Genomic DNA, 288,358 nt, shown 5'->3' on the forward strand with positions numbered 1-288,358 from the left:
TAAGGCGTTTTAATTGCATTTGTCATGTGGTCACAGCTCAGCTCTTGATCTGAACCTAAACAAGAGTTAGATGATACACTGCTGTCTCTGATACATCCGCCCCATTACACATGGGGTGATATAGGCTATGGAACTCATCCCATTCATTGTTGTTGGACCCAGCACACTGCACTTCACAGACCTAATCTTCCAAAGAGAAGGCACGGCTCCAGTCAGACCAGAGGGGAATCAGTATGTAAAGTTGTTTTGTTCTTCCACTTAGAAGTCATGTCTCTTCCCAGAGGGCCTCTGTTCTCTTTGCATTCTCTTTACAAATTAATAATGTTATTTTCACACAGTAAATTGCACAATTATCTCATAAATTAGAAGGATTATTTTATTGTCAATCAAATTGGATAAGGGCAATTTCTGTAATCATGAGCCTTTGTTGTGCAAACTAATTTTCTGTTGACATCACCCGCTAAACTTCCCTTCAATCTGAGAGGTGGTTTAGCAGGTGGCTCCCTGGCAATTATCACTGTGATTGGCTTGGGTTCACTGTATCAAAACTTATTTATCCCTCTCCCTTGCCTTGCTTGCTAGCTCTCTTGCCAGCTCTGAATGACTGACTGAAAACATGAAGTGGGTTTTGTCAGGAGAGTAGTATTAGATGATTCGGGTGGTGCTGATATTCATGATGATGTGGCCCTTCATGTTTGTGCTTTCCTGCCAGCCTGCCTAAGCCCACAAAGCTGTGATTCAACAAATGAGCCATATAATGTATTGTGGAATGCTAATATGCTTCACATGAAATAATTAGCAAACCCCTGCTGTCCAATACAGAAGCTCTTCAATGAAATGCAACCTTTTCAGATTAATTGACAGTAATGTTTTAATCTGTTGCATATTTTGAAATGGTTCATTCTCTCATGTGATCATTCAGTTCAAGAAGAAAAACTACTAAAAATAAAAATTACTCATTTTGAGATTACAAGGCAGTTACCACCACAATAGCAATATACTGATGGGTGGAGTACTGTTAGATGATGGTCAACACTATGTTAAATGTAAATCTACTTAGATTTATCTTAAAGCAGTCTTTTTCAAAAGAAACAGAATCTGCAGTACAAACAGTGGATTGTGTATCACTTATGGTGACAACCCTTGTCAATTTTTAGCTGTTTTTATCAAAAAAGCTGATAAATCCACCTATGTCCTACCTGCCCAGCTCCAAACAGCAGGCAGACAGAGTCAGTTTAGGTGTCATATATTTTAATTAGAACTATTAATCTTGTGATATTGATATTGTAATATAACAAAATGCAATGGTTTCATATTATTTTTCTTATGTTTGGGTATGTGGGTTATATTTAGATTCGGTTTAAAAGCACAATGAGGGTCATGTACACAGCGTCCATGTGCTGTAAATGCTGACCAATCAAATTGGCCCCCCTTATGTTTTTTTTTAAGAATTCCCCATTGTATGATAATTAGACTAAGTCAACAGAGTCTAGTGCTGAATACAATGTCAGCAAATAGAGATGTTTTTAAGAGTGAATGTTTTACAGTGGTTCAGAGGTTTGACCAGTGTCCTCTGCCTTGAAACAGGCTGTGTGAACTTGGTGAACAAAGTTATCATTCATATCTATCATGATATCATTACAAACAGCTGGGTGTTCACAGTCTTTGCACACTGCTGCAGCACACTCTTTCCACTTGTGCGCAATAAAAAACAGAACTGCTTTAAATCATTATTGCACTAAGGCACAAAGAATTTCCTGAAATGTTGGTATATTCCTTTAATACTGTACTGCTGAGAGTAATCTGTTAAGTAGAATAGAGATCTATGTATCATTCACTTTGTCAGGTAGAGTGTTGGTGGTGTGAGTGATGGATAGAGGGAAATGTGTGCTAGTGGAACTGAGTGGTTCTCTTTCCTTTGTGTGTGTGTGTGTGTGTGTGTGTGTGTGTGTGTGTTTTCGCATGCATGCGCGTTACGGAGGTGGAGGCAATAAATAATTGCTGCAGTGACTGACAGGTCAGGTTGACTAAGGACTGGAGGACCCTCGTTAGCCGCATCCATCCTGAGCGCCATGTTTCTATGACAATGTCAAATGCGCTGCCTATTAGTGCCACTTATACAGACGTGCCCCTTCAGGGAGGGAAACACATCCAACTGGAGCCCCTCACTATGGCAACCATTTGGAGTGACTGTCCTTTCCATTGCATATCATGCTTTGGGTTTTTTTGAGCGATATGTCTAATCCCTGAGAGACAACTTGCAGGGAGGATTTTGGAAGGGTGTGTGTCTGTAAGTGTGACTGGTACATGTGTGTGTGTTTTTGGGAGATTCAGTTTAACTGAGAGAGAACAGACAGGGTGTCACTTCTCAGCGGTCATCATTTTGTCCTGTCTTCATTGCTGAAACATGTAAGGATATAATTACAAATAGCACTTAACACTATAAGAAAATGCAGTCAGCTCTGCTGATGGTGTCTGCCAGACTGTCAGACACAGCATGAAAGGATAAGCACACTATTTGCATTTAACTGATGTTGTGAAAATTGCTGCCTCAACACACAAAATGCCCTTTCTGATGAGAACACTGGGTATGCTTTTTCATCTGCAACTGAGAGCTGAACGGTTATGGGAGCATTAGATAGATATAAACTACTCCTGCTGATTTGTATTAAGAGTGTAAAGATGAGATTCAACCTGTTGTGTGTCTGTGTACATCAGGTGGCAGGAATTAAAGGCATGCTAATAGCTAACAAGAGGCAAGACAACCAGGTGAAGACCTACATCACCTACAACAAGGGCCGGGACTGGAGGCTCCTGCAGGCCCCTGCTACTGATCTGGATGGAAACGACATCCATTGCATACTGGTAAGATATGGTATATTTATTATAGCTTTAAAGATTATGTGCTTATGTATAGAGATGCTATGTGAAATTGTATGTAGAAAAATAGCATATAGAATTAACAAGTAATTGTCAATTACCACCACCTTCATATTAAAATGTATTTATAGTGAAACCATTCAAGAAGTGGTGTTTTGGTATGTTCAGTAGCTTTACAAATTATCTTTAGATTACTGTAGCAATGCATAGTGCAGTTGCAAAGAAAGCAAATGGGCCACTGCTGTGACAGTGTTCTAGTACAACGAGCTAAATACTTTACCTTGCACAAGGGATTATAATGGCACCACAACAACAAGAATGTAGTGGAAACAACAGTAGTACAACTGTAGCTCTATACATTAACAACTGCTAATCTCGATGATGTTAACTAAAACTTGTCAAAAAAAGCATCAGTAAAATATTTTCTATCTGTAATAATGCCATTAGTTACAACATGTGAAGCCTATTTAAACTGTGTCTTACTAGGAAGTGTCACTAACTTCACAGTGCATTAATGTTATGCCAAAATGCTATCATAATTGCTACATTTCAAATAAAATAAAAGAAATAAATAAAAATCTATAATAGTTACATTTTGGTCAAACAATCACAAAACCTGATATTAGTGCTTAATATAGATGTTTCTTTTAAATGACATGTGTTAGGAAGTGCACATTATGCTTGATAAGGTGCCACACTGGCAGATCCAGATCTACTGCATGTGTTGCTGGTACCTCCTTCCTCATTAGACAGCCTCACGGCGGCTAAAACTAACAGGCAACTGTTAGGCGGGATCATGTTTGGGATATTAGGAGGACTTCATGCTGTTTAAGAGGTGATTTTGGTGCCGTGTGTTGTGGCTTACAGGTTCCCTGTGATTGTGCATTCATGTGACATTTTAATTACTGCTGTAGATTCCTTTTGATTATCCTGTTCAGTCCCACTGCCCTTGATGTCCTTACACCAGTGACATGCTGTCTGCTGCAAAGATGAAAGCAGACACATTCTTTTCTGCTCTGTGAACAAATGTAATTGTCTTCTGTTGTGTACATGCCCAGGAGACTTGGCTTCGTACTTTAATGCAAATTCCATTGCTCCTTGTATTAATGACAGATTAAGTGCAATTAGCAAAACTTATGAAAGCACATTTGGTTCTCTCTGGGAGATTTTTTTTTTTTTTTTGTTGGTTTTGTTTTTGTTGAACATCTTTGTTCTGACCCTATCATTTTCAAATGAAGGCTCCACACTCCCTCTCCTCTACTATTACCTGGTAGGCAATTAAATAAGCTGATGCATGTTGAGAATACAATTGATGTAGATCATATTTGAATATGAGAAATATGATCCAGTGTATGTATCACTTAGACAAAGTAATGTTTACTTCTAAATAATTGGCTGGCTTAAATGAGTAATGGTTTTCATCTAGTACTGTATTTTGACATCTGTATTTCTTTTCCTCCAATTGTTTTATTCTTCTTTTTCCAGCCTTTCTGTTCACTTCATCTCCAGTTGCAAATGTCAGAGAACCCATACTTGTCAGGAACAATCTCCACCAAGGACTCTGCACCAGGAATCATAGTTGCCACAGGTAAGACAAAACCCCACAGAGTATGTATAATGAAACCACACAGCATTGATAAATAGTCAAAAATAAAACAGTATTACTGAAACACATTGTTACCATAGCAACATTTTTGATCATGCAACCTAAATATTTTGTATGAAAAACTGTAATGTTATCGAGTCAACTAACAGGCTAGTTAATATAGCAGTGATGTGACCTCTCCATCCTCCCACTTAAGATTCTGTGTCAGAGATTCTTTAAGCTACACTGAGCTGTGTGCTGTGATCTCAACCTCCACCACAGCAAACATGTTGTGGATCACATGTCCACCTGTTTGGATGATAAGCAACTCGGCCAATTATACATGTGTGAGAAAGCTGTGCAGTGTCTGTGTGCCTGCAAGAGTGGTTGAAAGAACTGAAGTAAAGAAAGAGAGATGAGTTAAGATCAAATAGACGTGTCAGCAGCAGTGGCCATGTCAGCAGGAAAAAGTCTGCCTTTTGCTGTGTGTGTGAACGTTGATGTGTGAGTGTGTGTTTGTCTTTGGATCTGTCTGTTTTGTCTCTGATGTGTGAGATTGCTGAATAAACATACATCTCCGCTTCCCTGCTTGCACAGTGTGTCTTTGAGTGTGTGTTTGTGCGTCGCTGGCCGAGACTTTGCTTTGGCACCACGATTCACTATGCCCGCTGCGCCTTTTAAGACGTCAGCTGGTGCAGAGATCATCTCACCAACATGACAAACACCATCCAGATCAAACACATGCCTATTTACTGAGCCATGGCCAAGATAGTCGAGCAGATCGACAGAAGAAGCTAGTTCACTCGCTGTGTGCTCATAGGAAAAAGGCTTGGAGCAGTGTGTTGTTACACTGAAAACTGCCTGGAGCGAGGGATGCACCCACCCTCCTCCACATCTCACATTATGTTGGCTGAATAATGCAGGCGTGCATAGGAATTAACCCAGGGTCTTCTTTGTATTATTCACATGAACTGAGAGACAGCAAGTCTATCTGGGACTCAGGCCAAAGGAATAAATTGATCACAGACATGGCGTGATTGGCAGCATGTATTTAAAACACATATGGCCCTTTATCTGTGTGATCTCTCTGTGATTTTGTTGTGTCACATTTTCTGTTGGCATTCCCAATGCAGGAAATATTGGAGCAGAGCTTTCTTACAACAACGTTGGCATGTTCATATCATCTGATGCTGGCAATAGCTGGAGACAGGTGAGCTTCGCACCAGGAATCACACCGAGATCAAGCCAACTGACAGACTTGTACAACAGTTTGAAACATTGACATAACAGTTACAGGCTCTTCAAATGTGTATTGGATTAGTGTGTCTTGTCAAACAACCCATTTGAAACTTTGTGAAGCCGCCTCCTTAGTTTCCACTTGAGCAAGGCACATATGTAGTTTCCAATAGCCCTTTTCATGTGGCATTTTTGACACATCCCAGTAGAGAAATCACAGGTGTAAATGATACAATTGCTTCAGTTTGAGTTCCATGGTGTTAATAGTAACTCCTTTGACTTTGCTATGAAATGTCTTTGGTGAAAAAGCCTATCATAGCAGTAGCAGATTTACAACTCAAAATTCAAATTCATTTTTGAAACCGTGCGCCCTTGATTTCAGACAGTAATAAGTAAAAACAGACTTCTTGCTTCTAGCTTGCATATTTCAGTAATTTAAGGGTAAATTTCTGCATATATCTGCTCAGATTTTCGAAGAGGAGCACAATGTGTGGTTTCTGGATAAAGGAGGGGCCCTTGTCGCTGTGAAACAGCCGTCTGTGCCAACCAGACACTTGTGGTACGTCCATTTAGAGAACTTTCCCCTCTTAAATTCCATTCCCCATTTCCTGTGGCTATTTTTAGGTTAATTCGACCTTACAGTCCAAAAAATGTGCATATATATATATTATATGTGACATTTGATCCATTTAGTGTTGCTCTTGAAAAAAGAAGTCATAGGCAATCTAATTTGAGAGATTTTTTTTTCTAGCCACTTATCATTAACAGCCAGCAGGCTGAGTCCCCCCCCCCAACCGTTGTTTTCATTAACACGTTGCTTTCCTCTTGCCAAATCGGGTGCCTACGCTTTGCCTCAGTGCAGGCTAATCCAAGTGAGACCAGATCTGTTCTCCAGTTGCTTTTGCAACAATTTTAAAATTAGTTTTAGAGCCAGTGAAGTGTAACCTGCTGGATTTTTGTCTCCCAACCAATTTAAGAACGATGGTAGAGGAAGTGGGAAAAAATGACAGATAGAACGAAGCAGAAGCTATGAAACAGTATTGCTTTCTCAGCCTGTGTTAAACACTTCCCCGGCCTGAATCTCATAATAGGTTCATGTCAACGTTTCTGTTGCAAGTGCTTTTAGCCAAATGAAGGCAGTGGGGGTTTTTTGAGGCAGCATCGGGGGATTTTCTTTCTTCCAAGCACAGGCCTCAGCAGTGTTTCAACCCATGTCACACTCAGGTACTCCTCGTTGTTCTCACATCAGCACCGATGTTGATAAGCTGTCAGAATCAATAGAGCCTGGGCCTCGATGATGAAAGCTGTCCAATTTTTTGCTGTCTCCTTCTCCCTCTGCAGTTTTGTAGTCAAACATGAAACAGTTCTATTCTGGTCTTATTTTTTTTTTTTTTTTTGCCCTGGTGTAGACTTTACCCAGGACCTGCGACGTTACTTTTTTTCCTTTTTGACACCAAAACACTTCCTCTCTTCATGTGCTCTGAAAGCAGTTTTGTGCATCTCTGCTTTGATAACTAGACAGACTGTCTCTTAAATACCCCTTTTAATGCTCAGCCTTTTGATATTTACCCAAAGCTACAGTAGCTAATTGCACCGAGACTCAGAGACTCGTCTGTTGAGACAAGCCAGTCATTCTGATCTCCACCTAAATCCTCCCCTATGACCAGGCTCTAATACAGAGCGTCTGTTTCTGTGCCATCACTATTGCTGGGTTTGTGATGAGAATGCATTCTGACACACATACACAGGGTCAGCTTTGATGAGGGAAGGCAGTGGATCCAACATAGCTTCTCCTCTGTGCCATTGTTCGTGGATGGAGTCTTGGTGGAGGCTGGGGCCGAGAACCAAATCATGACGTAAGTCCAGAAAAATCCAAAAAGGGACAAATGAAGGTGCTGATTTTTGTCCTCGTAAAGGGTATTGTTGGCCGAGTAAAAGGTGGATGGTATTTTCTCCTTTTTATTTAGTCCTCTGAGTTTTTTTTCTGAGTATAAAGGCTAGACAGATAGAAGACCTTTGAAAAAGGCTTCCATTGAAAGCTTTATGGTATTTAGTCTTTATGAAGGTACAGGGGCACATCATGTAGGGTGTTAATTAGATCTGTGTCAAGGAAATCACTTTTTACAGCTGTTGTGAAATCTTAAAGCCCCTGGAAACGTGGCTTCAAAACTTCAAAAAAGTCATGGCTAAATATGCAACAATTATAGTTAAAAAAACATGTTTAATTATTACATATTAAGAGTTTAACACTCAAATTCATCAACTTAATTTGCTTCATCAGAATTACGTAGGTGTGGTTTGATAAGATTTGATCGACAGGCCCTAAACCACCCCCCCAACCCATTTAATCATCATCCCTTAGTGTGTGTCTGCATTTGGTCTGAATTCCTAAACTTAACAATACCACTATTCTTCTTTAATGTAGAGAGGAAATTGTATCACCTCGTGTTATTTTGATTTAAAGAAAGTTTGTCAATTTCTTGAAGTTTGTTATTTCTCTTTATTAGCTTTTTTGGACACTTCAGCCACCGTTCTGAATGGCAGCTCATTAAGATAGACTACAAGTCCATCTTCAGCAGGAAATGCACCGAGGAGGACTATCAAACCTGGCACCTACACAACCAGGTAAGAAAAAAAAAACATTTCATACGTGTGGAAAACTTACCGTGTTAAATTACACACCATAAAAAGAAAATCACTGACCATAATTGTTGTGCATATTGTGACCACAGGGTGAGCCATGCGTGATGGGACAAAAACAGATTTACATGAAGCGTAGGCCTGGAAACTATTGTATGCTGGGAAAAGACTACTCCCGAATCCTCTCAGCGGAGTCCTGTATTTGCAGAGCTCATGATTTTGAATGGTAAGATGAAGTTTGTCTTTATACAATAGCTCTTTTCTACATAAATGTCAAGGGGGATTATGTTTCTCTCCATTGTCTGCAAAAGAACTTCATTAACAGCTGTGTTTGTTCTCTAACACTGCCACACATGTTGAAGCACTACTTTACTTATTACTTATTCTCTATTGGGCACTTGCCGAGTCTGATTGTTTCTGACAGTGTGAATATAACTCAACAGGTTATTTAGTTACATGTTAGACCCAATTAAAAGTAGGAAAAAAACAGTTCTGGCTTCTTAAAAAACAGCTGCCCTTCAGTAGCCATTTGTTTGTTTCATCTGCATACATCCAGTTTCATTAATACCATTGAATATCCTACTGAGACCACTCAAATATGCTCTTACCTCTTACCTATGCTCTGACCTACCTGCTTTAGTTACAAACAACCTGCTCTCATTACTTAAACCCTTTATAAGATGAACTTGGTGCAAAGCAGGCACAGATTAGAAAATAACACCAGTGTTTTGAGTTAAAAAGCTCTACTCTTACCACTTTCTACCACTATGTTCTAACATACTTTCTCGTCTTAATGGTTTTCTAAATCCACTGAGTGGATATGGATGTATTTTGATGGGTATGTGCTCTTGCAGACATAGTACTTCATCTTCTAGTGCTACACTACTAGAACCACTTATCTTGTTGAAAACTACAGATGTGTGTGTGTTTTTTTTAATTTAAATCGGAACCAATGAACTGGTCTGTATTACAGCAGCACGACAAAATTACATTAGAGATGGTCACTACCATTCCAAAAAAAAAAAAAAAAAAAAAGGGATGGGAAATATGTAAAGTGGGTGTCCTTAGCAGTAAATGGGGTGTGTCATCTTCTGTGACCAGTGAATTAACAGTCCAACAAGTGAAGCATAGAGCCCAGGCAAGAGAGGAGTCCTGTATAAACACTATTTCCACTGTTCATCCTAGAGGCCAATTTTCAGCGGTTTAGTGGAATTCATTGCATATGCTATTCATGTGTCTCATTAATTTACTCTATTTGCGTGTGTGTTTTCCAATAATCTGATAAGTTTGGGGTCGTTTTACACAATTTGCTCATAATGCCTGTCTTCGTAGTGTCTGTCTGCAAAGCTTGCTGTGCTTGTAATTCTGTTGAGACGATGTGGGGGGTGTAAATAGTTTCAATTTGTATGCAAATCCTAAACAGTTGTATTTTTTATCTTGTAATGACAGGGAACAGAAAAAAGCCATCCCAACATACAGCAGTTATGTAAATAGTGTTTGTAGAAGGTCAGAGAGTGGGTGCTAATTGGTTCTCATTGAACTAGTGTAAAGTCTGTCTTATCTTCTTTCTGTGTCTGGGTCTGATTTCTGTCTTGCTCTGTCTCTGTGCAGGGACTTATTTGGTGCACGCATAAAATTCTAAAATGAGGATTTAAAAAACCCATCAATGAGGAAAGACACTCAACCCCTTTAACTTAATTTGAGGTATGAAGAGTCTGTCTGCCTCATGATCAGCTCAAGTGCATACTTATTAGACTGACTGAACTATGCATGGCAGAGACCTGCTTGCAAAGAATAGAATTATATTACCAAAGCTTAAGGCTGGAATCTAAACCTCCATGATTTTGATTACTGACCAAAATGTAGCACATACTATGCAAAAGTATTGAAAACTAGCATCATTTCACTTAGGGTTACTCTAGTCTGGTCTGGTGCCGTTGTGATGAGATAGTCAAGTAGAATGGCAGCAATGTGTGATAAAATATGTGTTAGTAACGTGAATTTAAGGTATTACCTGAAACCCCCAATTTTACTGCACAGGCCTGAAAATAATGTACCCAAAATAAAAAGGTTACTGTTTTTTAACACTTATAATTACAGTCTTAACAAGGGGGTGGGGAAAAAAATCAACCCTTAGATGCATCGTGATGCACGTGGACAATTCTGGATTGATTCACAAATGTGAAAAATCAAAAAAATAAAAAAGTTTTCAATCAATCCTGACGCTCTACAATCAGACCAAAATTGAAGTCATGGAATCACTGAAGAAAGTGTTGTTAACGTTATTATGGATCATTACAAGTACTTTGCTTTGAAAGTGCCAAGTAGTCACACAGTGAGAAAAAAGATGCATGGATAATCATTTTACCATTGCATGGCAGCCCTCTGTATCATAACTGAGTCAAATTGTGAGGTGCCTAGAGATTCCCACCTCTAGTCTTAACCCTGGTCTCCTTTGCATTGTAACTCTTAAAATTTTAGAACCAAAAAGTCAGTATGAGTGTAGGAGCAAAAGTTACAGAGGCACAAACATGGTAGAAATCTATATATATATATGTATATATATATATATATATATTTTTTTTTTTTTTTTTTTTTTTTTGCCCTGCCTATTTTTATTTTACTCATTTATGTATTTGTTGGCATTAAATTTGGAATATAAGGCCTGTAGCAGTACCTTTTGTGTGGAAAAGAGCCATACCCACAAGTTCACATCCAATTTTTGTAACAGCAATGACGTAGGGATCCTAAAATGCCCTCCACAGATAGAATCAGTGCGACTTGAAACTGTAACTATGGTAGCATATGAGCATCACCAAATCAGAAAGTGAGAAGGGGTTAAAACATATGTGTTATACTCCATGTGTTTTGGCAGTTTCTCATTAAAAATTGTGAAATGTTGTTAGTTTGCAGGACTCCTTAAAGATAACAATGTGTGTTTACATCGACACTAGTATCCTGGTATTTATCTTACTCAAGATACGAAGCTCATGTGAAATATGAGTCTTGATTCCTAAATCTGGATAAGATGTCTACATGCCATAGTATTGTATCTAGGTTCCTCAAAAGTTGGAATAAGGCTTTATTTGGTCTTACAGAGCCAGGTTTACATGCGCAACACATAACCAAGATACTCAAAAATGTGCAGAGACTTATTTTTTCCTGTTGGCTGGCATGGTGGTCCAGGACTTAGCACTGTCGCCAAAGATAGTTCTGGGTTTGAACTCTAGTTTTGCTGGGGCTTTTCAGTGTGCAGTTTGCCTGCAGTGGTTTTCTCCAGGTATTTCAGCTTCCTCCCACAGTCCAATATGGCTGCAGTTTCAGCACTTGACTCAACAAAATCATTAGTTGTCATGTTGTTCATATTTCTGTGCACAGATTAAACAAATGACATACCATGTGTTAATTACTAGCTGTTACAGGTGTTGGTAGGTCCTGCTTTTAAACTCTGGGCAGAGTCCAGGCTAACTGTTGCTTCCACTCTTTTTGCCAAGCTAAGCTAATCACCTGCTGGCTCTAGCTCCTCTTTTTACCATACAGATGTGAGACTGGTATTGACCTTGTCATCTAACTTGGCTAACTTGGTAAGGAATATTTCCCAAATTATACAATTGTATTTAAGACATTAAACACTACTAAACTAATAAACTGTTTTGTTCAATGGAAATGGAAAATAGTTTGTAGAACAGAACAGAACAGTTTGTTTCTGCTCCTCAAACTAAGATACTGAAAAAATTTCATTTTGGTATCAAAACTCAGGTATTGCATTGGCTCCAAGATGGAAAAATATATATATTCATTCTTTTAATATTTAATGGTTTCCCAGTAACTATAATGTATCACCAATCAAAAGAGAAATGTGATAATAATGTCATGAAAAGGCTGAGCCATGACCTCAATTATGCATGCACACACGCTTGTGCACTGTTGTGCATAATCTCACTCTTATGATTTGCCCTCGGCTGTTCTGTTCAAATAAGGACCTCATACTGACCTTTTACCTCATTGGCCATATGCACCTGTGCAGCCAATCTGTCTTGACAGTTTGTTAATGAATAGTCACACTGTGGTAATCACAGAATCAAACTGGGCTGGTCAGCCACAGGCTTGTTAGTTTTGTTTATTTGTTCTGGCTTGGTAATTAATTGATAAATCAATGTCACGACCATTATCAGAATGGGCACTTGCTTACCTTGCTTTGTTAGATGTAAATCATGTTCTGATTGGAAACACTAGCAGTGAGAGTTAGTCCTCCCTGTGTATTGTGACAAACCCTCCCTCCAGGATGTGTTTCCATATACACAGTTTCATACTGCTGTGGCACAATTGTCAGCAGTGGCCTTAATCAATACATAATAATGATGGGTCTCTGTGCCAGACAGGCCCCTGGTCACCAGTTATAAAGAGAAAGATAAGACAGGGATGTAGTACACACTGTATGACAATATGTTCCTTTTCACATGCTGATATTGATCAGGTGCTGTGTGAATGTGCTTTGTTGTCGGACAGTGATTATGGATATGAACGGCGTGGGGACGGGAACTGCCGGCCTGCATTCTGGTTCAATCCCTCTACTGTGTCCAGAAGCTGCAGCCAGGGCCAAAATTACCTCAACAGCACAGGGTAAGGACTGTCTGATTTACTAGCAATTTATATTTATAGTGTATAATGTTATATACTGCTCATTCATATGCTTTTTTGCACAAATGTATCTGTTTTGGAGGATTTCTTTTTGATGCTCAAGCAGGGTAGATACAGGTCACCAATTTAATGATCCCAAAACTGAATAGGATGCTGTGCAGCAAGACACAGCTGCTCACAATCTGAAATGGTCTAAACCCAACCTTGCAAGTTTGAGTTACTTGTACTTTACCTAAGTATTTCCAAATTATCCTACTTTATGCTTCTACTACACAATATTTACTTATTTAGGAGTTGAAGTTACCAGATACTTGTTGATGTTACATAGAGAGATATGGTAAGTTTATATCATACAACTGATTATCATAAATACAAATTAAATGCAGTGCATACCCACATGTTTACAGTCAGTGTGGCTGATTAGACTTGCTCAAGTTGGAGCTGTCCAAAGCCTTCCTGGATATTATGTGCCATCACCAAAGTCTGTACTAATACTAATTTAAAGACATCATCATGTTTTTCTGTGAAGTAGTGTATGACACAAGTAGATGAGTGGCATAAAGTAACCAAATATTCACATTACTATCAGTATCTAGAAAAAGTTTGCTAACTACTCACACTACCCTAAGTAAGACCATAGGGGCAAAATATTTGTGTGTACTGAATTGAGCAGGAGTGCATTTTTGTTGTTTTTGCTAGAAGAATATTTATGTTATTTCTTACTTCAAACATTTCATAAGCCTCACTTTAACTTAACTTTAACATCTGGGTACTGCCTCCATCACTGGCATAAACTGCTTCATATGTCAGTGTGATAAAGGGTCAGATGGCCATCAAAGACACTGTTTAAGTAGTGTGTAAGTGATGTTATGGACCAACAGTCAAATACTTTGCACTCAATTTTGACAATTTCCTGTCACAGTTGCCAATTATTCAGAGAATCTGTACTAAAGGGGCAGATGGTACATATATATATATATATATATATGTGTGTGTGTGTGTGTGTGATAATAAAGACCTCATAGTTTTGTGTTTGGGGTATAATAATTTACTTCTCATTAGAATCAGTTTTTCTTTGTTGTGCCAGCAGTGTTTGGTTTGGAAGCTCCCCAGGGGACCGACACCTTGCAAAGTTTAATCACAGTGGGAGTGTTTTATTCACTACTGCTGTGATTAAGCTTTGCAAGGTGTCTCAGCCTCTGACACAGCTTGTATTGTCAGTTGTCATCTAGTCTGTTTTTGCACAGCAAGGCTATTCACACACAACAGCTGTAGCCACCGCTCTGCTGAGTTTAACAAAACTGTTTGTAACCCACAAGCTCATAAAGTATCCAGGGTATTACTTTAACAATTAAAGTGATATGTAGACGTGATGAGATTGAACTTGATAACAACAAAATAGAATAAAGTTGATCACTTAATTTCAACTTCTGTGTCTTTCCAAAGGTATCGCAAAGTGGTCTTGAACAACTGCACTAAAGGAGTGAAAGAAATGTACACGGCAAGAAAGCAGCAGTGCCCCAACAGACCTCCTAAAGGACTCGTACTGACCACCAAAGATGGCAAACTCACTGCTAACCTGGGCAGCAACGTCACCTTTCTGGTGCATCTGGATGAGGTGAGATCACAATTAATATGTCTCCCTCACTAGAGTAGCTAAATATCTGTTTTCCTAAGACGGTGATTTATTCAACTTATTTTGTGCTACTGTGAAGCAGAAAAGCCCTTTGACAGACACTATAGTTATTTAAGCTAACAAATTAGCAACAAATGCCCAGCTTCACATCCAGAAGATACTATTCATTTGATAGGCTAAGTATTCATTTGGATTTGTTTGTCTTAATCTAAGTCCAATATCCTCTCTCCTTTTGGCTCTGTTTTGGTCTCCACCAACTCCTTATGGAAATGTGTAGCTGGTAAATGCACCACTATGTGTGTGTGTGTATATGTGTGTGTGTGTATATATATATATATATAATATATATATATATATAATATAATATATATATATATATATATACATATATATATATATATATAAAAGTTTAAGTTGATTAATAAAGCCAATTTAAGTTGATTAGTCGATAAGTTGTGACATCATAGTTAACACTTGCCTTCCACCCAAATCAAAACAATAATATGTTGTCATGTCAAGACACTGTAGCATATAGATGAACTAACTTTCCCTCCCTAAGCCCCACTCATCAACAACGGACATCAGACTAGTAGTAGTGTGTGGCTCATCTGCAAGTGCTGCGAGTTTACAGCACACAACCTCAAGTGTTCCAGTCATCGATGTAACAGCAGGTGAAAGTGACCAAAAAAATCTGACGTGAGAGCTGTCCATGCATCAGCTGTCATTGCTACTTTCTTGGTTTCCATCAGATTCTTTTACAGAGCTGTAGCTGCATATCATCTAAAATCATTTAAGTCACCAAAGCTATTTGTTCCTGTCGTTTGCTGTCACATGAGCGATTAGGTTCAATAAATCCACAGTGTTATCCGTAAGCGCCAGCACATTAAAACATTTTCAGCAGACTACTTTCTTAATGTTTCAAGTCACATCACTGTCACTTTATATAATGTTATAACTTTAATCTTAAACGAGATGAAGGATTTTTGTCATCAGACGTCTGGATCTTCAGTTATCAGAGAAACAAACTGAGCAAACAGCCGCTCTCAACGTCCTGTGTTCCGTGTCTCTGTGAAGTAAAACCTAAATCTCGTCCCGCCTCCCACCCAATAAAAAATTTGTCGACTCTTGAAAATGATGTTGACTATCTTTACCAATCGACTAATCCATCATTAATAAGCTTTCTTGGGAATTTTATGTCTGGAAAAGTAGACATCATATGTGGCATCAATCAAGGCACAGCACTGGGTCCATTGTTGTTAGGTTTGTACATATTACCTCTAGATAATTTCTGGAAACTCAGCATATGTTATTATATGCCCCCAAAGACATAAACCCTGTTATATCACCCTGTTGAATGCATTATAGATATAATCTAACAATTGGATTATCATCATTTAGTGTTAACATCAAAAATATTCATTATCAAGTTTAAAGATACATGAAATAAAAGCCAATGTATTGGTTACTGCATAGCAAAGGAATGAGACAGTGCTACATTGGACTGAATGTAAAGGTGTTTTGTCCTGTCTATAAAGCATTTTAAGATACAGTCTATTGAACCCTGAAGTTAGAGTACTGTCTGGTGATTTCTAGGAAAGTAACTTGGTTCTAAACAAGTTAATAGAATCAAACTGCTCTAAATCACCCACACTGAGCCAGAGGCAGAAGTAAAAGACCTCCCCACAAGCCCTGTTAGTGAGTTAGAGGCGCTGTGGTCACAGCCAGGCCTGCCAGGTTGCCTGGTCGCAAACAAACTGTCTTAAATGTTTCAAAGGCAGAATATGGTCTGTTGATTTGGTCCGTTAACTGCAGGCTTTGGGAGGTTAGCAACAGTGTTTTCATGTGATTTCAACAGCTGAACGTAAGTGTGTGTCCCCCAGGGTGTTGTCCAGGCCCAGTTGTCATATTACTGTGTGATGAGTTAAGGAATTGAGGCCTGTTTCTTTCATTAAGAGAGGGATAGTCTGATGGAAAGTGGAGGAAGGGAGGTGGGTAGAACAGCAGTGCGATAAAAGAAGGGTGTGGTAAGAATCCTTGTGGCATCAGCTCTTTTTGAGAAAATTCTCAAGATGAATTCAAAGTTTAATTTATATTCATGAAGCCTGCAATGGCTGTATTTCTTGGGGAGAGCAAATGGCCTTAAATATTTAATGTGTAGAAGACTCTGTGGCACATACCCACATTTAAAAATAAGGATGAAATGAAGAAGATGGACCCATGGTTTGGGATATGATAAGACCAACATGAGCCACATGATGCATTTACTGGGTTGGTTTTATTTGCCATGTGACAAAAGAATTACAGCTACAGTTGAGCTTTGTAAAAGTGATTCACTTTTCACTAAGCAGCTGGCAGAGAAGCAACTGACTTGTACCTAAATGACATCAACCAAATCTCAAACAATTGACAAAGAATTTATCTGTCGCTTCATGTTTGGCATAGAAGGAAAAGACAGGGAATTTGAAACACCTGCATATTCACTTTATTTTCTCTCTGCCATTTAGAAAGGTTTAGTTTACAGTATATAGTGTATGTGTGAGTGCAGTGGTGGTATGGTATGACAGCATAAATGCAAATAATTGCATGATAACATTATATAAATTCTTGCAATGACAATGAACTGACAGAGAACAGTATACTCCTGTACCTGTGGCACAGAGAAACTCTACAGTAACTCTGTTGGTAGTAACTACTGTCAAGAATCTGACAAGAGCCTTACAGAAAGGGACACTTACATTGGGTGCTCCATCCAAAGTATGCATCCAAACAAATGCAACCTGAACAATATACTAACCCTAAGAACATTGCGTCTTGCATGTAAAAAATTAATTAATTAATTAACATGTTCCCAGGGCCATAGCCACCACAATTTTTTTTTTCAAGCTTTGGAAAGATTTTTTTTTCAAACTGCAACAAAAGTAAAATGTGATTGAAATACTTGAATTTTAAAGGCTTTTTCTGTGCAAAATAGTTGAGCAAGGATAATAAAACTTGCAAGGCTGCTTCCATTATTCAGTCCACAAATACAGGCTATTCCACACACAGTCAGTATCCAACTCCTTAACTAAGTAGAGAATAGACATCCACTTTAATAACTGATTCATCTCCTGCTGTCTGTGTCATCAGGCAGGTACCTGCAGACAGCTGCTAGCTAGTGTTAGATACCCAGCAGGCAGGGACAGACGGAACACAACAGAATCCATACCCTGATCAGGTGACTGCTGTGGATTCACCTCTAATAACCAGACATAAAGCCTTGTCAACAAACATGATAGTCCCGTGACCTGTGGTGGTGTCCACATTGCACAACTATTCACATCACAGTTTATGGAACTGCTGTGACTCAAGACAGCAAATCTGTCCAGCTGTCATCTAAGTTACTTAAACTAAAAATATACATTTTCTATATATTTTGGAAAACTTTCTGCTTGTACATAAACTTGCTTCCCTCTTGGTTCATTGTTGTCATGAATTCGATTTAGCTTTGCTTTTGCTGGCAGAGCTGAAGTAACTAAAGATTTGCCACCTGGTGTGAAAACTTAAAAGGGATGTATTACTGACTACTGAAATGTCTGATTTTAGTCACTTAGTGTTATATGGATTTGTGGTCCCATCTCCCTGTCCCCATGTGTGTGACCATTGCTACTTTACACAGTGTCTCCAGTTAAATACTCACTAACAGGGGTACTAGTTCAAAAGATCTGCACAGTGTTTCCTTCTCGGTTAATACAAGCTCCTTGTGATCTCCCTAACAATTGTTTTGTCACTTTGATTTTTTTTTCAACCACTTCTCTATTTTACGCTCTAGTCACATTTGGGGGAAAATGTTCTACAGTTGTTCTTGCTCATGTTATCTTTTTGTGAAATGTATTTCTGCCCCAGTGGAAAAGCTCGATGGAATCTCCTGCCAACGAACATTGTGATCAAACATGACAGGCGCAACTACTGAGGATTCCCAGATAAAATATTAACTGCAGAGTTCAACTCAACATAATATTAGATGGATTTGTCCAGATACATTTGCTATTAGGAGAAATTAATTATTAATAAAAAACATTTTATTTTCCATGAGGAACAAGAAGTGAACAGTTCTACTTATTTGTATACATGTGTGTGTTTATTTGTATGTATTTATTTATCCATTTGAGGGCAGTGGGCACAGGAGACTTTGGGGCAGCAGAACAAGCTGCAAATATGAGCATTTACATATTATCACCATACTCACCATACTTGCTCATTTAGACATTCAAAGGAACATTAACAGTCCAAGTGAAAAAAAAACAGATGAAACATTTTTATTTTGATACATAACAGAAGTCAGATCTTCATCCATCCTCACAGCAGCTAATTTTGGCTCTATTTTACAGATTTTTTTTTCTTTCTCTCACTCATAGTACCTCTTATGAAAGCAATACCCTGTTCATTGACAAACTATTACAATACATTTAATATTGAGAAAAGGACAACACTGCTCTGCTGTGCTAGAAGTATTCACAGCTAGTGTCTTTTGTTTTCGTTCGTCACATTGACATTATAGGTTCAGGTTTGACATGTACATCAACAAATGGTGGCCTTGTGTATCCCAGTCCTTGTCAGCCAGTACAACAGTGCTTTCATTGCAAACTGTCACTGATGTCCCAGCCTCAAGGCTCCAGCCACAATGTTTTTGGATCTGACCAGCCCTGGGAGATACATGCACACAAAGAGTGACATTTAGAGAGATGGGTCAGCATCAGTCTCATGCAGATTAGTAAATTCCATTGTGGCTGATATAGAGAGCGTGAACACAGAATGGACAGCAGACACCAAGAAAAGCAGAGTGACATTGGCGCCACCAACCCTTCATCTGGCGTGCCAGCTCATTACAGCTCTTAACAATGCCCGCACTGTCAAACCCTGTTGTTCGCTGTTCTCTATTCTGTCCAGCTTCTTATCAAAGATATAATTTTCCAGGCAAAGTCACATGAAATATCCCCAGAAGCCTCAACCAAACCTCATGTGATTTCACACTCAGACACACACAAAGAAAGGACGCAGGTAGCGAGGGACTGAAGGAGCAAAAGAGCAGAAAAGAGAAAGAAAACAACAGGTTTATTTATTTTGTTTTACTGTGCATTTTGCCAGAGCTGGCATGCTAATGCAGTGTTACAAATGAAGATCCCACTAGCATCGCGCTACAATGTGCCAAGGGGAGGCTGGGAGTTTGCCTTCACAGGCCTGGGGGGATGAACTCAGATTTGGTCTCCGTGGCAGCTGGAGCCACCAACACTCACACTGTGTGCTGATCCTTGGATAGTGCCAGATGTGATTCCCAGAGGAAACAGCACAGACAGTTCAAGACTCACACACCATGCAAAGGCAAACATGGTGGGGTGGGTGCATATACACAGATGCACATGTGCAAACTCTCTGCGTACAGAACTCTCTCTCTTTTACACACACACCCACATGCAATGATCATACACCCTCTTAACAATACTAACATGAAGTAATAATTTTTTGATTTTGAATTCAAGGATTTCAAGATGCAGAACACTGAGTGAAAAGCATCTAGATAAAATCAAATCTGACTTTAAACTAATTTTCATATATTTTTTTCTTCTGTAAGGACACATTGAACTAAGTTTCATGGTTTTTCATTTCTTAATGTTTCTTTTACAAAACAAAGACCATTGATGCATGTTCTATGAAACAAATCATTTTCTGCTAAATTAATCAGACAAAAAATTAAAAACTGTCAGTAAAATAAATAATTGACAGAACTTTAATTATCTAACTGTGTAATTATTTCCAAGTACTCTAATTATATTGTGTAACTATGTATTTTGATGAAAATATATTTGTAATGAGCAAGCAAATGCCAGCATATTATTTAAATGAGTATTATTTAAATAAACTAATACCAGCTAACTATTTTATAAGTGTGTTGTATGCTGCTTTAATTTGTGCGTTTTAAACTTTGAAATTTTACCACCCTTTCAATTTTGAGTCAAAACTGATTGATCCATTACAGTCACTTTAATTTTAGAAGCAAATCTATGTCTCATGCCTAACTGTGAGTTACAAACAGGTGAACGTATTACAGTAGTACGCTACAGTAGTCTAGTAAATATACCATATTTACAGTCCCTTCAAGAGCTTTGGGAGATTTTCTCTGTTTCTTGTCCACTAGGTTGTTTTAGACAAACTGCGAAGCATTTTCAGATTTTTACAGTACACTAAATTGATAGTGTGTAGTGATAGAATGAAGAAGAAAAGTGATAATGTCTCTGGTTGTCAACTATCTAGAAAAATGTCAGTATTGGAAGTTTCATTTTGGTCGCAGAATGTGAGAGATGATAGTGCTTCCTAGCAGGTCATGTAATGATCCAAACAAGTCCCATGAATCAAATGGTGAGTTTTGGTGAATATTTGGTTAGATGTGATTCATTATGAGTAAATGGAAACTGATTGGTAGTGCTATTAGGCAGCCTAGGCTGCTTTAAGCTACAGTATGTACAGTTTTTTCTAATATTTGTAGTAGTAATATGATCCAAAACATGGAGCAACAGACCACTCATTGCTCTGTACATTGTATGGAGTACATTGTCATTTCCCATGACTCTTTCTGTTTTGTTTCTTTCCCTCTCTATATTGTAGTATTCCCCTCTCAAAGCAACCATCTGCTGATTCTGCATGGCCTCTCTGTAGTGGTGAGGGGCATTTCATGTGAAAAAGTGTTCATCTGTAGCTGAATAAAGCCTTGCTGTGCTGTGTTTCAGGGTGACTCTTTGCGCACCAACATCCAGCTGGATTTTGGCGACGGCACAGCTGTGTCCTATTCCAACTTGAGCTGGACTGAGGAGGGGATCAAACACGTCTACAAGTCTGCTGGGATATTCCGTGTTACAGCGTTGGCAGAGAACACCCTGGGTTATGACACCACAACACTCTTCCTGCATGTTACATGTAAGGGCCCACATTGTAACAAAATCAAACTAGAAAATGCATTTCCTGCGGAAAATGCAGTGTGAATGCTGCAGCCTGAACGGATTGCTGGTATTGCTTAGAACTGAACAGCAATAAGCAGAAAAGATCTCTAGCAGAATATGTGATCAAACTGGGATTGAACCACCAACCACCTGATCAGGAAGCACCCACACTACCTAGAGAGCCACTGAAGCCCACACTGCAGATGTCTTGGAAAATGAACATATACAGTATATAAATATCTCCAGTGCACGGGTTTGAAAAGAACATTTGTTAAGATATTAGTATTTTCTGTGAGCGTTTGAGTAGTTGACCATGAAAATACACAGCATGTGTCCACACTCCAAACACCACAGGACTTTTTGCAAGTTAAAGATTTGTGGAGCAGGGGACAGCTCTCCACTGCCACCACACGTGAGGGAAGAAGAGTTGACCAAAATGTTGATATCCGCATCTGATTGGGCCTCAGTTATTATGTGAGCTTAAAGCAACCAACCTAACAAGCAGAGAATGGTTTACCAAGTGTTCCTGGGTTTGACTACCCTGGGTTTTCCCTCTCAGGCTACATGCAGGCTTCTCTACCTTTCTGGTTAAGGTTGTTGGTTGTTGTTGCATGCAGTCTGAAAGGAACACCTGCAGACACAATTCAGGACTGACAGAGATGAATGAACTTTTTCCGGTTAAAACATTTTAGTTAAAAAATATTTTAACTAGATTTCTATTTACTGTTAATGCTATAACTGATGAAAATGCTTTAAATGAAAACCAGTCAAGCATAAGACAGCAAAACTCGACATTAGCTAAGACTTTGATGTATCTAGAAGAGTAGATTGAAAATTATTGTTATTCCATTAGGGTTAGGATAAGTGGTTACTCATTATTTTTTACACTACCAATAATCTGCACACTTGGCTATTACACTGTTCCACCCTAGGTTTTAAAACACATCATGCCATTTCAGAACTACCTCGGCAATCAGATAATAAGAGTTTTACATTTCCACCAATGGCTTATAAGAAATACAAACATTTAACCTAAAGCAGCAGTGTATCATTTGTATGTTTTTATTAATACCCTAGCTCCAGGTGCAAAATATTTTCAACTGAATGACAGCCACAGCGGCGATCCACACTACACTCATCTGAAGTGTCCTGTCCTGACCTATACACAAGATTATGTAATTCAGCAGCTGTGATAAACACAAACAACTTTTGGGAGAAAGGTCATAACAGACTTGCTTATGTGAGTTTTCAATGTGGGCAGAAGCAGACACTGCAAAGTGGGCCTTTAAGGTCAGTGCAGCTAATTGCCAGTTATCTGAGGATACAACACCAGAACAGTGGTTTATTTTAAAGTGGAGCAGATTTTGCACAGCAGCAAACAGAACAAATTACAGGATCAACATGCTGTCTAACTCTATTCAGACAACAGTAAGATCCAGGGGGATTATACAGGCTGCTTTTAGTATTTGTTGACTTGTTTCTTTGTCCTGTGATCAATTTGTTCAGTCCATTTAAATGTAACCTTTTGCCATTCTGATGTGTCAGTCAGTGCACTCTGGATTTATATATTTCTAATGGTGAAAATTTTACTCGGTTTATTTCACAGTGTAGGTGAGGCTCTCACAGAGAAATGCCAGAAACAGTGATTTCTCAGCTGAGCATATTTAATACCTAACAACTCTCTCTCATTCACACACACACACACACACACACACACACACACACACACGGAGCATCTCAAAGTGGGGATAAAGATTAGTTCTGGTTAAAGAGGATGAGTGCTAACAGAAGCCTTGGCGAGACGACCACCCCAGACCACAGCACTACACAAACCTTTCGTTTGACTTTTTCCACAAAAGTAGAGCATTACATCGGAAACTTCATCCCTGAGATTAGTGTAAGCAACCTAGACCCCTGTCAGGTCCTGTTAGGTTCTTAGTGGGGAGGTTCGCAGCATTACCCAGAAGGTATCATGTCAAAAATAGATGATGGCGTCAACATATTTTCAGTGTTAGAATGGGACTTTTATTTTTAGATGAAATTACCAGGGTTACAGAGCCACAAGGACCTTTGCTGTGACCACTTTATACTGTCAGACAATGTCAGAATATTCAGTTCAATTCGGTTTTAGCGCCAGATCACAACAGAGGTTATTTCAAGGTATTTTTCATATAGAGCAGGTCAAGACCATACTCTTTATATTATTATATTTACAGAGAGAGACCCAACAAATCCCACCATGAGCAGCACTAGGCGACAGTGGATAGGAGAAACTTCCTTTTAAGAGACAGAAACCTTGAGCAGAACCAGACTCAGGGTGGGCGGCCATCTGCCTCGACCGGTTGGGTTAAGAAGGAGAGAGAGGAGAAGGGGGAGAGACCGGGGGTAGAGAATAGCAACAGAGGAACATAGCATAATGCAGATTCCATGTAAAAATGTAAAGTGGCATCAATAATACAGTAATAGTAATGACATTTAAAGTATTAATCTCAATAGTAGCAGTAATATTAGAAGCAGTACTAATAATTTATATAACAGCAGGTGTTGAGCTGGGTTGTAGGAGCAGCAGGAGACTTGTCATCACAGATCAGACTCTACAGCTCCAGAGGCAGAAATACCTGCAGAAAGAGACAGAAGAGGAGAGAGAGACGGAAGAACACAATACTACAGGAAAAGGAATATCATTTGATAATCTTTCGTTTTTACTGAATGAAGATATTGCTCACATTCTTGGTGATCGTTTCCAGGGAATTCATTTGCTGCTGGGAGGGCGCATGAAATAAAATAAATGTTGTGTTTCCTGGATTACCATTTCTATGAACATAATGAATGTAACTTCAGAGGCTCAGAATGTGAATACTGAATGTATCTGCATAATATTCAAATGTTATGGGCAGAATGAAACAAAATACCCTCAACGACAACATGGCTAACATGGACAGGGCACAATGTCAGACTGAATGAATGAGGCAAAATTAAATGGCAATCCAAACGTCTAACCGTCCCTAACCCTAACCCTAACCCAACGTCCCACAGCAACTTCTCTGCATCATATAACAGAAATTGTTGCTGGTGAAAATGATTTTGGTTCAGGGTTGTAATGCAGTTTATTATGTCAAAACTGCTCTTTCACATTTTAGATATTAGATGGTTATCTGGAGAATTTGACCCAAATATTTTGTCATTTACAATATGTATTTTGTGGTGTAGTAATGGCAGGGTGCAAAGCAGTTGATTATCCCATCAATTTCTCTAACCAAAATCTGCATAAATGTGCATTAAAAACTCTACTACACTACTACTACTACTGCTTCACTCTGAAAAAGCAATACCTGCTGTCATTTGTTCAAAAGCAAAGCAGACAGGATATAAAATGAGAAAGTCTTCCATTTGAGGATTGTTTAAAACATACAGCCAACTTACAGTCATTGTTATTAATAATTGTACTGTCACAACTACATCGTTTCAAAACAAAGTTGAATCTGAGACCAAGAACAATTGCATGAACGTACAGTCTTTCATCTCCTGCCATCACAGCAGGCACGTTGTTAAAAGCTCACCATATATATCTTACCTATAATCTCTGTACACCTGCCAGCATGAGGTTCAGACAGTATAATTGGAAAAGTGCGTCTGACTCAATTTGCATTTCTTATCGTATAAAAAATACAGTATGATTTAGTGTTTGTTTGTTACAACCCTTTTAATGGCTAGTATTTACATGGATGGAAGATGGTTTATTTTATGTATATAAGCCCCCACTGTCTGACTTGGTCAATGAAGATGATTTTTCACAAAATGGCTACACAGTAAAAGGTCATTTTCAAAAAAAAAAAAATCCATCCATCATGTCATATTAACACACTTTTGGCAACAACTTGAAAATTTCTCTCTTGGAGTTAATCTTTTCTGGGAGTTTATACTCTATTTGTTCCCATAATGTTTGGATCCACCCACCCATCCATTTTCTTTATCCACTTATCCTGTTCATGGGGGATGAGTTGGGGATGGGAGCTGGATCCTGCCCTATAAATACAGACAATAGTTGTGTTTGGAGTTTTTCTCTTCTCTAAATAAGCTTTATACCCCTTGTACCTGGGATTTGTGATCTTGCCAGTTGTCTTTTCTTTATTTGAATGAGATGTACATTCTCAAGTGAACCTTATTACAAGTAGCCATGCACAGTATTGTAACTCTGCTGTCTCCTCTGTGGTGTTTCTTTCTTAATCTTTCTTAGGTCCAGTGGAGCATGTCCAGCTTCTTGCTCCCTTCGTGGTCATAAGAAACAAGGAGGTGAACATCACAGCAGTGGTCTTACCCAGCCACTCACGCACTGTCACCTACTTCTGGTGGCTAGGCAACAATACTGAGGTAATTCTTCCAGGATGACACACTAAAACATATTTCTGTATTACTTTCTAATGCTTGCTATTAGGGCTGAACGATTTATTGAAATTCAACCGAAATCACAATTTAAGCTAATGCGATTTGCAACCTGCAAACACTGCAATTATTTTTTCAATAGATTGTTGGTAGACAAGTCATTAAACTTTTTTTTAACTGCCTCACAATTCACACACACGGCACTGCAGGAGCAACAGAGCGACAGGCTGTAAACTTTACAACCACATTTTGTCTTAAAATGACCAAACCACAAAACTAACTGTGGAGTTAGATACTTGATGAAAATGGAGGACAGAGCCACAGTGTGAGTTGCTCTGATTCTCTTCGCTCCAGTATCAGGTATCAGTATCAGAAAAGACACAGCTAAAGTGGAAACTATCGGTGTTATGATGAGTTTAAGCCAACTAACCGAGTTCTAAGACGTCAACTTTATGTCTGCAGTGTTTCCGCTATATGGAGGAAAATGATTGCCAAATACTTGGTTGAGCCAAAAAGGAGGGGGGGCAAGAGAGAGAGAGAAGAAGAGGCAAAACAGAGGGAAAGTGGTAGAATGAACTAGCTAACATTAAATTAGATTGTTATTTGTGTTTTGTAGTTTCTACCGGGACAATTCTACAGAGATTTAACTGGCTGTGTCTGTCTCTACCGGCTCTCTGTGTGCCTGTCAGTCTCCTGTCAGAAGACAGGAGAACGCAGTGCTACTCTTTGTTCTGTGAGAATTGTTCTATGGTTCATTTTGGATGCATATATTTTCATTCTCATCCTAGAATTAATACATGGAGCAGTTAATATTTCAGTGATCACTTACATGGTAATGTTCCATCACATGTTTTACATGTATACAATGAATCTTGGACTGAAGCTTGACTTTCAAAAATTCTATTGTAAATCAAATTGCAATCACAGTATCTGTCAGAAAAATCACAATTAGATATTTTCACAAAATCGTTCAGCCCTACTTGCTATGGCAGCTTTTATGTGTGTTGTTATTTTTGTAAACCAAGGTTTTATTTGAAAAGTACCTCAGCAAACCAAGCAAGCTGGTACAAATATTCAAGGTTCCAAGTGAAAAATCTCATTTACAAGATGAATTCCCACACATTTTGATACAAATATTCATGTTCTACAGAGGATGAATCCTACTGACTTTGGTAAACCTGTTGTTTCCTCTAGTACCATGAACTAGGGTCAAAATTTAAAACAATACCAGGTTGAATGTTGAACTTGGCTTAATTATAATTTTGAGCATTATACCGAGAGATAATGTGCTTCCCACTCCTGTAACTTTCCATAATTGTAAAATCCTGTCTATGAGCTTTATAAACCATGTGTTGGCATCTGATAAGTCTCTTTAAATGCATTAATTTGTTTACCTGAATCAGCACGCTCCCGCCAGTACAGCACCCCTGCACTGTTTTAGGGCAGAACTGTTTTTTTTAGCAGGCCGACATTAGCATTGACGTCAAAGAATTGCTACGCCTAACTGCAGCTTCAAAGACCTGCTAGTTAGCCATCATTTTTCAAAACACAGTATATTGACATCTCTACTATTTTAATACTTATTAAACTTATTATACTAATTTACAGTTGACCATAACACATCCCACTTTATCTAAAGTTTATATGTTGTCAAAAATCCTTGTTTTTGTGAAGCTATGAGTCACATAACTTATCAATGGACTTCATGTAAAAATCCCAGAAACAACCTCAGCTTGGTAAATGAAGTCTGATTTAGTGGGGAATAGCTATACCATGTGTTACATGTTTGACACGTGTCGTATACGTTTAAGTATACCTTAATTCTGTGCTTACAGCCAGTGATAACATTGGATGGGAGTATCTCATTCACCTTCCCTAACGAGGGAATGCACACCATTACAGTCCAAGTGGCTGCAGCCAACACTATGCTGCAGGATACCAAGACCATAGCAGTCAAAGGTCAGTATTTATTTTCTGATTGTGTCCTGGAGCTTATAACAGCTGGTATCATCCCTGTAATATTGGCACCATTTTGGCTTTTAATATGTTAAAAATGCAGCTTTATTGAGAATTACATCTGAATACATCACTTTAGGAAGTGAGAGGCACTGTCATATTCTGACTATGCATTGTGTTTCTGAAATAAAACTGCTCCTACTTAAGTAAAATATATCAAATTACTGTTAAACCTCTAAAGAATAAGTCTTCATTTGATACAAAGTAATCCGGCAGCAAGTATCTGTAAAATGCAATGATTTATTACCAGTGGATGGGTTGGCGTGAAGCTGTGACATTTTCTAATTATCTAGAAGTGCATCTGGTACATTTAGCCAAAGGGAAATGCAGGGGATATGAGAAACCCTCTTCTTTTCATCAAGTGTTAACTACCTGAAACTGAACTTGAGCAAAATGACAGTTGGCATGGCTCCCTGAGAATAATGCCCCTGGATCCAAGTGAATTAATGGCTGATTCTCCCCTGACTCTCCTCGACAGAATTCTTCAAATCTCTACTTTTATCTTTCTCCCCTAATCTGGACGAGTTCAACCCTGACATACCCGAGTGGAGACAGGATGTGGGGAGAGTAATTAAGAAGGCTCTGCTCCAAGTGAGTGATTTTCATTTTCTCTGTCCTCCGTCTCTCTTCTCTTTCCACCTTTCTGTCTCTCTGTCTTCTTTTTATTTTCTCTCTCATCCCACTATTTCTCAATTATTTCCTACACCCCTATTGGCTTTGCTGCCCAGTACTCTGAGCTCATTGGTGTGGCAAGAGAACGCCCTCGGGCTACCCTGTGATTCATCATCAGACAGGTGTGAAGATGCCTCTGCTTCCTTTCTCTCCCAGGATGGCTTCATGAGCGCTGATTCCTCAATTTTAAAAGTCACAGATAAAATGATCTCAACATTTAAAGCATGGGGCCTTGGTAGGGACCTGCAAGTGATGATGCCTGTCACTATGTCTAATGTGTGTCTGTGTTTGCGCACTTTAATGTAGAAGGGTGGAAGTGCTCTTAGTGTGTGTGTGGGAAGCTCATTGTTAAGTGCTACTCAACTCCCCATTCACAGCTCATGAATAGTGGACTGCATTTGGTGGTGTTCTGCTTTTGGCCATCTTACCAACGTATTACGTGTCAGAGCTGAATGTGGGTGCTTTTGGAGGAATATTTAACTGGGTGAAGGGGATCTCATGAGTAACCTGGATAACCCTGGCTGAAGCCCATGCTTTTGAGCCAACTAGTTTACCTTTTCCTGGGCTGTAACCGTCATTTTGCCAAAAGTTGTAAGAAATATACTCCTCCATCAACAACCAAAGTAACAAGCTTCTGGTAAATTATTTAGTCTGAATCAATGTTAACAACCCTGTAGACACCGCGGTTTTGTTTATGTTTGAACTCACTCGACTGAAGCTATAAATGTTGCTCTTAAATTAATGACTAGGGTTATTGATGCATTCTCAGTGGTTTGTGTGCTTCACTAATCACAGAAGTCAAAGAGAACTGTGTTATTGAAAACTGGCATGTTCTGAGTGTTAGTTCAGTCACACTTAAACTTTTATTATGAGGATGTCATTTTAAAAATGATTTTATTATAAGCACTGACTAGTCCTACAATACATGCCAAGTGTCAGTAGGCTATAGCATTATGGGATATTGTGGTAAGCTGCTACAATTTTTATCTGTGCAAGTGCTTTTATTTTTGCATGATAATATGTTACCATTTGTCTCAGGGCTGCATTGTTCACAGAAGATAGTAACATGTATGAAATGCAGTCAGATAGTGTAGCTTTTTCAACTTAAAATGCTGACTACAACCTTTGCCGCTATCTGCTTTATTTTGTAAAGATTGCTGTGAGACCGTCAGTGGTTTGTGGTCATTTTCTGAAAAGATGTCTGTATGTCAAGGAGAAATGATTACAGCAATCCATAACCCAGCAACCCCTTCAGTGTATATATGGCATATGAGCATGATATTAAAGGATGAGTTCACAGTTTTTTACATTCACATGTTACAGCAGCAAGGAACAAGGGATGACCAAAATAGAAAAATACAAATAAAAAATATCATATAAGAAAGGGACAGAAGTAACAAAGTTAAAGTGCAGCAATCAGCATTAAAAAAGTTTGCAGTTGTGAAATGTGCAGTCGTAATATAGGAGAAATGGTGATAAACATTGAGGTAGATGAAATTTGTGCAAAATAAAGTAATCATTCTTCCTGATCATACTGACCATTGAGAGACCTTTAAATGCACATTCAAATTAAGTGATGTGGGGACAAAATCCATTCCATGGTTTATCTGGCGTTAGTATCAATCAATTGAATATCATGCAGTCTTTTTAGTACCAATTTCCTCCTTTAGTTTCCCGTGCATAGTCTTTGTTTGCGGAGCTGCAATGTTGGGACATTAACACAAAGAGATTCAGATATAACCTGGGAGTGAGTATTTAAAGAGAACCAAGATGGTGGATTTTGTCCTCCATCACTTACATAGAAATTGATTTGTTAATGGATCTCTTCAGGTCCAGTATGAATGATTACAACAAGCACAACTTGTTCCAGTGTTCATATGGACACCTGACTATTATTTTAAATCAAACTTTAAAAGATATAAACCTATCAGTAAACAAATTTGCATTCACTAATTAATACATACTGTACAAAATGTACAGAGAGTGGAAGAAATGAGAAATCAGTAAAAGCCCACAGATCATTTTTGACCAGGGGCCCCACAGCAGGTTAATTTGGCCCTGGTTGAAAAATATAAAATAAATTAGCTCACAGTGCATTGCAGTAGCAACTTGAAAATAAATAAATAATACTGTATGGTTCATTACATGGGGCAGCTTGGGTATTTTCTGTGTGGAGTCTACGTGTTCTTCCTCTGCCTGGTGACTCTAAATTGCTCATAGGATTGAATTTGTGTGAATGATTGTTTGTCTCTATATGTCAGCCCTACGATGGACTGTAATGGACTGGTCGATCTGTCCAGGATGTATCAGTGTCAGCTGATACATCCTGGACCTACCTCACCCTACCCCCTTACGGATAAGGTTCCTTGTATTATAGTTGCCACCTGACCACACCTGACTGCGTAGTGTTCAAGGCACAGGCATCCATCTTCTCTGTTACGTTAGTATGGTTTATTTAGTGACGAGAAACTGTGTACAACAATCTGAAATTGAAATTTGTTAACTGATTCAGAATTGTACCAAATAAGAATCTCAAGCCTTAGCCAACCTGGCTTGCCCATCAGTCGATTAGGATAAGGATAATTACTGCTATTTTAAAGGGAGAACTCCATTGTACTTGAATGGGTTCATTCTGGTTGTCTGAGCACTTACACACAGAGTTTCAGTGCCACAAAAGAGGGATCGACCATAGAGCGGGGAGACCATAGAACAAGGATTACAATAAATAACCATCTCTACAGAGTTTCCCTTGAAGTGAAATATTAAAATGGAATGGTGGGTGAAAATGGTGTCAATTCCAATATGTGCCTTTTTATTACATCACACTTGTGAAGAGTGGCTTACGTGTCACTATTGTTTGTTTTCATTTTTTCACATTATCCTGTTAGAGTTTGATATCAGCCACTGTTTATGTGAAAAGGCTGTAGATCTGTTTATGAGGCAGGAGCTGACACAAAGTTCATTTCCAGACAAACATATTGTCCAAGTGGTGACAAGAAGGGTTATTTTTCCTCTATTTGTTATGGTTGAGAACTCTTGCTTGAGACAGAGGCTGGTCTACAACTGATGGTTTTTCAACATAGTAAACAACTCCCCAACAATAAAATAGGAGATGAGAGAGGGAACAACTTGCAATTAAAGTCAGGGTCCATTTAACTGAGGTGCCGTGTGGTGTAGCCCCATTATTGAATCTTTCAAATCATGACTTTGCACTCTTCACCTAGGCTCATTTCAGTGCCACTGCCTCTACTCGTCCTGAATGCACATTCAGTAATGGAGGTTATTTCATTCCACTGTCTGTCTTCAGCCACCTCCCTTTCACATTCCCATAACGTTTGTCAGCTCCAACTCATACGGTTTACAATGTTTATACTCCCCCATAACTTCACTCAGAGGTTAATACAAGCTATCCAGCTGTCATCTTCTTACTGCTTCCCCAAAGGCACTGACATGCTTTCTTTAGTAATGCACAGTAATGTGATATTTTCATCTTCTCACACATGCTGATAATTAACCCTCAAATGAGCAAACATTAGGTTTTATGTAATCTTATAATAATTGACGCACAATCTGGATTTCATTTAATAGTATTATTGCATTTATAAACACATAGGTTAGGATTAGCATTAATTTAAGTGATTAGAGATCAGAGTAATACAGTATAGCCTTGGCAGTGGAAGCAACATGTCAGCTTACAATTTGTAAAACATCTTTGTAGCTATGCTAGCAAGGAAGCTCAAGGAATGGAAAGGTCAATCAGGTTGGATACTTAGTCCACCATTTTGGTCCAGGCTGAAATATAACTAAATTATTGGATGGATTACCATGTTATTTGTTGTAGACATTCCTCCACTAGCACCAACCTGAGGTTGATATTTTTGGTTTTTGAGTAAAATGTCTCAAAAACATTTAGAGGGATTGCTATGAAATTTAATATTTAAGGTCATCTAGTGTCATCACACTAGATCTAGTGTCATCACCAGGTCAAAAAAACTACATCCCCATCATCCTCAACTGCACTTTAAGTATAGTTCCAATTGGCAAATCAGCAGGTAACATGATAAACATGTTACCTGCTGATTGTCATTTTAGCATTATCATTGTGAACATGTTAGCATCTTGATGTTAGCATTTAGTTAGAGGCACCATTGTGTCAACGTACAGCTTTACAGAGCCACTGACATGCCTGTATATTGACAGTAAATTGTACAGTAATAGTACAGTAAATTGAAGCAAGAGTACTTGATTATCCAGATGAAGTGATATATCTTATTTCTATCTTATTTCTTATTATTTCTTATTATCTTAATCTTATATCTTCTTCAAATAAGCTAACAGCAGGTAACTCACCTCTCTTCCTGCTTGCCATCTCAATCTAATTTTTTGTATCCAGCACTAAATTTGCAGAGCATCAGAAAGGAGCATCCCAGATCAGCCAGCCACCTTTTTAAACTAATGACTGATTGCAGTGAGAACAAACATGGTCCGAGTGTATTGATTTTTTTCTCTCTCTCTCTCTAGGTGCTATTGCCTCTCCTGTCATCCTATTCACTTTATCTCCCCCTCCACCACCCCTTCTCTCATTGCAAGTCATGCCCATGGCTATCATTTGTCCACTACTTTGGTGCTCAAATAGTGATTTCTCTGCTTGATAATTGATGTGCTTTGGCTATACACACTCCATTGTCCACACAGGCCACAGAGAAAACATAAAAACATCACAGGCTCTAAAATGAAGAATGATCACCACCCAGGCCCTGCTTCCTTTGCTTGTATAAAAGAACTGAGAGCTTAAAAATGCTTTTCTGGAAACAAAAACAGAAACATTTGCTTGGCTACACCTTTTTTTTATCAAAAGAAAAATAAGCTTTTGTCATCCAGAAAACTTTGGCCAAATTGTTTTTTTATTTGTTTCAACGGAACAGTTACCAGGAGTCGATAACTCAAATATTTCCATGTCTGTTAAAACTTCTTGGTCAGTTGAAAGTTATCATTATTATTATTACTATTACTATTATTATTATTGGTCTTTGATGATGAATGAACAATGTCCAATACAAAAACATCACAAACCTTTGTGCTGACATGATAGCATTAGTGTCTGATGACTCTGTCATGAGATTTGGAAGAATCCTGTCATGAACTTAAGTGTTCTAGTGGTGGAAATTTGCATCTATGCATGTTCACTAGAGGAAAAGCCAGGGGCTCATCAAAGTCATTAGGCTTTCGTTGTCTAAGAGCAGTACATGTCTACACGTCTACATGTCTACATGTACCAAATTGCCTGGCAGTCTATTCAGTAGTTGTTGAAATGCTCTCATCTTCCAACACCAGCTGACCAGTGGGAGCAAAAACAATGGACGCAGCATCTCTACTCCCATGCTGCTAACTTAATAGCTGTCTCACTTTCCATGGCTGGTGATGTCCCGTAATGCTCTCCTACAAATTATATTTGTATGCAGCTATTCTGCTTGAGCAATGGCATTGCAGAGAGTAGTGTAACATTTATACAGAGTTATTCAGAAACCTGCTTTTGATACCAAAGTGCTGAGTCTTACATTTACAACCAGTGTCATACTATTTGTCAGGATGGTTATTAAAACCATCATAATCTGTCTACAAGCAATTGATAATTACAGAAATAAGCAACTGATAAACATTGACACTGAGCCTTTTGCACATTTGTTCAATGTGAACACTGTGTCTCAAGTGTTGGTGAAATGCTACCACACTGTTTTCCAAGAAATTACATTTAAAAAACTGGAATGCTCTAGACCAGACATAAAGGTCATTGTGCATTCAACACTCTGTTGCTGTCTGTGTCTTTCTGTGTCTCTATTCATCTCTCTGCCTCTCTCCATCTCTCACTCTCTTCTGCTCTCTCTTTCTCGCTCATGGAGCACAATAAAGTAGTTGTGAGGGGAAAACAGTAGTTACCTGAATGTCCAATTACTCCACTGCCAGCTAATGCACTGAATTGAAATATCAGTCAGATATAACTCATCATAGTCTATTTTTATACATTTATTTTATGTTTCACTGATTTACTGTATTCACTGCAACAAATCCTCCTGTCCTGACCATATAGGTAGCTTGTTCCTACCCTGAGGCACAATCCATAGGAGCATATCAGTGGCAGGTGCATCAGAGCTTCATCTTCATGGCAACAATAATAAGCATGTGGTTAATACTGTGCAATGGTCTCAGTTTAGTAAAGGTTTAGGCACAAACACTACTTGGTGTTTTGTTGATGCATCCATCCACCCCACTCCATCCTACTCCTGACATGGGCTTCATTGCTCTTTATACTGCGTCATCTACTTTTTTCCCATCATAATTACTATAGCTGCCAGATGTCACATAACGACAGAATGTAATTATCGGTCACAAAAAGCTGCTGCACAGGCGACCTATGGATTTGTTTTTTTACAGGAGGACAGTGTCACTTACTGCTATTGTACTCATTTGATTTCAAGTGTTTCTATCTTCAAAAAGCCTTTATTCAAAAACAGGTGGGAGAGGTTGTATTACAGTATAATTTGTTTAATATTTATGACAGTTGTATAATCTAGTGTTTTAGGTAGAATTCCCACAGAATGTTTCTATCACTGAATCAATTTGAAGTTTATACAGCTCAACTTGTGCATTATTTAACTTTTGCAATGACTTAGTGATGAAAAAACAGGTCTCCACTCAACCTTACATGCAACTCAAATGAAAACCTGTAGTTTGAATGTAATGTCAGTTACCTCTAACCCCAGTTTCCGCTTTAAGACATTAAAAATTAAGATTAGCAAAAGCAATATTTCATTATTTTGGATTTTATTTTATGTTCATATTTTTGAAACATTTAGAGAAAATAACTTTAAATTTAAACCAAAACCATGTTCCTTATTTTTTTTTTTTTTTAAAAGCATGACTCAAGTATAACCACGAGGAATCAAAAACTTGAAGAGGGTGAAAAAAATGATCTAGCTTTGCTGTACTGCAGTGCATTCTGTCATCCTAAGCTGTTTGGTAACAGCCTGATCTGCAGCAGCTTGAAATGAAGTAAGGTCTGTGAGCTAGTTACAGCAAAGTCAGGTCCGCCACTATACTCACATGGTGTAGTCTTCTCACTGTAACATATATCCAACACACCCTTTTGATTATGGTGCTGTACTTGACTTTTCTAGTTCTCTAGCAGGGAAGTTATTATTATCACTCTGCACTCACTGTTGTGCTTAGTTAAGTGCTTTACTACAGGGAACCTTGTTACTCCTCAATACAGTGCATATATTCATAAAATAAGCCACTGGATATGAGTGTGCCAACTGAACTCATTTGACTGTTTGACTTTATGGGCACAGGGTCACATGATTTTAATTCACAAAGCTACATTTTGAAATCACCTGTCACAGTGTGATAGCTAATGAAGCCTGTTTTTGCCTTGCTACAGGTGTCTGACTTCCCGGAGGAGCAGCTCTTGGTAGCTGTGTTCCCGGGAGTTCCAACAGCTGCTGAGCTCTTTCTTTTACCTCACAAGAACCAAACAGAGGGCAAGAAAAAGAGTGAGGAGGAGCTAGAGCAGGTAAGGGGGACTGATGAAATCACATTTTTTTTTAAATCTTATCAAACAGGATAATTCTGACCCAATTATACCATGTTGTATCTGTTTAACAGGTTTCCAATATTATTGTAAGCGCACTGAACCAAAATTTGGTGGAGTTTGAGCTCAAGCCTGGTGTAAGGGTGATTGTGTACAACACACAGTTAACGCTGGGTAAGAAACATTTGCTCTCACTGCTTTCAGTACTGCCATTAAGTTATCAACCATAATATAACTTCCATGGGTAATTTAATTATGCCTTAGCCTTTTTTTTTTGCTAAGAAACAGAACTGTAATACCAGTGTTTTGACAACAAGAATATTTCTTTGGTCCACCAATTAAAATTCCTGTCAGTCTGCCGCCATCACAGGCAAAAGAACACAGGGGAGTATGGGAGGGGTTTGATTTTAAGTGGAGCTCCTTCAGACGAAGGATCTTTTATGCCTGCCATCAAAAGCTGAACATCTGTTCTATTTCTTTTACAGCCATCCAACCACAAAATGAGTGTTACACTGAGTATAATTATGTTGATTATTTAGTCCTTGAGAAAGAGCACTGTACATTTTAAGGGCAGAAACAGAATTGAGAATTGCTTGAGGAGTCAACAACACTGTTCAGTTCTTAACTGTGGAAGTGAGGTGACACTCAAGACCCTCAGATGCACCCCTGCCAAAAAAGAAATTGCTGTTCTAAGTATCAAATCAATTCTGGATTCATGGAGCCACACTGATTGTAAATAATGTGGGTGGTCTGGAAAACTTTTTATTACAGGCTTAGGCTTTGGTAGTCCTCAGCAACTCCCGTCCCCCCACTGCTGGACAGATCTTACATTGTATTCATTGCTTGGCTGGTTTCATTAGACACAGTCTCTGGAGGCACACAGCCATGAATTGTCTGTAGCTCAAAGTGTTAGGTATTAACAGCCTGGCATGTGCTGCTCTGTGACGTTCTGTGGTGTGCTGCACTGTAATGACATTGGAGGTGTATCCAGCCGGATCCCTCTTTATATTTCACCTCCCAAGAAAAAGGTCTAAAAAGCCTTCAAGCTGCTTGAGAAAGGTCAGCTGCATACACGCCTCCCTCTCTGTGCTGAAAGGCTCGGGAGTGGCATGGAAACTGCGGAAAATGCAATGTGATTTTCCTGCAGTGACAGACATTAATGCACTCTTCGAAATAATGAGAAGAATTTAAGGTGGACGCCTTATGAACAAAACCATGTACTGAGACATTAATCATAGTAAGTGCTTGTTTGGTTGGGTTCTAGTTTGAGATAAATGCAAGTGCATTTAACCATTTCCAAGTCCACCTGAAATATAAGAACTGCCTGCTGCTTTCACACTGTTTACCCATCAGTAGAAACCACAATTTCACACTAGCATAACTTATGACATTCGAGATATTAAAAATAAGTGCATCACCTCTTTTTTGATGAAAGATGATGCTCTCATATAGATGATTAGACAAGGCCATTAGACAGCAACATCTGAACACATCTAACAATAGCAGAATCTTTCCTGTTCCCTCTTCCAATCCCACAGCACCCTTGGTGGACTCCAACCCCAGACACAGCAGCTCGGCTATGCTGATGCTCCTTTCAGTAGTGTTCCTGGGCCTAGCAGTGTTCCTCATCTACAAATTCAAGAGGTACACATCTTTGTGATTACTTTCCACCTGCTGCACACACAGTATGAGCATATAGAACCATAGTACATATCTATTACCATATTCTCCATTATTGATGATACCAGATGAGCACAGCCTGGACCAATCAATTACAGACATGTTTGGAAATTTGATTTGACAAGTCCCACTAGAAGTTGTAGACAGATGCATGAAGCACAATCAGTGATAGGATGCAGAAAAAAGGACCATTAAATGGTTTAATATGCAGTTGCTGTGCCTCGGCTGTTATTTGCTGAATAAATTATTCATACTCAAAATGATTCTCTTGAAAAGTCTGAGGGAAATGGAAAAGCTGTCATTAATTATGGATATGAAATTTTTCCCATTAGTCCAAAGAGGGTGCATTTTTCAAGAAATCTCACAGTTGACAAAACAGAGCAATTAATAACCGAAATGAATAGTAATTGGAAATAAATTGGTTAGTGACTAAATAAAGATGTATATTAAATGTTGTATTGTAAATATTGTAAATGCAGATGGGAAAAGATACCAATGTTACTGTAATTTGCCCATAAATTAGTTACTGAGGTATAATTATAACTCTGAAAGTTGGTTTGCCCTGATCAAAGCAACAGAACTTTTCTCTTTGAGGTTAAGTGTGAAATGCACAAGTGGGTTTTTATCAAAGGTTTGTCATCTTAAAATTCCTTCTTTCAATGCTCTGAGAAAAAATGAATATCATCTTTCCTTAAAAATGTTGCTAGAAACACAAGATGGTTTTCTAACATTGCTCTGAGGCTCATTTATCAATCTGCAAATCTTTAGAAAAATACCTTGGATCAACATATATGCTGAGGTGAACCAGGAGAAGGAGCAGGAGATGATTGGCTCGGTGGGCCAGGGCGAAAGCACGCCTAAAATTACTCTGAGTGAGTTCTCCACATCCAAGGAACTCATGGAAAAGGAACTGGATTGCCAGGGTCAAAAGTAAGTGAAGAGTTTTCATATTCATAGCTGAATGATATGTGGAATCAATCAAAATGTTAACACGCTGGCATTATTGTTAATTGCATAGACAGTTCCTTTGAATGGGATTTGGGTCTCCTGATCTAAGAAAGGATTTGTCTCTTTGTGTTAGAGATAAAAGTCATCCTGCTAATACACATAATAAATGTGTGCACATTCAGCCCTCAGGTATACTTTAGCTATTGAATTTGAATTATTTTTTAAACAGAGAGTTGGCAACTTAATCTCCTTCAAGCATTTTTTTAATTAATTAAGAGAAGAGGAAAGCAGAGGGAGCCACAGAGTAGAAACAGTCCTGGAAGGGATTTAACATAGTAAAGAACAGATTCTAGCAAGACCTGTGAAACTTAGGACAGTGAATAATTCATAAAATCAACATGTTTAAGCATGCAGCCCCTGGATTCAGTGGGCCAGCAGGAGCACAGAGGCAGCGGCTTTAGTTACTCATCTATTCGATCACAATATGACTTGCTTAATAAGAAATTTCATTCTAGCACAAAAACAACAGGTTGTCAAGAGCAAATTGGCTGAATGCTGCTTACCCTGACCTTATTCACTGCACAGTCTGTTTTGCAGCATTACCAACAGAAAGCAGCACAGGTCATCTGGCGAGTGTGATCCTTGGATTCATTTGGTCCTGTGATGAAGCTCCTGTAGTTTCACAGTTTTGGAGAGCTAACTGTCTCTGACCTGTTGAAATTCAGAGCTGTAGAGACTGGAAACATGCCTTGCACAGTAGTGGACCCCCTCAAGCACCAAAGCCATTATTATTCTGCTTCATTTCCAGATGAATATTTTTATTCAGCCCAGTGTCCATTGTTACTTTTTGCATAAAACCTTCCTAATCCTCCACAGAGTAGATTCAGCCTGTTATAATCATATAGCATTTTGGCTGAGGTTTGGTACAATATATAATTATAATTCATAAGAATTATAATACAGTTTTTTAACTGGAAAAAGGTACAGAAAAAAAATAGCACAGAATAGAAACAATCAAATGTAATGAAATTACCATTTTTGTACTCACAAGCTTAAGAAAAAAAGACAAGATTTAAAACTAACAAACACTAGAAGATCTAACAGTGAGGGCTGAATTGTTCCACAGTCTATGGTCAGCAATAGTACATTTGTTATTTTTCTCCAAAATTAAAAGTACCTGTGGGATTTTTGACCAAAAGTAGCGCAATGGAGCAATATCTTTGTGAGTGACACACGTTCCTGAGAAAATGTGTTACATTAACACTGAAAGTTTGTTTGAAGAGAACTCCTCACAGTAGCTTCAAGAGCAGATGTTCAGAGGGAGAGAGGGCATAAGTGCTTATTAACTATTTAAAAGTTTGATATTTGATCAATCATTGAAGTATGTATCAATTAATTAAAGCCAAATAAAAAAACATTTCCTAAATTATAGCTTTAAGTTTTGAGGTAGTACACTGACTATATTTGACTTTTGGACTGTTGGTCAAACAAAACAAGAAATGTGAAGATGTCGCCTTAGAATTTAGGAAATTATGTAAATGAAATTGTTATTTGTAGTCCTAGAATGCATATTACATTAAGGTGTAACCACACCTTCATAAAGTTCAGGTCACAAGAGGCAGATTCTTAAAAGGAAAGGGTAAAAATCAGTGTAGAAGAGACAAAGATGAAGCCCCAGAACCACATTTCCCATAATGCAACTCTACTGTTTTTCATCAGACCTCCTCTAACTGGTGAAAGACCGCCTCTTTTAAATTCAACTCCCCCCATTCTGTCATGCAGGCTTTCTGTCATAAATCTGTAATGTCCAAGCCTAAACTGAAATAACCCTAGTGACATCAAAAAAAAAAAAAACTTTTATAAACTAAACTTTTTTAGACTTGAGAAGGCTCTCCCAGAGCCACATAAAATATCACACAATCAGTTTCATAAGTAAAACTCTTGACCAATAATTCAACCATAATGTGTAAATTTAGTGGTTTTGTCTCTTAATTAATGCATTGGTTCTGTCCATTCATTCAAGTCATGTATAATATTAACAGCTTCTGTCTTGTCTCTCATGTCTCAGTCACATAAAGCAGATAAATAATGAATTTCAAAACTGAAATTCCACTGTAAAGTGATATTCATTAAATTAAAAGGTATCGTAACAGAAAAAGACAAATTTTCATAATGGGTCATTTTCCAATTTCTGTGCTATTGAACAGCTTCTGAGCCTTTGATTAAACAAGCACATTTGAAATTCTGAAATTAACACAGGGTGTCAGTATCAAAAAAGTTATTTGTTTTACAAACATTAAAGCGAATAAGCTGAACTAACCATCTTTGTTCTTGGCTTGTTTTTCTTCTTTTGTTTCAGGGGGAGTTGGAAACGCCTGTGAGAGCACAAGGGAGATTCCAAACTGTACTAGTGTGTAAAGCCAGAGAGCGCAACAGTTTATGTACAGAGTGAAGTATTACAATGTCGGGGGTTCTCTTTTTCTGTTTTGTAATTCTCAACACAACTGATGTTAATAGTTTTCTAAGGGACCTCATTTATACAGACTTGCATGGATGTCTCGTTCAACAACATCCATGCAGCAAATGTCAATTTACTCAATGAGATTATTGTAATTACTGGCAAAACTTATTCAGTTTTGTGGATGTATAAGCTACATAACGACATCATTTGCAGAGTGAAATATCTTCCGTTGAAACATATGAAGAGTTATGTAAATTTCCTAAGGAGTTTGCTTTGAAAATCATTTCTGCCTATATATAGACTATAATGTCTGAGTCTTCAGTCAAACAGGGAATATTATTGAAATGTACAATATTATCATCTGTTCTGTTAAATGTATATATTATTACTTTCTACATGCCCATAGTCTGAGTACCATGGCAATGACAGAAAATCTGACAATGGTCTGTTTTTGAAAGTGTGTTAAAAAGTCAAACATTACTTAAAGAAATCAACTTTGTTTTGCTAAGGTCCTTGACTTGTGCATGTTACTGAGGACACAATTTCTGTGTTGTAGATAAGCAAGTGCTGTAAATAGTTATTTTATAATCATTCATCAAAGTAGCCCAGTCAATTTTCCCTAGACTTCTGTTCTGCTCTCCTTTTCTTTGTTTACTGCTGGGCCATATGTATCTAGTAGAAAGTGTTAATCTGTTAAAGCAGGTTAATGCAGCAGAACTGTATTGGCATATTACAGATTTAACTTCCCATCATTTCCTGGAAATGGAATGAAAAGGATCCACGTGAACATAGACAGACATAAGACAGTAGATATTCAAACATTTTTACAAAGATTACTTTAAAGTCTGGTCTAGTCATCTAGTCGTTAAACTATCTAAACATTAATTGCCATCAGCATCACTGCATTACAGTTTGCCTTTGAGTCAGTGGCTTTGAGAGTTCTGATTGAGCCTCAGAACAAAAGCTGAATTACTAAGAAGAAATTATATTGTGGCGACCAGTGATCAAATTCACAATATTCACATGTTGGGAGAAAGATCATGACATTAACTCCAGAATCTAAAATGTTACATTAAAGGTAATATTTACATCCTCTAAAATACCGTAAGGCCTAGTGTTGGGTTCTGGTAGCTGCTTCCGCTGCTTGAGATTTGGTTTCTGTATAGTATACAGATATAAACCCTAATTCTGAGCTGTGTTGCTCTTTTTTCCCCTAGTGCCACCATGAGGTTGAAATGTATGGTTTTGCCTGAAAGTTCTTGACAAATGTGAGATAGATTTCCATGAAATTTGGTACAGAAATTTGACACTAATAATAACTTTGGTGATGCCCCAGTCTTTTCATGCGGTGTCATCAGCAGGTCAAATTTTCAACTTGTCCAGTGCTTTATGCACTTTAATATGTTGTGCTTATAAGCAAATGTTAACGTGCTAACATGCTAATTGGTGAACATAGGAAACATTATACTTGCCAAACATCAACATCTCAACATTCTCATTGTTAGCATATTAGCATGCTAAAGTTAACATTTAGCTCAAGGCACTGTTTTGATCAGCACAGTCTCACAGAGTTGTTAGCGTGGTGGCGGACTTAGTCTTGTTCTTGTTTATTACCCAGCGAGAGTATGTGAGAAACATTTAGGCAACATTTGCATTTTTAGCGTTACTTTCAGCAGTGGAAATGACAACCATCGGTGGCTGCAGATTTTAAGTGCTGTGGCTAATTCATGTTCATTTCTTAAGTAACTTGATGACAGGACAGATGTTTTGGCTGGTTAATGTGCTCTCTGCAAACTAATGTTGGTACTCAGCCAAAGACTGTGAGTGAAAACAAATCATCAGGGACTTTAGGATTGCAAGTGAACAGTCTTTTTGTAGTTCAGTAAAATCAACGAGTGGTGACTCTTCTCTACAGAAACACCCTTACTGATCACATTGCATCTACTTGTGTTATTTCATGGTGTCAGACACATTAAAACATTTCATTTAATAAGCCTAATATCTTTTCATGTTCTACTTTCAGGTTGTGAACATTGATTAGCCTCCCCGAGAGTCTCTGCCTTCTTAGTCAACAAAATGTGATAACAGATCTGAATTGAATCTTTGAGTTTTAGTTAATTATAAATGTAGTTACTTGTTTATGTTAAAAAAATAATCCTCATGCTACTGAATCCAACCCTGAGTAGGTCAATAGTATACTGGTATTTTAGAGGATACAGTATTGCTTGTTATATTCAACTGAATATAGAATACTGAAGATTCTTCATGATGAAATTTTTAACTCATCATTATTTTTGTTCATAAATGTACATGAACCCCTTCAGTGCCATGTTTCTTATTTTGTCCTTTGCTCAGGGTTTTGGGGTGTTTGCTCCATGCACCATGAAGAGTGTTTTTCTTTCTTTCTTTCTTTCTTTCTTTCTTTCTTTCTTTTTGTCACTTGTCACAGAACTCCATGACAACATGCCCTCTCTGCTCCATCTGCCACAGTCTTTACACTGCTATAAAATACTCAAACATTTTCATTCATGTGACAAAACCAAATATAAAGACTGGAACAGTTTGTATTTATGTAAACATCTCACAGTGTACAAACAGAGCAGATACAGTACAACCGAGCTGGGCTTACATCATTAAATCCACTCTCCCAAGTGCCGTCAGGCTCCTTCCATATCCTAACTCACTCATTTGCATTTACTTTGAAATGAAGGAGGAGTGTCCTCCCAGCATGCAACTCTCCACCACTGCTGTTTTCCCCAGTCCTGCATGGTGGAAGTGGCCTCAAGTTGACTCGTGTCAGCCTCCTGGTATACAGCATGACAGTAATCAAAGAAAGCTGGACACCTGAGTGGAGGATACCCCATACAGAGCTTTCCCACAATGCTTTTTCAAAATTCAAGTAAACAGCAGTTGCACTAGAAACGAGAGAGGCAGGGGAACACAGCACTGAGATATAGGCTGTCACATCACATATGCATTACCTCGAACAGAGTGCTCTCATCTCAAACCAAACAGCCAAGCCAAGCCTTGTTACTGCAGACAGAACACACATTGAACCAAGATTGTTTTATAGCTTTGTTGTACTCAACACATGTCATAAGCAAAGGGTTGTTTGCTTGGCTGGATTTTGTCTGGGTGGGGGCTTTGATGGTGTCACTTTGTTCTGGTTCTTATTAGCAAAACAGGATTAGGAGGAACAGAAAAAGAAATATCAAAAAAGTTTGTGCTGCCCACATCTCTAACCATACTTTTATTGTATTTATTAGATTTTTTTATTTCCCTTTTTTCCTCACAGACCCTTTGAAGTCATGAAGAATGTATAGTTTATAACCAGGCCATAATGCTTTGTAGCATCTGTTGCTGCCAAAGAGTTTGGCATTCCTTAAAAGTCTGCAAAGAAAGTAAAGAATAGCTACTAAAAATGATGTGCTTAATATCTGCACGAATAAAGCACAAGATAACTACTGGTGACAGACATGTTGGAACTGTCACCAGTAGAAGCAGCTCTTGTGTTTTGGGTAATTTCTGGGTGTTTATTTCCTCATTGTTCATTCAGTCACCGTTTTGATCACTGGAAACTGCTGTCTCATTTGATACCTTAAATGCCACATTATACTGTAAGACCCATATCTCCGGGGGAATCCATACTTGAAAAATAAAGGAGATTCTTGCATTTGTGATATTCCAGAAGGAAAAAAGCATTGTAATGTTCTTCAGTGCACAAAAATCTACAATGCATGCATCATCAGTAATGTTCTGTTTCATCTTTATTTCGATATTTCTACGGTAAAGAAACTGTCATTTTGAAATTGTTTCAAATAAATGTATTTTTGTACATCAGTGCATTCGTTCTCTGGGTGATGAAATTCTTGTGAACTGAAGGGTGGAAAGAAGATGATGTCCACTGCAAATTACACTGTTCGCCTGCATGACTCTAACAGTACCAATCCACAGTATAAAAACACACAGAGAGATTAGAAAAACTATGTGCACTTTTCATACCTTGCTGATTCTCTTATATTCATAGACTATTTGGTGTAACCAAAACACTACCACAGTGTCAGCTCTCAGGTATCTGCCAGTCATATATCATTTTACCCACATTAAACCATATAATGTGAACATGGCATAATATTTTGTATGTACAGAGCATTCCCCTTTCACTTTTTTCACATTTTGTTATGTTGCAGCTTTATGCTAAAATAACATGTAAAAAATAAGTTTGACTCAGAGTGCGCATCTACAGAACATACCATTCACTTTTCATTCATCTGTAATAAATGAAATGACTGGTTAGTGAAATCAGAGTCCTGTGTTGCAAACACATTGGGCATTTCTATCTTGTGGCAATCCACAATAATATTGTAGTGTGTTAGAGGGTGGACGGAACTTCCCAGCATGCTTTGAGACAATGTGGTTGTAGACATAAGTTGTGTTTTGATTTATTATAGCTGGTTCTTGGCACATGTCAGTATTGTTATGATTATTTACACTGTTACACTTAATTACTAGTTTATACTTAATTTTGTGAAGATTGCATATTTGGCACCATGAGTGAAGTTATGTGGTTAGTAACATTCCAGTAATGGACACATTGAAATGTTAGCCATGGAGCTGACTTATCTCCCCAAATTCTTGAAAAAAAACTACTACTTACTCACTGTTAATTGCTGAGATCTAGGAATATGCCAGTATTGCTAAAAATAAGTCAGATGGAGCAGGAAACACAAGTAGCTGGACACAACCAAGCTATCCAAATTTATTTGCAAGAAAAATCAAAGGCTAATGGTAAATGGCCACCCAAACTTACCATAGCACAAGTGTGAATATACTCTGTGTCATGTATTGTTCAGATATATTCTGATTCTGATACAAAGTTACACCTCCTGCAGTCGGCCAATCACAGCACTTGAAAGGGTAAGGGTCAGGTTTAGAGTCACGTACAGACACGATTGGTTCAGCATACATGTGAAGGCTCTGTCCTTGTCACCTCAGCATAATATAGTAGTCTTCTTGTCTTGGCAATGAAACAATTACAGTGATTATTGATTGGGGCTTTAATTATCACCATAGTGATGGTATGACTTCATGGTATGGCAATCAAATCCATGCTAGTATCTCTTGACCCTGACATCCTTGGTTTGATGGTTACTACACAAGAATTCTGTATGCAAATGTCCATTCAACCAAGAGCAAGAGATATTAGTTCTGCTTGATAAAAGACTTTTCTCAAGAGAGGACAGCATTGTCATCTCAGATCTACCAGCCCTGCTTCCATCCACCCCCATGGGATTACCTCCACTAGAGTATGAAAATTCCTTGTCACTTAATAAAAGCCTCCCTCAATTACAATTTGTTTCACTTTTTTGCTGTGATGTTTTCTCTGGCGGTGGCAGATGAGACTTGGACATGAAATGGAATTATTGGAGTTATCAATGCAAGATGGCAAAGCTGGCACAAACAAAAGCCATTTGTCTTTATTCACCAGAGAAGTCTGAGAGCAGCCTCATTATACTGTGGCTCGAATTAATCTGGGGCCCCTGTCTCTCCCTTTCACCTTGGGAGCCCGATACAATGTATTGCAGGGCTCTTAGAATCCTGAACACATACTCTAACCCTTGGTGCAGGTTACTGATAGACTTGCATGTCAGGTGGAGGACAGAGACACAGAACAACAGGGCGGTGCAGGCTTAATGTGGCAAAAACAGATAAAGGTTAGATTCCACCATCTATTACAGTTTCTACACCGTTTGGTTTTTATTACAGAACAGTGGAGAGGAAGTCACATCAGGACAGACTCAAGATTTACATTTAGATTCAGCTTCACAAGCTGACTTTGGGAACAGATTTGTGTTCAGAATTTTTTGTGACACATATTTTATGATTACGGATGTTTACTCATCTCTGGCTCAATGTATAAAAATAAACTAATCATATTCATTACCAGGAGAGGACTGAGGTTAAAAGCTAGGAAACAGCATGCATAACACATGAACCCACTGGAATAAATGGTGGAAAATAAATACAATTATTATTTTTTCTTTCTTTTTTTTTTGATGTGGTTCCAAAACCACCCATGCTCACCTTTTATTGGTATCTAGAGAGAAAAAAAAAAAAAAACTTTTTTATTGTCTTAATTACAAACTTGCATTAAAACAAGTCATGTCTAGCCAAGTCTAAGGTTTACATGTTTTTAAGGACAGCTATATTCAGAGGTAGGCTTGGTTGTCAGGATGAGATCATGACAAAAGCACATGTTTGTTTGATACCAACTGTGAGAGTTTAATTCATTTGCTCAGCATGTAGCTATCCTGGCTGTTATATCCTCCACTTGAATGTATGAAAGTATGAAAAATATTTTAAAAAGCTCATTCTCATACTGGTTCACACTAGGCCAGTCACTGAATAAAGGGGGTCTGATTGTCCCATTGTTTTGGGAAGTACATCATCCCACCCTGAGATTACAAATGCAAAAATGTCAGTGTCTAGATTTAAACCTGCATAAATCAAGGAGTGGAGCTTAACCCTTGACGGCCTGTGTCACCACCCCCTGCACCTGCTTCAAAGTAAATCTCTTTCACCATGCTTCTTGGAGGTGACCTTTCCATGTTTCCTCTACAGAACACAAATGAGTAGATTGTGTTTTGCAGCAATATTTTTTCTTTTTTTGTTACAATGTAAGTAAAGTCTGTTGTTGCTTATTATTTACAAGAATGCATCTGACAGATAGTGGGTAGCAGATAAAACAACATTACAAAGGAGCTGTAACACTGTATTAAGTAAATTGCTGACTGTGAGCAATTTTCTAAAACTCCTAATGAAAGGTAGAGGGGAACTTATCTGTATTGTTTTGCAGTCTGGGATTGGATTGAGGGCACAAGCCATTAGGCAGGGCTCATGCATATTGAACTTCTGTAATAATAATAATCAATTTATTAAATCTACCACAAAATCACATTTGGAGAGCCGAGCGCATTACATAAACAGAGGCACTTAGTGAGATCAAAAGCTCTTTCCTTGTCCAGGAACTGTACCAACACTTAGCCAGTGATACAGACTGCAGGAACACTGACCTTTAGTATGCTGTCATTAAAAAAAAAAGCTTCATTACTAATTTGCAGGGCTGGGTTTCACAGAGAGGAATCTTTACCACCCTCTGCACCAGTTACCATATGAATAACATATGAGCAATGATCCCCTGCCAGCAAATTACAGTTCTCCCTCTTATTTATTCAGGCCGTTCAGCAGTCATGGTTCACAACACTTGGACAAAGACAATAATCATCACAAGTGATCTCTATATCCCACAAAACTGTTAAGATCTCCACGAAACCTGTATAAATAAACTCACTCTTTGAAAAAATCTATTTGATTTATTTATGATTTTATACTCACAGATGGAATTCATAAATATGCATTATCTACCTCATGTCAGAGCTGTTAGAGAGGCCGGCATTTTTGATCAGTTGGAACGGCAAGCCCAGGGCTATTTGTCATTAATTCAAAGACAGAATATTTATCATTGTTCTGTACTGAGCTAAATTGTGCAAAATAAACAAATAAATAATACAAACCCTGTCATTATGATTGTCACTTAAGCATAGTTTGAAAACATCAAACACATCAGATTTGTTGTGAGCAGTTAAGTAAAGTAAGACAGCCCACACATAATCACTATTTCCACCAACATACACTAAATGTTGTAGTCCTGGCAGGAATCAAATTAAACATTTAGAGAGGACACAGTGGAGGAGCCCCAAAACTCTCTAGGAAACACAAACTTTTGTGGATTCCAGTAGAAATGGAGATCCCCTAAAAAAGTGTCTGTCTTATTCTTCTAGCTAATTTGTGCACAAAAGACAAAGAAACTTAGGAAAAAGGCTAAGTTTGTGGATTAGCACTCTGGAGAGCTGGAGGTCATTGACCTTTGGAAGAGAGAGATAAACTTCATCTGAGCAGTGGCTCTGCACTGAAACTTGATGACCTGGATTATAAAGTAATAGTCCCACATGGCACAGCACACCATTTTGCCATTTACTTCCCATTTTTGAAAACGATTATATCTTCTGGTCACTCCTATGATGTCATTTTAGATTCGAGTAAAACTGCCTTGATTGATTGTTTTCATATTTGGACATTCACATTCTACCTCCTTACAAAGTTGTTTGTAAAAACTTGACTATTTACACATCCAGCAGACAGGGGGCAACATTGGCATTCATTTCATCTCCTCCTCCAGTTTCTTAGTTACTCTTCAGCAGCAAAATGCTCCAGTGTGTTCACCGGCTAGTTGCTAACTTTGTCTGTTTGCTGTTTGATGTTGGGCAGCTAGCCTATAGTGTGTTTATCTGAGCATTTTTGCTAGAAGCATCTATCTGATGCTTTGAAATGAGGTTAAGTGGAGAGAGCTGACTTAAAGCCTTTAAAGGCACACAGACATTCAATACATTATTGATATAAAAATATTGATCATTTCAGGTTTAAAATAATCTTAATGTAAACAGGCAGCAACTCAAGTAGATGACAGACAATAAGAATCCTTAACCATCTCCCGGATGTCAACATCAAGCTGTCCATCAATTGTGATGTGTGTCCCTGCCTCAAATGGTGAGTCACCTGTCCTTTGCTTTTTTCATTTCAATCAGTGTTACTGATTGATCTGAGTAGATGATACACTGTTAGACTGGATATTCCACATCCTGTAAAAAAAAAAAAAAAAAAAACCTGCAGTTTCAGTTGATTCTTCAGCTCTGCGGTAACTGTACAAGTATGACACCAAGCTTAGAACACGGTAGATACAGGGACTACTCTGTAAATACCAGTAAGCTTAAAATGTTGAAAAAACAACATGTCCTGTTTCAGATAATTCGTTTCATCTGACTGGCAGAGCCTCAGAGTAGGATTCTGCGCCATGAATAGAAGGTCACACAGGCCAATTAGAGGGTTCAGCGCGGCTGCAGAGATAGATGAGGGAGCTGTATCAGATGCACAGAGTCTAACATCAATATGATTGCTGTATCTTGATAATAATTTAGATATTTGGATTAGCACTAGCCTTTAAAATAACCCATTAAAAGATAAGTATAAGGGATAGTGAGGCATTTGCTAAGTTTGATTACTTTTAAGAGGGCTAAATGGATTGAAACTTGTTAAAGTCTTTAATCAAAAAGCACTTCATAAAGCAGATTATCTATCTGAAAGTGAAAAACACTTCACACTGTTACTTTAGCCAGTGAATAACAGCCATCTTTTCATATTTGATTGACATATGAAATATGATAATTTGGCTTCCATAAAAACAGGGATGATGCACTAAGTGAGGCTGTCAGAAGGTGCATCTCCTCAGTAACACTACTCAGAGTCCTGTTGCCACATCCTGACAGTTCTAAGACTCTTTGTTGAATTGTGATTCCCCCAATGTATTGCGACAGCATCTGTGCTTTCATTTTCAATTTTACCGTCTCCAAAGCCCCATATGGAGACTGTCTGAAGCTATTGTGTCACTTTGTATGCAGATCTTTCAGCTCTTTACACTGCGACTTGGGTTTCATCCTTGCACCTTGTTGCTTGGATGCAGATGCATTAATAATTCATCGTGAATCCTTTCTTTTACTGGAATGATTAAAAGATTGGCTGTAGCTTTACTTTGTGTTGTCGACAAACTGGAGACAGTGCAGCAAGGGTTGATTTCCAATGTGAAATACACTGTAATCCCATTCAGCTGGGCCATTGGAGATAAACACAGCAAGACGTGTCTTGAGGTTTATTTATTCTCCCATAAACTTTGAGTTTAGAGGTAGCAACAACAATCAAGTAAAAGTGGAGTCTGGCTTCTTTGGGAGTGTACACCTCTACAGAGAGAAAAACCTTGAAATAAGGTCACACCCACCCCTATACTCTGCATAGCAATACATAAGAGACTCCTGGCTCAGAGATGTTTAACACTGTGCTTGTCAAAAACAGTTTAACATTGCTGGTGTTTTTCATGCAATATTTCTTTAGTGTGTGAAATTTCACAGGTAGGTTTCAACCAGACAGTTATTCTATAAACTGTGAATGATGTTTACAGTTTTGGTTATTAATGTTACAGTTCACACTCTATTCTCACACAGTTCTCTCCCAAATAAGTCCCACAAAACGAACCTGTTTGACTGCTCATGTTTTTTTCATGAACCTTTTTTTCAGCAATACCACAGTATTCTAACATTTAAGCAATTACTTCAGCGTTATCATAACCAAAGGACAACTTTATGGTTTCATTGTTTCAGGTCTGTCAGACCAATCTGAGCATGAACATTCATTCTTAACCTTGAAAACAGCAGTTGACAAAACTCTACTCAGAGTTCACTGGAGCAAGAGCTTTCCATCACATCACACAGTCTTCATCCGAGGATAAAATTACCCGGTAACTTAAAGCTGCTCTTATCAATATATATTTCACTATCAATCAAATCACTATTGTTTTCAGACACCGCAAGCTCTAAAAAGACACTATACAAAGTAAAATATCCTTCTTGATGCAAAGCACTGAGTGTGCTGACCAGAAAGACTTGCACATTTTTAACCTTGGATTTTATGTACATTGTTCCTGTGAGAAATAACACAAACACAGATTTTCATTTGCACTTTATTCTGACATGTTTTAAGGCTTTGATCCTCAGGATAGCAGAGGAAGGACAATCTTAAAAACATCTGACCTGTAGAATCATGCAGTGTTGATTACTGTCATTGTCAAACTGTTTACTCTTTGATGCAGTCAGAATTATATTATCATCAGGTTGGAGTTGTTTGAGAACTTGAAATGTTATTTGTCACCTTCTTGAGGCTTTGAATTAACTCCAGTAAGTCCATTTTTAATGCCTCTCAAACAAATAGACAAAATCAAAACACAAAAATCAAGATGTGATTTCTCATACATCAGTGTGGATAATTGAGAATCATTTTAAAAGTTGAATTTACGGGGCGCCCCCGTAGCCGAATGGTTGGGGTGTGTAAAACATGGGCTTAAGTGCCCTAAGCAGCTGGTCGACTCCCGGTTCGGCCAGACCTTTACTGCGTGTCATTCCCCTGCTCTCTCTCCCTGTTTCCTGTTTCATCTCCACTGTCCTGTCTAAACAAAGGTGAAACACCCCCCCAAAAAAGAATATTGAAAAAAAAAAAAAGTTGAATTTACATTTTTGGGAATAAGTTTAAAGGGTAACTGGAAAAAAGAAACAGAACAAAATAAATGGTGGTAACACGAGTCTGCAAATGTGGTATCTTAAAATGTAAATGTGCAGCAGACACCTGCTTGAGTCAGTAAATGGAAAAAGACAGCTGGTGTTTCCATTTCTTGATTGTGTAAGTTATAAACTCCTTTGGATCAGGCCAGTGTTGCCTGTTCACCTTGTGATTTTCAATTTCATTTTTTTTCAGAGGAGGTTTATTTGCTTTTTGATGAAAATGATTTACATAAATAACAAACACTGTGAGAAGAGTGCAGATGCTGTGTGCTACAGAATTACATGAAAGAATAATGATGAAAGACATCAAGCCCTAATGAGGCATCTGGAATTGCATATAAAACGGCAACCTGGTGTATTCCTTCACTCCCTGGGAAATTGGTGCTTGTCCTTGGTGCCTTGCGCCTCACTAAAAGGATGGATGCTGTGATTCGGTTGCCAAATGGATTTTTTTCTTTTTTGAACTATATTTGATAGTTTGCCTATAAATGTTTAAAGTCGTTGATGACTTCATGTTCAGAAAACTTATCAGGCAGCATCAGACCAGGCCGAGATGCTTCACTGTGAACAGAAACTTTAATTTACCTCATGAAATATACTGGCAATGAGATTTGTCACACCCAAATACTGTGAGACCCACAGTGAGATTGGCTTTTATACAGCTGGCTGTATAGAACGAGGCACCAACAATTGTCTACAGGATGTGAATGAGAGTGGATGCCAGTTTTATTGTCTGTGTTGGTTATTTATGGTGACTTAAACTGACAGCAAGCAACAGGGTTGGTGCTCCTCAAATGACTATGCTGCAATCCGGCAAAGATTAAATATCAGTTTAAAGGTCAATTAAGCTTGATTTTCACTCTGACTCAGAACAAAACGTGTCTCTCAGGAGCTTAGTAGGCAGTTGAATTAATTACCAAAAAGGTCTTGCAGATGAAACTGCTCCTCAGATGAAAGTACTGCTTGAATGGATTGGCCAAAATCAGCCCCTTAAACTCTGGTAACCGCTGAACTCCTTTTTACCCCCATCCATTTAGCTATAGCAAGATATCTTACTGAAAGTAAAATTGCCATTAAATTTGGTGTGGATATTCATGGTCCTCAAATGATCATTCTCAATGTTTTTACACCCCTCTGACCTTTCCACTGGCACTACCATTTAGCCCAAAATTTCCACTTGTACTTATGATGTGCCATTATGAAAAAGTCAGATCACTATAAAACTTACTGTGCTCACTAAATTTTATCAATGTGCTTGTTCCTGTTCCTCAAAGATTCAACCCTCCTAACTTTGAACACACCGTGTTCTAATTCCACTTGCACAATGCAACATGTATTTTACACTCATACACTCTCCTCCCCTTCCACTTCCTGCCTAGTACCACTTTCAAAATCTCCCTCGCTATGGGAACAACCTCCAAGCTATGAACCTACATGCTGAAAATGGCAATTTTTGCAAGGGAATGAGTGATCTGTAATAACAGTTTCAGTGATGTTGTAGTCAGAGGAAAACAATAGTTGTCAAGTCACAGAAGTCTGATACTGAGAAAATAAAACATGGCCTTTCCGAAACTTCTGTATCTAAATCCTCATAAATGAATCTAGTTTCCTGCACCAAATAAAAATTAAATATCCATTTGTTGATGCACCTATTGCTAATGTCATGGTTTTAGGATCAACAGTCTATCCAAAATATAAATGATGCTTAAGTGATTTTGCAGAGACTGAGAATTGCTAAAATTGTTGCACATGAATAAATGAATTAATGCAGAGACAGTACTTGTAACCATCTGGTTTAAAGCGAACAAGCTTACTGAGTCTTCTAGGTTCCATTAATTGTCGTCAGTTTTCACAGTTTTTTTTTTTTTTGGGGGGGGGGATAATATACCTCCTTGGACTTAGTGAAATCTCTCTTATAGGGACAGTTGGCTTACACCAACACTGTAGCCAAGAGACCATGAAACCTATTACATCCTATGTGTTTCTGTAAGACACAAGACTTACAAGAAAAAGATCATTAGATGAAGAAAGGCTAACTGTTCCTGTGATGTCTTATACAGATCTAAATCTTTTTTTCAGAGATCAAACAACTTAATGGTGTCTCCACAAATCAGCCCACTCAGTCGTTTTTCAACAATTATTGCACTGAAATAATGGAACCAGCTTTTACCAGTGGCGGGCCGTGTATTTCACACCTAGGCCTTCACTGCTGTCCTACCTGAATTAATATCAGCATTATGATGTCACAGCTATAGAAACCATCAACAATATACAGAAACACAGTATAAGAGAAGTTTGCATCACAGACAGACATGTCATGTAGCCAGAATAAATACCATTACTGAAGCAATGCTATAAAAACCCAATTAACACAATTCAATAGGTCCAAACACGGCAGCCACAAGCTGCTCCACACACATCATCTCCAGCAGAAGCAGCAATATTAACTCAGAAAATGTCAAAGACGTAAACAATAAAATATAGGTAAAATGTATTTTACTCACTGAAACTGCTGATTATTTGTAGACAAATTAAAAAAACTGCTTCTGTCGAGTGGACATTCTCAGCCCTGAAGTGAATTAAAACATATGCGAGAAATACGACTGAGCAGACTTGACTTTCAGCGTTAGCCTCAATATTGATAGAAAAGGACTTGTTGTTGGAACTGAGACACACAGATAACCTCTACACAGAGTCACTGTGCACAGTGTAGACAAGGTTTGCTCACTCTGACCAGTACGCTCTCTGACCATCCAATCAAATGTCATGGAAATGTTGGACGTCATGGTTTGGCCTGCTAGATGGCCGCTGAACTCGCCAACCCGAAATCTGATTGGTCAAAGGATCTGCGAGGCAACAGTTTCATTGCCATTCACTTTAAATTGCAGTGGCCAGCGCTGTTTATTTTGAAGGCCTCAAGACAGATTTCTGTTACCATAGCAACACAGGGCTTAAATCTGATTGGATAAAAGCTCTAACATAAACAGACGGTATTGGAAGCAGGGCAACCAAGAGGGAAGCTATGAGAAGAAGAGAATAGACTATTGGAAATAATTTAATATGTATAGTATTAATGAAAGCCCACCACTGGCTTTTACTGAATAATGATTCAAATACTTTTATTGTCCATAGGAAATTTCTCAGTTCTGCTATGGTCATGACTCAACAAACAAACGAATTGGTAGATTTTTGTTTGTTTACTGTAAAAGCACCACATATGTAGCATCAACACAGTTCATTAAAGAATAAAACCCTTTGTGCTCTATGTAGCTGATTGTTATATTGAAGCAACAGAATACTCAAACCTCCTGCTATCAGTTACATAACCTAAGAGTTAAACCTGCAGTAACTGACTTTTTTGGCCTCTTGGTGTCAGCAACACTGACACATCATCGCCTTTTACGTTCACATGGCAAACTTGTTAGCAAACAGTTGCTTATATAATGTAATATAATATTTTCTATCCTTTGAGGTTGTATTTGTGTCTACCTGGATGAATCTAAGTCCAATGTTTCCTCTTTTTTACCTCTGTTTTTGGTCTCCATTAATTCCTGAGGGAAAAATCTGGCTCTTAGCTGCTAAACACAAATCTATCAGGGTGGCATGATCCAGATTTGGACTATCTGATTCAAAAGTTGTGGCTGGTTGGAAATTTAGAAGAGCAAAACACTGACACTCCTAGAATCTTAGGCTGTACTCTTCCTCAACAGGAGCTGTTCTGCACATTCAGTGGCAGCCGGCAGACCATACGGTGAGTCCGGTGGCTGGTGTTATAGACTAGTTTCACCAAACTGCCAATAGCCACCTCTGTAGCAGTCAGCAGCTCCATCTTTCTTCTCCAGCCCCAGCAGATTTCTGTGTAGCCTCTTCTGGTCACACAAGGTCAGCTTTTTTCCTGCTAAATGTTCCAATTTCCATGATTAGAAATACACCATGGCTGTAGATGGATAGGGACAGGGTTGTTTGTTGAAACATGTTATTTTTAATAATGGCAACTAATGTGATTGTGTGAAGGACAGATTAAACCTGACCAAACCTTAACTGCCTACAACTAACACCATCTCTGAAACTGCTCATTCTGCAGGCAGATGTCCAAATTTCAGATCAGTCATACAAGTGCAATATTCAAAAGCACCCAGTTTAAAAAACACTAAACTCACTTGATCCAAGCCCCAGACAAAAAGCCACATTAGTCAGCAATGCAGTGACAGTTCATTCAAAGCTCAGTACCTTGAGTAGAGTTTGCACTTTCACCACATTTTCAAATTGAAGCTCAAAAGAAAGGACTTCTGCTGTTTAATCAGCATTACTAGATAACTGGATTGTTGATTGTACTGTGGATTGTTGGCAACACTAAATGTGTGGCTTCACAGAAAGTAAGTGACACAACTGGTGAATATTGTCTTTATATGTAGGTCTTCGCTTAGGAGCCAATTAACACACTTAAAGAAAGCTTGCATTAACAAAGTTAAGGATCACAGATCCAAGCAAATACGATTGTTTGCGATTAAGTCAGCATCTCTGCCACTCCTCAAAACCCTCTGTGACCCACAGTTGTAAAATTCATCCATCCATCCATTATCTATACCGCTATCTGTTAAGGGTCGCAGGGGGTGGAGCCTATCCCAGCTGACATTGGGCGAGAGGTGGGGTACACCCTGGACGGATCATCAGTCCATCGCAGGGCCAACATATAGAGACAAACAACCACTCACACTCACATTCACACCTATGGGCAATTTAGAGTCACCAGTTAACCTAACTTGGCAGGAAAATAATACTTAAAGACACAGCACATTGCAAGGTCAGACAACATGGCTGATATATGAACAGTGAATTTACTCAGAAATTTATCATATACATGAATTTACTCATGACTCAGTGGCTAAAAAAATTCATTTGTGAGGTCACAGTGATCTTGACCTGTCACCTTTGACCAACACAAAATCTAATCATTTCATCTCTGAGTCCAAGAGAATATTTGTCCCAAATCTGAAGAAATTTCACCCAAGCTTATCCTGAGCTATTGCATTCAAGGAAATGGGACAAAAAGTTATAATGATAAGTTATTTTCTTGCTTATTTGCTTGCTATTGTGCTGCATCAAACTGTCTAATATAATTCATTTTTAAAATAAATATTTAGATATTATTAAATCATCAATACCTATAATTTATAGACTTTAAAATTACAGTGGTGATATTTTTAACCACAAAGACCGACTGTTGTATTTTTTCAGCATTTACACAAAATCCTCCCAAAATCAAGAAATGAAAAAAGGGATAAAAAGTTTATAAATGAGATTTAAAAAAAAAATAAAATCAATAAAAGCATTGTGTTTCAGGGGGTTTCACAAAAAAGTGACATATGTTGATGTAAAGGATATTCCAACCAAAATGTTAAAAAAAAAAAAAAAAAAAAAAGCATAATGAAAATTAATCAGTCTTGTGAGTTATCACTGTGGCTGTACTGATAAGAGAGACACGGGCCCTGAATTGGTAATTTATGTCAGCGTTTGAACGATGCTGCTGGGTCAGCAAACCTATTTCCATTTCATCAATAGGGTGCCTCACATATTTTACAAGGTGATTTGTTCATTAAGATGAGAATGGGCTGCAGCTTTCAGGAGGTAAGTACCCACTTCAAAGCACCTGGAGACACATATCAAGATGAACAGCTGAGATAAACATAAAACTTCCCAAGCTGTTTTAGTTGCACTGGGAGGGAGACAACACTGGAGAAAAGCAGTTTGGTGCAATAATTTGTGTGCCAGGTACCTGCAGACTGCTAAACAGAGCTGGAGCTTTGAAGCTCCTTCACTCTCGCTCTCCACATATTTATGAGAATAGACAGAACATTTAGTTGACTGTGGAATATTTCTGATTTCTAACCTGCTCACTATTGTCACATATTTATCATTTCCATAACAAAGCCTCATCAAGTGGAGAAACTCAGTCGATATTTTTGTTGTTCATCCTCACTGTTTTGCCCTCATCTGCTAAATGACTACGGATTCCTGGTCACTTCATCAACCTCCATTAACATACCAGGAGAATTCTTAATGGGACTTGAATTACTCCCAGTAACTCCGATGCATAGCAGGTCACTCTCTCTCAAGGCACACAAATTAAAAATTCAATATCTAGTCCTCCCCTGCAATTATTCCCCTAGTGGAGCCAGATTGCAGCAACAACAAAGAGAAAGGGAGAATATTCAGTGTACCCAGTAATTATATACATCACCATGAATCTTCTCCCAATCAGCATTTAATTATACTATTCATAGTCTAAGCAAGTAAAAGTGTGTTCATACTTCGAGCAACACTATCAACAAATCACTGAAAGTCCATTAGTATCCTGCAGAGCTGAGTGAGCGAACGGGCCGATGGGTGAACATGTTAACTTTGTCAGCTGAGAAGACATGCACAATGGCTGAAATGTTGATTATGATTGTTCTTAGTTTCTAAGTTCTCTGTTGTTGTCATGTGGAAAACTTCTTAAATTCAATTTTTGTGTCTTTGCAAATAGAAGTATTAATAGAACACTAACAGTCAAAGGCCTTGCAGAAAATTAGCTAGCATGTCGAAAGTCAATTGATTAGTCATGGTGAGTACTACTCGGCTTGTGGAAACAGTTGTATATTGTTTCCTGACGCTCTGGAGGAACACACACTGTCATTTGATCCATTGTTAATACAAAAAATATGAATGAGTGCAGCTTTAACAGTGTAACTTTAATGTCTGAAGTAGACAAAGATTGTATGTTGATATATATGCTGACTGTATCTGATGTGTCACTGAAACTACTGTTTATGACTTTATTCTTTAATTTCTAACCAAAGAAGCCAGCTGAGTCTGAGACTGATTGTGATTCTACCTTGATTGGGAACCAAACTGTGAGTCTAAATACGAATCAGTTGTGGCTCATATTTGGCTGCCAGACCAGATCTGGCAAAGTTTTTGTGGTGTGGACTCGGGCCAATTTAGGATCCAGTCAGTCAGCTCCAGTTAGCAGCACATGGGCCAACTTTGACCCCTGGAATGGGACCTGCATACTTAAGCTCATTTTGGCTCATCATTCATCACGAATAGCCCAGCTGGCATGTTGGATTCAGGCTGTTGTTGGGCCAAGTCATTTTAGCAACAAGGGGGTTTTACCAGCCCAGTTGTCTGATTTGAGACCAGAAAAGAAGAATGTTGGAAAAAAAAAGTATTCTAGTGAAGGTGTAATAACTTTTCTGCATTAAAATGTTTAAAACAATTAGACCTATGTTACACATTTTGTTGAGATGTGTACTTACACAACTTTCAGCAATTTTCAAACCTACAGAAAAACATAATTTTAATCAAGGTGATGATCCGATTCATTTGGTCTCACTGGACGTCTGGATCATTTCAGCTCGCAGCCCGTCTGAGGTACCCTGTGTCTGCCCTGTGTAATGGTAAAATGCTTTATTTAGTGTGTTAAATGGTTTCAATCACCTGGTCTGTTTGTCTTGGAGACGTTGATATCCCATGCAGGTGATTCAGCTCCCGGTAAAAACCTCTGGAACGATTGACACTGAAGGAACCCTGACCAGGAGAAGCTGACAACAGTTCCGTGATCCCACTCTACTTCATTCCATTGCCAAATGCCATCTTTTGTTATTGTTTTGATGGCAGCAGAAATTTCCATATTGTATATTTAAGGGCTTTGGAAGGGGTTAAGTGTTACAAACCATTTTATATTTCATATTACACACATTTATCACAAATGTATTTAAGCTACTACCATTTCAGTGTGCATTACACAAGCAAGACAAACAGATTATAGCCAAAAAGATTATGTCAAATTCATTCTGAGGAAGCCTGTGATTTTTTAAGCACAGACAATGCCACCAGAAAACTGAATATTAGAAAAGATTGGAGAATGAGAGCGCTGCAGGAGCTTGGGTTGTCACAATGTTAAAACTATTAACTTCAGCAGATAAAATTATTAAGAATATCCTCAGTGCGCAAGCACAGATAGTGTCACCTTACCCTGATCTTCACACTGTGACAGGATTGCTGCTTGTTGGGATGCAGGTTTTTTTTTTTTTATTATTTTATTTTTACAGCCCTTCCACTGTCCCACAGGAGACAACCTGGCTGGGCTCAGAAGTGTGACAGCTGGAGGTGTGCAAAGACTGCCGCCAAACACTTGGAAGCTGTTGATCATGCTGAACAACTGATGCAGCTGTGGAGTGAGAGCGACGGGTAACTGCAAACGTCATGTGGTTGTGTTTATTCTCTGTAGCATTTTTACATTTGATCTGACTTCTTACCTTTAATGGTAATATAGAATACATTCTTTGTTTGATGTACTGGAATCTGCACTATTTTTTAGCTGGTGCTGTGATGTCTCATGGTCACTAACAGCTAGTAGTGACAGTTTGGGCTGGCAGACAATGTCTCTTTTATCCACTAGCTCATTTTGTCTTGGTTGTACAAAGTTGTGGCACATTTGGGATTTGTGAGATCCAAGAGAGGACTAACATCATGTAATGAGCACATTTACATAAAATGTTGTCAGATTATGGCAGGTTTGGACAAATTTGAATTCATTTACACATTACACCAAGGTCTTTATTGTTTATCTTACCGCCTCTTATTAATTGCTGCTTAATTATGGTACTTTACAGCTCAATCTTGAAAAAGCATAGTAAAATCAACAATAATGTTGCTGACACAGATGTATCTGTATTAACAGAGGTACACAACCAGTGTATACTAAAGTACATATGTCACTAAAGCAAACTACTGGCTTCCAGATACGTTATGTATGTTTTTAGTCAACATGGCAACACAGATCTTCAAGACAGACTGTTTTATTCAGCATCACATATGATTGTGTGATACTCAATCATGTAATTAATACTATGGTCACAACTAAAAAATCCTATCAACTCTCTATCTGTGTTTTTACTGCAAGACACTGTTGATGATTATCATTAGATTTGCAAAGCCTCGAAAATGGACACTGCTGCATTAGTCAGTACTAAAATGTTTGAAAAAAGCATTAAATTGCAGCAGCAGTGGTTTGGATGTTAAATCAGCTGCAGTGACAGGGCCTGGTCAGCCATGCCAAGATACCAAGTCTCATTTTAAAAGAGAAAAATCTGTGGAGTTGAAGGAACTCTATCAAACATGATAGACAGTTACATAATGCACTTGACATCATGGCAATTGGTCACTTGATAAAATGTCTGAGATGGTTGAGATTATTAAATTTTCTCAGGCTTCAGTTGTTGAAACTGTGTTGCTCATGGACTCACAGACTCAAATTATGCTTTTACACCTCTTTCATCTGGAGATTTTTTGAACTTCAAACAGGCCTAATATAAAGCTCATTAACAGCAACATACAGCCACTACCACAGTGCAACTGTTTTGCTTTTGTTGACTTCACTTCTAAAGATCCATGCGGAGAGAGCTGAGGTCATATGGGACAAAGAAGTAGGATGTAGCCTGAGATGCTCTGTACAGCTCCTTAAAATTATATTTACTGATTAGCACAAAATACAAATCACAGCTAGGGCTGATCAGAAACCAAATTTAAATGTTAACTTCATGATGGCACAAGAAAGAAAGGTAGAGGGATCACTAAAGTTATTTTACTGCAATGGTCATTACTTTTATTCCAAGTATTTTACAGTGGCTATTAAGCTGCTCCAAGCTGGACTAATGCATAGGTGATCAACCAATCAGTTTATAAATATAGCTATTAATTATTAATTAATTAATAATTATTAGCTATAATATAGCTATTTTATATCCAGCTAAATTTAAAAATAATATTCAAACAACTGGATGAGCACAATATACTGGTGTCCGATTTACAGTGTTCTATTACTTGCCTTATTGTAATTATTAATAGTGAGATTGTGACATAGTCCACCTTAAATGTGTGTGTGTGTGTGTGTGTGTGTGAGAGAGAGAGAGAGAGACTACTTTTGGGGATGATTTTCTAAAGACCAATTAACTGAAGACAGCTTGTCCAACCAGGGCCAAAAGTCTCCCAGTAGGGAAAAAGCTCATTTTTGGGTAGGTGATTAAGGTTAGGGAAAGAATAACTTCTCAAAGGAAGTCATATGACACGCATTCTTCTTTAAGATTAATGTTAACTTTAGGGTTAGGGTGAGGGTTAGGCAAGCAGTTGTTAGGGTTAAGGTTAGGGTAAGTCTCCAGGAAATGACTGAAAGTGACTCAGATCCGTGTGTGTGTGTGTGTGTGTGTGTGTGTGTGTGTGTGTGTGTGTGTGTGTGTGTGTTGTTATGGTTGACACTCCCCACTGAAAGGAGGATCAGAGGGATGAGGCAGATGTTTTTGTGCAGGTGTAATCAGCAGGGAGGCTCACCATCTGTGTTGACCGGATTCTTTTTCACAAACTGTTCATAGTGTTTCACAGGATTAGTGAGACAGTTTTCTTTGATGGGTCAACTAGGTGGGCCTGAAGACCTGACATGCATCCTCAGCACACAAACCAACCACGGACAAGCCTTTGTTTGCTCTCTATAACTCAAACTAAGTCAATATCTGTTGTCAACCTTCAACAAATAGAAAGTAGAAAACATATTTACATTTATTTTAGTATAAATATTTTAACAATGAAACTTGTAAGTTGCTGATATCATCCATATGAAAACAAAATGGAGGAAAAATGCAGAATCCTCCTTTAAACAAATTTTATATGTACAATAAGGGACTGATTTCATTAGAGATCAAGTGAAACACTTTTAAATAACTTTAGGCAAAAATCACAAAATACAATAAGACAATTAAAAGAAAACAATGAGCCTACTTTAAAATGTAATTACTCTTTGAAGAAGGCAAATCACTCAAACCTTCTACCTTCATTTTTGGGTTTCCTTCCATGAAATAGCTTCACAGTGTTGTATTAAACATAACAGGACATCTCTTTAGGAGGGATGCTATTATATTAACTTAAACAATGGGAAAAAGTTGCACATTACAATTTATTAACAGGAGCTAAAGTTAATTTTTGGTATTCAAGTCCAATCATATACTATGTCTTTTAGAAAGTGGTTATCATTCCAAAATCCTGTATCATTAACAGCAGGCACCTAAATTGTAAACCATTTGGATTGTCGCTATCTCTGAATTCACCCTAATGTAATAGTCTTTATTCAGTGAATTTTATATGCTGACATCTTGCATATCTTAATGAATAAATAAAAAATATGTAAATTATTAATAACTGTATAGGTTGAGAGGTTTTATGTGATGTAATTTAATGAATTGGTAGTAGACATTGTAGTGGAGAATATAAACCAATCAGCTACAACATTAAAACCAGTGACAGATGAAGTGAATAACATTGATCATCTGGTTACAATATAAGGTTCTGCTGGAACACCTGGGTCTGACATTCATCTGGATGTTACTTTGACACATACCACCACCTAAACATTGTTGTAGACCAAGCACACCCCCCTCATGGCAAAGTGCTCCCCAATCTCTGGGACATCCCTGACACGTCGGGCCATGGACACAAGACCTCTGGGGGTATCCTGTGGTGTCTGGCACCGGGACATTTGCGGCAGATCCTTTGGGTCCTGTGGATAGTGGGGTGGGGTCCACTATCTAGTTTTGTGGTGTGGCGGGAGCACTGTCCTGCCGGGGGAGGTGGTTATGCTTGGTCAGCAGCAATGATTAGGTGGTGGTACATCTCAAAGTATCATCCATCATCCCAATGAATCCCAGGACCCAAGGTTTCCCAGCAGAACATTGTATTGTATCAAGATAATCACTGTTAGTGATTTTAATGTTACTGATCAGAGTAAGGTGAATCAAAAAAAAAAAAAGGCCTCACTTCGGTAACTGCAATGAAATGTGTTTAAAAGTATTATTCTGATATTCTGATTGAGTGACTGGTAAAAGTCAGTGTCACCCTGCAGCAGCGGCAGTTCTCAACAAAAAAGAAAAAGAATGCATCATGCTGTCCTTTTCATATTCTCCAAGGATATACAGTATACAGTTTGGTGGAAAACAAAACAAAATACTGTTCGTCAGAATCAAACACAGCAACTCAGGAAATTCCAGTCTAACAAAATAACACAATCGTGCAGCTGCTTGTTTCATCTTCCTTGGATCTGGCAAATTTGCTGGCACTCATAGAGTCAAGGAAACCCATACCCTCAGCAACACCCTCAAATTTGTGCTGCTAGCCAACTAGAGTACAGCAGAAAGACTGGAAGCATAAAGACTTGTTTACAATTCAGTCCCAGTCCACCTTCAATGAATGAAATGAGGCATCTGTGTGCCTCAACATAAATCATTCATCAGGACAGGCTATGTTTTTCCAGTCTTATGTCCACTTTTGGTGAGCCTGGCCCAGTGCAGCCTCAGATTTTTGTTCTTGGCTAACAGGATTGGAGCTCAACATGTTCGTCTGTTCTTGTAGTCCATTTGCCTCAAGGTTAGATATGTTGTATATTCATTCTGAGATGCTTTTCTGCTCACCACAGTTGTAAAGAGTGGTTAGTAACCTTTCTGTTAGCCCGAGCCAGTCTAGCCATTCACCTCTGACCTCTTTTATCAACAAGACATTTCCATCTGCAGAACTGCTGCTTATTGGATTTTGGAACCATGCTATGTAAACTGTAGAGGCTGTTGTGCATGAAAATCAAAGGAGATCAGCAGACATCATAACAGCGTTTGGCAGCTTCACAAAGTTTCTGTTCGTTTGGACATCACTTTTCCAGTGGCCACTAGTCAGCTGACTGAGTAACTGTAGCAAGTCAATTCCTCTCTCACTCTCATTCCTCTTGCAATTATTTTCTCTGAAGGTTACACAGCAAAATCAAAAGTGTGTGATTTTCAGTGTTTTCAGTTATGGCAGTAACTCTTTTCAGTGTTAAAAAAGAATATATGGTTGGTGTTAACTTTTGACACTACACACTAGTGTTTTATAAATTCAACACTCACCTGTGTTGACTAGTGTTACATTTTAGCAAGTTGCGAGAGAGTTGCTGCACCTCTGTCATAGTGTGAAGTATTTAACACTCTCAAAAGTGTAGTTTTAACTCCATGTAATGTGGACCAATATAGACACTTTCTAAGTGTTGAATGTAACTCAACAGGTATTGAATTAACACTGCTGATTTTGCTGTGTAACATTTCTCAGACTTCAGTCTTTTTGAGCTCATCAGCTGTGACAGCTGTAATTCTTGGCTGACAGATTTCTCCCTGGTATATTGTTGCAGTAAAGATGTCAAGAGATGTCATGAACTCATTTTTACTCATCATGAATTTATTTCCTCTGCAGCAGCAGAACATGTTATATGAACATTCACACTGAGGGTTAAACTGGACTAACGAAAGACTGAAAGACTGACAGATAGACATGAAAACACTTGTTAGCCCACAACATAATAAGGCTAAAAACAACCCATAATGCAACACTCTAAAGTTACACAGTACAAGTGTAACTACAGAATCTCTCTATTCAAAAAGAATAGCTGTTGTAATGAATGAAAACATAATCCTTAAATATAAGACAGCCCCCATTTAAAAAAATAAAAGACAATATAAGGCACCTATTATTTAAAAAGAAAAAAAAATGTCTTGTATTATATGTGGTATATATATGGTGTCCCCTCTCCAGAGCATGTTTTTTTTTTTTCTGTTCATAAACCTAAGTCTTACAATGGTAGGGAAAACTCATAAATGTAAACATAAATGCCCTGAGCAACAAGTGCTTGGTTCAACTCCTGGCCTGACAGACTATTCGCTGGATGTAACCCCTCTACTCTCTCTCCCCACATTCCCCACCTCTCTTCACTACTACTGTCAAATAAAGGCATAAAAATGCCCAAAATATAACTTAAGTGCAGTGGCCCACTCAGCTGTCCAACCACCATCACTGTATACAGTAGTCTTATCAATACCCACTAATTAGCAACCCCTCAGGTATGAGCAGCCTTCCTTGAATTATTATAATATAATTATCAACGTTTCTTACAAAATAAAGGAACAAGGTATCACACTGCAGTTGTGTGTGTTAAGAATGCAGGCAAGTCTACAGAGTCATCAGCTGGACCACAAGAAACCCCTAATTAACTGGCTGTTTCATTGACTTATACTTTCAAGAAATAAAACCAAATTAATATAACTAATTTTGCTATTAATAACTAAGAGACGAAAACCATAAATCATTGTAAAATCATGTATTTTAAATGAATAATGATATTTACTATTATAAGTGCACACTAGAAGCTAAATTTTCTTAAATTTACTCCCACTCAGTATTTGAATATAGTATATTGTTTTTATTGATTGAATGAATAAATGACACAGATGGCTGTCCAGTGGCTGCTGATGGATTTCAGTAGTGAAGTATTTTCAGGCCATACCCAGATTCCAAATCAATAAAAAATAATAGTATAATATAAATCTGGCCTGGAGAAATAAATAAATAAAAAAGACCCTCCCCTGCTCTCCATAAAAGTCAGACCACCCTCCATTCACCAAAAAGACACAATACTTAACCTGACCCCTCTTCCCCTCGTGCAACTTTCATACAGTCCTTTATATAATGCCTCTGCTAGTAATGTGTGTCAGCAATCAATCTAATATGACAACCAGTATGATGACATGATTACTGTGTCTCAGGATCATAATATCATGTCACCAACACACTGAATGTGTCTGAAAGATTAACGGGTTCTTGGTTGCATCCATATTTAGTGTTATACAATACGTATTGTAACAGGGCTACAAATGATTAGAAAAGACTTTGGAGCAAAATGACTGGGCAATGATCCAATTCAATCAAGTCAAGAAGTAAGAAGGCATACATATTCATGACTGTCCTTTGTTTGTTTTCTCAATAACTGAATAGGAAAGACAAAACCACAGTAATTGTTTTTGTGCTGAGATATATTTGTAAACAATGACAAGTGCTTGCAAATTGCTTACCATGAGGTGCAGAATACAATTCTTTTCTGTAAACAACCGATCACACAGCCAAAAATCATTGTCAAGACAAGAAGTCCGAAGTGAAACTCTTGCCATCCACTGGGAAGTTTCGAGGGTCTCAGCAGAGATTAATAACAAGTACTGTTATAGATGTCCTGCAGAGGACCCATAAGGCCATTCCAGCAACAATCTGTTTCCTTGCTGTCAGGTGAAAATATTAAATTGAGGAGATTAATCTCTGCTGTCTGGAACACTAAGGTTTGGGTCGCCTGGTTTGTGTTCGACCACAGTTACGAAAGCAACAAATACATTTATTAAACTGCCAAGTGTCACTCACGTTTTGCACTACTTTTGAAGCCATTTTTTTTTATTCAGGGAAGTTTCTGTGACAGTGCATCTGTTCTTCCAGCAATGCCCTATGTCACTTTCATGAAGTTGGATGCATTGACACCTGAGAGTTTTCTACTGTTGTCTGCTGAGCAGCTCCACCAGAGCCCAGTCACATGTCCTGTTCAGTAAAGTTAAACCGGCAAATAGCTGCTTTTAAAGCTGCTCTAACATCATGCAAGTGCAATAAAAGATAAAATGTCTGTGCCCACGAATAATAACTCAAGCCTGAATGCATACATAGATCGTATATGCATTAAGGGGAGATTTTATGCAACACTACACCTGTGCTATTCGCCAAATTCACAGCAGAGTAATGTGTCCCATCCACACTAATGTGAGACCTGTAGATTCACCCCTTTTATCCAAATCATATTCTTATGTTAGACCACTGCAATGCCCACCCAACACACACAGTGTAGACTTCTATATTTTGTTTTAAATCCTGAATATCCTATATTCATTTTTTTAAACCAACAACATCTAAAAATACTTATTTACCATAGCAGACTAGCCTAGCGTAGCAGGCATGACCAATCACTGATCTTCAGTGTCTGTCCAGGGGATTCTCTCTCTGTTTTATTCTAAATAATTTAAGTTTTATTTTTTTCTCAAAATACACAGTTTGTAAGAATGAGTTTATTTCAGTGGATCCTCTCTGTTTGTGACTCTTTAGTCACAGTCACAGTCTATCCAACAGCCTTCATACAAATTTTGAAAATCAAGGCAAATTTTGATGCATATTTATGCAATGATAGCTGCTTAAAATGAAAATAGCTAATAATAAAGCTAGAATCACTTACATTTAGCTTGACTTCATTATTTTCAACTTGAATTTCTGAAAAACTTGTATGTTATCTTAATAGTTTCATAATACATCACAAATATGCACATTAGTAGGTGATTTTAATTTAGCATCTAGTAACTGTTTAAGCAAGCTTAGCTTCTTTCTGGTTGGCAACACATCTGCTTCGGACAGTCAAACTTTTTTCCCATGCTGGTTGGTTGTGTCAAATAATTTCTGTAATTTTCCAGTACTAATATTCACACCCACTTCATGCAAACAAAGTAAGTGATAAACAGAAATATCACAATAAAATGTGATATATCTCCTAAAGAAATGAAAGTGAACTGAGAAATACCTAGATTCAACACATATTTCCTTTTGATATTTGGTGCTCTAGTATTACTCCCCAGGTGTATTATGGATCAAGAAACATTAACCTTTGAGGGAATATGTGATCACACTGTGGCTTGTATAAACACAATTGCTCCACTACTAACATAGCTACTATCCACTCCTCAGTGCATAAAATCATTGTATTGTTAGTAACTGAGGGTTGTTAACAAGCAGCACAACAGTGCTATAAGGAGATTCATCTGATCCTGTGCATTTGCAACTCTATCATTTCTATAGACTAACTAATCAGCAACAGCAATTTTGTAGGAAACATAATCAGTGACTTTTTTAATGGATGAATGAAGCACTATATTTATTAACTGCAGCAGAGTTGCAAGGAGGGGGTGGATGGTGTACAAAGAACAAGACTGTCAGTCAAAAATCTGTTACCTCTGGAGGGGGCCTCTCTACATGATGAGTACATTTACTTTTGTATGCTTTTACTTTTGTTGATGATACTACTTAATTGTATTTTTGAACTTAAATAGAACTCAATCTGAAATTAGAAAAATAATTGAGTATTTTTCAAAGTATCTGAGTATTTCCTCCTTTACTGATGTGAGGTGTTTTATATGCTATTGTATAGCTCAGGGACCACTGTCCATGATGTTGACCAGGTTTAACAGTCTATGCGTATGGGGAATGTCCCAACATAAACATTTGCACTGTGGCCAATTACTATCATGTCACACTGCAGCACACACACAAAATAATAATATAAAGCTGCCAACTTGCACTTGTTTTTTCCTGTTGTGCCGCAGCTATTTCACTGACATTTCAAAATTGTTTTTACCAGAAAAAAGACATTGGTTTTTTTCACATTTTTATATTTACATTTTACATTTACCTTTTTCCTGTTATGTGACCTCTCATGGTCACGTTCTTTTTGAGCACAGTAATTCTCTTGGCTCTAGGGATGGCAGTGTTGTTTGCTTGGTCCACCGTTTTGGTTGAGCCTGAAATATTTGTGCACCAATGAAATTGCCATGAAATTTCGTATAGACATGGTTCTAGGATAAATTCTGATGTCTTGGTCACCCTCTGACTTTTCATCTAGTGCCATCATTAGGTCAAAATTCTAGTTTGTCAAATGCTTTGATTAACAAAAAAAAAAAAAAAAAAAAAAACCATCAGCCTGACCTGTACTTTATACTTAGTGTCAATTAATATCAGCATGCTAAGCATCTGCATATTGGACTTTTCTTTGTGACCATGTTGGCATGCTGACATTAACATTTAGTTCAAAGTACTGCTATCCCTGCGTGCAGCCTCACCACAATGACCATAGTCCCTTTGTGCTGTTTCAATATGTGTGGTTTTAAGAAACTCAGTATAATTTTTCCTGGAATTACTGGTGTAGGTTCTGCTGGTCAGTGTTAAAGCTGATTCAGGCAACCAAACACTAAGCTCTAGTTCTCATCCTATATTTTGTTACTTTCACCAAAAGCTGACTTTGAAATGTGCAGTTCATTGCTGTACTATAAAATGTGGCAGTGTGTTACAAACACTGTAAAGATAGTATGTGAGAAGTGAAATCCATGACGATGTGGTGTCTTCACAAACTTTGATCTTACTTCTATCTCCCCAGTCATGCCCATGTTTAACTGCAAACAAGACAGGATACAACTGTGCTATAAATGTGCTGGGTAATTGGTGCACCATTTTGTCACTGTATGAATTATTCATTTCTGGTTGTTGCTTCTCCAAGTTGTAGTTACCTCGTCTAAAATGATCCAAGGAGAGATTTATCACTTTGCCTGCTGTCAAATGAGAATATATTAAAGTGAGGTTTGTGGATCGCTTCTGAGATAAATGCCATATTTATAATGCCCTAGGCGAAATGATGGCAGCTGATAATTTGCCTTCTTGATATCTGCCCCTATGCTGACTTTGACTCTGGTTTGTTCAGAGATAGATGTATAAAAAAAGGAAAAAGTCTACCAGCAAAGCATGGCTGATTGTAAATGAATAATGGTAGGTGAAATTCTACAGAGACAGGAGGATATATTGTTTAGGATCAGAACAGAGTAGGCAAGATGCATTTAGTGACTCAACAAAAAAAATCCAAAGAGAGGGGCCAGACATTTATTAAGTCATTTGTACTTTCATTTGTCACTGCTGTCTCACAGATGTGGACTTCTTGTTCACCTAAAGGGCATGCAAGTTGAATTTGTGGTGACTAATGAACTGTAATAAAGTTGAAGTTTGGTGAGAACTAAGAACTTGTGTTGTATTGTTGTGTTCAAATTAATTTGTTAAAGTGGAGAGGGTATCTGTTTTCAGATGACGGTGTTGTTTTCAGCAGAACACTGCTGCAGTGTGTGAATTTCCTAACCTTTAGACAGAACCTAATTCTAATTCTTAATGTCTAATTCTTACAGATATGTCAAAATGAATGCCATTGACCTGTTTGTTTTTGACAGTGCTCTGGCAAGATGCCCTTTTGTGTCCACTCGTGGCTAATCACAGAGTTTGGACTGTAAGACACATCTTTGCTTTCCTCTTTATACTTTGACATTTAACCTATCACACTGACAGAGTAGATTCTTTCTGCCCTCTTCACGGCAGAAAACGTCCACTTTGTCAACTGCACAAAGTTCTTTAGGATTCAAACCTGCACTCAGCCCTTTTTTCAGGTGAAACCAAGTGCAAAAACATTGCTCTTATGTCCACAACCAGTTCTCAGTGGATTTGTGGCAAACTGTGTAATCTATTGCACACTTGTTGGACAGATAGAAAGATGAAATCACATGAAAGAAAAGTCTGAATCCGCACACTGTTAGCACTAAGCTTAGTAGAGTTATAACATTTCAGTCATGGACCTTCATCAGATAACAATGTAAATAAAAACATATTTGATTTATTCATTATTATTATTATTATTATTATTATTATTTTAGCTTTAGAGCAGCTGGTGGCTAGAATTATTTTTGGACAGACCTACACTATTCCCTCTGTTTGCACTCTTTCTGCTAAGCTGTAACTCATAAACTAACCAGTTACTGTACAAACATCAGAGTAGGTATCACTCTTCCCATTTAACTTTTGGCAGGAAGCATGTTTTGCATGGAACACATATGGAGTTATGTGCTAAACAAAAAAGTGTTAAACAAACCAGAATATGTTTTAGATTTAGTAGCCAACTTTTGCTTTGATGACAGCTTTGCACACTTTTGGCATTCTCTCAATTGGCTTCATGGGGTAGTCACCTGGAGTGGTTTTCAGTTAGCAGGTGAGAGTTAATTTATGGCATTTCTTATCATCTTAATGTGTTTGAGACCATCAGATGTGTTGTGCAGATGTAGGGTCGGTACACAGTTTGATACAGTGAATAGCTTCAGTATTAATCTACAAGGTAGAACATAATAAAAATGAAGAAAAACCACGGAAAGAGAATGTGTGTCCAAACTTTTAACTGCTACTGCAGGTCTGATAAATTTGAGGTTACAGGCAGCAGGTAAGAGCAGGATCTAGCTTAGCCAGCCAGCTGACCGTACTCCATCACTCAAACCCCCATAGAAGCATAGACTAGAGTAAGTTTATCACTTTAGTTTTTGTGCAATAAAAAAAGTAGATATAAATTTTTGAATTATTAAGCTCTAGGCTTTAGGTTCCTTTCTGGTTTTTGTTACATTTGGGCAGAGCCAGGCTAGCTATTTCTCCCTACTTAAAGTCTTCAAAGCTACCCGCTGCTGGTTCTGGCCTCATGTTGTATGGTCAGGAAAAAAAAATGCAACGTAACCTTGCATCTCTATTTTGAGTCGTCTATGCCCAACGGTGCAGCATTACACTGAGAAATGCATTTCTTTTAAAAGCCTGCCCTCTGAGTCCCCAAACATACCAAAGAAATACAAATAACTGAGGTCTCACAGTTTCTTTATGCACATGAAACTTTACTTCCCCCATTTGTCATGAGCCTTTTTTATTGGTCGGCATTCTGAGGATCAGACATGTTCCCACAGGCCCCTTGTAATGAATTAAAATCACTTTATGCTGACGATCATGACATGCTTGTTTATTTGCAAGGTTTTCCTTTGGGATGATTTACAGCAGCAGAGTGTTCAAAATGACCGCTCACATAAATCATATTATAGTGTAATGAAAACTCATTATGAAATCCAGTCACAACTCAAGCTGATAGAGTGAGGTTTATGGTTGAGGCTATTACATGGCAAGGGACCTCTGCTTTCAGCAACAGTGACACATAGAACATTGTAAGGTGTTCAGTTTGAGAGGGTTAACACTTAACAGCTTTTTTGAATGCATGTGCGTGTGAGTGTCTGTGTATCCCCATGTATCTCATCTATTCTGATCTGAGTGATTCTCATTGCAGAGAGCTACATTTTTAATCTGCAGTCCTTCTGAGGGGCTGAAGGGAAAGCGGTAGCTTTTCTTTTTGCTGATGTGGAACAGGCCTCGTTGGCTCAGCTCCTACAACATTAATTAACACTATAGCTCATGATGGATGACCTCAGCTTTAGCTACGTAGCTCCCATTCATCACAACACGTAGGAGGATGGAACTCCAAATCTTTAATTTCACTCCTTTCTTTTGTTCCCACAACACAAGCAAAGTCACGTTGTATTTTTTTTACCCTTGTAATCACAACAAAGATGATCCACCATCAAAATTTCAACAAAGGTTGTTGCTTAATATTTATGCGCCTTATCGTAAGACATTTGATCCATTACCAGCTATAAATCATTCTTCCTTCAGAGTTATAAATACAGCTTTTTTTTTAATCACTGTTGAAGAATTGTCTGAGAAAACTTTGACATGAAAAATAATATAATACTGTATTAAACTTCTTTATGTCACTATTTGCAAATGGAAAACCAGTGGATTTATTAATAGTTAATTAATTAATCAATTAATCACTGGCATGGTGCTCTATAGATTAGTTATAACCCAACAATTTTGGCATTTCCAGGTTGTGAAAAATTTCTCCACCTTATGTTAATCCTCTTCCAGGTAAACCCCTTCAATGCATCATTTGACCTCTGATCATCTGCAAAAGGGCTGCAATCCATTTCTTAAAGTCCAACTGACTGTAAAATGAATATTTCCATAGATATTAATATATTTATTCAGAGTTGTTGCTTTTACTTATATGGTCAAAAATGTACTCTGTCGCTGGTTTTAATGTTGTGACTGATCAGTGTATATTGCTTTACAGTAAAAGTGTGGAAAATTCAACTTTGACTATTAGCTGCAACTTTGTTACAACTGCGTGATTTACAGATTGTTGTTTAAATGTATAATTTCATATATATATATATATATATATATATATATATATTGTGTAGTTCTGGTTACCTTGCACTTAGATCAGATTAAGATATTTCTGCTGAATGCAGATACAAAAAACTACAAAACAACACAGTCATTAACTATCAAGCCTGCACTGTTCACACTTCAGCAGGGACAGACTGTGTACAAGTTCAGGATCCATGTGTGGGTAAGCACTCCAGAACCATTCAGCCGAGTGTCATTTTTAACTGGTAAAGTTTCGAACACCATCTGCAGCATTCTCTGAAAATAATCTGTAAGTGATGAATTCATATACGTCTTGGATTCTGCAGCACAGAAACCACACTGTGCAAAATGTCAGTTACTTCAGTGCCTGATTGACATTCTGGCACTCAGTTACAGCAGGCTCAGCAGGGAGTATGTTTTTTATATGTTTTTCTAGATGAGAACAACTTTTGCAATGCCTCTGAGTACCCTTGCTTTCATTTGGAATATTATTTCAAATGGTTTGTCTATTCCATATTATTCATAGTAATGTTGCTATAGATAAAATGGAGGATATGAGGTGGGTACCAATTACACCCCCCTACATCCTCGTAACAAATAAAAACTTTACCAGAACTACCTGGGACAAATAAATAGGAAACTTGTCTGGGGTATGGACTAGTACTAAATAAAACTTGTTTGTTTGGTGTGTGTTTCATTAGCTAATGTGCTTAACTTCCTTTAGCTTTAGACCAACTCTGTCTTGGAGTAGGAGGGGCACCAAATTCACTTAAGTGACTCATAAAAAGGATACATCCAGTACAAATACACTAAGGCAAATACATGGCGACACTACTATGTCACAATTTAGGGGGCAAGGACACAGGGATGAGGACCCAAGTGCAGAACAAAATACAAAAGTTTTATTAAAAAAACAAACCAACAAAAACTCCCTGACGAAAGGAGCAGGAAAAAGTCCAAGAAAACAAATCCAAAGGAACACTGGTGAACACTGGACACAACAGAACACCAACCTGAACCACAAGACACATTCGCAAGACATGACAATACTCTGACACAGGACTGGAGAAACACAGGACCATGTACACACACTGGGATAATTACCAATGAGACACAGGTGGGCCTGAAAAAAGGAGGGAAAAACCAGACAAAGACCAGAAGTAAAAACACCAAAGACCAGACAGGACAAGAGACTTCAAAATAAAACAGGAAGCACAAGGACACCAGAGACACAAGAGAAAAGGATACCAAAATAACAAATCTAAACACTAGAAACACAAGAGAAAGAAGAACTAGTAATAATAATAATTATTATTATTATCATTATTATAAAGAATGGGTGTATATAGCACATTTCACTCACTGTAGTTATCACTACCACCCCTACTACTACAGTATTACAATAACTATCATAATAAATGATTTCAGCAGTGTACATACAAACTATGTTTTAATTTGGTAGTTTTGTCTGTCATTTTGATTAGCTAAGAATATGTATCTGTTTTAAAGTGCTGGGTTGCTGCCATCGTTCAATGACAACTGACCCTCAAGAAAATGAAGCTGGGTCTTTTAATCACAGCATTTGGATGACACCTCCAATGATTACCTGTTACTTCTGCCAATTTGAGATAGATTGAGTTGGCTCCAGAGATGCTGGAGGTGTGTCATTCTGGTATTTGCATTTCAAATCAGAGGCCTATTTACTGCCAAGAAGTCAAAAAGGATATATATATTCAGTATCCAGTTTTTTAGATTGTATACACTTAGCTAGAAGTACATAGGAGCTTAGTATAAAATCAGAATGTTGAATTATTTAATGCACTGATACAAGACAGCATTATAATGTCCCAGGATCATAGCTGCTACTCATTCAAAAGAGCTGTTCCATGGATTTTCTGCAGCATATTCATGTTTTGAACATCCTGTTGCCTCCCATTCTAAAGATTATCTAAATGTGTATGTGTGAATTGTTTTAGCTGTCGGAATAACCTGCAAACACTGTGCTTATCACCCCAAGCTTGCTTTGTCATTGTCCACCCACTTTTACCTTACCACTGCTGACCAATAATGTTGACATTAATAAGGATGTGGCCATGGTTCATTACTTTTATCTCAGATTCTGACCCTGATATTCATATACATACCTTGTACATACATGTATTCATATATAATATTACAATATTATTTCTTGCACCAAGTAATGCTTCTCTGTTCTTCTACATTTATTCATTTGGCAAACTTATAAGTGACTTACAAATGAGGGACCATACTAAGGCTTCAGTGCAGTACGAAACTTTAGAGTAAATACTAAATACTAAATCTATAAAGCAAAGTACAAGGAGATAAATTAAAGATGTGAACCACAAGTGCATAGTAAGTGCTATTTCAGCATGTCAGGGTGTTGAAGGTATCAGGAGAGGAAGTGCTTACAGAAGAGGTAAGTCTTCAACAGATAGAGAGGGACGTGCTCGTAACATTTGGTAGCTCATTCCACCATTGGGGAACCACAAATGAGAACAGTCTGGACTGAGATTGCCTTGTGTGCAGGATGACAGTGCCAGACTGTGCTCCTTGGGGGGAAAGCAGTGGCTGATAAGGAGCATAAGTCTGTATGACTGAGTTCAGTTACATGTGTGCAGACCCAAAGGTTGCTCTATATATCATGGGTAGCCAGTGGAGGTCAATGCATGACATGTGCCCTTTAGGCTGATCAAAGACCAGACACGCCACTATATTTTGTACCTTTTGCTGTGAAAGAGATGTTTAGTTGACAGTGACATTCCCTTATTCATGCCTGTTGGATGGCTATTTCAAATGAGATGTTAGCTCAAACCAAAACCAGTCTGCTCAGTGATGTATGGTTAAGATACTGCATTCCTATATTAATTGTCAGTAATAACTACCTCAAAGCACTGTAGTCTTATTTCATGTAATTTGGTGTGCTGCAGAGATAATTAGAATTTCTCATGAGTGTGGGAGCAAAAGTCAGTGTTGATTAGTTTAGTCAGGAACACTTGTCATGAAATTAAAACTGTTATCATACAAACTATTATACAAACCATCATCATACAGATCTCTATTTCCAAATAGTGTTTTATTTGATTCAGTGAGCAGCACATTTAAAAGCACCCACACATGAAGATACAACATACTAACCACAGCATGCAGTTTTTTTGATTGTTACAGCAAATATTTCTTATCCCCATGTGTAACTATGTGCACCCATGTATGATACACACTCAGTTCAACTGAAAATCAAAGCCATTCAATCAGCTATTGATTAATTCATCATGACGGATATTTCCACATTTGACTTCTCTCTGACTTCTTCTTGCTTTCTGTAAACACGCTTTCTTGAGGTGATAAAAGCAGCTTTATTGGCCAATATAAAGATGCCCGGATGACAGCCTTATATCATGAATATCCAGGAAGATTGAGTTCTAAAACAAAGCCATCTCCAACCTTGCCCATGAGACAGAATGTAAGACATCAGATAAGAAAATGTGTTTTTCCCCTCACAAGTGTAAAGGTTATACATTATCACCCTCATTGTATGACTGCGAGTAGAGCCTTCTGAAGGGCTTTTTTACAGACTGAGGCAAAATAATGATAGTGTTTCCTGATTAACCAGTGAGTGACCTACATACAGTTTGTGTGGCAGGTTTGAGCTACACTGATAGTGAGGCGCACAAAAATTAACTGAAGCAACACAAAGGTTAAGTGTTTGTTGGTTGGAGCTATCTATCTTCATTTGTGGTGACTGTGCTTTCGTATTGTGTAATTACTTTTTAACGAGAGAACAAAAGACAGAAGTGTCACATTGGAAATTAAAAGTAGCACAAAACTGCTGGACAGTTTTATTTTTTTTTTATATGTTACTAAACATACACAAAAAAAGCTGAATCATTCCATCTGTAGTTTAAAGCAAATACAGTCCTGCAAAAAATAATACACAGGTGATAAAAGAATAAATGGTATCATAAGAGCTAATATAGTTTTTACTAACAAACTTTACAATAACTACAGCAAGAAGATGTGCTCACTGTACAGCAGTTTTAAAGGTTAATTACACTTGCTGGTTAAGTGTCCAAATGAATGAGAGAAAAGCTAAAATCTTTGTAACTAAGCAGCACCATTCACAAATTTCAGAGACAGATATCTCAAAACTTGGGCATATGAAACCGAAAGGATTTGCATGGCTAGATTTCACTCTATTTGCCTTGATGATAACCCACCTAAATTGTAAACCATGGAAAAAATCATGTTTATAGGGCTGGAAGCTGGACAGGCCATTTATCAAATGTCAATGTTTATTGTGTTCAGAGCTGCAGTTGAATTGTTGTCAGGGGTGAAGATATTTTAATTGTAAAGTATCTTGCACCTCTGTGGAGTCTCTTGTTTAGCGCAGCTAGGTAGAGACTCTAAATCGACTTTAAATGCACAAATTACCAATATTTGTGGCTCTGCATATATTTCATTCTCAGTATGGTTATCTTGTTGTCTACCATATCTGCTTAAAGGGTCAGTTCACCCAAATTACATGAAACTGAAGGTTACATGTGCAACCCAAGTTGTCTGATCTCTCTACCCTACATACTCCATATGTACGGGGACTAACCCCCATGGTGGGAATTAATACAGATTCTCAGATACATCACTCGTTAGTGGCTAAGCACCACAAGTGGTGCCACAAAACAGATGTGTGCAGTATCTGTATTAACACTCTGGCTTGCAGATTTTTCTGTGGCCAAGAGTCAACATGCAGTCCTCAGAGTGACCATTTATCCTCTGGGCACCATGCACATCTGAACCAAATGTAAAACCATCTGCAATCCATCCAGAGGTTGTCTAGATACTTCACTAAAAGCAAGAAATGTTAACCTGCTGGTGGCGCTGGAGGTGATAGAGGTCTGTACAAAATGTATTGCCAATCCATCAAATAAACCCATATCTGATGGGTGTGGTATGGTTGTTTAAATAATACAAAACACTACCTGTTGTGCTGATGGAGGAGGCTTGGAAGAAGAGGGAAGGAAATGAAACCTCTGCATCTTCAATTAGAGTCTGATTCCTGAACTGTTGCCTACTGAACTAATTTACACGTCTCCATTCCAATCTCTTGTCACCTGTGGCTGCTTTTTAATATATGGCAGGAAATGGGAAACACGGACTGCAGTATTAACATATCAACATGGCTGCAGCTTCAATCTAGAGCTTCTCATCAGACTGCCAAACAAGGCTAACTGGATATACATAATTTACTGAAATATATTTTCTATCTTACAGCTTCTCAGGAAATGCAGCAGACATGAGCTTGTATACATGATGCGACAAAAATAGCATTCACTGTCAACACCATATATCTGTTAGTCTTCAGCAACTTTAATTATGGTCATACTGAGGATAACTAAATATGACACAATATGACACTCATGCCATCTTTATTATCGATAACTATTGAATGGATTGCCATTAAATTTGGTACACAATCTCATGTTCCCCTTGGATTGAATTGAAATAACTCTGGTGACCCCCTGACTTTGCCTCTCGCGCCATCATCAGGTCAAAAATACTGTTTTTCTAGTGCTTGGGTTCATAGACTTAGACTAGATACTTAGACTTGGCTTTATATATCCCTTTGGGATGACTCCCTCAGGGAAATTAAATTTCCAGCAGCTTATAAATGCAGAAGCAGCACACACACACAGGACAGTTTGCAACAATGACAACTGCTTGCAAACAGGTAGAAAAAATAGGATAAAAAAAATAAACAATAAACAGTAAACTCTTAGCTAAATATACAAAATATAGATAGAATAAAATAAGGATGAAATAATATAACTATAGAGAACTGTATATGGCCTGTGGTTAAATTAAATTATTGCACTGTGGCAGTGGATGAGGTTATTGCACACAAGAGAAGAGTGTCCAGGTCTGTATGTGAATGAATGAGTTATTGCACATTAAGTGGCTACTACTACTTCCCTTCTGTCCTCTGAACTCTATCTCCTCCTCCCCCCAAGTGAGGAGTTGTAGTGTGATGGCATGATGAACAAAGGAGTTCTTAAGCCTGTTGGTCCTACACTTGGGCAGGAACAGTCTTTCACTGAACAGGCTCCTCTGGTTGCTGATGACGGTGTGCAGAGGGTGGCTGGCATTGTCCATAATATCCAGCATTTTGTCTAGTGTCCTCATCTCTGCCACTGTCACCAGAGAGTCCAGCTTCATGCTGACCATAGAGCCAGCCTGCCTGATCAAATACCTGCAAAACTATTACCTTCAGCTGTACTCTCTCGTCCAATGTCAGCTTGGATAGGCTCCAGTCCCACCCTTAATGGATAAGCAGTATAGATAATGAATGAATGAATGTACTTTGTGTTTTAAGCTACTTCACAGATGTAGCATAGACTAGACTATGATGGGAAACATTATTCCTGCTAAAGGCAGCTGTTATCAATATTGTTTATAATGCATCAAATAACAATGTGAGAATATTTTGACATTTTGAATGGGGGAGTGATATCCCTATAGAGAATTATGACCTGAATCTGCAGCTTTCCTTGGCTCTATAAAGATTTATAGTAAGTTTCACCTCATTGTTTAAGGTGGAAGGCCCACAGCTTTACTGTTTTGGTTCACTCTCACCACTCTCATAGTGTCTTTTTCGGTTGCAGCAGGCAGTTGGTTCAGCAAAAATCCACTGTATACTGCCTGCTCAGCATCAAATAGACACAACTAGAGGGTGAACATAGTGAGGCATTTAGCAGCTAAAGAGACAGATATTTCCCTCAGGAGTAAGTAGAGACCAAAAACAGAGCTAAAAAAGAGTCAATACTCAGCATGACATTCATCAGTTGGCTAGAACCACAACTGCAAGTAAATGATAATTTGCTCCATAATTGCTGAGTAAGTAAATAAGAAACTGTTTGCCATATCACCTTAAACGCTGATGATATGCCAATACCCTGTTCACAACTTGTTTCCACTTTCTCCAAGTGACCAACAAAGTCTATAATTGCAGATTTAATATCAGCATGTTAGTGTTATAGTAGTATAGTATTGTGAGAGTGTTAGTATGCTGATGTTAGCATATAGCTGAAAGCATCTCTGTCACTACATAGAGCCTCACAAAGCTATTAGTATGACTGCAGACTCAAGTCTTGCAACAGCACATCTGTCATTACCACAGAGGTTTCAGGGGGTCAGGGGAGGCTGCAGGAGAGGACAGTCACATTTGTTGTACAGTGGTGATTATCATGCTTAGCTTCAACTCAGGGAGCAAGTTGGTTTCTGGAAACCCTGCATCATATAGAATTGAATACCCAGAGAGAAAGATAATCACTCTACCAGTTGCACAATGTAGGAAATGTGCAATAGCCTGTTAGTTCTTGACACTGTGGCAGCATGTCTTTTTATCATGCTCACTATCAAAGCAGCTAGGCTTCTTTGCCTTGAAACTGCAAAATAGATGCAGAAGGTGTTAGGTTCTAGTATAGACTTAAACTTAGACTTAGACTAGACTTTATTGATCCCTTTGGGATGACTCCCTCAGGGAAATTAAGTTTCCAGTAGCTTATACAGACAGAAGCAGCACACACACACAGGACAGTTTACAAGCAACACATAATATAAACAGAATAGAATAAGAATGAATTAAGATAAATATACAGAATATACTGAACTGTATATGGCATTAAGATAAATATACTGAACTGTATATGGCTGGCAGTGGATGAGGTTATTGAGTGTCCGGGTGGGTTATTGCACATTAAGTGGTTACCACTCCTTCCATCTCCTCCTCCCCCCAAGTGAGGAGTTGTAGAGCATGATGGCATGATAAACAAAGGAGTTCTTAAGGCTGTTGGTCCTACACTTGGGCAGGAGCAGTCTTTCACTGAACAGGCTCCTCTGGTTGCTGATGACGGTGTACAGAGGGTGGCTGGCATTGTCCATAATATCCAGGAGTTTGTCCAGTGTCCTCATCTCTGCCACCGTCACCAGAGTCCAGCTTCATGCCGACCACAGACCCAGCCTGCCTGATCAGTTTATCCAGTCTGGATGTGTCCTTCTTAGATATGCTGCCCCCTCAGCACACCACAGTGTAAAAGAGGACGCTGGCAACCACAGACTGGTAGAACATCCACAGATGCTGCAGATGTTGAAAGACCTGCAGTCTCCTTAGGAAGTACAGCCTGCAGTTGTTTTTCCTCATTTTGGAGCATGACTAGAAATTGAGCACCCAGCTGGCATGTATAGCCTAATACATGTGTATGTACATCTGTATGCACATATAGTGAATGAAAAAGGTTAAGATACAAACTGACATGGGAGATATTTATAGAGCTTATGGTCAGCATGTTTACAGATATAATGTATTGACTGATATATATTTACTTTGTGATTATGGTTGTTTTCCTTTACATTTTGTACATCCTGATAAAAAAAAATAATATGAAAACACACACAACACACAAGTTGCAAAAGAACATATGGAGAAGTCCACATGCAAATTCAGTCAAGCAGGAAACCCCTGACAGCATTTAACAACAAGGAGCTGAATCAACATTTGGCTGCTTTTGTGTGTGCAGATGAATTTTAAATAAGTCTCTGAACTTCAGAAGAAGCTCTGTTTTTGATGTCTTAATTTTACTGTTGCACTCTGCTGGTCTCATTCGTTTTTACCAACCAAACAATAAAAGAGGAAACAGGAGAAAGCAGTCAGACATGTAAAACATTACATTTTCAGCATGATAATAAGATCCTTTATATGATTTCTGATGAAGCTGTTTGGTTATATTAAAGGCTTTCATAACCATATCTCCATGATAAAAGACAACAAGCCTCAGCTGAATTAAATATTTTTGACTGATGTGAGCAAATTATGCAGTTCTGAAGTCTGGACACCTTCATATTTTCGTTTAATATGGCTTGAAAAGAAACAATTCTGTCAACAAATTCAGCTGCTCCACAAACTTGTTTATATAGGCTTTGTTAAGCTGCCCCCTCTACTGATGATGATGATGATGATGATGGTGTGTGTGTGTGTGTGTGTGTGTGTGTGTGTGTGTGTGGAGCGGCTGCACAGACAGATGGAGCCACTGATATGTGGATGAACCCTTATTTTGAGCATATGAAGTCTGGGGCAATATCACAGATGTATTGAACAGAGAGCCACTGCTTTATTATTCTCAAGACAAGTATTCAACGACATCATTGAACTCTCACCACCTGTTTTCAATCCTTTGAAATGTATACTTTTTTTCTATCGCCATGAGATGGAAAAACTGCTGAAAGGCTTTTCATTTTCCATCTTTATTCATGACTGTGCAACCACATGCACTGGCTACTTGACAGACCTTGTTTGTAAAGCGCATGCAAGGCAAAGTTATGCACAATACAAAAATTGATTTCCTGATATTTTTATTCATTACACTGGAAGTGCACTTCTGGATGATGACTTGTTCTTCATATGTACAGTATGTTCTGTAGTATGTGTCCATCAGCATACAATTGAGGAGTGCTGATTGAAGGAATTCAGGATTAAAAAAAAAATTAAAAAATAAAAAACCTGTTGTAGTATCTAGCCAGTTTATTTTTTTCTGAACTTTCTGAACTCAGAGAAAATTACCTGATGATGTCATCAGGGGGTCGGTGATAATATTAGGATTGTTTTAGGTGTTTATCACCCATTGATGGCCTCATGAAAGACTTTCTCAGTTTACATTGTGGGAAATGTAGGATCTACACTGTTAAAGATTTTGCAGTACAATAACAGTAAACATGTGGCAGCAGGGTTTGCATTATCTTAGTGTTAAATTAACAGCATTGGGCTGTTTGCTTACTGTTTTTGTAACACAGACCCCCAACAATATTTTCTGCATTCACAGTAGAATACTAGTGGAAAGGTTAGCAGTTTATTACTGTTATTTGCACTTAACAAGATGTACTGTACATTTGTAGATCTTTACTGAGCCACAGTACATATACAACACATGATGCTGTATACATTATTGATTTATTAAAATAAAGGACTACAGAGATATTTTTTCTAAACCTTGTGATTTGATAAATTGCTTGATAACTCTGCAATAAAACACCATGTTACAATACATTGAATTAACATTGTCTTTGAAATTGCAAACTCAGATTTTAAGACAAATAACATAGCTTCACTTTAAGCTTGTGCAATTAAAAAAAAACATGTAGGACAAATAAATATATAGGAAAACATAGTGACAGATTGAATGATTTAGACTTAACTTAGAGTGTGGCTAAGAGACTAACAAAGTGTGGTAGTGTGTATTCACTGACATATATAATGTCCCATTCAAGGTCATTTAATATTTTCAGTAGATTAGACATGGGCCGGTTACTGGTTTCAAGGCATACCACAGTTTGAAAAAGCCTACGTTTCAAAACTACAAATATTTTACGCATACCGCTCCTACGGTATAAGTCACGCGTGCAGTGCAGATTAACACAATACCCAGCGCTGTGGGTACAACATAAAAAATATTCTCCTCAATGAGGCAATAGAAATCAAAGGAAAATCTGAGGAGATTTCACAGAGGCACTTTCAGACGGATATTAAGGAAGGGCAAGACCATAAAATGTGGTTCTGATTTTATACCAAGTAATAACAGCCAGAGTCACCAACTGACATCAGTATCAATAGCAATACAATTTATTATCAAAAACAACAACTTACCACTTTGTGATTTATTACTTTACTGTTTTCTTCATCACCTTGCCTGTTCAAACTTACATATTGGTACCAAACCTAATGAGGCCACTGATCAAGACAAGATCTAGTATTTATGTAGTTGAGCCTCACCCATTGGTACAGTGTGAGATCTGTTTTGCTGACAGGACTCTATCCACACTTTCCACTGCCTACCACAAGCACAAGTGAAGACTTGGATTCATGAGAAACTCCATTAACACCTGAAAACTCTTTTAATCCAGCTCCTGCTGCAACTTCTGTCCCCTACCCCTGTAAGGTGCTCTCTGCAGTGCAAACCACACCAGTATTACAGGTGGTAGTCAGTGGACTGATATTAATATTAACATTATGCCATTGCCTGTAGCCAGTCTCACTGTAATTACTTTACTAACAAATCTTAATGCCAATTAATGACAGATTTCAGTGGATTCTCTTGAACGTTACCTACTTGCAAAATATATGTGTGTTTACTGAAAAGGCTTGAACCCTGTGACTTTAAATGTGCATTAAGTTTCAGCTGTGAAGGGAATGTATTATCTATTACATCTATTTCCATCCAGAAATAGATCTATCAGAGGAGTACAGCAGTAATAGCACATGCTAGGCACCTGTAAGTGAAGAGATCTAGTAGGTTTGGCTAAATATGAAAACAGCTAAATAAGAAAGAATATTTGTTTTTTTCATGTAATTTGGGTGAACTGACCATTTACAGTCATAAAAGAGGCCATAACTCAGTTTGTTGGCCCAGCTGCACTGCGTAGGACAAAGCAGGTGTGCCAAACAGGTGTGCTGAGCACATCCAGCCAGGCTGACATTTTATTCAACTACTGGGTTACCTGGCCAGTACAGTGTTCAAGTAAGACTTGGCTTTTACAGGACATCAGTTTCCAAGCCTTGACTTTTATTGCCTGGCTAGTAAGCCAACAAGGGCTAACGGCTCAGCACCTGGCCCTGGCAGGGACCCCTTGCTAATTCACTCTCAGAGTGTAGTGTCATCTTCTGTGACCTTTGCTGACTCAACTCAGCGGCTGTATGCTTCACAGTGACTCATATTAGAGACATTGGATAGGGAGTAAATTACACCGTATGGATTTGTGCAGCCAGCTTTCAGACCTGTTCCCACAGCAACAGAGCTGATCTGATGCGATGAAGTCTAAATACAAAACACAGTGTCAATAACTGATCATAAATGATGTTTGTGCGCTTTGATCCAGTCACAGTATTCAGGAGGTTTGAAACAGCCATGTGCACAGTGCCATCTAGTGCAAAAATCTGTAACACCCTTGCAGAAAATGATGTCTGAAAGTGAATGAAAGTGTGAAATACACAAACAAGAACACATACGTCAATGAAGACGTCTTTAAGCATACAGTGCACATGAAGATACAAGCATACACAATATCACACTTAGTCATTCTCTGAACTGAACACAATTAAACATCATTGTAATAATGATAATGATTGCCATGATAATTTTAGGAGTTTTTATACTATGCATCCTTTTTTGCCTAAACTTGCAGGAAAGCAAAAAAAAAAAAAAAAACAACAGGTAAAAAAGATCTGTTCCCACAGAAGTTGTCGACTTCTCTTTGTCATCCAGCTCCATTTTGGAATATCATACAATTAGTGTCTGACCTACGAGCTACATCATCGGTTTTCTTTTCCACATCAGTGAGAAGCAGCTCATAATCTCCAGTCTGACACCTTGCACGGGTAAATTTAGCGTGAATCAAAGAGGGAGACAGACAGAGACAATAAGAATGAGTCAAAGAAGAAAACAAGAAGACAGTCTAGGAGGTGATGCTTCCTTTCTGACCTGCTGATCACTTCCTCAGTCTGCTATCTACTCAGAAGAGATGAAAGCTATGAACATCGGTGAAGTGATATTCTTTTTATTCTTTCCCTCTCTGCACTTTTTCCATATAACCATTTCATCCTAAACTCCATAAGAGAGCGCCTGTGGTACTATGACACAGTTTATCAAAGACTATACACACACACAAAATTGTGCTCTGTGTGTTGAATAATGCATCTCTGTCAGTGTTCCACATCTATAATGTGGTTATCATGTTTATGAGGTTCCTTGTGTAAATGCACAGCCAGACAATATGGGTTCTGCCTTATCATGTGGATTTTTGGTGTGCAGGGTGAACGCTGGCTTGATCCCAAAATGTAGAACACAGCTACATGATGCAGAGCAAAGTTCACTGCTGTAGCAGTGACAAACATGTTTTTAGGCCTTCTATATAAGCACTGAAACACAGTAATAAACATAATTTACACCACAATTATAACAACTATTTGGAAGTTGAAATTTTCACTATTATGTCCACTCTAGCCACAGCCAGTGACATTAAATGGACGCAAATTGGAACTGCAAAAACACCCTTGTCACCTCAAATCTCTTTTCTTCCTCCCTCACACCAAACAAGCCTTCTTTAAAACTGAAGAAAGATGAAAACAGGCTAAAGAACTGACAATTTCAAAGGATAGAAAACAAATCAAAATTATCATTTTAATGACAAATATGCCACCACCATATGGCATCAATGCCAACATACCAGTATGGTGATTAAAGTATGATCATGGCTGGAAACTAACTTTTTGTAACTGGACTAGTCTAAATTAACACCGCCATTTACCTGTAGGTAAGGACAACAGCTTGGTTTAAGCTTTACCACCAAAAACGAGTAAGTAGATTACATAAATAACATTAGCCACAGAGGAGTCTGAGGAACAGCATGAGAAAGCAGAGAGGACTGGAGAGGAAATGCAACCAAAACTGAACAGAACATGTGGAGAATTAAGTCACAGGTAAGGGAAAGTGGGTGGGTCATAGCTGCCATGTCATTCATTGAAGTCATGGCATGTGCAACTTTTCCGATATGAAATCAAAATCAAATCAGCTAACCACACTACTGACAAACAAAAGCTGTTTGGTAACCTCGGTCCCTACACAGCTAATGCATACAATTTCAGAAGCTACCCCAGGGAATACAGCAGAGTAAAAGGAGTGAACTGTATGGGGCAGGTGGGAGGGAAAATGCTCCCGAGGAGGATGCCTCAGTGAGCAGGCAAGGAGAAAAACTGCATTTTGACAAGTAGGAAATAAAATGTTTTATCAGTCAGTTAGTTTGGCTCTTATATATAAGCACGATGGTGATGTTGATTAGAGTCTTGTCATATCATGGATCATTTGCAAAGAGTTTTATTTATTTTCCGTGTTGGGCTCATTGAAATATACACTCTGTTTGGGCACTGCAAATATATTCAGCTACATCTCAAGACTTTGTTGCTAACAGATTAACCTTGACCCAACTTTGATTTCTTTAAATCCTGTATGTGTTCTGCTGGACCTTTCAAGCTAAAGCTGGCTCCCACACACATCTCAGATATATATTAGTACCAGTGTCTATTACACTGTATCTCTGCAGTATAGACTTTGAGGAGTCACACAAAATCAGGTTTTCACCCATGATGAACTCCCTACCATCTCCCAGCATACGTATGCACTCTGTCAGTAGAAGTGGCAGACTGCAGGGAATGACACATTGCTATGAAAATCCCATTAAATAACATAAAAACAGCAAGTTCAGACCAGATCAGCAGCCTGCGGGTTTGTGGCAGGACGGCTGCAGTCATCACTGTCTCGGAGCGGAGGCACCTCGGCAAGGTGCATCGTTCACTGACACAGGGCTGGGCCAGACATGACAGAGCCACATCTCCCCCTGTTGAGGGAAAAGTATACTGCTTGTCAAATCTCTGCATGTGATGCCACAAGTTGTAGCTGAAGCAGGTGAAACTGGAAGGCCGGTGTTGGGCTCACAGAGACATTAGAGGCCACACTCCTGTTTAAAGCCACATATACAGCTATTTGGTGTGGTGCAACATGACAGGACACATGTCAGCAGCTCTAACACATCTTGATATGGATGGTCTGATTAAACCTAAGGCTGAAACAGTGACTCTGCAAACATAGAATAACATAGAGACAAAAATCGATGTTTTCAAGACTGAAAAGGACAGAAATGCTTTAAGTAAAAAGCAAGATACAGTGCTAGAAATATACCAATGTGATGATGTTGCTAGTCTGTTACATATGTAACATGAAAGCACCTTGCATGACTGACTGAGTTATAAAACACACTAATAAAACACTAGAAATTGTCTGTTAAATATTGCTCTATAATAGACAGTGCTGAGTCATACTGGGGCTCTTTAATTGTATTGCTGTTGCACTTTCACCGTTACATAACTCAAATGATTAAACCATAAATCATGTTTACAGCCGTGTTCAATATGATGTTACATGGCAGGACAGGATACTAATATAAATGAATTATATAATATAATTATATAATTAAATTATTATACCTTTAGTGTATTATATGGTTGGCCTCATTGAATTTAACATGCATTTCTTTCAGCGTTATTATGCTGGGCTACAATGTGTGCTGGGTAAATATTTCTAACAACACTGATATATGAATTTATGTTGAAAACAAGGGATTTGAAAGTAAAACTGTGTCAGTAATTTACAATTTGGTCATGGAGGAAGGCTTTTAATTCATAGTCATCAAGAGATTTTACCCCGTATGCATGTCAGCTAGCATCGCTCGTTTCCATTTTTTCCCTTTCACTTGGCTCCAGTTAATTAGAATCCATTAAAATGCATTTCATAGCTTCCATAAATACATCATTAAAACAAAATGCAAATGACTGAAAAATTACACAGAAGTTGTAAAGCGAGCAGGGTGATTTTAAGGAGGAAACTGCCTCGGAGAGAATTAAGGGACACTCCAGTCAGTAAACCTCCCAAATTCTCTCACTTATTTCCATGTACTGTATATGTACTACTCTCATTTTTGAGTGTCATGGTTAATTAATACTATGCAACAAATATCATACATAGTGAAACTACGGTGGCCCCGAAGGTCAACATTTCAGAAAACACAACAACATTTCACAAAATGGAAAGGGAGGGATAACAGCTCTTCTTTGTGATTGGACAGAACCCCTGTCCTGGAATGATCAGAGTCAATGAGTAAACAGAACGCTCTGTGATGGACCAGCGATCAGTCCAGGGTGTACCCTGCCTCTCACCCAGTGTCAGCTGGGATAGGCTCCAGCCCCCTGCGATCCTTACGGATAAGAGGTATAGATAATGAATGAATGACTGACTGAATGAGTTCACAGAACATAATATGAAGGCCAGTTTCCCATGCTCACTCTATCTCTCTCTATCTCACTTACACACACACACACACACACACACAGATAAAGTGTGAGAAAGCCAGTCTGTTGTTATGGCTCTCTGTATATAAACTTATCTTGTGCGCACGAATGCCCTCATACAGCCTATACACTCATTTTCTCTCTCATTCCGGGAATCCTTATGCTCAATTCTATCACCCACCAACCAACACATCACTGGATAAACTCTGAATTGGTTTCACAAACCTTTTCTGTTCATTGAAGAGCTGTTGTCTCTCCCTTTCTGTTTTATGAAATGTTGTAGTGTTTTGACCTTCAGGGCCACTGTAGAAATCATTAAAATACATAATAAAATATCCATTCTATGACATGAGTTATGTCGCAATACGAGATCAGTATCAAAATAATCTATGTACTGCAGTCCCTCACAACCATGAATCAGACATGTTTCAGATAAGACTGTCTGCACCTCTGATGGGGATTTTAATAACAATATAATAATATATAATAACAATATAGTATTTGCATTGTTTGCATCAGCAGTCACACCCACACTGAAAACAAAGATGAGCTGACAAAAGTGTTTCAAAAGAAGGACTGTGTGTGTGTGTGTGTGTGTGTGTGCGTGTGTGTGTGTGTGTTCTGGCATTATGACAAGAATTAATGTTGGAAATCTCCAAGGAATTATAAGTTCATAAAATAGTGTTCAGTAGAGTCCAGTAATCTGCCAAGTAAGTCTAGTGAGCTCAAAATTTAACTCAGTGGCTGTGAGTTTCACTTGAAGAGCACCATTAAGATAAGCCTGCTGGAATCCTGGGTACAGTATGTTAATGTTCCTGGACAGAGGTCAAACCCTAAGAGAGAAAAAGAGACCATTTGCATAATATATGCTTGCATGAAATTGGACATGAATGTAACTTTCTTCTTCTATACAGAATCTGAAATTAAATTGACTTTAACTAACTGCATGTTACAATTAGACTCGCATCACCTCATCCTCATCTGTGCCACAACAACTCCAAGCCATGCTCAAGCACATACTGTACACACATATATTTCTGCACAGATGCACAGTTATGTAAACCACCCTATGGTGATACAATAGCAGTGCGTCTTCTCCTTCTCAGCCGATGCTAAACTCTCCTGTAGGCCATATTTTATTGTCAGCTCCTATTTATGCTAAGGCCAAGGGACAAATATGCCCTTTGCAGTCAAAACAAAAGATCCCTTTGAGCTGCCCGGTGCATACCAAAAGCAAGGCATGTGCAGAAACCTCTGCTATGAATTAAGGAGTGATCAGGAAAATGCAAATGCATGGCATATACTGTGTGCTTATGCTGCATTTCCATATCAAACGCTGTGATCAATTCTTTAGCCTTTTCTGAATGCTAAACTTGTTGTGTGCTTGTGTGCATATCTGCAATTTTAATCCACTGAAGATTCTAATGGAGTTCAGTGGTTACAAACAGTTTATTTAATTTGTAAGCCTCAGTGTTTGTGCATCAGAGTGATTGGATGTGTGTTTTTCCAAATAAGTCTACAAAGGCTTTTCTATAAATCTTTCGTATATGGCAAATATTGTGTCACTGATCTGTGAAAAAACACATGTAGAAATGTGTAAACAAACTCCAGAGACTGAACAGGTCTGTGTTGTATACATTATTGGCTCAGTACCAGTTGCCTTTCAACATAACAAGGTTATGAGCAAAGGCGCCACTCCCCTCTCCTCAGCTGCAGAGCCAGAGCAGTGCCCCTGTGGGACTTCCCCCTTAATCAAATCAAGCATTTCCAATAGCAATTAATATTAGAGCATGCAAATTGCCCAAGAGAGCAAAGTGACATTCCCTCGATGGGCGCCAGGCTCCAGCTCTATCACTCCTCCCTGTGCCCCCTTTCCTCAGGGGACAGTGAAAGTGTAGGGCTGGCTTGTTAACTGTGGCCCTCTTCCATAATTCTGCTTTTACCATACAGAAAGGCCTCTGCTCACTCTCGCTGCCCTGCACTGCTAAAGTGGCTCAGCAGACATCTTCTGTGCAACTCATCCATATTGAAGCAGCATGGGCTGAGTTTTTTTGTCACCAAGATGGGTCAAATCTACAAAATACTGGATCCTACACATAAATGGTGAATGGCAAATGGACTGCACTATAAAAAATGATGTTTTTGAACATGTAATTTCATTAAAATTGATATTATTTTACAATTTTTTAATGTTTTATCAAATCACAAATAATATTTAGGTAAAAATGAACAAAAACGTAATTTGTGAATACATTTTAATAATAACTATTGATAAACAGATATTTTACAGACTAAAACTTGTCTTATCTATCTATCTATCTATCTATCTATATATATATATATATATATAAATGAAACAACCAATTACAGAAATCAGTCCTGTGTTGCAAACAGCATTTTTGTCTTGTGCTGATCTACAATAATATTGTAGCATTTTAGGAAGAAGGTGGAGGGAACTTCTCAGCATGCAATGGGGTTGTCGACACAAGGTTAAGTTAAATTGTTTTTAAATCATTTTAGCTGTTACTTGGCACATGTCAGTTCTTAAAACAAAGTGTAGGGCATGCACATCCAAAAAAACTTTTACAGGTACTGGGTCAAAAAAATGAACATGAAACAATCTCATGAGGCAAAAATCATCAAAAGACTCATACACTATGCTAGTAGTTACCAGTCAATTTTAATGTGACAACAATGTTTCAATCTGCTGGAGATCTTTGTCAGACAGTAGGCAGTCAAAAGTTTCTACTGGGAACTGCTAGTACAGTGTGCAGGTTTTTTGTTTGATTTTTGCTACAAGTTAGTTCTTTACATTGTATCCACAGTGTTTTGGTAGTTAACAGTTACTAATGTTAAAAATGTATATTTGGCACCATAAGTGAAGTTATGTGCATTGTTAGTAACCCCCTAGTAATCACTAACATATTCATGCATTTGGATATAAGGAAATGGGTCCACTGATATGTCAACTATAGGACTGCCTTACCTCTGCAATTATTATTCTTCCCCAGAGAAAGTTTGGGTAGAATAAGTCTTTGTGTCAAAGACTTGTTCAATAGAAAGTTATAATGGTATACAACATTTACCATGGCTTGACTGCAGTTTCTATTAAACAAGGATTTTTACCAAATTATAACAGGCATTTTATGCCTTGTTCTGTCCATGAGCTAACCCCAGAGGAAAAGTGTTTTTAAATGTCATAATACTAAATGCAACTGCAGTGCAACCAGACTGGGGACACATTTTGTTTCATCCACACCTTCTACCAGCAAGTCTAGTTTCAATGGTATAGAAGTGACGATTTCCCCCAAATGAAGCCTAATCAGTACATGAGTACAAGTACATTCCACTGCACATACAGATGGCACAAATTCACATAAACATGCAGAGAGATAAACATACACATAGACTTGCTTGAGCTAAAGTAGCAGGCTTTCAGCTTGTCTCCACACACAGATATTTGCATCCAGGCCTATGCATAGCAATATACATGAATATGCATGAATCAGTGTCACCTACACACACACACACACAATGGCACGTATGCACATACTCACACAGCCCTGAGCTTAAGTAACGGACTGTCCTCTTCCTGCCCTTTCTTCACAGAGTTTTCCCTCTTCAAGCAATTAGGTCTGTTTCCTCCAGTTCCTGTCATTAAGCTCAGCTTTTAATTGAACATGACGTCATGGGCCATTGAATCTAACATTATTAGAGTTGGCCCAAGTAATGTATTGGGAAATGAAACAGACTCAGTGTTCATTATAAGCTGAAGACAACCACCATGCTCAATCAGCAAAATATCTAAAATTATATCCAAAGTTGCTGCAGAAGGTTTCACCATGGCTTATTAATAATGCTTCTGATTTGAATAGTTGCAGGGAAATTCTAGTATTAAAATTTCTAAAGGAGTGGAGTTTGCTGTATTCAGACAGTTCAGGTAATACCATTTCAGCTGTAGAGAAAGGAGAAAAACATCTCTTTCATTCTTTCATTCTTGCGTTCATTGTAGCAAAGACCAACTACACAGTAGCTATCTGGGGCATTTTGAAGCAAATGGGAAGAGTTACTTGACACTAGTGTGACACTAGTGTGACACTAATCTACTTTGTCCCAAAAGGACAGGGAGGTCAGGAAAGCTGAATATTTTCCTCTTCTAACCTCAAAATCACTTTTAACACATGAAGCAGGCAGCTCAGGTGCATAGACCCATGCAGGAGAGAACAGTTATGTAATGTACAGTACAGTAGTTTGAGGTCAGAAGTATAGCTTGCTGGGCTAATATTTCTTCCTGATTTATGCAGACTTAAACAAACATGTGGATGCCTTGGATCTCTTTGCAGCCTCATTGTACATGCTGAGCTGTTTTGGTCAGTTACCAGTAAAATCATTTAGCTTTCACTAATGTGAGTCTTATCTAAATAAAAAGTCAGCAGTATGAAAAGCAAATGAAACAGTTGTCATAATTATGAGAATACACTTACAAGTGCAGTGCACAGAGAAGATCATGCACACCGAATGTTTGGAATGGACCGATGTTAAACATGTTACAAGGAGAAAGACTGTGCAAACCCTGCATTCAAAAGTGATAATTAAGCACTTAAGCAATTTTAATGTACAGAAAGGAGCCGAGCAATCACTTAACCAAAACTCCAACTGCAGAGCCCCACTTGCTGAACTGAAACACAGCCAAACAGTGCAATTCTTCATGATTCCCTCTGTTCTGAATCAATGGATTGTAATTTCTATATTATATTAATATACTACAATCCGTTGATGCAAATTTGATCCAATTAAATGTCTAAATCCTGAGTCCCTTAAAATATCATTCATTTGCACCTGAAAATAGACTCTAAACATAAACCAAAATATAATATAATATAAATATAATATAATATAAAATATAATAGCAGTATAAATAATTTCTAATTATATCAGCAGGTGTTATGCAGAGTTGTAGGAGCAGCAGCAGGCTGAGTCACAGCTCAGACTCTACAGCTCCAAAGGCAGAAATACCTGCAGAGACAGAAGAGGAGAGAGAGACGGAAGAGCACAATACTACAGGAAAGGAACGATATTGAGTTAGTAACATGTAACATGGGATATGAATCCATACTGATGGAGAGAGAGAGAGAGAGAGAGAAAGAGAAGCTCAGTGCATCATGGGAAATCTCCCGGCAGTCTAGGCCTATAGCAGCACAACTAAGGGATGGTTCAAGCCTGTGCCAACCCTATAAGCTTTGTCAAAGAGGAAAGTTTTAAGCCGACTCTTAAAGGTACAGAGGGTGTCTGCCTCCCGGACCGAAACTGGGAGAAGGTTCCACAGTAGAGGAGCCTGATAGCTGAAGGCTCTGCCTCCCATTCTACTGCTGGAAACCCTGGGAACCACCAGTAAACCAGCATTCTGGGAGTGCAGAGTCCTAGTGGGATTGTAGGGGACTATGAGGTCTTTAAGGTAAGATGGAGCCTGACCATTAAGGGCTTTGTAAATGAGGAGGAGGAGCCAATGTAGAGAGGCTAACACAGGAGAAATATGGTCTTTTCCTAGTTCCTGTCAGTAATCGTGCTGCAGCATTTTGAATCAGCTGCAGAGTCTTTAGAGACTTGTTGGGGCAGCCTGATAATAATGAATTACGGTAGTCCATCCTAGAAGTAACAAATGCATGGACTATTTCTGATGTGTTGGGGACCAATTATAATGACTTCAGTTTTATCTGAGTTCAGTAATAAAAAATTGCTTGTCATCCAAGTTTTAATGTCCCTAAGACAAGCCTGAAGTTTGGCTAGCTGATTGGTTTCGTTAGGCTTCATTCACAGATAAAGCTGTGTATCATCTGCATAACAATGGAAATTTATGGAGTGTTTCCTGAAAATGTTTCCCAAGGGAAGCATATAAGGTGAAGAGAATTGGACCAAACACTGACCCTTGTGGAACTCCATGTCTAACTTTTGTGTGTATGGAGGAGTAGTTGTTAACATGTACAAACTGAAGCCTATCAGATAGATAGGACTTAAACCAGTTTAGTGTGGATCCTTTAATGCCAATAAAATGCTCCAGTCTCTGTAAAAGGATGTGATGGTCAATCGTATCAAAAGCAGCACTGAGATCTAACAAGACAAGTACAGAAACAAGTCTCTTGTCTGATGCAGTTAGGAGGTTGTTTGTAACTTTTACAAGTGCTGTCTCTGTGCTGTGATACAACCTAAATCCTGACTGAAAAACCTCAAATAAACTATTATCTTGTAGAAAGTTGCACAACTGTTTTGCAACTGCTTTCTCCAGGATCTTAGAAAGAAAGGGAGGTTAGATATAGGTCTGTAGTTGGGTAATATGTCTGGATCAAGAGTGGGCTTTTTTAGAAGAGTTTGAGGTGGCTGTGTTAATTTTAATTAGATTATTGTGACTAACTCCTCTTTTGCTGACCTTCAATTTAGTTAATTTAAGTGGTCGGGGGGCAGACACAGTCTCTATGGGGTAATGGAGGGGTGACTGATCTAAAGGAGGCACAGAGAAGCGTGTAAGACTGCAGCTCTGTCTCCTGGCCTGAACTCTGGATTCTCAGGGCTTTGGCTTCCTAATAAACCCTGTGAGATTTCTAGATATGAGAGATGCTCCATCAAAAATGGGATGAATGCCGTCTCTCCTAACCAGACCAGAAGCTCTTCCAATGATCTACAAAGCCCGCATTGTTTTCTCGACAGCAGGCAGTTGAGCACCTCTCGCCCAATGTCAGCTGGGATAGGTTCCAGCCTCCTCCGCGACCCTTAATGGATAAGTGGTATAGATAATGGATGGATAGATTGTGCCGGAAACATATATAAAAAACAGACCCTGAACTACTATGATTGTCTATAAATGTGTATATATTAAAACGAATACAATACTTTTTTTTTTGTCTTTAACATTTTCTGTTGTGTACAAACTTTGATAATGCAGACTCGGTGCAGTTTCTGACTGCTTTTGTTTTATCTACTCTCCAGTTTGACCTCCTTACTTCATGTGCGCTGAAAAGATTTTATGCAATGTGACCATACCTGATATCTCAAATATTGTTATTTCTTTTTCTGCAGCAGCCCAAAGTTATTATGGCATGGATATTTTTTGCTAAATATCCATGCAGCTGTAACTTACCCCTATAGGTGTCCCACCCTTGTCAACACCGTAACATTTTATGTAATCCTCTCGCTGTTTACTTCCACCAAAAGCCTCTCCTCTCTCCGAGTCTCCTTCACACTAAATCCGCAGTAATACCAGCTTGTATTGGCAGCTTGGTCCCATGGGGGCACTGCACTGCACTGCACTACCTTGAGATGTCAGCAGAGCCAGCCCTGTTTTGGAATTGATCTCTTGGTAATCTTCTCTCTCCCCTGGGCACCCAAGCATCTTCTGGCTAAGAACGATTAAAGAGTCCGTCAACCATCTCCCCCTGCCTCTGCTTCATTCATAACCATTCTGCCCGGGCCCCCTCGACTCTCGTCAGCAGCAGTAGAATCATTGCACATCAGTAATGACACTGCCCTGTGGCCTCTCTTCTCTTTTGTTAAGGACAAGCAAAGCCTTTGGAAATGTGCATCATGTGAACTATGATGACACTTTCCCATGAGTAACACAGTTATCATCATTGTTATTCAGATGATATATGTTCCCTGGATGCCTGAGCTGAAATATGCACTGTACACTGGCAACATCGATATGACTCAGTCAAACAATCAGTCTGTGTTAGTTTTGCCATTGCTGTGGCCATTATCATTATCACCACTGCTGCTCCAACCACAGCTATTTTAAGAACTGTATAATAAGTGTAAAAGATCTAGCTGTAATTACTCCTATTCTTTCTGCACTATCACTCCACTTCAGCATCATTATATTCTGCACTGAAACTTGTTAAGGTTATATCCATGTTGAAATTAACATCTTCATCTTTAATGACTCCATCCCAGTTTCTCATCCCTATTTATGAGAGTATCCTTTCTGCTTGACAAACTGGTCTAAACTATCCTCAGCAGAGCAGGAGAAGAGGAGCAAAGAACTTAAAACTGGTGACAAATTACTGTTAAGTTTCTCCCAAGAAAGTTGTCTATAAAAATCTGGGAAAAACAAAAGAATAGCTTTTTTAAATGTGCTTGAGTATTTTGGCTGAACATTCTCTCTTCTTGAGTTTTATTTTCCAAAATTTGTTGTTTCTAGCAATTTCAGATTTCTAGATAAACACTGTGTAATATTCATATTCAGGCCATGGGGTTTTTTAAAGCCAAGAAGGTTTGGCCCACATGGGAGCATGAATGTACAGTCTCCTCCTTCAGTTTTAAAACCATTTGACATGAGAGTGATAATGGTAACGAGTACTGTTTTACAGGTGGTAGGTGTTCACTTAGATTGAGCTCTGTTGACAAGGCCATTACATTCATATTTTTTGACATCTGTCAAACCAGTGGACATCTTTTCATTTGTCACTTGTCATGGATCTGCATGTTGGTCAAGGGACCAGATAGTCAACATTAAGCAAAACTACATTCAAATTCATACAAATTCTTTGGGAATTAAGTATCAAGATTTTGACAACACTTTTTGTGTGATAACATCAACCTTACCATTAGCATAAAGTGACAGCAGTGCAGTTAAAATGGTTCACATTCAGTTAAACAGTTACTTATTTTCACGTGTTACCCATTTAAAAAGCTCTCTGCTGACCTCAATACCCATCCATCAGTGGTGAGAGAATTTTTTGGTGTAGTGTAATTCTTGGACAACTGCTTGCACATAATGGACAGGCACAACAGACTGACTAATGCATATGTGAAGGTGCATTATAGGGCACCCAAGCACTCCCTGCACATACAGATGATACCATCACAAATGGTTTTACATGTTTGAATGTGTTTCCAGAGACATATAAAAACTTTGGTTAAGAAATTGTCAGCAAAACTTGCAGATTGATGTAAGTGACATCCACAGCTCTTTCTTGTTTGTGTACACCATACTAACAATGCTCACTATATGAGCTATATATCTATGGGTTTGGGTTTAGGCTGCAAAAAATGCTACAGTACAGGTGAATGTGAAAATGAAATGAACATGCCTGACAAAAACTGGCAAACCTGAGTTCCAAATCTAAGCAAACGACAGTGATGCATTCATTTTTCTTTTTCTTCATCTTTTGGGCAGTCTACATGGCAAATTTGCTTCTCAACCGTGAGTGCATATTTATATTAATATTCTGACAGAAAAGGCTCTTTTATATAGTTTCTTGATTCTTTGAAAGCACGTTAGAAATATATCATCGCTAAATGTGTGTAGAAGAAAATACAAACACATGCTTGTTTTCTTTTCTTTATGGGTTGAATATTACTTCCGCAAATACATAGTATTTCTTTACAAATATTGTAAGAAAATGAAAACACAGTTAACAGACTTCTTTCCATTTAATAAATATGATTGTAAATGCATAAAACAATTACACACAGCACAGTTGAGGTCAAACAAAAACACTGTAACACCTTACCGTCTGTTCTCATAGAAAAGCTGTACAGTAATAAAATTCTTTTTTTTAATTATTATTAATATTTCTCTACAAAAATAATAATCTTGCTAGTTCTGCAAGGAGGAGGAGATTAGATTGGGTGGGGCGTGGAGGCGGGTCAGGTGGGGGGTGTAGCTCAAAGCTAGTCTACAACTTGATACCGTTTCCCACACCCTTTGTGTTCTGTCACATCACAGCTCATCCTAACCAGGAAGCCAGAAATTCCTCTTTTTGCAGGACTTCCTGTCTGTTCAACTTGTCTTCATCCTAGCAAAACTCAAAGACAGAAGATGCTTTTATTATGATTGACCTCCTGATCTAGTCTGGCCACAGTCATTTCCTCTTCCTGGGGTGGAGGTTAGGATTAGCAGTCTGCTGTTTTGTACCATGGGTCTGTGGTTACAGGCTGCTGTACTGTATGTCTCCCTTAAGCTGTTAAAATCAGAGCCAGACAGAGAAATTTGTATTTACTAGTATAGAACTTTACATCCTTCTAAAATTTCCTTAAGTGTGGGGAATCCAGTCCCGTTTTTGTATTGCTACATGTCTGAGATATTTCATTGATGTTTCTGATTAACAAAAATCCAACCACCGAGCATGTTAAACCACCCTTATAATACCATGCAATGGGATAATATAAATCACCTCATACTAGAGTGCAATTTGTATCCTGCAACCTCAGATGTATACACACAGCTACAATGGACATGAAGATGGAAGTTGAATTGTTACCAAATCATCCTAGCATGCAGCTCTGGAATATAAACACTTCTTTTTTAAACAGATTTATTACAGCTTATATAAAAATTTTTAACTGCTGTAACAGATAACAGTGCATGTTCTAGTAAATGTCAGTCTTTGAGGGCAGCGCACACTAGCATGTCATGTGTGATACATGTCAAAACACAAGTATCTACTGTGGTAGACTCTTGATGCTTGCCACCCCAACACTACTAAAATTCAAAGAGGCACCCAGCAATCCATCCCAGGGAAGTAAAGAAAGGTGTCCCTTTACATAAATTCTGATGTACCAGACAAAACCTGGTAACAACCAATCATGCTTGCTCTGATTCTGTTGTCAAACTGAAGCATGTAATTGTTTAAACATACTTCAAAGAAATGTATACAAAGCTGATCATCATGGTCAATGGCTTTCCTGTTCTCTTACAATAAACTCTAACTAGCAACAAAAACAATGCAAGGAACACAGTGGGGAATACATCCAACAAATGACATGCTTTGTCATGTGCCAGTGTAGTAACTGTAAAATGACTGCTCAATTGGAGCTCAATATGAAAGTTAACTCTGCTCACACAAAGATACCTGCAAGCTTCAGGCCCTTTGTATCTCTGTGTATACACAGGACATCTCAACATCCATTTTCCAAGCTTTCATGTGCACCAACATTCCAGGAAAAAGTAACATTTTTATCATGTTTGCTCCTCATTTTTTTTTTAATCATTGCAGAGCTATAAGGAAATGTGGTCAAGTCCACCTCTCTTGGCATCTCACAATTATTTGAGAACCTATTAACTCATGTCCCATCGTAAAAGAAATGGGACAAACTTCTCCTTACTTGACACAGTGTTAAATGGGTGTTTGTTGTTAAGCAGGTCAAATGAGGCAATGTTTACACAAAGTGTTGCATTTAAGTGTATAATCACTGCTCCTTCTGTATGGTCCAGAGTTACATCCTCTACTCTTTGCGCGTAGGTGCATATTTGGGCAATTTCTGCGCAGACACAGCTGAACAATTGTGGAAAATACCATCTGAAACAGACAAAACCACACTCTCTTTGTGGTCCATACCTCCTCAATGTAAAAAGAGAGGAAAAAAAACAAATCCAGAAAAATTGCCTTGGAAGATTTGAAAGGCATCAATCAGGCATTTACATCTGTCAGATTTTGCACACAAAGTACCACAGGGCTTGACAGTCCTCTGAACAAGCTAACCATCCATATAGCCTGGTAGCATCTGCGCTCTAGTCTCTTGTTCCTACAGCACGATATAATGAGCTGGGATGAAGATGGGCTGCTACTCGAGAGTGGGTCCAGGACATTAGCCTAAATGTGTCACCAACCTTAGCCAGCCTTTGAGCTTGACTGGCCACATTAAGGATTCAAGAAGTCAACCTCTTTCTTTTTTCTGTCCAATACAACACTCTTAATGCACCATGCCCCAAAAATGCACTCTTCCATCTCTCTTAACCTCTCTCTCTGCCTCTCTCTTCCTCAATGCCATACTCTTTGGATACTCTCACAAAGTAGTTGTTTCTCATTCCAACTGCCACCTTAAATCTTTGCCTTGATAAATTGTTCTCTGCCTCCAGTAGGGATGTTGGCTGTATTGGGATGTGGCTAACTACAACTTTGGAATATTTTTCTTTGTGGATAGTCCTCCTGCTGTCCCCCAGTTTGTTCTTCTGTTCCTAAAAGGTGTAATGTCTTGTGATATTTGGGGATCAGTTGTAGTCAGAAGATGCTGAAGCACAAACATTTTACAAACTGGTATGTATCATAAATAGTACCAGAAGCATTAGATTAACAGCAAAGTTTAAATTAATCCAGAAAACCAAACCCCGTATTTTGTTAATAAATTAAAATCAGAAAAAAAGAAATATTTCAGTAGAAAATGTGTATTGTGCCATAAATCAGCTTCCAAGAGACAATGAACAAAAAGCTTTGAAATACCCTATTCATTTTTTATAACAGCATTTATGTTTAGTATGACATGTTATTAAAATACACATTTCTAACATAGACATTTATGACTTACAAAATAAATGTGTAATTCACTTCAATAACATACTTCATAAAAGTATATTTATATGAATAAATAATACACTACTGCTGTTTGCTTCATAGAACAGCAAACCAATCTTATCTATATAAGCAAAGTCAAAACATTGTTGCTTATGACAATTTTCCCTTCGCTAGTTCATGCTGGCATCCCTTCTGGATTATGTATCTGACTTGTTTAAATAAATGAAATTTTTTAAATGTTTAATGTATCAGACATGATGTTAAAAGAAAACCTGTACACAGTTTCTTCTGGTTTGAACAGAGCACAGTATGTGTCAGCAGGGTCCAGCATGCACAGGTATAAAGCTCAAAACCATTGTGTCCCAAATGGTAAAAAAATATCCATGACACAGCTGGAGTGGTAATCCAGTCCAGAGTTCAGACGATGTATGTGGGGAGTTCTGTGGAGAATTTCACATGTACATGAGGTTTCATACATCCTGTGGGAAACAGGAAAGAGAAAGACAGTAGAAGGACAAGGGTATCAGATGATATTTTGTATTAGAAGCAAAACTGGTCTCATTATAACAGGTGATACTTTAAAGCTGCATTAAGTGATTAAAGCTGAAAATACAACATTGGAACCACTATCACCTTTGTCTATTTACACATCCAACATCTGTAAATTAAAATATATATTTGTTAGTGCAGCTTTAAAGTGAATTTTACTGAGTTAGCTTAAGTAGCTAATCTAACAGTCATGCAAAAGTTTTAGTAGAAGTATTAAACATTGAAAATGATATGGATTTAGTTTTAAATTGGATGAGAGAGGATGATGGAGAATGAATAGTCACTATTAAAGTGAGAGAATGTACATTTTTTGAACAGGAAACACATGAAAACTGCTTGTTTTCTAATTGTTCTGAGATGGTGCTTTGCATTCTTGTGAATTCAAAAATGTATTTATAAGAAAGAGAATGTTATTTACCCTATAGGGATAGACCGATTATCGACCATGATGATTATCGGCACCAATATTTGGCATTTTGACGCATATCGCCATCTGCTTTTTTTTTAATCCGACGGCCGATAAGAGATCAATAAAAAACTGGGTTATTTTGGCTCTGATGCAGCCACGCCTCTCTGTCTGCTGTCACTACTCTGTCTCACCCACAGCACCATCTGATTGGTTAGCAGCCATGGCACGGGTAACAGTCAATCAGCAGTGAAAGCTGTGCGTGCACAGTGCTCACACACACTGAACAACTCTGCTTTTGCACCACAGTCTGGTGCTGTTCAATTGGGACTACTAATTGATTTCTGTGCAAATTCTATTTAACTTTGTTTTATTTACTTCACAAAGCTATTTATTTATTTAAAATTTCAGTTAACTTTATGAGAGATGCTGCTGAGCCTGGGAATTCCCTGCACTTTTTGTTTTTGTTTGAACTTAAAACAAACATAAGTGAAATAAGTGAAAGATCAAATAACATTTCAGTTATATTGAAATTTTGGAAAACTTTATTTACTGTAGAAAACTTTAGGGAGCTATTTATTTGTTTAAGTTTTCATGTAACTTTATAAGACATGCTGCTGAGCCTGGGAGCTCCCTGCACTTTTTGTTAGAATTTTAAAACAAGATGTTTATTGTCTAAGATAAAAAAAATCTTTAACATGTTGCAAATCTGAAAAGCTGTTTAATAAACATATGCTTAAAGGTATTTAAATGAAGCTAAATGTTTGAGTTGTATTGTCCAAAATTTTGACGCCATATTTTCACTTTTACTGCAAATGAATACCAGCTCCAAATATCGGTTATCGGCTCCTTGGCTACTGATAATCGGTATATCAGTCGGTCTATCTCAACTTTTAAAACGTACATAGTCTCACAGGAAATATAAACAGAACTTAAATCTGAGTATGCAGTAACAACATGGCTGCATCAACAACCAGCAGTGTTAATCCCTTAAAATTTCACAATCCATAGAGCCACAGAAAGAATATACAGACAAGTGACTAATTCTAGGAATACCCTGAATAAATGAATCAAAGGCTAAGTCAGTAGTTTGATCAATATGAAAATAATATGTCATGGGCTTAACAGTCTCCAGATCTTAACCCATTTGATCATCTATTTGTAGTAGCATGCTCCAGAGACTAAGCTGCACTGAAGCTGGTCTGAATGGTTTTGGGAACATCACATTTTATTTTGGTTTCCTTTCATTTGTCACTCATCTGTATTCTCAGGTAATTAAAGGGTGACAGAACCAAGGAGAGCAATGTGTTAATTGTACTTTTCATCATACTCATTTTTGTTTAGCTCTCATTCAGCCCCTGACCGGATCATTTCACTTCTGAGAAACACACAACAAAAAGCACAGGATGAGTCTTATGAGAAAACACCACATGAACCTACTGATATGAAATAAGCAATGGAGAAATAAAAAATGTAAATGGCAGCCACAGATTAAGAGTCAGAGTGCATATTTACCGATGGGCCGTGAGTTAAACTCTGTGTCCAGAATCTCCAAAGAATGCACCAAGTCCCGCTGTGAGCTGGGCGTGGCCTCTGTTGGATTAGCTGGACTCATCATTTCTTGTTCTTTTTCATTCTGCATCTGCGCATAGACGTTGAGGCCTGGGATCTTCCTTGAGAGAAGATTTACAGTGAGGCAAAGGGATAAAGACAACAGCCTAACTAAAATAAAGTCAGCAAGAATACAATGAGGGGTCAGCAGAATTCTAAGTGTGACCATCTGCAACCAGATGACTCTACTTGTTTGCTCAAATTCTTTGTGCCTTCTGTTGAAACGATTGAGCGTATTTGCATGCCAATCAACATTTACACAAATTCTAAAAGCGAATAAAGGTCTGTAAATCGCAAGTTTTATTTGGTCTTTGCTTGTCAGTAAATCTTCATGACCCTTTGTGCCCTTTTCCCTTGAAACTGCACCTTGGTGAGGAGACATAATTTAACATTTCAGAAAGGTCAACTGCCTACATTCAAAGGGCTTAATATTGATAGCGGTTGAAGGCTGACTGACATTTCTTTTGCAAAGAATGACCTGACAAAAGAATTTCCACAGGATCCACACAGATGTGAGAGGGAAAAGCCAATCCTCCACTGAGGAGTGCTGGGTATGCCGCCGAAGACATTTGACAGGCAGCTATCAACCTTCTCTGTAGCCTTGCAAGCAGCCTTTGTTTACTAAGCTGTCAGGATGCTTCAACACCTTTCACCACCTCCCAAACGCGTATAGTGTGACGACTATATAGACATGACATTTCATGAACACTTTACCTCTTGAATTTGTAGATGACAAATACAGCTAAACCCACAACCACAACTGATAACAGCATTAGCATGGCAGAGCCACTGTGGTTCTCGCTGGTGTCCACTAGGGGCGCTGCAGAAACAGGGAGAGAGGAGCCACAGCCTAAACATCACGCCAACCAACACAACCTGTATTTCCACCCAGTTGAATCATGCAATGTGCAGTGAACAGGATTATTAACACCCATGTAAATCATTGATGAATCAGTTTAATATACAGTAGTATGGACTTCTCTTACTCTTTATCTTATAAGCCCCTTTAGGACAGTAGCAGCATCCCCAATAGGAAGAGGCACACATACTTGTAACGATGCTCACTCTCTGAATGTCTCTGTGTAGCTACATGGTGGGAGCCAATCAGACACAGGATTGGGGTTGTTAGTTGACGGGGGGCAGCAAAAATAATTAAAAAAATATAGCTGACTGTCCACTGTATCTAGGTCTCTTCTACAAACGTTATTTTCTGTCCCACTTACTACAGGAAGTACAAAGGCCTGTCTGGGTAGAGCCATACATACACAAGCAGCTGCATTCCTTTACCTGCTGATAGGTGTGCTGCATAAACAGTCACTTGGACCCCTGGCCGCAGTGTGAACTGGACAAGGTTTTGATTCAAGGCGCTGAGCAAAACCTCAGAGAGCTGTTGGGAAACAGAGGAAGACTTTTACTAAAAAGGAGAGTTTTATTTTGTACAAAAAAAAGCAAAACAAACAAAAAAAGAGATCATCAGACCTCTGAGATGGTCTCATCTATCCTTGGTTTGGATTCATCATTTATTAACTGACATTTCAGAGAAAATTTGTTCATAGTCCTGATCAGTCTTTGCACTGACTGAAAAATAATCGAGTCCAAATATCATCTGCCCTTGACAGCACCTCTGATGGTGTTCAGGTGTAAACGCCTACCTCGTCACTTTGTGAATCACTGTCAGAGTACAGAGTGTGGACAAAAAATAGAAATACATCATTAAAAAATACAAAAATAAAAAAAGGATGGTACAATGGTTAGGGTGCATACCATGTGGGTATAAACGATCTGAGAAGTGCATCCCTGGTTTAACCAGACCATTTACTGCATCTCATTCTCTCATCCCACATTTCCTGTCCATTACTTTGGTAAATAAATGCACCCCCCACCCCCCGGGGAAATGCAGGGTCGGGTGACAGTCCCTGTGTGTTACACATAGTTACTGGATTCAGAAAGATACTGACTGGTGCAGGTTTAAGTTCTAAAAAAAGCAAGACCAAGAATTAAAGCTGTCACATGTACAGTAGCCCTTCATTAACACAGAGGGACAATGTAAGTACATTAAAGCATAAAAATGACCACAGGGCTGAACTAACACTCTGATGCACTTTCAAAACGGAATCTTCTAAAGACAGTATTTATTGCAGGGCTGTTGTATTTAATAGCATTATTTGTAAGCACCCATGACCCAGAAAAACCTCACTGCCTCAACCAACAACCCCATCTGAGTTTTCCTGTTTATGTAAGAGTCTTTGTCTGTGGGACCTTTCCACTGTGATGCATAATGCATACGATGCAGCCTCATTTGATCTCTGCTTTCCAGACTGGCAAGTAACCTTCTGCACTGAGAACATCTAACTTTGATATAAATCAGGCAGATTACCCTGACCCAAAGGTAAACTTTAGAAAGCCAGAGTCCAATCTCATTCACTCTCAGTCTATATCCCTGCACAGATTCTTTCATTCACACAATTATAAATCTCTATCTCAAGGCTTTAATGCTTATAAACAATCTTTTTAAGTGATGTTCCAATATCATAAAACTGATTTTTCTATCAAAAATCCTCAATTTTCTTTCAGCAGATCTCGTTTTTGCTCTGCAGAGGCTTCATTTATCTCATCTGCCTCATTTGCTAAATTAATTGTGATATGAGTAATTTCTGTAGTTCTTCATTCCCTCCTTTATATTTCTTAACAGTTTAAATTTAGACCATGCTATGACTAATTACTTTTTCCCAATGTATACCAGGGTCAGTAAATCTATTATACATCCTGATAAGTAGAGCACACTCTACACTTTTAATATGTCAACCTTGAATGAAGATTTATCACTGGCTTGTGTGGGAGAGGATCTTTCGAGGCGATCAACCAGGTGTGAGCGGAGAGGGAAGAAGAAAATCAAATTGATTTCCTTCCCAGTTTCCCTCCCTACACATGCCCATGGAATTCTTCCCACGGAGAGCCGATTCCGAATCATTATCGGTCATTACTATTATGTGAGGCTCAGAGCTAATTCGGTCCATCTTGATATGCCTGTGATTTAGTGAACTGATCAACCATGACAATTTCTTTGTCTGGCTTTTTAGGCTCTTTTAAGTCTCCAGCACCAACCCCCTCCCAATCCAACACCCACAGGATGTGACTTGGAGGAGTTTAAAAGTCATTCCCCTTGATAACTTGTTAATACTTGTCAGGCTTATTGATGAGTCTATTGCAGAGATTCCTCAGGCGTATTCTAGAATTAGACCCATGGAAAAAACTAGACATGGTTCAATAGATCAATACTGACATCTGCTGGAGGAAGGGGGAACTCAGATTTGGGATCACTTTTAGTGAGCAGTTACTGGACAAACTGGTGATAGAAAAAAGGATCCCCCACGACTCACAAAGCACAAAAAATGAAACAATGCTTGAGGCTTGTGCATGGTGTTATGGCAGAATTACACTGAGGATAACAAGGTGAAATTCATCAGCTACACAGATACTATCCAGGGCTAGGAAAAGGAATGCAGACACGTTAGCACACAAACTAGCGGTTGTTGTTTCACCTGATCTAAATGAGCAGAGCTCTTCTCTGGTTTCCCCTCAGTTAACTGCTTGTCAGGTAGGAGGAAAAACTCTGCAGCAGTGGGTAGACCTGGGAGAACAGTGACCAGAAGCTGATCCTCTCTCACACCTGTAGCCTGGAACAAGAGGGAAAGGAATGTTAAAAGAGTTTAAAAGAAGGTGTCCCTTGGTTCAGGAAAGGCGGGGTACAGAACCTCATCACTTTTCTGGTACAGACTGAAATGTAGTACCAAAAAGCAATACCAAAAGCAGATTTAGAATCATCTTTATCTTTTCTCTGACCAGTTTCTGATTTACAACAGAATTTTACTAATGTTAGACTGTATTTTTTACTATTTTTTAGCAGGGAGCAGTTGTCAGGCAACCAGCAGAAACCAGCAGCAACCAGAAAAAATTATTCATTTAAATGACAAACAAAATAATTTTGTAATTTTGCCCCAATCACATTTTTGAATTCAGTTTTCTTTATACAATTAAATACTTCTTAATACTGCCTTCTTACTGCTTACCAACCAAAATCATTATTTATTATTATTATTATTATTATTATTCATTAGTTATTAACAATGCACTCAAAGAAATTAAGCTTTATAAGCAGTAGCATCATACATGCTGTCCTATTTCATTGATGATTGTTGAGAGTGCGTACAGTTTGAGAAAAAGCATTCAATACCCAAGGCTTAAAAAGCATTACACCTCCTCTTCGTGGTTTTTCTTGTAAAAATAAAAAATACATATATACTTAACATATGATGTTATTTAAAATTCTCCTGAAAAGACACTAAAACTGATGTTGATGGTTAGGACATCATCAGTCCAGCCATTTACTACTACATACTAGCGCACAGCATTAGTAATTTTTGTTTTACATTGCCAATATAAGGGATCCTTGAAACAGCAACAACAACAACAACAACATTTTGGGGGTTTGGGAAACCTGCAACTTCATAATTCACTCCTCTCTATCTCAGTCTCTCAGTCTACACCTTTGCCTTTAATATTGAGTATCTGCCTATCCCCAGTATGATATTTCCATCATTATTTTGTTAAATAATGCACTTCCTCCTTCATGTTAACCTGTTATCGTCGTATCAGGCATTCCACTTTGCCTGTTAACCCTAACAATGTTGAGTTATCTATCACAAATGAAGTCACCGCTTTCTCCAGAATTTTTATATTAAAAATATTAAGTATTACACCTTGCAGCCTTCTCTTAAAAGGTTTTTAATGTGAAAAACAGAAGAGTAACAAGCCTTATTATACTAGTGGATGAATGGTGCACGAATAAAATACTGAAGGTCAGGTTTTCAACCAACAGCAGTCCTTGACAGTTATAGTTAACCTGCAAAATGTCACTTAAAGGGATGTGAAATGACTGAATGGCTGGTTGGATTCAGGGGGAGGAGGGCATCATCTTGTAACAGCCAACACTATTTGATCACTGAATTTACAACATCATATAGCAAAATAATATTGCATATAACTGCTGTTTTACTCTATCAACTGTGAGAGCATGTAATTTACAGAATATTTTCAGTGATTACTGCAAGGGCCCCTGGTTCTTGTTCCAGCTCTTGCATGGCTTTGCTGCAGTGAATATTGTGAATATGGATGTTTTAAGCTATCATGTCATATTTTCATCTGGAAGTTGTTGTTGTTGTTTTTTTTCATGTTCTGCCTTCCAGGCTGGGGTTGTCATGAAGAAACGATGTCAATAACAAATAACAAAACAGACATGTTCACTGAAGACTGAAGAGCTGGGTGTATTTTTGGCATCAATTTTGATTTTGCAGGATCAAAAAGTGTGAAAATATGATGCAAGGCTCACATTGCTTCTTCCTAGGAATCAGAAAAGTATTGACATTCAGAGGATGTTGTAAAAAAAAAAAAAAAAAAGCATGAAGTTAATGAGGCAAAACCTGTACCTGACATGTCATATGTGGGTTTGATTTATGTCTTACACTTGACAGGTTGCAAAGCAGTCAACTCCAAGCATCCCTCCAGGTGACTGCTGAGCACACATTAGGCACATCGTGACATTTATTCTTCTGTACACTTCAACATCCACAATCTCGTTATTGTATGGCCCTGAACTCACAGACTGTGTGCGAGCCACTGCAATCAGCATGTTCTTGAACTATATTTTTCCCCCTCTTCTCCCTCTTGCCTTGTCATTTATCATCATAAAAGACAGATTTATGTCTCGAAGCCTCGGGGAGGTCATGCTGCACTCATACACCGTCAGAGGTCCAGTCAAGCGGTGACAGTATTTACCAGAGTAAAGCAACAGTTTCCATGAAAAGATCTGAGAGAGCTTTACCTGGATCAGAGAATTCTTGATAACTCGGCTCACATCCAGCCTCCATTCGGCAACATCAGGGTTGTGGTCATCAAGGTTTGATGAAAAGGCAAGCAGATGAGATTGGAAATATTCTGTAGGGAGGTAAATGTGTGTGAGATGCTTTTACTTTTCTGTCATAAAATGCAGAGTTCAGCCTTTCAAAAACTCTTGAGGACCAAAATCTACCTCATTTATTACCATCATGTTTACAAGTCCAGTTTATTGCAACTTCAGTCTTATTTTTGCACTTTTCCCCATAATTTAGTAAAAGTAAATATTAAGATCTTGTAGTACTTCTAGTACAATGTAGTCAACAAGTCCACTAGAAAGGTTGTAAAAAGGCCAAAAGTTTATCCACCTGACACCTAAGCTCATGGTATCTGCTGATGTCGAGAACAAATCCAGTAAATGTCATATAGTGATAAATAAGGCGATATTATGTATCAGGGATAGCTGTAGCACTACAAATTGAGTTCGAGGCCCACACTGCCTAAGCGAATGAGAGTAGAAAGACTGGATTTTACAACAACACTAATAAAGAAATTGTATTTAATTTGAATTATACATATTTGACTTGATCAGCTTTTATCAATATATCAGTATATCAATATATCAAAACCAGTGCTGATCCAGTGGATCTGTTCATGCAGATATAAATAATGGTAATAAAACATCAAATGCATAAAAACAGAAGTCCACAGATCTTAAGCCCAAAGGGAGTGAGTTCCATAGTTTACATGCCACAATTTCAGAAGCACAGTCTGCTTTCATTCTGAGCCTGGAGCAAGGAACAACCAAAAAGCCCTGATCAGAGGACTTTAAAGTCGTGCTGGGGATGTAGGGATGCAGCGGCTCTCTAATGTAAGCAGGTGCTTCAACATGCAGCAAAGTGACAACAAGAATCTTGAATAATGCTAATGTAAGTACGTGAAGTTAAAGTTAAACCACAGTTAACAGTTAAGATAAAAAATGTTTGCCTTAGTTAAGGCTAAGGTTGTCTGATCATCTAATTCCTCATATGCTTTGCCTCATTGAGCTTTTTAGTGATGTTGCCATGCTCCTGGATCTCAGCAATTAGTTTGGTTTGTAGCAACTTATAAACTCTTTGCACAAGGCATGCTACTTTATTGATTATAAGTGATTAAGAACATCTAGTTAACATAAGAACAACGGTTTATAAAAGATGACTTATTGGAAAGTGGACCTACTTGGGGAGTATACTGTTATGTTACTGATGACAGATAGCCATAGATACCAAAAATGAGACCCAGTTGTAATTAAGTAGGATCATACTCTAACAATGATTAGAAAAGCAACTATCTGTATATTATTAGGCAGACTGTGGTGACACATCTTGTCAGTGTGTTTACAGAGCTACAGAATCCCAGTGGAGATGCAGTCAGAGATTCAGCTCACCATGGACAGCAATGGTTTTTCTGTCCTGCAGAATAGTATTCCCTGCAGACACCTGCACAGTGACTGTATTGATGCCTTCCCGGGAGAATGTGCATGCTATACTTCCCTCTAGGGTGATTACTGGCTGCTGGGGGAGAGAGAGAGACAGAGAGAAACGGTATGGGAGAGGGAGATAGAGATGGAGAGAGTCAGAGTCTGGGGCTTCCCGAGAGAGACCCTTATCAACGGCTGGTTAACATCTCACACTACTGTTATTTACACTACAGAGGTGTCAGCCTGCTGGCACACTTAGAAATACACACACATGTGCACAAGCAAACAAAAAGAGCTTTGCAACAATCTGTCCTCTGCTGCATACAGTATCATGGCCCACAGAGAGTTCCCTGTGTGACACCAGCAGCTCCTTCTTGTCATTACTCACATCTCCATTTGTTCTTCAAATAGCTATAAAATACTAATAGTGTCGCAGTTTATTACCAACTGACATAACTGGCTGTCCTTGTGGAAGGCCCCTGTTGGTGCTGAACAAACACATTTACACAACTACAATTATGAGGACAGATAGTGAGAGTGGAGCATTTGTACATACTGAGCTACTAGCGTGCAAGTGCATCTGTTGGTCCAGAGAGATGGAGGTTGGTTTTTTATTATCTCAAAATCATTTTACTGTGTCTTCTAGCCCTCAAGTAGCTTCTTACTAAAATTCCACTGACATTTTTGAGCAAGAGTTTTCTCTGTATGTGGGCATAAATCCACACAATTGACAAAAAACATATTGCATCGTGACTTCAGGATTGCTCAAATGTATTTTTTTTCCATCACAACAGATTACAATTTGAGATTCAATCATTACACTACAGTTATAAATTCTAGTAATGCTTATTATTACTTCAACATATTGGGGGGTTGGTTTGTTTGCAGTCTTACTGGGAGTTGGGTGGAGGGGTTGATACAGATTTAGTTGGAAGACTTAGGTCATGGAATTCCCCATTTAAAGCAAATGGTTATAGAGCTACAGTATATCTGGAGAACAAAGGCCCTACTTTTTAAAGGAGCTCTCAAAGGATCCAAGCAGTAACAATAATTCTGTTTATAGCATAAAAAGGAGGTTGTGGCAGTGGAGGGAACTGCAGAACTGCAAATAAGCAGCATTAGCTTAAGCATATCTACCGAGTAATCAGGAGAAGTGTCAGGTTATAATGATTATAACCACACTGCTTGTATGAAAATGATTGCATATTACCAGTCACTTGGTTGCCACACAGCTGGTGAAGCATGAATGAAAAAACTGGTGCCAGAGCAAATACAACTTATGTGGTCTGCCATTGCTTCATTTTTGTCTCTTAATGTTCAGTAAGTTTTGGTCATATTATCCTGGAAGGGAGCTTGAGATGTGGTGTAGATGTTAGCCTCTGCCACAAGACGAGTGATATATCTATTATTGACTTCTAACTGTCTAACTATCCACTCATAGTCCAACATTCAGAAATCACCAGGGTTTTGGATGCAGCAGGCACTTACAGGGGCTAAGGTAGCTTTGATGGTAAATACATCCACACCACTCCGCCATCACCATCTACATCAGCAGTTGCGTATCAGAATACAATGCCTTCTGAAGTGGCTGTGGCAGCTGTGGCAGGTTGTTGGAAAGCAACTTTGATAGAGAAAGTCAATGGAAAGGCACAAACAAACTCTTACATGAGTAACTGGTTGATACATAGTGACAGACAAACTTCTGCTATGATTCAGTGCTATACCAATAAAAATGACTTGACATTTACGCTGATATTCACACCTACTGGCAATCTAACCTGCTTGGCTTTGGACTCTGGGAGGAAACAAGAGCATCTGGAGTAAACCATCAACTCAAAATTGACTGATGATAACTAATGGATTAGAGGTTAAAGTTACAGAATATACATTTGCTTAACACTGCAACATGTTTCTGGAAAGATACTTTGTTGTTGAGTTTTTAAAATATATATATTTTTTATTGCTTTGATTGACACACACAAAAAATTTCCACTCACCTCCATTGCATTTTATGGTGGCCCTGAATGTCAAAACACTACAACATTTCAAAAAACACTACAAAATTTCAGAGAATGCAGCAACATTTCACAAAACACAACACCATTTCACAGAACACTACATAAGGCGTGTGGGACTGGAGCTTATCCTAGCTGACATTGGGTGAGAGGCAGGGTACACCCTGGACTGTCAGTCCATCGCAGGGTGTTCTGTTTACTCATTGACATAAAATAAATATAACCTGTCTCCTTCACCAGAGCAGGTATGCAGCAGTATGCTCACTGGTTGGCACATAATACAGCGCTCAGGCGCCCAGAACAATCACTGGATAAACTCTGAATTGACAGGGGTTCTGTCCAATCACAAAGAAGAGCTGTTGTCCCTCCTTTCTGTTTCATGAAATGTTGTTGTGTTTTCTGAAATGTTGTGTGCTTTGTGAAATGTTGTGTTTTGTGAAATGCTGTGTTTTGTGAAATGTTGTTGTGTTTTGTGAAATGTTGTGTTTTCTAAATGTTGTTGTCTTTTCTGAAATGTTGTAGTGTTTTCTGAAATGTTGTATTGCTTTTGACCTTCAGGGTCACCCTAGTAATGGGGTGGCAGCAGAAGTTTCAAAGGCTGAGATCTCAAAATCTATACATGTAAAGCTGATACTATCTGCTACCACTAGGGCTTAGAGGAAAAATTTGTTAATTTCACGGACCCTTTAGTCATAGTTCTGCAGCTTCAGACCTTAGTTGTAGCAGTTTAGAATGAGAATAAATTATGGTTCCACTTCACTGGATATTGGTAATTGAGCTTGTTGGTTTATCTGATATGTCAGCATGCTGTGCATTTTTTATTGAAGCTGATTAACAAGACCACACTTTTTGTAACCTGGATGCACAAATATAGCTCAGAATAATGATTCTCACATTCTGGAGTAGAGGAGTCAGCAACCTACTTAATCGTTGGCGATTAAGTAGGTTGCAAAGGCATAACAGAAGTAAGAGCTCAGAGAGCAGAGAGAAGTGGTAAACCGTACCTCTGTGTTATTTCCGATCCACCAGATGTAGGTGACCGTTCCCACTTGGCTGGGCCACAGAACAGCAGTCAGGTTCACTTCCTTATTCCTCACCGCCACAAATGGAGCTGAGAGATGGATATACTCCAGCTGACCTACTCAGGCACACATATAGATCACAGAGTGAACTTGATGTACTGCACCACAATGTGCAAAAGAACAAAAAAGGAACAAACAAGAACTTCATGGTTTCAAATGAAGAAAAAAAAAAACAGGAAGAGGGAGGGTAGGTTTATAGGTTTGTGCTGGGTAGGGAGAGAGGGGTTGGTGAGTTTGTTCAAAATTCTCTCCTGTGCTGGGACCGTTGGCTGCCATCTGTGTGTTATTTTTCATCCATGGCACTCCTGAGCCTGCGGTGGCTCTATTTGCACTGCTGGCACATAGGATTGACAGATTGGTGGGGGCAGCAGCACTCCCTGATCAATAAGTCAGCTCTGTTACATCTGTCACCCCCTGAATACACCAGGGGTGGTCAGCCCTGTTACATATAAGGCTTCTGTGGCTTTCCATGGGCTGAGTGGCTATGAAGCATAAGCTGACTTGAGTTGAAGTGTAATGGGATTTGTTCTACCTCACTTGTTTGTTTGGTTATGGGAGGGGAGCATGTTCTGTGAAGAGATAAAGCACAGAACATGGTACACTGTGTACAGATTGACAGCTGCAGTTCCACTGAACGTGATAAAAAAAGTGGAAAGTTGAAAGAGCTGGAAGCAGGAGCACAAAAATTGAAGGAACCTCTATCCTCTATCTAAATAAATACACAAGTATTCACAAAACTGATTATCTCACATGTTACATGCAGGTAGAGCATGGCAGTCTCTGAACCGAGCTTGTTCTCCCCGGTGGCAGTCACTCGGTAGATTCCCACAGATTTGTAGATATGTTTGATCCCATCCTCAATGGAGCTCACATTGGAGTATGTCAGAGCATGGCCGTCTCCAAAGTCCAGCGTGATACTCGTCCTCGCTCCATCACCCTGTGCAGACAGACACTTTTAGGAAATCTGCAGGTTTTAGCCTTTAATCACCCACAGATTCATTCAGGTTAATTGTAGTCAGACCAACACAACACCTTTTTTCTTACAAATGTGTGAAGATTGTGGTAAATGGACTGTACTTTTAAAGGTTTATATAACTTTATAAGTAACACCTGACACTAACACCTTTATTTTTCCTCTTTAAAGTTTTTTGTGTGTTTACTACATTCCTCCTCCAGTAGCATTTTGTATGTGCAATATTAGTACGCAAATATAGTGAGCAAATGGTGTAAGTATGACTATCACATTGGTGGGCTGTCAGGACCAGCAAGGCCTTCTCTGCTGGCCTAAACACTGCCACAATCACTGAATTATATTTTTTTAAACTGTTGCCTCGTGGATCCTTTAACCAATCAGATTTTGTGTTGGTGAGACCAGGGGCCATCTAGGAGGCCTACGCTAACGTCAACATTTTCATGTCATTTGATTGGACCGTTAGAGAGCCTATTTGCCAGAGCTAACAAACTGCATCTATTGCTACTAGCACAAGCTAAAACATGTTAGTATAGATTTAACAGCTGTTTTTCCAACCTACAACGGCTGAAGGAGGAGGAAGAGTTCAATGACTGTGTTGTGGAGGTTATCTGTGCGTCTCAGTTCCAACAATAAGTCCTTTTCTGTCAGAATTGAGGCTAACGCTGAAAGCTGAGTCTGCCCAGTCGTATTTCTTGTGTATGTGTTAATTGGCTTTTGGGCTTTTTAATTTGTCTACAAATAATCAGCAGTTTCAGTGAGTAAAATACATTTTACCTATATTTTATTGTTTACGTCTTTGTCATTTTCTGAGTTAATATTGCTGCTTCTGCTGGAGATGATGTGTGTGGAGCAGCTGTGGCTGCAGTGTTTGGACCTATTGAATTGTGTTAATTGGGTTTTTATAGCATTGCTTCAGTAATGGTATTTATTCTGGCTTCATGACATGTCTGTCTGTCTGTGATGCAAACTTCTCTTATACTGTGTTTCTGTATATTGTTGATGGTTTCTATAGCTGTGACATCATAATGACGGTATTAAGAGGTGGGACAGCTCAGCATCACTGTTTCCATAGAAACAATCAAGTCTCTGTATAGTTATGAAGCAGCACGCAGTTGCCGACACCAAACAATCGCAATTTCACTCCAGTTTGTATATTTCTAAAAATTAATTGTAAAGCCTTAGAGGAGAGCAAACAAGGAATGTAACAACGTGTTTCTGGTGTCAGAACATGTCACTTCTGTTTCCATGTAACAGTCTGATCAAGGACAAAACTGTATTCTAAAACTATGAATTTACAGTGAGTTACATATAGAAAATGCTTATAATTCAAACTTTACCCTTGTTTGAATCGTGAATATAATGACATTTACTCAGTGTGACAGTCCATGAGGCTTTTTGAGACGTGCAGGAAACAGCTTACCTCCTCCAGAAAAACAAGGAAGGTGACATTGGTGCCTAATGTCGCTGTCAGCGTGCCCTCACTGGTGACCAGGTGGAGACCTTTGGGTGCTTGGATGGGACACTGCTGCCTCCTGGCTGTGTACTCCACACTCACTCCAGCTGTACAGTTATTAGAGACTACTTTCCTGTAGCTGTTGGTGGAGAAACACAAAAGCTAATACTGTACTTGTACTGTACGTTTACACAGATGTACCAACTAGAGTTCACTAAATTTGTGTAACTGTGTAATATAAATTTATATAAAGTAGGCACACTGTTCCATTTTGGAAACCATAGTAGAAGTCTGCATTTGTTATTCTCTTAAATATATGGGGTAACGCATTTAGATTCTTCTTACAGGTCAGAAAAAAAATAAAATTGAAAAGGTCTGCCTTTCATTCAGTTAAGTGTCGAGAATGCTGTTTGTGTGTATTGAGGGGCCGTACACAGGAACATAAACACGGTACCCTTTGACATGGCTAAAATGTGGAGAGAATGTCAATGTTTAGGAAACAAAGAGCCATGTTGAGACTACCTCTACACATTTTAAAATGCACTGACCGTGACAAGGGGAAATCTGGCTTACATTGTTTTGTTCTCAATAAAATGGTCTTAAATTTCTGTATACCAAATTACAGATTCACATTTTATGTTTTAACTTAAATGTGAATCAGTGCTCAGTGTTTTCATGAACTACCTGTAAATGAATACAGTACATTCATGTACATTCCATTACAAAATTGATTGAGTGATCAGTGACTCAGATCACAGAAAATCACAGATCACCTCTCACCTAAAATGGCACACTCTCCTGACATTTCAGATCTTTCTAATCCTTATTTTTGGGGCTTTTTAGTGGAATGGAGTCATGTAATGCGAGGCAGACACTGTACAGATTAATCCTGAATTGGTCACCTCCGACCAATCAGATAAAGTGGGATTGGGGCGTTTGATTAAGTGCATTAACATTCTGGCACAACAGCTACTGAAACTGTTTGTCTGGAAAAGCCATAGTGTGACATGAACTCTTAAACTCAACGAGAACTAAAGCCATCATTACTAGTGGTTTATACATGCTGGTTTAGGACAGTTTTTTCTCAGCCTGTGTGTAACAAGTTGCAAAGGCACCATTCATTTTACTCAAAGCTTGTGAGTCACTATTGAGACTGTGTGTTGATTCTAGTCTGCTCTCATCCTGTCCTGCGTTTACCCAGTGCTGTTGAGGAAAGTCATCCCTGTGGTGCAACTCCTGGACATCGATGACGGATGGAACCAAAAGGCAGGGGCACACTTGCCGTCAGACCGTCTCTCATAGCCATAATCACTGTAGTGATCCAAGCAGACAAAAACAGAAACAATCATCCAACCACAGAGGAAACACTGTGACAAGGCTGATGCAAATATTCCTGAGGCTCTGTTTGGAAAATTAAATTCTAAAATGAGATGCAGACTACTTCAAGAGTGTCATGCACACACAAAACCACTGACAAATCAAAAGATAATAAAATATCACCTGCTTTGTATTTTAGACATTTGATGTTGAAATTCTGATGCATAATTATGCTCTTTGCCTCTTCTGCACTTTTAAAACATCCCACGAGTTGTTTGTCCCAGAAATTAAAAGGCAGAGCAGCACTATGTCCCCAAAATGATAGGGACAAATTGCCCCAATTAGTGCGACATGCACACAGATGCAAAAGTGTTGTGATTGTTAATGAAAGCTATTAGGCCAAGTGATTTATGGTTTTGATGGTGCTTATTCCAACAGCTGCCTCACTCAAGAGACCTGCAGACTTGGGACCAAAGCAAGAAAAAATAAAGGAACATTAATACTGTTGATAATTCAAAGAAAGTGGGTTGTGAGGATGTGGAAAGAGTCACTAGCAGCAGCTACAAAAGCTGTGAATTATCATTTTCTTCTGAACACTTTGTCCTTCCTGCAGTGAACAGTGACATACATTCAGGTGAAATTAACTGAACATCTTGTAATGAATACACACACTCGCCCACACAGAGACATACACACACAAGAGTACATGTTTGAGCAGTTGACTGGTTTCTATTTAGCAGCAGCAGCAGGCTCCAAGAGAATGTGCCAGAAATGCTCAGTAATTATCCATACCAGTGATCTCCTATCTTTCAATCCCTCACTTAAATCCAGTTTCCTTAAATCCTCACATACGGAAAAACATATGGAAAACATATTTCCACAATTGATTAGGCTGAGGCTCAATGCCAAGCACTGGAGAAACACATTGGTTAAAACTTAGTGTCTGTTATTTGTTGTTCGCACTTTTTTTCAGAGTGTGTAAATATAAAGATTAAACTATAATATTCTTATATAATCTTTATATAAGAGCCATATATTATATATTCAATGTAATTTTCTTTCCAACTATTTCAGTGTTTCTGCAAGTTCACAAATAAACAACAGCATTACAGTTACACTTCCATAATACCCTTGCAACATAGTAAATCACATCTCAGCAGCATCATAACGTTATATCAGTGAAACAATATGACGGTATAAAAATGGCTGAGTTAGAGAGAAATCCATCTGACCGTCTGAATCTGATCCAAACCTTCTGACACAACAGATCAACAGGCTACAGACAAATTACTACAAGACACTGTAAAGAATAAAGGAAACCACCAAGAAACCTTGCTTACAATATTCTAAAAACAGACAGCCCTATTGTTGGTAACAGGGACCAGGAGAGCGGGGTGTAATGCAACAGTAAAACAATAATAATAATAATAATAATAATAATAATAATAATAAACCTCAGCCTCAGGTGGGGGTTGCTGCAGCACCCTCAGTACACCTTCTTCTTGCAGCTCTGGCTGAGCAATGTCTCAATGTGGAATCTCCTCAGGAATAGCCTGTGTCTTCTGTGCATTGCACATCAACAAACAGCTGTCTCACTAAAAACTCCATCGTCATTACTCCCAGTGGCTTTTTACTTGAAAATTAATTTTGGGAGCAGCTTTCCAGTGTTGGGGGTTGAGTCATGGCTGTCAGAGCATATTTTCTGCACACTAATTTCTCATAAACTAAATGTAAAAACATTACACTATGAAAATCAGTAAATGGTATTCAGTATTCTACTCATATCAACCATTCAGAGCATTTCACACAGATCACATTCACCCATTCACACACACATTCATACAGCACTTATTCTACACATATAAAGTGCTTTCTAACACATACACACACATTAACACTGCAATGATACACTGGGGGCACATTGGGCCCAGTATCTTGCCCAAGGATATAGGAGCCGGTAATTGAACCACTGACCTTCTGACCTTGACTGACCGCTCTACCTTCTGAGCTACAGTCGCCCAGTACATTGTTCATACTGTGTACTATTTGTGCTGCCTGGGACACATTGGATTCAATGACAATGGAACAATGAAAAGTACTCCTCTGTACTGAACATAGAAACCAAAAAAGTATGGTTTAAAGTGCATGCAGTTTTTAAGTGTATTGCATTTTGGAAACTCTTTAAATGCTCTTATTCAAATCAGACCAGGAAATGAACAATACACAGTCTCTCTCTCATCAAGTTAATATGAAGACAAACACTGCACATACATCACTTTGCACAATGAAACCCAACCATCCAACGGCAACAGGAATGAATATGGGATGGTTAAAAAAAAAAGGTATACTAACCACTCAAAGTCAGCCTCTGTGCAGTCACAGGGGCCCGACGTCATGGACACAGAGTATGTCTTTCCCATGACGCACCTGGACGTGGGCTTCAGTTTCCGGTAGATTCTTTTCACTCCCATGAGGCACGGCTCACCCTGCGGGCCCAATTTCAAAAGAGAATAGAGAGGAGAGTCACACAGAGAGAGTCTTAAAGAATGAGCTGCTTTTGTAACGCTTGGCATTATAAATAATTTAGACGATGCAACCAACCATGTGTGCATCACACTGTGTGTGAAAAGCACTGCTGCCTTGCTTTACTTCAGCTCGTCGTACATTCCTGTTCAGCGAATATTTACGAGCTGGTGCTGTGTGGTGTGCTAAACTCAACAACTCTTCCTCCATCGCAAGTGTCACACTGGAGAATGTGCTGCTTGAGTTCTTTTTTAGATTTTTTTGTGATATAGAGATGAATGATTAAGACAGAGCTTCAGTTGCAAAAGCTGCCAGCACCCAATCTATTTTTAGCCATGTCTCTATGCGTAGGAAGTGAATATGAAATCAGTTGGAGTACAAAAAAGATGAGAAGATAACACCAGCCTGTTTCACTGCATCCTCCAGCCTACACTGCTGCTCTGTTTTTATTCTAAGAATATTCTGTCTTTGTGCATTAGGTGTCAGTAGTGAGATGTTTTAAAACTCTGACTGTATCCACAAATAGACTTCCAGTTTCTGAAAATGTCCTCAACTTTCCTAGTGGTCCTCTGTCCTGAGGTGGTGTTCAGTTCATTTTTGCAGCACGCTAGGACCTACAGTAACTCTACATTTAGGCAGGTTAGCCCTGTAATTGGCTTGAACTCTTGTCTTCTTCCATGCTATATGGTTTGATCATTAGTCTGCTCTGAGCATATGGGCATCTAAACCAATTACAGAACTGGGCCATGAATAAAGGCACGCTTTAAGTCTCTGGCTCGGCTTCAGGCCTGGCCAGGTTGAGGGATTTTCAGGCAGGTTTAATGTATGCATGGGGGGGGGGGGGGGTGTTCACTCATCAGCAGCAGGAATCAGTATAGAATCTGCATAAGTGCTCTAGGAACTGAGAGACATCCAGCTTCAGTCCACTCAGTACGCAGCCAGGCTGAAAGCAGGGATGGTCAGCCCCTCACGATGAAGCCTGGCATTGGATCAAGGGGCTCTGCTCAAGCTCTGTGTCAGCCAAACTTTAAGAGGCAGTGCTACAGAGAGGACGAGCTCCACAGACTTCTGATCATTTAATTTTCCACAGAGGAATTGACATCTTATTTTGGAATAATAGCTCATTAAGTTGAAAGTGTTTATGAAGCAAGATGGAGGTGCATCCATGAGCTAAGAGTGCTGACATTAAACATGAAGGGTGCATCTGAAATCACTTCTTATGTGCTACCTACAGCACTATATTTTCTTTCTGCAGTTTAATTCCATAAGCTCTGTACACAGTATTGCCCTCAAAAATTCCTTCATTTGAATAAAAAAATTAGTGTCCATGGCATGTATACTACTTTTTGTAACGTTTCCTGTTGATAAATGTGTATATTAAAGGCTGCATCACTCCCTATTTACTGTATAGTGCACACTGTTTATAGTAGTGCAACAGCTTGCCACCAAGATTTGGAAAAGCACAACTCTACATAGCCCTATTCCCTGGCTTACGACACATACTGCAATTGAAATATCTAGTTTCAAAATTACTACTTGCTGTAGTGTAAATCCTGGAGTTATTATGGTGGGAGTGATTTTGGACACAGCAATAGAATATTTTCAATGGCAACAATTTCTAAACAGAAACTGAGTTTACAAAAGTAAATAAATAAAACTAACTACTGGCAAAACATTAGTGTGATAAACAAGTCTAGTCTTTATTTCTGTGCTGACATAGACTGTACCTGGTTGTGCAGGTGCCACGTCTGATAATCCGCCTCTGTACACCTCCTGTTGAAGATGGACCTGAAGTCTATTTTCACCAGCTGCCACTCTGACCGATGACTGACATGACCAAATATCCTGGAAAATAGCCATGCATGCTGTTGCTTGTTACATACAAAAGATGCTACAGATAATGATCCCTGTGACATGCTGTACACAGTATTTTTGTTATTGTCAGAAAATCACACAAAAGACCAAAAACAATGAAGAAATGATTCCCCACAAGTATCTGTGTATCTCTGACACATCTTACTTCCTCTATGCCACAGAACTTCATTTTTGTCCCGAAATGATTAAAAACACAACAGAGAGCTGCACTGTTGTAATGGACTGAGTGCCCCATAATTATCATGAACATGGACACTGTTGTTTTTTTAAAGTTGATCCCATATTAACTGTCCAGGTGCTGTAAATTCCCACTAGAGCATCAACTGTGTAATAATTTCTTGCTGAATATAGTCCATATAAGGGGATGGGGGTGTGATAATTGCTTATGGGGGTCTCTCCTTGAAGGCACTACTAGTGTTGCGCTTGTTTGTGCACATGAAAAGTGACAGAAATAATTGTGCAGCAAATGAAAAACGAAAGGCACCTGCTTACTTTACTTTCTCACCTCCAGACAGCTGGCCCAATCACTGCTTGAGGAAGGTGCTAATGTCGGTTTGTGGAGTTTCGATAATTAGAGACTGTCGGATGGAGCACCTAATTCTGACATCTGAAAGGTATGGGGAGTTGGGGTGGGGGGTTCAAAGCTGCTTGATCTGACTAGAAATTCGTAGCTTTAGCACATTGTTGGTTATGTTTTTTTTTTTTTTTTTTTATTGCTTAATTCAGGGGGGCAGTGAAGAGAAACAAGAATCATCAGGAGAGAGAGGGGACATGATGTGCAACAAGTGCCCTACTGCACCATGGTTCTGGTTCTGGTGTTTACATGAGATTTGTTAACAGTAAATAAATATAGAAATGAGCTATCCCTTACCCTGAAAGACAGAGCCTGGAATCCTATGCTTGATCTTTCCACTTTAACTTTCTTTGTTTTTGTGCTAGTAAACTTGAAATGACATGCTGTTATTAAAAAAAAAGCATTAACGTATTTATTTTGAAATGTTAGGGTAATCAAAATGAATATCCATATTTTTTGCAGTTGCAATGGTCAAAAACAAAACAGAATCCAAGGTTATGAGACTAAACAGATAAATATTCCATCTCTAGCTAAATTGAGTGGGTGTGTTTTTCTGCACTGACCCCCCTCACCATTCATACCACAACATATTTATCACAATCAATCTGTCAATTAGCTCTCGAGGCACCCAACCATGACAGGCACTTACTGTAAAAATGAGTACAAATTGATAAGAAAACAGTGCATGATGGTCTTATGAAAACTAATGGTGTGTCTGCCGGCAGAGAGGCTCTGTGCTGGAGAACTTATTCTCAGTGCAAACCTGCCAGTATTGTCTTTACACTTCCCCTTTCCCCTTCAACTCCTTTTCTTTGCATTGAGATTATTGCTGTGCATTTTCCTATTCTCTCTGTCCTTGTCTGTCTCTACAGCTGTGCCCTATCACTCTCCTGTAGAGCTGACTACAGAGCCGACTGTCAGCCTGTCATTTATGGCATGTGTCATGAAACATTGATGTAATGCTGTGGAAACCCTTTGGTAACACATCCCAAAGCCCTAAATCACTTCAGCAATAAGGGAGTAGTGCTGTGTCATACCCTTATGTATGTACTTCAGCTTGATCTATTCTAGTAATAAATGTGAAACAACACTAAATGAATCTTCATAAATGTGGTTTCTGAGGACATGCCACATCATACTCACTGCTCTTACCACTTTTTAATGCTGTTAAAACTTTCTTAAACCAAAGTTTCATGTCTGTTTTCTCAGGCATTTTTTGATCATTTGCCTTCATGTTCTTCAAATGGACAGTAACGTTGTCACTGGCTGCCAAAGCATTGATCTCCTGTGATCATAATATGGAGACAGGCAGTTTTGATGTTGGGTAGACCTTGGGAGAAATCTTTTTTATTCATGAAAAGGAAAACAGGCAGTCAGGAATGCTGAATTGAGCAGGCTTAGATATGGATGCAAGCTGCACAGGCTTGGGTTAAAGCAGAGGAGAGCATGCGCGCAATATGCACACACACACAGGTTATTTGTTGTTACTTTGATTTTTCAGTGTGATTGATAGATTTCCATGTTGACAAATTTTTGTTCACTCACGTCATGATGAGAGTCTCTTCCCCGGGCTCTCCCAGCACGCCATCCACGAACAGAGGCGTGTTAGTGAAGCTGTACTTGTTCCACTGCCGTCCTTCGTCAAAGCTCAACCTAGGAACACAAACAGCCATTGCACAAGGGACCAGTGCTAATCCCCCGACTGTGTGCACAAGCTAATGACCCTGAGAGTTGTCTAACAACTTTATTTCATATTCAGCGCAGGGCTGAGCTGCCGTGCTCTGTGAACACTGATCAGTGGAAGCTAGACTCATTATGGCTTCAAACACAGAAAGGTGAAATTGAATGACAATTGTCAAAGCAGAATTTTCCATGGCTGGTGGGTTTTCTAACTAGAATAATATTGTCCCCCTGTTCGAAGACATCCTCATTTGCCTTTGTTTGAGTAACTTAAGACTTGAAGCTTCCTCCGAGGGAATTAGTCATGCTGTGACAAATGGCGTTTCTGTCAAAATGACTCACCACAGGTGTCGGATGGGAAGTGGAGTGTGTCTTATTGCAACTAAGGCGCCTCCTTGGTCGAGATAGAGCACTGCATACTCCTCATCAAAGATCTACAGGGACAAAAAAAAAAAGAGGCTGCTCACTCTGCAGCGGCTTGTTACTCATATGCATGTCAAACACATGTCTGCACGCACCCACGCTGTGTCATTCAAGTGTGAAAAGTAATAATATCAACACATACCAACACACACAGAATACATCACAGTTAGACCTTTCTTCATCGGCTTCTGAATAATTTAATTAGAAATAACCATCATAAATTGAAAATGGCTCAAGTGAAGGAAGAGAAACCCACCTGGCACTGAAGCAAATTTAATCATCAACATCAAAAAACACTAGCTAGTATATGAGGATTAAAAGTCAAAGTGATGAGAAGGATGATATTGAGTCAAGGTGTACTCTGTGTCTTGCCCAATGTCAGATGGGATTGGGATTCAACATTAACAGCAGGACATTAGTACAATAAAAAAGTTCCCTCACCTGTCTCCATGTGTTTCCTGCATCTGAAGTGATATACACACTGACATTGCTGGTGGTCAGCTCTGAGCCGATTGAGCCTGGGAGTGTGACAGAGATTGACAAAAAAGACAGAAGATAAACCACAGTAAGTGTCTGAGATACAGAAACTGAAAAATACAGACTCAGGAAATGAATTCTATTTAAGAGCAAATCATTCCCTAATTTTGAGCCTTTAGACCCACAGTGATGATCAGCAGGGGGCTCCAGTCCTACAGCTGCAGACTTGGGCTATAATTACTGTGCTCCAGAAGATCTACTGTGTAGTGTGACATTTGCCCATACTCCTAAATTAACCAATAAATCCAGATTACTGTATTCATCTTTCAGCAGTTCTGACCACATTAAGACAAGCTTTCCTAATTCTATGCAGACTGCTGTAGTTGCTTTAATTTAGCCTGTAATTGGTGCCAGGTGGTTAAACACAAGGCTGGGAAGTGCTGTGAGTGTTTCAGGGACATGCTTCCCTGCTAGTCTGCACCCATCCTTGAGAAACAATTAGCTTTACAAATCAGGATTTAGAGAGAAACCTAACACCAGCTGAAATCTCAACTCTACTGACCTCCTGTGACTGACGTCCTCAAATTGCTGCAGTGAGGAGAGCTGTGATGTGGATACATTGGTCACAGCCCAACAAACTTACAACTTATTAGCTTGGTGTGTTAACACAGTTTAGCTTGAACACAGTCGCTATACATATTTAAATTCATTTTAACCCAGACACATGGCTCCAGCGTCCCAGACAAATACAATGTACATGGCTGTCACCCAGATTTCATGGAAGGGTAGTTACTCTCATTTTAACATCTACTTCATTCCATTCCTCTGGACATTTTTTGCTATCACGTGGCATGTTATCCTAGGTTGTGTTTTTCCTGGTTTTGCTTTTGTGCTGGCAGAGATGATGACGGTCTCCTGAAACATTTCTGTCTGTGGTCATTTTCTCATTTACATCTTTTACTTCTAAGCAAGCAAGTAAACAACTTTTTTGAAGCCAAAAAGAAAAAAAAGACAGAGGAAGTGTTTTCAACCCAGGTCTTATTTATGTGCAGTGGGCTATAAGTGTCATTTACAATTACTTATTACCAGTGGGTACTCATTTCTCTAAGTAAAAGTAGCAATGTCACAGTATATAGAATACATAAAAGCATCAAAAATATTATAATGAAATAATAATAAAATATACTTAAAGTAGCCCAGCAAAACTAAAAAGTATATTAATTTTATATTATGCAGAACAGCCAATTTCAGAGTAATGTACATAATATTCAGATTATAATTACTGATACATTATTTTGTACATCACTTAAATGTAGGGCTACAACTTTAGATTATTTAGGTAGTCGACTAATCTTAACATTTAAGAATTCCGGTCATATCAAACAACTACTGGACATATGTTTTACATAACCATATAAAAGCCTACAGCACAAATCTTATGATCCAACAAATGTAATGTATTTAAAGTTCTCAGCAGACTGAACTCCTAAGGGATCTCTGCTTACACATGTCGTGCCAAATGTTACTATGCGAGTCGAGTCGAGTCACATGACCAAACACTCCGTGAATGAATGAAATTGTAGAGTTAAAACCAAGTTGCATAATATATGTTTATATGTAAAAGAAGATGACTCCATTATTTTTTGAATCTAAGTAGTGTTTTTGGGGGTTTAAAGAACTAACAGGGACAAAAGTCGGTGCAGTATTGATGAATTACTATTTTTGTAAATGGAGTCAGGTATCGATTGAGGACATTGTTCTTCATCAGTGAGGCACTGATCCAAAAGAATTTTTAGCCCCTGTCAGAGTTATCCTTTCACTTGTCAACATATTCTCGTGTCACACAACAAACTATTTTGGCATATTTTCCACTGGACATTTTAGCCCATGATATTTTCAGCTGCTGGACAACAATGCATGTTGTTGTCTCAAATAAACTCTAGGTGAAATGCTCCATACTCTCGAAAGCGCCTTTTTTGCCTCTTCTTCACACCGTTTCTCTTCCCGTTCCGGCATCATTTATTCGTTCTTCTTTACTAGTAATGCAGTCAAGAAGACTGCCCCCAGCACCTCTTGTGGTGTATTGCAGTAACAAATGAACATTTAGATGGTTCCTCCTAAAGTCTCGGGTTTTACGGTTCTCTTAAGTCTGGGTTTTACGGTTCCTTTAAAGTCTCGGGTTTTACGGTTCCTCTTAAAGTCTCGGGTTTTACACAAGATGTCAACACTAAAATGATGCACTGACAACTGATTTTTATACTTCGATGTCGTCAATTCTGTTGACTAATCATTGCAGCCCTACTTAAATGCTGCATCAATTAAAGATGGAAGAAGAAACCTTTAGTTATCAAAGTACAAGTGCTTAAAAGTACAGAAGGATGAAAACTGGAAACCTTCGCTGGTACATGGAAACCAGCCTTCAGATTCAAAGAAATATTTTAAAGATCTAAATTTATTTGAATTACAGTATATTATTTAAACATTATATTATGTTGTTATGTTGTATCAGTCTGATTGTGTGCCTGCTTGTGGTGTTTACATTGTTGGACTTCCAATGTCACCATGTCCCCAGATTTCACTGATGAAGTTGGTGAGTGAAATGCTATGACCAAAATTAGGCCATGAAAGTAAAAGAACTGAATCTTGGCCTTAAGGTTGGGCATTCACTCTCGAGTCAACTCAAAGCCACTATTGTACTGAGAAGTGTTGATTATTCGTAAGTAAGTAATTCATATTTCCTTTGTTTATTTTGTCCATTTTGTCACTTTAATGATGAGAAGCAATCAAACAAAATCAGTTGACTGCTCCACTTCCTCATCCCTGAAACCTGTTCAATTCAAAACATTCACAAAGGTCCAGACATCCAAACTTTTAGCATAAGCTGGCCTTCTCCAGACACCTGAGGCGTGTGCCAATGTGTTATTGACAGAGCCGGTCCATGCGGGAGTAAATATCACTGAGGTGTGAATTCACCTGGGGGCTGCTGATCTCATATTCCACCACCTCTATGTTTTCTCCGCACTGAGTCAATGAGAGTCTTTGCTTTCTCTCCTGTGTTCTCAGGAACAGTGATGCTCTGAGGACTAAACCATGAGGATTATATAGTTTTTGGTGCTCTGCTTTTCTGTTGTCCTGTCATTTGCTGTCCCTGTTCAAAGGTGAGGTGACACACGCATGTTGTCAGATGCCTGTGGGAGTTGTATACTGACGCAGGGACAAACAATTGAAAACAGAGGACAAGAGCAAAAAACTGCAAAATGCAAGTGTATAGAGGAACTCAGCGTTGAGAGCTGCAGTGGAAACATCACTGCACATAAATGTTGAATGCCAAGATTTTCAGCTAACTGAAAGAGACAGACTTCTTTTTCTTTGTCTGAGTGATTTTCATGGTCTTTGTCTCTTTTAGTTAGCATAACGCTGTCTAATGCATCCATGGGGGAAAAAAAACCCTCCAAAAAAGGAGATACACAACTTGATTGTTAATGCTATTGGCAATAATAAAAAATTATTATTAGAATACCAGATGGTCTTCTCATGTCTCTTTTGTTGTCTTGTGATGAAAGAAATGTAAACAAATCATACAATTCAGAATTAATTTGATTATCTTGACTGGTTTCATTCACTTAACATTCAGTATGACTTGTGTATTGGAAATTCTCAAATGATTCATGATAATTGTGATTTATTAATGATCTGTATTAATAATCTGTACTTGTACAATTGTGCCTTATAAAATATCATATGCTCAGTACTTTTCCACATCAATAAGCTCACAGAGCACCTCACCCCATCAAGGACAGGGGCCTGATACAGGGCTGCATAGCTGTGTAATCTCTGACACCTTTCTCTCAGAGCTGCTGTTGTGTAGTCTTCAGAAGATGTTTTCCTTTTCGTCTCCGGACGTAACCTTGTTTCTTTTGCATTTAACCTGTAATCTATTGTACTCGGTTCTCATTGTGCGTCTCATGCTTGAGGAGTACAGTGCAAATGTAAGAATCAACCCTACAGAAAAACAACTGTTGACTCTGTGCTTTACTGAACAGAAGATTCCCATGACACTTGCTTTCAGTAAAATTCATTCAGTAAAAAACTCATTTTTAATCATTCTACCTTTAAAAAGCATTAAAGACAACACCTGTGAGGAGCTGTTAGAAGTTTCTTTCATCAGTCAAAAATGACAAAGAATGTATGTATTAACTCTACTTAACTTATCAAACAAAAGTTTTGTTTTTAAAGAAACTTTCCCAGGGCTCAAAGAGAGAACAAGAAAAGAGAAACATGTCACTCAAAAGAGATTCTCTCTAACCCACCTGATGCGACAATGATCCCCGGTGCCGAATCCCTGCTGGCTATGTTTCCAGATGTGTAGGGATTTGCAGACACATGGAGATGGAGATGTAATGAACAGTATGGCTGCAAAAAAGAAATCACAAACTCAATTATTGAAACTATCAAACTGAGCGAACAGTATCACTAAAAACCTTCAAAAGACACTTCTGAATAAAACGGCTGTGGCATCAACTTGGATCCACAACCCTCCCAAGTCATAAGTTTTATCACAAACACCATTTCCCCATTGGCTGTTCTCACCATTAATTTTGATTGGGTTAACCTTTACCGACACAATTCTCATTACGACCCAGCAAAATGCCAGTGGTGCAGGCCATGTTGTGACGGGCTGTTTAGAGGTTTATTAAAACTCTGACATTTCCTGACAAATGACTGTGTAATATGGGGAGAAGGCGAGGCATGCCACAGAATCACTAATTGGTTTATCAAAAAGGGTGATTATTTTTGTATATAAAGTTGTGTTAAGCAAAGATGTGCAAATGTGCTTTGCAAATGACAAGCTTAAATATGCAGCAGTCATCCAAGGCATCAAATCCATGCTGTCATCATAGTCTGGCTACTTTCCATTTAAACCCATAAGTAGAGAGTGACTGAGATGGACAAATAATATATCTGTGGGTTAAAGATATATAGGTAGATTCTTTATTTCAAATTTCAAACTTGGGTGAAAACTCAACTTGGCTAGACTAGAAGTAGCACAAAACTTTCAGAGACTTTCAGGAAGAAAGGCAGATAAAAAAAAAAGAGTGCCTGCTTTTATGTCTGACACCTCTTTCTCCCTGTGTATCTTAAATGGGAGGTCAGCTTATTGGACTGAATCAAAATGGCTGACCTTTCAGCTCAGCAGCCTCAGAGCACTCAGCTTTGACGGGCGGTGCTCTCTCTGAGCTCGGCCTCTCATTGCTACTGGGATCAGTCAACTCCTGTCAAGGCCCCTCTTTGATTGAAGTGCACGCCTATAAAAACATGTATGAACGCAGCATGCTTGCAGACACGCAGACACTCACCAACACACAGTAAATGCTGTTGCCCCTCAGGTCTTTGCTCGGGGCCTGCAGCAACCTCCAGTCTCTGCCTCTGTTGTAGGTGATGTGCGTCTTTACTTGGTTATCTGTCTTTTTGTTGGCTAGGAACATCCCTTTTATTCCTGCTACCTGGTAAATTAGAAAAAAGGACAGCTCACAGCCCCAAATGAAAACAGATAACATGTCTGAAGGATATTAAGAATTTCCATATCTACTCATGGTGTCGCAGAAAATAAATGCAATGCACTGCAAAGTAAATCACATGCCCTAGGGCAACCCAGGCACACATGCTTACCTCTTTTGTATTCCCAACAAAATCACATGTAGCCACAAACAATGAGTGTGAAATGATCAACTGTCTGAGGAGTTGTGAGTAATCAATGTGTGTCTTAAATTAATCTGACTCCTTGTTGGAGACCCCCAGGGATACTACAGGGATACTGAATTGAGCCAGTGACAGTCGCATCAGGCAAAGAAACTCCACTTTAGCAATTGACAGATACTTTAGTCTCCCTTGGAGGAGAGATTTAGCATATCCACCGTTTTGGGTGATGACCCCAATCAAGACAGTGGATTTGATTCCATCAGTGGGACAACAGCAAGACATGAGCAGCATCATCAATGGCTTAATTATTTGATTCAGAGACAGTCTTATCCTACACCGCAGTGCTAATATGTCTTTAAAAATCATACCTGTGCTCCAGAGCTTCAGCATTCGCTCTTAACACACATTTTTTTTTTTTTTTTTTTTGGATTAGGTGCATTTTGTGAAGTAATATCTGCAGTTATTCATCAAAGAAAGAAATAATCTCAGCCTCCCAAAAATCTATATCCCTGGCACAATCCTCTCTTGCCTTTGTTGATGTCAGCACTTTGAAGCTGCTTCATATTCACACAATGTGCTGTGAGGACTGTAGGCCTATAGCAGCAGGGTTCGTTTCCAAAATGACAAAAGAAGTACATTTCATCATCTCTGCCTCCTAGCTCTAAAATATTGATCAGTGTTCATAATGAACTTGCAGGCTGAGCACTCATCAAGCAGGCTGTTATTTGATGCTGTTATTTAAAGAGAAGAAATTGGCCAAAATGACTACTGCAGACCTGAGGGTAAAAATAGGCCTCATTTGCAGCATACCAATCCAGAACTAAAGCAGAGTCAGTCTACGCCCAGCACAGCATCATATTTTTCTACTTGAAGGACAGATTTTATATCGTCATATTTTCATTTTATTTTTACCAGATCAATGTTTATTTACCTCATAGAGATCAACCATGACGTTGCCCTCAGGGCCCATGCTGCTGACCACGTTCTCCAGAGCCAGAGTGTAGAAGACCCCTGATGTGTCTGACACATACAGGTTGTAGGTTTCGTTCTGGTTCCACTCCTGTACGGCTGCCACTACGCGGTTTTCATCCGTACTGATCACATGCAGGTCCTGGCAGAGAGGAAAGGTACACCAATATTGGATTACAATGATACACTACGTAACTCAAGTTACCGCTGTTTTATATTTCTATTTATTATTCCCTTATATTCTATTTTGAGTATATGCAGGTTTTGTATGGCTATTTTTTTTTTTACCTTATTTTTGTGCTGTAGTATATTGAAATATTTTAACAAGATATGTTGACTGTTTCAAGTAAAATATGTCGTTATAAAAAGAAAAAGATGTGTTATAGCATGAAAAGGATCTCATTAAAGATCTCATTATATATATTTATATATATTTTTCATCATGCTGGATGCAATATGTTGTCCTTGCAGTGTCCTCTCATTAGGCACTGATTTGATCTTTGTTATGACAACAAACATAACTTTCTTGTACAAAATAAGTTTATAAGTAAAGTACTTCTAAGTACTTATACTTGTCGACGATAAGTGATTTGTTATTATAATAGGAAAGTACCCAGTTAAAATGGAATAATTTCTAGCAACAGTTTCCCGCAAGGGGTAAATAAAGTATTTTGATTCTGATTCTGAAGAGCAGGAAAAAATATGTCAAAAGATCTTGTATTAATGTAAAAGGGATTTCATTATGACATACTGATTTTATGTTATTTATTTATTTGGTGACAGCATTAAGCTATCATACATAGTATATTAAAAGCCACACTACATTTTATTTATCATTATGATGTAAAAAAAAAAAAAAAGCATGCATGAATGCATGAATGAATATGTTGATCCACAATTAATACAATAAAACAACATCTAACCTGAATACACCCTAATATGTAATTAACATTTGCAAAAGCTTTCATTTGCTCTCATCAAAAACATGATCCCTTATGTGCCAATAAGGAATAAAAGCATGTATATTGTATTCTGTTCTCACACTCCTGCTGGGCTTAATCATATTCAACAATCAGAACAGGTACATCTTCTGTATTCACGTATTTTAAACTAAGAGGATACAGCAATCATTAACACTATGCCAGGCTTATTGGGCAGAGATTATGCAGCTGAGGCCATGCTGTTTGGTTGTGTGCTTCATCTACCTCTGACTGTGCCAATAACACCTTGCAGTGGGCCGACAGCAACCAGGGAGCCTAGGGCTTGATTGAATAAAACATGTTTAATTGTCAATGGGGACGTGACAAGCGAGGCCATGCGCACACTGAGCAGCATGGAATAACAATTCTGGAAACACAGTGAGAGTTACTTTTGGCCTTGATTTGCCCATAAATAACAAAGAGAGTGTCACGTAGAACCAGCGATGAACTGGCACTTTACTGAAACTTTAGCCCACGTACCAAACAGAGCTGGAAGCGTATTTTTATGTGCCTCTGAGTGCAGAAAACGTCGAACTGACTGTAGCTCTACCAAATAAATTTGAATTTTGTCACATATTTTCTATGTGTCCAATTAATTATATATTTAATTATATATTAATCATCAAACTCTGGTGTGTATCTGCTCATTTGGAAGTCATTTTAACCTGGAGGCAAGTTACCTTGGGCAGGGTGTACTTGGGCAGCTTCATAGGGGTAAAGACGTCTCTTTTAGCAGACACATAGTAGATTGGTCTCCCTGCAGTTGATACCTTGAGGTGGTAAAACCATGTGAAAACATTTCAGAAAATAAAAAACAGATAAAGTATTCTTCACACCACAGGGACACGAGGCTACACTAATAGTACCTCTCTAACAATGACCTTGAAATATTTCATACAAAATCCTCACACTTTCTGCCTCATAGACTGTTCTAATGTTTTTCACTGAGCAAACAGGGCAATTACCCACCTGGACAAACACATACTCATCTTGCACCACCAGAGAATTGGGGTCAATGTAGCCGGGGAATGGTTTGCCCTTGTTGGCATCTGTGCAGTTCTGCAGCTTGCAGGTGACATACAGTGCCTCTGCTCCCACACACACACACACACACACACACACACATAAAGACACACACGTGCACACACGTCAAGCCATGACTTCAGCAATGGTATTAGCCAATGAAGAAAGGCAGCCTTCACCCAGAGCCAAGCGGCTTCTTTTGGCCTCCTACATTACTTGTGTCAATAAAGTGGTCCCAGTGTGGGAGGAGCTGGGCGGAGGGGAAGACATATGACCAGAGAGGCCAATTGCTTTCTCTACCTTCAATCGCAGTTCTGGGAGAGAGCTGTCCCCACATGTTAGCCTCCGCCAATATGTGTTGACTTCCTCCATGCACACATGATCAATAGTGATAGTCTGTGGCTACGTGACACAACTGATGTTTGCTGTGTGTGTTTATATGACTGCCTTTTCTCCATTCTGTTGGCCTCAGACAGAGTGTTCTGACAGAAAGAAAGCACAAATACTTTGAAGGCTTTTTGAGAAATAAGTGAAGTGGAAAGTATAGAGTATTCATTAAGTTTTAAAGGGGTACTCCATCAATTTTGTATTGCACTTCCATAAAATTAGGGGGTCACAAGAGACAAATAAAAAAAAGAATGTTTGAAATCGTGGCAGCAGGGGCAAAGATATGCTGACTTTTAGTTACTAGTATGGGTTAAAAATGCAGGATCCTACGTACATGACACTGTACCTAATAGAATCTTTTTTTAGACATTCCCTGCCTGCTTAATACCCATGTCTTTCAAACTCCATGCATTTAGACTGTCTGATGGCTTCCTGTTATAATTTTGCTTTCTTGAAATCCAAGTCTAGACTACCCCCAAATGATATCATCATCCCCTAAGTATTGAATGTAAGTATTGAATGGCTTGGTCAGAATAATACAGATAATGAAATAAAGAAACTACAAAAAAAGAAAAACTAAACTAAAAATTGACTTTTTTTCTAAGGATTCTAACATCACACTAAGTCAAGTCAAATTCTATGTATCTATTGCCCAGTGATATTTTTCTATACCTACGAGTATGCCACTGAGCCAAATCACTTGCTTTTAAAAGCATTCTAATATATGCATTACTTTTCTCTCCATTGTCATTGTGTGTCCCCAAGACTTGGCCATTTCCGCTGTCCCTTTGCATTATCCTTCAGCAGAATTGTCCACACAACTCCAAATTCCTCTCTACTTTAGCACAATGCTCATGATACAGTACAAAGACAGAAAATGGTGCACTGAACTCAGAATTCAATTACTCACGTCCTTCAGAGATGCTGGTTTCCAGGTGAATTAAGCCCGGCTCTTTGTCCAAACCCATTTTCGACCTGAAAGGCAGACAAATGTGTTTCAGGAACATCACCATTGGTCTTTTGCCTCTGGGCAGATGCCACCTACTGTAGCTGCTGTCTAACCTGAGATATTGCATGCTGCAAAGTCAGACAAATTATAACTACAAAGAGGGGAAGTCAAGTGCTATGACAGTTCTGGTAAACATCAGCGGGAATTGGCTGCAGGAATTACCATGTCTGTGTCTTCATTGTCAGTGGCAGTTTAGACTGTAAGAAAAAAGACCTCAGGTTTACTGTGTGATCGAAATGTTCAGGGACCCCAGAAGGTCCTTTTTCCCCAAAGAAAGATGGAGGAGGACATTTCCTGACATCATTAGGAGAGGAAAAGCCATTGATTTTCTTGCTACAGTAGGGATGCCCGCAGATGGAATATAATCATTACAGCATTAAATATGTATTAAAAAGACTGGGGGATCAGAGGAAAAGCAAAGGCAGCACACACGGAGGGGGAGAAACGGGTAGGTGGAGAGAGACGGGAGAGAGAAGGAGAGAATGTGTCGACAGGTAGCGCACACATAAATGGGAAGAGAAATAAAAGGGATTTGTGTGAGGGGAATGCGAAAGCAGACACAATGAGAGAAAGAGACCACCACAGCTTCTAATCATTATACTTATTGGTAGTATTGGTGATTTCCCAGATGAAACACAACTGTGAATAGGATGGCCTACTTATCCAAACCACATTTCCATTTTCTCTGAATAATCCATTCAGGTACCCAAGAAGAGTGTGAGGTAGGCAAAGAATAATGCTTTGAATTAGTGGAACTATATGATTTGTTTAAACTTGGGGAGCAAAGCTCAGTTTTTAAGTTGTTGGCCTACAGCAGTGTGTGTGTGTGTGTGTGAGACTAGTTCTTCACTGGACAGCTGTGTGGTCTCTGAGGAGACTTGGCATCAGAACAGGTGGAAAAAGAAAAGCACTTGGTCATGAGATGGAGCTGTTGCCTTGTAAAATACCAGATAGAGGGAACTCCAGATGTTTTTGGAGAGATTCGTAATGTCATATGCAAAACATTTCATGGCTACACACAGTCACAAAAGCTCACAAAATGATTATAGTGAAATGCGGCGAAATTTTCGAGTGGTTTGTTCAAATTTGCTCCTTACACAACCGACCTGCAATGTGTGGCCAAGCACTGCTCATGTTGACCAAACTGTGAATGAGCTTATACTCTTCATCTTCCTTGCATGTTTGGTGGTCACATATACAGCAGACATAAGCTCTCTGTGCAGCCTCATTATCAGGGATACCACCACACCTACCACACAGTGTGCGTCCTAAAATAGAACTCTAACAGCTTCTGCAGCATCAGCCCTGCAGGCTCCCTTCACTCCTGGCTGCCCAGCTTGTTACTACCCTGACAGTTCCTCCGCAGTTTGTTGAGGTGAAAGCTTTTTGTTACATGTTAGTTACTGTACAGAGGGCAGATACCACTGAGTTGAACAGTACCTGTGTGGTGGTAGTGGTTTAGCAAAGGAAAATATGGAAGTCCAGGTAACAGTGATGTTAAATGTAACAGTTAAAGGTACGTAATCCAAATGGAAGCATACCGTCACAATGTTTGTTTAAAGGGCTTGTTGAGAGGAAAATTTTCACTTACACCTTCACACAGTTTATTTCATCTCAAGGGAAAATGACACTCAGAATGCACCCAAAACTGACTTTGAAGCATCCTTCCACAGCTAATTGTCACATAATGTAATGTCTGCCACAGAGGAAGATCAGGCATGTCAGACACATGAATAATGAAAATCTTAAAAACCTCTCTGGCTCATCAGCTCCTCACTTTATGGAGAGACAATGACATAGTCTGTCCAGGACATTTACAATGTCAATGCTGCTCTTCATTTGGATTTTGACTTCAATGTTAGTTTTACTGATAGTTGTCACGCAATTGTCTCTTTTGTTCTGTTTTTTAGCAACTTCTTCAACTGTATGAAGTACAGTGATGACTATAATTGGACAAACATCTCCTGCAAACTGAGTCTGTTATAGATAATAAATATGCTTGGCTGTTGTCTGGTTCATTTGCTCTCTGCATGAAGTTGTCTAGATGTTTGGAAAGGTTGAGAATGGTGTGTTCTCTATTGATAAACAGCTGGCTTCTCATGTTACTACTACACAGGTATTTAGTTAGCAGCTATCTCAGAAGAGGTTAAGAGTCAGGACCAATACTTGCTGGTTGCTACACTGTTTTTGTTGTTTCCTGGTTAAATTTTTAAACTCATTATACAATTTTATACAGTTGTTTAAAGCCTATCATGTTAACAGGTTAGAGAGCAGACCCATTGTATTTGGACAAGTTGAGCAGCTCATGGCATCAGTCTGTAAATTTAATGTTAGCTTGAGCTGCTAACCAGATAGATTAAGCAGCAGTTTGTCATTAATTAGATACTGTACAACTGTAAATATTAAGTACTGTTATGTGTACCACTAATGTAGCATCTTATTAAATGTGAGCTAAACTGTTTTTGTTTTTTTTTTTGTTTTTTGACAGAATATTAGCTAGGGTTACTTAAAAGTTTTTAGTTTTTAGTCGCCCCCTTAATTTCCTTGTTTATAGAAAAAAATAATAATAATGATCCTGGGACGACAGATAATTCCATCCAATTACTTTCATGTACACATTAAGATATTCTTGGATTTACCATGTTTAACACTATGTAGGCCACCAATATACAGTAGTGCTTGAAAGTTTGTGGCATGTAGGCTTTTCATGCCTACATGCCAGTCCTAAAAGTAGATTAAGAGAATCCAAACAAACAAACAACAAACAAACAAATAAGACTAAAATATTGTGCTTGATCATTTATTTATTGAGGAAAATCATCCAGTATTACATATCTGTGAGTGGCAAAAGTATATGAACCTCTAGGATTAGCAGTTAATTTGAAGGTGCAAATAGAGTCAGGTGTTTTCAATCAGTTGGGTAACAATCAGGTGTGACTGGATCTTCTTTAACAGGGATCTAGCAAATTCTGATCTTCACAACACGTATATAGACATGTATTGTGGCACAAATAAATGAGATTTCTGAGGACCTCAGACACTCATCAGGCTGGAAAAGGTTACAAAAACCATCTCTTAAGAGTTGGACTCCACCAATCCACAGTCAGACAGATTGTGTTCAAATGGAGGAAGTTTATGACCATTGTTACCCTTCCCACAAGTGGTTGACCAACAAAGATCACTGCAAGAGCAATGTGTTTAATAGCTGATGAGGTCACAAAGGAACCTAGGGTACTTTCTTAGCAACTAAAGGCCTCTCTCACATTGGCTAATATTAAAGTTCATGAGTCCACCAGGAGAAGACTGAACAACAGTGGTGTGTATGGCACGGTTGCAAGGAGAAAAAGAACACTGCTGCCAGTCTGCTGTTTGCTAAAGATCATATGGACAAGCCAGAAGGCTGTTGGAAAATTGTTTTGTGTACAAAACCAAAATAGAACTTTTTGATTTAAATGAGAAGCATTATGTTTGGAGATAGGAAAACACTGCATTCCAACATAAGAGCCTTATCCCATCTGTGAAACAGCGGTGGTAGCATCATGGTTTGGGCCTGTTTTGTTACATCTGGGCCAGGACAGCTTGCCATCATTGATGGAACAATGAATTCTGAATTACACCAGTGAATTCTAAAGGAAAATGTCAGGACATCTGTCCATGAACTGAATCTCAAGAGAAAGTGGGTCATGCAGCTAGACAATGACTCTAAGCACACAAGTCGTTCTACCAAAGAATGGGTATAGAAGAATAAAGTTAATGTTTTAGAATGGCCAAGTCAAAGTCCTGACCTGAATCCAATTGAAATATTGTGGAAGGACCTGAAGTGAGCAGTTCATGTGAGGAAACCCAGCAGCATCCCAGAGTTGAAGCTGTTCTGGGCTAAAATGTCTCCAAGCTGATCTGCAGGACCAATCAACAGTTACTGGAAATGTTGAGTTGCAGTTATTGCTGCACAAGGGGGTCACACCAGATACTGAAAAGCAAAGGTTCACATACTTATGCCACTCACTGATATGTAATATTGGATCTTTTTCCTCAATAAATAAATGATCAAGTATACTATTTTTGTCTCATTTGTTTAATTGGGTTCTCATGGGACCAAAAATCAGATGATGTTTTAGGTCATATTTATGAAGAAATATAGAAAATTTGAAAAAGTTCACAATAGAATTTGGAATAGAATTCATAGAAATTAATTGTTACATAAATGCAAAACTGGTACAGAATAAACACAGCTAGATGTTTTCCTTTAATCAGTCAACCCTAACCTGAATAGAACAAAAACGTTATCAATTTTGAAATAGCTCCTTAATTAGATTATTACCCACAGTTTGTTTTAGCATATCCAAAACTCTGTACTTACCAATAGAAACGATTTGGAGCCACTCTCTCATGTACCAGTTGCCACCTCCTCCCAAACTCCACTGAGCTGTAGAGCTGTAGCAAGACAACCAGACGTCAGTGAGTATTTATTCACTTACCATCTTAAGAGCCGATCAAATTCAGCATTTTGTGCAACACAAGCTGTCTCACTATCAAATTCTTTGACCTCAAAGTGATATACATTTTTCTGAGGGTTTGTTTTTACACATTGATTTACCTAGTAACTCATCCTTTTAACATCAGTAGTGTAACAATGAGTGGGAGATGAGCGCCCTCAGTCTCTCTCTCTCTTGCTCTCTCTATCTCTCTCTCTCTTACACTCACACACACACACACACACACACACACACATACACGCACTGTACTTACAAGGTCTTCATTTGGAGCCACTAAATTAGATTAGAATTTACATAAGATTCAAACACCTGGAATAAACTGGTTTAAAGACATTTAGGGATACAAGCATTGTACGCCTTCCCACACAACTATCCATTACTGCAGAAACCTCACAGGGATTTTTACCACACACACAGACATACACAATGAAAACCAAGCAAAGAAGTGAACTGTAAAGAAAGATGTGGAGGCTGCAGGGTTTCCCGAACAAGAGAAATGTGCCTTGCTGTAAGACTGAATGGGAGGGGGAGATGGGGAGTGGTGCTCAAGTGGGGTGGGTAGTCTCAATACAGCCATTGTTCACTAGCTGGTAAATGAAATCTCTCTGTAATGGAATTAATGGTTCATAAAAATTAAGATTGAGATTTCAGAGATTTTAGACATCCCTGTTTCAGTTGATTTTAATTGAATTCTTTAACAAAATTAATTGATTAAGTCAAGTCTCTGGGATTTCTTCCTTCACTCCACACATTTCTCACATTTGGCATCTGGGATTAGTGTAACAAAGACAGTATTTCTAAAAAAAAAAAAAAAATCAAGCCGCACTAAACAATAATTTCATTGGATCGCATGATTGTGTAATATGAAGAAAGTGTAGTGACAAACTCGCAGAAAGTTTTTTTTAATTTAAACATAATTTGTCATTGCTATGAGAACTACAAACAAATTTCCATTTGTATTGGGGTGGATACACAAATCTCAGACATAGATATCTTTAAGATTTACTGATTAACACTTAAACTCTCTGTATGTTTACATACTGTACAACTCAAGTTGTACAAATGTGTATAAATGTGCTGTGAAATAAATTTTATAACTTGAGTAGTCCAACCCTTCAAATGCTGCTTCGAAAAAAAAATAAATCATATTCTGTTTCTCTGTATCAACTTTGACAGACTGATGTGCTCACTGAAGTCCTTTTGTCTTCACACACACCTGCATTCTCTGACAAAGCACAATGACAAATCCGTTTACTCTGAAGCTTACAGCTGGAATTTAATGAGGCATAAAACTTATTTCAGTGTTTCACCCTAGACTTTTTCCATTTTAAGCATGAGCAGCCATGCATGATGTGTAAACAATCATTTATTAGCAGATAACAAAAATGTGACTCTGTTTGTTTATATTAATTTATTTTCTAATTGTGTGTATTTATTCTATCCCGAAGGGCGAAGTGTAGGCCTGCATTTATAAGGAATCCATGAGAATACATCCCATACAGATTATCACTGCTGTCAAATCAATAATTCTATTTTATTTTGCCAAAAAGAGTAGTTTTTCATTAGTATTTCATTTCCTTAGCTATTTGCTTATAATTCACTGTACTTAAACTTCACAAAAGACATTTCAAACATAAGGCAAGGGCTCATAGACAAGAGTTACTGCAACCTTTAATATATTGCCCATCACTGCCTAAACACAAATCAAAGTATTTCCCCACACCTTAGGGGATGACAGTAAAAAACACTAAGGTGTGACTTTAATTGAGTACTGACATTAGGTAAAACATATATATTTTCCTCCATTGTGTCGATCGCGATCCCGAATGGAATATGCGACAGTATATGTTCACTGTGACTATTGCATCTGGTATGTGTATATTCTCATGTCAAACAGGGACTGACAAATGGCACGGGTGATTAGATTTCCATGACTTCCATGCCAAGCTGTTCTAAGCAGATGCAAGCTAGAGGGGGTGAGATACGGGGTGGCAGGGGAAGGGGGTGTTGTGTGCAGGAAATCACTTTGACTAATTATCCTCCCACAGCAAGTTAGTATGTAGCCAAGCAAGTGACAGTGAAGAGGCAAAGAGCAGAGGACGGGCGGGGGAGGTGAATGGGGGTGGAGAGGTCGGCGCAGCCTTTACAACCTCCAAAGGTCTCTCAATCAACAAATGCAGCAGCACTGCCAAAGGGAGGTGAGGAAATTGAAAGAGAAGCAGTTTTGGGGTGGAGACGATGCGTGCCAGGTAGGGCATGGGTGTATGAGTGGGTGGGTGAGGAGGTGAGAGCATGAGTGAGGGTGAGTGAGTCAGCACCTAACGAACAGGGAGTGAACAAACTGCATAAATACAGTAAGTGAACCATAGTCTATTTCTGCAATGCTTTTACCAGAAATGTGCTAAATTCCATCCTACAGGTACTCTCAGTGAGATGAATTATAAACAACTGTTGGAATTAAAGAAGAAAAAGGAACTTGTCTTTGTTTGTCTGACCAAAACCAGGGGACATATACAGCTCATTATAAAGAGTCACAAGGAGTGAATCATTAATTTAAAGGGGGTAGTAGATTATATCACATTCAAGAAAAAAAGCTTCCTAACTGATATCCTATTGGTTTACTTCTGAATGATCCCTCCTCAAATGAGGTGTCTTTTCTCCCATATGTCTCTCAACAGGATAAATATTGGGTTGGCTTACTCGACAGTGTATGAAATCTTAAGCTATTGTAAATAATAGTCTTTTCCATTTTTATGTTTAACTCAAACAGAAGTTAAACAGCTGACTCAAGCATGTTTTTTTTCCATGCAAGTGTACCAAAGCTGAAACCACACTAAAAATCAGAAACATTTTGGAGATGGCAGAGAGAAGGAGTAAAGAAATAACTGTTTTTTCCTTTACAATTTGCCTCTCACGCCCATTCATACACACACATATATCACATATAATGTTGCTATAAGGACATTCAAACACAGGCCCTGCCTCCCTGTGCATTTTTCAAAAATGCTTCTGATTTTTGAAAAAAAGACCCAGCATACCAGTGTATACCTGGTTTATGATTATCATTTAGGAGTGGTCTGAAAGCCCAAGACCCTTTTCTTATTCACCCTCGGCCTGCATCCACTCATTAATTTATCGCCAGTGATTTGGAGTTGACTTGTTAATCAGGTAAATTCAAGTGAGAAATGGCTGAAAACACAATTTGAAGGTGAATTAAAAATGTTATGTTGTTATGTTGTTTATGGGTTTCAGATCTTTTAGTATCATCATGCAGCAAATAGGAATATGTGGTAAAGGTGTGTGTGCGTGTGGGTATTTACTCACTTTACAATGAAAGTGTGATGTTCATTCCAGAGAGGAACGCTAACTCAAAGGTAGGGGCATACATGCACATGCTCTGTAGAGAATGCTTTCATTATTCATCACAACTGAAACATTAGACCCAAATGGGCTAAGTTGAAAGAAAAGCTTTTTACTAATGCAAACGGTCATTTTAAAATGTCTATAAATTGCACCTCTCTTCTCTTTCTCTATGTCTCACTAGTTCCCACATACAAATTTTTTGCCACACTGTGTGTATACATTTATATATGTGTGTGTGTGTGTGATGTATATAACCACACAACCACACACACACACACACATATATAAATGTATACACAGTGTGGCAAAAAAATTGTATGTATCTTTGAGTTGGCTTTCCCCTGTGTGAACAACACACTTTCGTGTGAGTGAGTACATACCCACACACACACACACACACACACACACACACACACATATACACACACACACACACACACACACACACACAGTATCAGTCAAAAGTTTGGACACACCTCATTCAATGTTTTTTTCTTTGTGTTTTCATCACTTTCTACCTTGATTAATACTGAAGATATCAAAACTATGAAGGAACACATTAGGAATTATGTAGTAAACAAAAAGGTGATAAACAAACCAGAATGTTTTATATTTTAGATTAGCCATGAAGTAGTCACCTGGAATGGTAGACTGAATGTGCCTCTGAGGTAATTGAGAGGGTGTAGTTTACAATAAGACATTTAATTGATATGGCTAATATGGAGGCATTTGAAATTAAAATTTGTATTTCTAGTGCCACTACAATACATAACATTAAACACAAGTAGTTGTTTGATAACTAGGACTAAATAAACTAAAATAAAAAAAAGTCTATAATTGTTGACATTTGGATTTAAATCAAATTTTCTTGTCAAATAGTAAGTTAATAGATTAAGAATCTGACCTGATGTCAGTTTTCAGTAATGACAGTTTTCAGTGCTGCAGGCACAATTTGGTCTGTAACACAAGACTATGGTGTGAAACTGTCGCGCTTGTACATCCTCATAGCCTAGGATGCAAATGTACCTAACACAAACAGAAGGAGGACACGCTCATAAAAACAATGTACATATCACTACTAGTGGGTGAAAAGCACATAGAGTATCCCTAAGCACTATGTGAGTACAAAACCACTGATTCATTCTTAAAATGTATTATGCTAATCTAGCTTCAGTTCATGTGTAACAGGCTGTTCACAGAGATTCAAAAACTTGACTGCAATTTATTGTGAATGAGATCTGCCCTGAGACAGAACGTCAAAGTTATGATGTGCTAAGTAAAACTATGACCTTTTCAGGCAAAACTATAAGATGTAAGTCAGAATCATGAGCTATAAATAACAATTATGAGAAAGTCAAAATTCAGCTAAAATAGTTAATGACACGTTCTAATTTTCAGAGTCAAAATACTTACTATCTCATAATTTGAATTAACTATGCCTTACAAATCATCATTTTGACTAAACTAAGAATTTTGATATAGAAAGTCAAACTTTTGTTTTTCTTCACCTACTGAAAATAGGCTTCTGTATCAGTGAATTTGGAACTACCTGAATTACACAATCCATGCTTATCCACATCTCTCCTTCATGAACTCTGACTGTGTGCTTTGAGCCAAATTCTTGTGTAACAGGATCTTGCTCTGAGGCACTGCATCCCCAGCTTGTTGTTGCTTATGTGACTTAACACTCAGCTTCTCTTGATACCTTGAACAACTGACTGCTAAACTAGCGTTGCTTGTTCTCTAACCTTTTGGTCGTGGCTGTAGGCCAGAATCCAGTCTTCTTGCTCAGGGTGGAAGAGCAGGCTGAGGATATAGAAGTTCAGCCGGTACTTCTGGTAGGTTGCTCCTTCATCAGAGCTGATCAAGAGACTGCTCTCCACCTCTGGATCAGTTAGCAGCATGATCTGAAGACAGCAGAAGGAAGAGAGATTAGAGACAAAGTTAGCACGATGGTGGAGCTCCACTATGAGGTTTTCAATGCTGACCAGAAAAAGCACAAAACAGCATAAAAGCCATTTGATTTGTTGCCTGTACAGAGGTAAACAGAAGGTTCTGAAATATTTGTATATGAATACATTTAATACTTGAAAATGCAGGAGTGTGTAATTATTTTACTTTGATTTTGCTGAATTCTTTACCATTTGTCTGCAATTCACTTGTGTGTGTGGGTGTCTGCAGTATTGATAAGACAAGACACAGAGATAAGTCAATCAAGGCTGATTACCATATGTGCCATATTAAATGTATTGCTACAACAGCGGTTGAAGATTAGCTTGTTAAATACTCATCATCCACAGTCAGTTTTCTGCCGATGATGCCATATCTCAAATAATAATTTGTTTGTGTTAGACTTGATGATATAATCAAAGTGATACATCTTTCAACAAATGTATATTTATTTCCCTCTGAGCAAAGTGGCATGGCTATGTGAGTCTCATCATTCAGATTTCTGTTGCTTGCCTCTCTCTTCATTCTCAGTGCCTATGCTCAGTCAGGCCTTCAAAGCACTGATTTCCCATGAGCTGTCTTTTCTTAGAGGTTCGACATTTTTTGCCAAATTCTGGCACAATCCCCAGAAAAATCACAAAGAAATCCCCAGATAATATCAAATGCAAATATAATTGAATCAGTGGACCTCAAAACACACACGCTCTCTCATCATTAGGAGGACATACAGCAGCAGAGAGTTTGGAGAGCCACACTTGTGGGCATGTGGATCTATGTATTTGTGTGAGTCTATGAGTATACTGACTATACTGGATGCCACTGCATACATGTGTACTGGCACTGGCAAGTGCCAACCCCTAATATAACTCTTGTTAAAGATGCACATTGTCTTGAGTTACAACATGTAGACATTTATTGGTCATACCTGATAAAATGTCCAGTCAGCATCTTTTATTGTAAGTCTCATTCAGGGATGTAATTTACACTTGGGCCATGTCCCTTTTATTTTATTTTGCAACATCCTATTTTAATCTGTCCCTCACTGTAATGGTTTCAGGTTGATTTTCTTACTAAATTTTCTGTCAACATTGTCCTCTTACTGACCAGACACAGTCATCAAGGTTAGAGAAGAGAGGAGCTGATAAAATAAAGAGTCGCCTTCAGTGATTACAGTGTGCTCAAAGCAACAAGCTTATTAAGCATCTATACATGATGTGGTGAGTGTTTTGCAGACTTTTTTAATGGGTTTTTCTTCACAGGCTACATACAGGCTGTCAAGTGAAGGTTGCTGGGACTATACTACTATGCTATACTATAGTATATGCTACCTGAAAGGAATACATGTAGCCACTACTGGACTGAAAAGCATACTGCCAATTACATTATTTGTTTAATATCTGTGTTAAAAGTTGATATTTGCCCAAAAGATGCTAAAACTGAACGTTATAATTGTGAAAGTGGAGCTGTTTTGACAGTTACAGGCCACCAGAAGCTGTGCTGGATATGTGTTTTTGTGATGCCTCTGTCGCCAACAGGTCGATAAAAGTTGTTATGTAAGTGCAGAGACTGTACTGTCCCTGTGCTGCACACAGGGGCTTACATTTGGTTTAGAGATGGCCCTTGGCATGACAATCTCTGTGTGCCCATTATGCCATCAGACAGCAGTGTGAATGAGAACACACACTGCCCTCACAGTCAATATCCCTCTCAGTATGCCACCGTATGGCAAAGTGTTTCTGGTCTCTCGTGCTAGTGAGTCATTTGTCAGCACTTGCTTGGGTAACATCAGCCATGGTGGGCAGGCCCACTAACACCAGTTCATCAATCACAGAAGGCAGGTATAATGCCACATACGTGAGCCACATGCTGACCAATCCAATCAAATGCACTCAAAAGCTGTCTGAACTACAGATCCCAATAAACATTTTGCTCACTCCATGGAACTGCATCACAGCTGGAACACTAGACAACTTTATAATTTGCTGATGTATTTCTGGTAAATGGAGAACTACATTATATAAGTTGACAAGCTTATAGAAGTGGGTTTTTCCAATGATACATATCAGAATATGGAGATCCATACATCCTAGTGATACGTATAAGTACAATATGGAGCTTAGAGAATATGGAGACTTTTTAGTCATAAACAAATGAGAGAAAAGGCTGGAGGACATTTGCCACAATACAGAAAGGTTTCCTGTAGCTTAATGTTATTCTGCTTCAGGAAATGATGGTATGAAAATATGAAGGCATTGCCTTGTTTGCATTCTACAGTCATTCCCTCCCCTCAGTGACTCTACATGCAGCTTTCCGGCATGCAAAAGAGTCTCAAAATAAAACTTCTGTTGATGTTTACATGAGATCCCATAAATTAATTTTGTGCGGGCTCCTACCACTCCACACAGCGTGCTAATGCAAATACACAACAGGCTTAAATAAGAACTTGGATTCTATCATCTTATGAAAAACAATCTTATCAAACAATAACAACAAATGAAGAAACATTAATTTTAAGAAAACTTCAGTGATGAAATATATTACTATAAAGATTTTCTTTTATCTCTTATTTGACTGAAAGTCGTAAAATGCAAAATAATGACGGTGTATTTTGAAATATCTGTGTCTGAATTTCTAACTTCTAACTGAAGCTTTGTATGACTAACTGAACTCCTTTCCTGAAATGGTACATACAACATAAATGAAAAATGTATAAATAACAAAAGTAAATAAAATTACATTTTTCTTAGTCATTTATTTTAGTCTTATCTTTTTAAATGCAAACAATTATCAAAGTACTAATCAATACCGTGTAAACAGAGACTGACCTAATTTTTCTTCAAGCATGATACATTTCATGCTAGTGTTAGCCGTGGTGTACGGCACTGTTCTCTTGCGTATGTTGCTGTTATCACAGGTATCCAAAATGTTGCCACACAAATGATTTAAAAGTGGCGGGGGCATCCTCAATGCTAATGGTGCATTCAATTTACATCAGAGGTTGGAACCCGGAAATGAGTGTGACATTACCTGCAAATTGACGGCATTCCGGTTGAGAAGTCAGGAAAACATGAACGCTTGGATTGAAGACTTGTAGTTACTCTTTCACACTTACAACTTCAAAACAAATCTGAACTCCACCCAAAGAACACCTCAGTTGTTAACATTAGATTTTAATGCAAACACTTCAGAATGTTCTTAAAAAGCTGCTCAAATTTAACTGTTGGCAAAAAAAACAACAAAAAAAAAAGTAGCATTAAGCCATGACTGTGAACTGATTCAAATGTATCCTGGACTAGCCACTGCGAGCAATACCAATTGATAGCAAAGACAGAACTGCTATAAACAGTAGAGTAGTACAGTAGACAGTAGTAGTAGTGTTCGCTACTTTTATTATGGCAAGGTTGCTGGGGTTTTTCTGACTTTCCAAGTTGGAAATCCAACTTCAGGGGACATTCCAGCTGAAACGTCTGGCTAGGAACTCAGAAATTCTGACTTCCAAATAAAACTGGGATGCACCATAATTTAATTGGTCATGCTAAGTGCAGCTGGATACTGTCTCACAGGAAATATCATCACATTTATTGTGAGATGGCACAAGATCTCGCACCGCCCCTGCCAGGGAGACAATGGTATTCTGTGGCTGTGTCCGAAATCACTCACTACTCACTATATAGTGCACTGTATAGTGAGTTTGCCATTTTGTAGTGCTGTCCGTATGTATTGTATATAGTGAGAATTATTACACCCTATATAGTGGACTCAAAGTATCTCACAATGCATCGTGAAAAGTAGTGAACAACCAATGGTCACTAACCAAGCAATATGTCCCATCATGCATCGCATTCGCACTGTGAGAGAGCAAAAAACAGCAGATAGATGGGAGGAAAGAGAGTCAAACGGCTGCATGGCAAGTGTATTTGTGCAGCACATTTCAACAACAAGACAATTCAAAGTGCTTTTTACATAAAACTTAAAAAGCAACAAGACAAAGTATAAAAGAAACTCATAAACGGACATTCAAGTACAATTAAATATAGTAATTGAGGAATTTAGAGATTAGAAAATAAGAATAAAAGTTACAATACTGAGCAACAAATTTACACACATACAACCCTATGATACCCAACATGGGTTCACCTTCCAGACATTTTACAGCTCAGCGCAGCTCCCTTTGCACATCTGATGCACGTATGTCCTGTTTTACAACTTTACATAAGAAAATATTTGATGACAATTGTGAAAGATAACTGTACATAATATTTGATTAGATTTATGTTGCCTTGAGAGTGAGTACATTACTTGTCAGAAAGGTAATTACTAAGTAATTACTGTTAGCTAGCTAGCTATTGACATATTCTATTTTAGATCGCTAATTCTATTGTAGTTTGCTAAGTATTGTAGTTAGCTAAGTAGTTAGTTAAGCTATCTTAGCCAAGTCACCAAAATAAAACTGTATATATGTGTATGTATATTGATGTGCGTCTGAAAATACTATTGTGCTTTTGATTTTCTTTATCCAGAGTATGGCTGTTCTCAGATATTCTGCTGAGATGGTTGTACAGATGCTGCAGGAAGAACGAGAAGAGGAAGACGAGGATGCAATTTGTCCAGATTCTGAGTCTGAAATTTGTGATGATGATGATGACTCAGAATATTCGCCAAAGGATCAAGCTGGAGTTGTGGGTGTGTCTGGGAATCCAGCTCTCCTACATGAAGAAGACTCTTCTGATGACATAGAAGACTCATCTGATAAGTCCTCTGAAGAGGAAACTCAGACCCAGTCCAATAGATTGAGTAAAAACAGATCTTACTGGAATGAAAATCCCCCCAGTCATGGCAGAACAAGAAGCCATAACATTCTGAGGAGCTGCCCAGGACCTACACCTGGATCAACAGCTGTTTCACTGATAGATGCCTGAGATAGGTTCAGGAGTGACAACATCATTGAGGAAGTTCTAAAATGCGTGTTCCCAGCCAGTGCCAGACAAACATGTAGTGGTCATTTGTGAGGCATGTAAAAATTGATATGGCAGTTTGTGCTCTAGTGATGTGATCAGTTGTATTTTATATTGTTTGGTCACATTTCACCATTTCACCCGTTCGTGAGTGCAATGCTAGTGGACTTCATGGATGTATAATAAAACTAGAGCGGGACTAACCTAGCTTTAAACCATAGATGCATTTATGTATATGACAACAGCAATGAACAATCAGGATAATGATCCATAAAGTTAGATAGCATTAAACGCTGAAATTGTTAATATTGTGGTTAATTCGTGTTGAGCATTAATTTAATTTGTTTTGGACATTTTTTTTTTTTAAATGAGAGAGTGATACTGTATGTGACATATAACTACGACTTGGCAGCTAAAGTTATTACTAAGATTTTACAATTTTTTTTTTAACTTTTTATAGTAAAAGGCATATTCATATGTGCAGTGCTAGTTAATAGTTAATTACCTGAGTGATTACTTACACTTCTGTCTATTGTTTCACTGATCTCCACAATTACTTTCAGGATAAATAAATTAGATTTAGTTATTCTGGGCATTTAATTGACTGTGTTTATAGCTGGAGGTGTCCTGTTTTACAATAGTGGCCTTTAGAGAAAATGCTTTTTGGGCTTCAGGAGATTTTTTGTTGCAGTGCCACAAGTGGCCAAAAAAACAAACAAAAAAAAAAAAAAAAAAAAAAAAAAACCCTCCTTTTTAAAGTATTTGAACAGTCTGCTCAGCATCCTTGGAAACCTAAGAGACCATAAACTTCTCTTATCATCACTGGATAAATGGATAAGAGTCCACAATCTTCTACATACTCTGTGGAACAGTAGACTGTGGGTGTGTGTGTGTGTGTATGTGTGTGTGCGTGTTTCTGGACGGGGGGTGGGGGTGTGTGCATGTGAGTGCATGAAAGACTGTAAATTATGAGGCCAAAAAGGTTGAAAATGACAAAGGTTAATGAAGCGTATATGTGCCAGCTGGAGGACATTTAAGATAGCCTATGTGTAAGGAATTCTTGAGTTAATTTCACTGCTGCAGTACCATAAATACTGAGAGATGGAATATGAATGAAATTAGGTTCATATTTTCCATTTCACACAGTCACCCAGTAATTGGATTGTGATTCCTCTCTATAAATCTATGCCTAATTTCCAGCAATACCCTGCAATAAATAGATTTTTTTTTTTTTGCTACTGTCAGACTTTAGCAGGCTCATACTGGAAAAGTGTTAAAAAAGGAACAAAGAAAAGAGCTTGTGATTTACTCTCTCTGAGGCAAGTCAATTTTCTAGTTACAACTGCAACTTTTAGTGACAGCAGCTTTGTTGGGAATGATTTAATACAAGTTAATACACAGTTCCTGTTTGTTTTGATTTCTGAGCAAAAAACAACTCCTAAACAAAGAATTATCCACCGGAGGTTACAGTTTTGAACTGGGATTGACAAAGCCAGCAGGAATCCAGCAGTTGGCTGCTATCTTGTATTTGAAATCAATTTTACATGACAGAGTACAGATAAGCTGGGACAATGAGGGGGTCAAGGCTAGCTCACATTTATCATATTATGTGAGAAACACTTTCTTCATGTTTGTCAGCTTTTAAACTACTGTATGCCTGAGAACAGTTGAAGCATACTGTACTGAATATATTTCCCAACACTTTTTACCTAGCAAGAGTTTTTGTAGCCATTATGAATAACTAGAATGTTCAAGCTCTTGACTGACTCAAATATATCAAGTTGTCAATGTTTCTCAAAGAACAAGTAAAACAAAGTGAGAGGAAGTAAAGATCACTTTGCAAAGCCACTTCTTAATTCTCTGTGTGATGAAGCACAATGTATGTATTATGAAAGGATAGGATTCTCTGGGTTATTTTGTATAAATGCTCCTCTAAGCAGCAGAAGCAACTGTGGATTATTCCACATCCGTATCAGCAGAGGCTGACGGAAAGCAAAAGTTAGCTTCAGGTTGTGCTTAAGCCGGAGATACTGAGCCTCATAATTGAAGCCAAAAGGCAGTCAAAGGGGAGCAGGTCTAGCCAGGATTGTGTAAAGTAGACACACAAGAGGTTGATAAATGTCAGTCGCAAACATGTGCTGGAGCGGCTAAAGGCCCAAACATCTCCTGGTGTCACTCTGGGCCAAAGAATGTAACAAGACGTCAAACCTGGAAAATACTGAAAGGATCATTTCATCCACAAAAAAGGAAAGAAGAGAATAATCCTCACTTAACCCCTCTGGTGTTTATCTGTTAAGATACTTTAATTGTTATAAGCCAATGTTTTGACACATCTGCTTGTAAGATTATTATTACCTCATACAAATGGAGATGAGTGGAATTTCATTGAGGTGCCCTAGACATTGTAAAAATGTAAAAAAAAAAAAAAAAAAAACACACATTCAAAAACATTCAACAGCAACATGTCTTTGCAGGTTAGACTGGACTATCCTTGACTGGACACACCTTGTAACAAAATTGGATATCTCAAAAAGTCTGCATGTAAAACTGTATATACTGCTAGGGGTAACTTAAATAAATCTTTTGTGATTTGGTTGGACCAACCCTTAAACAGCTGATAAGAGTCTGTAAAACTGAATATGAGAAGCAGCACAGTTGTGTACAATATCAGTGGAAGTATGTGATTAAACACAAATTCATGCATCTGTGCAAGAAGAGAAAAAAATAAACTTGCTCACAAGGCTTTACATATCCACATCATGAACAAACAGAGAGAGAAAAAAAGGAAAAAGGAGATAGTTTAGAGAGAAATAATATAACAATAATAAAAATGAGGTCTGGGTCATAGACTTTATATAAAAGACCGACCTAACCTAAATACACAGGCATAGTGCCACTAAAATGGTTAGTGCTGCCTAGCTTAGAGATAATATAGGTAGGTTTGGCTGTTTGGAGTGAATAAGTACAAATGATCCAACACTCAGATTCACACAAAGAACATGATATGAAAATTCAATTTGCTCTCTATCTAAACATACCATGATATGGCCACAAAACATCCTATGGAGGAGGTCATAGAGAACGGATAGGTTTGGTTTACAAACATTTTCCCCTTACACAATGAATCAAACAATTTTTTCTTATAGATTTTGATCCATTTGGTCCAATAACATTTGGAAAGTCTAGAGGAACCTGTTTTGACATTTGCTCATCAGACTCTGTGTACTTTATTGTGTTGTAGATTTAATTGTAAATGTATACATTTTTTTCATTTTTGTCCATGAATTTACACTAACTCATCATGACAAAGTGAAAATTTGTTTTTAGAATTTTTTGCAAACTTATTGAAAATCTAAAACTGAAATTTGTCATTTGCAAAAGTATTCAGACACTTAATTCGGTACATTTTAGAAGCCGCTTGGGCAGCAATTACAGCTTTGAGTCCTCTTGGATATGTCTCTATAATATCAAAAAGGTTCTTAATACTTTTTTTTAAATTTTACAAATTTGCAAAAAATTCTGTCTCTCTGACATGGCATATGGACTTGGACTTATAGCGCTTTTCTAGTCATATCGACCACTCAAAGCACTTTACACTACGTGTCACATTCATACAGCGCTTGCTCTATGCACGAAGCAACATCCACACCCATTCACACACTGATGATACATTGGGGGCAATGTGGGATTCAGTATCTTGCCTAAGGATACTTCAGCACAGGACTGGAGAAGTTGGGGATCGAAGCGCTGACCTTCCGATTAGTGGGCGACCCGCTCTAACTCCTGAGCCAACATGTTTTCACTTTGAGCAAAATAGCAATTTTATCCATTTAAGATTATATAATAATTTGAAAAAGTGTGAAAACAATGATGTACCTTATACACTATGTATCACATCTAAAATTCTTTGCAATTCTGATCCCATCTGTTGATGTCACATTCACAATATTATTATCATGCATTTCAACCTTGATGCAATTAAATGTTCTATAAATGTTCCATTTCCTTCAGGTAAATAATTAGGTAGTTTTCATCATACAGTATGTGTGCAACCTGGCTGACTGAGATCATCAACAATCTTGATTGCTCCTCAGAAAAATGTATCTGCATTTTCACTAATGGCTTGCATTGTGTGTCTATGCTTGCATGGCATGTCTGTTTATTAATGCCACTAAAGACACCTGTAGATATCATTAACCACTATCATTCACTGTCAGTTGCCGTTAAATAAAATGGTTATCAATTACAAAGCTAATGTCAACAGGTATAATGGGGAGACAGGTTGTATTACTAAAGAGTTAACTGTATGCATCAAGTACAGGATGGGCTTCTGTGTATTCCATGTGGAACCATGTTAACTTAGCAAACTGGCTGCATGGACAGCATGTAGAAAATCAAATCATTCTCGCTCCTTCCTCCATGAATATTCATGACAAACACTTGCTATCAAACTCCATTGAGGTATGTGGCTCTAAGTGCAGGACTTGAAAGCAAAACGAGTTGATACACATATTCATAATTATTACTTCTCTCCCTGCCACCTCATCCTCTGCATCGACCAGGTGCTTTCAACTGTTCCGTCTTATTAAATGAAACTCCTGCCTCTTGATCTGAGGCATTTAAGCTCGAACTAATTGAACACTGCCTGACATTTTAGCTCACCCAGACCCCTGCCAGACCTGACAAACAGTAACATGTCAGTTTCCGCTTTTCAGTGTAATTGGGTTTCCATCTCAGCTCGCTGCCCCTTATGGCAATGCATAAGTTGGAACACATGTAAGCTGTGTCTGTGAAAACACAAAGCTAAAGATTCACTGTGTATGAACAGAGACAAGACAAACAAGATAAATTTAGATAATTAACCAGCAGTGTTCCCAGTTTAGACATCTTGATCTGTCTTGCGCTACTGAAATAATGAATTTTTTATAGTGATCATAAATAAATAACATAACAACATATGCCATTTGCTGGCTGCTTTTATTCAGAACACTTTACATTGGCATGAGTTGATGCTTTTGGAGGGGAATTCATGTCTTTTATCCAGGTACCAGTATCAGTACCATTTAATTGTATAATTGTTTACTCCCATGCTGAGAAAGTGGGCAGTGTCCCATAAAGGCATGTAAAAAATAAAATAAAAAAATAGCTCATCTAGATTTACCCGTCATATCCTCAGTACAACTCAAGTCCCCTCCCTCTTCTGTCTTTGTGTCTCACACTCTGTCAACCTTGTCTTCCTCTCCATCCATCTCTCTGTCCATCTGTATTTGTGTCTGTCAGCCTGTCTCTCCTCCTCTGTTGCTGTGTCTTGTCACGGGCTCCAGGGCGCTTGCCTCTCCGCTCATCGCAGCCATTTGGAGATTGTGCCTTAGGGCTGACAGATGTTGCGTCCCCTCCCTGCACCACCAACCCCCATCCCCCACCTCACCATCTCAAACGAAACCATTAGATTGCATTACTACCTATGTGTGTGCGGCATTCTAGCCAGCAAAGCATGGCTGATTCACTGAGTTTCATTTGGCTTGCATTGTGTCCCTAAATAGCCAGTGGACAAAGACGTACTTCACCTCCCTTTTCCCTTTTCCCTGCTTAATACCTGTGCAATGTGCAGTTAAAGGATGTGCTGATATCAGTGTGCTGTTCTTCCACCAGGTGGTATTGCTCCAGGTATGTCATAATGACACGTGACCTGTTTAAGCAGGACGAATCTCCATATTTTTTTCTGTAGCACTAACTTGCTTCTTGCATTGTTTAATGATGACTATACTGTATATATAAAGTTAACAAAGGTTTCTTTTGCATTCTACCTTTTTGAACGATTTTCCTTTCCATTATTATGTAATAAATCTCATGAAGAGTATAACCTCTTTTTTGCTGTCACTGAAATTGCAATATCTGTTTAGAGCTATCCTCCAATAAACAAATATTAGATGAGTAAGATTCTACAACTGATATGTTAGTTGATGTGATGGAGAAATGTGTGTGAAGTTGTTTCTCTGATGAGCAGGCAGAAACATGTCTTAAAACAGTGCTTATTTAAGACAAAAGCAGTTTTGGAAATGTTATTGTGAACCCTGAATTGTGTGAATGATTTTCCACTTATTACTATATAATTGCTTGTCAGAGAAACTGAATCTGGACTTAATAAACTGACTATGCTCTTCATAATTTCAAAATTCTCCCCTTCTGCAAAGGAGGTCTGTCCTCTTCTCTTTCATTTTGTTCCCCTTGAGTCCTTCATGTGTACTGTATCTGCTGTCTCTAAGAACCTGAATTATTATTAATAATTAATATTTTAATTCTGTCTTTTTTTGTGTCAAATTATTGATTATGTATTGTGCTGGACATATTTTCAGCTTTCAGCACAATGCACTTTGTAGCTCTGGTTAAGTACATAAACCTGTCAATATCCATGTGTAGATTAAACAACACTCACATTTACACTCTGTCCAATTTTTTAGCCACAACATTAACAATAATCTGTGTGTGTGTGTGTGTGTGTGTGTGTATATATATATATATATATATATATATATATGACCTGTTGTTCTTTTTCTTCTCTGAAGATTGAACTTATCCCAATGGTCTACTTTTAACAGACTGTAAGACTGCAGTAGTCCCGCATAGTTGTTTTCAATGCTAATGGCAATGCTGGATTCAAATTGCCTTCACACACACGAGGGATTCACAGAAAATGACCCATTCTTTTAGGCCTGCATTATGCTACTGCTAATGCAAACCCAACATTTCCTTCTATTGCTGCTTCACATTATTAGCATTGAACTGGCGAAACACAGAGTGGCCTTTATTGTCAAGAGGTCTCAGGGGACACATTGTATCTGTAAAGGCGGTTAGTGTTAATAAGGAATGTTCATCATCATTTTGGACTGTGCTTTGTGATTGGCTTGTCATTGTCAGTCAGATTCAGGCGTAATAACATGGTCAAAATTTTATGTTTTTTCTTTACAAATACTAAATTTCTTCACATGCACACAAACATGCATTTCTCATGTAGATTAATAGGTTTACAAAGGTTTGTTTACAACCTCAAATTTTGGAATTATTTGTGAACATCACTTAAGCTAAAAATCTTACTGACCCTAATTTGAGCCCACAAAGATCAGGTATGACTGAAAAGTTGAGGATTACAAGTTTAAGTAGAACAAAAACTTTGCCTGTCCTTGAGCAAAGCAGACCACCTCCCCTGCTTTGTGTGCTCAACAATCACACTCGGTTTTGCACACTTTGTTCGCATAATCAATCAGAAATTCCAGCCTTTCCTCTGCAACAGCACCCAGCACCTGAGGAAATCACCAGAAAGTTAGAAGCAACAGCTCTGCATCTATGGTTCACAGCATGATCTAGAAAGTAGCTCAGCTATTCTTAAGTGGCTCGTCCAGCTTCCTGTCTTGTAACATCCAACGCCAAGAAAGCAACTTCAACCCAGAGCAAAGGCAGAGTAATAAAATAAACTTGACTTAAATGTCTAATTTTCTCAAGCTGCTATTGTTGTATATGTAATAATTCATTCATAATTAGTTTATTCACTCTTTCAATTTTCTCTCTATTTTGCTTATCAGTCATTACAGCTCAGTCATGACTTATGTCTAGATCTTGGTCTTATTATCTAAACATCAAGTAAATATGATTATTTGTATTTTTATAAATCATATAATAAATTCAAATGCCCAAACAAAGGCAAATATTTTAAACTTGTCAAAAAATGCTATTGAAAAAGCATGAGGTGAGAAGAGAGAGGCATTGCTGACACTATCATCAGGTTGGTCTCACTTTTCTTGAACATATCGTGAGCCTTCCCGTAAGATGACACTCACTGCTACAGGAGAGAAAGGCATCAATATTATATAATGTTGAGTATTTATGTATGAAATTCCTCTAAGTGTTTGCATCATGCTGTAAGTCTTTGGACATTTTTGTGATAGTTTATGGATTCTGTCTTTCCTTTTTTGTCTTTCCCCTTTTTTTGTCATTGCCATTTTGAGGACAGTTCGAGGATATGAAATATTAAAGTTCACTTTTGAGGAGCTTGTATCCAAAAGTAAGACAATGAACAGAACTCTTTGAAGCTTGACAGTGGGAGAGGTCTCATCTGAGGTGAATTCATATTCCACCCACCTGCCTGTTGATGCTGTCTGAGCCACACAAGGCCGTAATTGTTTTTGAACACTATGCATGCAAACACAGGCGTGTGCACGCAGACAAGCAAACAGACACACACAAACACAATTGAGGCCTTTTGCTGTGAAAGCACTTGAGCCCTGCAATTGTTGTTTTAGTCAATACATTCATGAGAAAAAACAGTTATGTATTCCTTAAAGAGAAGTCAAAGAGTGAGAGTGAAGTAGCAGAGACTGAATCCATCTGTCACTCATACGCTTCCCCTGAAAAATTCCTCTTTGTTTTCAAACCATTAGAGGCAATACCCATTTGTATGAGACTACAGTGTGGTGTGTGAGTTAGGTTTTTTTTATTTATTTATTTATTTTTATACCAGCACTCACCATCCCAAGCCATTTACTGTAATAATGTGCTCTCACACAAAATCTCAGGCTAAAACCTAAAATCATTTCCCCTAATGTGTACTCGAGATGTGTTCTCTCATGTACAGCTTCAGTATGAAGCCACAATATGAAAATTGATGTAATTGCTGTGTTGTCAGCCTGTTTTCTCCATGACTGACCCCTGGGCCATCTTTCTATTTTTTTGCCCTGTCATTCTTTTTTTTATTTTCCTCCCTCTCTCCACTCTTCCATGCTCCCTTGCTCTCTGTCAGTTTATTTGCTGTTTCTTTCCTCCTCTTGTATCTCCTGCTCACTTTCTCTCTTTTGCTCCCTGTGCTGTTTCTCTCTCACTCTCTCTCAGTCCTCCAGTGCTTTACTCCCTCTATCCCCCACAGCCACAGAGGCCTGATTTACTTCCACTACTATGTGAAGAGAGGGGCTTTTGTCTGCCACCAGCAGCGGTCACATGGCGCCATGCCGGGGGTGACAGCAAGAGTGACAGACCTGCAGTCTCTGCTACCCTCCCTCACAAGAATGCATGTGTGTGCTTGGTATTTACAGCATGTGGGAGGGAAAAGCATAGTTTTTTGCGTGTGTCTGAGTGTGAGAAAGTTCTGTTCTGTATCTATGTATTATACTTGCATTTAATTTCAGCTACACTAGCAGTATGGATGGCAGTGCCTGTCCATCCATCTGTCAGTCACTGCGGCCCAGAATGAAATATCTGAACAGCTACCAGATGGATTGCCACTAGATAAACACAATAAAACACTATTTTTTCTTTATCTTCTGACTTTTATGATGCACCACTGTTTAAACTGTTCTTGTCCTAAGCTCTATTTTGAGATTAATGCCATCATAGCATGCTAACACACTAACGCCATGCTAATATATTCAGCATGTTATAATAACATACTCTTTTAACTACATGTGTGATCATTTGTTGATACCAGCATGTTAAAGGATCAGTGTGTAACATTTACGAGGATCTATTGCAGAAATGTAATTTATATAAGTTTGTTTTATTAGTGTATAATCACCTAAAATGAATAATTGTACTGTTCTCCTTCACTTAGAATAAACTATTTATATCTACATAAGGAGTGGGTCATCTTCCACTCTCTGACACACTTGGAAAGGGAGGGGTGAGGAGACGTGAATTCACTTGGTTACAATATGCGTTAAACTAGTTAGTATACTAATCTAAATAAAAAAAAATCTACAAGGCAAAAAGGACAAGGGAGCCAAGTATTAGCATGCTAACATGATAGATGTAAATTCTGCATTCATGTCATGAAATAAATCGAAAGTTGATGACAGAGTTTAACTCAGTTCAACCACTTCCTCGCTACATTTGATGACTTTTTAGTGATTTTTGCCAACATTCCTCAGTAAATGTGTTCTCATGTGGCTGTGGCTCCCTAGACTGATTGTGTTCAGTGAGTGGAGGAGCCCAACAGCATTTTCAGTCAACAAATCATTACCCTGACAGAAACATGAATGAGGTGCAAATGTGTGTACTTAACAACCAATCACGAATCCCCTTATCTGTCCAGAAAATGCTTTATTGTTTTATTCTGTCTCAACATATACATTCTACAAGGGTGAGTTTTTTTCAAGTGCCTCGATCCTCTCTATTCATGACACTTCCACAGCATCCTTCATAAAGTGTTTTTGAAATTAGAATTAGATTTAGATGCAAATTGATGAGATGATGGTTAGGACTTGCGGGTGGCGGTGGTCCTTTAACAACTCACTGACTGCAGAGTTGGTTGTGTGATAGTTTAAAAAATACTTTGCATTGACATTTAGCAAAATTCAGGTATAATTTCTTTGGAAGATGGACTTTGGCTAACATGAGGCAAATACTGATGTGTGAATTAATTTGGCCAGGTGATGAGCAGTGCCTGCGTTCCACCCAAAGGGTTAAATTTTTGTCTCAGGCCACAGTATCTTTTTCCTAATGCTTTCAGTCCTTTAAACACCAGCAAACTCCTGATTAGCCACTCCATCATAAAGTCCTCGATGGAGTGCTGCTGAGAGGGTTGTCCTTCTGGCAGGTTCTCTCATCTCAGCAGAGAACTTCTGAGGTTCTGTTAAAGTGATATTTGGGTTCCTGGTCATCTCCTTGACTGAGGCACTTCTTGCCTGGTTACTCAATTTGGCCAACTCTAGAATGAGTCCTGGTGGTTCCAAGCTTCTTCCATTTCACAATTATTGAGGCCAGTGCGCTCCTGGTAACACTCAAAGCTTTAGAAACGCCTTTGCCACAGGTGTACTCCAAGTTTTGAGACAGATCTCAAGGATAATTACAGGATGCACATGACTGAATTTCGAAGTTCCACAGCAAAGGGTTAGAATACTTTTGTAAATTTCAGTTTTTAATTTTCAATTAATTTGCAAAGAAAACATGTTTTCACTATATCATTATGGAGTGTTGAGTATACACTGACAGACATAATTTGCAATTCTATCCAGTTACAATTCAACATGCAACACTACAACACAATAAAATATGCAAAAAGTGAAGGGTTTTTTTGTTTGGTTGGTTGTTCAGAAACTGGCATTTACATCTTGATTGACTTGAACATGCCATAAAGTATTAACTTAAGCATTCACCTCAAAGTCCAACTTAGTTTCAGCTGTATTTAGGTTAAGCTTGACAGGCTCAGCTCAACAAAACTTAGCCTAACAAGTTATATCTGAGAGGCCACTGTTGCATTTTTTAGCAGACTTTAATAATGAAGTGAGAATAGGAAAGCTCTTTATTCTTCCTCCAGGGGCTGGTAGTGTAGCTGTAGACTTTAGTTTATAGTTTCAAAATCATTACTAATGTGATGCTATGGCAATGTGGGAACACTATGAGTCTGAGAGAGACCCAGAGAGGGTGCATGAACATGTGTTAGACAAAGGTAATTAGCTTGCATGCCTGTTTAAGAATGTAAGTGAGCATGATAGCAGATAGACATGAGGATAATAGACAGACAAAGGCAGACACTATATATGTGTGTAGGTGCGTCTTTTTGTTTGTATCTATGTGTGGATGAGAGAGTGTTTCTCTGTCCCTGTCCCTGTGTGTGTGTGTGAAAAGATATTAACAACCCGTCAGGTTGTTTGCAGGTCTTCATCCGCTCACTGCTCTGTGTGTTTATACTGAGGCTTGGTGTTGAGCTAGTGGCTTTCCTGGACTCAAGGCTATTGTTGTTTCCTATTGTCCCTTCTGCAGTGTTGCCTCATTAGAACAGCTGCCAAGGTCTCACAGAACATGCACTATAAATTCCAGTCTACAAGCAATGGCAAATAGGTTAATTCTACCTCTCTCTAACTTTGATCCAATTCATTGGGTGCTATTTATTGGCATGTCATAGAGGCTCCATATTTAGTCAAAATAACAATCAGCTGGAGCTGGATAACCTGCTACCACACTCCCCTACAGCTCCAACTTTCAGGAATAAGGGGGTATCACTAAAAGAAATATGAATGGACAATCAGAATTTTTAACAAATCACACTGAACTTGAGCATGTGCCAAATATATTGCCAATGTGCAATCTACAAGGAAGTGAAAAACACTGATGTTTTGTGGTAGTTCTTGAGAATCAGGTAGCGAGTATTTCTCAACAGATATTTATAGGCTTTTCTGCACTAATGTCCAAGAATCATGTTGGCAACAGTCCATTGTTAAATCCCTCATCACTGCTGTTATTGTTGTTGGTCTTTCCAGATGCATTGAAATGCAGGAGGAAGCAACAAGTTCAAAAGAGGGAAAGGGACCCTTTCAGGTTGGACAAAACAGTTTGAACCCATGACAGTCTTACATTAATCTGAAAGGGACATGGACAAAAGACTAGTGAAAAACACAAATGTCCAAACCCCTGATGGACGAGGACTATAATGGAACCTGAGTAAATTGCCACAAATAGACCTGAGCACATCAAAATTAGTTAGCACTCACCATTTGATGATGTCCTGCCTCTAATTTGTTTTAAGCCTACACAGAGACCTTGCTCTATAACCTCATCCAACTCCAAACCAGTGGAGAAAAACAGATAAAAAAAATAACTGGATCTTAATCATTACATTCAAAAAATCAATTTCCTCATCCATCCATCCATCCATCCATTACCTATATCGCTTATCCGTTACGGGTCGGGGGCTGGAGCCTATCCGAGCTGACATTGGGTGAGAGGCAGGGTACACCCCAGACAGATCCATTTCCTCATTCACTTCAGAATTGAGAGAGGCCCGTCTTTATGGTTCACACCTTAGACAGGAGCCTTTATTTTCTCTGAGGGAGTAATATATACAGTAGAACAAATATGTATAAAAAGGCCCTCAGCGAAATTCAGTAAGATTGGCTAAGGCTGACTTTATCCCTCTGAAAAAATGCAGCCCACTCATTCACTTAATTGAGGCCACTCTGTCGACACAGTCAGGGTGAAAATCCAGCATGCTAACTAGCTATCCCAAGCCTGACCCGTCTCATCACTTTAAGATAGCGATTCACTGTAGCATCCAGAGTGCCCTAAACAAGTAGTGCTGCTCAGAGGGAGTATTCTCTAACCTCTTGTATTGTAAATGCATTGATGCTGAAGGTCTTGGCAAGCGCCACCCACTCCAGGCAAGAAACCACATTCAGCGGCACAGAAAACATACAAATAACCCCATTAAATTTTTGCTGAGATCCAAAATCTCTAGCAGACTTGCTGGACCCACCCATCTACCAAAGCAGAATACAGTGTATAAAGGGATGGACGACCTAATGACCTTTTGTTGAAGAGTGTTATGGGATATTTGGATATAACTGAAGCAGACATTGATGTGGCAAATGAATGAGTGCACACAAGAAATAAGTAATGAGCAAACATTCGATGATCATTACATTAACACTGTAATATATCTCATATTGACTGAAACGACATCTTCATCCTCCCCTGATAACATCAGGACATTCCAGCCTCCTTGTGTAGGCAGTGGTGGCTCTGTCTATGTTCAGATACCACTCACTAACTTATCATCTGGCACAATAACTTTTACTGACCACAGGTATGTCCCTGTCACTGATAGACCACCTAATGTGATCAGATGAGCAGCCAGGATTCTACTAAGGTGGCTCTGCACTTCATCTTCCGGATTAGAGTCATGTAAAGGGAGAAAGGTGACACTGTGGAGTGAACACAGACAGATGGTTCTAACCATCAACTGACCCAAACCTGGGAAAATGCAGGGAGCACCACCTCAAGGATTGATACAATTTTGGGAAAACAGAGAGAAAAAGGAGAAACTTTAGCCAGGATATTAATTTTAAAAACTGGAGAGGATATTCTTTGCTGCATTCTCTGCTGGATTCCACATGTAAATAAATGAACTACTGACAGAGGGAGATACAGAAATCAAACAGAATGATTATAACATCAATACAGCTGCCTATATTTGACTTTAAACTCTGTATGTCAGACCAACATTGAAGAGGAAACAAAAGCAGCTCACACGATCAAGACAATTATCACATTCAATGAAAATAACAAAAGAACAACATTACCTTTCTCTTGTTGTTAGGGCTCACGTACAAATAACTGAGTATTGTCTTTGCTCCAACTTTGTCATTCAGCTTCTGGTACGTTGCACCATAGTCGGTTGACCTGAAATTTAATCAGAAAGGTCTGATGAACACTTGATGAATTACTTTATGCAATTAAAAGCCCCCCTTGAGAATTCAGTGTGAGAGGGGAAAAGAGCACTGACATAATTAAGTTCTTTTGCGCTCAATGCAGGAACATGAACCCCAGCGGGAGTACAGAGGCCACATCATTCCAGTCACTGCGTGGTGACTTCACATAAACAACACATCATGGAACTTGAGCAATCATTGCCATCAGCTATCATATCAACACACCTGTGTACAAGTGTCCATGTACAGAGACACACAGATAGTTTTCCCCCAGATATCTATCACCACCATTATCAGTGTGGTTCAGTGCAAATTATGTTCTTTGATTAAGCAATACAGGGTGTTTTTATGGCAATGTAAATGTGAAATGTAAACTTGAATACAGCAGTGTATAGGGTCCAAAGGGTGGAAAGCTTTAAACTAAACCTTCTAATGGAGAAATGTTAAAGGAACAAAAAGACAAACATGAAAATGAAGAGAAAAAAAGACAAAATATTGTGGGGAAGTGAAAAAAAAATAGAAGTGGAGAAGTAGAGAAGTGGAAACTGTAAACCAGCTTTTTCAGCCAAATTTGTTACTAATGAAGCCAAATTAACAGTAAATTTCAGCACTTTGTGTGAATAATACTTATCCCTGTGTATTCCTCTCAAATTTGTTTGGAAGAAAAATGAGAGTATTTAAGTAAAACTTAGTTAGTCTAAACATTAAAAAATTTGAATGTAGCTTTGCCAGAGAGATTGGTAAGAGGGCAATGAACCTGAACCTGTTACCCCCTTCCACCCCCACCACTAGATTCAACACACACATCTGTCCTGTCCCTCTGGTTTTAATGAGCTGAATGGGGAGTCTCTCATGAAGATTAAAGGCTGGATAACAGATACTGCTAACAATTACTCATTTCTCATTACTCTGCACACAGTAATGTGATTTAAAAAAATGCCAGAGAAAGACTTCTTATGTAGAGTGTAGTTTAATGCTGTCACAAAATATTTGTGTTTGATCTGTTGTAGACAGTGTGTTCTAAATTTAGCTTACAGGAAACGGCATACCTTTGTTCCAAAGCACTATGAAATTATCACTTGAGAAGATTCAGTTCATGTAATTAAGTAGGTAAAAACACAAAAGCACAAATTTCACACATTTCATTCTGGGCAACGATCTAATACTTTATCATAACCAGAAAAAAGTCTGAGCAAGTATAATAAGATTATGATTAAATCAAGATACAGCATCACATTTTATTTCAGCTTTTATTTACTGTATATTAGCATAACTATTTGCCATTATTCCATATTCAGGTTGTCTTCATTCCACCTTCTAGGGTTATACTCAGCTCATTGATCTTGGAGCAGGAGAAGTGGGTTGTGTCTAACATGGCCAGCAAGCAGAAGCACTTCATAGTTTCTTAACCTTCATTTACATTTAAAAAAAAAAAAAAAGATTAAAAAGTTAAATCATGGCCATCTTCAAATGATTATTGAAATATTCAAATGTTGGCAAAGATGCTAATGCAGAATTTGTGTTCTGTTGAAATTTTGCATTTCAGACTGTCTCCAAAAGTCTGAACGACTTATATGAGCTGTCAGGTCTAATTTATTTTGAGCGGCCTGAGGCTCAATCAAGGAGCTATTCTAATTTCACACGAAGATAGAGAAAAGCCCAAAGCATGCAAATCTCAAAAATGTTGCAGAGACACAGCAGAATGCCTTATGTGACTTCAAATGAAACAATCACTCACATCGACTGATGTTTTTTTTTTCTCTCCGCCTTCTTTCCATGTAGCTGTTAAATCCAGACTAAGATACTTGTTTGTGAGTTTTCTGAGAGTTTCATTCTTGAAGTTTACAAAAAGCCATGAAATACAGAAATATTCATGGCAGACTAACAATTTTGTGTGTGTGTCATGTATTGGCCTTTTGAAATTTACTACAGGCTGGTTTCAGTAACAAGCATAAACACTGCCAGTAGGTGAACCTCTGCTGGAGGAGTCCAGTAACATTTATCAGAAACCATCAACACCCAGGACCATGGGACAATGACATCAGGCTATTGATTGGCCCCTCAGAGGCCCCTGTCACAGAGTCACTTGATTTAGGGGCCAATAACTTATTTTTAGTGTCACAGAAACTTTCAACGTGAACCAATAAAATGGCCCAACTCCAGCAGAGCCAAGGATGGCGAAAGTTATATTAAATAGAAAATGATAGTTTTTCAAGGATGATGATTCTGAATGAAACGTATCCGCCTAGCTAGTGGGTTTTGAAAGGCTATTCAGTGATTATGTGTGGGTGTAAAATGCATCTCTGACAACACTGCTGTGATTTCATCCATTTTGTGGATGTAGGCTCCACAGGGGCTGTAGGTGAGCCAATACTTCACACTGTTGGATTAAACAAGAAACATTGTATGAGCACACAAAAATGATATCATTCTCATTACACTGATATGGCTCACTGAGTGAAATGGATATGCTATAATAAGGATTGAGCTATTTCCTATTACATCTTGAAACACACTCTTTCACTCACATACACACACCCAACCAAAACCCTACAGCTTCCTTGATTCGACCCCCCTTTTCACTCTCTCTGAAATTGATTAGAATTATGTCTACAGTCACTTATTAGATAGAGTTTCAATTTTAATTTCCAGAGTCTACTCTATATTGATAAGGAGTTACTACACAGCATTTACATTCTCAGTGGGGAGTTTGATTAATCACGGTTTGGAGGATGAGAGCTGCATGCATCTTGGTATAGTTAACTTGAGGTCACTCACTGGATTAGCACACAGACAGCACTAGCAGCACTACTTGAGACTCTGAACAAATGGCAGCTGAGCTGAGTGAATGAATTTATGAAAGTCTCAGCACGCTCCAACAGTATATCTTCTGAGTAACAGGCTAAATCATGCCCTTCCCTCCCTCCCTCCTTCTCCTTCCTCCCTCCCATATCCACAAACCCTTTCCATCATGTTCCTGCCTGTCAGGCTTGGTGGAAAAGTTTCATTCTTAAAGCATCACTAGACAAGAGTATGTTTAAGAAAAGTAATGTTAAAGATTATAAGAAAAAAGCATTTCCAGACTCCTGACAGACAGGTTACTAGTTGGATAAAAGCTGTTATCTGTTTTCCAATATGCATGCATTCTTTTCGGAAAGTGACAAAGTAAACCTTCAATGTTATAACTCAGTCAAATCCTAACACACAGATTAAGTCCCACTTTATCACCAACTTCGTGTTTCCAGTGATAGACTGATGTCCATTGGGAATAAACATCCATAAATCTGTAGCTAAGCTAGCTAGAAGCATACATGTATCTTAGGGGACTTAAGCTCTTTCTTTTATTCCCTTCTAGTCTCTTTATAAGGTGGAATCATAAATGTTTACAAGAGTTTGATATCAGTCAAGTTTTTTTGTTTTTTTTTTTAGTTGAAACTTAACATTTTCAGCTCACAGGAGTGTGTCTTTACCTCAAGGAAGTGAAATCACATCTATTTGTGCCTATTTGTATATTTTGGGACTTTGTATGTAGTTGCCTAAGAATCTAAAATTTCCTTCATGTTTAGTCTGAGCCTACCTTTGGAACTCTGCTACTGAACTTAATATTTTGTTTGGGCTTGTTGGGTCTCAAGTGTTTTCTGGACAAGTTTGGGTCTGGTTATTTCTGAGTCCATTTCATTAGGCTGGCAAGTTAATAGTTAATAATGGATGAAATTAAGCGAAAATATAGATTCAGGTATTAAGTCAGGTTCAGGTCTCGGATTGGTAGTTGAAGCTGCTAAGCCGAGTCTTTAAGACTGTGACTCAGGAGGAACTCAGCTGCTGTGACTCAGGAGGAAGAGCAGGTCACACATTAATCTGAAGGTCAGTGGTTCAAAACCCGGCTCTACCCGTCTGCATGCTGAAGCATCCTTGGGCAAGATACTGAACCCCAAATTGCCCCTGATGTGTCATTAGTGTGTGAATGTGTTAGAGCGCTCTATAGAAGAACAAGTGAATGTAAAGGGGTATGAGTGGTTGATATCACTAGAAAGGTGCTATATAAGTGGCCTTTGCAAAGCACACATTACCGTAATTTCTGGACTATAAGCTGCTACTTTTTTCACACGCTTTGAACCTTGCGGCTTAAACAATGATGCAGCTAATTTATAGATTTTTACGGGCTGACGAACTTTATGCCGGCAAAACATTTAGCCCCGTCACATCAGACCAATGAAATTACCGAACAGGTCACAGTGGACCAATGAAACTGTTCGGATTAGATCAAACGCACTCACGCTAAATTCTTCAGATCAGTCATTTTGCGCTCATCATGGAAAACACACTAAGGAATGCATATGATGCAGCTTTTAAGTTAAAGGCAATCGATCTGGCTTGTCGAAAAAGGAAATAGAGCTGCTGCATGTAAGCTTGGATCAATGAATTGATGGTGAGACGTTGGAGACGGCAGCGTGAATGTGTAAATATCTCATCTTACAACGTAGACACCTGCGGCTTACAGACAATATATATATATATATATATATATATATATATATATATATATATATATGTACTTTTTTTTTTTCTTTTTAAATTTAGTGGGTGCGGCTTATATTCAGGTGCGCTCAATAGTCCGGAAATTACAGTACTATAAGCCTATGTGTAAAAATAGAGTAAAAACCAAAAGAGGAAATAAACACCAAATTATATCAAATCTTAAAAGTGTGAGATCCGTGGCCTAAAGTGATGACAGACAGGTTGACAGATTAATGCCAGCACACATCACATCACATGATTTCTAGGTATAAAAGTTTCAAGCTGTTACCTCATGCTGCTATTTGGAGCCACAACAGGCAGAGATGTCTATTTTACCCTCAAAATCTCCCTGAGGAGTGCTAGATTTCCAGTAGACCAATTGGCTATCTTAAATATCTGTTGCTTTGCTGCTCCGTCTATCTTCCTGGCTGTAAATTTCCAACTAATGTTGTGAACTCTCATTATCCTCTACGCTCAAAATGCATATCATCTGTTCACTCATCTGTCTTTCTGTCAATCTGTCTGGTTATCCACATGCACCTTCAATCATCCATCCATTAGTAGAAGCTGTTTTCTTAAGGCATCAGATTTATAATACTGCAAGTGAAACATCAGTAGTAGATGCACCATTACAAGGGTAATGTAGTACCATCATCGGTGATACAGAGCAGTAGCCTCACTTGAGCCTCTATGAGGCAAATGCAGTCATATAATGGTACATTTACTACAGCTGTGGGTGAGAGCTTAAGCCTTGAGGCAGCCTCTGTGGAAAACCATGCGTGGCTTGCTCCGTGAATCTACTGCCTTTTTCTTCCATGAAGGACAGTAGAAGAGAGAAGCTGGAAGTACTTTCCTCAAATTACAACAGTTCTGCAGCAGTAGATATTCAAGTTACCATTCAAGGCTCTGTAGTTCACTGAAAGGTTCTTAGTTTGGTTTAAGATAAATTGACTAAAATTATGTGGATGAGTTCCAAAATCCTCAAAAAGTGTACGGGTTGACTGTGATGGTGTAGTTTTTGCAAACAGTCTGGAGATGCAATATCAATACAGGATTTTCAAATGGCTCTATTATTATGACAGTAAGTCATTTAAATACAGCCATTGCATTGACTATGGCAGGAAAGGCAGCAGGTAGTCAAAATATATTTTACTACAATGTCTGATTTTTCTCCGGTAGCATCAAATTTCTAAATATCCAGATCTCTATATCAAATTGCCAAACCTCATGTCGTTCACTGAGGGAGTGCGATTATGTTTTTGTTTTAATTAAGTTTAAGATTTTAGATTGAGTTGATTCCCAGTATCAAATTCCAGTTTTATTTTTCATATGTCATGACTACTTTTAGTATGTTGTTGTTTTTTTGTTTGTTAAAAATAATGAAAGATCACAATGTATTAATCTGTCTAAATTACAGTAATTCTGAATGTCATGAATATCATAAACCCTGGGTAGGTTGTAATGAAGAGTAGATTTAAGAAAACATATTGCATGAAATATTAGAGTTAGTAAGTCCTCCCACACAGGTGTTTTTCCTTATGTTGTTTGATTATACTTCCTTTCATTGAGTATTTGACCAGATTTGCTTTACTCCCAGTCATGAATTGACCCACATCCTTCACATCAGTCTGACTGAACTCTAATCAAGGTGAAGAAACACACTTGATTTTCCTCTTCTTCTTTTTTCTCCTTATGGCTTGCAAAATTAAGCAGTCAAGCAGAGAAGTAAAAGTAGAAACTTGCAAATCAGTCTGTGGGTGAACAGCAAGTATAAACCTGTATGTAATGTAGAAGTAGAGCTCTTCCACAGATTTTAAATTCATAACACTCAGACTACTTTATCCATCTAAACAGCAGTTGCAATTAAAAGGCTGGTGATACAGAGACTCACAACAGGTAATGAGACACGGTAAATGCCACAGGCTGCCTAACCTTGGCCATGCACTGAATTTGGGTATTCAAGTGTTATATATAATATATATATAACATTATATATATATATTACATATATAAATACACATGAACCATATGAACACCGACACCAACTGGTATTAATGTCTATAACTATTGATTTTACCTTTATGTCACTCCTCATGCTTCTTTAAATTTAAAAATTCTCTCCACACTCATTGACATTCAGTATCTCATGAGTATCCGTTCGTTTCAACTCTTCATTGAAGCTACATGATGCTTATACCAAGTGAAAAATTCAAACCAAACACACCCTCTTTTTTATGGCTGCACCATAACATCAGATGGAAATCATCTTGATATCTTGTGCATCATTTCATACACGTCTCCCGCATAATTCTGCCTGACATATCTGGTGTCTTTGCAAACTTTGGGATAGCCACTCAAATTTACAAACAGTCCTAAATGTAATTTACAAAACAGAACAGGCCTGAATAAAAAACAGACAAATGACAAATGAATGCAAAAATAAAAAATGAAGATGGAATTTTATTTCACTCTTTGGTTTTGTAGTTCAAATTCTAACTTTGCTTAACTTTTCAATTTAGAATTTTTGCATAGCAATGCCTTATTCTAATTTCAGTGGTGGTGCAGTGGTTAGCACCGTCACCTCACAGCAAGAAGGTTCTGGGTTTGAGCCCCAGTTTGCCCAGGACTTTTCTGTGTGGAGTTTGCATGTTCTCCCTGTGCCTGCGTGGACTTCTCTCCAGGTTCTCCAGCTTCCTCCCACTGTCCAAAGACATGCAGGTTAACTGGTGACTCTAAATTGCTCAAAGGTGTGAATGAGAGTGTGAATGATTGTTTGTCTCTGTGTTGGCCCTGTGATGGACTGGTGATCTGTACAGGGTGTAGCCACGACCCTTAATGGATAAGCAGCATAGATAATGGATGGGTGGATGGTTTTTCTGCAGCACTAAAACCAGTTTCCAGTTTTAATGTACACACATTACGTAATATTGTGGCTAATAGGAGTATCTCCATTCAAAATTAATTTCCAAACATCAGAGAGCTGACTCTGATGTGTTCAAACACATTTGGAAAACTGATTGTGCCAATGTTACAGAGGTAAAATAAGTTTTGGGAAAAATCTGTCACAAAATAGCTATTGGTCTTACACAACAAACTATAAATGCAGTGCATAAAAACAATTGTTTTTTAGAATGAGAATTGAGTTTAAACATCATGGGGCTCATCAGTCCTTTCAGTGTCTTTTAATTCTTTTTATTTTCAGATTTCAGTAAATCTCTTTTCATCCTTTATCCCTTCTCTGAGGTCTTTTCTTAGAGCTGTTCATGTCTGTAGTACTACATTTCATAGACAACAGTAATAAAATATATATTTCATAATGATAATTACCTTAACAGACCTTCTTTGGTTAAGACTTTCTTTCTTTGTAACATTAATACAGCCACATTCTTTCCTAGCAGGCATCTACCAAAATTACATCAGAATCATGTCAGAAACGAGACACCCCAAGCAAGGCTACGCTGTATTCAAGGCTGGTCAAGGTAATTTTCTGGATAACACTGCCAGCTCCAGTGGTGTTGATTAGTGACTTTCATGTGAGGCTTTTCTGGTGCCCACAGACATTAAAACCAAATGAGGGCAGTCAGTTACTCTGGCTTGTGATTTAATATTTCTTTGACTGTTACCTCTTTTTCGAGCTTTAAGTGTTTCATTAATTCATATTATGAGATTAATGAAACCATGTGAGTACTGGTATTCTTTATACCTAAGAGCAGAGCTGGGAGCAATTCAAACTACAGGATTAAAGACATTAGAAATGTATAGAACTTAGTCCAGCAATCCCCCTTGACCAATTTATTTTGTTAAACTCATAGCTACTTCTGGCTTTTTTTAAAATGTCATGAAATCATGCAATGTGATAAGCTTACCTCCATAATGAACTCTCAGTCACACTGTTGAGGTTGAAGTCAAATAGTTTGGTCAGCATCAAAATCACCTGCAGAACAAGACAAGCATTACAATCAATACACAGGCCTATTGATAAAAAATGTCTGGTGTGCAAGTTAATCAGTATCAATGCAAAACTGACAGGAAGAACAGAAGTGGAACATTTGTTTGCAGTCACAAAACCCCTTTTATACAGCTTGGTAGAGGCATAGTTTGGTCTTTGAAAACCTTCATACCACATAGTGTCAGACAAAACTGTAGATTAGTTTCTGTAATCATGTCTCTGTGTAAAGTTGGGTCCAGGTAGGTCTGCATAGGGTCTTATTTTACAGGTCTGCGCATTCAATTGTCATGTTTCCATCTAAATGTAGCACACATTTTAACAGAATTTCAAGACATTCAACAAAAGAAAATGTAAATGAATGTGCCCTCTCCACTACTATGCCACTATTAGGACTTGAGAATATCAAAACAGTTGGTGGCAATAAATCTCCAGCCTGGTGCTACTGAACCATTGTAGAAGAAAAGCTCCAGGTAGATTATAGAGCCTTGTATTCAAAAAGCCTAGAAGAACAAACCAGTTGTCACAAGATCATTATTTGGGAAGAAGTTGAAACTTGGTTGTGACTGGCTAGTGAGCCCACTCCCGGAACTTATATGCAGCACATTTTCATCCACACCCCAAATGACAGGCACACCGAGAGGGCCAGTAAAGAGACTGACAGGGCTGGAAAACATTTTATGGATTTTTTTTCCATCAAATGGCTAACTGATGCAGTGGCCCAATTGTCCTGGTGGCTAGTCCATGTGTAATGTGTCACGCTAGTGGCTGCTAATGTATAAGTAGGCTACAGAGGTCTGGTAAGTTCACTTCTTTCTAACTCTACACCCACAGATTTCATTCATTATTTCGTCATTATTTGAGGCAATTTACCAGACTTTGCACAGCTCCCTCTGGGCCTGCAAATGGCTTTATACAACTTTTTTCACATATGCAGTAGTCCTCCCAAACACCTGGAGACACTGATATTTGAAATGAGTGGAATTCCCTTCAATATTTATGTATTCATTTTATCTTTTCTTTTCCTTTCTTTGTATTTTCTTGGTCCTGTATGTTTTTCTAATGGACAACAAAGACAAACTGAACTGAACTGTAAAATTCATATTTACATTTGTAAGGCAGATCAGATATATTATATGGCCTCATTAGCTTGTAAGGAGGGCAGCAGAGTGGTGCAGTGCTCAGCACTGTTGCCTCAAAGCAAGAAAGCTCTGGGTTCAAACTCCTGTCCAGGACTTTCTTGTGTGGAGTTTGCATGTATGCATTCTCCTTGTGCCTGCATGGGTTTCCTGTGGCTTTGTGTGGAAGTGTGAAAGTAATTGTGGTTATTTGTGATGTGATAGTTATTCTATACGTGTCCTGTAATAGACTGGCAGTCTGTTCCAGGCCAGGACGTACCCCACCTCTTGCCCAGTGTCAGCTGGGATTGGCTCCAGTGTCTTTATGACATTTAGTCTTTTACCAAGGTATGTTGATTAGTTTTAATTTTGTGACACTGTGAGATGAGTTGTTTGTGTTTTGAAATAGAGATGTACTGTATCTCTGCCAGAGTGAAACTCAATTCATTTTAACGCCAGAGCTCTACACCCACGCCACACTGCAAGCTTCTGAAAGCTGTAACAAGGTTTCTTTGGTGCGTTCTACCATACATTGCATTGCTTAATGCAATACCCTCTAATTATTCCAAACTCATTACTCAATCATATCAGATTGATTCTAAACACTCCACTGTAAATATTCCTTATTCCGTTAACACCCTCAAGGTGCATAAGATGAAGAAAAGTGGGTCAGCCAAAGTCTTCAGGGAAAAACAGAGGCAGAAACATCACATTTTGCTCCAAGCACAAAAGAAGTAAAGCAGCATGGAAACTCACAATCTATTTACTTTGTGACTGGAGGTGTATTTGAAATGGATAAAACTCAGTTTAAGCAGAAGAGGCAAGGAAATCTTCACAGGGAATGCTACGGTTTCAGTTTAATATGGTCTTTTTTAACAGTTGTGTAGGGTCCTTACTTCTCTTGCTCATGATTTGTGTTTCATTTTGATAATGCTTTGTGAAAATTCTGAGGGATATTTTGTGGTGACTTTGACAGTTATCTGATGACCCCTGTGCAACCTGCAGCACAATAGTCAGGTGATATGGCGTGGGCGAAGGGGAGATGCTGCCAATGTAGAAACGTCTACTCACATAATGTATTGCTAGTGCTTATCTCTAACTTTGCTATCGGGAAAACTGCTGTATGTACAAGGCAGGCGATGCACACAGATATTTCCCAGTACATGGAGTAAAATAAACAACCTCAGTCTACACAATTTATATTTGTTGCCTTTAAGTCGTGTGCCATGCTGCACACAGCCAATATCCAACTGTTTCCCCTTGGCCTGGCTGCCTTTGCTACCTCCACTGTTATTGAAGCAGCAGACGAGCCACTGTATGACTTATGTGACTTTGTGAAAACAGTTCCACCAGCATGTGGTTCCTGTGAGTACAAGCAGAACAGATGCACCTTGGGTAGTGGAATTACATTGCGAGGTTGGGGCTCCTGTGATCAGGCTTATTAAGTATGCACTAACATCTGCAGCCCCCAAAACACTGAAAACGTGCGGTGCACTCGGCCGACCCGTGGCTGGCAGGGTTTTGGAGTGCTGTTGAGGATGCGTTGTGGAAAATAACTGGCAGAACAGCAACTAGTAAAAAGGCATTGACTAAGAGTGATTCAGGAAGTAGCTGGGCGTTTTCAGCGTGGGGAGAATTAGCCTGGGGAATGAATAACCTTAAATGTCCGGACTAGACCTTTGCATGCTAATGACTGACCAAGCCCATTTAGCTGCCCAGCTGGAGGCTGAATTCACACTCGCACCACGCAGCTTCTCTGTTTCTCTATATCCCCCCACTTTCTTTTTCACCCTCTCCCTCCTATCTCTTTCGCTCTCTGATCACATCTCAACACCATTTTCTGCTTTGAATCTACATATGTGTACATGAGTATGTGTGAGAGAGGGGCGAAGGTGAGGGTAATGGTGCAATTGTTTAACATTTCAGAGTCACTCTGCTGTGTGTTTGTGTGCCTGTGTGTATGTGGGTTAGTGTATTTCTCTGGATGTAGGTGAAGGTGAGGGAACAGTTATGCTTTTACAACTCTGAGTTGCCCCTTATGGCTTGTGTATATGTTTGTGAGTGCATGTTTGTAGGTGCACACACTGTGAGAGGGAGCTCTCTGGCTCCAGATTCTGGATAAAGTCCTCTAAAAGGCTGAGGTATGAGCCGGGTGACTTGGCTTCATTAGTTGAAGGGCAGTGTGCGTACGGGCCCTTCTGTCTGCCACATATGGAGACTATGTGGGCAGTCATCAGCGGGTGGCCCTGTCAGATGGGCTCCCACTGGAAAGTGCATATGCTCCATCACTGACAATGCCAATTAGGCCTGTGGGCTTCTCCTACTGTAAATACTACGATGAGGCCAGGTTCCCCTAAACCAGGGCCAGCAGAGTTGGATTATTAAGGCATCAGAATGAGACAGGACGTAGTTAGTGAGTGTTTGTATGGCGGATACTTTGAATAAAAAAAGATGGCACCCCAGATTTACACTGTATGTACTGAACAATGAACAAATGAGCAGACACCAGATAACTTGGAACCATAGCTTCAGGATCACTGGTTAAAAACAAGAATGATATTGAGGGTACTACCAAACCCTTATTTTTGCTACAATGTAATAATCATTTGGAAGGTGGGCTGTCATATGCCTTTTACTTAAAGAGTCTTCTATCTAGCCACTGTACCAAGACCTGACTGATAGAGACTGCTGAGATGGATGTCATTTCAGCAGGTTCTCCAGTCTCTGCAGAGGACTTCTTAGGCTCTGTTAGAGTGACCACTGGGTTCTTAATCACCTTGCTGACCAAGACCCTTTTTTGTTAGGTTTTGTTAGGTTTGGCTAGATGGTAAACCTTAAGAAGAATCCTGGTGACTCCAAACAGCGTGCTCCTGGGAACACTCAGAGAACTATTTTATGCATAAATCTGTGTCTCATCACAGATTTATTATCATCACAGATTTATTACTACAGAGAGTTCCTTGAACTTCATGGGTTGATTTTTGTCCTGACATTGTGTGAATGTGGGACCTGATATACACAGGTGTGTGCCTTTCTAAACTCATCCAATCACTTCAGTTTGCTATAAGGAGACTCTAACATCACTTGCGTAACCCTACACTGATTATTTTTTGTACAATTTGTTGTGTGTCCTTGATGCATGTTTTGGCCTGTCATGTCCACCATGTCAAATGTTACCCTCTGTCTTGTCTCACCTGTTATGCCTTGTTTCACAAAAAGTAATATAAATAATTTACATTATTTCTCATATTGCAGAACCTTTTTTCAGCATCCATAGTATCGGGGTTACACTAAATGCCCATCCACAACACTAACAGCTGTGTTGAAAACTTTTTTAGGAACTTCAACAGTAGAACAGTATAAAGGAAAAAACTTGGATGTGTCTTAGGAGGTTGTTATAAAAGGGGTCAAAATATATAAAGAAAACATGCAGTGTTTTTCGTCATGCAAAGTGAGGCCTCAGCTCCGGGTGAGGATCAAGAACAACTGTGCAGAGCTTTAGGTTTTGAAAATATCTCAACATTATTTTTCTTTAATCAAAAGTATGCTTTTGCTGCAAGCAAACACCGTTATCTCCTGTACTGTTTGGTAATTGTCCTTGGATGGAGGAGAGAAAATATCATCATGGATCAAAATTCCCTAACATGCATATACAAACAACAATTACCATTTCCTGGGGCACAAGAAGGCAGAATAAACAAATATGAAATGCAGAATATTACCACACACTCTGAGGCTCCCAAAACAAGGAAATGTACTGGGTTCATGTTCTGCAGGGCATTATGAACTATTTGTTTTTCTCACATCTCATTTTTGTAATCACGTGAGACCAGATTTCTCCAGGGGACAGATCTTTTTGCGCAGTTTCATTACTGGAAAGGGGAAAAAAAAAAGAAGCACAGACAGGAAACAAAAATAGTGTTTCTTGCCACACAGATGCATTTAATGAAACAGTTCTGCAGTTTATTGTTAATCAATAAATTCATTCTGTAATGAAGACTCAGAGAGGCAGAAACAGTGCTATACACACATATAATGATGTAAACAAGTTTTACCTGCCAACATTTCCAAATACCTCACACTGTCAGACTCATGGGGGATCACTGAGCCAGGAATGCTCCTCTCTGTGGATTAGCCTGTCACATCTTCCTTTGGAAGATTCACCACTTGTGCCTATCGCTAATATAAAAGTGAAATGTACCTGGGAAACAGGGTTTTCAGCTACTTGTCACATATCTAAAAATAACATATCTTCATCTGGATCAAAATTAATCAAGGCCTGTCAGGTGCGTGTCCCAGGAAGGTTATATATGGCATTTAGTTAAGCAATCTGGGCTGCTTATTAGTCAGCATATAATCAGCCTTCTGTGGCCTCATTTCTTCCAGTCTTCATTAGAACATGCGGAAGCTGTAGAAACTACATTATAAACATGCAAACGCAGTGTGGAGCATGTTATGTTTTGGCATCAATGATTAAAATCTAATTTCTCTATTTTTTCATGCAACAATGAATAACATATACGTTATCTATTTTCAGTTCCACTGGAGCAGATTATTTTAAGACATGTGATGTTTGCAGAGATGCTCATAGAATACTGAGGAAGTCTGAAGCTTTTGTGACCACCTGCAGTTTCATGTTTTGGTTGTTTGATCCATGCAGACAAGTCACTTTTGTTTTGTTTGTTTTTGATGATGATGCAGTCTTAGGATTCACAGCGAGTATTTCCTTGATCTTTAGCTTTGTGTTGCTCCTAATTGGTTGTTAACCCACTTTGAAACTTCTGGATTTTCTTCCACAGTATCTTGGATGGATTATGTGTATGAAAATTACTGCAATTAAGTAGCTGATCTTTCAAGTGTGGAGTGACTAATGCATTTCAAGACTTGAAAGGCTGGCACTTACTGGTAAAACGCATTAAAAGTATGCAGATTATATATAAATATATGCATAAATGATTAAATGTACGTGATTAAATATCATTAGTGTCTTTGTGATGTGACACAAAATGAGTGTACTACTATGTTTTTGCTTTAATTATGTACATATGCATGTAGCTATGAAATGTATTTATGTGTATAGGGGGGCATTTTTAATAGTGTCTTAGAGAGCACTGAACAAATGCTACGGATGATTTTGTTTCTCGTTCAAACTTTATCTGGATTTCTGAAGAAACTGAAATCCACTGAGGTGGATGTCTTCATTTTTTGCTGACTGCTTATGTAAGCAGACCAAGCCAGGCCTGGGAACAGTTATGTCCTGTTACCACCATCTGTCTTGACATTAAGGCAGATCTTCTGAATATTTTCAGAATGCTCCAGTTGCTTGGTGTAGTACTTGTGTGTTCTGTCTCCTTCTTCCATGCTATGCAAGTAACACTGTACAACAACTTACTTCTTAGCCAATCAGAAGACAGTAAATAACCTGTCTTCTTTTTCTACTCATACCTATTTATTGTTTTGCATTTTATTTCCCTACAATTATGTCATGCATATAAGTGAAAATGAAAATAAATTGAACTTTTAATGCATATAGTGTATTTGTTAATGCATACATTCTCAATCCTACATGTATATTTGATTAATGTATATTATATTGTATTGAATTAATGTATCTAAAAGTGGCAGCACATGCATGAGAGAATGAAAATGTAACTCTGTAAGAGGAAAAATACATGAATTTGAGAATGAAAACAGATTTACGTGAGAGGAGAAAGTATGTTACAGTATGTGAGAGGCCCAGAATGAAATATACTTGTTTGTATGGCCTCTCATGTACATGTCCTTGCACAAGTCTAACTTGTGAAAAACTTTCAAAGCTCTAAAGCTAGAATACGCTTGAAAAGAATGTATATTTGGGTAATAAATCACTTGAGCACTTTGTCATAAGGGAGAGATAACACTTGACACAATTATTGAAAAGAAATTCATGGACACTCATCCTGCTGATAACAGACAGAAAATCACTCCAAGTGCATAATGCCCTCCATGCACTGAATGAAAAGCTGAACAACAACCTTGTTTAACTTCAAAACTGGGTTACTCACCTAGTAAAAGTAAATAATGCACCGAAGAGAAATATCTTTTCTCTATTCTGATCATTTGAACAAACAAACTGAATATATGATGAATATATAACAGATGAATCTATTTCGCTGATACCCTGGAATGTAATCCATACACAGTCACAAATAATACCAATGGATGCATGTGCCATCTACTTTTCTGAAGTTTGTGAGAACTGCTGAGGGCACTGCCTTACCCCAGAGACAGATGTATTTGTCCTCAAGCTGTGTGATAAAGTAGAATGAGGAGTTTTAATGAAATCAGGAGCACATGCAATGAAGAGGCAGCTACAACCTGAAAAACAAAGTTAAGAAATCAAGGAGATCTCTGTCATGTCGTCATTTTAGCTTACTTTGAAATCTGTAAGTATGTGGATGGACTATGATAAATTGAAGCAGCGGACTCTTGCTGCCAGTGTAGATTAATTATTCAAATTGGCATTGTCAGGAGTACCACTGCTTGGCTAATTCTCTAATAGGCCTATAAAGGAATCTACAATGACATCAGCCCTAGCCAATATGCTGTTGTAACAGTGGGGAAAAAGAATTTGTCAACTTTCTCAGAGAGAATTAAGGCTGATTGATTTTGCTTAATTTCATCCAGTTCAGACGTTGTGGGGTTAGGTATCTGTTGCCTAAGGCAATGCTAGATTAAAAGAAGTCCCCTCAGGACCTGCCTGCAGAGCAAACCTATGGTGGTAACTAACAAGCTCTTATATTTCCTCCCATCTCTGCCTTTGTTCATATTATTCTGAATTAAAGATTCCCTATTCTCATCATTTGCATTTGATTAAAGGCAATTAGACATCTTCAGAGCAGTCCACCTTGTCTCTGCTACACCTTAATCAACAAAGACAACAATGCAGAACTGACACTGACCCTTTTTTATTATTTGCCTCCTTCTCTCTCTGCATATATGATCAAAGCACTGTGTAAATTTGTCTTGCAAATGACAGCATAATACATTTAATTCATGTGTGTGGAATATCTGTATTAAGAAAGACATAAGTGTTTAATGTGAAGATAGAAAATTAGATAAATGATACGACAAAAGAGGAACAGGCTTTTCAGGGAGGAAAGGTGAAGGCATTGTACAGGAATGTAAATTGTAATCACACCAGTCAGGACCTTGTCTCAACTCACATAGTAATGAGATGATCAAATGCTGTCCCCCTGGAAACCTGGAAGCAGCCTTTGTTTCCACATGTTGATGTATCAGTGACTACAACCATACTCAGAATATGGAATTGGATAACATGTGCCACTCACAAAGTAATCTACAGATTATCTAACATGTGCTGCAGCTGTTGGTTTTAAAAGATACATCATTTAGTCAGGAAGGTCAAAACCAAACTGTCAAACTTTACTTGGGTTGAGTTATTGTTGGCATTTGATCCGTCACCTCATGATACCAGTCCTGACCAAGAATTCGACACAGCCCACACAGGAAGTCATTCAAGGCCAGGCTGTTGAGCCAGCCTCGGCCTTGGCTGCAGTGTGCATGTACTAGCTGAGGCAGAAGCCATGCTGGCTCCCCTATTAAGGGAATAAATCCAAGGACAAATGAGCAAGTTTGGCAGGACTGAAAGTGAAAGGAAAGCAGGCGAATCAGAGGAATTGAGTTGTTTCTCTCTTTAAGTATTATCTGTGGATGCTCAGTAATTTCTAACCACAGAATGCATTTGCAGTACATCCATATCATGCAGTCAGAACCATTGATCAGAATGGGTGTCATTACCTGCAGGTTAATGCAGAGGACACAAGTAAACATGATCAATGATTATCTGCTGCAAGCTGTCAGCATGGTGTAACTGACCAGGGGCCTACAATGTGAACCCTCAGTTCAATACAACTGATGGCCTTCTTGCACTGCCATGATTTCATGGAAGACACTACATTGGTCCCAAGGTGTTTTTAAAGTTAGAATCCTTAACATATACATTTTTGAAATCTTACTTTTGATACCATTTATGGCCATCAATTTTCAGCAAGGGCAGTTAAGTGTAAAGTATCTGCATTTTGTGCCTTTCTACATTGGAATCTCACAATTTCGAACAATGTCTTGGATTCGAATTGCATTTCCAGGAACTGACAAGGAACTGAGAAATGATTTTCACATGCTGGGTGAAAAACAAAAGTCAATGCATGCATGCAGTTCATGTAATGAGGAAGACAACTGTCTTCTGTGGGTATGGACAATTTTGTTCCATTTGGGAAAAAAGCACCTGTTATGAGTTTTAACACTATAATTCTTAACATGCTATCACTGAAGAAGAAGAAGGAATGAGTCACACTGATTCTGGAGATGTGTGTGATGTCTGTATGTTCTGATTAGACTGAGTTCTAATCTGACTTTTGGCTTTTGATAAAAATTTAAATGATGTACACTCACTCTTAATACTAACCTCCAGGTAAATGCAGCTTTGTATTTTACATGGCATTAAAAAAACACATAACAGTACAGACCTGGTACAATCAATGGTAAATTGCCACTAAAACATAACTCAAAAGAAAAGAAATGTTGTTGAATGGGTGGATGCCTGATGGTTGAGAAGTGAGAGTGATTTATTGTTGACCTGCTTCTGCCAGCTGCTTTATGGTTTTTAATGGTATTCCTAACACCATCCAATTACTTACTGTGGTATCATTTGAAGTTGCACTGATGTGTGGATGCCATTGGAAATTTTGAACTGGACCTGTTCCAAGTTAATGCATAAATTAATAGGGGGCTGACTGGAAGCGGAATGTGGAGTCTATTGCTGAGTATAGGGCACAGAAGCAAACTCTAAATACAGCTTTGCCATAGAAAGCAATAAACTGCAGAGCTATTGGTAAAACATAACTTCCCACTCTGTTATCTGCAAGTACATTTATTGCTTACTGTGGCTTCCTATAACCACAAAAGAAAAGCTCAGCTCACCTGTGCTCACTAGAAAAGAGTGGAGTGAACCACTCAGATTCTCTGTGGTCAGCTAAAACCAGCATAGGGAGGAGAGCCCTCAGGGAAGCCAGGGGCAGATTATGGATAGAGGAGTTACCAAATGATGGGTGTATAAGTAGCTTTAAGTTTTTATCAATAATGACTTAATGATCAAGTGTAAGATCCATAACAAAACTTGGGGAATTGACCTTGGAACAATCCTTTAATTTTTACTGACAAAGTGCAGGGATGAATGGATGGTGAGTTTAGTGAACGTTTATATTTTCTAGAATATCTAAATGTGTCTACTGTAGACTTGCCAGTAAAATCACTGGAAGCTCTGAATAAGACAATATGCCTTTGTCTGACTAATGCATCGGATTTGGAGTAGAGCTGTCAGTGTCAATACAGACTTGATGAAATGAAACTTATCCGGACAATGATCAAATCAGAAAGTGAATCTGTGAAAGGTCATCTCCTAATTTGTCAAATAGTTATGAGCAGAGTGATTTGTGGGCTTTGACAATCCCCAGTAAATCTGCACATTTCTGCTGAGTAAATGACATTTTCAAATGTTCTCTGTGGTTGGAGAAATATGAATGGAAGGGCTCTATTGTACCTCAGGTTTTGTGTATTCAGTGAAATGTAATTACCGTTGTGTATCCAGGAGATATTGTGATTACCAAAGGACGGACAAATGCCTAAAGGAGCAAGGGGCTGGCTCAACACTGCAATTCTCATCCTTCTCTCACCAAATTTGCCTTATCAGCACTTACATGTAATTTGCCTGATCAGTTTCACTGTCTGCAAATTTACCCTCTGTAATTAAAAATTGGCTCAACGCTTGAGGAGGTAATTGTCACTCATGAGTAAGACTACATGGCAAATGAGTACTTCTTACTTCTGTAAGAGAGCATTCAAACTTTGGCATTAATTTTCTGATGGCTGTGTAGTGACAAGAAGATTGTCTGCAGGAACATCCTAAACCCTTGAAGGGATGGCCAGAAAGTTGAAAACTGTCACAAATTCGACAAGGTATACAGACAGCGTCCCACAGCAAACATAGATAATGTCCTACACAGAAATGGCAGCAAAGAGTGTGGGACTGCACATCTCTTACAATTACCTCACCTCAAAGTATACCATTCCTGGACAGCTGGTCAATCCTAAATCCTGCCAAATAGGTATATATAGGTATAGCTGAATTGTGGAAGGAGAAATAAATCTGCATATTTCATTCATATGTGACAAACATTTACTGCTCCTAGCAAGACCTACCAGAGCTTTTGTGTGAAAATGACAATGTGAGATAAAATCATTAGTCACTACTCACTGGCTAGGTCAGAATAACAGCTACCTCCCAAATCAGTTAATATTTAGTTTAATTAATGAAGTGAGAACCAAATGGCTATTCAGTCTAATTACCATGCTACCACATAGTAAGTCATAGTGAGTCTATGTTATTGTTATTCAGATGAACAAAATGAAGATATAGTTAAAGTTATATTCCTCCTAAATCTTTTTGTGTGTTCGACACTTATCTTTTGATTTCAAGTCAGTTTCGATTGTTGGCACATCAAAAACTATGAATCAAAATTTAGACAGACACAGATACACAGAATCTGCTAACATGTAATAGTGAGTCATTATAGCTTCTATTAGTATGGATGGAGAATGTAGTTTATTTGAACAGCCTGAAATAAGTATAATACAATGTCAAGAGTTGTTTGACAGTTCAGTAGACCTCAGTATCATTTATGTACATAGTTTCTGTTAAGTAGTTAAATCTGGTAGACATATTGTTACTTATAGAATATGGCTAAATGCTAGGAAGCAACTGTTCATTTAAACATGCACTGCATGCAACAAGTACTGAGTTATTTTAATACTCATTTGGAGTACATTATTCACCGTCCTTGTTTGAGTCTTTACCAACTCACAAGTGAAATTTCTGACTTTGAATCTAGCTGTTAAATGCTCCACTAGATTCACCATCTAGTTGCTAACTTTGTCTATCTGCTGCTTGTTGTTGGGCAGATACCATATAGCAGATTTACTAAAGCTTTTCTGCTGAATACAGCTGTAGAGTCGAATGATAATTACCTCTGGGTTTGTCACTACAACCTGCACCTTTCACATTACATATCCATTCTTAATATAAATATATTAATCAAATAACATTTTTTTGTTGTTCTTTTGTCTGTCCTTTTTACTGTCATGTGTGATTTGCTGAAAATGATGGAATACTTTTTGGCTTCAGCTTCGAGAGGATATGTTGAGTGACTTCCCAGAAACTATCGATTTGTGATACTGCAGAGAGTGACTTAACTGAATGGGTGTCACCATGTTTACTGTCACTGAGTTGCCCGAGGTAGTGACAGTAAGTTAATGTGGACATGGTGGAGCTTTATTGTACTTCAGGTTCTATGTGTTGAGTGCCTACTAACTTAGAACAAAGGCATTCACTGAACACATGCAAATATGTTTTGTTTATCATTGTCATGTCTTCAGAGATTGTAGCCTTCTTTCAGAAAAAAATGTCCAACATGAAATTAATGACATATTTAATACAAAACTCAACTGTGAAAGTGGAAAAATGGATCAAATAATAGATACTAGAATACTGGGAAAGAAGGTCATATGAGAATGTTATAATAGATAATACATTAGCCAGAAATTCTGAGTAGATTCACAGATACAATCATTTTTCTGCTCATACTTTTCATATAAAATGAAATGAACAAAATGCTATATGCTTTCATCAAAGAGTTTTGTTATATGTGTTATATGTGGTTTGGTGGGTTCATGCATTAGCCTGGACTCATCTGGTCTGAGAGCTGAACATGTTGGTGATTCCCTGGATGGTGAGCAGTAGCTCAGGGGGACTGTAGAGTGTAGGTGGGGAAAGATAGAGAGGAAGTCTGTAGTTTTTCTTCTCTTTTTTTGTGTTCACAATTTGCTCGTCTTACCACGTCTACACTCTGCTCTGCAATCTAGAGTCAATCTTCACAGTGTGTTGCACCTCACTCTCCCCCCATCCAATTTCATTTAAAGTAGCACCTCTCCTTCTAGTTATTTGGGCAGGTTTCTTCGCACTGTCTTCCACCATTCCATCCAATCATCCCCATCTCTTTAAGCAGGCATTCAATGGCAGGACAGGCCCATTTCTTTACACTGATGTCTGGAATTAGGCAGACCTCTGTGGTGAGCTGGAGGCAAGAGCTAACTGGAGCAAGCAGAGCACAGCCCATCAACATAGCACGGTATGATTGTTCTAAGGACCTCTAGCACTAGTCTCCATGGTGGCTACATGTGATGGGGCCAAATGAGAGGCCTCAAGATATCCATGTGTTCTTGTAATGCTTGCTCTTTCAAAAGCAGGGTTGTCTGGACATTGCTTTGTCTCTTTTTTTTCTTTTTTCAATTCTATGAAATCTGTACTTCTTTCTATATGTCAGGGGTTAGTCCTACAGAGGAGAGGCTCTGTAACACAGAAATGTAATAGAATGGTATTATCTAAATGTTTTATATTAAAGCTGGATAATGTCTAATGTGCAAAGTCTTGCTCTTGGTGATGAACTGCAGTTCTCCTCAGCTCTGTTGAGCCTTTTTAACCTCTTTTAAGCCTTTTTGTCTTTTGACCTGAACAGTTTGCTCTCATTAGCTCCATTTTCAGCCTGAGCGTGAGGCTACTTTCAGCAAAGAAGGTCAGATAAACACACAATACACACAATACATTACCAGCCCAGCATCAAACAGCAGACAAAATTAACAACTAGCTGCTGAACACATTAGACCACTGAGCAGTTAAAGAGTCAGATATTCCTCACCAGTTCACAGTTGTGAGCTAAAAGGAGTATAAATATAAGATTAATGTTTATCAGATGACCACAACTATAACTCCAGATGAATGATAATTATTTTATTTGTTTTTATTTTAATTTTTTCTTATATTATTTTCCTATCACAATCACTATAGTAAATGTATAAGGTGACACTATGATGTTGCTTTAAAAGGAATTTCATCAAAGTTATATTTAAATTTAGTTTTGCTAACCCGACTGCATTGTGTATGTGTCCTTGAGGCCTAACAAACACACACAAACACATTTCCTTCCGAATAAAATATTTGCAATGCAGATCTTTAAAATAATTCAAAAGCTGCCATTGTTTACATCGTGTTTCCTAGCCCGGTCTCTTCCTATTCTTCTTCTTATGTATCTTTAGAATAGTGTAAAATCTTCAGCAGATATGTGAATTGCGTTTCTGCAAACCTATGGACATACATGCTTTTGTGCATGCATGACATAAAACACAAACCAGGAACTCACTCATTTAAACTCTGATCCGTAGCACTGCTAGTGGCCAAAACTCCACAGGGCTTTAACAGGGGATGCAATAACATCCTAATAACATTGTGGTTAATGTTTCACCTGTTTAATACAATTAGACCAAATTAAATACATTAAATATAGCCACATGAAAAATACAGTATAAATGACTATTAGATGATCAAATAAAAACATTAAACATCCAGATATCATTATATATGGTATGATTTGGTGTAGAATTGTCCAGAGAATTGTATCATTACTAAACAATAGTAATAATAATGATGTTTGATTGTCATTTACTAACTAACGTATTAAATGCAATGAATAATAACTCATAAATAATTTTCATTAAAAATAATACATTTAACAATTTTAATACATTCATTTAACCCATGCATTCTGCATCGAGATATATAAGAACTTTTGATAAATTAGAAAGACACATTAGAAACGTCCAGACACAAACAATCTGTGAAAGAAAGATAATGAACCACATTAGTCTAATTAGGTTAATTATTTCAGCTAATTATCTGGATTAAATGATGTCACTGAAAAGATTTCTCTAGACTGTAGAAAATTTGTAATTCTACATCTCAAGCTGTTTAACTCTGCAACTTTCTTCAGATGTGATCTAATCATTCCAGTGATAAAGGCTGAATTAATGAGAGGAGTTTCAATATTGTCTGGCTGACAAACACTCTCTCTTTAACTTGTTATTTCAGCCAAAATAACATGTAAGAAGCAATTAGTGTTACTACATTGTGTCTATTATTACCAAGCTGATCTCAATATCTATGAGACGAGACAGATATTATTAAAAAAATGAAAGAATGAGGAACAGGAAACCCTCAGTTAGCTTTTTTAATACTACCACTACACCCTGATTATGGCATCTGCACTGCATAACAATTGCAACCTTGCAGGTGTTCTAAATGATTCACTAGTAGGGAAACAATGACACTTGTTCTTTTGAAAGTATATCCTGAGAGAACTGAAACACCCAGCAGTTATTGCACCTACAGTCTCATTTGAATTCACAAAAAAATCTAAAAATTTGTCTTTTTTTTCAGGCAGCTGTTTCCTGTTGCAGGAGGCCAGTGGATAACATATTCAACACCAGACACCATGAAAGTTCTTCAGCACATTATACCTTCATGTAAGGTCTATTTATTGCAACAAAATGTCATTCCTCTTTCCATTAACCCTTAGTGTCTTTCACTGCTGCCACAGCACATTTGTAAACATGTGTTAAATCCATTGGCTGTGCCTTTTGCAGCAGCAGACGCTCTCCTCCCAGTATGTTGAAGTCTGGCGTTCTGATAGTGGAGTTGTTTCACCGCATAGATCTCATTACTTAAAATCCTCAGCTCTGAAACAGAAGGTCAGGGATCAGCAAATCCTCACTTCTGGCCAGGCTTATGATTCCATTCTGATGCAATTTTCTCTCTCCAATTCCCTGATTATCACACTCCTGCCCACCAATTTGATATCTCATCTGTCTAAGTTCAGATACATTCACTCTGCTTCAATTTTCACCGAGCTCTGGCACTGTCAAACCATCCCACGGGTTGCTTTTCCAAAACAATTTATAGCTTGCCTTTCTTTCTTCACTGTTGGCATGCGCTCACTGACATACTCTGAACAACGAACCTACATCTCAAAAGCCGACCCATTAAACAGTTCTTTTTTTCTCTCTCTCTTTTATGAGAAAAAAATGTTACCACCAACATCTTCAGTATCAAAGTTTAACTCCACAAAAAATGACTATATTCTCCACCCCCACTCCCCCAAAAAAAGATATTTGATAAATTTAATAAACACACAGTGCCTTGGGGTCTAATTTAGTTTGACGCTATGTCAGAGGCAAAGATCATTTTAATTTGCTCTAAAAAATGTAATTCTTTCACACTGAAGTTTTGGGTAGTTTTTGGGAAAGTTTATGAATGAAATATTGATGTCACAATGTATGAACATAACTGCCATAAAAAAAATGAAAAAGAAAAAATACCTATTTTAGTCCATACCTCGAGCATGGCTAATTACTCATTATAAACAGGGCACGTGGCAAGAGGGATTTTTGCACCATTAACATCCTGGAAGGAAGCCACCTGAGAAGGTCTGGTTCTAAAACCATCACTTCACCTACCACACTTCAAATTCAGATAAGAAGAAAAACATTTTCAGCAAGATATTATGTCTTAAAATATGCTCATGTAAACACTAGAGAAGGCCATTAGAGGGTTAAAAAGGTGCAATGGAGGTTTGCAGCAATACAATATGGTATATGGTCAATTGTATCCATATGAAGTAAATTATTCTCTAAGCATGCACACAGCACACATGGTATCCCCACCCTAATCTAATGCAAAACATGGAAGCCTTTCCAACAATTCCATAATATTATCACAAAAGTAGCATCAGATGACACATAATTAGGTGTCTCTGAGGTGAAAAATGTCCCAGCAGCTAGACAAACAGCTGGTGAATCTGATTACAACAGTGTCAGGGTGGAGGGAATCTGTATTAGCTTTGAGCCATTCCTGGAGGTGCAGAACATATGATTTATAGTGGACAAAATGAGGTGTGTTCACATGATGCAAATAAATCCACTGATCCAGCATCAATAAGACGCTCTGCCATCTTGTAGGCAAATACCAGGGCAGAATGTAATTTTGGAGGCTTATACAATGGGTTAGTAAAGGTCCAGTGCTGTTCTAAACAATAAAATAGAACAATTTCTTGCTGTTCCACTCAAATAATAAACAGCAAAAATAAGGTTAAGAAATACTTTGACACTGATACTTTGGGGTTACATCCTCTAAACATACACAAGTTCAAGCTGCTGTTTATCGTCAACGCTCACCAAGAATTGCCGCATGCATAAATGCAACTTTAATGTTGCCTATTATTCCACTATCTGATTGCCTTTGATGCAGCCTTTCTTAGGGACCTTTAAACAGAGCAGCTTAGTGAGAGCCATAAAGATTCAAGAGTGAATAATGTTCCGACTTTGCTTATCAGGTTCTGACACGCTAGCTGACAAAGTATTACCATAACAAGCTGCAGTGCATTTTCATGACTTAGCAGAATTGTTGGTGTCAACAAAACAAAATATGGCTACAACAACATACACACCCCTGACCTTAAGACATTAAAGGGAAAAAGAAAAGGGAGAAGTATGATACAAGAGCCTTAGAAATTACATTCATTAAGGATTTGATGCTAATATGTACTGTTAACTCCTCCACAATAAGGCCCCCTGGAACCAAATTTAGAACAAAAACACATTTTCTAACCACTGGTGGTTTCCTTCACTGCACCAGGCAAAAAACTCTAATAGCCTTCACTAGCTAGTATGTGGGGAAAAGGCAGGCATTAATAGTTCACCTCCCCACCATTTTAGTGGGCATCCAAAAATGAAAAAGGAAGCCTTTTCACCTGTGTGTGTGTCCCGTGTGAGACATGACTAGGAGTCGTGCCAGGCAGTTGCAAATGTGGTCTGAGCCCTCTCAGTAACGACCCTTTAAGCTGCTATCAGCACAAACAGAACAGAAAGCCAATGCTTTACATTTTCATTGATTGAGGATTAACTTTTTTGTGTGTGATTAAGAAAAAAATACTCTTTAAAAGAGGTATGCCTCAGTGTGGCCATTAGTATCTTGCCTTTGCCCCCCCCCCATTACTGTCAGCAAATCTATGATATCCATGAGCAGTGCTTCACAGCAGGGCTCTGCTTCAACTGACAGTCCTGAGTGGACAGGCGCTGCCAACACAGTAGCTGCTGCTTCCAATCCTTTAAAGGATGCTTTCTTGTATGTTTAAGGCTGTTACATATAAACAGCCTAAACCTATTTTTAGACAAAGGTCATTTATCAAATCAGGTCTGTGAACACACACAGAAAAACCTGTATGCTGCTCTTTACTATTTGCAGACTTTAAAATTAGAAATGTGAATTATTTGTATGTAGCACACAGACACCACATACCAGGCAGCTCTGTGTTTGCTTTTTTATAAATAGAATGCACACTCCTGCGATTCCACAGAGAGAGTGTGTTTTCAGAGAAGGGATGAAGCATTTAATACACATGTAATTTATGCAGGCCATTTTACTGTAAGCAGGGAATGTTAGGTGATAGCTTGGACCAGAAATTGCAGGTGTAAGCAGAACATGGCCAAGCTGGTCTTAAGCTCTGTGCTAATCAGCCAAGATCACCGTACATTTCTTCAATAAGTCTATGAACCTAGAGGAAGGAGAATGAAACAAATGCAACAAATACATTTCAGTGCATGTGTACAGCATTTTCTTTATTCTCATTTGGCTTTGGTTTATAATGCATTGTGCTTAATAGAGGCCACAAAGTTCACACTTCAAAATCGGAAGCATCCAAAAACAATCAGCAAATACAATCTCAGGAACAACTTAAAGAATCTTAAAAGTCAGGCAACGTTGTGTTACTGACGTTTTAGGCCCTTTCTCTTATATTCAGATTTATTACCTGCATATTATTGCTCATGAATTAAACATTTCAGTACATTTGGAGGCAATTTTCTCAATTTAGGGATTATGGCTTAGTTAAAATTCTCTAACTGATCCCATAAAGCAGCCACTTTAGATGCATTGTATGGGCAAAGGAGAGACTACAGACACTGCCTTTCTGTCACTTTGCAATTTCCAGGTAAATGTATAATAAAGATTAATGGCTTGCATAAAAGAAAACCATGAGAGCTAGACTGCGAGTTTTAGAATCACAACATATCATAATGACAGTGTTTTTTTTTTTTCTTTCTATCTGAACTATAGTGAATTGCAGCATAGACATGGGACTGCACTGCAGCATTTCTGACTATTGCTTAATACCTCAACAATCAAAGAAAGGGATCAAAGAGGTGATTAATAAGTTCACTTGGTCTTTGTGTAATCCTTCCAGAGAGTTAAGAAATAACAAAAAAACACAGTGTTTAGTTCCTCTTAAATGCTATAACAGTAATTGCTAAAGAGCAAGGGACCTGAGATGGAATAGCATATAGTTAACCTAAAAGCAAAAATACTTAGCATTATACAGCAGAACATAATCCCTCCCCTGTGTAATCAATTTAAGGAGAAACATCTCATTAGGGGCCAGTAATGCAGCCACTGATCTCCATACAACAGCTGGCAAGGGCGCTATAAAGGGGCCACCATAGCTGATGCTCCTCACATTAACTTTCAACTTATGGATAGTGTGGCTCTTCTCCAGTGATATCTCCTGCCCCACCATTATGACTGCCAAGGTCATATCTGATGAAAACATGATGAAGCAGCAGTTTATCTTTCCACTTTTTTCTTTCTTTCCTTCCCTCCTTTGCTCTCTATCTACCTCTCTCTCGATCTCCCTCCTCACCTTCTGTCTGTCTCTCTCTCTCTCTCTCTCTCCTGGCACAGAGTTATTGAACAGTGGGGGATCGCTGAGTTTTAATTACAAGAAGATCCGTGGAGTTAATTGAACATAACGTAGGCCCTAATTTCACTTTACAGCAAATCAAGATGTTAGTTATGTAAATTCTGTCCTGTCCCACTGGGGTAGTGGGGACTTCTGCCAGACACCAAAGTCATTCTCTCCCCACTGGCACCAAGCTGCTGTCTCTGCAACTTACCTGAAGGATTTTTTATAAAAATACTCTTAAAGATACTTCATATACCAACTCATGTTTTCCACCAGGGCAGAACTAAGGCCACTTATCTATGTACAAACATGCATGCATAACATTTAAGTCTATCATACCACCCTGCACATTGAAAAATGCCAAAGTAGTACCCCTGTGTTAAAGTGGTACCTGACTAAGCATCCATATAAGATGACTAGGGAATGAGACTGCCCTGAGACAATGGTCAACAATTTTCAAATCCTAAACATGGTGGCAGGCTACTGCTGCATATCTGCATATAACATTCTACCATATAATAAAATTACTTCAGTAGTTTTAAATATACCCTGTTAATAAATATTCAAATAGACAAACAATTAGGAATGAAATTATACGGTCAAACTCCTGGACAGACAAAATAACAGATTTAATACCAATGTAGATTGTAGGACTCTTTTCCTCAATTCCTCTGAGATTGACCCCTTCACACAAAATCTGGCATACACATGCTGCAAATACATTTTGAAGACTGACAGCTGTAGAGAGCCAGCCTGCATGAGCATTTTAATGAGATCAAATAGATTAGAAGAAATCCTTTACTGCTGACAAGGTGTAACTGTAGCCTGTGTCTTAAAGCCCTCTCCAATATGCCAAGGACTTATGGGAACACAATGAAACTGATGAATGACTGAAATCTCTGATCCAATTTGGAAACAATGTAGTGGCATTAAATTCATCAGCACATAAACCTCAACATAACTAGGGATTATGTTTGTCAGGATGATTTGATTTTAAAGTGAAGATGAGGTCTAAAGGGGAAAAAATGTGTGGATGGAAATCTTTCATTTAGAAAGTAACACTACAGAGCTGTAAAAAGGAGGTTTGCTGCATGTGTTGATTGAATTAAGCTCTCTGAGGGCCTGATTGGCTAGCGACGTCCAGGCAGGTCTTTGTTGGAAGTCCCATGATACCAAGTGCAGCCGCCCTACTAGTTCTGCAGGAGGTTCATTCATTCACTTCGCCATAAGGTCTGTTTGCTCTGTGGACCTCATGGGAAATCTCATACAGCTGTGGGCATGGCTGATAACAAAAGAAAATGTTCTGTCGCCCATCCCCTCCCCACCCTCCTCCTCCCACTCTCTCTCTCTGCATCTCCACCCAGGCCTTATCTTAAATACCTTGAAGTGGATGGAGGCACTGGTTTGTTGGAATCTGTCAGTAGTGCTCCGATGAGAGGGGCCTCTCTGGGGTTGATAGGACCGTGGGTCGTTCCTTACTCGACACAACGTGAGTCTGTATTACACAGTTGGGGCTCAGACATTTTTCATATGCTGCAGTGAAATTGCCTTCAAAAAGAGCAGCACCCATACTCTATAAATATGGAAAGATGCCTAAAGAAATGTTGCAGGAACTGAAAAAGTAATGCACTTTTCTGATCTCGGCTTTATTGTGGAGATGCCTTTAAAGAGCTCCAGTGAAATAAAGATTCAGAAAGTTAACAAACTTCTCATTTGAGGTGCAAGAATAAATTTCATCCGTGTTCCCCAATTTCGTTCAGTCCTCTGTGACCTGACCGTGACTGTGTAGAAGGCTTTCTGCTCAGCGGGATCTTTCTAAAAGCCCAAAGAACTCAATGACACAGCATGAGGCCTTGTGATTTGCCACAAGAAGCGTCTTTACAAATACTTCTAACAGACATGACTACGTCTCTTCCACACTGGGCCAGATTGCAGGCTATTTTGCCACTCCAGTGTCTCAGTGTAACTGAATGATTCAGAGTGTTCCTCTGCCCGATCAACTGCCAAAACTGCTTGCATCACTTTCCAAGATGAGACAGTACGAGAGACTTGAGGAGAGTAAAGGCAAAGACAAAGGCATGGCACTTACTTAAATGTCATACTGTCTATTTAATTTGCATGTGGGTAGCATCAGAACCAGAGAGAGTGCCCCGTCACGGACAGCAGAGTTCTCCATATTGGATGGAGCATGAAGGGATTTCTAGGCACGCAAGTTGGACAAGGTATTGGATATCATCACCATTTCATTTAAGAGAAAGAAGTGCTTCAAGAAAGTTATATCTTTAATGATGTAAATTATCATTTAAAGGATATTTTACAGCTGTGGGATCCTGAGGATGATTTCTTTGCAGATGCTTAATGTAGCTGAATATTTTACAGGAAAGCAAGACTATCTTACATTTTGACATCTGTCAGTCAGTGAGGAAGTGGAGTATTATTTCTCAGATATAATATATTTAAAATCAAGAGTAGTCCAGAACAAATCTTAAGAGGAGAGAGGTGAAATCTCAGCTTCCCCTGTGCCCCTCGGAACTCTGTTTGTTGTTGTAATAATTACAACTGCTAAAATCAGAGCAAACAGAGCCAAATATCACAGGTAGGAGAAACAAAATGATCTCTGTGTTCTCTGGGGGTGAAGGAAAAAGGCTTGGCACAGAACAAGCCCAGCAATGAAAAAATAACTGTTCCTACCTCACTCATTCCTATCCTCCTCTTGGTTTACATTTCCTTTTTTTACTCTCGTCTCTACAGAGACTAATTATATTGTGAAGTTTTACCCATTCCTAGCCATCTATATTTATAGAATGGCACAAAATGGAGTGGCGGGGTGAACAACAAAGATTCCTGTCTTGACTTTCAATTCTCCTCTCACCCAGGTCTTACTTTTTTGTTTCGTTTTTGGGGATGCTGCCTCAGGTTTATTTATGATGCTTTTTTGTTGTCATCTGTTTTTAAGCAACGGAAAGAGAAAGTTCAGAAGACATGGGAGCCATTGCATCAGTAGAAACACATGGTAGGGGTCAGAAGATCATGTTACTTATTTTTTGGTCTCTTATTTTCTCACAGAAGCCTCATCACTTGCAGTCATAGCGAATGAGAAAAAATACAGTCAGTAATGGTTTTTTGTTTTTTGTTTTTTTCAGCCATGCTGTCAGCACTCCTCCCAGAGACATGATAAGCACTGAGCCTCAAGCACACTAACACATTTTATTTGGCTTATTCAAATTTCCAGACTTGGGCGGACTGCGAATGACAAGACATATGTGTTTTCGCTTTTATGACAGGCACATCTCTGGCTAAAATGGGAGACTAATTTGCACACAAGCTCATGCACAGTTTCATGCTAATGATTGATAATGTTTTATTAATGCAAAATATTCTCTGCCAAGGATCCAAACAAATTGTGGCAATTTAGTCCTTCCAATGTGCAATATCAATCATTTCCACCAAAGAACAAGCATGCATCAATGCCATTTTCCTTTTAAAGAGGTTCACAGGTCTGGAGGCAACAGCCACACAGGTGCTGCTTTTTGGCTGGAGAACATCAAATGTTTTGTTTGTTTGTTTGTTTGTTTGGTTGTTTTTTTTTCTCCAAAGTCTGACAACATTTTCTGGATTGCTAACGTGCTGCATGATTAACCTGGGGTTTAGAAGGCTTTGATTTTAACTCTTGTTATGGATACAATGAATAATATATGAAGACATTACTTCACATAGGGAGTAAACCATTCCACATGCCCAATGAGTAGCAAGCTGAAGACAAACAATAAAAGCAAGCAACAGAAGCCCCAGGGCATACTGCATTGAGGAGGTTTTTTCATTATTCTATCATTCTGCTGCACATACACTAAGTGAATACTGGTGGCTGCTTGGCCCTGATCAGTAATTTCTGTTGCTGGTTTAAGGTGGTATGGTACAAAATTCTAACACTTCTGTTACTTTTATAGTCTTGTGGTTGGATTTTAATTGAGGAAGTTGAGCGGTGTGACAATGGTAATTCTGTTCACTTCAGATTTGGTGCCACAGATGAATTTATGAGCATACAGTACACATGCTAACAACAGAAAATACCTGTACTACCAAGTGTAATATATGGTACCACTCTTTTTTTCCTCTTAAGGGCCTGTCAGACCAGAAAGAGGCACAGGAAAATTCATCTTCACCTTCATATAACTTGGTGAAAGTTGTTGTCGCTGCTGCTGCTGGTGAGCTCACCAGTGATATGCCTGACACTCAGGGAACATGCTAATGTTAGTCAGTCATAATAACAAACACAAATTTATATTAAATACAAACTAAAAATAAATACAAACTGTCTCCACACTATGCCTCTTTGGTGGAGCAGTTTAGTCTCAGAGGATGGTTAATAGTTAATTTAGTTAATAGTTTACAGTTAATCTAAAACAAGGAATGGGAACCACAAATTAGCTACAGTTACAAGCCCCACTGTACGAGGAGGCTTCAAAAAGTCTGTGGAAAAAGGACAGTTGGAAAAAATGGTAAGTTTATTCTTGAGTTGCAACATGCATTTAAGGGTTCATGTTAGAACATGTTATGCCACGTTAGTATGAGAATGTACAGGTGCACTGAGATCAAAATCCCTGCATATGATTTTTAGCTACGTACTTTTTCCACAAACTTTTTGAAGCCCCCTTGCATATACGTTACATCTGTTGCATATTACTGTGTTCTATCTGTTTGATCCCTTGTAAATAAATAAATAAATAACAATAATTAATGTTGCAAGTCAGCTAATACAATAGCCTCCTCCATTTTAAACTCTCTCTCCAAGACATCATGGAGATTAACTGCTTGATTTCTCCACAAGGCCTTCACACCAACTGTCTGGACACACCAAAGGAAAGAGAGAGCATGGCTGTTATTCTGAATAATTTTAATGCTACACAGTCCGAATACACACACATCTGTGATTTTTTTTTCTTTCTTTTTTTAACTGTTGTGTGTGTGTGTGTGTGCATGGGCACAGACTACTTGTAGCAGTCACTCGTGAATGATGCCTGCCAGCCTGACCTTCACAAGTCTCCCAGCACATTCAGCTGGAGGAGGAGGAAGCAGTGGAAATATGTCGTCCAGCTGCCAGTTCAGGGAGATCAATCACTTTAGACAGGTCATTGTTCTTCTCAGTGGTTATAAGGACAAAGGTCTATCCCTGAAGTAAAGAAGGTGCTTCAGGCTTCAGGAGACTTGGCTGCCGGCCGGAGCCCCAGTGCCCCTGGATTAATCATGAAGCTGCACTGCAGGGATGAGATGAGATGACTTTGGATACTTTCTGAAATCTCATATGTGTTAGGGGGAAAATGTATACACATAAATACTTATTAAGTCCGGATTTTACACAGAACTTTGATATTATCTATCTCAAACAAAACCAACCCATCTGCAGAGCCTGTAATATGAACCTGCACAGATAATGTGAGATTAACAAACTTGTTAACTTCTTGTTTCATCCTACATGACCTTCATGAATTTTAGTGTCATAATTTATGAATTACATTTTTGTATCCATGAATCGCCTGACGTAGAATCTCTTTTGAATTTATTATTTTTATTTGTCACAGCAGCATAGGCCATGTATCCAACTAGCCAGGTTATGTGGCTATTTTGCTATTTCCAACATTAACCCAAACAGATCACACGTGTTTATTCAAATCAAGTGATTGATCAAAAAATGTTTTAATGAGCTTGGGTTAGTGAGGGAGTATGCCAATTCAAGCCCATGATAAAGTTTTCTTTTAGAAAAGCAGATCCCTTTTGAGACGATCCTATCTCAGAGCAAAATCTGCCACATGCTGTCCTCTAGACCCACTTCATATAATGTTTGCTTTTTCACTGTTTATACTGAAGGTGGATAACTTTTTACCTCATGTAAAAAGTTTGTTGAACATTTGTGAAACATCAAGGTGGCCGCACCAACCTGGCAACTTAGAAACACCATGTACGTTTTGCGAGTCCCTGCTTCTCCTCTTCCTCACCAGAATGACTTGTGTCTGTTACTGACTGACTGGTTGGCAAATACACATTTGGTTAACTTTCCCACTTCTGAAAAAGAGCAGCTTACAGCTGCTTTAGACCCAAAAAAGATGATCCAGATTTTTTTAACTTTCATACTTTAACAGTATACATATAATTGTTTTATACATATATGAGTGGATTTGGTTGAGTAGCTCAAGTTCACATTGTTGTTATTTACCTGTCTCTATATTTGCCCCTATCACTGAGTGTGAATGACACACGGAGCATTGCTTGCAGAAGTGCATACTGTATAATTGACTACATCGCCCAACAGGCAAGGAAATTGATAGCTAGGGCTGAATGTAAATAGCATTAGAAAATTCTAAAGCTGTGTGTATATTTACGGCAGGCAAAAGATGTGACAAGTGAACAGAGGGAGGAGAGGGGAGAAAAGGAAGAGTGAAACTTTCATCTGTGAGAAAGAGGAGGGGGGGAAATGAAGAAAGTTACAGCGTTTGTAACACTGTCTGAAAGTTGCTTGTGATGGAGAAGGGAAGAAACTCTTTGCGAATTGTGACTGGGTTTGTCCTTGATCTATTCTGGTTGTCATAGGTGCTAGAGAAAAAGTTTTGTTTCACACATTGTGCTCACACTGGAATAGTTAGTTACTGGATTGTCATATCACTGTGGGTGTTGGAAATAAGTGAGTGGACATCACAGAACTGGTGAAAAGATGCTTGAATGACAGAAAATCACTCAACTGCGAGATCAAATACTACTTGAGAAAATCATTGACTGGAAGGTCTGAAGAAGGTAGCGTGAATACAGGTATGACGATGAAGACTTGTACAATGAGTAGAGGATCAGGGCTCTTCTGTCACAAGTTTAAGTAACAACATAAAACCCTGGAGACAACAAAAAGCTTTGCATCAATACCCACCATGCAGTAATTGCAGCAGTGACACAAATAATGACCACATGGAGAGAAATATCAAACACTATTGATCAGTAATGGTTAGAAGGGGGTGTAGAAGGTCCAACATTTCAAAAATAATTAGCATGTAAGCATTTTACAGAGTCAAGGGGAAGTTTTCAAAAATATGATATTTGGCCGGGCCTCCAGCAGCCAAGTGAGATCAATATGGCCTGAATTAATGGGCAACTTAACAAGGCACTTAAAACCCTCTTAACAGGACAGATAAAAACCCAGTGAACTTTGAAAGGTAATGAACATTTTTTATCCCTATGAAGCTGCTGGCTTTATTAGCTGAAACAAATTGAGCAGGCACTTAAATCAGACACTAAAATTGACTTCTAAATAAATTAAGGTGGCTGAAAATACAACAGAGGTCTTTTTAGTCCACTTTGCAGCAAATCCAGAGGTGCAGGCAAACAGTGAGGATGTGTTATCTCTATACTCAAACTTCTTCCCTGAGAACTCCACGAAGACTTCTCAAGGACAGAGATGATCTAAGACCATGAGTTGCTTCAAACTGTGGTGTGACATTTGAAAAATGGAGCTCTAATTCATCATTAATCTTGTTTCTTGTCATGATAGCAGTCAGCCACTTTGCTGTCCAATCATTCAAATCCAATCATTAAATTTGTTTGCTGCAAAGCAAATTTGTCAGACTTGAATGGCTAATATGCCAACTATTTTGTCAGTTGTGTGGCTTCTGACAAAAAAGCTGGTTTCTGTGATGTACTTTTCCTTACCTGCACCTCATACGTATAATAGGTTGTTTGTCACTGCCTTCCAAAACCACTGATATAACTGTTCCGAAATCTATTTAAATTATAGCATTCTCACCACTCTAATCAACCTCATTTCTGAAAATATCTGTTTTTAGTAGGGATGTGCACCAATAATCAATTAGTTGATTAGTCAAAAGGGTAAGCATAGTCGACACCTTTTTTTTTAAAGAATTGACTTAACTTTTATTTGGTTAGGGGTTGGAGGAGATTTATGTTTTACCTCATAGAGACGCGGAACTAATGTTTATGGTTCTGTTTCTGCCCATTTTCTCTCTGTGTGGTGCACGCACAGCACTGGAACAGACGTTGGCAATAAGAAGAAGCTAAGTGGGCTGTTAAATGAGCTACCGCTAACGTTAGCTCAGGTTGTTGCTAAATACTTAGCTTGTTTTTAGGTTAGGATTCCTTCAGTCTTCATCCTTCAGGAGGGATTTACTGGGAGCTGAATTATCTACAGAGGCCTCATTAACTCATTAACTGCTTTGGTGACTTAAATGATTTCAGACGATATATTTCCTCTTAGCATTGTCAGAGGAGTGGAGCCGTCAAAGGCTCATGGAACCTGAATACACCGTGCTTTCACAGAAGACCATTACTGGCCAGATTGAGAAAAAGTACAATGAGGCAGCTACAGCTTTAAAAAAGAATTTGATGGAAGCCAACAAAGTAGCAATAACAACCGCTGCATGGACAGCTCTCACATCAGAGTTTTCTGTCACTGTCACCTGCCCTTACATGGACCGTGACCATGAACATGAACATTGCTGCTAGCTGAGGTGCGTTGTTGATGAGTGGGGCTTGGGAGGTAAAGTTAGTGCATCTGTACACTGCACTGCAAAAAATACGACTTGACATGACAACATATTATTATTTTGGTTCAGGGGGAGGCAAGGCCCCCCCCCCCGTACTTTACACCCCTGACTCATATTCTTTATGAGTCACATAATTGTATCTCCGCATCAATCATTCCCATCCACTCTAAGACATTAGGTAAAATGAAGCAGGCAAACATATGACATTGTGTAACCAGGGGGACCATCAACAGCCAGGATAAGATTTCAGATTGCAGGGAGAAGGGAGGGACTGAGAGACCCAAGTCTCGGTGCCAGTTCATCACTGAAATGGGACATGGTGTTTGACAGAAGCGTTGCTGTGCATTAAAGATATTTAGGATTACAGCAGGTTAGCCTTTACAGACCAGCCTCCCTTGTGCCCAAAGCAAAGTTTGTCATTTCACACAACTAGCCTAGCTTACATGTGTGGTTTCACTGGTGTATTCACATATTGGTTAAACGCACACACATCAAGCCTGTATCAATCAATCAATCACGAAAGTGCACGGCTGCGTCGTCTGGCGTCCTGCCAACAACCTGACAGGCGATGCGCAGAGTTGCGAGGGCCCGATCAACACTGCTTGCAAGTTTAATCCCTCATTATGAAATTCTAGCTGGTAGAGTGTAAAACTAAGTTTAACCACACATTTAACAAGGTTTTGACTGAAATCTGGGTGATATGAAATCAACAATAGCTATAAAGTGGTGAGGCCAAATGAGACTAGAATATTTGAAATGACATAAAGAGCAGAACTAGATGCTTTAGCCCTCTAATTGACTTGATGTCATATAGTTTGCAGACACTGTAATGCTGCATGTTTCTCTGCGCCTCTCAGTATCTCAGTTCAGTATCTAGAGCCCTGTGCAGCACCATGTTGTTTGAACAAATTCATGATCTTGCGGCCAGCCTCTCCTCCTCTCACCTGTGTGCCACATTGCAGAGTCCCCCACAGCAGCTAGAGGTGTTTGAGCTCAGAGGAGAGCCGTGCATAGAGCTCAGAATATTCAAAAAACACATGGATTAGTTGCTCAGTTTGGGTAGACTAGCCTACTCTTTCTGCCCTCCCACTTCTGATATGAATCCGGCACCCATGGGTGGAGGGCACATCTTAACGATGGTGCCATGACTAATCAACTTAAATTGGCTTGATTATTCAACTTCAAAAAGTAATTGTAAATGGTAAATGGACTTGTACTTACATAGGGCTTTTCTAGTCGTATCGACCACTCAGAGCGCTTTACACTGCATGTCACTTCACCCATTCACACACACATTCATACGCCGATGTTTCAAACATCAGGGGCAATGTGGGGTTCAGTAGTCAGGGATCGAAACTGCTGACCTTCTGATTAGCAGGCGACCCATCCCTAATTTTTAGTAAAAAAGCTCTGAAACACCTACTGTATACTACCTACCAGCACCAAATGGTAGACATTTCACTAAAATATCACTGAAATGGCAAAAACTGTTTTGGAACTAGCCTGATGATTTATTTAGCAAACTGTCCAAAATTTATCAATGCTCATTACAACCCTTAAAACTACATGGGCACTTGGATAACAGTCCAGAATGCTACGAGGGCTAAAGGATAAATATGCCAAGGTTGTTCAGAGCAAAGACCTCCAGGAAAGCCCTACAACATTGCCCTTTAATGAGGAACAAGCCAATCTAATTTCTCAGTAAGCCAATCCAATTTTGAGGAACAGATTAATAGCTAACTCCATTAATTGACTCACACAGAGAGCACCGAGGACCCCATGAAAACATAATCTACATAATTTTCAATCACTTGAGACACACCTACACTTTTTAGATCACAGAGTGACACAAGCTGCAGCTCTGCCCCTCTGGATTGCTGATTTTTGTCAGGAGCGACAAACTTTGTTTGGTAAATTATACAGAGCTGTGATGGGACCCCTGCTCCCCCAAGCAGATGGCTCCTTTTGCTATAATCAGTGTGCTAAACACTGGATAATACAAACTTTAATGAGTTCAATGCAAACTTTCGCTCACTCACTCACAGCTGCTTTGCCTCACAGTCACAAATCAATCCATTATTACAGGTAAAACAACAGCAGAGCGAGAGGGAGGGAACTGTGGTCATTAGTGCTGACAAATGAAAAGCCTGGGGATCCAGGGTAATTCATCTGGAGCAAAATATTCTGCATCCAAAGCCAATAAGGAAGAAGTTTTGGACCAATGTTACAGACCACTCCAACCATTAAGATTCTATATCCATTTATAATATAATTAGTCCAAACCCAGCAACACAAAGTAACATTTCAAGCAAACTACACAGTATTTTAACTGCTCTTTGAGATAAAACTTTTGAACAGATAGTAATATGATGCATTAGTCACATGAACTCTGCAGTTTCCTTCAGTAGCTGTACCCACAGAGAACCCAGAGAGAACATGCAAACTGCATAGAGAGAAGCCCTGGGGACAGCAGGGTTTGAACTGTGAGACGATGTGCTAACCACTGCACCACTGTGCCACCCACACCTGAAATGTTGGCAATAAATCCCTCTGATACAAATGATTGTCGACGCTTTATTTCCCTTTGATTTCTTAACAAGTGATGTCACCTTGCATGTCAAGTTGCTTGTTTTGCTGTTATTATAGACTTCATACACACAAACACTGAATAGCTTTAGACTTACATATACATATACACATATATTACATATGGGATCCTGTTCTTCAATCAATTCTGTCTCTCTGTCTAAGGTTTCATGGTTAGATTTTCACTATAAGCGATGGGGTACAAAATGAACACACAATCTGTCCACCATGAGAACATTTGGTTATTAATTCATTTTTGGTTATTAATAAGAGATTTCTGAATTTGTGTTTTCTTTTCAGATACGCTTAGTGTTGACTCCTAATAAATAATAAAAAAAATCTTGAAAATATCAACTGACTCTTATTATCTTATAAATGTTATATGTGTTTTAGCCAAATATTCATGATTTGAAAGGTATTATGTCATTAATTTACTTTATTTTTTTTTAATTTGAATGTACTGCAACAAATTATATTTCAAATTATAAAACAAAAAACCTAAGAAAATAATAGTAATAATATACTGATGAGGAACTTGTGATATGGTCAAAAACTTCATGTTTATTTATATTTGCATCTATTTAAAAAAAAAAAATAGAAATGTTAAATTTTCACAAGTCCAAGATAGCTTCTTAATAACTTCAGGACTCAGTGTATAGTACTAGAGTGCACTAAAGAAAACTCTGACAATCCACCCCATGGACAGAGTGTTCTCACATTTCTTAAGTGAACTGGGATTCTCACAAAAAAAACCCCACATAAATCATACGAAGTAGCCTATGTTGTGGAAACCCCAGAAGCCCCTGGTTGAGATGCTCTCTGTTCCCACTTGTTCTGAGTCCAACAGACAGTGTATTTAGCTGAGGCCTGTAGCACTGGATCTCCTGGGCACAGAGTGACAGCCAAAGCTACCATTATTTAGGGCTTCATTTAGTTGGATCCACACTCATTGGGGATACGTGAGGAACCAAATACTATTATTCAGAGGCCTCCAGACTGTGTAGTCCTGTCAATGGAAGCAATTCACATACATATGACATTGTTATTTTCTGGATTCATTTTCCCCAGGACATCTCTGATTGGACCACAGTCTTAACATTCCAAAGATGTGGGTCTGTACCAGCCAGCCACCACTTTTCAAAATACACTTCAAAAGCTTCAAACTCCAGCACTTGACTTGATGCAACTCATACTCAGGACCATAAATAATGAACTGTTTCTTTAAATACGATAGCTTTATGAATATATTAACATGATGTAGAGAAAGTGTTGGCAGAAATCTCTGCAATCTCATACATGCTACATTCACAGTCATATTTAATGAATGTGCTCTAAAAAAAGACTGCCTTTTGAAGACATACCACACAACTATACTGGTATATTTCCCAGCACTTTATTCGTACTGAGGAGAAGAAAGAGTAAAATAATTACACAGATCTTTATTTTTAATCAGTGAAACCTCTATATAATAACAAACTAAATTTTAACTTGTAACCTGACTACCTTTTTACAGAGTAAAACTATCACATTCCCTCTGTGTGAACACAACCAAAATCCTTACAAATTACTTGACAGATTTTGTTGCTCCTCTGAAAAGAAACTTGATATTATTACAAGTGAAGGGACAACTGAGAGACCAAACATTTGTCTGATGAGCTTTTTAGCACAGGATAACAAATGATGCATAATGTGTTGTAATTATGCAGAGTAATGCAATTCCCCATAAAGCTCTATTCTCTGCAGCCTTTTGATAGGGAAAACAAACCCAAAGCAGAATCGGCTTCAGCTCAGCACAGGGCTGTCTGTCTGGGCCAGCTGTTTAATGGGGATAACAAAGGATCACCACTCAAACTCACACTGAAGAGCACAAAAAGTCTTTAGATTTGCTTTCTCTGAAAAGTACACAGGAAGTATCATCAAACAGAAAGAAATCTCAATTGATGCTGGGAACCTCAGAGCCTTACAAAAGCTTGAAAAGTCCTCATACTGTGCCAGTGGTAATGCCACCTGTCTTCAAGTTTTCATTGATTCACGGCACAATACAACATTACGTATCTCAATAACATATTAACCACTATCTACTGCTAGCAGTGTAGGTGTTGGTGTATCTACTTTTTTCTTGACTCTAGATCACTCGCTGCTGTTTCATATACTTTTGTTATTTACTGTGGGATTACATTGTACACTGTCTAATTTAATACCCACTCTCCTTTTAGCTCAGTTATGGCCGCCAAAAGCTCTTGAGAAAAAGAATAGTTTTTTTGGTTATTAGATTGCTAAAGCCTTAACTAGCTCCTTATAACTTTGTCTATCTACTGTTTGGTGCTGAGTAGGTAGTGTGCAATGGGTTGAGTAGTGAAAAGATATCTGCTTCATCTAAAACAAGGCTGAACTATTTGAAATCATATACTTTTCACCATTTGATTCCAGTAGTTAACATGGACCTTAATTCTGAGTGTAAAGAATACATATAGCTAATTAAAATCCCTGCTTTTACTCTGCAGACCAGATCCTTATATTGGAAGGAACAAATCTGTGTATGTTGCTGGCTAAACCATGCATGCAGATTAGTATCCAGACATATTTCCTCTATACTTCCTACTATATAATTCTAGTGTTCAATTATTATATTTGTCTTTATGAGAATCAGCTGTGATGTTTAGATCTTTACTGACTACTACTTTGCTGATGTGTGTTCTGGTGGTTCAGAGACTCTGTATAAAGATGTATTTTCTTGGTGGTGTGTGAACTATTGTCACTCACTGCCTAAAAATGTACACACATGAGTAACTTTGCATTAATGCCGTAATGAAGTGTAAACTGTGTGAAAAGAGACTAAAGATGCCGTGAGGCCCTCTAGAAAAATCAAACTCTCTTGAGCTCATATTCTGTTATATCACAGTTTCCTCACAAGCTTAAAGGCAGTGAATAACTAAAACAGCTTTAATTTTATCAAGAGCTTTAATAAAACAATAATTCAGTAATATTTTACAACCAGCAGGCCTTTGGGGACAGAGTATATTAGTCTGTGACTTGGTAAATGTGCCACATGCTGATTGAATTCAAGTTTGTCTTTTTTTTTTTTTTTTTTTTTTTTTTACTCTAATGAAGACACCATCATTCTGCAATGAGAGTTATAAAAAAAGTTTCCAAACTAAGCTAGAGCACAGCATTAATCTTCCCTGATGCAACAAAGAGGGGTGAAAAAGAATTACAAATTACAATATGGTGCACATCAGAGTGCTGAAACTCCTACCTGTTTGATGTCTGGCTTGATGTAATGACTACACACAATGACTGATGGATATACACAACCTGTCCTCTCTTCTGGGCACTGACAGGCTAGAGTCAGAATAAAAAATGCTACTGACATTATAAAGAGAGTTATGGTCCTCTAGAGGGAAGATCAGAGAGAAGCATCACAGAGTTGCACACTGCAGGAGTCACTACAAACATGCTATTCAAATGACAGCAAAGAGCTGGATTATCACCCACATGCAGGGAAGGGGAGAAAAACAGCAACATGCCAGTATAAAGAAAAGAAAACAGATGTCTGTCCAGTCAAATCAGGGTGCTGCTAATCACACTTCTCTGCTTCTGTGAGGAGGAGCTATGTGTCTTTCAACAGTTTTGATGATGGATCTCAACAGATATGAGTTCCTTGATCAACCTCACAATCTACATCTGATAAACATTAGTGCACAGTCTATCAGGGCGCACCTTTAATGTTGTTACACTCTTGCATTTGCCACACTATAATTACAGCAAAACAACTTTAACTGTGTGACAAGAGAGTTCAGGTAGAGTGCCTTAATGCATAATTCATGTCATATCATTCTATATCAGCTGACGTCCACTTTTTCACACATGAGATGTTGTCAAGGCCAGGCTGTCGATCATAGTAACATTTAAGCAATTTGGTGTTCACTAAGATCTGCTGCTGGCAGTAAGGACTGAGAAGCAACTGCTGCACAGTAGCTGTATGAAAAACTGCAGGCTGTACATTTTCTACATTTAAACAAAAGAATATATTGTTTCGTACAAAGCAGTGAATGTTTCTATATCTGATTTGATTTCACAAAAATACCCATGTTTGGCTTCACACTTGAAGTGGATGGAATCTGTACAGGAAGTTGTGGGAAGTCATCTTTGTTTTTTCTGTGTTATGTCATTTATAATTTCTTTTTATTTCTCCATACATGTGTAGGCTTAACTTTTCACAAAATAACACAATATTTGAACCATATACCTGAAAAAGTTAAATAATAAAGCATGACATGTATTTTAACACCACTTCCAAAAAACAGAGGGATAAAAAAGAAAAATTATGTATAGTTAAAATAAAAGTGGAAATAAAAAAATCCAATTAGAATGATGGTCAGAATAGTCCATGTTCACATATTACATTTTTTTTTTCCACATATAAGTTTGATTTGAAGTGTCCATAAGCTTATACTGTATCCTGTTTTCATTTTGGTAAATCTTGGGACGTCATGCTGCATAGTTCACAGCAGTTCCTAAACCGTGGATACTACATAATACTATAATTTACAAGGAGTTTGTGTTTTATATGATTTATACATGATGTATGCATCTCACTGGAGAGAGCGAGTTACAAAAGCTTACAGGGTGGACTTCCATTCTTCACATTTTGACTTGATTTTGCAAAATTCAACAAAAGAAAATGCAAATTAATACATGACTCCATACATTGTTTTTATGTGAAGTGTTAAGTGATGAAAAGCTGATGGCACAATTAGGGGCCATTAAACCACTGCAGAAGAAGAGCATAATTAAGTGCTCCAGTCTATCCTCCAATGGTGAAAAATCTGGCATTTATGTTTGTTTCATGTTTTAACTTAAGGAATGTGACAGATTGTTTTGTCTGTCACTATTTTCAGTCTATTCACTGAGAGTTTAGGTCACATGCTCCATGTATGTGATTAATTCATTAGTCTGTTTCCATTGCCACATTTAGCTTTTATCAATAACAACAACTTTTCCACCATAGCTGAGCATTAAAACTTTTTTGCAATGTTTTTCATATATTTTTTTTTCAATCCTCATGTACTCACTAACATATCCAGTGTTGCTGGTAAAACCTTGAATTCCAACTCAGCCGTCTAAGCATTCATCCACTTCCATCACTTACCCATTTAAAAAAAGAAAACAAACATTTCATTTCTATTCATCATTAAATGTTAAATCACTCTATGTTAATGAGGTCTGCTAATTATGCATTCACATTAATTTCTGCTATATTAATTTATATGAAAAAAGCCCTTGGTGTGACATTGCTTTGGCTGGAACCATCCCTATGAGCTAAATATGTGTATAAAGACAGACAGAAATAGCAAAGGAGACTGAAGCCAACATTAATCACTGAAATTAACAATTTCATGATTGATGGTAATGAAAAAACTGCCTCTCCTCCCCTGTGAATACTATTAGCCAAGTTCAGCACCCTCTTGGATGCCAGAGGTATCTGTTCTATCTGTAGCATTATTAACAGAATGACTCTTGCAGAAGCTCAAATTATGTTGGGTCACACAGTGGCTATGTACATGGCATACTGTCAGAGAAACACAGAAAAGATCTCCAAATGTATTGAGCTTCACCCACTATCTATGTGCTCCATGAAACATAAAGAAGTCAAAATAAAAATTCACTGAGTGCAACAAAAACTGAGACTTTATTATAGAACAAATGAAACATTGAGAGGGACACGCTGCAAGTTTAAAAACATACCTTTTGGATCTCATCAACATAGCATGACGCTACCATCTGTCATTGAGCGTTATACTAACTAGAGCTGCTCTAATTATCTTTTCCTCAACTTATTCTGGTTGGCAAGACAGAAAATTCCTTATTCCATCTAATGACACTATGCCTGTATCATTCTGACCTGATCCTCATTTCTCCAGCAATTAAAACCTGCAAAACACTGTAGACACAGCATGCCTCCATCTCTCATCATCTGAGTGAAGCACTGTTATAAATGTTTTTATTTATTTATTTTTTGCCCAGATCAATTCATCAGTGCAGTGCAGAGGCATCAAACAGGCTGAAATTTGCTTGAGGTGTGAATCTGAAGAAGTCCTTTGATTGAGGAATACGGTAATAAGACCTCCACTTGAACTAAGCAAGGCTCTTGAAGCCCCCAGGCAAAGGGAAAAAGTACAAGGAAATCTCATTAGGCACAATACTTTTCCTTCCTGGCTGCCCCATCACAATGTCAAGCTTAAGGAATCCCAGCAGTCAAGTTTAAGGCCAGTGGAAAAAAGTAACAACCTGAAGAAACAAAGACATTCCGCTAAACTCGGTGTGCCTTGGTGGCACTGAAACACACGCTTTTAAAAAAAAAGGTGTCGCGCTGCAAATTTCCCACCATGAAATGAAGTAAAAGTGCTGGAACCAGCAATATTTCAGATTCCCTGGTGGAGAAATGGAAGCTCTTGCATACGAGGCATATCTAAACAGAAAAAAGTCTACCCAAAGATAACAGGGACAATAGTCTTCCTGAGATAAAAATAGTAAGGTTCAAACAAGTCTAGACTTTGTTCAGTTGCTTGCTGAGGTAAGAAATCTTTCTATGAGTAAACGCTGCCACAGGAGATCTGGAAGTTATCTTCAAGGCCAGCTTCAACTTAATGGTGCTATAAATAATGCAATGATGTGCTATAATTTTGAACAATGAATCACTCACCTTCATCTATAAAAAAATATTTATAAAAGCTGTAAAAGTGATTAAATCGACATAGCAATGACCATGTTTTGACAATTGAATATTAGTGTGCACAGGATTGACCCTGAAGGAGGCTAGTTGTGGTTTTCAAAAGATTCACTAGATTTGTTGAAAAACATTTTTTTTTTTTTTTACTAAATAAATAATTAACAAAATGAGCCAAAGTCAAAGTCTCTTTTGTTATTTTTCACTTGCCTATAAAATCGTATAAAATCATTGATTATAAAGATTAAAGCTGCATACATCATTTTTTCCACTTGTGGGCAGTGTAACAAGCTGAAACCATCTGACACTTCATGAAGTTGCTGTGGTGAACAGTATAACGTTTACATATCCAGCAGCCATATAACCAACATTGGCATTTAGGCTATTTGGAGACATGTTTTGTCCACCTGATGGAAGGCTATATTCACTCTGCCTTTAGCCCTGTTTGGTCTCCACCAATTCCAAAGGAAACTAACTGGCTGCTATGTTCACCAGCTAGATGGTAACAGCAGGTTTATTACAGCCTTTTCACACACTAATGCAGCTCTGGTTCTTCAGCTGCAAAATGCCCCACAAACACCCCACATTCTCTGTGACCCTGAATAAGATCAAAATGCATGAACACAAGGCTACTTGACCATGGAAGTTAAATTATTTTCATAGCCTTACAGACGAAAACTGATTAAAGATGATTTTCCACTAGTATTTAACACTAACAAGCACTCTTTTGCTATTCACATCATCTGCAATGCACTTCACATAATTATCATGTTATTCTTGGAGGTGATAAAGTCTGATCCAAGTATAAGGTGAGCACACTGATGAAAAATGGCTAGAAGAATGCATCATGGGTAAAAGTACAGACTCCTGTGATGCCAACAACAGGCAGACACATAGAGCTCCTTAATGTCAAGACTATCTGGGCTCATTGTGTCAGGCTTTATTTGAATAACAAATCAGTAAATGTCACAGTCACATCAAATAAAACCTGCAGAGCGCGCCGTCATCACAGGACGATCAGCAAAGCACTTTTATTACTTTTTGTCTAGTGCTGCCTATAAATCAGAAAACATTTGTATTACAATATCCTCAGATTTCCTAAGTGTTAGCGATTATGAATCTCTCCAACTTACGTGAACATTTCAATAGTCATTGCTTGTAAGTTTTTAATCCCTGTTTAAATCTGTTTCCCTTTCCAATTACTCCTACACACCTGCACCAGACATTTGCAGGTCTCTGTCTTTTTTTTTCTTACATAAGCTCATGTTTTCCTGGGGATGGAGGAAGGTTTGTGCATCTCAATATCCAAACAGGGTAGATACATTGTCATTTTCATCACTGAGGCTTCTGTCTCTGCACCTCCCATCTCTAACCTGATTCAGTCAACATCTGACAGCAGAGAGTGAGACGGGAAAAGAAACAGTGGAAGGAGGGAGAAAGGGAGATGTAAGGAAGTACCCCCACACAAAGCAAATACTGTTCCTGTCTTTTCTCTGCTACTGAGAAATGTGAGAGGTGCCATGTTGTGGGTAGTGGCTTCTTATTAAGACTTTTATTGCACCAGAATGTTGTATCTGGTGAGAAGCTGCTAATTTAACGCAAAACACCACAAATTATCTTTTAACAATTCCGACTACATTTGAAATCAGCTAAAGTTAATAGGTCAAAAAGCCCGATATTTTGATTGGTGCATTGGTGAGTATTTTTTACTAAATCATGAGGAAGAAAATGTATTATATATTTTATATAGAAATGACACGGAAATTCTAACCCATTTAACTTTCTATCTGAGCTCACTATCTCCATCTGCAGACAGATAACATTGTATTAACGGCTCAGCTGTGTGCAGCCCCAGGGATGTCTGACATGAACCATCAACTGAGCTGCGTTTTACAGATATGAAGTGAGTAGATACGCTTGTACAGTTTCTTCTGCCTGTAACCTTGACCTTGTACAGGCCTGCAGGAGGAATATGCAGTGTGTGGAGAGTGACCAGATCTCTTTGAGCCCCAACTTCCCTCACAGTGCAGTCTGTCATTTGACCATTGATTGTTCCTTTCTTGATTTACAGCAATCAAGCACTGGGAGAATTGTTGAAAAAGGGCTACATGGCCAATGGCTCTGTAGAGTGCATTGATGGACTGAATCTAAATCTGTCCTGATTGGCCATAGTGTGTGAAGAATTGCTGTCATTTCATTTCAAACCTGGACGGACTGTAATATGCTGTAAGAAGGATCTATGTTCAGAGAACTTCCATACATCTGATATTGATTTAACACATTTACACTGGGCAATATATCTAATGTCAATTTTGCATTGTAAGGGACATACAGTACAACTTCTACAGCTACAGTATTGCATTTCTGCCTTTTAAGAATTCTTCACTTTCATGGCCAGTGGTCTCCAGAAGGGTTCAGGGGGAGGGCTGACTGATGTAGCCCCATGGAAGGGCCATCTGGTCTGAAGAGCTCTACCTGACTCTAGCCCCTACACCGGGACCACAGGCACCTGGTAAAGCTGGCAACACATGCCTTGGCAGTTTGCCAAATACGGAAAGATACCACTTTGATTTGGATGGGCCTGCTCAGCATGAAGGTCTTTGGCTGGAAGGTTACCAAATGGAGCAAGGGAAGTTCAAAGGGCAGCTCTGCTGGAGCTTCATATGCATCTCACACTCACAGAGAAATTAGAATATTTTAAAGAAATTTGAATCGTCACATTTGAATGAGTGAATTGTAGCAGCAATGGCCCCAAAGATCAGGAAATGCCATGAGGGCTAAATTTGCAGCTGAAAGATTTCACTAAAACATCAGCAAAAATATTGAATAAAAAACCATTTTGAGAGGACTTTGAAGATAAATGATATTCTGTGGATGTTATTCTTGTTCACAAATCCCATGAAAAGACTGAAAATAACAATGTCCATTTCTCATTACTTTCTCCTACCCTGTCTATTACACTCAGCCCATTTGTTCCTAATGAAGACACAAACCTTTTAGACATACATCACAAATATATAGTTTCTAGTTTTAAAATACATTTAACAATTAACTAGAACAGCTAGGCAGGAGTAAATAGTGTATTTGTTGGGATTTATTTATTTTTTTGCTATGTTTTTGTGTAATTGTGAGTAGTGAGTACAGCAAGGTGGTCTATATGGAAAACACTCAAAATAAATACCGTACCCATGGAAACATTCCTCATGGTAATGATGGAAAATGCAGGAGGTGCCAGTGTAACAGTGTCATTGATGTGTTCTTAATTGTGATGTGTTGGTAATTTTGTTTCAATCTGTTTAATTATTAATTTAATTTTAATAGTTTCCAGGAAATAATTAAGTTCTATGGCACAGAAAAAGAAATTAAATCAGGATTTTGCCACACACACACACACACACACACACACACACACAACTCTTGCTGGTAGAATCAATTCATTGTTGGTTTTGATCTTTTTATGGGATTTGCTGACTGTAAGAAAATTCAAGAATACCATCAGACTAATCCTATAGTTAATGTCTGTGTGTTTTAGGGGGTTAATGCTGCTATCAATGTGTCTAATGGAGAGGGCTTTCAACTAAAGATGTACAAAGGATAAATAATTGTTGTTGTACTGCAAAATGATCTTTAACACTGCTGGAAAAGTGATGAGATCAGAAAGCAAATGTAATGCAGATAAGGGTGTGGTTTGAGGCAGGTAGCACTGTAGTAGATGTGGACTTGTGTAGTAACAGCTCATCAAACTACCAAATTTCACTGCCCAAAAGCACACTGATGACTACTCAAGGTCAGATCTACAAGAACATTTTGAAAATCTACAGCTGTTCTTTATTCAAATTAATAGATTTGTGACTTTTGTTTACTTAAATGCATCTCCTTTTAGGATATTAGAGGCAGTGTCCTGAATTCACTGAACTACTCCTCTCATCTGCCTCCTACTATCACACACCTCCACACTGCACCACTCGGGCAAGTGGTGAGTCAAAGATGTGAAGTGCCTACCACCGCTCACACAATGATAATCACATGGAGTATCACCTAATCTCACACAGTTGAACTCAAGCTGTCTTTCAACTCTCTGTGCATTAGCTCAGCGCAGAAAGAAGTATGAAAGGTATGATGCAGAGATAGGGCTAAATTAGGTGTGACGGCCAAATGTTTTTTTTCTTTTTTTTTTACCTGTAGTAGGCTGATTTCTTTTCACTCCATCTCAGCCTGCAAAGGATATCTGGTATAATAGAGTCCTGTTTTATAAGGTCCTTGCTGCCCCCCTGGACTGACTCACTGCAGACTGAATGAATTAATTAGATGCCTGTGTTCCTGATGTTCAATAGGAAAACCTGAAATACTAATTAGATAAAACCTGATGTAGTCAGACACCCCTCTCATCATCCCACCATCTGTAGTCCACTTATATTAACATCATAACCAAAAAAAACAAAATAACAATTGTTTTGATGTGGATATCACTTATAATAGATGAAGGATAAAATAAAATTAGAATAATTGTGATTACCAATCGTCTGTCTTTAACTTCTAACAGTTGTTATTAGACTATTCAATCTCAGTGTATAGATATCATTATCTGACTATTCAACATAAGGTACATTTTCAAAACCCATCAGTAAAACAACAGTAATATGATGTCATACTCACCACTCTGTTGCTGAGTTTACAGAAACACACTTTTCATACCCTGATTAACTGAAGTCAGTTCTACTTTGCTGTTATTTCCTTCGATGTTAATCTACTTTCAATAAAACCCAACACTTCCTACACAAATGCTTCACATTAAAAGCCCTCAAGTGGCTCAAAGACCATATAAAGACTTCCTATCCTGATAGTCAAACATCTGCAGAACAGGTTATATTGATCAAAAGAACACAAACTAGACACAAGTGCAATTAATTAGTAAATGAAAGAAGTAACAAAGTTAAAAAGAGAAACTTGGAGCATCGACATGGTGAGTATTAGGACTGATAGAGTTAGTGCTGATGTTATGTACATTACTTATTCTCCCTTAAATGTTTTTTAGCTGATCTATATTTGATAGTACCAACCACACCCCAAATACTTCTTGAGAATTTACTAAATGTACTGTATTTCCATGATGTTGCATTCTCTCTGCCTACGTTCCTGAGCAGCTAATAGCAGATGGATATTTTCTAAATATGATCGAGTGCTGGTACTGCAGCTGCAATGTCAACAGCCTTACTCTGCTGCAGTCTAATGGGCTGTGATGGCTAGATGCTGGCTTCAAGAACTGTGACACGAGGAACTGGGCCGATCAAAGCATCATCCGAGGGATACATGGTAATTCACATGGTAATGACAGGGTTGAGGTAAATGTATTTAGACATTAGCAGATGTGGCAGATACTGTATCTCCAGATGTCTTCATCTGTCCCCCGTGAGTCTTTCAAGGATGACTCTATGCACAGATGGGGCCTGCCAAAAAGCAGGAAGTGACTTCTTTTTCTGTATTACTGGTTCATAAAATACATAGACACCTTTTGCAGGGCATTGCTAATGACAGAAAAAAGTTGAACTGGTGCCAAAAGTCAGGAAACATGTAGGACAGTTTGATTTCGCCATATTTTTTTTTGTACTGAACAATATATAATGTATAAATTCACACCTGTCCAATTCAGTCAAATCTGTAGCAGCAGTTTAATACTGACTCCACAGATTCCTACTTAACAAACCCTTATCATTGTCATTGCTCTGTTATTCCGACTCTTAGCAGATCTCCTCAATTATTTTGAACCAATAAAAGTAAAAGAGAGCTGATGACTGACTCATAATGCAATACCCTTTGAAGGTGTAACATCATTTTTACCAACAATGCCACAAAATTAAAAATTAATTAGAAAATTTAGAGAGGTTTAATGGGATTGCAGAGCAGTACAAATCACTCAACAGCTACTTTACAAGGTGCTTTCCATGTGTTAGCACCAGATGTCACTGCAAATTAAAGTTAACAAAGAGACAGCAAAATGTTTTTTCAGAGATTTAATAGTTGTTTATGTTTTCTTTGGTATTCACAATGCGATTTCACTACTATCTAAAATGTGTTTTAAATCTTCCAGCTGTGAACAGTTCTTTGCAATGCATCATGGGGAAACTGTATCAAGCAGCACACACAAAAATCAGTATGCATTTTTTGCAGTGCTTTTGCTCTGTGACATTATTTTGCCACATTTAGTATGCATGCTGTCTGCTTTCAGTATGCTTCCATTTTGTCACTTTTTCCACTGTGAACACACTACAAAATAAAAAACCTGCTTTGAAATGGTGTGTGGTTTGGAACTGGAACAGCATAGCTATATCCTAAATCCTTACTGCATACTAAATCTAAACAGTATTAATAACTATAGTGGTGCATGTGCTCAAATATATCAACGTAGTTTACAATTTTATGTTAACAGGAACTTATACATGTGTGCCTTCTCTGTACTGAATCTCTGCAGTCTCATATCTATCACGCCTGTATTACTGATGAACCCTTCTCCAAAGACTCTTTCTCTGTATTATTTTTCCATCAACAAACATCATAATTACTGGATCAGTTTTAAGTGTCTATTTTAGATTGTACTGTGTACTCTGACTTTTGCATTACCAATTAAAATTCATTGTGCTGATTTGCAGCACTAATGTGGCATTATGCACTGCCACTAAACAGAAGTGTTAACTCGGCTATTAGTCACACATTGAAACAGGCATTTTAAATGCCATGTCTTTGATGAATTTACAGTCATGTTTCATAAGTTCCAATCGATTATTAGTAATCACAAAAACAGATAGCACACAATTATATTTAACTTATCAGCCATGTTAATAGACTTACATTCATGAATACTGAAAACAGGAGGCTTTAATCATTCATTTAAAAATAGGTGATTTTTATCATTTTATCACAGGTAGTAATTTACTCAGTGGCACTGCGGCTGGTACTGCAGCAAACACACAAACATATGAATAGACTCATACAAACTCATGCACCATGCAGCTTAAAAAGAAATGTGTGAATTTCACGACCCGGCAAGGTAAGAGGAAAAAAAGAAAAAGAAAAAAAGAATTCCAGCATAAGTTCTAAATAGCATTGTTTGTATTACATTTTTTCAAGCAGCGGGATTTGTACAAAGAAGCAGGAGAACACATTGATCATAATGAATAGCAATGTGATACAGACTGACAGAGACAGAGAGATTTGTGATTTGCTATGTTGGGTCATCTGCGCGTGCAAAGTCAGGGAAGTGTGTAGGCTGTTGTAAAGGCAGAGAAAAAGGGAAAAGGCTCAGTTGTTTTTACTTTTAAACATAAAGTATTCAGTATGTACCATGTCAATTTCAAGAGCATGAGTGGGCAACACAAGGTCTCTTCTTAAGTCTTATTTTGTTACACATTCAGACAAAGCAGGAAAAAATGGCTGCTTATCAAAAACAACTAGTATGTGTTGAAAAGGAGAGATTCATCCATCGCCTGTTTTTTGTGTTATTCAAGGTCTTCCTCAGCTATTTCCACCACTCTGTGTATCCATGTTATATCAGAGTTGGTCAATTAACTTGACCGGCCATTTCATCTGCTGCTCTCAGTCAACGGGCTCGACTCTTGAGAAACCCCTTTTTCATCTTCACTTTCAGACACGTTTCTGCAGTTTACAGATTGCTAGGGATTCAATTTGTGCCACAGAAATGTCCCGTGCAATTCTGAACCTGATCAGTGGGTGAGATGGGACTTGCTGTCTCCAGAAAGAAGACCTCTGACTACCTTGCAACAGCTGTGACAATCATTCTTGTCAATCTGAATTGCTATGAGGGGAGAGAGGTTTAAAAAGAAGCAGATAATATATAAACACCATGACCAGCAATTGAATCCTTTGCCTCACACTGAAAATCTGCAGTGAGAGGCTATCAGCTATATCTATGTGAATTCCATCCTGCCAATTTGAGTTTTTCAGATTTTCCAAAGTAATTTTAACTCCTTGCTCTTACTTAATACATTCTGTGTCATGTATAAATTACATTTGCTCCCCTAAATGTCACAAATGTCTAGACAAAATCTGATCTGAGTGTGCACTCCACCTTGCAGCTCAGCCTCTAAGCCATGCTTCACTACTCTCTTAACAGTGTGCAGTTCCCCTCTCCTACACACCAATCAACTTGATTGCCATGATTCACATCAAAGTGTCAATCACATCACAGGGCAGTTGGGCAGCTGCAATAATGTCACCAGCCACAGCAGAAAATGCAGTACACTGACATCTGTTAAGAGATCATGCTGATCCAGTATGAAGCATATGTACTGTATCTAACTTCCAAAGAGATACACACAAAGCCATGAGCAATGTAGAGGTCAAGGCTAAAACTCAAAGCTTTGATCGGTTCCTTTTTGAATTCAAAAACAGCAAGCTTACATTTCTTTAGCTCCAAAGCTAACGTATGTTTTATCCAATGTTTTATTCCTCCTAGCGCCTAATAGCAAAAGCAAGATACACAACATTTCTCTTATACTATATGGCACAAAATACTCAGTTGTCAGTTGAAATGAGAGGCTTTGCTAGCAGCATATTATATCAGCTTTAATTCCATAATCTTGTAAGTAACTTGTCCAAAGACTAAAATGAAACTTAGCTATTGCTCTCTATTTTTCATTCTCTACACAAACACCTTTATCATTTTTCTTGTGTAAAAACACATGCAGCATTATGAATGACTTTCTGAAAATGTGTGCCATTATCCCCATTTGTACTATGTGGAAAAAGGTGAGCATCAGCTTCCTGTCCTGCCTTTGAGTGTGGAATGGCCTTAAACTCTTTTCCTTTAACAGATTTGGACAACATTTAATATGAACTTGATGGAAGCATACTGAACCCTGACCAAATGTAACGCTGGCTGTAACACCAACAGAATGATGGTGATGCTGGTGAGTCATCTCTTATTCCTCCAGTATTTGGAACATCAAATGGAGGAAGGGTACAACTGTTATTTCAGTTTGTCATATATGTATTTTTAATCAACATTTCAGATCATATGATCATCCAGTTTTCAGGATGTAGAAACAATTACGTGACCAGTGAAAAAATGTGTGTTGGTGCCATCTGTATGATAACACATAATATTTGAATCTATGAGTGTTAGTCATTTAAGACTTTAATTACTTGCCTTCAAAGCTAAATAGATTTGATGGACAAAATGAAACTGTTCTACTAAACCCTACTAAAGCAGAATAACTAATGCCATGAGACACAAATACATGTGCTTCAAATCCTATAAATTGATTGACAATTTGTAGATAATTACAGTATATATATCTTAAAAAGGAAACAAAGAACAAGGGACTATAAACCACCAGCATCCTGTATGAGGGATTCCATAGTAAGCTGTGTATGATTGAATTTCTATGGTTACGAGACAAATTGCTCCTTATTTCCTGTAGATTGAAGCATCCAAAAATTTGGTAGCCTCTCAAAAACAACCAGACATAAGTTACTGCATTTAAAGAGGAGAACTGAGGGAGAAACAGAAGGGTGGAAGCAGTAGGAATGAAACTCTCAGGACCTAAGGGTACTGAAATAAAGTGCGGGCTCCTGAGGCCTCACAAGTTTGGCTGCAAGTGTATATTTATTGTCAAGAGCCTGCCACAGGGAGACTCTGACCACTCTAGAGAGAGGTTTACTCTAGACTAACGGAAGTAATGACTTATTTGTGAGCATTTCGCAAGGGATTGTTGTTCAAGGAAGAGAGAGAGGGACTGGGGAACCTAGTTTGTTTATGGGCATATGCGGCCTGATGGCAAGTAAACGCTGCTCGGCAGAGCGTGACAGCGTCCGCCTGCCTGATCACTCCCAGGCACATACCCGAAGGATCACTTAGCCCACACAGTGGCTTCAGTTATGTTTGTTGTTTCAGTGTTTCGTTTCTGTTTTTATTTATTTATTTATTTATTTTTTATTCCCTCCTCTCAGCTGGATGTGATCAGTAACATGTCTGAAAGAACACAGATTAGGCTCTGCTGGCGTTGCAATTGGATGCTCACAACCTGATTCGGAGACTCAGGTGGGGTGACTGTGGGCAAGACTCAAGGTGCATGTGAGCAAATTGGATTTGTGTTTACACCTGTGAAATAGTGTGTTTTGTAATGCTATAAAAACATATTCATTTGTTTTCAGCTAAAGTGTTGGTCTGGAAGAAGCCAAACAAATGTTTGTTTAGAAGAAGTGGCCTTTTATTTCCATGTGGTGCTAACGGCCCTCACCTGTCTGCAAATTAGCAAATATGAAGATTTGATGGTTTCTGGATGGTTTGATGGTGGAGAGAATATCAGTGCACAGGAGACATGTGACTTTGGTGAAACAAATCTTGGGGTTAGCGGTAACTGTGTGTTGCCATGGCTATGAGAACTCATACACATACACCATAAATAGACTCTCTCAACACCTCAACTGAGACAGCATATGTGTTTCTCACAACTCTTCAAAGAGTGTCCATGTGATCAACTCCTCATTAACTGGTGACAAAATCTTTTGATATATTACATGTGTGTCTGTGCAAGAAAACTACTGTTGTGTGTAGGGTTTCATTTTAGAATTTCACCTGCCTCTGTTTGCCTTTGTTGGACCTGTTCCAGCAGGATACGTCCTCAAGCTCAAGAGTAAACGACTTAAACTGATAGACAATATGTCAGCCTGAATCCATCTGACTGACAGACCAAAGTACTTAATGCCTGACATTTCATAATGTAAATAATGCTGTCCTGGTGCATGCTGTACATCCATTGGAGCAATATGCCACAGGCCCCACGGTGAGACTGCTCTTTGCCTGTAACCTTTTTCTCAGAATCTGAATGCAGCTCTGCCAGTACCAAGAACTCAGCAGGCATTTGTTTGATCAGTTGTATTTCTCTCTCTCTGTTTCCATGATTGTAGGGTGTTGTTGTTTGGTAACAGATGTGTATAATTCTGATATGATGATGCAAAAAGAACTAAAGAAATGTGCAGTGGTTCTTATCGAGGCTCGGATGTCACTGTATTTCCTGGCCAGCTCAGTGATTAGAGATTGAAGTACTGAGTTCAATGACTTTTTCACTGCTGCAATGACATCTTGGCACAGGCTGGAATTTGAATGAACTGCCAGGTGTTTCAGACTGGATTGAATAATGCCACATGTATACGAGATTTACAGCTTTGGTGCCACCCAGCAACAAAACCACTGTGGCAGACCACAACACACACAGATACAGGCTATGAACCCATCTAGAGACACTGGCAACAAAGAGCTCAATAAATAAAATATGTAGTTAAAGATAACTACAATTTATCACAATTTGAGTTTTTTTTTGTAGCTCAAGCTGTCATAGCATTGATTATACATGATAATGTGCACCAAAGTATCTGTGATCAGAATTTAACTTTTTTTTTTTTTTTTTGCTTAAATGAGGTAAAAAGCATTTGCTATCAGACTTTAAGACAGGTTGTAAACAAGCTAAAAGTTTAGTCAGATTAGCTAACACTTTATTTGGAGATAAAACCAAATCAGAAAGCACAGCACACAACATTTCTAATAATCCCATTGTCTTTTAACTTTTATTACTAGTTACTCTGTGGCAAGTATCGTCTGGTCAACATTCATAAAGTACAGTTTGGCTGATAATTTGTGTTCTCCTCAAAATAAGTTTGGCTAAGCTAGGCATTTATTTAAACTTGTATGACTGCCTAACCACTCATGACTGTTCCCCTGTTAGAACTATTTTTACAGCAAATTGTAAAATTCAAAAAAAGCCTCCAGTACACAACAGATTAATAGAAATGCATGTTTATGCTAACCTAGAAAGTTAGATAGATTTATTCACTTTAACATGTAAAACTAATGACAACACAAACACACTAAGAGCAGTCTGTTAGATTAAACTGGCAAAAAAATGCCTAAAAAAAGCCTATATATAAAAATCCACTATAGCTGCTTGACAGTCTTAGTTTTGAATGAGACGTGTGACTTGATTTGTCTCTACTACAGAGGGACACATTCTTTAGATCTTTCTTTTCTATCACTACAGTGCTGTCCACCTACACAGCTCAACGCTAGTTCTCTAAGAGCTGTCAAATGTCTTACTAGAGAATGTAGAAAAATCAGTTAGTGAAGCAGACAGCCACAAAGGAATGGTTGAGAGACAGTGCGCCACAAAAATAGATTCTAACCAAATTACAAATCAAATCTTGGAATGGATTGAAAAAACAGTTTGATGAAACATGTAGCCACGGGTCATGTTTTATTTAGGGGTGAGTCCGTTTTAGAGAAAGTTAAGCTTTGGGTCATTGCTTGAAGTGGTACAAAACTCAGGTTATGATCAGATCATGCACTTTAAGTGAAACCGTTACAAACTTTAGTCTTAACTCAGAACCCTGAGAGCTGCACCACACACTTTTTTTTTTACAGTGCTGCTCACAATACAGCAAAATTAATCAGTCTGCATTAGTCTGCATCCCTGTCTTATTATAATGACATTTTGTTATAATTTGCTAAATTCAGTACAGTCCATTCAGTTGCTGTATGTGTGTATTTTTACTCATAATATTTGCTGTACAAGGCTTATATGACTCCTGTGGCCAATGCTTCATGAGTCATAACCTCCAATTCAATCTGACATACAGGCTTCCAGTAATGTGGGATGCTTAAAAGACGAGATTTGTAAATGCCTTAAAGGTTAAATATTGAGAGCAGCAGAGCCCTTATCTGTATCCTTTTCACTTTAGCTCCGTACCGTGTTGTTGACTCATCTGTTTATTTTTACAGCAGCTTAGATTGTAAAGACTGAGGACGTCTGTTCCCGCTTATAGCAACAACTCTACATATTTAATGCAGGATCCTCTATTCTCGCACGCCTCGAGTAAGTTGTCTGCATCAACTGAAAGAATAGGGGCAAATTGTTTCATTCAAGGAGCATCTATTCAGATCATGAAATGAAACAGGGCTGCTAAATAGTAATAGCTGTTTTGTTTTGATGGTAAACAAACTGGCAGAAGTAGAAATGCAAATATAACAAAAAAGAAAAATGTGCAGTTTGTCAAGCCCACAGAAACACCTGAGGCACAGGATGGAATTTCAGTCAGAAGCACAGTGGAGGGCATGTGAGCGGGTGATACGTGTTTGACTGTAATTGGTTTTGTTACAGACAGGCCTAAGTGGTGCGGGTGTAACACTGAGCTGTGCAGTTGTGGAGCAGTCAGAGCATTGACTCATGAAGCCCAGTTTTCATTTTTCTTTTAGGTAAAAGAGTTAATGTTATATGTTTTATTTCCTTCAATTTTCAGACCATGCTAATTATATTTTGACTCTGAAGAAGCAGTGGAAGCAGTCCTTGCAGCAATTGAATACATTTGAACTGTGCTTTTTTTTCTTCTTGGGGTAAGCTTCCCACAGACTTTCTTCTCCCAGAGTTAATTAAAGTTTAAAGTAACAGTCTATAGGCTTAGATTATCACTTGGGATACATAAAGTGTGTTTGCATAGGTTCTGTTTCATGCTCGGATTCAGCACAAGACAAAGCTTTTTTTCTCTTTCTTTTTTTTTTCTACATCCAGAATTTGTTGTCTCTGAAGTGGGAACAAAAATGCAGCACAAGAGCCAGCTGGTAAGACGAGTAATAACATGTTGCACCATGGACGACACTGTGCAGAATGACACATCCAGCAGCACTACCAGCTACAGTGTAGAGGTAAATACACTACACATTAATGCTCCAAGGAGACAGGGGACCCTCAGGAACACAAAGTGGCCATTTTCAAATCATCACTGACTGGATTCTCAGGCCAACTTTATTCCTTTTTTCCCCATGTTACATTTTTATTTATTCTGAAGAGGAGGTTATTTGAACAAATTCCGGCAGTTGTGACCCCACTGAAGACATGTGATTCAAGGGACCATAAAGAGCTGAAGTCAGGTGAGGGACATGTTTGACGTTATCATCAAATGGACAGTGGCGTCTAGCAATTATGTGGAAACACAATTTCCACATAATATGGAAATGCTTACTGTGTGGTAGAAAATCATTAAAAGAGATATTTGACCATTCATGTGCACGTTAGGGACAAGAAACAAGGCGATGGTGAAACAGGAAAAATAATCTGCAATTGCTGAATTGATTTTTCATCAATCGTTTGAATCATTTTTAAGTTAAAATACCCAAAATTCTATGGTTCTATCTGAGAAATGTAATGTAAGGATTTACTCTCCTTTACATCATTTTAAACAATAGATATTTTGATTTTATATTGTTTACCTGTTTTCATATTGGGCTCTGAGATGACACTGGGCACTGATTTATGACATTTCATAACCTATTGTAACTGGAATGAAAAATAATTTTCAGTTTGTGAAAATAATTATTAGTTTGGAATATTTTCTTTAATCGAGAGATATGAACATGTTTCTCCTACAAACCCTTTTTTCCACTCATCAAAAAAAAAAACACACTCAAAAACAAATGTTCTCAAACATTCAGAAAGTCAGAACAAAAGACTACAAAACTGACCAGTTATTTGCCGTCAGATTTTGTAGAGACATGCATTTGCCAGAAAATTGATACCCAGTCCCAGAGCAGCTGCCGCTGGTCATCTGATCTGGAAGAGCGTTCAACTCAATACAAAACCAATAATACTACTTATTGCTGAAGCGCCTGTAAATCTCCTCCCTCCCTCGTGAGGACTCCTGCCACAGTGACAAAACTGTTGATCTTCTCATTCCCACCATGACATGAAAGGCCAACAAGCGAAACAGCTAAGAAAAGAGACTACTTTTCAGCTCCAAAGTTTACAGGTGCTTCAGGCCTGTGGCTCAGGAAATCTGGCTACAGAGAAGGAAGGAGAAGGGTTGAAATTGCTTAACCTCTCCCACAACCTACAGCACTACTTGAAAATCCTGTCCTCTGGTCACAAATACTCTGTGCTCAACATGAACAGCTTTATCCTGACATCAATTCAGATTCTCAGACTAAAGCAGCTCCTGAGTTAAACCCCTCTCCTCTCCTTCTTCCTCTTTTACCAGAGTCATTGACTCCCTCTACAACTTAACAATAACACTCACCTAATGAAAAGTGTCCACACTGATAGAACTAATTTTGATTCGTGATCTTAATGTTATGCTTGAATAATCTCAGTTTTAAGACTATTGGGTTGTGATTCTCTTGATGATATTCTAAATTAAAATTCATCATAATACTGAAACCCAGTATTAAGTCTTTGTTGTTGAAAACACAGAAGAGAGAGCTGTTAAAGAGCTGTTGGACTCTCTCCTTCTTATTCTGACACATAGTCACACACATACACACACACACACCTCTCTTAAACGGCGCATCAGACAGAGGTTTTGTTCTCCTTAGGGCGGAATGCCCACCTGACGGCCAACATAAGCGCACACTCTCCACCTCTGTGGATTCGCGCATATGGCTTGTGATGCTTAAAGTGGACATAATAAATGACTTACACTGCTGTTCTGGCCGGACCAGTGCACCATGGCCTGATTGTGAGATGAATCCCCGGTCAGGGCGAACGTCGAACTATTAAGTTTTAGCTCCTCCTGCCTCAGACCGCTGCCTCTCCGCTCCTCTCCGCTCCAGCGCAATTCAGAGCGCGTCACTCTGCGTCCAGCCGCCGAGCCGGTGCTCTCTCCCGGGTCCTGACTTTGGGATGCACCGGGGGATCTGAATTTATCATCAGCACTGTTTCTCCTAATGCGCTTTTTATATCGGGTGACAGAGGTAAAATCGGCACCGTCGCTACTCCTGTGCTGACCACTCGTTTTGACATATGAAACTTGAATGTTTGCGAACCCGCTCTCACCAGTGTCATCTTTGGCGCGCAGGTCGCCCGTATTCCGTTTCAGTCTTGGCTCCGTGTGTTCCGCCCGGTCTGGAGCCCTTTCAGCGGACCCAGCTGCACAACAGAGCCGATGACTTTCGGCACTTGCAGCCAGGTCTCTCTCTGCCCCGTCTCCGTGTCCAAAAACTTCTCCCTTCAGCCCTGCTGAGGATTCACTTGTGTCGAATTTCAGCAATAATTCCCGTGCACGCCACTTATTTCCAGGCTGGCATGACCTGCAAGTTATCTCGGCTTCGGTAGCGTGAAGAAAACAGAGAATCATCAAAAGCAAGAAAGAAAGCGCACTGTGCCACTTTGGGCAAAATGTGACCCCCGTTTCCATTGCTGGTGGCAGAGAAGGATGCTGTGGATGCAAGAAGTCCCTTTTTACCCACTCCTCTCTCTGCCTTTCCGGGGTGTTAATTGTCGTTCGACTGTAGAAGAGGAACTGCTGCGCAAGTTGTGGCGTTGCCCAAATGCAGTGTTGTAAAAAGTGCGGCTGAGCTTAAGTGGTCCAAGTTGAGGGATTTGATCAAATGAATCCCCGCACGCATGGGGGAGGAGCTGAGGATCCAGACTGAGAGATGGAGGATAATGTTGCGACTGTCTTCTTTCTCCATATTTGTTATTTTCCACCATATGGTCGGCTATAATTAAAGCAGTCAGTAATACAGTCATTTTATTCTGCTACTCTTTTATTTCTCCTCACAGCCACATTTTCTGAGAAGCTATTCCTGGTAGGTTTTCTCCTGTTGCAGATTTTATCACCAGCCTCCCTTGGGGAAAGCAAATCACTTAGTTTAGCAACACTGAATTATTTTACCTATGATGAACCTGTTTAGATTCAGTCTTTTTGGGGCTCAACAGGGGCTTTTGGTAATTGGAACATATTAATATCTTTCCAATTAAGTGCAATGTCAGGGATGGCAGATTCTATGACTTATTAAGCAGCGATAAAGAATTCATCAGCCCACATAAGAACATGAGATTTTTACACAACACATCTCAGTCTGCATTCATTTCGCAGGGGATCTTGCATTTCCACAGGATGATATGATGGCTTTGCATTTATAGTGTATGTACCATACCAGCTGAGGCCAAACTGGAGAATCACTGGTACCATGGAACTTTAGCCTGGATAAATGAATATTTAAATGCTTTGCAAAAAGAAATATCATGTTTAATTGTACAATTTTGTCTCAGCAAGAACTCAGAGTGTCTCAGGTGACAGGAGTGAGTGTAACTGGTGGAGACAACATGACTGGAAGTTCATCTCTTTGATATTGGCCCTGTAGCTCTCTGTGCCTAATGACTGGAGGTTATGGTGATTGCTGATGAGCACTTAGTAGCACAAAGGGATACACTAATGGTCATGGACCACTACAACAGCTGGCTGCTTTCTAGTGCACAGCAGAGGATGCTGCCACAAGAGAATAAAATGGGCAGACTGTGCTTTGAGGTGATTAATATTACCACAAAGAAATTAAGATTAAAGAGTAAAGGAATATAGAATTAGAGTCAAGTACTACCAAAAGTTGATGTTTCATTAGTGTGTTGTGTCTAGAAAAATGTTTTCTCGTAGCACATGTTGCATCATGTATTCTCAAAGAGTGTCGAATATAAACACATTGGTTTTAAGACAGTCATATGCTGATAATGACCCATCTGTGGTGATTACAACTCAGTGCTGCTCATTCTGCCTCATTCATTCTCCCTCTGTTGCTGGCGCATGTAACTATTTCATGAGGGTAAATCTACCTTATCTGAGTTTTCCAACCTTTTTATCTTCATATAAATCATAAGAAGACAATTGAATTGCATCCATGTCTCCAATTGTAGCATGGTTTTTAATGGTTTTAAACTATATCAATTGTATGGAAACTGGGTTGTTTTTTTTTTAATAAATTCAAAGGAAAATGGTTTTCTTTTCTATGATTATTATTATTAGATCATTCAGTGGAATTTAACAGACACAACTTGTATCTGCCATGATATCAGTGTCTAAAAGGTCAGGGACCCAAATAAAAACCAAATTAAACACCATAAACAAAACTCCATTCACTGCTGTACAGGGGTGGCAGCAGGAATCTCACAGACAGTTCTCTGACTGTAGACAAAGTCCTCTCAAAGATCCTGATCATGAAGTCAACAGCCAGAAAGCTATATTTGGTGCTCCACCTGTTCACATCAGTGGGAAAGCTTAGTGCTAGTATGAGGTTCTAGTTAATAATTCATTAACTATACCTGTTGCCCTGGCCCAGTATCCCTGTAGGCATTACATCCCTATTAGGTGATCCCACAACTCATGATTTACTTGATAATCAAACAGTTGCTTGCTCCATCTGATGAATTTAAGTCCAACAGTCATTCTCTTTTAGCTCTGGTTTTGGTCAGCTCCACTATGTTGTTCTCACTGAAATGTATTTCACTGGAAACAGCTACCTGCTGATGCAGCAGACAAAAACACGGTGGCTGAACCAGAACACTAAAGTTGTGGGCCAGACAGCTAAACAATGAGATAAAACTCACTATAAAGCTCCTATCATTACTATCATTAATAGTCACCTCTTTCACTTAATCACATTGATTTTACATTAAATTAATCCAGTAAATTGAATTAAAATTAATTATAGTCTTTTAGTTCTGTAATCCTAACCATTCCTTAAACATTTTTATTTGCCATTACCATGATTATTCCCTAACCTTAACCATAGTTTCCATGTGCAGATATTAAAGCTACCAGGTGAATTTAGCTAGCCTCATTGTTTCAAGTGTTTTTAGAAATACACATTTTTCACCACATGATCAGCGCTTACAGTGAGTCTACTCAAATCCATCCAGGTACACAGCAGTATAAAGGGACCCCACCCAATCCAGTTCAATATAATATTTGGTTTGGCCTGGAACTGAGACCTCTGAAGTTCTCTAATCAACAGATGTCTAGAGACTACTCTTATGCCTGCACATAGTTACCTCAAAACTATTTGCAGAGAAAATATGTTTTCTAATGTGGATGAAATGACCCTTTAAATTATGCTCTAAAAGTGAAGTGTGATTATACCCTCCCTTTTTTGGGAGCAGTCCTCTCCAGTCGTGTCCTACCAGAGACGTTAAAGATGATAAGTGTCGCCTCTCCTTGTGGCACACAGCATTAAGCAGACATATTGTATTGGATTAATGGTGCTGCAATGAACAGAGCCCACATGGCTCGCAGACACTTATCAACCAGTTCTCTGGTGCGTGTGTGTGTGTGTGTGCACTTGTGTGTGCGCTTGTGTCTGCTGCGGTAACCGTCTAACACCGCATCATCTCCTGTCCCTGCCTGGACTCACCATCCATTCACAGGGAATCAATGTCCTGCCAATAGCAGAAATGGATTTTTGAGGATGTTGCAGATGGCAATATGCAGGCCTGAGTTGTCTGATTTGTATGTACCCCTTGTTCTAGAAATACACAACAAGGTGGTATGCTTCAGAAATTAGAGGGGAATGAATGGAAAAGTGGGACCAGAGAATATGCCCTGTGGCCTCACACAAACTTAACATAGTAATGACAGCATGATTGAAAGCCTTCCCTGAGGCAGTCCGTGCCTTACAGTTGGTTTTCAGCTCACATGCATATACTTGAACATGTTTATTGCATTTTTAAAAAGTGCTATTACAGTCTGTAGCTTGTCTGTCTCTTATTCATATAAACACTATATGTAGCAAATACCCTCCAAAGTTGAATTCTGTATGTGACCTTTTTTTTGCTTCATATTATTTCAATCATTCAATCAAACCATGATAATAGAATAGAATAGAACAGAACAGAATAGAATAGAAAGAACTTTATTCATCCCTGAAGGGAAATTCAGCTGTCCAGTAGCTCATAAAGACAACAACCACACATCCTCTTATCAACAACAATACAGTAGTATTGAAATAGATATAGAATAAAATAAGTGCATGAATCGAAATTCAAAATTAAGTTAAAATTGCCCATTCCACAGTCCAGTCCAATTGTGGCAGAGGTGATATGTGAGTATGAGTGTATGTCATAAAGTATCTTTTCAAAACTTTTACAACATTGTTCCCCTTCCCTTGCACGCCTCCCATGGTTACCCTCAGCCTGGAAAAAGCTTTAGAGCGTTAACACAAACAAGAGTTGGACTTAGTGAAATAAACAGTGATGGACTTTTGTTCCGAGCCAAAACATTCCTGTTTCTAACAAAAGACCTGGAGACAAAAGAGGCTCAATAAATGTAAAAGCAAAGCCAGTGTTTTAAGGGTTCTAGGTGACCAAGCAAGAGCTGAAAAGGAAGTCAAAAAAAGAACCCAAAGCAAGGAAGAAGGGGAGGACAGGGGGGATTAAGTAAATGGCTCTTTTATATTCCCTGTGTTCGACTCAAATGGAAAGATAGTCCAGATAAATAAGTTTCCCGGTAACATAGACATTATTGGTATTCATTCACAGCAGAGAGCAGACATTGGGTCAGGAGCAATCAGTTTGCCGTGGGCTCATGGAGAGAGGTTCAAAACCTGAGTTCAGCATATTTCAATTTCCAACACTTTTTGGCATGTTTGTGTCTCAGGCTGCCATTAATTGCAAAACCGTCCACCCATAACAATATGAGTTTCTGAGATACTAACTGCAGTCTAAATCAAAACCAAGCCTTCATGAGGAAAAAAACTGCCTACAGAGAAAGAACCGGTGGTTAGTTAGGATTCCAATGCCAATTCATGTATCGAATTTCAAGCAGTGTCCCAAATTGGCCGAGCTGGACCGCAGCTCTGCTCTGTATTGTCAGGGTGTCTGAAAAGCAGTAATTGGATAATCCATTTTAAAATGGCTATGATGCCCCAGATTTATGGAAGTGAGGGATCTCTCAAGTGATATGACTGTGGATGGTGCTGAGTAATACTGTCATCTTGAACAACTCACACAGTAACCTTGAGACTGTCACTCCAGTAGTGACGTTACATGAGAAACGATTTCTGCCCAACCACTACACAGAGATTTCAAGTTCACTTCTTCTCTAAAGACATTACATCTTAGTAAAGAGTGGCTCTTATTCCTTCCCCTCACATTTGACTTCATCTTAGAGCAGTTTATACTCCCACTACACCCCCACACCCCCACTGTCCAATGGCATTTCGTGGGCCAAGTCTCAATCCTTATTGCACTCTCCCTAATTCACATAGAACAAATATAAACACCACAAATTGATGTTTTCTTGCAATATACTTAATAGCCCAATGAAGCAACTATTGTGGCTTGTTGAAATTGTAATCGTGAGTTAACAACAGAGGAAGTAGGAAGGAATTCTCCATTGAAGGAGGCTAACAGTGACTTCATTCATTCAGTTAAGGAAATGTGCATATTTCACATACAAAGCCAGCTCTCACTAGGCAGCATTCCAATTCTTCTGAGATGTGTTCTGCTTGCCCCCCACCTCACCCCCCTTCACATCCTGCTGGGGTGAAATGACTCCTCTAGTTAGCTAGTGATTGGTCACATAATCAGCTGTGCTTCTAATATTTAGAGCAGAAACTGAATCCACCTGCTGTTTATTCACTAGGTTTTATTCAGCAAAAAATAAGCTATCAGCTTCTATTCATCAGACTGGCTTTTCTATTCATTTCCTCAGGATGAAGACAGGCAGAGTGGTGGGAGCACATTTTTGAGACTGTCACCACAGTTTCCAGCTAACATCTTGAGTTCTTGAATCAACATCAACCATAAAGGGGTGGGGTGGGGGTGGAGTGGGGGGAGCCAGGTAAGAGGGAGAACAAGATCCATCTTAATCCATTTGAAGGGCCAAATGAGTGACTGCTTTAAAAGCTTTCCTACTGGGGCTGAAATATTAATATTTGCTGCTCAGGAACATTACTAGTATTCTCGGAGTGAGGCAACGATAATTATTAATGAATCTCATTTTCAGGCCACTGTGCTGGATGTTCAAAGTGCCTACGACCTTCAGAGGGAAAGCAAAGCACAGTGTCACCTTCTATCATGAGTCACTAGACTAAACATGAACAATCTGTTACAATTCTCTCATTACAGTTGGAGCTCATCTTGCTGATTTGTTTATCTTAACAGTTGTGCTCTAGATGACTTATTCATCAACATGAGGAAAACCACGTCACTCCAGAAGATTCCATGCTTTTATATGAATAGACTGATCAGGCTCTTCTTTTGCCCCTCAATACTTCAGGCAAGGACATAATTTGAAACAGCCATCATCACCTCTTTGTCATTTGTTGTTGCTTGAGTAAGCATGAGGTTCTTGACAATAAAAATCAACATCCACACACAGTACACATAGGCCCTGGTTAAACTGTTTTCTAAAGTCAGTTGATTTAAAACTGCAATATATCAAATGACAATGTGTAATTTGAAATGTGTCATTCACTGTGACAAAGTATTACCTAACTTTGCAGTCATCAGCTTCATTGTTAGCCACAGTATGCAGTATGCTATTTTCAGGGAAAAAAAAAAGAAAAAAAAATCACAGCATCAGATGAGACCAAGTAACACTGCAGCTAAAAAAAAACTTGACACCTGCAATAACTGATTTTTTGGCCACTTGGGGGCAGTGTAAACAAGTTGTGAACATAATGATCACATTTTAAATAAGATTTGCCTTTTTATACTTCTAGTAGTTAGATTCATCAGCATCCATATGGTGTTTTGAATATAAGTAAACATTTTCCTCCTGTTTTTTGCTGTCTTCCAACTCCTGAGGGAAAATATCTGGTTCTTTAGCTGCTAAATACTTAATTATGTTTCACTAGCTAGTCGCAAACTGCTGTCTTCTGGTTGATTCTGAGCAGGTGGCAGGTTTTTAGTGTTTTTAACTGAGAACAGCTGTCTGCTGTGGCTGAAAATGGTGCTATGAGAACAATGAGAGTGAACCAAAACAGTAAGGTTACAGGTGGGAAAGCTGAACAGTGAAATGGAACTAACTGTAAAGCTCCATAAAGCCAAGGGGAGCTCCAGATTTGAGTGATAATTCTCTCTCGCTGCAAGCAACCCCTTTCATACTGTCATATCATTTTCATATTGTGACTTGATACATTTCTATTTTAAAGATATCAGTAATATAATAATACAGAGTGCATACTGAATATGAATTCAACTTTTCATTTGTTAGAGGTGGTTTGTGTTATTACTCCTTTTATAATGTACATAGTCGTGATATAACGCTGAACTTTACTCTCTGTCTTTTGGAAAAATAATGATGACAATTTGTACATTTTTGTGTCAACGTATCCCTTGGTGTATATACTGCCGTCGATAACTGATTCATTTGTTCCTGAGAATGAAATTGCATTCCACTCACTAGCATGCACCTCCATGCAAATAAGTATATTTTCAATTGACCTCACATCTGAGCAGAGCCACCAGCCTAAGAAGATAATTATGAGAGGAGCTGTGCTAATGATGTCTTTAAGTTTCAGTGCCCTTCGCCACCCAGTCAACTTTGACCTAAGGAATAGTTTGCAATGGTATGATTGTGAAAAGTTCAATTAAACTGTAATTTGAGGCAGAGACCGCAGAATAATTGCAAGACAGTGGGTGGTCTTTTAGTTCAGTTTGAGCATGCCTAATAAGCTGTCTGTCTCACTTCTTACCCGCTATTAGCATCTGCTCCCTGATGTGAGATGTTGCTGAATAATGACAAGAAGAAGCAACTGAACAGTACTGTATTGATGAATTTGTCTGGTGATTGAGAGTTCAGAGAAAAATAATGTAGAAATATTGTTTGCCTAGATTTAATTGGTTAACAATGCCTCAAATGGCTGGCCAGGTTTGAAACCCTCTCTTTAAAAAAATATAGAAACCACCTATGTCTTTTGTATCTACTTAGAAAGAGGATGCTGGATGCTATGTGCAGAGATTGACTTTGCATAGTTGCTTCAGGCTACACAGCTCAAATAGAACTCCATGGTTCTTGTTAAACATTACAACATGTTCTTAGAAAAACCTCAACATTTTCCATTGGCCATAATTACTGGAAGCATGCTGGACTGGATATTAGGACACATCTGTTCTATCAAGGGGCAGGTGCTCCTGGGGATTTCTATACTAATGCTTCCCTTCATGAACTAGCTTAGAGAACAGTGGAAAAAAAGGAATGAATACATTGATGAATACAGTGATGATGGAAAAATGCACAATGTCCTGTGTTATCCTATGAAGTACAATCAATTGTTTTCAAACACCAAAATGGCACAAGCCGTTATTGCCCTGAAACCACACAAAAACAAATCACTCCCAAACTGGCGACAATTACCCTTCCACCTCGGATTCCTTCACCTGAGTCAAATAAATAACTTGCTTGTTTCTGAAAGGGGTTCACAGTAAACTATGGCCAGGGCGGTTGTACATATAACACGCTGAGTAATTGAGTCTACCATGCATATTTATGACTAAATAGACACCCTGTCTGCCCCTGGATTTATTGGGGAGAGTTGTGGTTTTGGCTGAGACTCTGCTCTGCAATCTATGGCTTTATAAAAGGGCTTTAGCAAGCAAATCAGTCAATCTGTCATTTCTATTAGAATGGGATATATCAGCAGGCTGGTGCATGGTCAACAGATTATGCTTCTGTAGGCAAGGGCTCTAAACAGTCCTTGGGAAGGAAGTGATCACCATTAGCCAAATGCCACAGCAAGAATGAAGCATAACTGTGGGAGTGCCCATTCATAAAAATACTTTAAAATGCAGAAGATAATGCAAATTCAAACACTTCATCGATATAATACCACCTTAATTTTCTGGCCACCTTATGTTTCTGGCCACAAAATGCTCCACTCAAGCTAGTCTGTATTCTGCAACTGTCTGTCTGCTGCTTATTTGCTGACATAGTTGCTGGCTGTGGCTAAAAAGGTTGATGATGGTTGAGTGTGTGGGCTGGAAAACCAAAACAATGAGCTAAAATAGACTCAAAAGCTCCATAGACCTGTATGGTTCTCCAAAGTTGGGTGATAATTACTTACTCAATGTGACACATTTCACATTACACATTACAATTTGATTAATTGATAACATAGACATTATTGATTGGTGTAGATTTAAATCAAATCTCAAATACTCCATTATAACAAGGAGATGATGTTCTGTCAGAAATTGTTCACAAACACACACTCTCTCTCTCTCTCTCTCTCTCTCACACACACACACACACACAAATATTTAGCTTGTTGATGAAAATATTTTAAGCTCATGTTGACACTTCTTGAGCAACAGTTTCTCAATCTATTTTATTTTATTATGAGTCATAGATGCATTTCTTGAATCATTATTCTATACGCCATATTTAAAATGTTTCTTTTGAGTTAGTATTATAAGAAATGTGTGTTTGCTAGAGGGCAAATGGGGAGGAAAGATTAAACAGAAGAGTTATTATTTTAAAACTTCAGGGAAAATAATGACCTTGGGTAAAAATTAATGGATAGAGAATAAATTTGTAGACTTTACTTGCATTCTCATAAAAAGAAGATTGCTGGCAAACTTTTCATATTGATGTTCTCTAGATAATGACACATGGATGTTGATTTTGTGGATTTGAATGTTAAATACAGGCAACTGAGCCCAATTTACACACATTACCCTTTCATTTCAGGTTCATAGTGCTGTATATTTCTGTATTATTCTGGAATGAAAAATGATAATGACACAACTGTTGCTACTACTGTATAAAATAACCCAGACACACATACACACACTTCATATTCAATGGGAAATGGTCCATCATAAAAAAAAAAAGTTTCAGTGAGTCATTCATCACAAGAGAGCCTTTGTTTAAATAGTATATCTCACACACAATATTTCAGGTGTCTTGTGGCCATAAAAGTCAAATTAATCACACTGTGCAGATGTGATATCCCACTGAACTAAGTGGATCCACCATCTAAAAGGTTTTCTTAGGTGGTGAATTGACAAAGGGGACTCATTCTTTGAGTTCATAGCTAAGTAATGATACTATGACTATGACACAATTAAACAGCCTGGATATGACACCAGGGGAGTCAGGACTGCATGACAGCAGTGATGTGACCACCCTGTGTTTAACAAACATGCTGCATAGAGATGCAGAGGACTGTCTATACCCCAGAGGCGTCGTTAATGTGATGGCATTTACAACTCCTGGCTCAGTGACTGGATCAGAGCAAGAAGTGCAGTGTCTGCTAAGTTTTCTCTCTAAAGCTCTCAATGACACAGCAATGTGAAAAACACAACATAGTAAGATACATTAAAAGGTCAAGATAACTCAGAATCATTATGAACCACTATAATTATAATGATTAAAAGGGTTAAAATATAATAGCATGTCGTTGGGGAAGTTACCCTGGTAGGTTTAATGGCTTTAAATAAACATCAATTTTACATTTATAAATTGATGTAGCATCCCTATCTGGTCCATTTATATGAACCAAATTACATACATATATGTTGATCAAGGTTATGTTATGGGGTTATTACATCTATAAATGTAATTCTGAATAAGATTCTCCTTATGTTGGGAACAGAATCTAGGAATCCTAGTATCATTAACATTCTCCAGTATAAGCTTGCTTTTAACTTTCCAGCAATTTTTTGGTGGAAGGTGGAAGGTGTACCACATACATAGTATCAGTGACTAAATGACATTTTACCAGTTTGAAATCTTGATGTAAGAACAGGAAGCAAACCAGTTTCACTAACATATTTTTTAGCATTAACCAACCACTATAAAAAAAATTTCTCAGATGGAATTAGATTTGATTAAGTAGAAGACGTCAGGTTCATCAGTCTGTTTAAAGATGATGCAAGCCAAAATAATTTTGATCTGTGCTGCTCAAGTTCAAGACAAATACATTTTGCTCTCAATTTTGGAACGCCTCACTGGTTTTGATATCTGCTGATACACATTGTGCTCATTACATAAGCTGCTGTAAAATCATTTATTTTCTCAGTTAACATTTAACACAACAGAATCCAGACTAATACATCACCACAAATAGCAGTTTTTATTCTCTCTCAGACAAAGTGATATTTATTTAATACATGGTGTTTTTTTATGAAGGGCTTGACTGGAGCAGACCCTGGTGAGTTGGGATTTCATGATTGCAGTTAATCAAATAAAATCACTGCAGGTCTCCCATGTGCCTGAACAGCTTAGCTCAATATTCTGTCCTTCATTGGGGTTTTTGTACAGCTTACAAGGACAAATGGTCTAAGTTCAAACTGCTGTTTATTTTTCTTGAGATCAATCATGCAACATGTTGTATTTCATTTCTGGTGCAGAACATGTGCCCAAATAAATGGATAATGCCACAGGAACAGCATGTTCCCTGCCTCTGCTGCTAAACAATAGGGCAGTCCTCATCTCAATTTAAGCATGCCCTGAAGTAACAATAAAGAAATATTGGAAACAGAGGAATATGTGATGTGAACACTATAAATGAGCAACAAAGAAAACCAGATTTCTTTTTATCTACTTCACTATCTTCCTCTCTGTGTCTGGACCATCATCATTATGACACCGTAGAACACATAATTTTTAACGCAGTCACTTTAAATTATTCACCACATTTGCAATTTTCATGAGCTAGGTGATTGCATAGTGAAATGGTACTGCGGGCAAAACAGGAATGTACAATATATCTCCCCAGCATTAGCACAACTGCGGCAAAGCAATGGAGGACTTCCCAACATGCTAAAAGAAAAAGATATATTCAATTTCATTTAAAGGCATCTAAAATGTCTTCCTGCAAACCCTCTGTTGCATCTTGTAATGAGGGTCATGACCTCTGGCTAGGCACGTGCAGCAGAAAAAGATCATGAAGCTATGCATGAATAATGGAGATTTGCAGGTAAAGTCATTTTAAATAGTGCACAGAGGGTCCTCAATTTGGTTTCAATTGTGCCTTTATATGCCTGATGTGGATCAAGAACTAGGGTACTCCATGATCAAGGGCAAAAAAATGAAATGTAAATGTAGCATCCACAACATATCTTCAAGGATTCAGGGAGTTTCTCAGCACCACTGATTGAAAATTAGGTTAATCAAATGTAAATGATAGATGAAAATAGCCAGCTTTGTTTTCAGTAGATTTTGATGTGTTGAGAGTTAGATGGTTTCCAGCCTGGACATTAGAACATACTGTATAAGGACATGCTTTCCTTTCAGCAGTCCAGTGTCCTAGGAATGCACCTGACAGTGCATGTCTAGTGCAGTGCCACCATTCAGTATCAGTGCAGGAAATATTGGGTCCTTTATGTAACGACCAGAAACTGCTACTAACTTTGCAGACCTCCAGTTTGTTTTTTTTAGAAAACGTATCTATGACCTTTCCTTCACCTTTACAAAGTGTTTAGTTACCTTAACCATACCTCAAAGCAGCTATGATTGATATTATCATAATGACAATTCATAAAATGATTTAAAAACAATCTGACATTGACTGATGGAAAAACACTAATCTGTGTGCACAGTTAAGCAAGCCAGAGACAAAATTTATTCTTTCAAATATCAGTGTCTGGTCTTCAGAACAATTTTAATTAGGTGTATGTAATCTTTATATTCATTATTTTTACATAATTGATATTCTTATAATGTATCAAATGACAATGTGAAAACAATGTGACCATGTGAAAGGGAACATTGTAGTGATGAACCTGCAGTGAATCATCAGCTAAATCTGCAACTCCCCTTCGCAGTGAGTTCCAGCTCATTGTTCAATTGTCCAGCCTGCAACTATACTGCTTTGGTTCACTCTCACTGCTCTTATTTGGTCATTTTGGCCACAGCAGGCAGCTATTGTTAGTTAAAAAAGCCCCAACACCAGTCCTGGATACTGGTCTCTGAGACTGTCAGCCAACTAGCAGAGATTCCAAATAGTCACTGGCTCAGTCAAGACATAGTTTAAGTATGTTAACTCCCTGTAAAACCACAACTTGTCAAGTTTTGAAAAGAGTCAGGCTAGGTGTTTCAACTTGTTCCTAGTGTTAAGCTAAGATAATGAATATGTGGCAAATCCGAGGGGGACTGTGGGTAAGAGCAAGCCAGACAACGGCACCCTGAGAATTTCACCCAGAGAAATATGGGACGGTGACGGTAGAGCCCATAAGGTGCTCAGGTCCGTCCTACAAATAGGCAGGAGATGTGGCTCCAGTCAAAAAAAAAAAGGGAAATTCTTTATTACAAATAGCTAAAATGAAACACAAACCACCACAAACACTATAACGAGAGGGAAGGGAAACAATCAGAGCTGAGGCTTACCGGTGGAGGGACCGGGTCATGGAGGGTGTGAGGAAAATACAACAAAAACCAAAAGTCACCCCAGTCTCATGTGGCACATACACATGCACTCTGTGGTGAAGGGGAACCGAGAGCCCAGGTGACGTACAACACAGGGACACCACCACCTCGGACACCAGGATCACCACCTCAGCTCTCAGCAACTGAAAAGGAAAAAAAACAAAAAGGGATACATGCAGTTATACCCAAAAGAAATGAAATAAAGCACAACTTACCAAAGGAAACAAATCAAAATGTAGGATGGGCAGCCAACAAATTACAAACTCAAGACTCAAACAAAATCTCCTGCCCAAAATAATCTAAATTTACAATTAAGAAAATGAATGGAAAGAAACAAATTAGCAAGAATACAAATTAATATCAAAATATAAATGACCTAACCAAATTACCTAAATCATCCAAAGATATACCAAAGATCAATTAAGGAAAATGAAATTACACAGATGCAACTGAAACACAACACAAATCATACCAACTCAGAAAATAATCCCAATAACACTTATGACTAGCGATATGACTAAACAAAAGAAGAAAATGAAAACTGGGAACCCCCCACTCACTCATCCACACATTAAAAATGACCTATGTTAAAAACAGGTCTGACCAGACCGACTATGATGCTGGCTATCGGCTACAAGCAGAGCCATCAGGCACAGCGGTCAGCAGCACTCAGGAAAGCGGCCCGGTTAGAGAAGCGGCAAGGCAAACAGCGTAGGAAAGCACCAAGCAAACAGCGGAGGAAAATGCCAAGGCAAAGCAGCAGTTCCTTTCTCCACACGACTGCCTGGCAGTCCACTGAATGGCAGGAATGCAAGCAGGCGTGACAAGTAGTCACCTGAAGTGGGTGTGGCGTGCTCCGTGGAGAGTACAGCTTACAAGATAACTGGACAGGCATGAGGCCGCAACCCGATTAGCTGTCGTTGAGTAAAATAGATGGTAATCAATAGTGAGTTGCACCATAATTACACAGTGGCAGTCACTGCTGCATTACCTGCTCCAGAGGTGACCGGAGACAGAAGTGAGACAACCAGGAAGTGGGCAGTCTTGGGACCAACGAGCAAGAGGGGGCCAGGATAGGTGGAAGTGAATGAAAAGCAGTCAATTCACTTCCGCTAGGAGCAGGGATGACACTTATCCTGCTACAATCCACCCCCCCAAAATGCATCGTTGCCCTGACGATGGAACCAGCAAAGTCAAACTAGTTCCACGGCCTAAAGAGAGCTGAAACCACATTAGAAACTGGACCAGTTGAATTTGCAGGCGCCTGGCCCCTTTCTCCCACAGGTCTTGGAAGATGATAGGACGTTAGGATGGTACCCAGCAGTGGACCGTAAAGTCCATCATACAGCCCCTGCACTGTTGCCAAGGGAAGAGGTCAACGGGACAACCGAAAGGGCAAGGAGCATGTCTGCTGTTGCAGCAACAGGAGGCTCCAGAGAGCACTCTGTACACCACCAAGCCCCACACATCCTTTATCTTATGACGCCCTCTTGCACTTCAGTCTCATAATAGCACTAACTGCCCCTCCTTCAGTGTGGGGTCTCGGACGTGCTGATCATATTTTTTCTTTCTGCACGACTCGACTCAACAAGAAATCAACTGGGAGCCTTGGCTCTTGCCCAAACATCAGGAGGAAAGGAGACTCACCAGTTGCCTGATGGGGAGTCGTATTATACGAATAGAGGAGTTGTGGCAGGCAGGAGTTCCAATATCGCTTCCAAGAGACTGGTAGGGTGCACAGCAAGTTGAGAAGAGGTCGATTGAATCACTCGCACTGCCCATTACCAGCTGGATGGTGTGGTGCGAGACTTCCTAATCCCATAAAGGGTACACAGCTGTTGAATCAATGAGCCCTTGAAGTTCCGGCCCTGATCTGAATGAATATGGGCAGGGACACCAAACTCTGAGAACCACTCGTTCACCAAGACCTAAGCCACAGTGGAATTTCTCAATTCCACTATGGGTGGGTTCTAGAACAGTAGAGTCCATGGCAAGAATCTCATTGGGCTGAGAAGCCAGCAGATTAAATTGAAAAACTTAAACTTAAACATTAAACTGCGAGCAGCTGCTTGGGTGTCCTAGGCAACTTGACACCGCTCACAAGTATGGCACCAGTGTGCCACATCACTAGACATACCTGGCCAGTAACACAGCTGATGCAACAGCTCCAGGGTCCTCTCAACACCCTGATGGCCATGCCTCTAATGAACCTCAGTGAGCACCTCCTCCTTCAAGGTGATAGGCAAAAGCAGTTGCAACACTGCCTCTGTACCATCAGGACAAGAGACCTGATGATATAGGACCCCACTCCTCTCCACCAAGCAGTCCCACTGCCAGAGCAGTGCCAAAACAGGGGGAGTCAACTGCTTGTGTTCCTCGTGGATGGGGCACCGCTTCCTCTCTCAGAAGGGCAAGACCTCTTGAATAACTGGATCTCTAGAGGTCGCACTTTGCCCCCCTGTGACAGCATAGCTCCCAGACCACCATGACTACCATCGATCACCAGAATGAAACGAAGAGAAAAGCCTGAAAACAGTGATGACACTCCTCAGTCCAATGCCCAATGATCCCTCACTCTGACCACTTCTTTGACTTTATGTCTCCGCGCTCTGCGACCAGCTTATGAAGAGGGGCCACCAACTGTAGAAACAGGCGAAGCCAAGGAACAACTGCAGTTCAGACATGGTAGAGGGGGGTTGCCAGTTGGCAATTTTGCTGGGATCTGTGGAGGCACTCTTTCCCGAGATCACATGCCCCAAGTAGCGCACCTCACGCTGGAAGAAGGCACACTTGTCAGTTTTTTCCTTCAGACCCTCCTGCTGTAGCCACCCTAGTACCACCACCAACCTCTCCAGATGTTGCTCAATGGCAGAAGAGAAGATCACAATGTCATCCACATACAAGAGCCATTCAAAGAGGCCGAATGGAGTGCAGAATGCGGTCTTGGGTCGGTCTGCCTCAACAACTGAAACCTGGTTGTACCCGCTGGCTAAATCCATAGTGGAAAACCAGTGGGCACCTGTTAATGCATTGAGGGACAACTGGAACACAACACAAATCGTACCAACTCAGAAAATAACCCCAGTAACACTTATGACTAGCAATATGACTAAACAAAAGAAGAAAATGAAAAAATGGGAACCCCCCACTCACTCATCCACACGTTAAAAATGACCTATGCTTAAAAACAGGGTTGACCAGACGGTGCCAGCTATCGGCTACAAGCAGAGCCGTCAGGCACAGCAGTCGGTGGTCAGCAGCACTCAGGAAAATGGCCCGGCAAGCAGGTTAGAGAAGCGGCAAGGCACAGCGGAAAAAAATGCCAAGGCAAAGCAGCAGTTCCTTTCTCCACTCTAACAGCTGCCCAGCTCAGTCTGTCAAAAAGGAAACTGATCAATTGATGCAAAATAAAAGTCAGGAATGCGGCAGGCGTGACGAGTAACCATAAGGCATACATACCAATCTCGGCGTCTATAACCTGAAGTGGCGGCAGCGTGCTCCGCATCTGAGCGGTAGCAGTGGGATACCCCAAAACAGACGGCGGAGAGTACAGTTTACAAGACAACTGCACCGGCATAAGGCCACAACCCGATTAGCTGTGGTCAAGTGAAATAAGTGGTAATCAATAGTGAGTTGCACCATAATTTACGACACAACTGAGGCAGCCACTGCTATATTACCTGCTCCAGAGGTAGCCAGAGACGGGGATGGACCAGGATGGACGCCTCATCCCTTTGTAAGGTGCGTCAGACTGCTGGTTGGAAGTGAATGAAAAGCAGTCAATTCACTGCTGCTACGAGCAGGGATGATGCTTATCCTGCTACAAATATTACACTGTATATCAGATATTTTGGTGGAAAACAGATGCATTGTTTGCAAACATTTTACTGACATATTTAATGTCAAGGTATGTGCAACTTGCCAAATAATTAGAATAGATTGTTGATTTACATATATATATGAGGTATGGCTATTAAATAATGAGACTGTGCTTATGAGGATCAAACCATGTGGTTCACAGTCACACTGAGTGTTATATATTAAAGGTTGGGTATTCACACACAACTGCTGTAAGATTCCAATAAGTGACGTCTTTAGTTCACTGCTAGCTACTGATTGAAGTGCACAGGGTTTTGCTAAGGCATCTGAAAATGATTAGCTTTAAAGTTGAGCAACACATTAATTTGAAATTTTTGGTTAAATTAAACAAAACAGCAGTTGAATCTTTTTGTAAATTGTATGGGGAACACTGCATGTCACATGCATGTGTGTTTGAATGGCACAAAAGATTTTGTGAAGGCAGAGAGGATGTCCAAGACAATGAATGTTCTGGGCATCCATGAACATCAAAAATTTCTGAAAACATTCAACAAATTGAACAAATCATTCAAAATGATCAAGGACTCGGTATAAGAATGATAGCAGAAATGGTTTCCATTGATAAAGAGAGAAAAAGTCCGAAGAAAGATACCACAATTGTGGAAAAATGGCTTCATTCTTCATCAAAAAAAAACATACCACCTCACACTGCATTCTTGGTAAAGCAGTTTTTGGCCCAAAAACAAATCACAGTGCTTGATCACCCTCCCTATTCACCTGATCTAGCACTGTCTAGGAACACGTTTTGAGTCTGTGTCAGAAGTTAAGAAAAGAACGACAGAGGTTCTGAGACAACCTACTGCACTGCTTTGATCTAGCCTGGACATATTTGTACCCCTAAACTGATTATAAATCATTGCAGTCTATTCATGTTTCAAACTAATTGTTTAACCTTAATTAGTGTCACAGGTGTCTTCATTCATTTTATCAGCCAATCAGCCTATTTAAAGAGAGAAAATGTGCCACTGTGTAGTTTGGTATCACTGTGTGCACCACACTGACCATGGGCCAGAGAAAGAAAAGGAGGCGCTGTCTGAGGAGCTCAGAAAGAAAAACGTAGATAACCACCTTAAAGGTAAAGGCTATAAGACCATCTCCAAGCAGCTTGATGTAAGGTCCATGGGACAGCCTTCCAGGACATAGCAGCAAGAAGAAATGCAACCCCACCAACCCAGACTGGGTTGGACCATTTGATGTTGCTGTGTAACACAGTAAAGTTAACCACAGATACTATCAACAAAACTAAAACAAGTATTTAGTTTGAATTTCTAAATTCCTGATACCAGGGCCAGAGTGGGACTCATTTACAGCCCACTTTAGTTTACAACCTTTTACTGGAAATATATAATTTTAGCCTTCCTAGTATATAAGTCTGAAATAGTGCACTATTCTCTACAATTTCGTTATTCATAGTGTATTTTATCAAAAATAAAATTTCAGATTTGACACACATAAGTTCACAACTATCATTTACCAAATATGAGGACACAAATTTAATTTAATATCAGCCTTTCTAAGTTTTCATTTTTGACTGAAAATATTAAGATTTTTTGTATTCTTAGTGTATTTGTTATCATACTTTTCTACTATTAATGCTTTAAAAAGCATAATAGGTCATTGGTAGCATGTGGATATAAATACTAGTAATACTGGGACTAACTTGATCACACTGTAGGCAACAGTTCTTGTGTGTCCCTGACAGCAATCCTTTCCTGGCACTGCCTCTGACATAAAATAAGCTCAAAAATGGTTAATGGTTATAAGTTAATTGACTTGATTCTTCTTGGTTTTGTTTCGCACATCTGGCATCTTGAGCTTATACCACAAGCTTACCTGTGTCATCATCCCCACCTGGTGCATTTACTGTGTGCTGCGAGCTTGTGTTAATAAAAAAAACGTTATTAATTTTGTCGCATTTGGCTGCATCAAGCATCGCATCTTGTCTGTCTCATGGTGGTGGGAACAACTCAAGGATTAAGCATGATTGTAGAACCAATGCTTGTGTTTCCAATTGGACACTGACACTGGTGATGATTTATTTTCCGTCACTGTACACCAGCCCCACAACCAGCCCAGCCCACCAGGAATTTTCCTGGTTCTCTAGATTAGCCATTCGTGGCCTGCCTGACATTACCCCTGTATTCATCCCAATCCTTGTGGAGTATTTGTGTGTATGGTCATGTGCATGCACGAGTTGGAAAATGTGTGCTTGAAATGAAGCCAGGTCAGAATTTAAAATAATTGAGGAGAGTCAGCCGTTTTCTGTTGGGTTTGGCAAGTCCGTAAATCTGGAGGCTGGAGTTATCCATCTTTGTCCACAGTCTCAACGAGAGAAAGATAGATGCATTCAATAAATGTGGTCTTGAGAAATCTGCAGGAAATGATTAAGAGTGATGAATGGGCGCACAAGGATTTTGCAGGGCCTGAGTTTCATGTGACATCCATTATATCATCAATGGCAAGAATGGGCTCTTTCAGAGCATGGTGGCAACAGCTTAAGGAATTTGTGTAAACTCTTTGAAGCAGGCAGAAAGAATATTTTCTTTAAAACTTTTATCTGTGATAAAAGTTTCATTGAGTGAAAAAAAATCTTTTAGCAAATTAGGCAACAATTTGTCACATTCTTAAAAGCATGAAAATGCTAAATGCAAATGTTTTTACCTAGACCCTGACAATGAGCAAGTGAACTAGTTATTACAGAAATTTTATGCAGAATACATGGGCCATTTGACAGTGTGAGTGTCTGTTAGACTGTCTTTTTTCAGCTCTGCTGGCATCTCTTTGCACATAATCAGGTGCTAAGAAAGAGGGGCTAACTAAAAGCAGCTACACATGAAGGGAAACAGACAGACCCTGTATTCCCTTCTGTTGTTCAAATGTAGTCTTTGTTACTGAGGACAGATGCCTATAGGGGCTGCGTTTGTCACTTAGTCACTTTGTTCCTTTACAAGAGATCAAACTAACTCTGAAGAGATGTAGAGGGACCAAAGCAAGCTATCAAACCTCCAGAGAAAGCATAGACCTGTAGCAGAGAAAGCGCATCAAAGCAAGTGCTCCACTTATGAGGATACAAGTTAGCTTTTAATGTACTTTCCTGCTGATGCATTCTTTTGTCATTCTTTTTTTTATCAGCTATTTTGGTGGCTGTGGTATTAAAATTTATTTGATTATCACTTGGTTATTAGATGTTGATTTGAACATATTGAGCAAATAACATGAAAGTGATCTGTCTACATTAGCATGGTCTCCTTGGGTTTTCAGTCATTTTGGAGAGTTTTAAAAAACCCTTTAGGGAAAAGGCTTTCTAGGGGACATATTAATTCTCCAGCCACATAGCCAGGCTTGATTGATTTAAAGTCTATTCTTAGTTGGCATTTAGCTTAGCGCTAAATGATTTTTAGCTTCAACTGTCTCTGTCTCTGTCTCTGTCGGTCTCACTCCTCTTCTGTTCCCCCTTTTTGTATTTCTTGCTCTCTCCCTTTCTGGCTTTTTTCTCTCTATCTTCCCTTACTTCCCTGTCTTCTCTCACCTCATCCTCTGTCTTGCTCCCTAATTACATCTCTCTCCCCTCTCCTTCGCTCTCCTCACTCCATCACTCCTAATTCCTTGGTGTAAAAAGCCATGGCTGGCATTGTGACTGGTTGAGAACAGCTGCCTCTCCAATTGCTCAGGCATGGACAGATCTTGTTACGGAGCTGGACAAACTACTTCTTAGCCAGGCTGTCATGAGTGCACAACTCTTTCACTCTCTCCTGTTAGAAGTTAGAGGCAGAACACTTCTCCCAGTCAGCATTACTCGATTGCTCAAGTTAAAGGACAAGAAGGAGATACAAGGTAGCATTCTCTATGGAGAAGAACTTTGCACATTTGCAGATGCTTGATATATTGAAAAGGGTCACAGATTTTTTGCACATCCATAAAGTTTTTTTCTTTGGCCTCTTTGGGAAATGAGCTGTGCTGTTAAAAATGAATGCTGCACTAAGATACATTAGCCGCTGTGGGAGATAATGGCAATGAGGCAGTAGCCTCACTGAGAAACAGCTAAAGAAGCCTCTGACTGGAGTGTCAGTAAAGTGAAACTGTACCAAAGTGTATCAGAATTTGTTAACTGACATGTACCATTAATGTCAAATTTCCATATGATCAGGATATCAACAACATACCATAGTGAGGATGGTAAACAGACCTCATAATCTAGGCATATTGTGAGTGGTGCAGCACAGTCAAATCTATTTCTTGCTTTGAATAGTTGTTATGTAATGTTTATTGCTCACCCCAACTGATATATGCTTATCTAACCCTTCCCTCTTTATTCACTTCAGCCAGTTTACTGTGGCTGCTTCTTGTTCACTATTCCATTAGTTTTACAGGTAATTGGTCAAAAACTAATGTGATGGGCAACAGTTTGAAAAATTGAAAATCTATCCAACAATTGTCAAGGTCAATGGGTTAACAAAGTTGGTAGGCCAAATTTTGTCACAATCCATCAGACATTTGTGGATGTACAGTATATCAAAGCCAGAGATTATCTATACCACTTATCCTTTAAGGGTTATGGGGGGCTGGAGCCAATTCAAGATGATACTGGCTCAGTACACCCTGAACAGGTTACCAGTCTACCTATAGAGACACTCAGAGTCACTAAGCATGTCTTTACACTGTGGGAGGAAGCAGGAGTATCCGGAGAGAACCCATGCAACCACAAGGAGAACATGCAGGAAAACCAGTGTTTTAACACAGAGCTGTCTTGCTGTGAGTCAACAGTGCTAACCACTGCACCACTGTGCCACTTGACCAGAAAGCAGCAAGGTTTACTGGTCCAAAGTAAATCTTTATGTTACGCAGGAACTAAGAAGGTACTCAAATTTGGAACTAGCACACCTCTTTTAGCCTCTAGTCATTGTGAGCACAGATATGCAGTGATGCTCAACAGAGGTCAACACAGTTATTCCCCAGTGGGATAGAGGTGCAGGGCGTAATGCAGATGATCACAGCTTGGCAATACACACCACAGCATGGTTGAACCATGCTGTCCAGGCAGTGATAGTGGAGCTAAATAATGTCTGTGTGTATGACCATGGAGAATATAAGAGGATGATTGGCTGGAGGTCATGCATTTTTTCCATACAACAGCATGTTCTGAAGAGGCAGCTTTGTTACCGTACGTTAATACCAGATGACTGGTTTCAGCCAGCTGCTCCTACTTTTTGCAGAAGTAAAAAAACACAGATATTTCAAAGCTAACAGAAAACACTGTAGTGTCAAAAAAGTGTATTGCCTCAAAATTTTAATAAAATCTTGCACTCCAGAGTTTATAGCGTAGGTGTTGTACACAATCTTATCAATGAAATTAGATAATTCTGCAAATTCAGTTAGGCAGGTTAGCAGAAGATCACTTTTTATGGTTGATAAAACATTAATATTATTTGCAGGTCTGTGATAGGAAAGAAAAAAGTCCCCTCTTATCAAGAGGTTGTTATACCTGTTCATTCATGTAATATCATCAATATCATGCAGATTGCAATTACCAGCAGATTAATGAGAAAACTGTTCATTTCTATGTTCTGGTCATAATTTAGTTGTGATTCAGAGTTAGAGATATCATAAGTGTATCAGATTATGTAAAACAGAGTTATTCAGTATGTATCTGTTAACATATTGACAAACTATTAAAAATATGATTATGATTTTTTTAAGGTGTGATTTCTGTTTCTCTGTTTCTACTCTGTGAGTATTCTGAAGTCAGAATACCAGAAGGTTTTCCCATTCTTCCCTTCTCTGCCAACATGGTGTGATTGCAGCATAAGTGATAACTTAAGGCAACATGGACAATATGGAGGTGTGCAGTATGCAGGCAGGGTAATCACTTACACACTTCATCATCGACCTCTTGTTTCTTGTGGAAACGTGTGGGGCTCTGAAAGGTCATTTTCTAGTAATATTGAGGAGGCTGCTGCTATTATCACTCTCTGTGTTAAATGGCAGCAGGTTCCAAAATGGAATAAACCCTACTGATATTTAGCTCAGGAGCAGAGTCATTACCAGGTCAAGGTCAGAGAACACAAACACCCACACACACTCCTAGACACAAACATATGCTGCATTGAAAAAAAACTCCAGCATACAGTACAGTATGAGTAATGCACGATTTAACATCTAATAGGATTTACTGTTTGATCAGCCTTGCAGAATTTAACTGAACTGAAAACAATTGATGATAACAAGAGATGGAGCTCTTCATACTAAGAACTGACTGTCTGTAAGGTATGTGTAACTGTATTACAAAGATGTATTAGTGAGACTACAAATCATTCATGAATCATATCCCTATGCAGTAAAACCCCATGCATTTTACCCAGATATTTAATACATGTGCTTAAGGTGTCTGGGAGCTTCATGATAATTACAATAACAGTAATACTTCCAACAGCATCCATTTGTAATTTATGCAGCCTGTCAGTGCTGTTCACTTTTATATAGGTCATTCTGAGTGCCTGATTTATGAAAGCTCCAAGTGAAACTTCTTATCTGTCCAGTTTTATACCTCCATTAGGCCCTGTTTGGGTGTTATTGATGGGTCTGCAGAGATACATCATTTATGTCACTGCTTCTGACACGAGTCCTCTAGATCAAAATCTCGGACCTCTGTTGCATCTGCGCTTCCTCCAGCAGCCACCTGTGTTTGTGTCACCCTCTGTCTATCCATCTCTACACCTTCCTCTCTTTTAAAGATGCATGGATATTAAGTGTCATGGATATAGACAATTTCAATATCCAAAAGTAATATGCAGTGCTGATGGGGCTTGCCAACACAGAAACAGCTGGTGGACAAACTTCAAATCCCAAATGTGTAATATAATATTTGGCACATGCTGGTTGGTTGACAAACCACCTCCTTGATTAACAGTGAAGACTGCTTCAATTACACTCATTTGGTGGTTGATTTTGAGGATTTTATTAGATTTTTTTTTCCCAACAGCTCTGTATTGGTTTGTTAGTGGCTTTACTAGTTATGCCATGGAAATCAAGTGCGGCTTAATTCACAAGTGTGGCTTGATTAAAAAATAAAGTGGTAATTAATGCAATCTGAATGCTGAGTGGCTTGGTGTGTGTATATATATATATATATATATATATATATATGTGTGTGTGTGTGTGTGTGTGTGTGTAACATGCATCACATTTATCATATATAATGTCCATATATTCATATATTAAACATGATTATAAATGTTTACAACACACTATTATGCGGTTAAAAGCACATATGAGGACACTGTATTCAGGGACAAGTGTATGGATGTACAGCATTTCTTAACAAATACATTTTACATACACTGTAGTTAATGCATATTTTATATTATTACAACAGTGTTACATTACATTGTTGCATTACAGTTATCACTGCCACTGGCACACTGCCTGAAGCGTGCTAAAAGAGAAAATGAAAACATCATGTTCATACCAGCGATTTTGTTTTGTTAATTAATTACATATTTGGTGCACTTTACATTACTGCTGACCTTTTCCAAGGTGGCCACTGTCCACTGTAATGCAACATATCAAGTTGCATTATCACTGAAGTTTCTCAAGAGTGGTAGTTAATTTCAGCTAGTATTATGTTATGTTTTTTTTTCTTCCTTTTTTTGGGGAAACTCCAGCATGTGAAAGTGAGAATAGAAATAAATTTGTCTTTCCATTGAAAATATCACTGTTTAAGCTCCACTCTGGGAGTTATGGCATCTTTGTAGTTCAAACATTACCTCAGTTACCTCTCACAACATGTGGAAAGTTAAGCTTTAAGGTGTCTGCAAGAAAATATGCTACCATTAATATACAAGTAGAAAGACAAGCACTGTATACTTTGCACTAACCAGAAGTGAGTCTTCAAACAGAATATGCTCCTTTTGTAAACTGAGTTGCTGGATGTAGTTGAATGTAACCTCCTGTGCTGAATGACAGTCCACAATTTTGTTAGAAATGACTGGTAGACTCACAGCAATAGTGGCCAAGTGTCGAATACTTACTAAGCGTATATTTCAGGTTAATTTACAAATGTTATGAATGCTGTCTTTACACTTTTTAAACTACTAATGCATTACTGTAATGCTACATGATAGAAAATAATTTTTAATTTAGCACAATAATGCAATAAAACAATGCTTTGAAGAGCAGTTTCATATTTTTTTTATATTCAGTGTCAGAAACAGCAAGTATCCTGAAACACACTCAGCCATTAGATGCCTTGTTGGATTTTTCCTCTACAGAACATGGCCCATTCTTCTGGCTCACAATGAACACATAGAGTCTCTCTGCCAGATAATTGAATGTCTTTGCCAGCAGTCATTTGCAGGCCTGACTGCCAGAATTATGCAAACTCTGGTTTTCACACAATACAGTGACCCAGTCATCACTGCAAGTTGCATTTTCACAATATCCTCAGTGGTAAGGGACAAAAGTATAAAGGCATATTAACACATTTGCTGCAGTTTTACACATTATAATTAATCTGGTGGTGGTTCAGAAAGCTTGTCTACTCTGCAGAGTTGGCGATGCATACAGTACATAAGTGTTTAGCGCCCAACTATTTGCTCATAGAGCTAATTTTTCCACCGTTTGAAAAACAAGCTGTTAAAGAAAACCACAGGGGAAACATGATAATTGTGCATGTGCCATCTCCATCAAATGCTCTCTAGAGCCTTTTAAGGGTCTCCACCCTCTTACTCAGCTGGTGAAGGAAATATTAACTCACTGATACTGCAGCACACTTACCAAAACAGCAAACTGCTAATTGTCAAATTTGTTCACATGTCAGCGTATTCTAAATAGGGCTCATGAAGGGAATAAAGCTGCTAGCACAGCCGAGAGCGGTAGCAGAGGTGGAGCTGTGGCGTGGCCGTGGGACTGCTCGCAGCTGTGGGCTTAGTGGGGGTGGCAGATCTTGAATAGTCCTCTTCATCACCCGCATTGCTCTGAACAATGCAGAGAAGTCAAGAGAAACACTGTGCAGTCAGAAGAAGCGAGACTACTTTTTTTTTTTTAAAGATATCTTTGTTGCTTCCCCTGGAGGATTAAGTCCTTTAGCTTCGAATGGCACAAACTTGTTAAACCAACGCGCTTTACTGAACCAGAAGAGCTGTGAATCTATCAACCCTATCTTTGTCCACGGGCATCACAAAATACTACTGCATTAAAAGCTTTCAAGGCTGAGCATGAATGAAAAAAACGGTTTTGTGAAAAGTAGAGGTCCTTGCAAATTTGAGCAAGAAACAAAATGGCTTGAATTTCTGGCATGAAACAAAAACTGTAGTCTTTTGATGTAATCCTATTATTCTTTGCTAAATACGGAATAATTATTCTCAACGTGAAACTTTGTGCATTGTTGTATCACTCATAGCATATTATTTACCATAAATGCCAAAATTGAATATATTCACTTGTAGGTGCAATTTACTCCTCATAGTTGCACTTTATTTTAAGAAGCTGTCACCTGAGTCATGTTGAAACCATTTCAAGTTCCACTTACAATGGTTAATTAGTTTAATTTGCTGCTTGAGAACAAAAACAGTGTGATGAGAAATGCCTTTAGCTGTCTGTCTGTGTGGTTCTGTTTACACTCAACTCTAATAAAGGCCAAGATCTGGCTTAGGGGATCCATCCCAGTGCTTTCCCCTTTAATAAGACAAGAAGGATGCCAATTATGGGCCCTTTGCTGTGGACTCAACTCCCAGACCTCCCCTTTAAATTGGACGCTTGAGTTGTCGATGTGTACAGAATGCCTATCCTGTCCTGCTCTCATGTTCACAGATGAGGGAGGGGAGGAGTGAAGGTGACAGGAAACAGCTCTTATAGGCATACTGTACAACAAGCTGCTTGTATTTGGAAGGTTACAGTGAAATGTGTTGTTGATTCATCATCAGTCGTCAGTGTCAGGGGCCTTGAAAGGAGTGTGGGGTGTTTCAAGAGTAGAGGAGGTAATGGATCCTTATAGACAGGATTAGGAGGACACAGACCAAGTGGAGGAGGGGGGATGAGGTGGGGGTCATCATCTATCACATGGAAGTGATTTACTGATGATGGATGTTTGACTTTCCGTGATAGGCTGTACGCACAGAAGTTTATATGGGGATGCAATCTTGAAAGACACCTAGTAACAGTACTTAGGTATGTATGTCATCATCAAGGAAATTTGAATGAAAATTGTATAAAGGTATTCAGGGACTACTGTATATGCAGCATATCAATCTCCTTTTTTCTGTGCCACATCTTCAAAGGATATGAGATTTTTTTTTTTTACCTTGGAGTGTTTGCAGTGTTACAGTGCAGGCTATGATTTTTCATCTCTGTTAGACGAAAAGGTTTTAGATTTCAATTGGAATTTCAAACACCTTTTTTCACTGTTTGCATTCATGAATGACCTTCAGTAGAGTCCCAGAAGTATTGGTGGGAATGAATGAATCATACCTGTGTTTACCAGAACAAATACTCAGCAACATGCACTGCATAGCGCTACCTGATTCACAGAAGAGCTGCAAGGAAAATGGACACTACAGAGATGCTTTTGAATTTAGAAGGTAAAAACTTGCTTTAGCTCATTAATAGGTCATTTCAGTGCCCATGATAATATGTTTTAGTACAATAAGTCAAGTGCCTACAGGGCCACAAGTGTTGGACGTGTCTGTACTGTATGTTATATTGATAACATATTCTTATTAATTCTGTAGCACTTTTAAAAATAATTACTTTGCACAATTAGCATATCAATTAAACGGAATAGGATTTGATCAGAAAACACTGATATACAATTATGATAAAGTTAATAATATAAATTGATAAAAGGATATCAAAGGCTTTACATTAGAAGTGTGTGAGATTTTAATGTACTGATTCTGCCAGCCTGAGTTTTACTTTTGGCAGAAATGGAGGAAAATCATCAATACATAATGAAATAATGGAAATCTGGGAATTCAGATAATAAAAGCAGCCTCCTAAAACTAAAGTCCATAAAGGTAGGTGCTGGAGAGAAGTTGCTCTGAATTTTTAGCCATGTTAGCAGTGTGGCTCTACAGATGACAAGGTCAGTCTACGGTCAGTTCCCCACTTTGGTCCAAGATGAAATATCTCTCCAACCACTGGTTGGATTGATCTAATCTGAATTTTGTACTGATATCATGGTCCCCAGAGGATACAGTATAAGACCTTTGTTGACCCCCTGACTTATCATCTAATGCCACCATTGACATTCATTTCAGCCTGAGCTATCCTTTGTGTTTAGTGTTAGTTTGGTAATTTTAAACTAAGATGGTGGCCATGGTGAACATGATGACCACTATACCCACAGCATGTTAGCATTTGCAGTTATCTTGAATTATCTTGATGCCTCACATAGTTGCCAACCTGGCTGTAGATTGTAGCCATAGATGTGTAAGTTGAAAGCGGGGCAGACTATGGAAGGACTGTTGGAGTAGGAAGGGTTTTATTTCTGTATCTGAGAGAAACCTGTTTAACATGCACAATACAAAACACAACATAAAGCAAAGAGGTCACACACTCCAATACAGTAGGTGGCAGTATGCACCTTCTATAGTCATAACAACTAAAGGAGAAATAGAAAAATATGCTTCAGTTTTGTCTAGAAGGTAAATCTTTAAAGGCACACAAGAACAGTTGGGACGTTCATGGCTGAGTATCAGCTTACAGGTTCATAAGAAATCAAAAGCTCAGTAGCCAGGCTACTGTAAACAGACCCTACTAGATAACCAGGAAAGACGAGGAGCCAAATGGTCCAGTCTCTTGTAACTACTACGCATACAAAAAAATGTGTACTTTCCACAGACTTCCCCAGGTTTTTTTGTCTTTCTGACAAAGCTTCATTAAGGATGTAGGTATGGTACATTCAGGTTTTGGTGGTTCACAACTTCCACACTTTCAAGTTGAAACACAATCAGCTGACCTAATAGACTTGAAAAATAGCTTAACCTTTATATCAGGGTGTGTCAAGAACTGACAAGGCTGAAAAAACAGGACAAAACAAATAAACAGCAGTCATAACTTTTGACTGTGTGTGTGTGTGTGTGTGTGTGTGTGTGTGTGTGTGTGTGTGCGCGCACCTGTTTGTCTGATCTATCCTAGTCCTGCCACGTACTCAGCTAATTCAAATTCCAACATTTTATGTGTGTAGACAGTGTTAGCAAGGAAGATTAGAGGACAACTAGGATACACTCCGCCCAAAGCCCTGTGTAAAAATACAGGGAGAGAGACTTATCAGAGCAGTTCAATTGTCTAAAGGGTCTATACAGACTGTAAAATTATTCATTTGTTATGCTCTCTCTGTGTATTTGGAGTCAGCACAGTTTTATATGTAAATCTAGTTGAGTTGTGCAGTCTGCATTCTCATGCAGACTCAAATGGTCCCACTCAGGGCCTACTCAGGGGTCTACATTTGTTACAGGATGACAACATATTTTGTAATTATTATGCATATTTTATGTGACCTTGGTTTTGTGTAATGAAGTCTACAGACTACAGATTGATGCTTTTATGCACATTGGATTCAAATAATTAAACAGAATGAATACATTTGTTTTCACTAATTAATAAAGTCATTAGTTGCAACTGGTAATGCTTTCATTAAGTCAACTTCATTAGGAAACAGAACTGAGAGAGACAGTATCATTCATACTCATAACAGCATTCAGTCTTAGCATGCAGTACATCACCAGTGTGTAAAGTCAGAAAAAAACTGTGCTTTTAATTCTGTCTAGAAATTACTCTGGAGTTAAGTTCTCCTGCGCCTCAGCTGTCCACACCTCGCCTCTATACTTCCAAAACTCAATTTCACAAAAGTATGAGATATTGATTCCATACAGATGCAGTCATGTCTGAGCTGTTACATTAGGACTTGGTTAATCTCAGGCCTAGAGAAAGAAGTGAATGTGGTGGGCATAAGCCATAAATCTACACCTCCCATACACCTGCAAAAAACCTCCCACTGCAGCTCCACTCTGCTGATGTATTAAAAGCAACCAGGCGTAAACATCTCTTGATAGACTTGGGGGAGTGTGAATCAAACTTCCCTCTTGTTTGGTATGTAAAATCACAAAACCTACAGCAGTTTGTGACATATATACTGGATTAATCCTTAACACTGAACAGAGACAGCTGAGTTGACCCAGTGAATTCTCTAGGGGGAGTATCAGACCTTTGTGACTTCTAAAAAGGGGAAGTTTACTGTGGCATAGCAACATAAAGGGCAGCCTATTATGTGTGTTCAGACTCTATTAGCTGTGTAGGTTCGGAGGTTTGGAGATGTTGATGTTCCTTTAAGACAACAATGGAGCATGGCACTGGTAGGGCAAGACTGAGGTGTTCGGCTGTAACAATCCATGTGTTGCACATAGCGGGTCAAACCACAAGTCCACAGTTGATTTGTGATAAACATAACAGTACAGTGTGAAGGCTGGTCACAATGGGGCTAATAAAAATGATAGCAGAGATTAATATTATGAAATCAGAGAGAGATTAGCATCAGCAATTTTCAGGCATAAATAGAAATGTTATCAGTTAGCATTAATGGTTGTCAGTGAAGCCTAATAAAACGTTTGATTAATGCAGACCAATCCCAGTAGTTTCCATCCATCCATTATCTATACCACTTATCCTTTGATGGTCAAAGGGGGCTTGAACCAATCCCAGCTGACACTGGGACAGAGTACAGCCCGGACATGTAGCCAGTCTATCACAACACTGACATATGGAGACAAGGAACCTTTCACACTCACATCTATGGGCAATTTAGAGTCAACAATTTACCTAGCCTACATGGTTTTATCTATAGAGACACACTCACATTCACGCCTGCAATTTGTCTTTAGACTGTGGTTGGAAGCTGGAGTACCAGAGAGAACCCACACAGGCACAAGGAGAACATGCACAAGGAGAACTCCACACAGAAGTGTTTGTGCATCTGGATACCTGACAAATGTAAGTCTGATAGGGTGTGGTAAATACTTGGCTCTTTAGCTTTTAAATGTTCGCCATTTAGTCTGCTGTTTGGTGTGAAGCAGATAGTGTACAGTGGGTTTTTAGGCCCTTTTCCCTGAAAACACCTGTCTGCTGTTTTCTACAGCAAAGAGAGGTGGGACTGGACAACTACACAAGGAGCTGAAACTCACTATAAAGATCTATAAATCCAAGGGGAGATTTGAGTGACAGTTCTCTGTAGGTTCATCACCACAGTGACCCCTTTCATACTGTCACATTGTAACCAGACACACTGTTAATATAAAAATGAATCATAAGTCACTTCACGTAGAGTTGCACTACAAAAGTCTTACTGTACTTATTGATAAATCTATTTTGCATACGTAACCTCCTATATTAGTCTTTAACACATGCATATAACATTACAGTGGATAACAGTGATTAGCATATGTTATGTCAGGTAACAGTTTTAATAGGATGGTGATGTCAGTGGGACTTTATAATGAACAACTAATAGAATAACAAGCCTGCCCCGTTGATCTTGATGCATAATAATAGTCCTGGATGCCCCGTATTCAGTAAGCAGCAATAATTGCATTACCAATCTGCTCATTAGCCAACTCACAGACTACCCTCACTCTCACTTTTTAAGTGTAAATGCATATTCAAATTAGAGCTACCGCTCCAGACAGCAAGAAGCCTTTATCTAATGCTGTGGCATCCCTACCACGCTGTGTGCCTACTTTTCAAGGGGAAGATGATAGAGCCTATAATCTATCACAGAGAATACTAACCACTTTCCCCCAGCAGAGTTGAAGAGGTGAACTATTTTCCCCCAAAGGGATCTTTTCAGAAGGCTTTAATATGGATGAAAACATTCATCTTTTTTTGTGCTTGAGGATATTGAGGGTATTGATTTGGCAGAACTGAATGGACAGTCATACTGAGGATGCCCTCTAAAACTGGAGACATTTTCTGTACATTTTGGCTGCAGGGAGGATTACATAGAATACTGAAGATATCAGTTTCATGACAAAGCTGGGTTAATTAAAGTATTGATGATTGGTTTTTATTAATGAGAATGTAGATAAGTGGGCCCCTCTCAGCATTTTATCATTTGATAAGGTGGAGGAGGGGTGGTATGGTATGACTTACTGTGTGTTAATTTTCAAAGTCAAAAACCCTGATTAGGCGTCCTTCCTATAATTACTGGGGTTTCACTGCATTGGAACTGGCTGCTAAGTGGCTTTGAGTCCTGGCAGCTTTGAACTGTTTTGGTTATGCATGTGTGTGACAATGCACATGCAGGAGAAGCAACAAAAAAGAGCAAGCTAAGCCCTGGCCTAGACTGGAGTCAGATGGAATCTGTGCTGCTCATTAGTAGTATTTCTGTTCTTGAACAAAGGCGGAGACTAAAAATTATTGTAATTGATTTCTACACTGGCTCACCCAGCCTTCTTTTAATTAATAATTATATCAAATGAGCACTCAGCAAAAAACTAAGGCTGGAGGGTTATTTTTATATGTAGCATTCATTTATTACATTATTTTAATCCTTTTTTTCCATGTGTCTACTGACAACACAGCTAAACAAGCGACACAGATATATCTATCACTGCAGCACTGATAAACGAAGCAGAGAAAATGTGCTGCAGCTAAATGTCAGAGGAAGACATCAAAAAATACAAGCCAATTAGTGACTCTCTATTGATTTCCCTCTTTTCAGAGACAGACAAAGGCCTGGACACTTGTTCATGACTGTAATACTTCTGTTTTGCAGAGTAAAGTTTGCAAAACCATTTTTCTGCCTCTAAATTGCTTTGCCATTGTCAGCAGTATACAGCTCAATGGCATTATTTTTGAGATATACCTCATGTGGGCATGCAAAACATGCAGAGGTCTCATTTTTTATGCTGCAGCAGAGGCACTGCTGAATGGTTATCATCAGACTTGTAAAAATGGCTACATGACTGATCATGGTGTCAGATTTCATACATAAAGATTTAAAATTTTGTACCTTAATGTATATATAATTATTACTGATTATGATTTTTTTTTTGTGTGTGTGTGTGTGTGTGTAGCTTCTTATTTACTAGTATAACAGAACTGAACATTAATCAAAGGGAAGGCAATAAATGACATTGGAAACCAATCTTTAGTCTTGTTAATACAGCATGTAATATGTAATCAGTACAGTAAATATTCAGTTCACTCGCTTACCACTCATTGTGTCTAGCCATACAGATAGTGTAGGTTTAATATGCTATAGTTGGACGTATCCAGCTTAAAGATTTTTGCCATCTTACCAGTTTCAAGTCAATGGAATTTTATCTGAGGTGCTCAAAGCATTAAGTTGTGTTTCATTTTAACTGGATCTACCTTCTGATGAAAAGGTAGTGCCAATGAAAGTGATTGACAGTGAGGTCTGTGGATGATCCACAATGTATGTCCAGCTAAAGTAGCCATTATTTTTTCAATGAGTGGAGCAGCACAAAAGTCCATTCACCTCAACTGTGTTATACTGGCAGCACATTTGAGAGACTCACTACTACTGACTGCTCACTACTGACCCCATAAATTCCTCCTTTAGCAAACTGGTGTCCCTGAATGTATTAAATATTTTTGACATGATTAGAGCAAAAGCCTCTCTGTAACATTTACTTTGGCCTTCAAATATCATGTATTTCCCTCCATTCAAGCCTCAGTCTGAACGTGCATTTTCTTATGTTATTTACAAATCTCTTCACAGGAGAAGCGCTGCTCCTGGAACTCTTGACATTATCATCTCTTTCCACCCAACCTCGGCTTCATGGCATCCAAGGAGGGCTCAGTGCCAGTGAGATTAAAACCCCGGAAATGTCCCTGAGTGACACTCAGTATAACCCTACTAGACATTTCTTAAATTCGATCAAGATGAACTGAATGATTCATGATCTCTTTTCATGACTGATAATGTGACAGCCATTCAAGCAACCCAGTAGCCCTACACTGAGAGAAAGACAAAAGCAAAAAAGGTTCCTTGCAGCTGAAGATCAACATTGTACCTTACAAAGCCTCCTAAAAGAAAAATACTTTTATCATTCTAAAGGAATCGATAAACTAATCTGGGACTTTTAAGAACTCCTTAGGTTCTCAGTCACAGTTTGAAGGTATTAATTGCCTCTTTGTGTTTCATTGAACCCAGAATAGATGGTGATGTGAGTGAGTGATTTTGAGTCAAGGCTGTGGCTGAAATTGTAATCCTGTGTTCTGATTTAGCAAAGCTGCTGTTGCTCACCAGTAAATAGTATCTGCACAGTACGGTTGTACTTGACTCAGAATTTTGTCAGTTGAATTGAATTTGGCTGTTCAATATGAAGATTCAACTATTTGTTCCCTTTTTACGTGGCAGTTAGAAAATCCATTAGCATGAGTTTCAGTGATTATTTCAATGTTGTCACTGAAAACATCACATTTCCACACGGTCAGAGAAAGTAAAAGTTGCAGTCTTGGTCATAGCTCAGTCAGATACACCACACTGTACGTCTCTCCTGCCGGGCTGCTGACAGTGCTGTCAGTCAGACACCACAGTTTAGAATATCAGGGCAGCTAACAGAAAGAAGTCACACTGCCCTAACCTCCCCTGATGTCGCGCTGCCCTTAGTTTTGTGCCTCAGTCACAGTAATGAGTCAACTAACAGCTCTATTGCATTGTATACTATACTTCAGATCAAATTATACCATTGATTTTCTCATCTATATTAAGTATTTCCTTAATTTTAGTGACTTTGTCATTGCCATCTGTCACAGTGTTCTTGCCTGTTTGCCTGTCAAAATAATTCACAGATGTGTGCAATTTATCATTTATCTTTTACATCTCAAATCTCAGGAGCTACTGCTGGTTTGCGAAAATACTCTCTTTCAGTTTCCTGGTAGGAGTTAGATGGGAAGACTGATATCTTTCTCATGTTTCTACACTAACTATTAAGCTGGAGGCAGCAGTGGTTTAGCCTAGCTTTGCAAAAAGGTTCTAGTAATTAAACAGATAAGAAACATATTAATCACTGAGATCTAAAGGTGCTGGTAGAATTTTTTTCTCCTTTGCACAGAGTCAGGCTTCCTCTTTTCTTCTGCTTCCAGTGTTTATGCTAAGCTAACCTTACTTAATATCCCTCAGCCCATCTTTAGTCCTGAGAAGTAGATTTATTGTTGAGACCCATATGAAAGAATGCATAGCCTAACCTTATTAGCTGCCTTTTACTGGGTAAACTGTCCATCCTTAGGAATCTGAGTGGATGTGGTGTCAAAGCTGGGTTGCATGCAAAGAACAATGGAGGTGGACTGGTAATCAGGTTGCACAACTGACAGTGGGCCAGTGGCAATCAAATGTAATGGAACAAGCCTGAGGATCAATGCAAGTCAGTGATGGCAGACAGACAAAGGTTGTTTAGTAGCAGGCAGCACTAATTGAAATCAATGGCTAATCTGATGACAGTTCTCAACCTTTACACCTCTGAGGATTCATAAACAACTGAGAACCATGGTGGAACAGCAGGCAGACTGCCGTTTCTGTACAATTACTTTCTCCTGCACCTTTGTTTTTCTGCTGATTCACACTTTCTAAGATGCCTAACTAAGCCCTTCAATGGGGTTACATTGCCAAGGATCAATACAGAAGAAGTACTAATACTCTGGTTTAATGGTGACGCCGCTGTATGTGGTGTATCATCGATAAAACCATGCAGGTAAATAAAATATGCATGTGAATGTCCGTACTGCACATGGAAGGTCATTCATCTGGTAATTGATTCACTCACAGAGGAAATAGAAGTGTCAGATAAGGCCATCGAATTTCAATTTGATTCATATGTACATATGTCAGGTGAATGGGGTGTCCATCAAATAGGAATGAACCCAATTTACATGCAATTGTATGTAACACCTTTAACTGATCGGAAAGCCGTTGTCCATTTTTTATGGAGGATGGTTAGGAGCGGTTAGGAGTAGAAAGACTGAGAAACGAAGACAAGACTCACAACGGACATTTTAATCACCAGATGTCGATATCCAAGCAGTGGAGCACTAAAATAGATATCATGGTGAGTTGTCACAAACAAATTGTCAAAAAGAATCATAAGAAAACATCTGAAGTTGATTGGTCAATGAACACAGTGTCACTATCAATTGGGAGATCTTCTTCTGAGTAATGACTAGTGTTTTAGGACTCACTGGACTTGCAGCAAAGCACCACTCCAGAGGGAAATGATACAGTTTTAAGATTACATCAACAATTAGTAGCCTGCAGCTGTATTTTCATTATTCAGTCCAATGTTCACACAAGACCTCCTCCCAGCCTGAATTGTGGGTGAGTAGGAGTATAACTACAGAGATGTCAAGTGTGTTGTAGTGACATTATTACCACACACGATTACACAGGGTTTAAATAGTTGTAATATGGCTCTATGGAGAAACAGCACACATAACCAAACCAACATATTATACCTTATTGATAAAATGTTTTGGATTTATAGTTAACCCTGGCAGTTGTGCTCTATTGAAATGCAGCAATGGTATTTCAGTGTAAGAACATTCTTGACTGTGAGGTGGTTAAAACACAGTGGCACAGAATAATGAGTAACATTAAATTTCATTGATTGCCATGTGGGAAATTAGGTATGCATGTAATGTAGACCAGTCCTGTGTTGTAGCTTACTGGTGCCATGTTTGTCTGAATCAAAGCAATCTTTTATTTAGATGAGAGAGAGTCTTTTATTTCCTCATCATCTGCAAAGTCATATTTTCAAACAAGACAAGATATTCCATTTGCACCAGCTGTTGCTTAGTGACAGCTAGCTTTCCACAAGGTCCTTGGAAAACTATAAAAGAGGGATGTTTATTATAATATCAAAGTAGTTGGTGCTTTCTTGTCTCATTTAAAATCCGAACAGTGCGTCTGTATTTGAACAAGGCTTTGATTCATGCACAGACACACTCCCTGATCCCCCTGCTTAATCCCTCCATTGGCTGGGACAAGGACACGTTGACAATTTAAGACCTCTTCCCTCAAACTCTCTTAAATAGTCCTGTTGACCGATCACAACATAGTCTCTGGGATTTAGAAACATGCTTTTAATTAATCAGCTTGTAAGACAACCCAACTGGGTAAACATATTCTCAACAAGCTGACATTTCCTCAGCATGGCTAACAGATCTGGCAGGTGATATTCTGAAAAGTTTTAGCTGCACTCAGGTTTGTTTAAATATGTTTATATAGCATGGAGTGTTTAATAGCTCCAAGTGGGATTTAGTGATTATCATTTTAGTTTAATACACTGTCTCAGTTCTCCCTGACAACTCTTAATGCAATCTGTTTAATATTCTTAAACATATTTTTAATATTTATTCTGATACTTTTGAGATCATCACACTCCCAGTCAGTGTGGGGCAAGTCACCTGAAAAATGTAATCATTTACATGTTACATATTACTCGTGATTTCAAGGCCTCATCCCCCACATGCTACTTATCCTCTGTATTTATGTGTAGAAAGTGAAAAGAGAGGTGGTTGAACAGCCTACAGTTTGGAGGTACAGTATTTATTGACCTCCAACAGCTAGTTTAACATTAGCCTTTGTGACTGCCGGCTCTCGAGAAGTTCTGTCATCACATTGAAGCTTCAGTGTTTGCACACCTCCAAATCTGAACAAAACCAGCTTCTTTGTGAATGTAGCCACAACAGTGACTAATGTTAGCAAGTCCAATTCAGTAATACTGAGACAAATAAGTTATGAGTTATGCTTCTTCTCTTGCGGTGGTGGCCACACCATGCTAGCACATACTGGACCAGTCTGTCCACTGAAAGCCTGCAGTTTGAGAACAAAGTGAAACCACCCTACATCAAACTACGTGTAATTTTGCCAATGGCAGACACTTTGAGCCAATAATTGTCAAAATAACCAAGCTGGAATATCCCTTGCAGCATGTCTATACAGGAGGCATAGCATGAGCAGCACAAGAGCAGAATAGCTTTGTCTTTATCTACATAAGAGTACAGTACTGTACGCATTCCCCCACCCACTTCTTTCAGTGTGATTTAAAAAAAGATAATGATAATAATGAGCAGAAGCAGAAGAAAAAAGAGCAATTTTACTGTCAAACCAGTGTTATAAGCAATTGAAAAACAAGTATAATACACAAATATCTCTTTGTAATGGCCTACATATAAGAATATATATAAAAAATAAAACATTTACGTTAGTATGATCATCATCATCCTGAGGCACTCATTCACCATTCAGCTCGTTCTCCTTTATGAACCCCATGTTAAAATGATAAATCGTCAGAAAAACATTGAGTTTTACTTTCGTAAAGATGTGAGTTACAATGATGTTGGAACATAAGTTTCTTCTGAGAAGACAGCCAGCAAGGCGGCTGTGGCTCAGGAGGTAGAGCGGCTGCCCACCAATCAGAAGGTCGGTGTTTAGATCCCCGGGTCCTCCGCAGGCCAAAGTATCCTTGGGCAAGATACTGAACCCTAATTTGCCCCTGATGTGTCATATTACTTGGCAATCTACTTGTGATATGAGAATGAGGTTTATTACCTGGTGTAGCTGCAGTGTCTAGTCTGACACTGGATAGCAGCACACAGTATTGATGAGCAATTGAAAATGCCAGTTTGTGTGTGTGCATTTAAAACAGCTCAGGATTATGAAAATAAACTCTGAAAGCCAGAAATCTTAGCACCTGGCAAAGTAATTGTTGAGTCACTGGTACTGATCAGCAATTGCTACCAACCTCCTGCAGATGTAACACAGCCATTTGTGTTGTGAGGCAGTAAAAGTTCCCCTTTAACCCATTTTTACAGAGAGAAAGTCCACTGCTGTTTTTTGGGTATGCACAGCTTCACATGCACACCTTCCACACAATTAGACCTACAAGCAGACTGCTGTCTTTGCAGCTGGGTTAAGATTGCCTTTTGACTGAAGTGATGGACTAAGCCATGGTTTATGATTATTGAAATTTCTGAGAGGTAAATATGACTACAAAGTATACCAAAGGCTTTAAAAGGTCTTTATAGTAGATAACATGCATTTTTACTGAGTCATACATGGAAGCTCTGTTCTGCCAAAATAAGAAAACTTAGGTATGATGAAAATAATAGAGAACACAATAGTCTCCACTTCAACCACTCCTCACACTCTTCATATATCAGGCCCAGATCTCACACCAAGATCCACTGATGCAGGTTTGGATGTAGATGTGAGCAGTACATTAAAACTGCAGCAATTAGGCAGTTGGGGGTATGGGGTAATCAAACATGGAACTGCTTCACTAATGAAAAATAAATACAAAAGGAAATCAAGTCTAACAATTGTTATTACAGTACTCACTAAAAGTATTCAATCACCTCACCACTTTAAAATTCATCCATCCATCCATTATCTATACCGCTTATCTGTTAAGGGTCGCAGGGGGGCTGGAGCCTATCCCAGCTGTCATTGGGCTGAGAGGTGGGGTACACCCTGTATCGGATCGTCAGTCCATCGCAGGGCCAACACATATAGACAAACAACCACTCACACTCACATTCACACCTACGTGCAATTCAGAATCACCAATTAATCTACATGTCTTTGGACAGTGGGAGGAAGCTGGAGTACCCAGAGAGAACCCACACAGGCACAGGGAGAACATGCAAACTCCACACAGAAAAGTCCTGGGCAAACTGGGGCTCAAACCCAGAACCTTCTTACTGTGAGGCGACGGTGCTAACCACTGTGCTGCCCAGTTTAAAATTCATGTAATTTGAAATTGAAAAACTTTTTTAAAGAGTTCTTTACATAAGTTTGTTTGTCTGAACTTTACACTCAGACAACATTGTACCATTGTGGAACAGAATGAATGTGTTAAAGAGTGTAACCATTTTTCAGCAAACTACATCAACCTTTGGTTACCTCTGTGTTTCCTGTGTGTCTTCTGTCATGTGAATCATGTGACAAATTAAACAAACTGCTATTGCTTTCCTTAGGGCCCTGCATCATAATTGAGGATAAGTATGTTACCTAGAGGCAATACTGTGCCAGAGAGGATCAAAATCTTGTCTGATTATTTATCTTGTTCTTGGTAGGGCATTGTACCTATTTTTGGTGTTGTCACCAAGTTCACTTGTGTAGTTCGCCTTGGTGAACACAATGTTGTTGGATTATTCCTCAGTTGGGAACAGTAACTTCCTGAAGCTTTGCTGTCACTATGAGGTTGCCAGTAGAAACTTTCAGGGTCATGCGGGGGCTGGAGACAGTCCCAGCTGACATTGGACAAGAGGCGGGGTACACCCTGGACTGATTGCCAGGGTATCACAGGGCTCATATATAAAGACTTTCAACTATTCATATCTATGAGCAATTTAGAGTCACCAGTTAACCTGTATGTCTTTAGACTGTGAGAGGAAGCCAGAGTACCCAGAGAGAACCCTCTCGCTGAGGCAACAGTGCAATCACTGTACCACTGTGCCACCCATGGACAACTATTGCTGTAATGAAAATGACTGACACAACATTTTTTAGTGCTCTGCCCTTACTGACATGAAGGTGATAGGTAAAGTTAAAGTTACTGATTTTGAGTGGTAATGCCACTCCCTAGCCACATTCAACATGCTGTAAGTATTACCCTCTTTCCTGGGATTAAATAATCCTGTGATGTAACTTCTTAATTCAAAGCTGACATCAGGAGTTGGTTAAAAATGAATAAGTCAGCTCATCACTGAAGCAGTGCTGCAGGTACCAGCAGTTCTGTGGATATGTGGAATATTTCCCTCTTGCCTGCAGTCAGCGCTGCAGTTCATGTCGCTGTGCCTCAATATTCCCTCTCCTTATTTTGTACCTGTGGTCAGTATATGGTAGAACATGTGTCAGGCCTGAGCAATACTGTTGTCCGTGCTGATTGTTTACTTGTTCATATTTAAGTGCCTGGACACAGTGCCGGTGATCACTGTGTTGTTTATTTGTGTGTTTTGTAGTTACAGGCACACAACAATGCCACACATGCTGATACTATCTATTATGTGAGCATCTGCTGTGATGCTTTTGTGCCCACCTGTAAATCAAATGCCCTCTCTGTTGATTTGCCAGGGTTGCAGGGAGGCAGGCTTCCATTCTGAATTCAACAGTAGGAGATATGCTCAGTCTCCTGTCGCAGAGATACAAGGAATTGTTACTGCATATGTTAGGCAGACCACAGGCCAATCTGAAGAACAAGCAGCTCTTGTGTTTTAGCAGACAAACAAGTTGAGATAATGATGACTTCTCCCATTGGGAAGAGATAAAGGCTAGACGGGGAGACAGTGCTGGTCTTTTGAAAAAGAACACAATGTGAAGCACCAGAAGTCATCAACTGGAATTACACTTCAACTTGTATTTCTCACTTCTTTTAGGTTGTGCCAGGCAATCACCAACAGAGGAGAAAAAGCACACTCCCAGAACAGACCTGCACTTCTTTACAATCAAGCTCCAAGCTCTTCAGCTCTCAACAGCGTCAAGCTAGGTAGCTAAGGAAAAAGTGGCTTGATTCTGGGCACAAAACAATAAAGAGTTGAAATTGGGTGGCAGTGGCTGTGCCCTTAAGGTATAACTCGGTAGCAAATTGTCTCTTCTGCCGCATTTCATTACTGGTGGGAGACTCTGGGATGATGTTCGCAAAGAAGACGGAGAAATAGGTCACGGTACAACATTGTGATCACTTGAGACACACTCGAAACTGTTACTGCAGGGGAGATATGATTTGTCCTGCCTGACAATTAGTGAACAATAATGAGCACAGCTAGATGAATATATCAGTCATCATTTTGCTCAAAGACATTCTATAGGAGAATTATCATAACTAATACCTAATACCTTGTAAATTTGGGTATTGCAGGTGCATGTGTTTTGGGTGTGTGCAAGAGGAATGCTTGCGGACATGAAGGTTTGTGTGGGTGGTTGTTTGCTGCAACTGTGACTGTCTCTGTGTCTGTCAGTGTCTCAGTGTAAGATGTAGACATCCATCCAGTTTGTTTTTTTGTTTTTTGTTTTTTTTACCGCACAGATTTGTCAGATTGTTTCCTGAGAGGGTGTGATGGTGAAGCCTCCCGTCATGGTAAAACACATTACATTAGATGAATTACATCACAGCATTCACTCAGATTTGATAAAGGAATTTAATAAACAAAGGAGCGAAGAAAGCACTGATGTTGAAAAAAATATCAAATATATATAATTGTCTAATTATATATATATATATATATATATCACCTTGAAAACTGTGTGTATTTTAAAAAAAGACACAGGTTGAAGAAGAGGTTGAAAAAGTTTAATCTTTTCTAGCTAAAATTATATCTTATTCTGAAATAAATAATAATAAATAATAAATAATAATAATAATTTTCCATTTACATCTGTGAACAAATTATAACATTTTTTATTCATCCACATGCCTACCAGCAGCTTTTTCCCTTCATGTCCTTCTGTATCATGTCACTCATTACAGGACAGTAAGACTCAATCAGGAGGTCCTCATCTAATCTTAGGAGAGGATCAGAGTGCATAATTCATGTCCAAGTCTGGTGTTTTGGATTTCTATCGTCCAGTGCCAGTCCAGCTGGATGAGCAGTGGCACACTGCAGTGGAATCTGACAGTGAGTGCTTTTGCTTTAAAATGGCAACTCTGTGAGAAAAGAGACAAACTACCCTTGGGGCGTTGCTACTCTCGTGAAGTAAGCAATCTGTCCGAGTCTTCCACTCTAAAAATAAACACCAAAGAAAGGGGCAATATCTTATTTATCTCTCAGTGAGTGAGTGCATAATCCCTTTGTTTCTGCTTGTTGTCTTCAGAACTGATGAAAGCATCATAACCCACAGAACAGAACATCGATTCGGTGAGATATTGCATTACTCGCCCCAAGTGAACCCACGTCTCACCGCATTAGATTCAAAGAGGGGGGTTGAATATTTGAAGGACTCTCATACCACTTCACTCAAATTCACAGAATGGAATGAATCTCCGATTACAATGATTGAAGATTATATTTGAAGCATTGGTCCAACTTTTGGGCAGCCCCTTTGTGAGGTTCTGCACGTTGTGTCAGTCAACAGGAAAGAACTGAAATGCACTCATGTCAGAGACCCCTCTTAAATGGGATACATGTTACATATGTCCCTTCTGCTTCATTCTACCTATCCCATGGGGAAGCTGTTTGGTGATGTTGTTGCATTTCTAAGTGTGTCAGTGTATTTTTTCCATGAATCATGCTTATCGGGTATATAAACAGTTAAACCCCCCATCCATAAATGTTCTGTGCTCACCTTAAATCTCATTTTGAAACATGTATGTACTCATTAATCATGATAAAATGCATGGGGGGCTCTGGGGCAAAAAATTGTTGCTGGGTCCCTTACGCCACCCATTATATATGGCAGTTTCATTATTTCCCCAGGCACCTAAAAATCAACCGGTACTCTCAAGCTGAAATGATAAATTGATTAATCAATTAGGCAACTGACAGAAAATTAATTAGGAACAAATTTGACAACAGACACTAAATGTTTAAGGTTTTTTATGCTAATTTATTATATTATGTAAAAGAAAATAACTGTCAGACCTACTGACAGTTGTCATAATCACTGGTTGCAGCCTTGCTGGTCTCGTTAATGTAGTAATGGAATGATACTGCATTGCCCATAGTTTTCTGTGTGGTAATTACAAAAAATGGAAGCAGGTTGATAAAACACAGCTTTATGACTGATGAGCCCAATACAATCAATGTGGGGCTTTTGGGGCCAGTTCCAGGCTATGCCTGGTTAGTAATTCATGTGTGTGTAAACATATCATTACATATGATTGAAGCTCTGTTATACTGTGTTACCATGCATTCATTGATGCTATATGAGTAGTTAAAATTGTTGAAAAGCCTGTTAATAAACATTTAAAATTGTCTTTATATTTGCTCACAACTATGTTATAAACATTTATTTTGTGTTTATATGCAGCTTGTAAAAGCTAAATAGGGAGGTTTAATAAAGTGTTACTGCTAAGTCAAGAGGATGGTTATAGTAAAGTACCTTCTTTATAGCTCTACAGGCATTTCCCAAAAGGTCTAAATGTGTCTTCATTGTGTGTGTGGGAGCTCATTAGCTCCTGGGTTTTTCTACAACTGGTTAAAAAACTGTATCTTCAATCTGTACAAGGTTACTCAAGTTATGAGTCTGGCCCTACAGTATTTTCTGGGGGACGTTTCTGTTCAGTGTAGTGCTTCTTAATACACAAATGATAAGTAGTTAAGAGAGGGAGACAAGATGAAACTTGGGTCTGTAAATCCTTGTCACTGTGATTGGTTTTCTTTGACAAGTTGAGAGGAAAAAAAAGCTCAAAGACATCCCTGTGCCAAAAACACAAATAAAAGTAATTAAACACAGCAACATCATCAATCACCCAACAGTGTGCCTGCCAGGCTGGTCTCTGCAATGAATTAACACCGGGTGGGCTTCTGCTGGCCGGGGTGGCTGGGTGGCTGGCAGGCTGGGCTACTATCTTACCTGGCATTGAGCCAGAGCAAGATGCTTTGATTGGACATGAGAGAACGGAACACACCGTTCACTCAAGGGGACGAGCAGCTGAGGCTGTTTATGATGAGATTATTCTGCAAATAGTTGATTAAATGGATGCACATATATCTGTCTTGGGGAGTGAAGGGATTACACTGGGTGGATTGGGATGTACAGCAAATTCTTTGCATAATATTGATGTGACAGTGTTTCAAGCAAATTTTTGTACTATGATCCTATTGATTAAGCATTTGTGTATGCCCTGGTGCAATATATCACAGTTCCATGCATTCTGTGAATGTGATTCTGAACCCTACATCTGGGTTCCCTGTGTAAATATTACAAGATCCCATGAGGATCATTTGATCATAATTATAGACATATTTATGTTAAGTACCAATCAACTAATCTGTGCATGAAATCTTGCCATGCAAAATACAGTGTTTCCTTAAAGCTTGTTTAATGATGTAATAAATGTTAACGTTAGTTTATCCTCTCATTACATATACATATCTTCATACAGCAGTAGATGAGGGGCTGTCTCCTCTCATTCTACCACTCTGTTTCAAATAACACTTGGGCAAATAGTGAACATCCACATGATAAATGTGATCATTTGATGTCACTCAGGTTAATTAAATGCCCGTCACATCCAACTGGTGATGGAGAGGATGTGATCAAATACTCCTGAATAACCTGTTCTTTCTCTCGCATGTTATGAAAATTAAAAACAGATTTAAGCACCAACTACATACTCATGCAAAGGCCATTGTTTTTGCTCTGTCCTTCACCTAGCAGTGTCACAGAAAGTACATTCTTATGTGATTGTAACATCTTTCAAACTATTCTAATGGTACAAAAAAAAAAAAAAAATTGTTGCAGTCTACAATGTGGGTCGGTCAGTGTCAAGGTGTGCATTTCTTTCTCTCAAGGGTTGTGTGTATGGGGCAACAGGCTAGGTTAGACAGGCAGGTGGGTGCAGAGAAGTGATTTTAATTGTGTCAAAGATGACCAAGGCTGGCAGGCAAACAGGCAGGTACTGGAAACAGAAGAGACAACAGGTAGATGGTAAGAACAGGAGTAAAAGCCATAAAAGCATGAGGGACACACAATGACCTAGCAAGGGACTGGTGGTACACTGAGCAGGGCAGGTCACAATGCCTTTTTTATACTACCCCAGAGGGATGCCAAAGTCAGAAATGTCCTGCCTCTAATCACATTTTACTATATCTTACCTGTATTTTATCTCATTGCAGTAACAACTGTCACTTAATTATTTAATTAACTTTATGATTACTTTATTTTGTGCTTTATTATAAAACATATTATAATAATATGAATTATTAGTATTATTTGTATTATTTCTGCAATGTTTTTAATCTTTAATATTATTTTTAACTGGCAAAAAAAAGAAGAAAAATCAGTGATGTTAATATTGGTAAAACTGTCCCAGAAACTCAAACCATATTTGTATGTGTGTGACATCATCTTGGTTAACATGGTGAGTGGGCATGACATGTGTTGCTGCACAACACAGGAGGAAGTCTTTTTTGGGTAGGAGTTAGATGTGAAACTTTAATTGGAATAAATGGCAACATACTGGAGTCCTGTAACAAGCTGTCATAATGCCTCCATGAGTGGTACCAAATTCACTCCTATGGACAACTTATATAGAGAGAACTTGTATTAGGTTTGACTTTTTCCATCAAAGATGGTAATGAATTATTTCAGTGGGGTAACACCCTGAATTGCAATGGCACGCAGTTTGCCTCCAGCTTTGTTCCAAAGAATGTGGTTAATCAAACTCATAGCTGCTGCTGACATTTAGCTTCCCACAACAGTTCTCTTCAGGGTGACACAGTAATCATAAATTTCCCTGTCTCCCTGATTCTATTTCATACATTTTAACTCTCTTCCTGTAGTCAGACCACCCTGGGGTATTGGTTTGAGGCATACCTGCCCTCCCTCTTTCTGTCGGTTTCCACCCTATTTTTTTCTGAGTGTGAGGTAATTACCTCCCTATGAATTCACTGACAACTAGATCTGCGGCAGATATGATAAAAATAGCTGACAGGGATTTTGACATAATAGTCACATTGTCTCGTAGAGAAAGGGGCTTCTAATGAATTCCGATGAGGCCCACCTCGATAATTATCTCCATGTCATTCAGATGAGGCCAGGATAAGATATTTTGTTTGCTAAGGCTGGCAGTGATTGTTGAGCAAAAGCAACTTGCCACTGACTTTAGGACAACCTTGGTTTGGAGTTTATGATGACTTTGTCTAGACTGTTCTGCTGTTCTGCAAGATATCCTTGAATGATAATCAAGTGTCTGGTCCAGTGGTTTGTCTGTCGTCTTCACCATCGTGCTCGGACATCTTTATTTGCGGTATAAAAGCAGCTGCTCAATCAAATTCCCAGTTGTGGGACTTTCAGAGTTTAAAAGCAGGAAGAAAAATCTAAGATCTGTGAATAAAAAGCTCACTTAATTCTCTGAAGCTTTTTTTTTCTTCTTCTTTTGTGTTGCAAGAGATGAGAATACCTCTGTAAAGAAAATCAACCTAACACCTTTCAGAAATTATTTTCCAGTGTTTTCCAGCCAAAACATTAACAATCCCCAGAGTGTATTAAGAGGACAGCCATGCTGAAGCTGATCACAGTTAAGGACTTTCATCTTGTTACTTTATAGGGTCAGTTTTCTAGCCAAGGTCAGACAGGCTCTGAATCACTCCCTCAGGTATGGTTGGCTACATTAACTGCTTTCTAATACTTAACTGACCTGTAAAAGCTAGAGCCACATGTAGAAAAAAGTGTCCTGGGTATTATGTTGTCCAGGTGAAAAGATCAAAAAGAAGCCATTGGTTGCTGAGCTGTTTACAACCATGAAGACACAAGGTTTTGTCCCTTAAAAACTGCAGCATGAATCTAATCAAACAGGCTACAAGGGTCGCACACAGATCTGCTATGTCAGCCTTTTCTCATCCTCAAGTGAAAGACTTTATAATATGCTGTCCCTGAAGAATTTAATTTGGAGAACAAACCTGCAATTATCTACGTGCATTGTAGTGACGAGGAGGACTATGTTATGGTGCCTCACTTGGCACAGCAATAATTGCAGTTTAGAAAAAGAGTATGTTTGTCATAAATCCTAATTTGAGTTTTACACAGAGGAGGGATGAGAGGAACTGGCTTTTTTAATACAAACCCAACATCAGTGTTGTTGGAGACTGTGTATCACTGAAATTAATTATCTGTATGGCAGGTGGTGAAATGCAGGTATTGGCATCGCTCAGTTTATAATTTAATTTCAAGTGACTTGAAATGACAAGTTGCTTCCATCATATCCCCATTTACTGCAAGAGTTTATTTGAGCCATAATAATTTCCAACATCATGTCTGGAAGACTCCATTATAATTGTCTTTCTCCACATTAAAATTCCTAAAGATTGTGACACTTACACTTTCAAACATTAGATATATTCATTTTGAGGCAATTTCAGGGGTAATGGGTTTAAAAAGGGAGAAAAGTTCTCTTACTAGTGACTTCTTTATATGTTTATAAGTAATATTTTCTGTAGTCTAAAGTCCATTCTGTTTGATCACTGTGCCAACCAGAGTCTTCATGCAATTTATAACATATGTGAGTCAACCCCATATAAAATCCTGATGATGTGTGGTGGATGGATACTCAACAGCTCATTTACTTTCTTATCTCTCTCTCATTCTCTCTATAGAGGCTCTACTCTTGAGAACCAGGATTAAGTGCTGGGCAAAGAAGTGGACTAAAAAAATGAAAAACAGAAAATTAGACAAGAGTAAGCGCCCAGGTCAACTTGCGTCTGATTGGCTAGAGGGACCGCCGACTGTAACACCTGCTTTCATAGATCACATCTGATCTCCTGACAGTCATGGCTGCTTACATAGACATTAATGCAGGTGTTTTACACCTGCATTTTTTTCTAAATGCACTTTGAGCATAGTTGCCAACTCATGAGATAAAGACTGTGTGTGCTCATGTAAATATGCAGACATATAGCATACAACTTGATGGTGAGTACATCTCACATACTGGCTAGAGCGCTTGTGTTGCTAGCTGCAGTGTTGTATACTAATAACACTTCAGGTGCAGCTGCAGACATAGTAGTAGAAGTAGAAACAAGTAGTGAATGTGTAACACTAATCTACAAGGAATCATGCTATAAATGTTAAAGCATTTGTTTAGTGTTTTGTCATTCTGCTGCTCCTCCAGATCATCCTATCTGAACTCAAGACATCAGGACCTCAGCAACAAACATCAGCATGTCTCACTGTGTGAATGATACAGTGACAGTGTGTCACTACTTGTGACATGTAAGGCTGCATGTGTATAACAGTCAGTGCCTCCCACATCTGCAGGACTACTTTGATCAGATCAAACTTTAGGTTTGAGTAGACTGCTGCAGATCAGATGAAATTACAATATTAGGCAAATCTTTTTTTTCAGGTACAAAGTGAAATTATGCCACTAGTCTCTCCCCATTGCCTTTTCTTTCATCCTGACAGAAGATGAATAGTTCTGAAGCCTATTTCAAAAGCATCTGACTTTATACATATTGTAAAAAGTAAAATTCAAAGCAGTGTTGGAAGGGTTACTTTTATAATGTATTTTACTACAGCTTACAGAATACATGCTCTTAAATGTAATTTGTAACACATTCTGTTAGATTACTCAAAGTGAGTGACGGATTTTAAATATTTAATTACGTCAACATCGCCTTATATTATTATTATTATTATTATTATTATTATTATTATTATTATTATTAACATTCTGAATGAATGTGGCATTCACACAGTACTGCTACCTAAATTAAACTGAACCTATTAGTCTGTCTGGCAAAAAGGATGAAGATCCAATTTTTCATTTACCTTTTATTTTCCACAACATTATGTTAGAGTGAAAACCAAAAACAAGGTGAAATAAAACTATGTGAATTGAAGAATTTAAGAATTAAGACTTTAAGAATGTAGCTGTATTCTAACCTATTTAAACTCTATCTGTAACTAAATACAGTCACACATATTTTGTGCTCTAAATATGTAACATGTATTCCTCCCAAACACTGATTAAAAGTACTTTACATATTCTGTTTAAACTACAATATAATGGGAGTTAATAGCAAGCATGGGTGAAAGAAGTATTCACATTTTGTACTTAGGTAAATGTAGCAATAGTACCCTGACAAGATTTAAATTATCATTACTGGTACATTGATGAGGATGTTTGGCGTATATAAAAAAATTAAAACATATATTTTACTGATGTTTTTTGTATATACAGAAAAGGGTAAAATGCTTGAAATAAGTCAGTGTTGATCAAACGCAAATTATGGTAATTCTAGTTTCAAGCATTAAGTTCCTAAAAAACAGTATTAAAATCTTAGTAACAAGTTATAATATCTTATTAAGATAATTAAGGACTGCAATGCTTGAAGTAAGTGAAATGTTCCAACATAAAAACTAACTGGTAAGAAGAAATATCTTGTCAGACAAAAAACAAGCATTGCCTTAATTTAAGATATTTCATCCTACTTAGACTTCACTTTTTGCAGTGTAAGGTAGGTAGAGTAGGTAATGAGATGCTGGATGTAAGTGATAGCAGGTAATGTTTTTTCAGTTGGTCTCATGATGGTTCTGTTGTCTCACAATAATTTAAATAAATACAGACACACTGTTTATATAGCCTTATTTACATTTTAGTGATATTGACCACAGGTGTACTCAGTTTTGTTTTATACTGTTTTTAGGAATAATCAACACACACAAGACTTTCATTTCAGTGTGTCTTTAACATGTATGTTATTTTGTTGATAACACGCTGAAGTAAGCTTGTAAATGTAACAAAATGTGACTTTTACTGAGGAACAGCGCCCTCTGCAGCAACAAGTGGCGGGTCGTGCATTTCACACCTAGGCCTTCACTGCTGTCCTACCTGAATTAATATCAGCATTATGATGTCACAGCTATATAAAACCATCAACAATATACAGAAACACAGTATAAGAGAAGTTTGCATCACAGACAGACAGACATGTCATGAAGCCAGAATAAATACCATCACTGAAGCAATGCTATAAAAACCCAATTAACACAATTCAATAGGTCTCCAAACACTGCAGCCACAGCTGCTCCACACACATCATCTCCAGCAGAAGCATCAATATTAACTCAGAAAATGTCAAAGACGTAAACAATAAAATATAGGTAAAATGTATTTTACTCACTGAAACTGCTGATTATTTGTAGACAAATAAAAAAAACTGCTTCTGTCGAGTGGACATTCTCAGCCCTGAAGTGAATTAAAACATATGCGAGAAATACGACTGAGCAGACTTGACTTTCAGCGTTAGCCTCAATATTGATAGAAAAGGACTTCTTGTTGGAACTGAGATGCACAGATAACATGTTTTAGCCTACACTTGTAGCTATAGATGCAGTTTGCTAGCTCTGACCTGTGCACTCTTTGACCATCCAATCAAATGACATGAAAATGACGACATCATAGTAGGCCTGCTAGATGGCCCCTGGTCTCACCAACTCGAAAGCTGATTTGGTAAACAATTTCATCACCATTTATTTTAAATTACAGTGGCCTGCTCTGTTGATTCTGAAGGCCTCAAGGCAGATTTCTTTTCACTTGGCAACACAGCACTGAAATCTGATTGGATAAAAGCTCTAACATAAACAGACGGAAGCCGTGCAACCAAGAGGAAAGCTAGACTATTGGGAACAGTCTAATACATATAGTAGTGATGAAAAAATATATATATATAAAAATATAATTATCTGATTGTGACAGTGTTTAGCAGAGAAGGCCTTACTGGCCCTGACAGCCCACCATTGTTATTAATTCTGCTGGGCTGATTCAGAACCTGTTACTATTTTAAGGTAAAATAGTTACAGTATCTAGCATAGACTAGCAAAGGTGGTTTTGCTGGTCTATGCTGGTGTTGGTTTAACATGGCATTTTGTGCTGGTCATGCTGATGGTTTTTGCTGGTTTATGATGGTTTTTGCGCTGGTCTTGTTGGTGACCAGCTTAGAGGGTGTTGTCAGTAAGGCAAGTGCTCCTAACATGCATACTTTAATAAACAATGCTAAATTTTGTGCATATAGCCCCTGTTTCCTGTAATGCTATGTTTTGGTCAAGTAATTATTTTGACAGCAAACCTCTAAATCATGCTTCTTTCCTTACCTACAAAAGTCATATAAAAATAATTAAAGGAGAATTAAATCAAAGGAGTGTTTTGATACCTGCAACGTCACCTTCCTGCACTGTTAAATATAATGATGAGAAAGAATTATTAGTGGTCTGTAGAGACCACTAAGAGTAGAGGAATAGGAGTGTAGACACTATTTGGGTTAAAAAAAAAAAAAAAAAAAACCTACCAAAAAAAAAAACATATAGTTAATATCAGACTCAACTGTCCATAGCTACAAATTTGACAAGCTGTGTCTAATCCTTCCGCAAAATGTAGTGTCCTACGAGCTTCTCCCTCTTCTCCCTCTCTGTGCTCTCACTGATGCATTCTTGAAAGGGAAAGAGAGAAAAACTGTTTTTTGATTATTGTTGATTATTATTATTATTGATTATTATTGTTTTTGATTAATTTGTGCACTATAGGTTAAAAAATATATATGTATACAACATTTTGTTCTGAACATGTACTGAGATTGGATCAAATATATTGCAAAAGTCTGCTAAGTCACAAGTATACAAAAAATTATACCTGCATCATCTGTCTACCTTTAATGTTTATTTTTTGAATTTGTTACTTTAAGATGACATTCAGTGTACAGAGACATACAGCATACCTTTGAGGGTTTCAAGCTACGTTGCTAAGGGAGGCTTTGCCTCAGTATGTTTTTGTAGGACATTTCTTCCCGGACACGCTTCTTTCCCTCAAATCTACCATGCCCTGCGCAACCACCTCTCTTACAAAGAATGAGTCCTTTTGTTTGGATTGGATTTTTCACCTCTTCACAGCCAGATGTCTTTTCCAATGTGGATCTGAAAAAAGATATTTTTACACATTATCTCTAAGTCATTAATCACAGCTAAATGCCTATGAACACAAAAAATATAACAGTAACCAAAGCTTGAGATGAAGAAATATATTTATGCATTAAGGACTTTTTCTACTGAAACTTTTTTCAAAAAGTTGATAGGTGAATTGAGAGCTTAAATTAGTTCAAAATTAATTTATATTTGTGGTGAACATAGAGGTATTGCCAAACAAATAGTAATATAGTTCTGTGTGGACTAGGTGTTGGCCATAAGCAATTGTTTAAGATTATTGGAGTCTTTCTGTTCCGTTGTGGTCAAATTGCTTAACAAAAAACATGTTTATTCACTCATTTGATTACAAGTTTTCTGGAGTGAGTTTTTATGCCATACCTAGGAATAACAAAAAGGTGCTCACATGCACACTACTGTTTTAGAGACCAGTGGGGTTGTCAATTGCTGTTGGTGTCACAGGTACAATGACTGGCTCACAGTGTTGAGAGGTCACTGATTTGTTCACCACAGAATGTGGATATGCAGCACAGGGAAGGAGTAGAAGAAAAAGTTCAACAATAGTATTAGTATGTTAATATTGTACTAGATATCTGTCCTTAACAAGACTAAAAAGTCTGTAACAATGACAGCAGCCTTATGAGACTAACATAACTAACACGTACTACTGTGTTTGAGCAGGGTGTGCATAAGACTAACACGACACCTTCAGTCAGGAGACACCATCTTAGCCTGACTGGGTGACCAGCCATACCAAGCTGGCCAACCATACAGGAAAACCAACAAGACTGGCCTAACCAGCAACCATCTTAAACTGGTCTATGCTGTTTTGTTTTTTTTTCATTAAAATCTATACTACTCCATGCAATAACTGTCAACATATTCCACTTTACAACATGTTGGACCACCAGACCAACTCAACCAGTACTGCTATCCCTGAAGCTATGCTGCTAGCGTGGCTAAAAAAGGCATTCAGGAGTTTGCTTCCCTCTGGATAAATAGGAAAAGTAGTACAATTCCCCCAAAACCAAACTTTAAGAACTCTTTGCACCACTGGCTTCCATAAAACAGACATCAGTTATTTGACCTTCCACACTCTTAAGGGCTTTGTTTCTGCAAAGTGGAGAGATGAAGCAAAGACAGCCTGAGGGTAGTAATCCAGTTATGTCTCTCTAAGGTGAAGACAGAGCCTGGATCTCAAGGCCGCGGGACATAGCGAAAGGTATGATATGACACACGCAGCCCTGGGGGTCATTTCCTGTACAGCATAATTAATCTAACATGCCACGTTCAGCTTGTTAACGCTGGTGTTCAAAGTAAAACAAACGAGTGCCACCACACAGCGTCCGGTTCTGCATTGTCAACATGAATGCACTCAAGGATTCCTTTGAGATGTAATGGATAAAAAGGGGCTAGAATAATGAATAATTTATCACAGTGTATTAATTTTATGGTCCACTAGTATCCTGGACAGTGGCACAATGTGTAACATCCTAGTGAAGATTATGCAATTCTCCCTCTTGCAACTAGACTAGCATTTACGCTGTGATTTAAATAAAGAGTTGTTGAAAAGTATGTCTGCATTTTAGCTTGACATCTTACTAAATCACATGGATATTACAGTGTGACATGCTTATTAACACCTTGTTAATAAGGACTCATCAGAATACATAGATGTTATCATATTAGAAGAAGCAGCATAAAATATATTAATTTCCATAGGACATACATGTGGACCTACTTGTGATATGAGAGCTGAAAAAGTTATTTTATTAATACCAGTCATTTTTTATGGAGCCCCCTAGGGACATGGCTGGAAAAAAATGATGGGTGGAAACAACAACAACTTTTATTATTTATTTCAAAGGGGAAACACACACATCAAAATCAGTGGTCAGTGTTATTTTAACACTTGATTTATCAAAACTAACACCCCTAGAGTAAAAAAGTGAAAAAAAGAACATTTTTAAAAGTGTTTTTTATTATTAATTTAGATTTGACACTCTCAGTGTTGATTTAACACTGGCAATTTTGCTGTGTACTGTTTTCTTTACAGACAAACTTTGCTAATTGGGTCAAATGCAGTACACTGGGAACAGGCTGCAATCCATATAATTAATACTGTGGTTAATGATATGGACAGATGATGTTTGCTTTGTTGTGAAGGATAGTCCTGTGCTGAATAACTCTCTCTGCCATGGAGGAGATGGTGCACAGTGACTCCAATATGACCTTTAGGAATTAGATGATGTAGCAGCTTTACATGCTAGTGTTCTCTCCTGTTTTCAGGCCTCAAGTCATGTTTCTTACACTCTCTCCTTCTCCATTGTGTTTCTCGTTTGTCCTAAGTTCTCCCTTGAACCACCCCAAAACATGCACACACACTCATACAGACACACACAAACACACATGGATATAATTGAATTCAGTGCAGGAAGTCTGTGGGCCGCAAGTGTTCTCATTTATCTGCCCACCAACTGAGTCCGATCTAAATCTTTTTACTGTTATCTTTGATTGCACCAGTCTAATGTTTATCTTATGGATGAATAATGGCCACCTGGGAAGTCTTCAACAATGCTAGTGTGTGTGTGTGTGTGTGTGTGTGTGTGTGTGTGTAGATGTAGATTTCAGTGCAGAGCATTCTTAGCAACACGAGCACAGAGGAATTAGAGAGTAGTCCATGATGCATTGGCATGGCCGCTCCACATTTGTATGACCACTCCTGTAGTGTGGAGGGAGAAACACAGCCATACATAAATAGAGACAACAACAACAGTAGTGTCTATTTGTGGTCTTTTTTTAAACTGAGTTACATTTTCCTGAAACCTTACACAGATGCTGTGACCCTTGCTGCATGGCAATTAATATAACCCATGATTAATTTCTTGCAATCATGAAGAAACGAGCCCTGCGCCTTATGGAATGCTTTTAATTACAATAATACAATGCAAGTCTAGTTGAGAATTCTCAACTGCCCTTAGCTAGTTCATTTAGCATAGCCATAACTTAATGAAAGATGAATGCTAATATTGAATTCATGCCATTTAGGGTTCATTATACTAATAAATCTCATATAGTGTTAAATGGCATGAAACTGTTTGGTCAGGTTTCCATAGCAACACTTTATTTTTATCCATGGGAATCATAAAGATGACAAGTAATGAATATTAGAGCTGTATCTGAGCCAAAAAGGACACAAGTGACATGGTATACTCTGGATTAATAATAATAATTTCAGAGAAACTCGTGATGTTCTCAGACTGGCTGTTGTGGGGGTGGGGATGGTGGGTGGGGGAGGCTTTGTGACCTTTCTGCTGATCTGACCATAGTTGTGAATGACATGTGCATTGATTCTTGTAGCGTGTGGTTTGTTCCTACATTAAAGGTGAAAGTGCTGCTATAACAGGGAACAGGGGCTGTCCACAGAGAGAAAGAAATGCAGTAACATCCATACAAACCACAGCTTTAATTTAAATTTCATCTGCTCTCTAACTTTTTTAAAGATAAGGTAATTAACACAGATTTCATGATAATAAATGTGCCTATGAGATCACTTCATACACATGCACTCTTTTTGATTTGAAGATTCCTTTTAATGGCCAATTTAAAATGAGACTCTTTATTTCAGCAAACAAATGCTTATCATGCTGGCAGCTACTGCAAAGAATCCTTGGTTCAGGGATTCAACATCATTGGCGAGAGATTCTTGTCCTGGTGAAGAAGAAACATTGCTGTTACAAGGGACATAAATAATTTTGAGTTCTCATTGACAGCTTGTTACTCAGTCTTTATTAGCAAAAGGGGCCTATAAATCATGGCCTTGGAAATGATTAGCTCAATGTATGAGCTATGGTGTTTGTCAGGAAAGAGTTGAGTGGAAATAAGTGAGACAGTCGGGGATACTGGAGAAAAAATATAGCAGCACACCTGTTACACCGTATATTAATTCATTTAATCTAAAACTGTTACCTCATTATAAACTGGATCTGGATTTTAGTTTTGGATGTTTTCTCCATGGAAAAGCCAAGCCCTAAACCCAGAATCAGTTTTCTATAAAAAATGCACTAAAGCCAGCATTGCTTTGAAAATGTATTCATGTCACACTTGTTGCACAACATAATGAATGCCCTGTGCTCCACCCTGCCTCACTGTCTGCCAGATGATTTTTGGGGACCTTGAAAGTAGTTCCCCTGCAATTTTCGACCTTTTGAAAAGCTTCCCACCTCTGTCTGGCTCCCCTGGGGTTCTTGACAGTGCCGCAGCCCTGGGCATCATCAAAGCCCTTCTGCGAAATCTCTGACATCGAAGCACCTCGTGCCATATTCTGCAGGCTATGCACCCCGACAATGATCGCTCTGGAAATGTCTGCCAGTTTAGCACTGCAGGTAGTAATGGGAGTTCCATTTCGCTTCCCAAATGACCTGCCTTTACTCTAAGGCTTATTTCCTGTATGTCATTCTCTTGGTTCCTGTCAGAGGTAAGCTGACAGTAATACGGCTAACTAACAGCACCCCATGAGGATCATGGGACTAGAATTACAGTTAGGACTGGACACAGAGCTTGCCAGTAACTCTTTTTTCACTTTAGTGATATGGTGAGCTGAACAGAAGGAGCCTCATATATCATGTGTTTTTTATGCAGTTTCTTTGACTTGTATGTGAGAACCTGGTGACATTTTTAATCATCTTTGTCATCATGCTCTTTGCTTTTTATGCCTCTGTTGCACAAAGACCAAAAATGAAGGCAGAGGAGTTTAGGTGATATTGATGCAAATATTTATTTATTTATTACTGAGTTAGTTTTGTTGACTCCCCCATTAGAAAAACAAAGTAACCGCATTCCCCCAGTATCACAAAATAGTCAACCATATTAAGTTAACAGTATTAAAAATCTGGCTAAATAGCCAACTTCTGTCTCAGAGTAAAGAGCTCATGATCGATCAGTGTCTTTATAGCCACTAAATGATGCACTGTGTCTGAGGAACATGATAATGATGAAAATAAATATGAATAAGATCAGATAATGTGCACGATGTGTATGTCTTAAATGTCCATGCCAATAAAGCTGAGCCAAAACGTGCATCAACAAATATCAAAACATGTTACAGTGTTTTGCAGTTGTTTGGAAGTGGCAAACAATCCCACCGGACTACAGGAAATCCAGAGCACAGCCAAATGCAGATGGAAAAAAGGTTAACAAACAGCACTATAAATATGTTCAAATTGTCTTGTTTGATTCAGAGAGTCTTGGAGCTAGATGCCACAGCAATGTAGCACCTTTAAATTTGTATTGATGAGGCTGGCTTTAACCTTGCCAAAAGAAGGGGACGGCGATTACTGGCCACCATGCCACTACGAATGTCCCTGGACAGCGTGGAGGGAATATCACCATGTCTGCAACCATTGGCCAGCAAGGTGTCCTCCATCACCATAGCAACGTTGGTCCCTACAACACCACCTGTCTCATCACATTCCTGAACACACTACATGGCATCCTCCAGCAGAGTTGAGGCATGAACCAGTGCAGCCCAGGTATGTTGTCATCTGGGTCAATGTGACTGGGCAAGACATGTTTATATAGATGGTTCATTGATCACCCCAGAAATCTGCCACTTTATTTATTTATTTACCTTCAAAATACTGCGTATTAGGAAATAAAATACAACATAAAAATGTCTCTGTGACTGTATTGCATCTGTGTGTGTTGAGTATATTCGAGTAGATATACATTGCTGTAACAATCTTTTACAAGTTGCTATAGTATAACAATGAAAATACAGAAGACATAAACCTACTGATAAGATATTCATGTAGTGTTTTGTCTTGAGCATATGTGTGTTGTTTTTGCTCTGATGCAAAAACCTTTTGGAAAGAGATCAAAACAGTTTTGAATGCCGTCTTTGCTTTTGCTGGAGATCTATAGAGTTATGTATTTTGTGTATTTGTATTTTTAAGTTTTGAGAAAATGGGGAAAAAAATTACTGTCAGCGAGCAGTAACCAAGCCCTTGCTTGAAAGGTGGGAGAAAGCTGTTTGCTGCATACACTCTCAGCTAACTGTGGCAGTTGATGCATTCAAATCACTGTGAACTTAAGAACATACATGTATTAGCATTTATAAACACATATTAGTAGTATTAATAACTGAAATCATCCACAGTTCCACAGTAAGATCAATTTCATCCATTAGTAGAACAAATGTTCAATTTATAATGCTAAACTTCAGATATATTAACTAACCAACTAATTAACTAACTAACTTTTTCCTTTAAAATATTTGCATCACAAATATCCACTATTGTAGCTCATTTAGTGTGAGTGTAAGCTCTGACAGAGACACAGGGCTCTATCTGTATATCTGTGTAATCTACATATGGTAAAGCACACTTGTATGACCCATTGTGCTATGACCTCATTTATAACAATGCACATAATGTGGAAGACCACATTATCTGAACCCCATCCTCCGAATATTTTTTATACAGTCCTAATTTATATTCTTAATATTAGTAATGGATTAAATGACTATGTGTACTGCGTGAGATGTTGCTAGTAGTGGCAGTCACCCAATTCTATAGATCACCTCAGTGCTAATTTTGACACATTTTAGCCTGTAAATTTTACTCATTTGCTTTTTGTTAGTTTTAGTTTACTTCTATGCAACAGAATCTCAGACATTTTAGTTTTGTTTTTGTCAAGCAGTTTCAGTTTTCGTGTCTTTGTGTTTTCAAATTTTAAGGCTACAGCTGTTGCCATCTTTTTTGTGTACACCATGGATACAGGTGTCACTCTTGTTTACGTGTTCGTGCACACAGTGTGCATTTGACTCTGCTCTGCGGTAATACAACAAACCGACTGTCCTCAGTAAAACTAGTGATCATGTCAAAACTCTGGAACAGAAATGCGCTCTCTGTCACTCCTACTCACCCAGCATTACCACATCTATCTGTTCTCTCCACAGCAGAGCAGCTTATCATTCACTCTCCTGTTCACTAAAATGCTGCTTATTGTTTGGGTTTAGCTCAAGAGGAGAAGTTAAAACACTGGATGAAGTAATTTCTAGTGAACATCTATAGGATTTAGCTGGTTGGCTGCCAACATTAATTTTGGAATTTACTGATTCCTTTCAATAGCAACACTAATTGAAAGCTGACTGAATAACATTAAATCCACATCCATCCGTTGCATAGTTGGTAAGGATGGAACATGTAGCAACTAAGCCAAACTTGCTAACAAATCAGCCCTAACAACTTTAGAAGGTGAGCATTTGTGAGATGTTATGTTTTGCTGTCCACAGGTAGCTCCAAAAGTCAGTTAATGCACGTTAAAATTCAACATTACCAAAAAAAGAAGTTCCCTGCCCAACATAGAGCATCCAGATATTATGTGACAAATAGCCCCATGTCCCCAGGCTATTACTGCAGATTAGAGAAGGGCTAAACACAGTGGATGAGCCAAATATTTCTAGCCTCTTTTTTTTTTTTTTTTTTTTTTTTTTTTTTTTGTAATGCATATTCATTAGACTGAGCCCATACAGTTTAGTGTGGAGATCATGCTGGGCATTCACACTGAAACTTGGATTACTGTGCTGATATGCAGGTCTGCCTCCCATATGCTCCCACTAATGAGGTCAGACCAAGTCTCACACTTTTTCGAGTGGT

General features: G+C 38.6%; 2 protein-coding genes across 2 annotated transcripts in view; one reads left to right on the top strand and one right to left on the bottom strand.

Moving 5' to 3' along the window:
* The window catches only part of sorcs3a (sortilin related VPS10 domain containing receptor 3a), a 202,299-nt gene extending 157,122 nt beyond the window's left edge, over window positions 1–45,177 (top strand). Inside the window, 18 exon segments of the mRNA XM_051070891.1 lie at window positions 2,719–2,865; window positions 4,366–4,468; window positions 5,599–5,675; window positions 6,169–6,260; window positions 7,450–7,557; window positions 8,209–8,326; window positions 8,434–8,567; window positions 12,851–12,964; window positions 14,429–14,600; window positions 21,380–21,566; window positions 25,827–25,960; window positions 27,808–27,931; window positions 28,467–28,579; window positions 36,099–36,230; window positions 36,323–36,422; window positions 37,787–37,892; window positions 38,697–38,869; window positions 41,236–45,177. Coding sequence (XP_050926848.1) covers window positions 2,719–2,865; window positions 4,366–4,468; window positions 5,599–5,675; window positions 6,169–6,260; window positions 7,450–7,557; window positions 8,209–8,326; window positions 8,434–8,567; window positions 12,851–12,964; window positions 14,429–14,600; window positions 21,380–21,566; window positions 25,827–25,960; window positions 27,808–27,931; window positions 28,467–28,579; window positions 36,099–36,230; window positions 36,323–36,422; window positions 37,787–37,892; window positions 38,697–38,869; window positions 41,236–41,294 — 2,193 coding nt within the window. The 3' untranslated portion in view covers window positions 41,295–45,177.
* Window positions 45,178–102,519: 57,342 nt separating this feature from the next.
* On the bottom strand, window positions 102,520–228,670 carry LOC108900111 (VPS10 domain-containing receptor SorCS1). Its single transcript, XM_018700965.2, has 27 exons — window positions 227,567–228,670; window positions 174,296–174,363; window positions 165,783–165,882; window positions 146,563–146,721; window positions 141,316–141,389; window positions 136,857–136,921; window positions 135,506–135,624; window positions 135,217–135,306; window positions 133,519–133,698; window positions 132,245–132,391; window positions 131,198–131,300; window positions 126,852–126,928; window positions 126,330–126,421; window positions 125,853–125,960; window positions 123,586–123,703; window positions 121,688–121,821; window positions 119,216–119,329; window positions 117,986–118,157; window positions 116,343–116,529; window positions 115,515–115,648; window positions 112,463–112,586; window positions 111,026–111,138; window positions 108,687–108,821; window positions 106,432–106,531; window positions 105,859–105,964; window positions 105,049–105,206; window positions 102,520–103,057 (listed from the first exon to the last, which is right to left on the bottom strand). The coding sequence occupies exons 1-27, from the start codon at window positions 228,281–228,283 to the stop codon at window positions 102,996–102,998; spliced, it is 3,756 nt and encodes a 1,251-aa protein (XP_018556481.1). The 5' UTR covers window positions 228,284–228,670; the 3' UTR covers window positions 102,520–102,995.
* Window positions 228,671–288,358: the final 59,688 nt, after the last annotated feature.

Source organism: Lates calcarifer, linkage group LG5 (genome assembly GCF_001640805.2).
Source record: "Lates calcarifer isolate ASB-BC8 linkage group LG5, TLL_Latcal_v3, whole genome shotgun sequence".
Classification (NCBI taxonomy): Eukaryota; Metazoa; Chordata; class Actinopteri; family Centropomidae; genus Lates; species Lates calcarifer.

Bases quoted from the DNA above. Each gene is read 5' to 3' on its own strand.
- LOC108900111 (XM_018700965.2), bottom strand. From the start codon at position 228,283: ATGGAAACGGGGGTCACATTTTGCCCAAAGTGGCACAGTGCGCTTTCT. The intron at 174,364-227,566 runs GTAAGTCATTTA...CTTGTTCTGCAG, and splicing joins GGTCCGGCCAGAACAGCAGT to GTGATTTTGATGCTGACCAA. The intron at 135,307-135,505 runs GTGGGTAATTGC...TACCACCTCAAG, and splicing joins ATGAGTATGTGTTTGTCCAG to GTATCAACTGCAGGGAGACC.